This window comes from Salvelinus fontinalis, chromosome 4, assembly GCF_029448725.1.
Source record: "Salvelinus fontinalis isolate EN_2023a chromosome 4, ASM2944872v1, whole genome shotgun sequence".
NCBI lineage: Eukaryota > Metazoa > Chordata > Actinopteri > Salmoniformes > Salmonidae > Salvelinus > Salvelinus fontinalis.
The window spans coordinates 77,313,326-77,566,738 of NC_074668.1; the positions used below are offsets into that span (position 1 = coordinate 77,313,326).

At 45.2% G+C, this 253,413-nt stretch overlaps 4 protein-coding genes across 10 annotated transcripts in view; 3 read left to right on the top strand and 1 right to left on the bottom strand.

Moving 5' to 3' along the window:
• The first annotated feature begins 1,234 nt into the window (after positions 1–1,234).
• Positions 1,235–25,098, top strand: LOC129854457 (terminal nucleotidyltransferase 4B-like). The gene is made up of 12 exons (XM_055921517.1): positions 1,235–2,082; positions 11,603–11,726; positions 13,957–14,003; positions 17,375–17,495; positions 18,662–18,769; positions 19,062–19,190; positions 19,395–19,605; positions 19,872–19,998; positions 20,157–20,260; positions 20,499–20,653; positions 20,787–20,930; positions 21,134–25,098. The coding sequence occupies exons 1-12, from the start codon at positions 1,577–1,579 to the stop codon at positions 21,293–21,295; spliced, it is 1,938 nt and encodes a 645-aa protein (XP_055777492.1). The 5' UTR covers positions 1,235–1,576; the 3' UTR covers positions 21,296–25,098.
• A 652-nt stretch (positions 25,099–25,750) lies between these two features.
• On the top strand, positions 25,751–123,443 carry LOC129854461 (adenylate cyclase type 2-like). 7 transcript variants are annotated; one of them, XM_055921526.1, is made up of 27 exons: positions 25,751–26,118; positions 75,130–76,010; positions 85,117–85,314; positions 87,325–87,492; positions 87,798–87,947; positions 89,838–89,998; positions 94,562–94,673; positions 95,079–95,206; positions 96,029–96,187; positions 96,325–96,457; positions 96,560–96,748; positions 96,996–97,036; positions 97,813–97,872; positions 110,383–110,460; positions 110,777–110,846; positions 112,728–112,825; positions 112,996–113,080; positions 113,810–113,947; positions 114,181–114,285; positions 114,579–114,763; positions 115,032–115,146; positions 115,392–115,592; positions 119,462–119,608; positions 119,721–119,828; positions 121,612–121,726; positions 122,737–122,861; positions 122,977–123,214. In XM_055921526.1, exons 2-27 carry the CDS (start codon positions 75,783–75,785, stop codon positions 123,121–123,123), a joined length of 3,444 nt encoding a protein of 1,147 aa, XP_055777501.1. In that variant the 5' UTR covers positions 25,751–26,118; positions 75,130–75,782; the 3' UTR covers positions 123,124–123,214. The 7 variants fall into 7 exon arrangements, with proteins under 7 accessions (XP_055777501.1, XP_055777497.1, XP_055777500.1 ...); XM_055921527.1 differs by having other exon boundaries at positions 25,752–26,118; positions 115,392–115,550; XM_055921523.1 differs by lacking the exon at positions 25,751–26,118 and adding exons at positions 38,338–38,726; positions 38,843–39,367 and having other exon boundaries at positions 122,737–123,443.
• LOC129854463 (bromodomain-containing protein 7-like) lies at positions 122,249–134,499 on the bottom strand. Its single transcript, XM_055921529.1, has 17 exons — positions 134,371–134,499; positions 133,683–133,876; positions 131,667–131,775; positions 131,453–131,510; positions 130,732–130,876; positions 130,441–130,551; positions 129,924–130,096; positions 128,933–129,059; positions 128,702–128,777; positions 128,416–128,523; positions 127,920–128,055; positions 127,458–127,560; positions 127,315–127,374; positions 126,250–126,358; positions 125,814–125,957; positions 125,235–125,375; positions 122,249–124,987 (listed from the first exon to the last, which is right to left on the bottom strand). Exons 1-17 carry the CDS (start codon positions 134,411–134,413, stop codon positions 124,926–124,928), a joined length of 1,899 nt encoding a protein of 632 aa, XP_055777504.1. The 5' UTR covers positions 134,414–134,499; the 3' UTR covers positions 122,249–124,925.
• A 112,646-nt stretch (positions 134,500–247,145) lies between these two features.
• Positions 247,146–253,413, top strand: part of LOC129854464 (protein naked cuticle homolog 1-like) — a 46,511-nt gene continuing 40,243 nt past the window's right edge. The window contains exons 1-3 of the mRNA XM_055921530.1: positions 247,146–247,559; positions 247,687–247,719; positions 247,997–248,136. Of these exons, the coding sequence (XP_055777505.1) occupies positions 247,535–247,559; positions 247,687–247,719; positions 247,997–248,136 (198 nt within the window). The 5' untranslated portion in view covers positions 247,146–247,534. The remainder of the gene's footprint in view (positions 247,560–247,686; positions 247,720–247,996; positions 248,137–253,413) is intronic.

A 253,413-nucleotide genomic window follows, 5' to 3' on the forward strand; every position in this document is an offset into this window, starting at 1 on the left:
CACTGTTAATGTTGTAAATTACTTTTGTTGCTGGAAACGGCTGATTTTTAATGGGATATCTACATAGGCGTACAGAGGACCATTATCAGCAACCATCACTCCTGTGTTCCAATGGCACGTTGTGTTAGCTAATTTAAGTTTATAATTTTAAAAGGCTAATTGATCATTAGAAAACCCTTTTGCAATTATGTTAGCACAGCTGAAAACTGTTGTACTGATTATAGAAGCAATAAAACTGGCCTTTAGACCAGTTGAGTATCAGCATTTGTGAGTTTGATTACAGGCTCAAAATGGCCAGAAACAAAGAACTTTCTTCTGAAACTCGTCAGTCTGTTCATGTTCTGAGAAATGAAGGATATTCCATGTGAGAAATTGCCAAGAAATTTTAGATCTAGTACAACGCTGTGTACAACTCCCTTCACAGAACAGCACAAACTGGCCCTAACCAGAATAGAAAGAGGAGTGGGAGGCCCCAGTGCACAACTGAGCAAACACCAGTCTCAATGTAAACAGTGAAGAGGTGACTCTGGGATGCTGGCCTTCTAGGCAGAGTGGCAAAGAAAAAGCCATATCTCAGACTGGCCAATAAAAAGAAAAGATTAAGATGGGCAAAATAACACAGACAATGGACAGAGAAACTCTACCTAGAAGGCCAGCATCCCGGAGTCGCCTCTTCACTGTTGACGTTGAGACTGTTTTTTTGCGGGTACTATTTAATGAAGCTGCCAGTTGAGGACTTGTGAGGGGTCTGTTTCTCAAACTAGACACTCTAATGTGTGCATTTACAATCTTGACCACCAGGAGGCAGAGAACAGGGAGGCATGCCTTAACTAAGGCAGTGGTCAAGGGAGCAAGTTGTGGTTTTGGATTTAGAAAATAGTTCAGCAATGGTGGTTTCATTGAAGGGAGAAGACACTGCTGTTTGTATATAGCCTCCACTTTGATATGCTGCTTTCATACTTTGAAATAATGGAAATGTAATTTATCAGCCTGATGGATAGAATATCCTGTCATGACATGAAGTAACCATTTAAGTTAGGTCTATCTTGGCATTTATTTTATTTTATTACAAACCTCCCACAGACTTATTTCAGTGTGTGTACCTCATGTTCTCATGTGAAAATAATTCATCAATCGCCCATTGTTACGCAACAGGTAACATGTTCTGCTCTTGCGTAAGAACGACACTTTCTCCGCCCTTTTCGAATCACCATTTCACTCTGTGCGAATCTGCGGCTGCGCAGTGTCCGCCATTGAGGACCCACAATCAGAAGGAAAGGGTCAGAAATCGCTTCGATAGGCAATGGTTGCACGTTTCCTTCATTCTTGAATCCAAACTTTGCCAACATTCTTTCATTAAACACGACACCTACTGTCTAATAATAGTAGTATCTAATAGTCGTTTTAATTCATGGATAGCAGATTTAGATATTTTATAGCAATTTGAAGTAACCTTCATATCTAACGTTAGTCCGCTGTTAAGCTTACGAGTGAGGTTAGCTAGCTAGCTACCTGGCTAGCTTTAGCTACACGAACTGAGCCTTGCTCTGGGGCAGTGTGCTTGCACTGTCGTTTGATGGATCCAAGAATCGCTTGGTTTCAGCCAGAACAACGAGGGCCAGCCAACAGCCTGTGGATGCAGATTTGGGAAACAACACAAGGACTGGGGAATCTGTACTTCAATAACAACTGTAACACGGGTAGTTTGTCTAGCACGTCAAGCGTCAGTACGAAATCGAACATCAACGGGACATTGGGTAACGTGATCTCGAACAAGAACGGAGCTGTCACTAACAGCGAACCCAGGAACAAGGGAATGTCCAACTCAACGAAAGACATAGATGTGGTCGAACAACGAGACTTTATTCCGTTGGAAGCTAATAACAACCACAACAACCGTTCATCGTTGGGGAGGGGCAGCGGAGGGGGGCAAGTGGGCTCTGGGGTCTCAGGACACCCCAACAAAAGGAAAAGAGACAACAAGGCTAGCACTTATGGATTCAACAGTAGCCTCGAGACCGGAGGCTGTGGTTACACGGGAACACCATGGAAAGTCAAGAACTACTCTGAAGGAATCTTGGGGTAAGAAACAAAATGACACATCAAAACTAGCTACTAGTAACGTTAGCTAGCTCTTATAACGTTACAAGTTAATCATAAATCACGTGTTATCTAGCTAACGTTATATATCTCTGCCACACTAACGTTAGTTGTTTAGACAACTAGCCAGCCAGCTAACTTGGCTGGTGAAGTGAGCGCACATATTCCTATGGTTAGACATCATAGCCATATTTAGGCGTGCCGATTTGACCGTCAAGCGTCATAATCCATTATGTTGGGGGACGTTCCTAACCGGCTAAGGTCAGTCGAAAGCAATGGGACAGTCAATGTTAACTAGCTAGTTAGTTAGTTACATCCAGCAGCCTGTTTTATTACCTTGGTAGCTAGCTACCTCGTGGTTGCCAACATCTGCATGTGTTCACTACACTGACGAGCTAAACAAAAAAAATCTAATCCGAATGACATTTAGTTAAAAGCACGAGTACTGAGCAGTAACCATAGTCAAGTCAATGCAGAACTCTTTTCTTGATAGTTGACATGTGACTGACTGTCAGGCTAAGCCTACCTAACTAATGCTGGTATTTCTCGTCTGTTTCACTGTTGCCTATTTGCAGCAATTAAAACCGAAAAAACAACTTCTCTGGTGGATATAAGTCAGAAGCATCTATTCTAATTCCAAAATGTACTAAAAGGTGTAAATAGGATACTTTTGGTCATAGTCAGTATTTTCCCAAATTCAGATTTGCGAGATTGAAGAAACCCATTCTTTAGCATGCATCGCCTCTGACTTCTTTACGTGAGACAATGTTATGTTGAAGGAACAATACTTGTTCTTTATTAAACAGCGTGTTTTTTTCTCTCCAAATCACACCTCCTCAGAGCTCATTTAGGCATCACAAACACAATTTAATCCTTTAGCCAAAGTCATAATAGGGTGGATGTTTGGGGATACCTTAGCTACTGTGAGTGAATAGGAACAAACAACGATAACTGTCAGAGTACATATAGCAAACATAACAGGCCCACATCAAACCACAACCCCAAGTTGCAATTCGGAAATGGTGTCTATTTCTTAATGACTGTGGAAAAGCGAGGTGACATCAGTGAGTTCTAAATTGGGCAAATGCACAACATGTATCTTAAAGGGTCAGCAATCTTGGCCAGAAGCCGTAGTACACAACATGTGTAGGCTGAACTATTTCCCTTCTCTCGAAGTGTTCCGTAAGTAAAGGCCTGAGAGTTGACAGATTGTCCCACTTCTGACACAAATGTAGTTATTAGGGACAGTCAGGGGGGCTTGTGGCCGTGTAGCTACAGGGCAAGTATACCCTCCCAGGTGTAAAGGTCCAGACCTCTTAGTAGAGTCTCTTAGTATAGTATTTTTTATTTAATCCTTATTTAACTAGGTGAGTCAGTTAAGAACAAATTCTTATTTACAACGGCCTACCCCGGTCAAACCCTAACCTGGACGACACTGAGCGAATTGTGCGTCGCCCTATGGGACTCCGAATCATGGCCGGTTGTGATTCAGCCTGGAATCGAACCAGGGTCTGTAGTGACGCCTCTAGCACTGAGATGCAGTGCCTTAGACCGCTGCGCCACTCAGGAGCCCCGAGTACACTCTGTCTTTCATATAGGTTGGCTATACTAGCTTACTGATTATGATATGTCAGGTTGGTACAAGCAGATATAGAGGTTAGGTTACTGTAACCATTTTCTCTGTAATGACAGAGGATATTTCCCCAGACACTGCTGAAATGAAATGTGCTGCTTTACAACCATCCAAATGCCTTATCTTATCACTGTTGTTTTGCCTGAGTCCCCCCTCTGTTTATTCGTCCAAGTATAAAGGACCAGGTCTGTCTTAAAAAAACACATTGACCAATTAGTTTATATAATCTTAGTGTTACAGAAATTTTGTGTGACAGCTATTTCAGAAATGCAGTTCTTACTAGTTTAAACTAGAGAAAAGTCCTGAGGTGGGTGGGGTGTTGTTTTAAAGGCTGAGGTGTAGAGGCGTGTTGTTTTTCTCTTCTACGTGCCTGACAAGCGTAGGCTAGCAACATGCAAGAGCCCAGAGCAAAGTCTTAGCTAAGCTGATCCTCATTTATAGTAATATGAAGCACACTGTTTGCATAAGGACATTCCTTAGTGATTACTCTTAATACCCCAACCTTTACTATACAGCCTGGATCACAGTCACAACCAGGCTCTGTCTCCCACACTCCTGGTTCTTATTCTGCTCACAATGCTTAGTTACTGAGTTGCATCATGAACATATATTTCACAATATATACATGTAAAGCCTAAATATCTGCCAATTGATAGTATCGCTTTCAGAGAGTGTTTTTCAGGCTTCTAATCTCTGGTTGTGGAAATGTTTCATTAGCTTTCTTCCCCAATTCCCTGACTGGGAAGTGATTCACATTCAGGTGCATTTTCTTTTTTTCTTTTCTTTTTTTTTAATCCCATTTTCTCCCCAATTTTCGTGGTATCCAATCGCTAGTAATTACTATCTTGTCTCATCGCTACAACTCCCGTACGGGCTCGGGAGAGACGAAGGTCGAAAGCCATGCGTCCTCCGAAACACAACCCAACCAAGCCGCACTGCTTCTTAACACAGCGCGCCTCCAACCCGGAAGCCAGCCGCACCAATGTGTCGGAGGAAACACCGTGCACCTGGCCCCCTTGGTTAGCGCGCACTGCGCCCGGCCCGCCACAGGAGTCGCTGGAGCGCGATGAGACAAGGATATCCCTACCGGCCAAACCCTCCCTAACCCGGACGACGCTATGCCAATTGTGCGTCGCCCCACGGACCTCCCGGTCGCGGCCGGCTGCGACAGAGCCTGGGCGCGAACCCAGAGACTCTGGTGGCGCAGCTAGCACTGCGATGCAGTGCTCTAGACCACTGTGCCACCCGGGAGGCCTCAGGTGCATTTTCCTTTGCTTGTGATACCTGAGGGATCGCCTATTCAGGCTCGCATTAGTCAAGAGGTTGATTTTGCATTAGTTAAACAATTTGATGGGGAGGGGAAAGAAACGGGTGGGAGAAGAGTAACGATTTTCTTTGGACGAGTAAGGCACTGTTGTTGGTTGCGGGGGTGGGGATAGGGTGGATAGGGGTGTAGGTGTGTGTATGCGTGCAGAGTTGTTGGACTGCACGGTTGAGCCCAGAAGGTCCAGCCGCTCTGTATAAGGGGTGCTGTGTTTACATGCAGCACACGCTGAGCATGTCCTGGCTTCGCTCTCCCAAAACAAACCCGCCCCTCCAGGAGAGAAACCTGAGCTCTTTCTCTGATGTCACAGAGCCCTCTATCCAATGAGCTCTGGAACAGCAATGGCGTTGTGCCACCTCTAATTCACTGAAACAAAAGTTGTTGTGAAAGACCCAGAAATGTTATTGGTGTGTGAGTGGAGTGGACTGCCTAAAATAGTATTTGTATGGCTGCACTGTGCTGTCACACACAACTAGCTGTGGAAAAACCTAGGTTGTGTTCACTAGGCACAAAACAGAAGAAAACTTCCCAAAATGGAGTGAAACAGGGAGAGACTATTTGAACTTGACCAATAAGAAATGTTTGTTTCATTACCTTTTGCCCTACTTGTGTGCTATTGAACACAACCCTGGCCGTGGTCCTATATGTTGAGGTCAGGGGTCACACAGTGCCAGATTAGTTTTGTACAATGTTGACCCCATGGGCCATCTAAATGTGCTGCTAATCTCTCGGTGACTATCAGTATAGGCACATTATTGTTTTTAGAACCATCTCTGAGATTTATGATCCAAGTCCCACAGCTCCAGCTTTCAGATATCACCTCTTGTTACCCCAACACAGCACCACTCATAGAGCTATGGCTCGGTCTGTACTGTACTGGCTGTTAGAGATATCAATGGCGTTTTCTCGTTTGGGCAAATGTTCGTCCTCCATCTTTTTCCTCCGTGACCCGGTAAGCGGTCATTGAGTTTGTCATTGAGTTTGTCATTTCGTTAGTAGGCAAACGGAAGATGGTCCTCCTCGATAGCCTCCTTTAGGCGAGGAAACAAACACAAGTGTATCCTACCTGAGTCCTTCACGGAAGAGTTTTGAAATCTGCCACACCCCCTTTGAATCAGCTATTGTTTTCTTGAAGGAGAAAACATTTTAAAATGACATGCTACTTATAATTTTGTCTTTGACATGTCTTGCAAATCTAATTGAGAAAAGGCATTTGCACCCCCCCCCCCACCCCCCCCTTTTTCTGGCATACAGCCAGGTGGTGAGGCTAGGACTTGCAGAGAGCTATACATGCTGCTGGTCCTTTAGACTGTGGGTAATATACCCTTCTCTCTACCAGCACGTGTGGGAAACCCTCTGTATCTCAGCCATCCCATGTGCTTAAAGAGGAATGTTTTTTAATTGATATGTTCTCCCCTTCTGGCCAATTTGAAAGCCGTTGAGTTAATGTAATCTGAACAGCATATGCGGTAGCTAGTTAGGTAGATTGTTTCTTGTTTTAGTACAGCCCATACAAATTCAATACTGAAAGACAATCATATTTATTTTGTGAATGTTGTACTGTTTGACAATAAGTTTGGAGACTGCTGTGTTTTTTGAGGCCGTTTCTGTTGTTCAAATTATGGTAATTGCATGTTTGAAATCTCTTTTCACGGTCAGTATTTAAACATTTCTGGCAATTGCATTTTCATAAGCCTGTATAAATGCCTTTCAACCAGGCAGATTAAGAGAGACCTACCTAGGTACATGCGTCACTACATGCCATGTGACTAATGATGAAAAGCACACCGTGTGCTCTTTTCTCTACTCCAGTCTTGATGAACTCAATATGCAACCTGTATACCACAGATCTCTATGCTTGTCTGATAGGTTGCCACTCACATGTTGCATCCTGGCTCTTTTTTAAAAGGCCTCAGTGGGAGGAGCCATGAGGACTTGGTTGACAGGCAGACTAGGGTCATGCAGTGATTGGAGTCTAGCCTGTGAGCTCAGATGGAGTGGAAATTGTCACGGCGATCAGAGGACATGACATGCAGTACGTTTACACCAAACACACGAGTTTGAGTAGACTAGACTCTTGTTGCTAATGTTTAGCCTAGTGCTAATGGCTCAAATCTGTTAGCAGTGTGTCTGCAGATTGTATTTGGGGTAGCCCAAGATCTAGCAGCCCAACTAATAAAGATCATATTGTTCTTTTGATGTCTGTGTCTGTCCATGGGTCTCTGTACTGCTGAATATAGGCCTAGATGTTATGGTGGATCGAGCCTTAGGGCTTTAATTGAAGAGGATGGTGTATTGTAAGTGTAGTCTAGTGTTTATGGCTGGACTTCCAGCACGCCAGATGTTTTGGAGCCTGTGGTGCCGGGAGCTTTTTTTTCAGCACTAAACACATGGTTTCAACTGCAGCTAGTGTGTGCCAGATAACTCCACTGAGGTCAAGCAGGTCACTAACGATCATGGACAACTGGGGTCCTCGTAGCCATTGCTTGTCTTCAACTCAAATCCTCTGGTTATGGTAGCAAGTCTGAGCCACTGTAGTGCTGCTGGAGGATAAGTCAGGCATTGATGAAAGCTTAATGAACTGGCCACCTTATGTTCAGTGTATGGTTTGGGTTGACATCCTTTCCTCTGTGTGTGTGTGTGTGTGTGTGACTATGCGTATTGCTGGCCCTGTCACTCATAGGCTAGCCTATTCATGTTTTTGTGTGAGTGGCATATTTACACATGTAGCACTGCCAACAGAGGGACTGCCTAATAAGCAGTGAGTGAGGAAAGTTTTTGCAGGTTCACGTGAAGAGAATGCCTGCTGGATGACATGTCTCTCACTGTTTCTGGCAGCGCTATGAAACATGGGCATGGTACAGTACCCTGTTATTTCTGTCCCTGGTCCTTCTGCAGTATTTATAGCTGGTTGCTCTAATGCTGTTCGGTATAGGCCATTCTAAACCAGGGGGCTGGCCTTGCACATTCGAAAAGCCATCTGCCAGCGAACCCTCTCCTTTCTCAAAGGCACTTTGGCAGTTTGATTTCCCTCCTCTGTCTTTTACTGCCTGTGTCTGAACTCAAGACACATGCCCTGCCCTCTGACTCTCACACACCTTTATACTGTCAGTCCATCTGAGCAGCTGGTCAATAAGCAGTACCAGTCTGCCACTGCAACAGTGAACTTGCAGATGAGACCCTGATGTTATGGTCCTCCCCCTCTTTCATATGAAGACATATTTCCTCCACCACACCTACTCTGCTGCCTCAGAAACCTACTGGCACTTGCTGCTCAGTTGTACACTACAGTATCTATATCTTGGAAAAGATGTTGCCTGTTTCCGTTGCAAAGCCATTCCTCCAAACCCAGGGCTCCCAAATGGGTTTGCCTAGTTTTGCTCTTTGCTTGTCACATGCTCCAGAGGCACTGGGCTGCTCCCCCTGGTCTAAGCCGGTTCCCTGGGTGACGAGGCGATGTGGCTTAGCCCTGAAACGAAACCCATTCTCCTCTCACATGGACAGCCAGTCAGACACTGCTGCTGTGAAATGAAACTTAGCAGCACCACTGGTCTGAGCTGGAATAGAGAGCCTATACTTAGGCTGACTCTCTGAAATGAAACTGACTCTGGCACAGCTTTTTGTTTGTAATAAGCACAGTGTAGGAGCCCGGCAGTGTGAGACAACTACATTTGCTAGGAGACTGGCAGACACACAATACAATGTGCTCACATATTCTTTTAAAAGACCTTTGCTTGAAAAGCAAACGGCAATAGTACTGTTTGGTCATGTTGAGACACTGTAGCCAGTATATACTTCCTCAAAATAGTCAGAATTAAATCTGTCATTAATTTAGATGTTTTTGTATAGATTTTTTCCCCCATCACTAGTTCCCACTATAGTCATACCTTGCTATGTTGACTCTAGGTGTGTTCACGGTGCAGTCTTTGTTGCAGTGACTGGCTGGGCGTGATGAATGCTGTCAGCCAGGTTGTCTCTGCAGAGCGTATCTGTGGGCCTGTTGCTGCCTGTGTGTGTTATGTGTTGAAGGTACTAAACTCCTGTTCTCATGTCAGTCTGACCAACACCAGAAATGAAGAGACAAATAGAAAGAGAAGGAAGGAATCCCCTGCATAGTGCTCCGCTTCAGTCACCTCAGAATACACTGTAATGTGAGGCCCTGGCCCGTCCAGAAAAACAGCTCATGGTACCTCAGGATAGGGAACCTCATGGTGGGTATCTTCACACACAATTACCGGGCCTGCCCTGAGGAGTTAGCTTGGCCTACTTAAAATGGGAGAGGCTGGTGCTTGGGTGAGGAAAGGTGTAGAAGTTAGATTAGTTTAGCAGCCTATTGTTTATATTACAAGCTGTGTGATACACTCCTCTGTGTGAATATAAAGGGATCATTGTTTGAGGATGAACACCTGCAGTGATGTAGCTTGAAAGGCCTGGTATCATCACATCAGGGAGGAGTACTTCTACCCAGGGACTGATGGCATTGAACTGGCATGACTGTCTGGCTGGCTGGACTGCTGTGTAGATTGGGCCAACAGACAGGCTGGTGATTGGGGCGGCTGTCGGCTGGGGTTTAACCGGGTCAGGGCCCTTTAGTTGGACTCCTGGCTGCTACACCAGGAATGTCTGTCTGGGTGTCGATGAGGATTAGGCGAAAAACAGACTACTGTAAGCGCCAGGGAAGACTTATCTAAAACGCAGCGCTCCATAGAGCGCTACCCAAATGAGAAGCAGGCTGCATCCTCTACAGTAGCTACTAGTGTTTCTCACAGCTAAGCCCTCTCGGGTACACAGGCTCAGAAGTAGCTACCATTTCTTTCCCACTCTCTCTTTGATTTTCCTGCCAAAGGAAGCTGTGCTGCAGGCCTGTCATTGGCTGGGTACTGTGTTGTGTTTACATGGCCCTGTGGGTGACTGGGATTGTGTGTGTGTGAGCAGACCCAGTAAAGGGGCAGCCAGGGCAGAGTGACCTGCTCCAATGCCAGTCCACGACAGCCCCAGCCCAGCCCTCTGGTGTCCTGGCCTCTAGTACACCCCCCCCCCCCAGTATGTGGTGCTCACTCACATTACAGCTCCTCACACAACAGGACTGCTGCCTCTGCTCTACTCACAATCATAATGCTGTTTGTGCAGCTTGATATTCAACTCAAGCTAGTAGAGTTTCCATTGTAAGATAAGGAAAGAGAATAAGTTTTTTATCCTCCGATGACTGAGTTTCCCTACGGCCTTACTGTGTTGGTTGGTCACTGAGTGTTAGACCTAGTGTCCACGTGTTGTCTGCTCCAATCCCCCATGACTGGCTTGATTTCTCTCCATTCTGCTCCGTTTCCTGTCCCCACACTAAGCACTGGCCAGAACATACAAGAGCTAACCAGTAGAGTTTGGAACAACAAGGACGTGTGTTGGTTGGGTCAAAGGTTGAGGTGGAAGCTGGCTTAGGCCGCACTGTGTGTGTGTGGGTGGCAATCAGTACCACGTGTGAATGTTTGTGTGACCCAGTCTTTAGTGTTATTGATATAGCCTCTGGTCTAGGCCCTGTGGGTGGGTGTGTTGGTCAATCTGCAGCTTTAATAATAGTCAGACAGCAGGGTGAATTGCAGGCAGAAATAACCCCAGTCAGTCAATTACTGGCCCAGTCACGGTCTTGTCTCTGTGCCATTGTGTAATGTATCTGACAGTTGCCACAGTTTCTGGTCTCCCTAAACGAGCCCTGGCATTCATACCCACCCAGTCAAGGACCAAGTTTACCTGACAGACTTATCGGGGCCAAGGTGAGTGTTTATTGTTTAGTAAAGTCGATTTGTTGATTTAAGCACCCATTTTTAACTCAAGGACAGCAACACTTGTACTTATTAGCATTGTCCTCCCAAACTATTTAATCAGGCAAGGGACATTACATTTATGCCAACTGCTTTGGTACCAGTGAAGAACTGTGGGAATATGCCCTATGATTTGTACCAAAGGTGTAGATGTATTGCATTATGGTGGCTTTGTGATCTTTTCTCACACGTCAGCCTGTCTGTCATAATGCTGTAGTTAATGCATTTCTTCCCGTCTTCAGTAGATGCTACTTGATTACAGTTTGTTGGCACACAGGTGTTGGCAGTTACCCTTTAACATAACACGTCTCCAGTAAAGAAGCCAGTTTATGTAATGATGATGCTTTGCAATTAACTCCTCACGAACACCTAGTGTGTTTGAGGAAGTGTCATTTCTGTTTTCACTATTTCATTAGATTGTAGGGCAGGGTAATTGTCTCTGGTGGCTGTTCAGTGAGCTATCTGTGAAAGTTGTTAACAAATTGCGTTGACTGGCATAATAAAATATGTACTGTATTGTAGACCCCATCAATTGTATTGTAGACTTATTTAGATTATTATCTTACTATATATTCTGCCTTCAATCAATATATTCTGCTTTCAATCTTTGTCAGTGTATTTTGATCTGTTTCAGACTCTATCCTACTATCCCCATGACCATGCTACTTTCTCCCTTTCTCTCGCTCAGTCTCTGTCTCCCCCCCTAACACTGTTTTCTGTGTTCTGCAGGCTCCATGAGGAGATCAATGACTTCTACAAGCACATGTCTCCTCGGGCGGAGGAGGAGAGAATGAGGATGGAGGTGGTGGACAGGATCGAGAGGGTCATCAAAGACCTGTGGCCCACTGCTGACGTAAGAGATCACTCGCATCGCTACAATTCCAGTCCTAAGCCCATACAGGTCTATCCAGGTCCCAGATCTGTTTGACCATTATTGGTGTTCAGCAAACTCCTCTGGTTGTTGAAAATTTAACATAGTTGAAAAGATTTGGGCCCAGGCTAATACGGGTCATCGTTCAAATAAATATTGCAACCATGTAGAGTTCATGCTTTCATAAAAGCCAACACCAACTACCAGAAGTGACAGGCAGAGCAAAGGTTTGGAATTGAAGTGGTTTCTAGCTACACAGACAGGTCTCACCCACAGAGCAGGCTGCTTGAGATTCTCACAATCTCCTGTTCCCTCATTTTACAAATTCCCTTCATTGCTAGAGACGGCATGATAACTTGCTGCTCTATGTAGAAATGCTGTCTTTACATCTTTCTAGTCTTTCTCTGGCTGGCTCTATAGCTGTCTGAAAGGAGTCGTGACTCTGTAGGAGAGAGTGATTTTCTTTCCCTATAGGCTGAGCTGTAATGATGAAAGACAGGCCGTATATGGTGGAGCGTGTGACCAGCAGCCATTTGTGAAAGCGCCTGGTCGGTCCGCTCTTATCTCTCTGCTGTGTTATATTTTGGCCTGTAATCTACAGTGCTCCAGGTGTCCTTATTCCTGCTGACTTTGAGCCTGCTGATAGGGCTGTGTGTGTGTCTGCTCTCAGCTTTACAAGCTATACCAGGGATGGACAACTGCTGTTTTGTAGGCTTGCGGATCACTTTTTTAGTTTAGGAACTCAGTCTGGGTCTCAATTTACTGTTGAGTTGGAATAGTAGAAAACACAAAGTGCAATTTCTAAATGTGGTTGTACATCAGCAGTTCTCTTATGTCTCACTGACAGTAACTCAATTAGCCCATGTCAGCTAAAATGTCTAGTGGCCTGCCATCTTGTAGTAATCATGGTCGAATTACCAACCGGGGGGCCCCCATAGATTTTATTAGTCACTCTCACTCAGACATCATATAAAAACATTTAATTTCTTCACCCTATGGCAAAATATGTAGAATTACAGGGAATTTGCTGTGAAACTGCACATTTTTCTCTGTCCCATGGAGAATTGTGTAGTATCACAGGAATTGATCTAAAGAAATGTAAAACAGTTGCCCATCCCTGAGCTAGACAGAAAAGCCCACTGCTGTTCCTGGTACCTCTCCTACCTCTTACTCTATCCACTGAGGCAGGAGAGCAGTTAATATCCTGTCCACAACAAGATCAGGACTAAGACTCCCAGCAATCACCTGACCTCTTACACACACTCAATACGAGACCTGTCTGTGACTGGGTGAACTGAACAACTGTGAATCACCAGATAGCTGAATAATTAGTCTAGGAGGCGGCCACCATGTCTTTCTCTCCCTCTCTAATTTCACTCCGTCTCTCGATAATGTAAGTGACAACCACTAGCTCTTTATACAGTAGAGCCGAGCCATGAGTTAAGTTCACCTTGGGGACCTGTGTGGATGTGTGTTCCCCCTCACTGGAATTGGAACTCGTCCACACAGTGGCAATCCATCACCCCTCTCATTTCCACCCACCCACATCACAATCACATGCCCTGCCTCTAGTAAGCAGATTGGAGCCCAGGCTTTAAACTCCTTGGTCGGTTCAGGCAGGAGCTCAGCCCAGGAGGGAATAATGGCTGGTTTAAGGCTTAAGCAAAGGCTATTTTTGAGCCCTCAGAACCAATGTGAAATACTGTTATGTGATGTGACATTGGTTAATGCCCACAAAGCTCAGATAAAGCGGGATATTTGTCTGGAATCTGGACGCATTAAATTAAATGCTTATTTCATTTCTTTTTGTCCAAACCGTTGGGGTTTAAAGCATAATTTTATCCTTGTTCTCATAACTACAGTAGTAATGGTTTGTTCAATTCCCATTTTTTGCCCCCAAGAACATTGCATGGTTGTCAGATAATGACTGCACCGACTTGCATAAAAGGTGAAATAAGTTGATGCATGTTAGACTCCCTCCCCACTTAGCATAAATATAATATTTTTATTGCTTTAGTTGACACCTGTCTCCAAGTATCAGACTGTTGACACAGGCAAGCAGCATATCATGTGACATGACAGACATCAAATCATTTTTCTTTATTTTCTAACAAATTAACTGCCATTGTATCAGTTCAAAGCTAATGTATAGCTCGGCTTATCTGATTGAGAAGTGAAATCAATGAATAACATATTTGACTTTGTGTTACAGGTTCAAGTGTTTGGGAGTTTCAGCACGGGCCTCTATCTGCCAACCAGGTAAGCTATTTGATTCAGGTAATGGAGTACATAATCGGCTTCCTATCGTAATCTCTCTTATAGTGTGTTGGTGATATGCGGGTTGACTCATAACCCGCAGACCCTGCGGGGCGGTCGGGTTTAGGGTTATGAAATATTGTGCGGGGGGGTGGCGGGTTGAATAAAGAGGAAACAACACCTTAATAAATCCGGGTTAGGGCCGGTTGCGGGCCTCAGATTCACTTTTTCACATGTACTTGGGCGGTTGTGGATGGGTTATTAGCAATAGAGGGCGGGTGCGGGTGAACAAACAGCTGACCCGCGCAACATTAGTAAGTGTAAACTGACCCATAACCCAATGAGTCCCACCTTATCGCTGGTGTGTTTTGGACTTCTAACCACTTTTAAACAGTGTTTGTTTGAGATACGGACTTCTGGGTTGTACCATTTGATTTCGTCTGATCTACCGAAATGTCTTGAGTCCAAATGGTTTGAGCTACAAACTATTAAAAGCCATCTATGTTTTTCTCTGATGCTCATAAGCGCCGTTAGAAGGTAAGGGGTTCTTCTGCATAGAAGATCATAGGAAATCCCAGGACATAGTTTCTATAATACTGTAATAAACTCAGTTGCGGTCACAAACTCCACACAGTTATCACTGACTAGTTAGATATTCATTTCCAAGTGAAAAACAATTTCTATACTTACTGCATTCATATAATTTTTTTAATCAGGTTTTCCCTCAGGCAGATTTTTTATTTTTTTTAAACAGTTGTCGATTAAACTCAGATGCAACGGTTTTGTCAAATTAAAACACTTCATTGTGAGGCTAAATACAGTACCTTCGGGAAAATATTCAGACCACGACTTTTTCCACATTTTGTTAGGTCGCAGCCTTATTCTAAAACTGATTCAATTGTTTTTTTCCCCTGAATCGACACACACTACCCCATAATGACAAGGCAGAAACAGGTTTATGACATTTTTGCATATGTATGAAAAAAAAAAAACTGCTATGACATTTACATAAGTATTCAGACCCTTTACGCAGTACTTTGTTGAATCACCGTTGGCAACGATTACATTCTTGACTCTTCTTGGGTATGATGCTACAAGCTTGGCACACCTGTATTTGGGAGTTCTCCCATTCTTCTCAGCAGATCCTCTCAAGCTCTGTCAGGTTGGATGGGAAGCGTTGCTGCACAGCTATTTTCAGGTCTCTCCAGAGATGTTCAAGTCCGGGCTCTGGCTGGGCCACTCAAGGACGTTCAGAGACTTGTCCCGAAGCCACTCCTGCGTTGTCTTGGCTGTGTGCTTAGGGTCGTGGTCCTGTTGGAAGGTGAACCTTTGCACCTGTCTGAGGTTGTGAGCAATCTGGAGCAGGTTTTCATCAAGGATCTCTCTGTTCTTTGCTCCGATCATCTTTCCCTCGATCCTGACTAGTCTCCCAGTCCCTGCCACTGAAAAACATCCCCACAACATGATGCTGCCACCACCATGCTTCACCGTAGGGAGGGTACCAGGTTTCCTTCAGATGTGACGCTTGGCATTCAGGCCAAAGAGTTTAATCTTAGTTACATCAGACCAGAGAATCTTGTTTCTTATGGTCTGAGAGTCTTTTGGTGCCTTTTGGTAAACTCCAAGCGGGCTTTCATGTGCCTTTCATAAAGGCCTGACTGGTGGAGTGCTGAGATGGTTGATGGGATGGTTGTCCTTCTCGAAGTTTCTCCCATCTCCACAGAGGAACTTTGAAGCTCTGTCAGAGTGACTATCGGGTTCTTGGTCACCTCCCTGACCAAGGCCCTTCTCCCCCGATTGATCAGTTTGGCCGGGCGGCCAGCTCTAGGAAAGAGTCTTGGTGGTTCCAAACTACTTCCGTTTAAGAATGATGGAGGCCGCTGTGTTCTTGGGGACCTTCAATGCTGCAGAAATGTTGTGGTACCCTTCCCCAGATCTGTGTCTAGACACAATCCTGTCTCGGAGCTCTACGTACTATTCATTCAACCTCGTTTGGTTTTTGCTCTGACATGCACTGTTAACTGTGGGACCTTATATAGACAGGTGTGTGCCTTTCCAAATCATGTCCAATCAATTGAAATTACCACAGGTGGACTTCCAAGTTGTAGAAACATCTCAATATGATCAATGGAAACAGGATGCACCTGAATTCAATTCCAAGGGTCTGAATAGTTAAGTAAACAAGGTATTTTAGTTTTTAATTTAAGACATTTCTAAGCATGTCTAAATACCTGTTTTCCCATTGTCAATATGGGGTATTGTGTGTAGATTGCTGAGGATTTTTTTCAAATGTAATCCATTTTAGAAAAGGCTGTAACGTAACAAAAAGTGGGAAAAAGTTAAGGGTTCTCAATACTTTCGAAAGGCATTGTATAAGGGCTGGACATGCAGATAAATGAAAGTATGATAAATGAAAAGCAGATTTTTGCTGGGCTCTCGGGACTGATGGGGTTAAACTACAAAAATTACCCACTGGGCAAAAACGGGTTTAATCAACATTGTTTCCACGTAATTTCAACAAACATTTAATTTTATTTTGAAAAAGTAATCAACGTAAAGGAATTTCTTTATTAACCTAAATTCAATGACAGGTGATTGTTTTTGTTCATTTCACTTATTTAATTTATGCTAGGTGACAACTCAACCACATGTAAATCAAAGCCAGATGTTTAACTGACTTCTGTTCCAAGTGGATAAGCTCTTAGGCCTTTCCTACACACTAATCAGTATTTGGTATTCAGACTTGCCTTATTCAGTTGCGTAACGTCAATATGATGCATTTTGCATCATATGATGCTGTGTTTGCATCATATAAGGCAAAATGCATCATACCGGCTAAATGTTTGTATTTTTTAAGTTATACATCTTAAACTTGATTGCTGACATGCTAAACATTTTGGGACTATAACAACAATGAACTAATGAAACTAATACCAAAATATCGTTTTTGGGTGGAGTTTTCCTTTAAGTTCAAGGTCAGAATACATACGCATAGAGAGAAGTGCATAAAAAGGGAATAATGTTACATTTCCGCACGTTTAACTCTGTTCAGAATTCACCCCTTTGTGAGTGGTTATATGGAGAATGTGGCTGGCCATTGTGTAATTATTTGCCTTTGTTTTTTGGGATTATGGCTGTGGTAATTTTAGCACTGCTGATCCAAAGCCTTTTTTAACCTTGTTTCTTGACGAGCCAGACTGCTCTCTGCTCCGACGTCACACACACACACACACACACACACACACACACACACACTGTAACTGGGGACTCTGGATTAGTGACAATAAGCTGTGTGTGAAAGTGAACTGGAGAGTCCTCTCTTCAGATCCGAATGTGATGTTGCTCTGACCTCTACTACTTACTCCACTTCCTAGTGACATCGATCTGGTGGTGTTTGGGAACTGGGAAAACCTGCCCCTTTGGACCCTGGAAGAGGCCCTACGGAAGAAAAACGTAACTGACGGGAACTCCATCAAAGTGCTGGACAAGGCCACGGTATGTTTGTATTTGTATTTATGGCTGCAGCTACTCTTTCTGGGGTCCAGCAAAATTAAGGCAGTTATACATTTTTTATTTTTAACATTACAATACATTTACACCAGATTTCACAACATATTAAGTGTGTGCCCTCAGGCCCCTACTCTACCACATATCTACAACACAAAATCCTTGTGTAAGTGTGTGTATAGTGTGTACGTTATCGTGTGTTTGTATGCATGTGTCTGTGCCTTTTGTTTGTGTTGCTTCAGTCCCCGCTGTTCCATAAGGTGAATTTTTGGTTTTTTAAGTGTAATTTTACTGCTTGCATAAGTTACTTGATGTGGAATAGAGTACCGTGTAGTTGGTTCTATGTAGTACTGTGTGCCTCCCATAGTCTGTTCTGGACTTGGGGACTGTAAAGAGACCTCTTGTGGCATGTCTTGGGGGGTATGCATGGGAGTCCGAGCTGTGTGCCAGTAGTTTAGACAGACAGCTCGGTCCATTCAATATGTCAATACTTATCACAAATACAAGTAGTGATGAAGTCAATCTCTCCTCCACTTTCAGCCAGGAGACATGCATATTATTAATATAAGCTCTCTGTGTACATCCAAGGGCCAGCCATGCTGCCCTGTTCTGAGCCAATTGCAATTTTCCTAAGTCCCTTTTTGTGGTACCTGACCACATGACTGAACAGTAGTCCAGGTGTGACCAAACTAGGACCTGTATGACCTGCCTTGTTGATAGTGCTGTTAAGAAGGCAGAGCATCGCTTTATGGATAGACTTCTCCCCATCCTAGCTACTGCTTTGTCAATATGTTTTGACCATGACAGTTTACAATCCAGGGTTACTCCAAGCAGTTTAGTTTCCTCAACTTGCTCATTACCATATGATTCAATACAAGATTTAGTTGAGGTTTAGGGTTTAATTAATGATTTGTCCCAAATACAATGCTTTTAGTTTTGGAAATATTTAGGACTAACTTATTCATTGCCACCCATTATGAAACTAACTGCAGCTCTTTGTTAAGTGTTGCAGTCATTTCAGTCGCTGTAGTAGCTGACGTGTATAGTGTTGAGTCATCCGCATGTTGTGCATGCATACTAACCGTGCAGTGTGTCATTGCCTCGGGTGACAGTGTGTGTAAATCCATCCTCATCACTATGTTCTATTGTTCCAGGTACCCATCATCAAGCTGACAGACTTCCGCACAGAGGTGAAGGTGGACATCAGCTTCAATGTGAAGAACGGAGTTAACGCTGCCCTTCTCATCAAAGACTACAAAAAGGTAAGTGAAGCAGGCATCTCTTATTTAGGGTACATTGCTTTTACCTAATGCAGTCCGGTAAAAGAGCTAGCTGATGAAACAGGCTTGAAAGTTAGCACGCATAGATTGTTGTATATTTGTCAGGTTCTTTGGGTTCTGACGGAGGTGTTGGTAGCTAATACACTTAACTACGTCTCCTCAGTCCCTCAATCCAGCCATACCCAATGTCCTAGTTTGAAACTTTCCCCGCTAGAGGGCACTATAACCATAACCATGGGTTTAACCATAACCACATGTTTCTTTTATCCATAAGAAATACCCAGTGCTTCCGAAGTTGGTTCTGGTGCTGAAGCAGTTCCTTCTCCAGAGGGATCTGAATGAGGTTTTCACTGGAGGGATCGGCTCCTACAGCCTCTTCCTTATGGCTGTCAGCTTCCTGCAGGTGAGAGACTTCTGCTCTTATCTCTGCTATTCTCTCAAGTAGCCCACACACACAGTGCAGGATAGATTGCATCTAACATTAGACTAATTTACTGTCTATAATAGACTTTTGACACATTTTAAGTCTTTCTCATTCAGTAAACTAAGATGATTTGGCTTGTTCCTCTATGCAATTGACCTCTTATCCTCTGCCCTTGTATTTCAGCTTCACTACAGAGAAGATGCGTGCAGCCCCAATGCCAACGTGGGCGTTCTCCTTATAGAGTTCTTTGAGCTCTATGGGCGCCACTTCAACTACCTGAAGACGGGCATCCGGATCAAAGATGGCGGCAGCTACGTGGCCAAAGACGAGGTTCAGAAGAGCACTGACCTCTACAGGCCCTCCATGCTCTTCATTGAGGACCCCCTAGCCCCAGGTAACAAGGCCTTCCATTCAGCATGGGTGCACTTGCCCAGGTGATACCTCATTTTTGCACTGTGATGCTCAAGATCTGTAACATCAGTCAACTACTGATGACACTAAACCTAAGAATCACACACTTTAACGGGCATGAATAAGACGGCTAGGGGTCCCAGGTGCCCATAGCAAAGGCTAAAAAGTCAGCTCAATATCAGACAATGTCTGAAATCTGTCACTCTTCCCAAATAGAGATGATCTAAGCATGCCTCTTGCCTCCTGCAGATAACGACGTTGGCCGCAGCTCATACGGTGTGTTGCAGGTGAAGCAGGCCTTTGACTATGCCTACATAGTGCTCAACCACGCCGTATCGCCCATCGCCAAGTACTACCCCAACAACGAGTCTGAGAGGTGAGGAGATGGTGAGCTAGGGCTCGCTTTAACCAACGACCGCGCTCACATTCCTTGGCTGCTATCTTAAAAAATCTTAAGTTATTTACTAAATACTCTATTTGAACTACTGCAAACAAGTTCTTCTAATCAGATATGTCCTATTTTCTTTCCTCCAGTATACTCGGCAGAATAATTCGGGTGACCCAGGAAGTGGCTGAATACAGGGACTGGATCACCAAGCTCTGGGGACCACAGTCTCAAAATGAACCTGCCCTGAATGGTATGTTTTCACAGTACTACTGTGAGTCTAGACACGGTCACAGATCTACCGAGTTGATAGTCAGTGTGTTTGAAGGGATCAGTTTCAGTAAGACAAGGTGTAAAATTGGTCATCTTAATTACGTTTTAAGTAGTTTGGGATCCAAGGTGATTTGTAGATCAGTGAAGTCCGACTGCTGTTTAGTCGATCTAAAACACACACTGTCTTACCACTGTTTGTCCATGTGCTGTTGCTGTAGGAAATGATGTCACACTGTTAGTGAAGCCTCAGCGGCTGGACGAGTGCAACAACAACCTGGCGGAGGAGGTGACTGCATCTCGCAGCAAGACCTCCTCCAACTCTTCCTCATTAGCGTCATCCTCATCCTCCACGGTATCCAGTTCCAGCGACGTTGTGAGTTTTGTTACACTCAAACACACCACTAAAACCACAATACCTGAGGAAATCAACTCTTAACACTACATTTAATGTGAACCACCCATTTGTTGCTGACCTGATTTACTGAGTTGTGATTGGTTGTCCCCAGGATTCTGACGGGACGCCCTCTAAGACAGTGAAGCAACTGCCTGGGCGGGGCTCCAGCGCCCACAGAGAATCCTCAGGTGGCGTGACCAATCACAGAACACAGAGGCACACCACCAGCACTCCTACTGACAACAAGGGGGGCAAGGTAGGGTCAGCTTGACGAAACCTAAGTCAACCACTGAAAAACTGTTACTGTACCTACAAATGCCTTGAACTTTTATGACCTGAGCGTTACAACACTGTCGGTACATAGATAATCTTTTAGATTTTACATTTCAATGGCACATATAGGCCTACTAGTGATCTGTTTACTGATCTAACTAGGTGTGTGTCTGTCTTGTTTCCCAGGCCAGGTTGTTCCGCTCGTCCAGTAAAAACACCCACCACGTCCAGCAGAACTCGTCCTCATCCAACATCAAGAGCCACCCGAGCAGCAAGCCACACTACCAGGGCAACAGCAAGAAGAGGAAACCTCAGCAGCACTCCGAGGCCCAGGACCTCTGCAGATAGGGCCGTCTTGGTCTGCTCTGCAACAGACTGACAGCCTGACTGTCCCACTTCTGCTGCCAGACCACATACTGACTGAGGAGTAGTATTAAGGATCTTCCTTCTCTCAAGCGACACGCATCTTTTTATAGCTGAAAAATATCCCAAAAAAAGAAATGGGAAATGCTGGGGCTTAGTTCTTGAAAGAAATGCTCATTTTCTTCCTTGACATAAACATGTTCTACAGTGGAGCTACACACCACATCCAGTACCTACAAATCTTGCCTTTTACCATAGCACCATCTGGTGTTTTGGAGGAATAAGTGTCTGGAAAGTAATGTAGATTTTGACAAGCAATACCTGGAACTTGGCTGGTGAACGAACTTCAGCAAGAAAAGTAAAAAAAGAGAAGAAAAAAAAGAATAAAATACACAAATAACAAAAATGTACAAAATGTTATATTGAAGAAGAAAAAAAATACACAGATTGAAAGACTAAAACCCAAAATGCAATCTGTAAGTGGATACGATAATTTTGTTTTTTTTGATGGGCGGTTATTTTTTGGTTGTGTAATCAGATTATACAAAGATTTGTACAAAAAAAGACAAACATGCGGAAATCTTTTGAGAAAAAAATTTCATAAAAATTGTTTGACTTTTTTACCGGATAATAGTGATTCAAGGCAAATGTAGATGTGCACATTTGCCTGCTAATCTGAGTAGTGGCAGGTTTGGGTTCCATTGCCAACATAAATCATCAGCATTCTATTTCTACTTGGCTGCTCTCTCAATGTGTTGACAGGCTTCTTTCCAAATTGTACCCCCTTTCCTATATAGTGCACTACTTTCACTAAATAGGGAATAGGGTGCCATTTGGGATGCACTAACAGCGTTAGCAGTATGCCTTAGTCAGGTAACATGCACACACACAGCCCTATAGATTACTGGCTGGCTGGGGACAAATCACTCATTCATACACACAGCTCTATACTACAACAACAGCGACGGTTTTTAGAGGTTCTCCCAGACTCATAGAATTACGGTTAGAGGACATAATGATTTTAGAAAAATTCTCCCCTTGAAATATGTCAAAGATCCATAGGTGTGGGAGGTAATCTTTTCCCTTTGATAATTTACCCATTATGACAATTTGTATTTGTTCATGTATTTTTCTATTAATGATATGAATATATAGTACTATACATGTTATATGTATTAACACTAGAGACCATATTCTTGTATCTTATATTTGGATGGGACTAGTGGGATATTGGGGAAGTATAATTGGTCAGGTGCAGTACCAATGTTGCTGTTTTGTGGCATTTTGTTTTAATATGTGGCTGGTCTACTTTAAAAGGGAGCTGAGTTTTTGTTCAGAATATAATGCAAACAAACACCTCTTTGGGAAAGGGGTCAACAACCCCTAGCTGAAATGTCCGGTATGTCAACATCTGATTGCAGTTCCACAACTAACCTGTAGATGGTGGCATTACTCGACTCTTCACAGCTGGCACCTGCATTTAGACCTTTTCTTCAGCGTCATAGTCAATGTATTCAGACCCCTTGACTTTATCCACATTGTTACATTACAGCCTGATTCTAAAATTAATTAAATTGTCATCCCCCCTCAATCTACACACAATACCCCATAATGACAAAGCAAAAACTGAAATTACATTTACATACGTATTCGTATAAGTATTCAGACCCTTTACTCTGTACTTTGTTGAAGCACCTTTGGCAGCGATTTACAGCCTAGAGTCTGCTTGGGTATGATGCTACAAGCTTAGCACACCTGTATTTGGGTAGTTTCTCCCATATTCTCTGCAGATCCTCTCAAGCTCTGTCAAGTTGGATGGGGAAAGTCTCTGCACAGCTATTTTCAGGTCTGTGCAGAGCTTTTTGATCGGGTTCAAGTATGGGCTCTGGCTGGGCCACTCAAGGACTTTGAGACTTGTCCCGAAGCCACTTCTATGTTGTTTTGGCTGTGTGCTTAGGGACGTTGTCCTGTTGGAAGGTGAACCTTCGTCCCAGTCTGACGTCCTGAGCGTTCTGGAGCAGGTTTTCATCAAGGATCTCTGTTATTTGCTCTTCATCTTTCCCTCGATCCTGAGTAGTATCCCAGTCCCTGCCACTGAAAAACATCCCCACAACATGATGCTGCCACCACCATGCTTCCCCGTAGGGAGGGTAACAGGTTTCCTTCAGACGTGACGCTTAGCATTCAGGCCAAAGAGTTCAATCTTGGTTTCATCAGACCAGAGAATCTTGTTTCTCATGGTCAGAGTACTTTAGGTACCTTTTGGCAAACTCCAAGCGGGCTGTCATGTGCCTTTTACTGAGTGGCTTCCGTCTGGCCACTACCATAAAGGCCTGATTTGGTGGAGTGCTGCAGAGATGGTTGTCCTTGTGGAATGTTCTCATCTCCACAGAGGAACTCTGGAGCTCTGTCAGAGTGACCATTGGGTTCTTGGTCACCTCCCTGACCAAGGCCCTTCTCCCCCGATTGCTCCGTTTGGCTGGACGGACAGCTCTTGGAAGAGACTTCTTCCATATAATGATGGAGACCACTGTGTTCTTGGGGACATTCAATGCTGCAAAAATGTTTTTGTAACCTTCCCCAGATCTGTGCCTTGACACAATCGTGTCTTGGAGCTCTACAGACAATTCCTTCGACCTCATGGCTTGGTTTTTGCTCTGACTTGCTGTCAAACGTTATATAGACAGGTGTGTGCCTTTCCAATCAATTTAATTTCTCTCAGGTGGACTCCCAGTTGTAGAAACATCTCAAGGATGATCAATGGAAACAGGATGCACCTGAGCTCAATTTCGAGTCTCGTAGCAAAGGGTCTGAATACTTATGTAAATAAGGTATTTGTTTTATTTTTTTGTAAATTAGCAAAAATTTCTAAAAACAAAAATGTTGCTTTGATAATATGGGGTATTGTGTGTCAATTCTTTTTAAACATCCATTTTAGAATAAGGCTGACTTAAGAAAATGTGGAAAAAGTAATTTCCGAATGCACTGTCTGCGCACTAGATAATCACTGTTTCCCAACCTTGGTCCTCGAGGATCCCCAACAGTACACAGGTTTGTTGTTGCCCTTGACAACTCATTGAGGGCTTGATGGGAATGGGTGATACCTAGTCAGTTGTACAACAATGCATTCAACTGAAATGTGTCTTCTGCATTTAACCCAACCCTTCTGAATCAGAGAGGTGCGGGGGCTGCCATAATCGACATCCACGTCTTCGGCACCTGGGGAACAGTGAGTTAACTGCCTTGCTCAGGGGCAGAATGGCAGATGTTTACATTGTCAGCTCGGGGACTCAATCCACCAACCTTTCGGTTACTGGCCCAAAGCTCTAACCACTAGGCTACCTGCCTGATGATTAGTTGAATCAGGTGTGCTTGTCCAGGGTTACAATAAAAATGGTTACTGTTGGGGGTACTCGAGGACTAGGGTTGGGAAACAGAGATGATCCACTGGCTGTAATTACATTTATACACAGTAGGAATGTCTAATTTTAGCTACAATTACTATTTTAGCAAATATGTTAGACAACATTGGTCGTTTTTAGATGGTTAAAAAATATTGTCCTGGGAAAGTACAGTTTGGACCTAAATGCAGTATATATCTGCTAATCTGTGAATTTGATTTGACACTTAGGAAACAAGTCAGGGAACACTGAATGACTTATCTGTGCCGTCACAATCTGTAATCATATCTTCTCACTGCAAGTACTTCAACAAAACTGTATCCACTCATCCAAATTGTAGTTTCTACAGCTATTCAAATCCATGCAATAAAACCCACAGTACAATAATTGAAACTCCTGGTGAATGTCCTACGGTAAATTGCTGCACCCCTAACAGGAAGGAAGCGGTAGCAGAAGGTAAGTAGTACCTCCATTAGTAGGAACATTTGAAAAACCACTGGGGGAACAGATTTTTTTTAAACTTAAACCAATAAATGTGAAGACAATCATGCAAGCAACACCAATCTGGGGTGACACGTGGGCTGCGTTTATACAGGCAGCATAATTCTGATAGTTTGTGCACTAATCTAATCGTCATTGAAAAATATATTGATGTGATTTTTCAAAAGACCAATGAGTGGAAAAAATAAACTGGGCTGCATGTATGAACACAGCACATGTTGTTTGAATGTTAAATGACGAGAGAGGCATTGATGCGAGGAACCAGTCTTGTTCAGTACATTACAATACATCCGGAAATCTCAAACACACCGGTAAAACACTGGAGTTGCAGTAATTAACATTTACCAACCGATGACATCACTGTGCCATCTTACACGCATAACACATGTGTCTTCCCTGACAGGTGTTGCTTGCTTTATCTAGTCAGTGGTTTAAGTATATTTTTTATTTTATTGGAAAAGTGTTCACGCAGCACAGAAGACAAAAGTGCAATGCTGCTATGTAGACTGGCAGTAGATGTCCCTCACTGCCATGATGAGCTGTATTTCACACAGTGAGACGCATTTGATTGATATTCCCCCAGTTGTTACATAATTGTGCAACTCATAAGCGCCTAACAATCAGTTGATCCATGAGAGGGGAATGGCTGGGGCAAAACAAGTATAACTATCTTCTGTTCGCTCTTCATGTGGGTGTGAGTATACCGTAGCTACTTGATGAACATCTTTTCCGCATTCAAAAGCAAGCCCTCAAGAGCGCGCGCATTATGCGCACGGGGACCCAGAGAACATTTCGCTCGCAGTGGAATTACAATTTAAATTGCAGAGTGGACAAGAGAAGAATTCGTCTCTAGAATACGTTCATTCTATATTTAGAGACTACCGGTATACGTTTTCCTACAAACAGGTAAGACGCATTCTTAATTTGGGTTTGCCCAAGTGTTAATACGATGTAAACTACTGAGAGGAATGTTCTCTTTGTGGTAGGCTACCCCAGTGTAAAAAAGTTGTCACATTTTCTGAGCATACATTTAGGTGGCGCATTTCAAATTATATTTTTGTATGTTTATCTGCGTTACAATGTTGGTTTTAATGTGGCCTACAAATCCCACCACATATCGCAGGCTCACCTTCGCTTTACGTAAGTACTAAGTAGAGAGGTAGTACATTGTGGGAGGCAACCAGTCGTTCTAGTGCAAGGCTGCCCAATTCCGGCCCTAATGAGCCTAAACATTCTGGTTTTCATCCTCATAATCAGCGACTCATTCAGATCTGAGACACCAGGTGAGTGTAATTAACTACCAGGTAGAAACAAAAAACAGAAGTGTTTCGGCCCTCCATGACCGGAATTGGACAGACCTGGTCTGAAGAGCAGAGACTAGTGAAAGCGCATCCCTTTTGAAGACGGTTGAATCAACTTACCCTTGTCCTCTTTTTAATTGGGGACCTACCTTTTTGTATTGTAGAGCATTATAAAACATATTTGCTCAAGTACACATCTAATAATCGTTTCAACCCAAAATCAGTTTTTGATTTGCCAAATGGTAGCCTTTATTATTATAGGCATATTTATCAAAATATAGGGGACCAGATTTGTAGTGTCTGACTACATGTCCATCTAAAAACGATCCCATTAATATGGAAATAATAAAGGCTGTTTTTATAAATATGCAGCAGTATCTCTTTTAAGAATGGGGTTTCAAGGGTTTTCCCCCTAATATTTACCCTTTCAGCTCATCAGGTTTCTTTTGCTTCTCAGTGGCCTGTCCATGGGAGATAAGCAGGATGAATCTTCCCCTTATTCCCTACAAAAACAGGGAATCTGAAAGCCTGCAGTGTGTTTCGTCACCTAATAATACCATATTATGTTACAATTAGAAATAGTGAGTGGTGTGCATTTATTTGCCCATATGGCCCCCAAAATCTGAGAGTATTACTGTATTTGACTCATAAGATGTTTAAATTGTTGGAAGACTGAAAAAGAACATCTGAGGTTCTCCCTCTTAGTAGGCTACCAAGCAGTGTAATCATGAGATTGAGCAAGGTTTATTTTTATGGAAAAGAGCCTAGCTTAAAAAAAGATTCAAATTACTGGGGGTGTAAGTAGGGCATTCCCTAACCCAAGTTTCTAGACTGAGTATGTATCTCAGACTAGTAGTAGAACACTATCCTACCGTACAACGCAATTACCGACATGTGCCTGTTTGGCAATGCTTTGGTCGGATAGTTCTGATTCGGAATGCACCGTTTGCATCGGCGAACGGTGCCAGGAACTAATTAAATTCGGTAAACAATAAGCAGTGCTGACATGTTATCTTTTTTCCATGTAATTCAATTGGAAAAAAACAATCATGGCTAGACATGAAGGTGGATTTAAACAGGCTTTTGCAAGTTACAGTGAACTTGATGGCAATATCTTGTCTCATCCTTTGCCGCACAGCTGGGTGTAACAACTTGCACTGCAGACTGTAGTGCCTTCAACTTGGGTCAGAATGGGGCATTGGCACAACCCCAACAGAACCATCCTCAATCCGGATAATTTCCCTTGTGTGGTGAATTGCATATAATATAAAACTGCTTGTAGACTACTAAGCTAGGTATTGATGCCATTTCAATGTCTCTTATGTCAAACAGCTTCGTCTGCGCTAGCAAAGAAGAACCATCTGCATATAGATGTCACCAGTGCATACATTGGAGTTTGTATATGCTATGTGTATCATTTGGCTGATTACATCACTAACCCATTGTCATTTTGACTCAGTGGAGAAATGTATGCACCTGCCAGTGCCAGCACTAAATACATACAGACAGACACATTGAGGCAGGGGCCTGCTGCTCATGGATCAGTGAGTCAGTGTTTAGTGTCCTCGTAGTAGAGCAGTCAGATCAGTCTAAACAGTGAGAAGTGTTTTAACGTTTTCCATTGATGTAATTATCTATTGTGTTCTCTCCGTAATGTGTTGTCTACTGCTCTGCGGTAGTTATGGAACTGCTGGTACTTTGATAGATTTTACAGTTTGACGAGTTGGGAAGGAGCAGAGCAGGTCTCAGTACATACACTGAGGAACAAGTCTACACTGGCTGGACGGATGCCAGGTTCTCCATCCTCATTGAGAGTTTTGTGTTGAATCTCTAATCATTGTTTTGCCTGAGTTGTTTTTCCTACATCATGGGGTGTTTGTCCTGTATGGCTGTCTGTCTGACCCTGTTTGTCTGCGTGCCGGACCATATTGCAGGCAAGTATTCTGATTTGTCAGCCATTATTAACTTCCCTGAAATCGTTAACTTTTAGGGTCCTGATTTTAAAGGGTAATAAATATATTAAACAATTTAGCTGTTGAATCCACTGGATCGGAGGAAGAAATATATCCAACTGGGTCATGGAACCTACAGTATGGGTGAAGAAGACGATGAGGAACATGCTGTATGCAGCGCCATGTTGAATTCAACATCTTTCCATTGGTGGTAAAGACAGTACAAACAGTGAAGATATACAGGCAGTTACAACAGGAAGTGAAAGTGTCTGTTTGCAGGTTCTCTTGAGAACGGGGGTCACCACAATCTGTCAGAGCCACCCCCGCGTAGGGGAACATGTGTACACACTCTCTCACTCTCCCTTACTAGCTCTCCTGTGTGGAATAATAGTGCAGCTCCTCCAACTCCTGGAACCCCTGAGAGTTTCAAATGCTCCATTTGCTTTAGTGCTCCCTCTGCTTACGTACATCAGTGTTTCACAGAGAGTTTACTTTGTGTTTCAATTTAGAAAATAATGAAAGTTCAGCCTCCGAGCAGATACTGGCATGATGATGATTTGGCCGGCCCCAGCCTGATCCTCTCTCTTATCGCTTTTGGGTGGGGTCCAGACATATCTACCTCTCCCTAGTGATAAAGACTTCCTTCCTGTTTCTCCTGGGGAAGAATTTGTGCCCCCCTACCAACGCCCCCTAGCTGGAGCACTGTTTACGCAAACAGTCAGACTGAGACACACACACAATTGATTGTGAGGTCTCTTGTCCTCCATCTCAATATGTCCATCTCCTTCGATTGCCCCCCCCCCCCCCCCTCTCTTGGTTGACATGAGGAGGCTTCAGTGTGGCCAGTGTGCTAATCCCTGGGAACACACAATGAGGACTAATCTGACTCATTAACTGTGACTGCAGGGCCTCCAGCCAAGGCCTTCCACTAATCCTGCTGCACCACAGCCCTCACCCCAATCACCCACCCATCATGATCATACTGTGCGCATGCAACACAGACTGGCAGAATGTTATGCACTCTCAGTGAGATATGAAAATTGACTAAAAACAATGGGTTTATTCGTTCAAAACAAAGTTTCTAGGTGAGTAATGACATTTATGTAGCAGACGTATTGTTGTTTTGGTAGAGGATTTATTTCTCCATGTTATGTCTGGTTGTAAAACATGATTTAGGAGGGGGTTGGATGTAGGCTATAACTTGTGCATTTAGCTTTCCATTGCTGTTGAATGCTCTAACGCAGAACGTGTTTGATCTATTGGCAAGTCGTGTTCTCCATACCTGTTCCCTTCAACATAGCTGTGAGGTCAAAGGAGCATTGGGTGGACATGACCTTTTGGGTGAAGTCCCCCTGTTGTCACTCCCAGGATATCTGCCTCTTTTGTGTTCTGTAAGCGTAGGAAGTTTACCCACTGAAAAAGATGGGCATGAGGACGACATTATTGGGAGCAAGGTTCCTCCGAAGCAGCTAAAGGATAAAAGAGACCATTCTATATGATCATCTACATACTAACCTTAGGCTGTTCTTAACTCCTCTGTTATAAAAGGCCCAACTTGACAATTTACCTTTGTCACAGACATGCACTAATGTAATGTGTTCTGTGGGAGGGTTGACTTTGATATAATGGAAACAATCACATTACCTGTAGGTCACAACACGTCACTGTTGACCTATTGAAGTTCTAGTATCATTATGTACATCAAGTGTTATTTGTTTTATTTAGATTTGAAGGTATGCCCTTTATATACAAATTAGTCCAGCTAACATTAATACTGTATATTATGAAAACATTTTGGTAATTTTACCAGACACTCTTATCCAGAGAAACTTACAGTAAGTAGTTAGTACATACATTTTTTGTACTGGTCCCCTGTGGGAATCGAACCCACAACCCTGGCTTTGCAAGCGCAATGCTTTACCAACTGAGCCACATTGCAAACATTTGTATCATTACTGGCGTATTGTGAGCTGGCACACTGACTAGGATATAGCTCAATGCTCAGCCAGGAGTCAGGACACTACAGACAGTTGGCCGTCTGTCTAACTCAGCCTGCCATTATCACAGCTGTTGTTGCATCAGGACAGACTGAGCCTCTAGTCTGCTACTCTATAGTCTTACTACCTCTATTCCTCAGTCAGCTACTCTACAATCAATGACACTCTTATTACAGCCCAGAACACCTGCAGTCAGTTCAGACTGTGCTTTGTGTGCTGTACCACTACCTACCCAGCATGTGCATTAGTAGCCAGCCAGGCAGGCAGTCTTCACAACTCATTTAAATGATGATTACCAGACCACTGGATGTGATCATTTTTTAAATTCAACCTTTATTTAACTAGGCAAGTCAGTTATAAGCAAATTCTTATTTACAATGACGGTCTACAGGGGAACAGTGGGTTAACTGCCTTGTTCAGGGGCAGAACAACAGATTTTTACCTTGTCAGCTCGGGGATTCGATCTAGCAACCATTTCGGTTACTGGCCCAATGCTCTAACCACTAGGCTACCGGCCGCCGCAAACATAAAGATGGGAAACTAGATTGAAGGGTTGACCTCCTTCATCTATTCCCAGTATATGCTTAGATTGTGCAGTACGGGGGTATGGTAGCTAAGTTTGGTTGTCATTGGCTGTGACTCCAGTAGTCAACTTGGGTAATCGTTGAGTGCACTAATCACCACCACACCAAACTCAAATCAAACAGGCTAATTTCTCCCGTGTCAAATAAAAAGTTGTTGACAACATCTCTTGAGATGTGAACAAAAGAGACCTCAGTACTGACCCTAGGACTAACCTCTGACCAGGTGTTCTGGCTAATTGCCTGGATCCATACGAGAAGTCTGTATATAAGGAGTTGCTGAGTGTTATGTAATGAAGGAATGCCAGGCACCGGCCTTAAGATCTCTGGCTCACTGAATGTCATCGCTGTTCTCTCACACGCTGATGGACAAGTCTATGTGAGGGAGCTGTGACTCATTAGTTTACCTCAGGACAGACTTGTCATGTGGTCTTTTTAACTGTCAGAAATGGTTTAACTTTCATAGTCTGTCAATAATATCGAGTTAGATTTCGTCAAAATGCCATCGGCTGTACTGAACTAAAATATAAACGCAACATGTAAAGTGCTGGTCCCATGTTTCATGAGCTGAAATAAAACATCCCAGAAATGTTCCATATGCACAAAAGCTTATTTTTTATTTTGTGCAATTATTTGTTTTACATACCTGTTAGTGAGAATTTCTCCTTTGCTAGATAATACATACACCTGACCGGTGTGGCATATCAAGAAGCTGATTAAACTGCATGATCATTACACAGGTGCACATTGTGCTGGGGACAATTAAAGGCCACCCTATTTTTGTCATGCAACACAATGCCACAGATGTCTCAAGTTTTGAGAGAGCATGCAATTGGCATGCTGACTGCAGGAATGTCCACCAGAGGTTTCCAGAGAATTTAATGTTAATTTGTCTACGATGGTGTATTTCTGTCTGTAATAAAGCCCTTTTGTGTGAAAAAACTCATTCTGATTAGCTGGGCCTGGCTCCCAAGTGGGTGGGCCTATGTCCACCAATGGCTGTGACCCTGCCCAGTCATGTGAAATCCATAGATTTGGGCCTAATGAATTTATTTCAGTTGACTGATTTCCTTCTATGAACTGTAACTCAGCAAAATCTCTGAAATGGTGTGCGTGTTGCGTTTGTAGTTCGTATACAGTTCCTTCGGAAAGTATTTAAACCCCTTGACCTTTTCCATATTTTAAGTTACAGCCTTATTCTAAAATTGATTAAATAAATAAAAATCCTTAATCTACACAGAATACCCCATAATGACAGTGAAAACAGGTTTTTAGAAATTTTTGCAAATGTATAAAAAAAACCCACAGATACCTTACTTAAGTATTCAGACCCTCTGCTATGAGACTCGAAATTGAGTTCAGGTGCATCCTGTTTCCATTGATCATCCTTGAGATGTTTCTACAACTCTATTGGAGTCCACTTGTGGTAAATTCAATTGATTGGACATGATTTGGAAAGGTACACACCTGTCTATATAAGCTTCCACAGTTGACAGTGAGTGTCAGAGCAAAAACCAAGCCATGAGGTCGTAGGAATTGTCCGTAGAGCGCCGAGACAGGATTGTGTCGGGGCACAGATCTCGGAAAGGGTACCAAAACAATTCTGCAGCATTGAAGGTCCCCAAGAACACTGTGGCCTCCATCATTCTTAAATGGAAGTAGTTTGGAACCACCAAGACTCTCCCTAGAGCTGGCTGCCCGGCCAAACTGAGCAATCGGGGGAGAAGGGCCTTAGTCAGGGAGGTGACCAAGAACCCGATGGTCACTCTGACAGAGCTCTAGAGTCCCTTTGTGGTGATGGGAAAACCTTCCAGAAGGACAACCATCTCTGCAGCACTCCACCAATCAGGCCTTTATGGTAGTGGCAAGATGGAAGCCACTCCTCAGTAAAAGGCACATGACAGCCCGCTTAGAGTTTGCCAAAAGGCACCTAAATACTCTCTGACTATGAGAAACAATATTCTCTGATCTGATGAAACTAAGATTAAACTCTTTGGCCCGAATGCCAAGCGTCACGTCTGGAGGAAATCTGGCACCATCCCTACGGTGAAGAATGGTGGTGGCAGCATCATGCTGTGGGGATGTTCAGCAGCAGGGACTGGGAGAATAGTCAGGATCGAGGGAAAGATGATCGGAGCAAAGTACAGAGAAATCCTTGATGAATACCTGCTCCAGAGTGCTCAGGACCTCAGACTGGGGTGAAGGTTCACCTTCCAACAGGGCAATGACTCTAAGCACACAGCCAAGACAACACAGGAGTGGATTCGGGACAAGTCTCTGAATGTCCTTGAGTGGCCCAGCCAGAGCCCAGACTTTAACAAGATCAAACATCACTGGAGAGACTTGGAAATAGCTGTGCAGCATGCTTCCCAACCAACCTGACAGAAAAAAATCACAATTGCATTCCCCACCCCCAAGAACCGCCCCCCCAATGCATCAACAACCAAGAGAATGAACTAAAGAGAAAAAAGAAAAAGACAGCAAATAACAATACAAAAACAATTATTACAAAAATAAATACATTTAGAACAAAGGACATCTAGAACAACTAAAATGATAACAGCAATGCCAACTGTATATGTTTGGGTGCATGTCTGGCACTATTACATGTACAGTTAAAGTCGGAGGTTTACATACACCTTAGACAAATACATTTAAACTCAGTTTTTCACAATTCCTGACATTTAATCCCAGTAAAAATTCCCTGTCTTAGGTCAGTTAGGATCATCACTTTATTTTAAGAATGTGAAATGCCAGAATAATAGTAAAGAATGATTTAGTTATTTAAGCTTTTATTTCTTTCATAACATTCCCAGTGGGTCAGAAGTTTATATACACTCAATTAGTATTTGATAGCATTGCCTTGAAATTGTTAAACTTGGGTCAAACATTGTAGGTAGCCTTCCACAAGCTTCCCACAATAAGTTGGGTGCATTTTGACCCATTCCTCCTGACAGAGCTGGTGTAGCTGAGTCAGGTTTGTAGGCCTCCTTCCTCGCACACGCTTTTTCACAAATTTTCTATAGGATTGAGGTCAGGGCTTTGTGATGGCCACTCCAATAACTTGACTTTGTTGTCCTTAAATCATTTGCCACAACTTTGGAAGTATGCTTGGGGTTATTGTCCATTGGAAGACCCATTTGCGACCAAGCTTTAACTTCCTGACTGATGCCTTGAAATGTTGCTTCAATATATCCACATAATTTTCCTCCCTCATGATGCCATCTATTTTGTGACGTGCACCAGTCCCTCCTGCAGCAAAGCACCCCCACAACATGATGCTGCCACCCCCGTGCTTCACGTTTGGGATGGTGTTCTTCGGCTTGCAAGCCTCCCCTTTTTTCCTCCAAACATAACGATGGCCATTATGGCCAAACAGTTCTACTTTTGTTTCATCAGACCAGAGGACATTTCTCCAAAAAGTACAATCTTTGTCCCCATGTGCAGTTGCAAACCGTAGTCTGGCTTTTTTTATGGCGGTTTTGGAGCAGTGGCTTCTTCCTTGCTGAGCGGCCTTTCAGGTTATGTCGATATAGGACTCGTTTTACTGTGGATATACAGTGGGGAGAACCACTATTTGATACACTGCCGATTTTGCAGGTTTTCCTATTTACAAAGCATGTAGAGGTCTGTAATTTTTATCATAGGTACACTTCAACTGTGAGAGACGGAATCTAAAACAAAAATCCAGTATGGTGGCTGCGTGGTCCCATGGTGTTTATACTTGCGTACTATTGCTTGTACAGATGAACGTGGTACCTTCAGGCGTTTGGAAATTGCTTCCAAGCATGAACCAGACTTGTGGAGGTCTACAATTTTCTTTCTGAGGTCTTGGCTGATTTTCTTTTGATTTTCCCATGATGTCAAGCAAATATGCACTGAGGTTGAAGGTAGGCCTTGAAATACATCCACAGTTACACCTCCAATTGACTCAAATTATGTCACTTAGCCTATCAGAAGCTTCTAAAGCCATGACATAATTTTCTGGAATTTTCCAAGCTGTTTAAAGGCACAGTCAACTTAGTATATGTTAACTTCTGACTAACTGGAATTGTGATACAGTGAAATAATCTGTCCGTAAACAATTGTTAGGAAAATTACTTGTCATGCACAAAGTAGTTGTCCTAACCAACTTGCCAAAACTATAGTTTGTTAACAAGAAATTTGTGGAGTGGTTGAAAAACGAGTTTAATGACTCCAACCTAAGTGTATGTAAACTTCTGACTTTAACTGTAACTAGTAGTGTCCTGTGTGTGGACTTTATGATGAACTGTGTTTCAGGATCGAGATAGGCAGCAGGCACAGATAGGGAACATGGTAGAGTTTGCCATTGCCCTCATTGGCAAGCTGGATGGCATCAACAGACACTCCTTCAACAGTTTTAGGCTGCGTGTGGGTGAGTAAAGCTTGGGCACTGGCCTGGGCATATATGAACTATATTCATTAACTACCCGTAACGTCTGCAATGTGTCTGGTTCTATCCATCTTTATTAGGGTTTCATTGGTTGTTATTCTAGTGCTAAGAGTTTTTCCTGAACACCTGCACCTAACCTGGTCAGGAGAAATTGTGAGCTCTAGTTATAGAACAAAACACTCCTGGCCCTGCGATACTCTGTCTATCTAACCACGTAGGAGGACATTCTTTCTGTCCACAATAGCTAACATTGACTCTCCATGATTCCGCTGGTCTCCCTGTGTACTGTTGTGACATAGTTCTAAGACAGCTTATGGAATTGTGATACAGTGAATTATAAGTTAAAATAGTCTGTTGGGAAACAATTGTTGGAAAAATTACTTGTCATGCACAAAGTAGATGTCGAAACCGACTTGCCAAAACTATAGTTTTTTAACAAGAAATATGTGGAGTGGTTGAAAAACGAGTTTTAATGACTCCAACCTAAGTGTATGTAAATTTCCGACTTCAACTGTATATTATACTGAAAAAATTAAGTAATAAATAATTTTGTCTTAGTTAGAAATAAATTGTCCTCCAGTAAACTTTGATTAAATTTCCAATATCCCCCTCCACGTGGAAAATCTATAAGAGTTATGTGAATGCCAATTAGATGATGATCCGATCGCATTCTGTCTCAGAATAGCTGTCCATCTATAAATAGTTTGTCCACAATGAGAAAGGCACACTTACCCTTCTCCCTTTGTTGCCTTTGTTCCATACACAGTCTCTTACGACGTTCGTTTATCTCCCTTGGAAATTGGTCATTGAGACCAAATTTGGTCCCTTTAAGCTCCCTTCCCCTGCTTTTGATTAGCTCCTTTTGTTGGTAGTGTTCAAATTTTGCGATGATCGGTCGGGGACCCTTGGTCTTGTCGCTCCAAGTCTGTGTACTCAGTGGAAAGCCACCTTGTTTACAGTTTCTATAGGAAGTTTCAATGCGTATAGCACAAATTCTCTAATCGCGCCCTCTGGATTATTGGATGCGTCCTCATGAATCCCAGAAAAAAAAAAGATTTTCACACATGCCAAGACTTAGCGACTCCTTCATCATCCTGTTTTCCCTGAGTAGACAATCCATGTTGGAATCGTGGATATTTACCTTGGCTGTGAGTGCCTTGTTTTCTCCTTGGAGTGGGAGAATTTTACTCTGGCTGAACTCCAAACTCCGCCTCAGCCCTGCTACCTCTTCACATAACTTTTCCAGTGTTGCATGGATTCCAGCCAGAGCACTAGCCTCTACTTCAATGGTAAGTAAATCGTCCGTGTCTGTAGATTAATCCGTTTTTCTTTTTTTTGTCAGGTTAAAGTTATTTTTTGAGGTAGCCGGATCTTTCCATGATGGAGTATGTTGTTCCTCCATAGCGTAAAACTGTTGGTACCCGTCGATTTCCCTCAGGATCTCCTTAGTATCCTCTACTGCAACCAGTTGTTTTACGAAAAGATAATGAGTCTTTTCCACGACGATGATAGGTCTATGTAGTACAGCCAGCTAGCACTCGCGGAATCCACGTAAAAAAATGGAACACAATCTTGCAGTCCCAACTGTAAAGGCTAACCGCATCGTGGAATCCTTAGCAACAAAACTGTAGTTCTTATTAAAATCGATTTAATGAGAAAAAAAAGTAATATAAACAACACACCGAGTGTAGACAGTACAATGTTCTGTTGTGCACTCTGAATTCTTATGTAAATGTGACATTTCAGTTTTTTAGCAAAAATGTCTAAACCTGTTTTTGCTTTGTCATTATGGGGTTATTGTGTGTAGACTGAGGGGGGGAAAACTATTTAATATATTTTAGAATAAGGCTGTAGCGTAACAAAATGTGGAAAAAGTCAAGGAGTGTGAATATTTTCCGACGGCACTGTAGATTAGTTAAATTCCCCTAAAGCAGACCCACAGTCGGAGGATGTGCTTTCTTTTCAACACTTTCAAACAAGTCTGGACCAGATTAGTTTGCATGTGCCAGTTCTTTTCTTTTCCAATAGGCTTTAGATCTAAATGTTTTACAAAAAGATCAAATCAAAGTTTATTTGTCGCGTACACAGATTTGCAGATGCTATTGCAGGTGCAGCGAAATGCTTGTTTTTAGCTCCAAGATGTTTGGATGTCAAAGTGTGTAGCATTGAAATATGCAGTATAGCAGCTGTTACATACAGATTTCATCCAGCTAGCATTACCCTGAGCCCCTCTGTCTCAGGCTGCAATTCTGAGCACCGGCCGCCTCTTTTGAAAAGCAGAGGACACTCCCACTCAGTGAAACTGCCTTGGGGGCGTTTCGGCCTATTTGTATCCTATAGACCAAAAACCAAATGTGCTTTTCAGAAAAAAAATTGATAGACTTGATGAATAAGAAGTATGGCAAGGAGGTATGAAATTAAAAACTTGCATGCATAATTGAAAGAGAAGTATGACGACACAATCTTTCAATGATTAGACTTGATGTGGTATACACATTCCAAAAAGGATAAATATTTGACCGTATCATCATTTTTGTAAACTAACATAAAAGGGTCTTTGTTGCAAGGGCTCATTTTGTTTCTCCCGTTTGAAGTAGATGGGTGTTATAGTGATGTGGTGCTTAGAGTACTCCATTCCATCACTGGAGAAAGTGCTCTTCACGTTATTGTCCGGTTAATTGTTCCATTTCCAGGAAACCACTGGTAGCCCTTGTGAAACCACTCATCAGAATCCACTGTCATGCGGCTGGGCGAAAAAACATTCCAACACGAACTCACACTACTTAAATGTTGGGATGGATTAAAGTCCACAGTCCGTGTGCAATTGGCTACAAATAATTCTACATATGCTCTAGAGATGACAACTCAATGCATGTGTGTAAGTAGTCTGAGTCAATGTGTGCGTTTACACTGTGTGCGTGTTTCTGCCTAGCGTATGATTGTGGGTGTGTGTCTGTGTGTGGGTGTTATTCTCTTTTTCGATCCCGTTATTATTTTGCGTTCTTTATGCTTGCGGCTCAAGGACATTGTGTTATGCCTATGACAGTGCCCTAACTGGATAGGTGCCATTTGATGATGTCAAGCTTTTCACAGCTCCCCTAGCTACAGTATTTTAGCTGGGTGTCCTTTTTATCAAAGACAATGCCATTTGGGGACTAGTCAGAGTTTGTATTTTGAGTTGGAACAAATAAGTATGAATAAGTGGGGTGACTTCATCGCCATTACTGTCCTATTGGAACCGAGGGTTAGAGGGTGCGGTCCTTGGTTTGGTGAGTATTTATCTGAATACTTTGCTAATATGGAAGTACAATGCATTGCTAATGTAAAAGATGCAAGCTCTCATTATTACGAAGTGAGTCTAACGATGCAATATTATGTCTTACAGGTTGTGTCATGGACCTGGACTGTAATTTATGATTTGTTCTTATTGTTCGGATGTACTGTATGCTCTCTCTCGGATGGTTATTTCTTGCATGCCACAGCAAGGTTTTCAGTAGCTGGAGGGATGGTTGCAGACTGGAAACGTGTTCAACAGACCTTCATTGTGCTCGGTTAGTTAATGACTGATTTTTCATGATTGGGTCTCTGTTTGAAGAGAGCTTGTTGAGGACCTGTTTGGCTGAATAGTGAGGAACACACTGACCCTAAGCTGGAGGAGGCAGGAAGGGATGCTGGGATTGGATGGACTTTCGCTGGTCTATTGTTTTGAGAAGATTGCACCACAGTGAGCGAATGGATGCTTTTGTGTTTTGCCCTGCGTGCAACTGGATCTTCTAGATGTGGCCGCCACCCCACATATCATCTCTGTATCATGCCGGTCAGTCACACAAGGACCAGAACTGTCATCAATTGTATGTGATGCACTGGCCTCTACCTGACAGTGGAGAGACTAGAAGAGCCTTGATTTCAGGTGAGGTTAGAGGTGAATTGGAACATCTTCATGAAATACTTAGTTGGCTTGATGAGTAATGTATGTCCTGTCTTCCTGCTCAGGGTTTCCCAAACTCGGTCCTGGGGCCCACCCTGGGTGCACTTTTTGTTTTTTGCTCTAGCACTACATAGACGATTCAAGTAATCAAAGCTTGATGATGAGTTGGTTATTTGAATCAGCTGTGTAGTGCTAGGGCAAAAACCAAGGGAGGGCCCCAGGACTAAATTTGGGGAAACCCTGTTCCAGCTGACAAAGCACAACCTTTAGCTATAAAAATGCCCATGCTATTTTGAATCCCCTGGCCTATGGTCGATCACCTTTTCAAGGTATGAGTGATCTAGGTTCCTTGACCTTCTGGAGTCCCAAGCGTATTGTAACCCTCTGGAGTTCTAAGCCTATTGTAACATAGTTGACCTTGGTGGACTGAACTGAAAATGACATCAAATCAAACTTTATTTGTCACATGCGCCGAATACAAGTGTATAATACCGTGAAATGCTTACTTACAAGCCCTTAACCAACAGTGCAGTTCAAGAAAAATAAAATATTTACCAAGTAGACTAAAGTAAAAAGTCACACAATAACAAGGCGATATACAGGGGGCACCGGTACGGAGTCAGTGTGCGGGGGTACAGGATAGTTGAGGTAATCTGTACATGTAGGTGGGGGCGAAGTGACTATGCATAGGTAACAAACAAACAGCGATTAGCAGCGGTGTACGGGGGGTGGGTGTCAATGTAAATTATCCGGTGGCAATTTTATGAGTTGTTCAGCAGTCTTATGGCTTGGGGGTAGAAGCTGTTGAGGAGCCTTTTGGTCCTAGACTTGGCGCTCTGGTACCACTTGCTGTGCAGTAGCAGAGAAAACAGTCTATAACTTGGGTGACTGGAGTCTCTGACAATTTTATGGGCTTTCCTCTGACACCGCCTATTATATAGGTCCTGGATGGCAGGTAGCTTGGCCCCAGTGATGTACTAGGCCGTTCGCACTACACTCTGTAGCGCCTTACGGTCAGATGCCGAGCAGTTGCCATACCAGGCGGTGATGCAACCGGTCAGGATGCTCTCGATGGTGCAGCTGTAGAACCTTTTATGCCAAATCTTTTCAGTCTCCTAAGGGGGAAAAGGTTTTGCTGTGCCCTCTTCACGACTGTCTTGGTATGTTTGGACCATGATAGTTCGTTGGTGATGTGGACACCAAGGAACTTGAAACTCTCGACCCGCTCCACTACAGCCCCGTCGATTTAACGGGGGGCTGTTTGTCCCGCCTTTTCCTGTAGTCCACGATCGGCTCCTATGGTCCTTGTTGGATACAAAACCATAGCCTGCTTCTAACAGAGTTATCCAGAAAACAGATTAATATATATATTTTGTGCTCCAGTAATGACGTCAATCATTGCTTTCAATGACATAATTTGTCAAAGACTGAGGCTGACTGACTGTTGAAGCTTCCCTTTTTGAAGATGTCCTTGCTCTGTTGTCAGGGAAATTAATCACGGTTGCCAAGGAAATTAGACTGTGTGTGGTTGACTACGGTGTTGACTAAGGTTCGCCTTGGCAAGACTATTTTGATGCGAAAGTAGACCCACATGCTTGGATGCAGTGTGCAAAAGCCATCAGGATTCATTTGGAGATCCATTTGTCCCATTGTTAGCTGATTTATGCATGTGAATTAGTGGCTTTATTGATATTTCCCCTCTGTAATACACTTAACCATGTCTCTTTTTTTTGCTTCTGAATGCAAGAATAAGTGGGGTTAATCAGTTCCGTGTGTGTGTGTGTGTGTGTGTGTGTGTGTGTGTGTGTGTGTGAGGAAAAAGAGAGTGAGAATGAGAGACCGAGAAAGGGGAAATTAAGTTTGCTCAACCTTGGTTGCCTTGATGCTGTTGTCTGGGTTTCTATGTTCTTATATTAGAGGCATTTAAATGCTGTCAGAACCACTGCCGGGTAATCCACAGATGGTTGAGAGACAGGGGGGATGTTATTACAACTCATACAGTACCTGCATAGCTCAGAATCTTTCCATGACATCACTCCTACTGTAGGCATGGTTTTCATTCCAAACAAGCCATTCTTGTGAGAGGTGATACAATTAGGAAAGAGGACTATAACAACTGTATCGAGAGTAATGTATGCTACTGCTCTGATGTGTAAATTAATGCCATGAGAAGGATAATACCTTTTTTCTAAAAAGGAGAAACTGATAATGGCATAGAACCCTCAAATTAAAATCTGGACTTCGAAGCTTGTTCCCATTGCGCCCCAATGGCTCTTTGTGTGCCATTTTCAAGTCAGTGTCCTGTTTTTAATTAGACACATCTGTGTAGCGAAAGAGTAAGTGAGCATGTGAGCGTGTTTTTGTAGTTTTCTAACACCAGCCGGTAAGTGAACCAGTGAAGGTTCTGGACAATGGAGCTGTGGAATCCAGTGAAAGGAGGAAATTCCTGTGGCGTTCAGGCTGAACGATCTTCCATCCTCTGAGACTTAGCTGCTTTTAAAGTCAGCTCGGTTGCTCATTGATATACTGTTGCCTATTTCCTGGAAAGATGTTTCATTGGTGTCCTATCCTCTAGGGATTTAACAGCACCCAGTCAAGATCATACAACTGAAATGAGTCATTACCATGTTGATATAGTATACTACTAGAAGTAACACTTGGAGTGTACACTTCACACTTGTATGATTTTGGCTGAGAAACACTGAGTAAGGGCAATGACTCGTGTTGAGGCAGAGTAGGCTGCCCTCTCCATTCTCCAGCCCCACCACAGTCCCTAGTACACCAGACACACCCAGCTATAGAGAGTAGCCTCTCCTTTAGCTCAACTCTCTACCACAGTATGAAACTCTCCACCAGGAAGGGTGCTGGTTGCTTCAGACATTCCTGACTGTGTGGTTGTTAGACTGAGTCCTTTTCGGTCACATTCCTTGGTGAATACAGGAGGAGCTTTTAAAAAAAACTGTAACCCTAGCTCTGCACATATGGGTTGCGCGCTGGCACAGACAAGGGGTGCGTTGAGAGCTGTGCGAGTCTCTGTGGTGACAGGAGACATAAAGTAGTGTAAGGCTCAAGACCTGAGAGGAAATCTGGATATATTAGTGTAGATACGAAACTCCATCCTAGGATCAGGATGTTTAGTGATAATTCACTGGGCAGGCCCCAACGAAGGACACATATGCAGACAAAGAGGCGGTGCCCTAATCAACAATGATGACAGGACTCGTGCACATTGGGGATGGGGGGGAAAGGGGGATGCATTAGCCATTAGTCTTCTCCCGGCTCCATCCACATCCACTCCAGTGGCCCTCAGAGGAGGCATTGAGGGTAATGAGAGCTCCCTGTGGTCCCTGAGCTGCTCCTGCGTCACTCCTGCTGTCTGGTTGGTTGTTCTCCGCAGCACAGCTGTAATTGAGAGCTTAGCAGTGTGTACTCTCTGCTACACTCAAGGTGCATACAGAGTTGCCCTCTCCAACGTCATCTTTTGGAGCTATTGCCATCAGCAGGTGATCACAATAACAATAACTGGGTGAGGCTGATGCTTAACCGTTGCTCTGTGGCCCTGCTCTCTGTGGCCCTGCTCTCTTTGGCCCTGCTCTCTGTGGCACTGTCTGGAGGGTGTGTGTTGGAGTAGACTCTCTGGTCGGGTACTCAATGGCTGAGTCTGGAGGACTGGAGTTGAGCCAAGCAGCTGTTGCTAGCATTGAGTGTTCTGGCTCTCTGGCAGACGGGGGTGACCGACGATCACTCCCTGCTGTCAAATCCCCACCACACACCCACGTCACTAAGTTTTTAAAGTCTCCCATGCTGCATACACACATAAGCTGCCATTTACACACACTCCTTTCAAACACACACACACACATCAATGCACTGACATGTTTGGCATCAACTGGAAGTAAAGCTTCTAAGCACTGCCTCAGGCCTTCACGGTATGCTCAGAATTTTCCGATAGTGTTCTGATTTACAACACCGCATAGACTGTGCAAACAGGCAGTCTGCACCACCATTTTCAAGACTTGTTCACCTCTAAGTGGTTTCTACATCTTCAACATCTAAGTTGTTTCTACATCTTAAAGAGGACACATTTTACACCCTATGAGATCAACTTAAAGGCCACCGTGTGTGAATGACATTACTGTCTGTCTCCTTTCTGTAATCAAGTCACCAGTGTCACTGCCTCGACTGCTGCTGAGGTTACAAGTCAGAAATCACAATCTTTGCTCAATCCTACGTATTTTACGTGCTGCTGTGCTTTCCTGTAACCCCTAACCCCCTGTCCCTTTAACAGACCTGGGTTCAAATTAATGATATGTATTAACCCTAAATTACTTACAGGGGGGTGATGTTTTGAAGCAACCGTGCAGCTATTTTGGTACTCCTCCATTGTTAAAAAAATACACTGCTCAAAAAAATAAAGGGAACATTTAAACAACACAATGTAACTCCAAGTCAATCACACTTCTGTGAAATCAAACTGTCCACTTAGGAAGCAACACTGATTGATAATAAATTTCACATGCTGTTGTGCAAATGGAATAGACAACAGGTGGAAATTATAGGCAATTAGCAAGACACCCCCAATAAAGGAGTGGTTCTGCAGGTGGTGACCACAGACCACTTCTCAGTTCCTATGCTTCCTGGCTGATGTTTTGGTCACTTTTGAATGCTGGCGGTGCTTTCACTCTAGTGGTAGCATGAGACGGAGTCTACAACCCACACAAGTGGCTCAGGTAGTGCAGCTCATCCAGGATGGCACATCAATGCGAGCTGTGGCAAGAAGGTTTGCTGTGTCTGTCAGCGTAGTGTCCAGAGCATGGAGGCGTTACCAGGAGACAGGCCAGTACATCAGGAGACGTGGAGGAGGCCGTAGGAGGGCAACAACCCAGCAGCAGGACCGCTACCTCCGCCTTTGTGCAAGGAGGAACACTGCCAGAGCCCTGCAAAATGACCTCCAGCAGGCCACAAATGTGCATGTGTCTGCTCAAACGGTCAGAAACAGACTCCATGAGGGTGGTATGAGGGCCCGACGTCCACAGGTGGGGGTTGTGCTTACAGCCCAACACCGTGCAGGACGTTTGGCATTTGCCAGAGAACACCAAGATTGGCAAATTCGCCACTGGCGCCCTGTGCTCTTCACAGATGAAAGCAGGTTCACTGAGCACATGTGACAGACGTGGCAGTCTGGAGACGGCGTGGAGAACGTTCTGCTGCCTGCAACATCCTCCAGCATGACCGGTTTGGCGGTGGGTCAGTCATGGTGTGGGGTGGCATTTCTTTTGGGGGGCTGCATAGCCCTCCATGGGCTCGCCAGAGGTAGCCTGACTGCCATTAGGTACCGAGATGAGATCCTCAGACCCCTTGTGAGACCATATGCTGTTGCGGTTGGCCCTGGGTTCCTCCTAATGCAAGACAATGCTAGACCTCATGTGGCTGGAGTGTGTCAGCAGTTCCTGCAAGAGGAAGGCATTGATGCTATGGACTGGCCCGCCCGTTCCCCAGACCTGAATCCAATTGAGCACATCTGGGACATCATGTCTCGCTCCATCCACCAACGCCACGTTGCACCACAGACTGTCCAGGAGTTGGCGGATGCTTTAGTCCAGGTCTGGGAGGAGATCCCTCAGGAGACCATCCGCCACCTCATCAGGAGCATGCCCAGGCGTTGTAGGGAGGTCATACAGGCACGTGGAGGTCACACACACTACTGAGCCTCATTTTGACTTGTTTTAAGGACATTACATCAAAGTTGGATCAGCCTGTAGTGTGGTTTTCCACTTTAATTTTGAGTGTGACTCCAAATCCAGACCTCCATGGGTTGATACATTTGATTTCCATTGATAATTTTTGTGTGATTTTGTTGTCAGCACATTCAACTATGTAAAGAAAAAAGTATTTAATAAGAATAGTTCATTCAGATCTAGGATGTGTTATTTTAGTGTTCCCTTTATTTTTTTGAGCAGTGTATATATTTGGGAAGCTATATAACTGCATTTATTAATGTCTACAGACACCTTAATGCATACGTTTAAATTATATTAAGTGCCATGAACATGACAATTTTTTTTTTTTTAACGACATATTCCTTAATATATTTTTTAGGGGTACTAATGTTATTGAACCCACTACAACAAAGAAATGCTATAAAAATATGTAATTTATTGAATTGCTGTAGAATTCCATTATTTCCTATCGACGACTGCTCCTTCTGGGGAGTGCCAATATGGTGGCCGGAGGCCTCAAAGCCTCTCATTGGCCATTACATATTATCCACAGTCCTGGATTTCTACACATCATTGGTTCAAATACTAAACTCAGCAAAAAAAGTAACGTCCTCTCACTGTCAACTGCGTTTATTTTCAGCAAACTTAACATGTGTAAATATTTGTATGAACATAAGACTCAACAACTGAGACATAAACTGAACAAGTTCCACAGACATATGACTAACAGAAATGGAATAATGTGTCTCTGAACAAGGGGGGGGGGGTAAAAAGTAACAGTCAGTATCTGGTGTAGCCCACAGCTGCATTAAGTACTGCAGTGCATCTCCTCCTCATGGACTGCACCAGATTTGCCAGTTCTTGCTGTGAGATGTTACCCCACTCTTCCACCAAGGCACCTGCAAGTTCTCTGACATTTCTGGGGGGAATGGCCATAGCCCTCACCCTCCGATCCAACAGGTCCCAGACATGCTCAATGGGATTGCGAGCCGGGCTCTTCGCTGGCCATGGCAGAACACTGACATTCCTGTCTTGCAGGAAATCACGTACAGAACGAGCAGTATGGCTGGTGGTATTGTCATGCTGGAGGGTCATGTCAGGATGAGCCTGCAGGAAGGTTACCATATGAGGGAGGAGGATGTCTTCCCTGTAACGCACAGCGTTGAGATTGCCTGCAATGACAACAAGCTCAGTCCGATGATGCTGTGACAAACCGTCCCAGACCATGACGGACCCTCCACCTCCAAATCGATCCCACTCCAGAGTACAGGCATCGGTGTAATGCTCATTCCATTGACGATAAACGCGAATCCGACCATCACCCCTGGTGAGACAAAACTGTGACTCGTCAGTGAAGAGCAGTTTTTGCCAGTCCTGTCTGGTCCAGCGACAGTGGGTTTGTGCCCATAGGCGATGTTGCCGGTGATGTCTGGTGAGGACCTGCCTTACAACAGGCCTACAAGCCCTCAGTCCAGCCTCTCTCAGCCTATTGCGGACAGTCTGAGCTCTGATGGAGAGATTGTGCGTTCCTAGTGTAACTCGGGCAGTTGTTGTTGCCATCCTGTACCTGTCCCGCAGGTGTGATGTTCAGATGTACCGATCCTGTGCAGGTGTTGTTACACGTTGTCTGCCACTGCGAGGACGATCAGCTGTCCATCCTGTCTCCCTGTAGTGCTGTCTTAGGCGTCTCACAGTACGGACATTGCAATTTATTGCCCTAGCCACATCTGCAGTCCTCATGCCTCCTTGCAGAATGCCTAAGGCACGTTCACGCAGATGAGCAGGGAACCTGGGCATCTTCTTTTGGTATTTTTCAGTAAAAGAATACAGTAGAAAGGCCTCTTTTAGTGTCCTAAGTTTTCAAAACTGTGACCTTAATTGCTTACCATCTGTAAGCTGTTAGTGTCTAAACGACCGTTCCACAGGTGCATGTTCATTAATTCTTTATGGTTCATTGAACAAGCACGGGAAACGGTGTTTAAACCCTTTACAATGAAGATCTGTTAGTTGGATTTTTACAAATTAATTATCTTTGAAAGACAGGGTCCTGAAAAAGGGACGATTCTTTTTTTGCTGAGTTTATTTAGGGTATTTCAATTACTTCCAAAAACATTTCAAAGTAAGTATTTGAATATGTTTTCTTAGAAAATATAAGTAGTTGAATATTGGCATGTATTTGAAAATACTGAAATACACAGACGAGTGTATTTTCAAATACAAATATTTAAATTCATGCATTTAAACATGCACTATGCAGAAATCGCTCCGCCATTTCTTGGTTGCTGAAATTCTAATAGCCTAATTTCAGTTTGTGACAAAACAATCAGTCATTGTGTAGAGAATCATTGTACCATCTAAACTTCTGAAATATATTTTCCATAACCAATAATATTGTATTTTCAGCTGTTTGAAGCTGTTGAACAAAACCGAAAGTAAAAGATGCAAGAACGGAACTTAAGAACGGGAAGCATAGAAATAACGCACCTAGAACCGGATCTACCACTTCTTAGACTTGCTTTCAATGAGAATTAAAGATCTATAACTCTCATTTCTATGTGAATTTGGCTGGGTAGGCCAAAAAGTTACATATTGTAGCTTTAAACCCTGGTCTGTTTGGTCCTAGGGTAATTTTAAATAATGTATTTGAAAATAGTTTCAAATAGTAGGCTAAAAATACTAAAATACACAAAAAATAAGTATTTAAAATACAAATACTCAAATGCATATTTATTTGAACCCAGCTCTGCCTGGTGATAAAACATGTTTTATTCCTAGTGCTTTTCAAGCACCGAAAGACACTTGTACAATAAGCCCATCTCTCCTCACGACAAGGCACCATTTAACTGATGTGAACTGTCTGTATATGTAAAGCCCCAGAATGAGGACAGATGTGGCCATCAGACCCACCCGCAGGCAGCGTCTGCCTGACCCAGAGCCCTAAGACCCTCAGCTGCTGCTGCTCTGGAGGAATTACTGGAGGATTACATTTTTTGATTTGTGGTGAAGCTGTAATCCACTAGCCTGGCTAAACCAGACTGAAAACTATATTGGCTAAGTGTAGCGGCGTCACAGACCTTAGGAATTGGAACACTATAGTATTTTAATAGGATCTCTATGAGCGGCGTTCAGTCTGTTTTAACCAGGCTAGTAGGCCTAATCCACATGCCGTCTCTATTAGAGACTAAACCTCAGGACCGCCTGTGGAGAGACTGTGGGGTGGCGGGGCAATGAGAAGATGAACTGTGTGTGGAACCAGATTAAATGATGGGCCTTGTACACTAGTACTAGGAATTAAATAATATGGTGGGATGGATGAAGTCAGTCTGTGCACAGACTCAAAGGGGGAATTTTAATCCTCTGATCTAAAAGCTTTATTCTAGTGCTACAGTATTGAACTGTTGCATCTGAACATTAGATTGATGGCAGCATTCGCGCAAAACTGGAAGTGCGAACCGCTGCTTTTAATCATGACAAGGCGACTGGAAACATGACTGAATACAAACAGTGTAGCTATTCCCTCCGCAAGGCAATCAAATAAGCTAAGCGTCAGTATAGAGACAAAGTAGTAGCAATTCCACGGCTCAAACACGAGACGTATGTGGCAGGGTCTACAGTCAATCACGGATTACAAATAGAAAACCAGCCCCGTCGCGGACATCGACGTCTTGCTCCCAGACAAATTAGACAACTTCTTTGATCTCTTTGAGGATAATACAGTGCCACTGACACGGCCCGCTACCAAAGCCTGTGGGCTCTCCTTCACAAGGCTGCCGGCCCAGACGGCATCCCTAGTCGCGTCCTCAGAGCATGCGCAGTCCTACTGGCTGGTGTGTTTACAGACATATTTAATCAATCCCAGTTTACCGTGCACACATGCTTCACGATGTCCACCATTGTTCCTGTACCTAAGAAAGCAAAGGTAACTGAACTAAATGACTATCGCCACGTAGCACTCACTTCTGTCATCATGAAGTGCTTTGAGAGACTAATCAAGGATTATATCACCTCCACCCTACCTGATACCCTAGACCCTCTCCAATTTGCTTACCGCCCCAATAGGTCCAGAGACGGCGCAATGCCATCACACTGCCCTATCCCATCTGGACAAGAGGAATACCTATGGAGAATGCTGTTCATTGACTTCAGCTCAGCATATAACACCATATTACCCTCCAAACTCGTCATTAAGCTTGAGACCCTGGGTCTCGACCCCGTCCTGTGCAACTGAATCCTGGACTTTCTGGCGGGCCGCCCCCAGGTGGTGAGGGTAGGCAACAACATCTCCACCCCGCTGATCCTCAACAAGGGTGCTTTCTCAGCCCTCTCCTGTACTCCCTGTTCACCCATGACTGCGTGGCCATGCACGCCTCCAACTCAATCATCAAATTTGCAGACGACACTACAGTGGTAGGCTTGATTACCAACAATGATGAGATGGCCTACAGGGAGGAGGTGAGGGCCCTCGGAGTGTGGTGTCAGGAAAATAACCTCTCACTCAACGTCAACAAAACAAAGGAGATGATCGGGGACTTCAGGAAACAGCAGAGGAAGCATCCCCCTATCCACATCGACGGCACAGTAGTGGAGAAGGTGGAAAGTTTTTTAAGTTCCTCGGCGTACACATCACAGACAAACTGAATTGGTCCACCCACACAGACAGCGTTGTGAAGAAGGCGCAACAGCGCCTCTTCAACTTCAGCCTCCTGAAGTTGAAATTTGGCTTGTCGCCTAAAACACTCACAAACCTTTACAGATGCACAATCAAGAGCATCCCGTCGGGCTGTCTCACCGCCTGGTACGGCAACTGCTCCGCACACAACTGCAAGGCTCTCCAGAGGGTAGTGCGGTCTGCACAACTCATCACCAGGGGCAAACTACCTGCCCTCCAGGACACCTACATGACCCAATGTCACAGGAAGGCCAAAAAGATCATCAAGGACAACAACCACCTGAGCCACTGCCTGTTCACCCCGCTATCATCCAGAAGGTGATGTCAGTACAGGTGCATCCAAAGCTGGGACCGAGAGACTGAAAAACAGCTTCTGTCTCCAGGCCATCAGACCTGTTTAAACAGCCATCACTAACATAGAGTGGCTGCTGCAAACATACAGACTCAAATCTCTGGCCACTTTAATGAATGTAATAAATGGATTTAATAAAAGGTATCACTAGTCACTTTAAATAACGCCACTTTATTAAGGTCTACATATCCTACATTACTCATCTCATATGTACAGTTGAAGTCGGAAGTTTACATACACCTTAGCCAAATACATTTAAACTCAGTTTTTCACAATTCCTGACATTTAATCTTCGTAAAAATTCCCTGTCTTAGATCAGTTAGGATCACCACTTTTTATTTTAAGAATGTGTAATGTCAGAATAATAATAGAGAGAATTATTTATTTCAGCTTTTATTTCTTTCATCACATTCCCAGTGGGTCAGAAGTCTACATACACGCAATTAGTATTTGGTAGCATTGCCTTTAAATTGTTTAACCTCTCTAGGGTATGTGAGACGGTAGCGTCCCTCCTCTTCAACAGCCAGTGAAACTGCAGGGCGCCAAATTCAAAACAGAAATCCCATAATTGAAATTCCTCAAACATACAAAAGTATTTTACACCATTTTAAAGATACACTTGTTATAAATCCAGCCACAGTGTCCGATTTCAAAAAGGCTTTACGACGAAAGCAAACCAAACGATTATGTTAGGTGAGTGCCTATTCACAGAATAACACAGCCATTTTTCCAGCCAAAGAGAGGATTCACAAAAAGCAGAAATATAGATACAATTAATCACTAACCTTTGATCTTCATCAGATGACACTCATAGGACTTCATGTTACACAATACATGTATGTTTTGTTCGGTAAAGTTCATATTTATATAGAAAAATCTGAGTTTACATTGGCACCTTACGTTCAGAAGTTCCAAAACATACTTTGATTTTGCAGAGAGCCACATCAATTTACAGGAATACTCATAATAAACATTGCTAAAAGATACAACTGTTATGCATGGATTTTTAGATGCACTTCTCCTTAATGCAACCGCAGTGTCAGATTTTCGAAAAAGCAAACCATGCAATAATCTGAGTCGTCGCTCAGAGCCCAATCAAGACACAAATATATCCGCCATATTATGCAGTCAACAGAAGTCAGAAATAACATTATAAACATTCACTTAACTTTGATGATCTTCATCAGAATGCACTCCCAGGAATCCCAGTTCCACATGTTTTGTTTTGTTCGATAATGTCCATAATTTATGTCCAAATTCCTCCTTGTTGTTCTAGCGGTCAGTACACTTTCCAAACTCACGACGCGTGGGCAAGTCCAGCAAAAAGTACGGACGAAAAGTTAAAGTTATATTACAGTCCGTAAAAACATGACAAACGAAGTATTGAATCAATCTTTAGGATGTTTTTAACATAATTCTCCAATAATGTTCCAACCGGAGTATTCCTTTTTCTTCAGAAGTGCGATGGAACAGAGCTCGCTTTCACGTGAACGTGCAAGGTCAGCGCATGTTCAGGTCATGATAGACCTTACTTATTCCCCTCTCCTTCGGCCCCACTTCACAGTAGAAGCATCAGACAAGGTTCTAAAGACTGTTGACATCTAGTGGAAGCCTTAGGAAGTGCAACATTACCATTTTTTTTTGTACTGTATCTTCAATAGGAGCTGAGTTGAAAATTAAGCAGTGGGACACGTCTGGCACTGCAGGATTTGAGTCCCTGGCGGCGTAGTGTGTTACTGATGGTAGGCTTTGTTACTTTGTTCCCAGCTCTCTGCAGGTCATTCACTAGGTCCCCCCGGTGGTTCTGGGATTTTTGCTCACTGTTCTTGTGATCATTTTGACCCCACGGGGTGAGATCTTGCGTGGAGCCCCAGATCGAGGGAGATTATCAGTGGTCTTGTATGTCTTCCATTTCCTAATAATTGCTCCCACAGTTGATTTCTTCAAGCCAAGCTGCTTACCTATTGCAGATTCAGTCTTCCCAGCCTGGTGCAGGTCTACAATTTTGTTTCTGGTGTCCTTTGACAGCTCTTTGGTCTTGGCCATAGTGGAGTTTGGAGTGTGACTGTTTGAGGTTGTGGACAGGTGTCTTTTATACTGATAACAAGTTCAAACAGGTGCCATTAATACAGGTAACGAGTGGAGGACAGAGGAGCCTCTTAAAGAAGTTACAGGTCTGTGAGAGCCAGAAATCTTGCTTGCTTGTAGGTGACCAAATACTTATTTTCTACCATAATTTGCAAATAAATTCATTAAAATTCCTACAATGTGATTTTCTGGATTTTTTTTTCTCATTTTGTCTGTCATAGTTGAAGTGTACCTATGATGAAAATTACAGGCCTCTCTCATCTTTTTAAGTGTGAGAACTTGCACAATTGGTGGCTGACTAAATACTTTTTTGCCCCACTGTATGTACATATTCTTATTCATCCCTTTACATTTGTGTGTATAAAGTTGTCGTTGTGAATTTGTTAGATTACTTGTTAGATATTACTGCACTGTCGGAACTAGAAGCATAAGCATTTCGCTACACTCGCATTAACATCTGCTGACCAATAAAATTTGATTTGATTTGGTCAGTCTTTACTGATTTTGATATTGGTGAGGGTCAATGGATGCTTTGTGTTAACTATGTGTGGGTGTGTTACCAAGTATTGCAATAGTAATCAAGGGCTCATCAAATATTGCGTAACAAACCCTTTGTTAATGTGATAAAGAAATCACATCTGTGAAAGACTGCTGGCCTTAATTTGATATTGATTACAAACAGTCTCACCACCCTGCTCTACAAACACTATATCTAGGAGAGAGGTTTTATAAAGAAATATAAATGGCCGCGGGAAGATGTGAATTTTTCTCCCAGCGCTGCTGACTACTATTTTGGTTCACTCTTACAGAAATAATGTAGTCTCAGAGATTTTTATTTTAATTTTATTTGTTTTCTGATTTGTTGGGGTGCTGGGGTGCTGCCTCCATATCCAGATAATTCAGTAAATTTATCATAACGGTAAATTAAACGATACGTTTATAACATGTGCATCAGTTTTTTTAATATTAGTAGTTATTGCAACATTAGAAGTAGTAGTAGTTTCATCTATCAATTGTTCCATTAACAGGCACCCATGTTAGGAAACTTATTTCATTTTAAATTAAATCAAATGTTATTTGTCACATACACATGGTTAGCAGATGTTAATGCGAGTGTAGCGAAATGCTTGTGCTTCTAGTTCCGACCATGCAGTAATATCTAACAAGTAATCTAACAATTCCACAACAACTACCTTCTGCACACAAGTGTAAATGACTGAATAAGAATATGTACATAAAAATATATATGGATGAGCGATGGCCGAACGGCATAGGCAAGATGCAGTAGATGGTATAGAGTACAGTATATACATTTGAGATATGTAGGGTATGTAAACATTATATAAATTGGCATAGTTTAAAGTGACTAGTGATACATTTATTACATCCAATTTTTTTATTATTAAAGTGGCGAGAGATTGAGTCAGTATGTTGGCAGCAGCCACTCAATGTTAGTGATGGCTGTTTAACAGTCTGATGGCCTGGAGATAAAAGCTGTTTTTCAGTCTCTCGGTCCCAGCTTTGATGCATCTGTACTGACCTCGCCTTCTGGATGATAGCGGGGTGAACAGGCAGTGGCTCAGGTGGTTGTTGTCCTTGATGATCCTTTTGGCCTTCCTGTGACATTGGGCGGTGTAGGTGTCCTGGAGAGCAGGTAGTTTGCCCCCGGTGATGCGTTGTGCAGACCGTGGGCGGAGCAGTTGCCGTACCAGGCGGTGATACAGCCCGATAGGATGCTCTCGATTGTGCATCTGTAAAAGTTTGTGTGTTTTTGGTGACAAGCCGAATTTCTTCAGTCTCCTGAGGTTGAAGAGGCGCTGTTGCGCCTTCTTCACCACGCTGTCTGTGTGGGTGGACCATTTCAGTTTGTCCGTGATGTGTACACCGAGGAACTTAAAACGTTCACCTTCTCCACTACTGTCCCGTCGATGTGGATAGGGGGGTGCACCCTCTGCTGTTTCCTGAAGTCCCCGATCATCTCCTTTGTTTTGTTGACGTTGAGTCTGAGGTTATTTTCTTGATACCACACTCCGAGGGCCCTTAACTCCTCCCTGTAGGCCATCTCATCGTTGTTGGTAATCAAGCCTACCACTGTAGTGTCGTCTGCAAACTTGATGATTGAGTTGGAGGCGTGCATGGCCACGCAGTCATGGGTGAACAGGGAGTACAGGAGAGGGCTGAGAACGCACCCTTGTGGGGCCCCAGTGTTGAGGATCAGCGGGTGGAGATGTTGTTTCCTACCCTCACCACCTGGGGACAGCCAGTCAGGAAGTCCAGGACCCAGTTGTACAGGGCGGGGTCGAGACCCAGGGTCTCGAGCTTAATGACGAGTTTGGAGGGTAATATGGTGTTAAATGCCGCGCTGTAATCGATGAACAGCATTCTTACATAGGTATTTATTTTGTCCAGGTGGGTTAGGGAAGTGTGCAGTGTGATTGCGATTGCGTCGTCTGTGGACCTATTGGGGTGGTAAGCAAATTGGAGTGGTCTAGGGTGTCAGGTAGGGTGGAGGTGATATGATCCTTGACTAGTCTCTCAAAGCACTTCACGATGACAGAGGTGAGTGCTACGGGGCGATAGTCATTTATCTCAGGTAACTTAGCTTTCTTGGGAACTGGAACAATGGTGGTCCTCTTGAAACTTGTGTGAACAGCAGACTGGGATAAGGATTGAATATGTTTGTAAACACACCAGCCAGCTGGTCTGCGCATGCTCTGAGGACACGGCTAGGGATGCCGTCTGGGCCGGCAGTCTTGCGAGGGTAAACACGTTTAAATGATTAACTCACGTTGGCTGCGGTGAAGCAGAGCTCGCAGGTTTTGGTAGCGGGCCGCGTCGTTGGCACTGTATTGACCTCAAAGCGAGCAAAGAAGTTGTTTAGTTTGTCTGGGAGCAGGACATCGTGGTCCGCGACAGGGCTGGTTTTCTTTTTGTTGTCTGTGATTGACTGTAGACCCTGCCACTTTTTTTTAAATTTTTTTATTTTACCGTTATTTTACCAGGTAAGTTGACTGAGAACACTTTCTCATTTGCAGCAACGACCTGGGGAATAGTTACAGGGGAGAGGAGGGGGATGAATGAGCCAATTGTAAACATACCTCTCGTGTCTGAGCCGTTGAATTGCGACTCTACTTTGTCTCTATATTGACGCTTAGCTTGTTTGATTGCCTTGCGGAGGGAATAGCTACATTGTTTGTATTCGGTCATGTTACCGGTCGCCTTGCCCTGATTAAAAGCAGTGGATCGCGCTTTCAGTTTTGTACGAATGCTTCCATCAATCCACGGTTTCTGGTTGGGGAAGGTTTTAATAGTTGCTGTGGGTACAACATCACCGACACACTTGCTAATAAACTCGCTCACCGAATCAGCATTTTCATCAATGTTGTTGTCCGACGCTATGCGGAACATATCCCAGTCCACATGATCGACGCAATCCTGAAGCATGGAATCAGATTGGTTGGACCAGCGTTGAATAGACCTGAGCATGGGCGTTTCCTGTTTTAGTTTCTGTCTATAGGCTGGGAGCAACAAAATGGATTCGTGGTCAGATTTTCCGAAAGGAGGGCGGGGCAGGGCTTTGTATGCGTCGTGGAAGTTAGAGTAACAATGGTCCAGGACTTTTTCCGCCCGGGTAGCGCATTCGATATGCTGATAAAATTTAGGGAGGCTTGTTTTCAGATTAGCCTTGTTAAAATCCCCAGCTACAATGAATGCAGCCTCAGGATATGTGGTTTCCAGTTTACATAGAGTCCAATGAAGTTCATTCAGGGCCATGGATGTGTCTGCTTGGGGGGGATATATACGGCTGTGATTATAATCTAAGAGAATTCTCTTGGCAGATAATGCGGTCGACATTTGATTGTAAGGAATTCTAGGTCAGGTGAGCAAAAGGACTTGAGTTCCTGTATGTTGTTATGATCACACCTCGTCTCGTTAATCATAAGGCATACCCCCCCGCCCTTCTTCTTACCAGAGAGATGTTTGTTTCTGTCGGCGCGATGCCTGAAGAAACCAGGTGGCTGTACCGACTCCGATAGCGCGTCTCGAGTGAGCCACGTTTCCGTGAAACAAAGGACGTTACAATCACTGATGTCTCTCTGGAAGGCAACCCATGCTCGGATTTCATCTTCCTTGTTGTCAAGAGACTGGACGTTGGCGAGTAGTAAACTCGGGAGCGGTGCGCGATGTGCCCGTCTACATAGCCTGACCAGAAGACCGCTTCTTCTGCCTCTCCTGTGGCGCCGTTGTTTTAGGTCGCCGGCTGGGATCCGATCCATTGTCCTGGGTGGTGGTCCAAACAGAGGATCCGCTTCGGGAAAGTCGTATTCCTGGTCGTAATGTTGGTAAGTTGACGTTGCTCTTATATCCAATAGTTCCTCCCGGCTGTATGTGATGAAACTTAACATTTCCTGGGGTAACAATGTAAGAAATAATACATAAAAAAACAAAACGCGAAGCGAGGCGGCCATCTCTGTCGACGCCGGATGCCCTAAACCTCACATTTCTCTAGTAGGGCCCTATAGGTTATTTATTGTAATGAACAATATTGATAAGTGGACGGTTTGGTTGATATCAATAATGTTCTGTTTATTGTACCAGCTCTAGGTTTTAGGTCAGCCTAAATGTTGTATTAGTATGGTTTCAGTTTCCATGCACAGTAGGTTATGTTTAATGGTCCTAGAAGAGCATTTTTGTTCAATGCATCACTAAATATCATAGTTAGTCATAAACACAAACATTCTAGTATTATCGGACCTGAGTTTAGTCATATATTATGAGCATGGCTTCATGTTCAGGAGAGAGCAGAAATAGGCCTAGACGTTACACACACACACACACACACACACACACACACACACACACACACACACACACACACACACACACACACACACACACACACACACACACAATCAATCAAAGGGCTGCTGCTATAGTATGCAGTGGACTCCTATATGCTTATGGAAAGTCATGCCTGCCCAGTTTGCAGCTGTGTAAAAACAGTCTATACAGTAGAAAGCACATACTGTATGCATAATATTGATGTCGTATATTCTAGAGGTCGACCGATTAATCGGAATGGTATTTTTGAGCGCCTATTTATTTATTTTTTTATTTTTATTTTTTTACACCTTTATTTAACTAGGCAAGTCAGTTAAGAACACATTCTTATTTTCAATGACGGCCTAGGAACAAGGCAGAACGACAGATTTTTAACTTTGTCAGCGCGGGGGATCCAATCTTGCATTGATTACATTGCACTCCACGAGGAGCCTGCCTGTTAGCGAATGCAGTAAGCTAAGGTAAGTTGCTAGCTAGCATTAAACTTATCTTATAAAAAACAATCAACCAATGGCTGTCATTGCTCCATTGTGTACTTAACCATAAACATCAATGCCTTTCTTAAAATCAATACACAAGTATATATAGTATATGTATTAAACCTGCATATTTAGCTAAAAGAAATCCAGGTTAGCAGGCAGGCCATTTTGCAGGGCTCTGGCAGTGCACCTCCTTGCACAAAGGCGGAGGTAGCGGTCCCGCTGCTGGGTTGTTGCCCTCCTACGGCCTCCTCCACGTCTCCTGATGTACTGGCCTGTCTCCTGGTAGCGCCTCCATGCTCTGGACACTACGCTGACAGACACAGCAAACCTTCTTGCCACAGCTCGCATTGATGTGCCATCCTGGATGAGCTGCACTACCTGAGCCACTTGTGTGGGTTGTAGACTCCGTCTCATGCTACCACTAGAGTGAAAGCACCGCCAGCATTCAAAAGTGACCAAAACATCAGCCAGGAAGCATAGGAACTGAGAAGTGGTCTGTGGTCACCACCTGCAGAATCACTCTTGTTTTGGGGGGTGTCTTGCTAACTGCCTATAATTTCCACCTTTTGTCTATTCCATTTGCACAACAGCATGTGAAATGTATTGTCAATCAGTGTTGCTTCCTAAGTGGACAGTTTGATTTCACAGAAGTGTGATTGACTTGGAGTTACATTGTGTTGTTTAAGTGTTCCCTTTACTCTTTTGAGCAGTGTATATATATATATATATATTTATTTTTTTTAAGTTTTTTTTAAAAATTAATCGGTATCGGCTTTTTTTGTCCTCAAATAATCGGTACCGGCATTGAAAAATCATAATCAGTCGACCTCTAGTATATTCATTCATGTACTGATAGTTAGATCATTTTAATTCGGAGGAAATAAATACAGCTCGGCTCTCTGGAAGCTCAGTTGTGACTGGTTCACTGACTTACTGACGTATGTCATTCAACACTATTTAAAAAATGGTACAGTGCCTTGCGAAAGTATTCAACCCCCTTGGCGTTTTTCCTATTTTGTTGCATTACAACCTGTAACTTTATTTTATTTGGATTTCATGTAATGAACATACACAAAATAGTCCAAATGAAGAAAAAAAAACTTAAATTTTTTTTTTCTAATAAATAAAAAACAGACAAGTGGTGCGTGTATGTATATTCACCCCCTTTGCTATGAAGCCCCTAAATACGATTTGGTGCAACCAATTACCTTCAGAAGTCAACTCTTTAGTTAGATTGCACACAGGTGTACTTTATTTAAGTGTCACATGATCTCAGTATATATACACACCTGTTCTGAAGGCCCCAGAGTCTGCAACACCACAGAGCAAGGGGCACCACCAAGCAAGCAGCACCATGAAGACCAAGGATCTCTCCAAACAGGTCAGGGACAAAGTTGTGGAGAAGTACAGATCAGGGTTGGGTTATAAAAAATATCAGAAACTTTGAACATCCCACGGAGCCACATTAAATCCATTATGAAAGAATGTGGCACCACAACAAACCTGCCAAGAGAGTGCCACCCACCAAAACTCACAGACCAGGCAAGGAGGTCATTAAGCAGAGAAGCAACAAAGAGACCAAAGATAACCCTGAAGGAGCTGCAAAGCTCCACAGTGGAGATTGGAGTATCTGTCCATAGGACCACTTTAAGCCGTACACTCCACAGAGCTGGGTTTCACAGAAGAGTGGCCAGAAAAAGAAGCCATTGCTTAATTAAACAAAAAATAAGCAAACATGTTTGGTGTTCACCAAAAGGCATGTTGGAGACTCCCCAAACATATGGAAGGAGATACTCTGGTCAGTTGAGACACAAACTGTTATTTTTGGCCTTCAAGGAAAATGCTATGTTTGGTGCAAACCCAACACCTCTCATCACCCCGAGAACACTATCCCCAAAGTTTTTTTTATTTCACCTTTTATTTGACCAGGTAGGCAAGTTGAGAACAAGTTCTTATTTACAATTGCAACCTGGCCAAGATAAAGCAAAGCAGTTTGACACATACAACAACACAGAGTTACACATGGAGTAAAACAAACATACAGTCAATAATACAGTAGAAAAATAAGTCTATATACAATGTGAGCAAATGAGGTGAGATAAGGGAGGCAAAGGCAAAAAAAAGGCCATGGTGGCGAAGTAAATACAATATAGCAAGTAAAACACTGGAATGGTAGATTTGCAGTGGAAGAATGTGCAAAGTAGAGATAGAAATAATGGGGTGCAAAGGAGCTAAATAAATACAGTAGGGGGAGAGGTAGTTGTTTGGGCTAAATTATAGATAGGCTATTTACAGGTGCAGTAATCTGTGAGCTGCTCTGACAGCTGTTGCTTAAAGCTAGTGAGGGAGATAAGTGTTTCCAGTTTCAGAGATTTTTGTAGTTCGTTCCGGTCATTGGCAGCAGAGAACTGGAAGGAGAGGCGGCCAAAGGAAGAATTTGTTTTGGGGGTGACCAGAGAGATATACCTGCTGGAGCGAGTGCTACAGATGGGTGCTGCTATGGTGACCAGCGAGCTGAGATAAGGGGGGACTTTACCTAGCAGGGTTGAGAATCTGTGGTATGATTTAAAGATTGCTGTACACCAGCGGAACCCATCCAACTTGAAGGCGCTGGAGCTGTTTTGCCTTGAAGAATGGGCAGAAGTCCCAGTGGCTAGATGTGCCAAGCTTATAGAGACATACCCCAAGAGACTTACAGCTGTAATTGCTGTGAAAGGTGGCTCTACAAAGTATTGACTTTGGGGGGGGGGGTGAATAGTTCTGTTTTTTTTGTCTTGTTTGTTTCACAATAAAAAATATTTTGGATCTTCAAAATGGTAGGCATGTTGTGTAAGTTAAATGATACAAACCCCCCAAAAATCAATTTTAATTCCAGGTTGTAAGGCAACAAAATAGGAAAAATGCCAAGGGGGTGAATACTTTCGCAAGCCACTGTATATTGTCAGGTATGTTCATGTACTGTCAGTATTTGGAATCAATCATTTAGACTCTGAGGAAATAGGATATTAAATGTTCACTGGAAGAGAGAGTTGAGTTGTGACTGGTTCACTAACTGACTGACTCATATGAGTCATTGGAAAATGTACAACAACCAGGTTATGACAGCTTAGTGTTCAAAACATGGACCATATTGCCATGTCAACTCACTTAACTGTATGGCACTATGGAAAATTACCCTCATTAAGCCTAGCTGGTGCTGAAGCTGGTGTCTCCCTCCCTTTCTCCCTATAACATCTCAGAAGACTTCAAATCTACTTAAGTGAATGCCCTCGAAGCCGATGTTTGGAGGATATATTGGCACGGGTGTTGTTGCAAACCGTGCCAATATATCCTCCAAACACTGGCTTCGAGGGAATAATCACTTTTATACAAACGGGTTACCAACCTAATCAAATAATGATTGACATATTTTCATTAACGTTATTTTTATGAATTGTATTTATTCATACTATGCTTGTTCATTCTATCGGTTTGGTTGCCAGAGACACAACCCAGTTAAGTATTTTTGTTCTTGTCGTTTGTTCTAAATGTTCCATTACCATGATGGCTGGCAATGTTCTTATCCTTTGCTTGCTAGCTAGTCAACTTTGGCTAACACATTCACGTCAAACAGTACAGCATGTCACGCCTGCTCCCGCTTCCCCTCTCTGGCGCCCGAGGGTGCCAGGCTGCCCTTCATTACGCACACCTGTCACAACCATTACGCGCATCTGCGCTCATTGGAAGTGCCTCAGCTGGCTCGTGGGGCTTTCACGCCTTAGCTGGCTCGACAGGTTTCCTTGCCTCGTTTGGCTCGGTAGGCTCCCATCCCACGTCATGCCTCAGCCGGCTCGTCGGGCTGGCATAGAACATTTCCCCTCTCTCGCCAGGCCACTGTTCAGAAGAGATAGCTAACACAATCACTTCAGACTGAAGCTGGAATGACAGCAAACTAGCTGCATTTTATGTTTTTCTATTGACATTTCTTTGCAAATACCCATAAAAATTATGCTGATTCATGATTTCGAATGGCTGAGAAATTCAACCTATCTGTCTCATCCCGACTCCCGACATGTTCATTACCATAGGACAGCTGGAGATTGAATTTCAATGTTGAAACAATGTTGCAAATGTCGTCGAGACAGACCAAGGTTATTACTATTCTCCGCTGTTGAAACCCCAATGCTAGTCTAAAAGAAATGGAAGATAATGTCTAGATGCTTTTTTTACAGTGTATACGTAGTATATATAAATTGATTGGCTGTTTTTTTTAAATTTTTTATTTATTTCACCTTTATTTAACCAGGTAGGCTAGTTGAGAACAAGTTCTCATTTGCAACTGCGACCTGGCCAAGATAAAGCATAGCAGTGTGAACAGACAACAACACAGAGTTACACATGGAGTAAACAATAAACAAGTCAATAACATGGTAGAAAAAAGAGAATCTATATACAATGTGTGCAAAAGGCATGAGGTAGGCAATAAATCGAATAATTACAATTTAGCAGATTAACACTGGAGTGATAAATCATCAGATGATCATGTGCAAGAAGAGATACTGGTGTGCAAAAGAGCAGAAAAGTAAATAAATAAAAGCAGTATGGGGGGTGAGGTAGGTAAATTGGGTGGGTAGTTTACAGATGGACTATGTACAGCTGCAGCGATCGGTTAGCTGCTCGGATAGCAGATTTTTAAAGTTGTTGAGGGAGATAAAAGTCTCCAACTTCAGAGATTTTTGCAATTCGTTCCAGTCGCAGGCAGCAGAGAACTGGAAGGAAAGGCGTCCAAATGAGGTTTTGTCTCTAGGGATGATCAGTGAGATACACCTGCTGGAGCGCGTGCTACGGGTGGGTGTAGCCATCGTGACCAGTGAACTGAGATAAGGCGGCACTTTACCTAGCATAGCCTTGTAGATGACCTGGAGCCAGTGGGTCTGACGACGAACATGTAGCGAGGGCCAGCCGACTAGGGCATACAGGTCGCAGTGGTGGGTCGTATAAGGTGCTTTAGTAACAAAACGGATGGCACTGTGATAGACTGCATCCAGTTTGCTGAGTAGAGTATTGGAAGCTATTTTGTAGATGACATCGCCGAAGTCGAGGATCGGTAGGATAGTCAGTTTTACTAGGGTAAGTTTGGCGGCGTGAGTGAAGGAGGCTTTGTTGCGGAATAGAAAGCCGACTCTCGATTTGATTTTGGATTGGAGATGTTTGATATGAGTCTGGAAGGAGAGTTTGCAGTCTAGCCAGACACCTAGGTACTTATAGATGTCCACATATTCTAGGTCGGAACCGTCCAGGGTGGTGATGCTAGTCGGGCGTGCGGGTGCAGGCAGCGAACGGTTGAAAAGCATGCATTTGGTTTTACTAGCGTTTAAGAGCAGTTGGAGGCCACGGAAGGAGTGTTGTATGGCATTGAAGCTCGTTTGGAGGTTAGATAGCACAGTGTCCAAGGTAGGGCCGGAAGTGTACAGAATGGTGTCGTCTGCATAGAGGTGGATCAGGGAATCGCCCGCAGCAAGAGCAACATCATTGATGTATACAGAGAAAAGAGTCGGCCCGAGAATTGAACCCTGTGGTACCCCCATAGAGACTGCCAGAGGACCGGACAACATGCCCTCCGATTTGACACACTGAACTCTGTCTGCAAAGTAGTTGGTGAACCAGGCAAGGCAGTCATTAGAAAAACCGAGGCTATTGAGTCTGCCGATAAGAATATGGTGATTGACAGAGTCGAAAGCCTTGGCCAGGTCGATGAAGACGGCTGCACAGTAATGTCTTTTATCGATGGCGGTTATGACATCGTTTAGTACCTTGAGCGTGGCTGAGGTGCACCCGTGACCGGCTCGGAAACCGGATTGCACAGCGGAGAAGGTACGGTGGGATTCGAGATGGTCAGTGATCTGTTTGTTGACTTGGCTTTCGAAGACCTTAGATAGGCAGGGCAGGATGGATATAGGTCTGTAACAGTTTGGGTCCAGGGTGTCTCCCCCTTTGAAGAGGGGGATGACCGCGGCAGCTTTCCAATCCTTGGGGATCTCAGATGATACGAAGGAGAGGTTGAACAGGCTGGTAATAGGGGGTGCGACAATGGCGGCGGACAGTTTCAGAAATAGGGGGTCCAGATTGTCAAGCCCAGCTGATTTGTATGGGTCCAGGTTTTCCAGCTCTTTCAGAACATCTGCTATCTGGATATGGGTAAAGGAGAAGCTGGGGAGGCTTGGGCGAGTAGCAGCGGGGGGGGGGGGGGGGGGGGGGGGGGGGCTGTTGGCCAAGGTTGGAGTCGCCAGGAGGAAGGCATGGCCAGCCATTGAGAAATGTTTGTTGAAGTTTTCGATTATCACGGACTTATCAGTGGTGACCGTGTTACCTAGCCTCAGTGCAGTGGGCAGCTGGGAGGAGGTGCTCTTGTTTTCCATGGACTTTACAGTATCCCAGAACTTTTTGGAGTTAGAGCTACAGGATGCAAATTTCTGCTTGAAAAAGCTGGCCTTTGCTTTCCTGACTGACTGCGTGTATTGGTTCCTGACTTCCCTGAACAGTTGCATATCGCGGGACATGCTGGTCTCAATGGGTGAGGTCACCGCATGTGTGGGGGGTGGGACAATGGAGGTATCAGAGGTACGGAGAGTGGAACTACGGGGTCCATTGCAAACCAAAACAATGATAACTAGCCTGAACAACAGTATGCAAGGCATATTGATATTTGAGAGAGAGACATACAATAAGGCATAAAGTGATTGCAGGTCTTGATTGGGAGAGCTAGCTAAAACAACAGGTGAGATAACAGCAGCTAGTCAGCTAACACAGCAAGAGCAGGTAAAAATGGCGACGACTAGGCAGAGAGGGTCGGATTAACTACACACAGATCCTGAGTTAAAGCACAGAGCCGACAGATAAAACACAAATAAACAGAATGGAGTACCGTGAATTAATGGACAGTCAAGCAGGCATCAGCTATGTAGCCAAGTGATCATAGTGTCCAGGGGGCAGCCGTAGATGGAGCAGGGATGCCTCCACTAAGCTAGCATGCGGCGTTTAAAGTTAGTAGCCCGGAGGGTGGTCTGCTCAGACGGAGGCCGGTTGAGGGCACAGCGGATGGGGTATTCGTCTGCAGACCAGACGTGGTCGTGTCGACAGAGAATCCAAGCCGGATGGCGATGGCGAAAGAGAGGTTGTGAATTGTAGAATTGTGTTTGCTAACTGGTGCTAGCTTCGTGGCAGTGGCGCTAGCTGCGCTAGCTGCAAGCTAGCTGTGAGGATCAGAAGTAGTGGCTCAGGGATTACGGCAGGAATCCGGCGTTGTTGTCGAGAGACAGTCCGATGCTGGTAAATTGGTGAGTAATATCCAGTCTAATAACAGGGCTGGTGTCTGTGCAGAAGGTAAAAGCTGCTAGCAGCGGCAAAAAAAATGGCTAAATTAGCTTGTAGCTGATTAGCTGGTTAGCTACTGGGGGTTCTTGAAAGTGTTCCAAAGTTAAAAAAATAATAGCGATTCCGTATCACATTGGGTGAGGTAGGTTACCGGAAGGTATAATCGAATTAAAAATCGAAAAGAGATAGAAAAAAATGTTAAAATATATACAAGAAATACGAAAAAATACAAACGTACACGAGAGGACTAAAGAAACACGTCTACACTGTTACGCCATCTTGGATTGATTGATGAGACACTGGATTGCACAGTCAGATGGAACAGAGTAAATAGGCATTTCAGCGTCATAGATTTAGCCGGTGGTATTTTGTGGAATAAACACCGTCTGGAATGCGATTTTTAACCAATCAGCATCCAGGATTATACCTACCTGTTGTATAATCTACTGTATTGTACTGCACTGCACTCTTTGGATTATTTAAGGGTTTTGAGTGTGTAGATCATAATATTTATATTTCTATGATGTACTTGCTGAGATTTTTATGAGTCTGTGTAAGTAGTTCATTGGCTAGCCTACCGAGTGATCATTATGGCTCCACGATCAGTGCCGTGGTGGTGGAGGCAGGGCCAGGGAGGACCGTGAGAGGTCCTGGGCTGGGGCACTTAGCCAGCTCGCCTCGGCCTGGCCTGGCTCTGCTAACAGAGGGGTTATGAAACCAGAAATAGGGATGTGGTTGGCTGCACTGACTGGAAACAATGCTCTCTTCTTTCTTTCCTTTTCATTTTCTTTCCTCCTCCAGTGTTTTCTTTTTGTCTCCAATTTAGAAAAATGCTTTACTCGCATGCACAGGGAGATATTGATTATTCAGTATGGGAAGGAAGGAACACTTATGATATTGAATGTGCAAGCAGTGTTTCTCATCATGCCCATAATTAGCTACATCTTGAGAGAACAGGACATTACCCAGTCTGATTGATTCAACCTAGATATTGGCTTTTAATTATGAATTTTCTATGAATATTACTGTCCAGGACCATTCATTGTGTGTGTCATGTAACAAAATGGATGGCTCCACTTGTGTGTATGTGACACAGCATTTGTGGAAGTGAATGTGAAACACTTGTGTGTGACAAGGGCCTGGCTTCCGACCCACGCTTTCGATCTCGCCTACACTTCCTGTGTTTATCATAAACAAGCTATGATAAAGTAAAGAGTTGAAAACAGCCTGAGATAACATCCTGTTAATGTCATTATCTTTCGACAGCTCTCCCTGCTGCACAAAGCTAATCCAATACCACTGGATGATGCTACTGGGGGTGAGGGCGGAGACAGGAGGGGGAGATGGGAGCCAGATCTAATTTGACGACAGTGCATTACTGTACATATGTCAGCTGTGAGAGTGCAGACAGGGTCCTGTTGTGAGGGGAGTTGGTTGACTCTGGTAGCCTGGTTAAACGAGACTGAATGCAGCATCCTGAGTGAAATGCACTTATTTGCTTGATATACAGTGCCTTCAGAAAGTATTTACACCCCTTGACTTATTCCACATTTTGTTGTGTTAACCTCACTGTAATCCATTTTACATTCAGACTTTGTGTCACTAGGCTACACATAATACCCCATAATGTTAGTGGAATTATCTTTTTTAGACATTTTTACACATTAATAAAAAATGTAAAGCTGAAATGTTTTGACTCTAAGTATTCAACCATTTGTTATGGCAAGCCTAAATAAGTTAAGGAGTAAAAATGTGCTGAACAATTCACATAAGTTGCATGGACTCATTCAGTGTGCAATAATAGTGTTCAACATGATTTTTGAAAGACTACCTCAACTCTGTACCCCACACATACAATTATAGGTCCCTCATTCGAGCAATGAATTTCAAACACAGATTCAACCACAAAGACCAGAGAGGTTTTCCAATGCCTCGCAAAGAAGGGCACCTATTGGTAGATGGGTATTTGTATTTATTATGGATCCCCATTAGCTGCTCAAAATTAAGGCAGTTATACCATTTTTAAAACATTACAGTACTTTTATTACAGAATTCACAACACACTAAGTGTGTGCCCTCAGGCCCATACTCCGCTACCACATATCTACAACGCAACATCTATGGGTACGTGTGTGCATTGTGTGTGTGTGTGTCTGTGTTACTTCATAGTTCCCGCTGTTCCATAAGGTGTATTTTTATCTACTTGCATCAGTTACCTGATGTGGAATAGAGTTCCATGTAGTCATGGCTCTATGTAGTACTGTGCGCCTCCCATAGTCTGTTCTGGACTTGGGGACTGTGAAGAGACCTCTGGTGGCATTTCTTGTGGGGTATGCATGGGTGTCCGAGCTGTGTGCTAGTGTTTTAAACAGACAGCTCGGTACCTTCAGCTTGTCAAAACCTTTTACAAAAACAAGTAATGATGAAGTCAATCTCTCTTACACTTTGAGCTATGAGAGATTGACATGCCTGTAATTAATGTTAGCTCTCCGTGTACTTTTAAGGGCCAGCTGTGCTGCCCTGTTCTTAGCCAACTGCAATTTTCACAAGTCCCTCTTTGTGGCACCTGACCATACTGGCCACAGAGTATTCCAGTTGCGACAAAACCAGGGCCTGTAGGACCTGCCTTGTTGATAGTGTTGTTAAGAAGGCAGAGCAGTGCTTTATTATGGACAGACTTCTCCCCATCTTAGCTACTGTTGTATCAATATGTTTTGATCCACAGTTATTCCAAGCAGTTTAGTCACCTCAACTTGCTCAACTTCCACATTATTCATTACGAGATGTAGTTGCGGTTTAGAGTTTAGTGAATCATTCGTCCTAAATACAATTATTTTAGTTTTGGAAATATTTAGGATTAACATATTCCTTGCTACCCATTCTGAAACTAACTGCAGCTCTTTGTTAAGTGTTGCAGCCATTTCAGTCGCTGTAGTAGCTGACATGTATAGTGTTGAGTCATCCGCATACGTAGACACACTAGCCTTACTCAAAGCCAGTGGCATGTCGTTAGTAAAGATTGAAAAAAGCAAGGGGCCTAAACGGCTACACTGGGGAGTTCCTGCTTCTACCTGGATTATGTTCGAGAGGCTTCAATTAAAGAACACCCTCTGTGTTCTGTTAGACAAGTAACTCTTTATCCACATTATTGCAGGAAGTGTAAAGCCATAACACATACACTACCGTTCAAAAGTTGAGTCATTTAGAAATGTCCTTGTTTTTGAAAGAAAAGCAACAAAATGTTGCCATTAAATAACATAAAATTGATCAGAAATACAGTGTAGACATTGTTAATGTTGTAAATGACTATTGTAGCTGGAACTGCTCTTTTAAAAGTTTTTTTTTAAACATATTTTTTATGCAATATTTACATAGGCCTACAAGTCCTCAACTGGCAGCTTCAATAAATAGTACCCGCAAAACACCAGTCTCAACAGTGAAGAGGCGACTCCGGGATGCTGGCCTTCTAGGCAGAGTTCCTCTGTCCAGTGTCCGTGTTTTGCCCATCTTAAACTTTTATTTTTATTGGCCAGTCTGATATGTTTTTTTCTTAGCAACTCTGCCTAGAAGGCCAGCATCCAGGAGTCGCCTCTTCACTGTTGACGTTGAGACTGGTGTTTTGCGGGTACTATTTAATGAAGCTGACAGTTGAGGACTTGTGATGTGTCTGTTTCTCAAACTAGACACTCTAATGTACTTGTCCTCTTGCTCCTCCCGCTCCTCTTTCTATTCTAATTAGAGCCAGTTTGTGCTGTTCTGTGAAGGGAGTTGTACACAGCGTTGTATGAGATCTTCTGTTTCTTGGCAATTTCTCACATGGAATAGCCTTCATTTCTCAGAACAAGAATAGACTTTGTTTCTGGCCATTTTGAGCCTGTAATCAAATCCACAAATGCTGATGATTCAGATACTCAACTAGTCTAAAGAAGGCCAGTTTTATTGCTTCTTTAAAACTTCTTAGGGCTAGGCGTCCCGCCAGCGGGACACCTGTCGACAACTTCCGGTGAAATTGGAGGGCACGGAATTCAAATAAATAATCATAAAAATTATGGATATTAAACATTTAGGTACATACAAGTGTCTGATATCAGTTAAAAGCTTAAAGCCTTGTTCATCTAACTACATTGTCCGATTTACAATAGGCTTTACAGCGAAAGCATGCCAGGCGATTGTTTGAGGACGGCGCCCCACATCAAAAAAAAATTCAACTAGCACAAGCTTCATAAAATCACAAATGGCGATTAAATATTCACTTACTTTTTGAAAATGTTACTCTGATTTGTAACCCAAAGGGGCCCAGCTAAAACATGCATGGTCGTTTTGTTAGATAAAATGCTTCTTTATATCCCAAAAAGTCTGTCTAGTTGGCGCCATCGATTTGAGTAATCCACTCGTTCAACATGCAGAGAAAGGTATCCAAAAAGCTACCGCGAAACTTTGTTAACTTCTCTGGGATATGTGGGACGCTAACGTCCCACTTGGCCAAAAGCCAGAAGAAATGCAGCGCCCAAATTCAAATATATTACTATAAAAATCAATATTTCATGAAATCACACATGAAAGACACCAAATTAAAGCTACACATGTTGTGAATCCAGCCAACATGTCTGATTTCAAAAAGGATGTACGGTGAAAGCACACCAAACGATTATGTTATCTCAGTACATAGCCACAGAAAAACACAGACATTTTCCCAGCCAAAGATAGGTGTCACAAAAAGGAGAAATAGAGATAAAATGAATCACTAACCTTTGATGATCTTCACCAGATGACACTCATAGGACATCATGTTAGACAATACATGTATGTTTTGTTAGATAATGTGCATATTTATATCCAAAAATCTTAGTTTACATTGGCGCCATGTTCAGAAATGCCTCCAAAATATCTGGAGAAATTGCAGAGAGCCACATCTAATAACAGGAATACTCATCATACACTTTGATGAAAGATACATGTTTTACATAGAATTAAAGATACACTTGTTCTTAATGCAACCGCTGTGTCAGATTTCAAAAAAACTTTGTGGAAAAAGCACACCATGCAATAATCTGAGACTGCGCTCAGATATAACAACATTTCTCCGCCATGTTGGAGTCAACAGAAATAAGAAATTACATCATAAATATTCCCTTTCCTTTGATGATCTTCATCAGAATGCACTCCCAGGAATCATAGTTCCACAATAAATCATTGTTTTGTTCGATAATGTCCATTACTTATGTCTAAGTAGCTACTTTTGTTAGCACGTTTAGTGCACATGTCCAAACGCTCGCGCAGATGCAGGCAAACTCGGACGAAACTTCAAAAAGTTATATTACAGGTCGAATAAACTGATCAAACTAAGTAGAGAAACAATCTTCAGGATGTTGTTATCATAACTATCCAATAACGTTCCAATCTGAGAATTCCTTTGTGTCTCTAGAAGTAATGGAAAGCAAGACGATATCGTTTGGAATGCGCGTGACCAGGAACTGGCATTCTGCCAGACCAATGACTGAAACACCTCCCATCCGGCTCAACATCACAGTAGAGGCTTCATTCCACGTTCTACAGACTGTTGACATCTAGTGGAAGGCGCAGGAAGTGCAAACAGATCCATATCTTACAGGGAATTGAATAGGCGATGAGTTGAACATCGACCAGCCTCAGAATTCTCACTTCCTGTTTGAAATTTTTCTCAGGTTTTTGCCTGCCATATGAGTTCTGTTATACTCACAGACATCATTCAAAAAGTTTTAGAAACTTCAGAGTGTTTTATATCCAATAGTAATAATATGGATATATTAGCATCTGGGACAGAGTAGGAGGCAGTTCACTATGGGCATGCTATTCATCCAAAAGTGAAAATGCTGCCCCCTATCACAAAGAAGTTAAAACAAGTCAAAATACATTACTATTTAATCCTCAGGTATCCTAAAATGTAATAAAACTACATTTCATGCGGAAAGAAGTATGTTCAATAGAAAAGCAAAATTAGCAGGTGCGTCGGGCGCGCACATACTGATTTCCAACTCTGACTCCGGTACGAAAACTCACAATTCTTCCTCGTTTGGGAAGAAACAAGCCTGAAACCTTAAACAAAGACTGACATCTAGTGGAAGCCATGGGAATTGCAATCTGGGAGCTGGATTTGGATATGACCCTATACGTTTCATTGGAATAGCATGGGCTCTCAAAAACACAAAATATTCCGGTTGGTTTTTCTTTGGATTCTGTCCTACCATATCAATTGTGTTATAGTCTCATACATTACTTTACCATTTCTACAAACTGAGTAACAGGCAGTTTACTTTGGGCACGTCAGTCAGACAGGAAGTGGAGAAAAATAGACCCTAGCCTGAAGAAGTTTTTAATCAGAACAACAGTTTTCAGCTGTGCAAATATGATTGCAAAAGGGTTTTCTAATGATCAATTAGCCTTTTAAAATTATAAACTTGGATTAGTTAACACAACGTGCCATTGGAACACAGGAGTGATGGTTGCTGATAATGGGCCTCTGTATACCTATGTAGATATTCCATAGGAAATCTGCTGTTTCCAGCTACAATAGTCATTTACAACATTAACAATGTCTACACTGTATTTCTGATCAATTTGATGCTATTTTAATGAACAAAAATGTTGCTTTTCTTTAAAAAAACAGAGATTTCTAAGTGACCCCAAACCTTTGAACGGTAGTGTACATTTTAAAAGTGAAAAATCATGGAATTGCCCAGCTGTGGCTTACTCTGCCGCATAAAAATGTAGTATGAATGGTGGTCTTCTGCACAACAATCCCACCAGCTCAAATATAGTTTGCTCCCCTTCAAATGTAGCGGCAACTTTTTTCATTTCTTAGCCCTCACATGTCGCGAGGCCAAAGAGAAGACGACATCCAGTCCAGAACTTCACGTCCTCTATCTTGTGGTAATGCACGTTGCCAGTTTGCGACAGCAGCCACGTGCGTTCCCAATCTCGGTGGCTGGGCTCTGGGTTGGTGATGACGTCTGTAGTTTTGTGCTGCTCCAGGAGTCAAATGACACCAGTTTGCGAGACCTCTGTGAGAATGCCTCGATTTGCCTCAGCTCTTTCAGAGAGAAAGGCCTCCCCGACAATGCTGTGCAGTTACTGCTATTCATCCTGTTCTTGAGAGACTCCAGCCTATTCAAGCCAGGCCGCTATTCCAGCACTGCTCCGCACGACTCCACTCAGTGGCGGAGACAGAGAGATCCGCTGCATCGGTCCTTTGCCATGACAACTTTAGAATTGGAACACAAAGCGGTTGTTGGGCTGGGAGCTGTAATATCAAGCCGTTGTCTCACAAACAAGCGCTCTAGGGCGGTGTTAAATGGCTGCCTCTGGACAAAACATCCTGGAATGATCAGTACTAGTATCCTACTGTCCGACTGAGACAGACCTATTCACTGATCGTTAACATCATGGGGAACTGGGCCATCTGCCCCAGTACGAGGCTGCTCTCCTAATGTCTTCATTATTTCCTCACTGTTCTGACCTCCTAACATTGGAATGTACACAGACAGTATGTCAGACAATGAAAGTGATCCCAGTTTAACCAACACACAGAGTAAGACAAAGTAGGCTACAAAGTCACTGAAAAGCAAGAAAAACCCATCACGAAAGAGTGAACTGTTTTATCACCACCCCCTGAGCTGCCTGGCTTAAGTAAACAGGAAGATGCGCAGATTGAAAGGAGAACCATTACCCTGTGTTTCATTGATAAGCAGAAGTTCCCCGGAGCCTTCTAGATAATAAGTCTCCCCTGACTGCTCTCTGAGATATACTGTCTCAGTGCCGTTTCACCGTCCCTTTGTCCCAGAACCATTCTCTAACAGTACCATCCTTAATGGTCTGTTTGGACTTCCCTCACAGTTGTGGCTCATTGTCAATCTCTGCCTCTGGATCTCTCACTGTGGACTCATAACTTACTCTCTAAGTCTCCCTGTTTAAGGGTGATCACACCAACCTACTGTGCTGCATTATCCAGGAGATGAGTAGCCATGACAAAATGGGACCTTTGGTCCTTTATTGTCTGCCATTGGGGCCTGGTTATCTTCCCATTCATTCACCCTCCCTACTGTTTACTCTGGTTGCATGCATGAGCAGTCATCTAGCCTGTGGGTTGAATGTCTGAAGGAGCTAAATCAGAGAAATTATAGTGTTTTGTTTAGGTGTTCTTTTTGGAGTAATTTCCTTCATATGACAAGTGTGTATATCATATATCTGAGGGGCCCTGACCTCCTCAGGGCTCCAGCTGTTTTCTAATAGAGAAGACGGATCCCTTACCAGTATGTGCTTTACCTCGTCCTCTGTTTTAACTCCCTAACTCTGTCTGTTAGTCAGACTGCAGGATAGCCTGTGTAGTACAGGATAGGGGCTGGGTAAAGGGTTGTTAGTTGTTTGGCAGTAATAGTCTTATAGTAATAAAAGGAACAGTTAAACAGCAAGGCTGTAAATTGCTGACCGGACCTCCATCAACACACGGCCTGTTGTGACAGAGCAGGTTGTCACTATGACTGGAGCATCCTGAGTGGTTGGCTGGCTGGGATACCCATTCACACAGCCCAACAGGTGTCCCTCCCTCTTTGGTCTTTAGGTACATAACCTCATCAGCCTTTATGTTATTTTATGGCACAACAGTTGCCATGCTAAAAGACAAACAGGCAACAATGCTTCATGCTGTTAGGACAGGTCCAGGAGTCAGGACTATTAGCAACTACTGAGATGAGGTTTATATTAACTAACCTTATACAAGCTTAATTTCATATTGTTTCAACCCAGCAACATCTACCGCCTCCCAAACACACCAGCCTGTTTATGAAGCCAAGAATGTAAATCCCTTCTACGAAATGACAAAATGAGAAGTGATATCATAATCAGTCTCTGAGCCCAATGGTTTACGTTCACGCCCATATTGTAGCTGTGCTGTTGTGTTCTGTGATTTTATTATCAGGTGAGACAAAGATCAGCCGCTGGGCCCTCTTTAAACCAACCAGATAAGGATGCCTAGTACGTCCTACTGCGTGCTTGAGACGAGCCTCCCGAATTTATTTTTCATTCAGCCTTAGATTTGTAAATACAACGTAGCCTCTGATTCACTGAGCAAACTTCCTGTGTGCCAGGGAGTCAGCCAGCGAGGGCAGACGGACTAAGGGGAATCAGACTCCTCATATACTGACTGGCTTTAGTGGCCTCTGCTCTGTGCTCATTAAGACAGGAGCAAAGTACATACTCTGCCCAGCCAATAGATCCTAACAAAACATAGACCTGTTTTATTTTCCTACAGGTTAATACACCTTGATTTATTGATATTTAATGTAGCTTCTAAGGGGCTGTATTCATGTACTTAATAATTTGCAAGACTGCAGTTTCACGTAAAGAAGAACGGTTTGGACATACCCTACTGCCGGAGATTTAAAATATGCTTCTTTCAGAGTGGACCAGTTATTTTTGTCCATCTTTTAAATGTGTTATGTATTAAAGCGATGAATGACAATCCCCTTAAACTCTTGTGAGTAATGGATTGCTAAGGTAAAATTCTTGGCAAATATAGACTGAGACTCTTGGCTAGCGTTTAAACTCCACAATGCTGAATGTGTTTTGTCAGAGTAAAATTAATACGATATAAGTAAATGAAGTCGAGACCAGTGTGGTGTTTCATGATGCAAGAGTTCTTCCCTCGATGGCGTATTCTCGAGTAAAGCGCTCCATGGAGAGCTTATTCATTAGAAGGGCTAGGTGTCATCATGGCAGTTCTCCATGGAGCTGTGGCCAAACCAGGACAGAGACTGAGGACTGGGGCTGGGACTGAATACAGACAAACCAGGCTTTCTTGATCGTGGGAACAACTGCAGGGCTTTGGTTGAATGAGGATTGAAGATTCACTCACTTGTGATAAATATTTACACCCTTGGCTAAACAACAGTCTGTCTTTGTCATATGAAGGGACTCACTGTACTGTACTCTAACTGTGTACAGTTTGGCAGACAGTAATGTAGTTTAAAATCATATCGCTAAACTGTTTTTTTTAATTCTCAATGTCAGATAAAAATGTCATCTGTTTATTGAAACATAACAAGCTTAGTGAGTGCATCAACATTTTTTGACATGTCAACAAGAGAAAGTGCTTTGAAGAGCCATGCCCCTCAAGTGTTTTGGATTGCTATTTCATTCTACTTCTGTCTTGATAAGTGGTTCCAGTAAGCTCACCCAGTCTGTCTCTGTTGTCTCCTCCCCAGGCCTCTGACTGTGCCAGCTCCAGTGGGTGAAGCTACATTGGGCCCCTCTCTCTGCCCGCTCAGCACTGATGGGACAGAATCCTGAATCCTGGAGGAATACTTGACGACCCCTCTTTCTTTCTCCGCTCTCCCAGGCTCCACCCTCTTTCTCTTCCTCTCCTATTTCCTTACTCTCCTCCTCCCCCGGTCTCTTCTCTCAGCGCTGGGATCATTACTCAACCCCACTGAAGAATGGAACACAGTAGCTGGCAAGGATGAACTGGGTATGCCTGCCAATGTAGAAAGGGAGATAAGAGGGAGAAAGAGAGAGTGAAAGAAAAGCGAGCGAGAGAAAGTTCAAAAACTGTGAGTGAAAGAAGAGAGGAACATATTAAAAATGCCCATGAGGGATAACATCGACAACTGCACTTGAGTAGTATTAGCTAGAAGACCTCAGCAAACCTGCCTACCTGGATGTGTGGATCTGTAGACACACACACACACACGTCTGTCTCAGTCGCAGCAGAAGACGGCTCCTACCCTGCCCTACACTGTGGGGTGGTGTTTTCAGCGTTATTCCCTGCCTACCTTACCTGTGTGAGGAGTGGTGGACTAAAGTGGAGAGGAAATTCAGCTACTCTTAGAGAACAGTGGAAGCTGATAAAAATGCTTCTATGTTAAACCAGCGGCCCGTAACCTTTTATCAGGGTTTTAGTAGTGAACAGGTCACCACCACCATGCCGGCTAAAGGGAAGTACCTGTTAAATGACCAGGAGCTGAAACATGAGGCCCTGTACAGGAAGTTCTCCTGTATCAGCCAGTACCAGCCTCTGGTGCTGCTACTGGGCCTCTCCATGCTGTCCTGCGGAGTCCTCATCATCCTCTTCTTCGCCCTGCACCTGGTGAGTGTGTGTGTGTGTGTGTGTGTGTGTGTGTGTGTGTGTGTGTGGAATGGCTAGCTAGTGGCCATTGTGTAAGTGACGTCATCTACCAAGACCTAGAAGTGTGTGCACCTGCCCATGTATGAAGTGACAGTATGCTACACATCAGAGCCCAGCTAATTGCAGTTTTTTTGAATGACTTAGTAATATCCCCTCAGGGGATGTGATGTCCTCTCTGGATGAGTTGACCGATAATGGATGGAGATATGTAAATTAGCGCATTAAAGACACCATTGTGTGGCGGCAGGTAGCCTAGTGGTTAGAGCGTTGGGCCAGTAACCGAAAGGTTGCTGGATCGAATCCCCGAGCTGACAAGGTAAAAATCTGTCGTTCTGCCCCTGAACAAGGCAGTTAACCCTGGTAGGCCGTCATTGTAAATAAGTATGTTATTCTTCTGTAGTACATTGAATAATTGAGGTCTTTGTTTTATGTCTCCTCAAAACAACATTCAAGGCGTAGCAATACACGAGAGATTATGTTATTGGTGTAGACTTCAGAGTTTAAGAAGCTTTGGTGGTGGTAAAGTGGGAGATTTGCATAATTGGAGCCAATTGCCTCTTACAACAGGACAATGACCCAAAGCACAGCTCCTAACTATGCAAGAACTATTTAGGGAAGAAGCAGTCAGCTGGTATTCTATCTATAATGGAGTGGCCAGCACAGTCACCGGATCTCAAACCTATTAAGCTGTTGTGGGAGCAGCTTGACCGTATGGTACGTAAGAATTTACCATCAACCAATCCAATTTGTGGGAGATGCTTCAGGAGGCATGGGGTGAGATCTCTTCAGATTACCTCAACAAATTGACAACTAGAAAGCCAAAGGTCTGCAAGACTGTAATTGCTGCAAATGGAGGATTCTTTGACGAAAGCAAAGTTTGAAGGACACAATTATTTCAATAAAAAATAATTATTATAATCTTGTCAACGTCTTGACTATATTTCCTATTCATTTTGAAACTCTTTTCATGTATGTTTTCATGGAAAACAAGGACATTTCTAAGTGACCCCAAACTTTTGAACTGTAGTGTAGGTTCCCTTAGTGTAATAAAAGAGGAGTGTTATGAGAGTTATTGCAGGTCTGAGCTGAGGGGGAAGTACATAAAAAAATATAAATGCAACAATTTCAAAGATTTTGCTGAGTTGCAGTTCATATAAGGAAATCAATCAATTGAAATCTATATACACTAATCTATGGATTTCACATGACTGGGCCGGGGTGCAGCCATGGGTGGGCCTCGGAGGGCATAGGCCCACCCACTTGGGAGCCAGGCCCACCTACTTGGGAACCAGGGCCAGCCAACCAGAATTATTTTTTTCCCACAAAAGGGCTTTATTACTGACAGAAATACTCCTCAGCATCCCCTCTGATGATCCCGCAGGTGAAGAAGCTGGATGTGGTGGTCCTGAGTTAGCGTGGATACACGTGGTCTGTGGATGTGAGGCCAGTTGGATGCCTTTATTTGCCTGTTTGTGGCCCGCCTGTTAGCTTGCATGATTCTTGCCATTCTCCTTCGACCTCTCTCATCAACAAGCTGTTTTCGCCCACAGGACTGCTGACTGGCTGGATGTTTTTTGTTTGTCGCACCATTCTCGGTAAACACTAGACACTGTCGTGCGTGAAAAGCCCAGGAGGTCGCCTGGCACCGATCATACCACGCTCAGTCGCATAGGTCACTAGTTTTGTTCAATCAAACAGCAACTGAATGTCTCGATTTCTGCTTTATATAGTAGTAAGCCACAGCCACATAGGAGCGATCCAAGCAAGGCACTGTCTGTAGGAGCAATCCATTTTTATGAACAGTGTAACGGCTCTCTTTCGGTGAGTGAGTTGACCAAGGCGCAGCGGGTGATGAATACATAATGTTTTAATGACAAGACGGAAAAACACGAAACGAAATACACTTGAATGATTTACAAAATAACAAAACGAACTAGACAGACCTAAACTATGAACTTACATGAAACGAGGAACACAATAAACAGAAACGACCGAACAAACGAGACGAGACAGTACCGTGTGGTGCAAAATACACAGACACAGCGACAATCACCCACAAACAAACAGTGAGAACCTCCTACCTTAATATGACTCTCAATTAGAGGAAAACGCAAAACACCTGCCTCTAATTAAGAGCCATACCAGGCAACCCAAAACCAACATAGAAACGGAAAACATAGACTGCCCACCCAAAACTCACGCCCTGACCATCACACACATACAAAACAACAGAAAACAGGTCAGGAACGTGACAGAACCCCCCCCCTCAAGGTGCGAACGCCGGGCGCACCAGCACAAAGGCCAGGGGAGGGTCTGGGTGGGCATCTGACCACGGTGGTGGCTCAGGCTCCGGACGCTGTCCCCACACCACCATAGTCACTCCCCGCTTCTGTATTCCCCTCCCAATGACCACCCTCCAACTAAAACCACCTAAATGAAGGGGCAGCACCGGGATAAGGGGCAGCACCGGGATAAGGGGCAGCACCGGGATAAGGGGCAGCACCGGGATAAGGGGCGGCAGGTCCGGGCTGAGGGACTCTGGCAGGTCCGGGCTGAGGGACTCTGGCAGGTCCGGGCTGAGGGACTCTGGCAGGTCCGGGCTGAGGGACTCTGGCAGGTCCGGGCTGAGGGACTCTGGCAGGTCCGGGCTGAGGGACTCTGGCAGGTCCGGGCTGAGGGACTCTGGCAGGTCCGGGCTGAGGGACTCTGGCAGGTCCGGGCTGAGGGACTCTGGCAGGTCCGGGCTGAGGGACTCTGGCAGGTCCGGGCTGAGGCTGGCGACTCTGGCAGGTCCGGGCTGAGGCTGGCGACTCTGGCAGGTCCGGGCTGAGGCTGGCGACTCTGGCAGGTCCGGGCTGAGGCTGGCGACTCTGGCAGGTCCGGGCTGAGGCTGGCTACTCTGGCAGGTCCGGGCTGAGGCTGGCGACTCTGGCAGGTCCGGGCTGAGGCTGGCGGCTCTGGCAGGTCCGGGCTGAGGCTGGCGGCTCTGGCAGGTCCGGGCTGAGGCTGGCGGCTCTGGCAGGTCCGGGCTGAGGCTGGCGGCTCTGGCAGGTCCGGGCTGAGGCTGGCGGCTCTGGCAGGTCCGGGCTGAGGCTGGCGGCTCTGGCAGCTCCTGACTGGCTGGCGGCTCTGGCAGCTCCTGACTGGCTGGCGGCTCTGGCAGCTCCTGACTGACGGACGGCTCTAATGGCTCGGGACAGACGGGCGGCTCTAATGGCTCGTGGCAGACGGACGGCTCAGAAGGCGCTGTGCAGACGGACGGCTCAGAAGGCGCTGTGCAGACGGACGGCTCAGAAGGCGCTGGGCAGACGGACGGCTCAGACGGCGCTGGGCAGACGGACGGCTCAGACGGCGCTGGGCAGACGGACGGCTCAGACGGCGCTGGGCAGACGGACGGCTCAGACGGCGCTGGGCAGACGGACGGCTCAGACGGCGCTGGGCAGACGGACGGCTCAGACGGCGCTGGGCAGACGGACGGCTCAGACGGCGCTGGGCAGACGGACGGCTCAGACGGCGCTGGACAGACGGACGGCTCAGACGGCGCTGGACAGACAGGCAGTGCAGAAGGCGTTGGGCAGACGGCCGACTCTGCCCTGCTGAGGCGCACAGTAGGCCTGGTGCGTGGTGCCGGAACTGGAGGTACCGGGATGACGGCACGCACTTCAAGGCTAGTGCGGGGAGCAGGAACAGGGCACACTGACCTCTCGAAGCGCACTATAGGCCTGGTGCGTGGTACCGGAACTGGAGGTACCGGGCTGAGGGCACGCACCTCAGGGCGAGTGCGGGGAGAAGGAACAGTGCGTACAGGGCTCTGGAGACGCACAGATGGCTTAGTGCGTAGTGCCGGAACTGGAGGCACTGGGCTGGAGACACGCACCATAGAGAGAGTGCGTGGAAGAGGAACAGGGCTCTTAAAACGCACTGGAAGCCTGGTGCGTGGTGTAGGCACTGGTGGTACTGGGCTGGGGCGAGGAGGTAGCGCCGGAAATACCGGACCGTGCAGGCGTATTGGCTCCCTTGAGCACTGAGCCTGCCCAACCTTACCTGGTTGCATGCTCCCCGTAGCCCGTCCAGTGCGGGGAGGTGGAATAACCCGCACTGGGCTGTGTTGGCGAACCGGGGACACCATGCGTAAGGCTGGTGCCATGTAAGCCGGCCCAAGGAGACTTACTGGTGGCCAGATATGTAGGGCCGGCCTCATGACATTTGGCTCAATGCCCAATCTAGCCCTACCAGTGCGGGGAGGTGGAATAACCCGCACTGGGCTATGCACCCGTACAGGAGACACCGTGCGCTCTACTGCGTAACACGGCGTCTGCCCGTACTCCCGCTCTCCACGGTTAGCCTGGGAAGTGGGCGCAGGTCTCCTACCTGCCCTCGGCCCACTACCTCTTAGCCCCCCCCCAAGAAATTTTAGGGTAGTACTTGCGGGCTTCCAGCCGTGCTTCCGTGCTGCCTCCTCATAACGTCGCCTCTCCGCTTTCGATGCCTCCAGCTCCGCTTTGGGGCGGCGACACTCCACTGGCTCTGCCCAGGGTCCTTTACCGTCCAGGATCTCTTCCCATGTCCAATCCTCCTTTTCCCACTGCTGCTGTCGTTGCTGGCCGTTAACCCGCTGCTTGATCTGGGTTTGGTGGGTGATTCTGTAACGGCTCTCTTTCGGTGAGTGAGTTGACCAAGGCGCAGCGGGTGATGAATACATAATGTTTTAATGACAAGACGGAAAAACACGAAACGAAATACACTTGAATGATTTACAAAATAACAAAACGAACTAGACAGACCTAAACTATGAACTTACATGAAACGAGGAACACAATAAACAGGAACGACCGAACGAACGAACGAACGAGACGAGACAGTACCGTGTGGTGCAAAATACACAGACACAGCGACAATCACCCACAAACAAACAGTGAGAACCTCCTACCTTAATATGACTCTCAATTAGAGGAAAACGCAAAACACCTGCCTCTAATTAAGAGCCATACCAGGCAACCCAAAACCAACATAGAAACGGAAAACATAGACTGCCCACCCAAAACTCACGCCCTGACCATCACACACATACAAAACAACAGAAAACAGGTCAGGAACTTGACAAACAGGGTGGTGTACCTAATAAACTGACAGGTGAGTGCCTTATTGTCACAAACACGGGATAGGTGCAGTGAAATGTGTTGTTTTACAGGGCTTCAGTCAGTCAGGGCCAGTGAACAAAGATGTGGTTGCTTCTTAAAATGGCAGCCTATTCCCTATATTGTGCATTTCTTTTGACAAGGGCTCTGGTCAAAAGTACTGCACTGTATAAGTGAAAGGGTGCCATTTGAGACACACTCATGCTGTCGACATTGGCAGGGCCTGAGGCACTGTAGCACTTTTCTCATTCAGGTGTTGATGCCAAACTAGGTCCATCATCAGGTCTCATTACTGCTCCCTCCTAAAGGAAAACAAGGGGCTTTATTGGCATTTGAAACATGTTTACATGTGCAAAAGTAAGTGGAATAGATATTAAACAAAAGTGAAATAAAAAATCTGAAATTAACATTTCAAATATTCTTGCTGACTATGTACAGTATTGTAACTATGCAAATAGTTGAAGTATGAAAGGGAAAATAAATAGACAGATCAATATAAACTGAAATTGTTGCAGGTTGCGTTTTTTAAATATTTTTGTTGAAAGTTACAGTTATAGTTCATATAAGGAAATCAGTCAATTGAAATAAATTCATTAGGCCCTAATCTACATGACTGGGAATACAGATCTATACCAGGCAGATGGTCACTGATACCTTAAAGTAGGGACGTGGATCAGAAAACCAGTCACAAATTTTGCGCTACATGAGAGTTGATCAGGTTGTTGATTGTGGTCTGTGGAATGTTTTCCCACTCCTTCAATGGCTGTGCAAAGTTGATGGATATTGGCGGGAACAGGAACATGCTGTCGTACATGTCGATCCAGAGAAACCAAAACATGCTCAATGGATGACATGTCTGGTGAGTATGCAGTCCATGGAAGAACTGGGACATTTTCAGCTTTGTGTACAGATCCTTGCAACATGGGGCTGTGCGTTATCATGCTGAAACATGAGGTGATGGCAGCAGATGAATGGCACGATAATGGGCCTCAGGATCTCGTCACAGTATCTCGATAAAATGCAATTGGGTTTGTTGTCCGTAGCTTATACCTGCCTATACCATAACCCCACCGTACCGTCACCATGGGGTACTCTGTTCACAATGTTGACATCAGCAAACCGCTCCCCCACACAAAGCTGTCTGCCATCTGCCCGGTATAGTTGAAACTGAGATTCATCCATAAAGAGCACACTTCTCCAGCGTGTCAGCGGCCATCAAAGGTGAGCATTTGCACACTGAAATTGGTTGCGATGCAGAATTGCAGTCAGGTCAAGACCCTGTTGAGGACGACGAGCACGTCGATGAGCTTCCCTGAGACTGTTCCTGATTGTGCAGAAATTCTTCAGTTGTGCAAACCCACAGTTTTATCAGCTGTCCGGGTGGCTGGTCTCAGACAATCCCGCAGGTGAAGAAGCTGGATGTGGAGGTCCTGGGCTGGAGTGGTTACACGTGGTCTCCGGTTGTGAGGCCAGTTGGAAGTACTGCCAAATTCTCTAAAACGACAGAGGCGGCTTATGGTAGATGTGTGCATCTGGAACATTTCTGGGATCTTTTATTTCAGCTCATGAAACATGGGACCAAATCTTTACATGTTGCGTTCATAGTTTTGTTCAGTGTAGTTTGTATTGACAATGGTGTTTGCTTCACTGACTGTCCTTTTCTTGTGGAAACAGGTCACAAATATTGCTGCTGTGTTGGCACACTGTGGTATTCACGTGATATATATGGGAGTTTATCAAAATTGGATATGTTTTCAAATTCTTTGTGGGTCTGTGTAATCTGAGGGAAATATGTGTCTCTAATATGGTCATACATTTGCAAGAGGTAAGGATGTGCAGCTCAGTTTCCACATTTTGTGGGCACATAACTGACTCTCTCTCTATGGCTATGCCTACGGCGGCCTCTCTCAATAGCAAGGCTATGCTATCACAGTGTTCAGGTATTCTGCCACTGTAGTCTCTGTCTAGGGCCAAATAGCAGTCCAATATGCTTAGTTTTTTGGGTAGTTCTTTCCAATGTGTCAAGTAATTGTCCTTTTGTTTTCTCATGATTTGGTTGGGTCTAATTGTGTTGCTGTCCTGGGGCTCTGTGTGGTCTGTTTGTGTTTGTGAACAGAACGCCAGGACCAGCTTCCTGAGGAGACTGTTCTCTAGGTTAATCTCTCTGTAGGGGATTGCTTTCTTATGGAAGGTTTGGGAATCACTTTTTTTTTAAGTGGTTGTAGAATTTAATGTCTCTTTTCTGGATTTTGATAATGATCAGATATTGTCTGAATTCTGCTCTACATGCATTATTTGGTCTTTTATGTTGTGCACAGAGGATGTTTTTGCAAAATTATGCATGCAATCTTAATTCTTGGTTTGTGAGTGGACCCCAGACCTCACAACCATAGAGGGCAAAAACTGATTCAAGTATTCTTTGCCAGATCCCAATTGGGATGTCGAATGTTATGTTCCTTTTGATGGCGTAAAACCCACCACTAAGGTTTTCGTGGCAGGTTTGTTAGCATGTGTAGGCTAATGCCTATTATTAAGTGCACAGGCCTGTGAGTACAAGTGTGATATAGTCCCTGTGTTCAACTTGTAGAACTTCCCTCTCCATTGTGGATAGATAGACTACCTGTTAGAGACCATGAGCCCACCAGTAAGCGAGAGGGCATTCCAACATATATTTCTAAGTGGTACTTAAACAGGATAGTTGGGCTCAGATTGAACAAAGGGCCTATTGAGAGCCCTGTTGTTTTTAGGTGAATAAAGTCCTCTAGATTCTAATGTACAGAGAGTGTAAGAGAGTCAAAGAGAGCACGGAGAGGATGCTTTTAGAATGGTCCTCATTTTACATAAGTTAACTTAACCCACCAATGGACACTAGAGAGAGTGTATGTTCTTGTGGGTTTACTTTAGTCATTATTGCAGAATTACGTTTTGCACGGTTTGTTTCCTTCCCTAAAGAAGTGATCTAATTTATGATCTACACCACAGAGCACGCAATCTTCCCCATGTGATAACAAACAAAACCTGGTGTGAATTTCAATGCCCAACAGACGAAAACATTAACTTATGGCAGTCTGAGACTGAACAGATCCCACCTGGTTCATTGCTTTTCAGATGAGATTTCAAGAGGAGAGGATCAGAAGCAATCTGTTCTCTAATTGTATAGACTTTCACTACTTCCCTCCATCTGAAAATAAATGAGAAAAGGAAATGAACAAGTCTCCTATAGGTTGATTTAGTGGGTGTGGCCGTAGTTAAATGTGCTAGTAAAAGCCTTCACTTCTGCTACCATGGAAACCAGCATGCTCAATATACAATGCCGAGATGGCCTTCTGCTCAGGGACCTTTACGCAGTCATTCCCGCTCTCCTTGGCATCTAACTCTTTCCCATTCTCTCTTTCTCTCGCTCGCTTTCTCGCTAACTGGCATGCATGCAAGTTGACGCAAGTGTATACACACACACACACACCAGAAATCTATATCTGAGCCTCCCTCTTCCCTCTCAGTGTAATTCAATCAGGAAGATGCTGTGGCCTCTAGCAACAGGACATGACGCAGAGACAGATGTGCAATAAGCCTGAATAAGCCACGATGCTGAATTAGATATGGGCCGCTCTCATAACTAGACCGTACATAGGCATAAGAAAGGGACTTGAATGATGTTGAAGGGAAGTTGAGTGAATGTTGTTTAGACATATCATTGTACCTGACCTATATAACACTTCAAAACCTGTCTTCAGACAGAATGTATACTATAGCCTGTTTTTTAATCCTTGTCTTTTCATTAGAGGAGTAGAGCATTGTGTGTCTGTATGGTTGTGTGTAGATGAATATGACGTCCGTGTCTATGAATGTGTGTATATGTCAATGTAGAGTATAATGTAAATTCCATGATTGTGATTCAGTGTGCGTTATGTTCTCCCTCTCCGTTTCAGAGTGCGGAGGAGCACTGTGCATTTGTCAGCGTGGTGAGCTGCAGCCTGTGTGTGTTCCTGGCTGTGTTTGTGCTGGTGTGTACAGAGACCCTGACCCAGCGCTGGAGGAGACTGCTGGGTCTGGTGGTCTGGGCCACTCACCTCACCATGGGATTCACCTTCATCTTCAGCGGACCCCTCATCCTGCCCTGGGACCAGGTATACACTCTCGCTCTAAATAAAGGTTGCACGACAAAGCCTGTAGGCTTTCAAAATAAATGTTTGAAGCCCATGTCGTGGTAATTATTCTAATCAAAGGAGAGACTTTTAGATTTCTTCAAAACCATCAAACTTGATTAATAATTACTGCAGTAATAGAGTGTTAATGGTCACCCGTGGTGTGGAGTTAAAGCCCAAATAAACAGGATTCGTTTACAACTTTTCATAGTCTTCCTGAGTCCTTGTGATGAAGAACAGATACGTGAATTTATACAAAGGTACATTGTGCTCTCATTCAACAGATATCTGTCTCTAGTTCATTTACTGCTTGTTTATACAGAAATACTAATGCAACGTAGGATTCTAAGCCCTTCCCTCAGAATGATGGATTCCAGTATTCATCTGCCGTATGGGATAAATAAACTGGAGATTGGGTCCCCCTGGCACCGACAGACAGGCACACAGACACTTTCACTACTTCCCTCCATCTGAAAATAAATGAGAAAAGGAAATGAACAAGTCTCCTATAGGTTGATTTAGTGGGTGTGGCCGTAGTTAAATGCTACCATGGAAACCAGCATGCTCAATATACAATGCCGAGATGGCCTTCTGCTCAGGGACCTTTACGCAGTCATTCCCGCTCTCCTTGGCATCTAACTCTTTCCCATTCTCTCTGGAATGGAATCCAGTCTTTATGTTATCACAAAGCCATGGTAAATCTACTTTCAGCGTTAACACAGACACATGAGAGTTCAAAGAACCCTATTCTGTTGCCTCTAAGAAAAACAGTGTGAATGTACTAATATAGGAATACATTCTAATATAAAAGTAATGTGATTAACATAATGTTGTATTTCTATGACACCCACTTCCTTTGTCCTCTTACTCTTCTCCTCCATCTTCACACCAGCCAGGTTATTAGGTACACCCATCTAGTACTGGGTCAGACCACCCTTTACCTCCAGAACAGCCTGAATTCTTCAGGCATGGATTCTACAAGGTGTAGCGTTCAAGCGTTGTGCAATTGGTATCTAGGGACCTAACGTGTGCCAGGAAAACATTAGCCACACCATTACACCACCGCCACCAGCCTGTACTGTTGACACCAGGCAGGATGGAGCCATGGACTCATGCTGCTTATGCCAAATCCTTACTTTGGTCATTATTGCAGAATTACGTTTCACACAGTTTCTGTTTCCTTCCCCGAAGAAGTTATCTGATTTAAGATCTACCCCACAGAGCATGCAATCTTCTCCATGTGATAACAAACAAAACACTCAGTGGCCAATTTATTAGGTAGGCCACCCCGTTCATGAAAATGGTTCGCTCCTACAGATAGTGAGTCATGTAGCTGTGGCTTGCTATATAAAGAAGGCAGACAGACATCAAGGCATTCAGTTACTGTTCGATTGAACGTTAGAATGGGCAAAATACACCATTACAGCACTGCCAACTGATGTGAATTCTGATGTGAATTGAAATTTGGCAGTGGTGTAATGGTATAGGGAATGTTTTTCTGGCACACGTTAGATCCCTTGATACCAATTGAGCAACTTTTGAACGCCACACCTTGTAGAATCCATGCCCTGATGAATTCAGGCTGTTCTGGAGGCAAAGGGGCAACGACTATCATACCACGCTCTGTTGCTTAGGTCACTTATTTAGCCCATTCTAACGTTCAATCGAACAGTAACTGAATGCCTTGATGCCTGTCTGCCTGCTTTATATAGCATTCCACGGCTACATGACTCACTGTCTGTAGGAGCGAACCATTTTGGTGAACTGGGTGGCCTACCCAATAAACTGGCCACTGAGTGTACATATATTATATACACACACGAACAGAAGCATCAAAAAGTTATATTTGTACTTGCCAGTACACTGAGGTGACAGTTGTCCAGTAAAACCACTTGTTCTTTGGATAGTGCTGCCAATCCGAGACTCTTTCCCCACACAGTGTTTCATGTCATATCAGTCTGACCTATCTCTCTCTCTCCTTTTCTCCTGTAGGTTCCCTTCTTCCTGTTCATCATCTTCACAGTGTACACCATGCTGCCTTTCCAGATGTGCTATGCTGTGGTGCTCAGTGTGATCTCCTCACTCTCTCACATCATGGTCCTCACTCTACGCCTCACTATCTTCAACACCCAAGATCCCAGTCCCTTTCTGGCCAATCAGGTGTGTTATTAGTTATGCTGTTATTAAGATTATACATGTGTTACGTGATCTTCTGGTGATGCATAACGTTATGTATGTTCACAATGTTGTGCTTTAAGTAGTTTTCTATAAACAGGAAGTATCACTGCGTGTGTGTGTGTGTGTTTTAATAACTCATGTGTCATGTTTGTTTCAACGAGATTGTGTGCTATAGTGTTGTTTTTGATGTCCTGTAAGGAGTTTTTAAGGTCGTAAGGCACATTTCTCTGACAATAAAATGCTTATGCTGTGCAGCTAGGTTGTAATGTCTGTCCCTCTGTCCCCAGCTGCTGTCCAATGCGGTGGTGTTTCTGTGTGGCAGTGTGGTGGGGGCCTTCCATAAGGTCCTGATGGAGAGAACACTAAGACAGACCTTCCAGGATACACTCAGATGTCTGGGCATCCGCATGAAGCTGGAGATAGAAAAGAGACAACAGGTGAGAACATCTTATCAGACACTCTGCTATCTTCTTGATTTAGTTATTTAATCTTTAAGGAAAGACCCTTGAGATTAGAAACCTATTTGGCAAGGGCAATCTCCCAGTGGTGTCTCTTTCTGAACAGAGGCTGACCCGACTGAATACAGGAAGTATGAAAGACTAATAAAAGTTAATAAATAGTGTTAGGCTAAAATATCTTTGTCATAATAGCACTGGTTCATTTTTTACTTCATTTAAGACCAGTAGCCTTGTTGTTTTCTAGCTTGTATTTTTCATTACGATGATCAAATCCCCCTCAAATAAAATTTCATTAATGATTTTTTAAGTAGATGTCTGTGTGTGCTCCGTTAGTAAAAACGGATGTCTGTTTCAAATGGCTTTTTAAAAATTATTTAAAATGTATTTATTTTAATAAATTTTATCCCCTTTTCTCCCCAATTTTTGTCCCCAAGTAATTTCTATCTTGTCTCTTCGCTACAACTCCCGTACGGGCTCGGGAGAGACGAAGGTCGAAAGCCACGCGTTCTCCGAAGCACAACCCAACCAAGCCGCACTGCTTCTTAACACAGCGCGCCTCCAACCCGGAAGCCAGCCGCACCAATGTGTCGGAGGAAACACCGTGCACCTGGCCCCCTTGGTTAGCGCGCACTGCGCCCGGCCCGCCACAGGAGTCGCTGGAGTGCGATGAGACAAGGATATCCCTACCGGCCGGACGACGCTAGCCCAATTGTGCGTCGCCCCACGGACCTCCCGGTCGCGGCCGGCTGCGACAGAGCCTGGGCGCGAACCCAGAGACTCTGATGGCGCAGCTAGCACTGCGATGCAGTGCCCTAGACCACTGCGCCACCCGGGAGGCCAAATGGCTTTTTAACCGTAATTTTTTTTCATTTGGAATAATAGTTGCTTAGGAAGTGACACCACACACCATGAGAGAGAGGAGGCTGCTGGCTGCTCTGTTGCCTAGCAGGACAGAATGGAATGATATAATTGTTAACATTTGAACCGCCTCTGTTCTACTCTGTTGTATTGAGCTCGAAAAAAGGAGCAGTGCCACAGGGGTTAGCCAAAGAGCACAGCCACCATAAATAAAGAGAAGAGGGAAGGGAGGGTTTGAAATGGGTCCCAACGCTGAGGTGAACAGTATTCCCTCCCTCCCTCCCTCCCACAGAGCACTATGCCATTGTTCTCTAGACCCAGTCAGATAGAATCTGCCAGATCAATTACAGCACAGAGCTGAGCTGAATGACCCAAATCATGGCCACTTTGTGCAGAATGACTTTCCATGCTTTACGGTTTACTGGAAAACCTGCCCCAGTCATTTGAACCAGGAGGTGGTAATCTATCTGGGAGAGTATGTAGGCCTAACCAGTTGCCCCCTGACACTGGTCTTGGGTCAGTTTTACATTTCTTCCACTAATAGTTAAAGTTAGGATTTGATCCTAGATCTGTACCTAGGGGCAACTTCCCCCTTGTGGATGCAGCCAAACCAGTGGAGAGAGGAAAGAGAGTAGTCCGGTGCCTCAGTATTGCATCATAAGGGTGAACAGGAATTAGGATGGGATTGAAGAATTATTTCCTGAGACATCTCCTTATTAACTTCTTAGATTCCCATCTCACCTGACTCTATTCCATCCAGAGGCTCTCAATGCAATGTTATATATTTCTGTTGACTGGCTGTACAACCAGACTGGCAGCACAATGATTATAAAGCTTTTAACAGTAATCTGAATGAATGGGGCCCTTGTTAGTGGAGTTACAAGATCAGCAAGACACTCTGACAGCTGGTTGATACTCAGATTGGGTTGGGTTCATGACCTTTTGTCTATCGGACAGTGTGTGGTTGGGTGGGTGTGGTGTGTTGATGCTAACGTGTGTGTGCCTGCGTAGGAGAACCTGCTGCAGTCTGTGCTGCCGGTCTACATCTCCATGAAGATGAAGCTGGCCATCATGGAGCGTCTGCAAGACTGCAAGGACAAAGAAGAGCAGCAACGACTCGTCAAAGACAACAACTTCCACAGTCTCTACGTCAAGAGACACGAGAACGTCAGGTACAGTACAAGAATAGCCTGTCAAGGACTAAGAATATGACTGAGAAACATACAGCCTGTTCAAATAACCTGTTATGTTCGAAGAAAATTACTAAGAAACATACAGTGGAATCCTATCCTTTGCCTATCACTCATTGCCTGTCAAACTAAGCACGGTTTTCAGTCTACCAAATAATACACATGGACAATATTTACCCAACCCAAATGTTGTCTTGAACGAAACTCTGCTTTTGGCTTTAGCCTTTGATTTTCTCATTCCCTGCCTTTACATTTTGGATCTTTTTCTACTTCTGGAACGACCCAGTACATCACCGGGGCCAAGCATTCTTCCATCCAAGACCTCTATACCAGGTGGTGTCAGAGGAAGGCCCTAAAAATTGTCAAAGACTCCAGCCACCCTAGTCATAGACTGTTCTCTCTGCTTCCTGCCTTGCTAGTAGTACCGGAGCGCCAAGTCTAGGTCCAATAGGCTTCTAAACAGCTTCTACACCCAAGCCATAAGACTCCTGAACAGCTAATCAAATGGCTACCCAGACTTTTTGCATTGCCCCCCCCCCCCCCCCCTTCTACGCTGCTGCTACTCTCTGTTATTATCTATGCATAGTCACTTTAATAACTCTACCTACATGTATATATTACCTCGACACCGGGGCCCCCGTACCTTGACTCTGTATATAGTCCCGTTATTGTTATTTACTGCTGCTCTCTAATTATTTGTTTTTCTTATCTTTTACTTTTATTTATTTTTTAAATCTTAAATCTGCATTGTTGGTTAAGGGCTTGTAAGTATGCATTTCACAGTAAGGTCTACACCTGTTTATTCGGCGCATGTGACAAATACGATTTGATTTGGTTTTGAAATTGTGTTTCCATAGCTAGGGACTTTAGAAGAGCAGAATCAGTTGCTTTGTGAGACGGTGTTAATGTTCACAGTTAGCCATTGTTATGTAAATGCAGCTGAAAAGTACCAGTGGCCTGGCTTTGGCCCCACGTGAGAGCAGGTCCGCCGGATCCATGGGCCAGTGAGACCCGGGTGCCGGCCCGCAAAGTTGGAAACAATAGTCTGAACACTGGGTTAAATCATATGTTGCATGTGTGCTTTGAATAGTTAGTTTGTGTTCTTTAATTTAATTTCCCCTGATATCCTCTGACCCCGAGGACTGGAGTTGCCCATCACTGCTCTGGGAGGTCTATTTACACTCACAATGCCCAGTCAGTTCTCATGGAATTTAGCATTACAGTGTTAGCTGAGCATTGACCTAAATGAGGCCTTTTGTTTTATGGGCATTCATTTAGAAAGTGCTGACAGACATTGGCTTTGTAGCCTATCCAGTGAACCGTGGCAGATAGCTCAATATATTCCCTAAGTTTTAGACTCTGTAATTGCTTACAGACTGTACTGTACCTTCTACCTTCCTGGAGAGAGAGGGAGCCCATTTGTTGCCCAAATTAAGGTCAACACAATAACACTCTTCAATCTTCTCAGTAGCCTGACAAACTGACATTTGTAACTACCTGGTTGATTTGATAAGTTTAGACCCATAATTAATATGATTTCATAGAAAAGGAGGGACATTTAAACTGATCTGAGAAGGCCTTGTGAAGATCAGACTGTATCATGTGCTGCTGTGGCTCGGCTAGTGAGTGAATCCTCCTTTAAGCCCTTTGGTGCTATTGTGAATTATAGCCCAATCACCTCCCCATTTGATCCTTGTAATGACACAAGACATGCTTGTCATTAGACATGTTCTTTCCAAGGAAACACCTGGTTGTTGTCAGTCAGAGTTACTGGGCAGCCATGGTTCTCTGGTCTGGTCTGCTTGGTGAGCAACAGGCTAATGTTAGCTACTTTAATGAGGACTGACCTTGGCAGCAGTTAGCCCTCTGAGCCCTGGTAATGAGCCAGTGATTAGGCTGTGGCGGCTGGATGTGTGGTGGCCTGGGTGTTTGGTGGCCTGGGTCAGGTGCTCTGTGTGGAGGATAGGGTTCACAATAAGCTTATAGCGCTTCCAATCAGTGTACAGTGCAGTGCTTCCCCTATTATTTTTTATCAGCAGCTGTGGCAAAGTTAGCATTGTGGGGGTGGGTTAGTGGACGTGGCCAATGGCAAACATTTTAGTGGCCGTCCTGTTGGCTACAGACCATTTATTTAATGTTTTAAAGCTGATTTCATGCAATTCTACACATTTTGCTATGGACGGAGAGAACATTTTACAGTTTTAAAGCTAGTTCCCTGCAATTTAAGACTTTTGGTTACTACATGATTCCATATGTGTTATTACATAGTTTTGATGTCTTCACTATTATTTTACAATTTAGAAAATAGTACAAATAAAGAAACCCTGGACTGAGCAGGTGTATACAAACTTTTGACTGTGTGTGTGTGTGTGTGTGTGTGTGTGTGTATACATACATACACTGCTCAAAACAATAAAGGGAACACTTAAACAACACAATGTAACTCCAAGTCAATCACACTTCTGTGAAATCAAACTGTTCACTTAGGAAGCAACACTGATTGACAATAAATTTCACATGCTGTTGTGCAAATGGAATAGACAAAAGGTGGAAATTATAGGCAATTAGCAAGACACCCCCAATAAAGGAGTGATTCTGCAGGTGGTGACCACAGACCACTTCTCAGTTCCTATGCTTCCTGGCTGATGTTTTGGTCACTTTTGAATGCTGGCGGTGCTTTCACTCTAGTGGTAGTCTACAACCCACACAAGTGGCTCAGGTAGTGCAGCTCATCCAGGATGGAACATCAATGCGAGCTGTGGCAAGAAGGTTTGCTGTGTCTGTCAGCGTAGTGTCCAGAGCATGGAGGCGCTACCAGGAGACAGGCCAGTACATCAGGAAACGTGGAGGAGGCCGTAGGAGGGCAACAACCCAGCAGCAGGACCGCTACCTCCGCCTTTTTGCAAGGAGGGGCACTGCCAGAGCCCTGCAAAATGACCTCCAGCAGGCCACAAATGTGCATGTGTCTGCTCAAACGGTCAGAAACAGACTCCATGAGGGTGGTATGAGGGCCCGACGTCCACAGGTGGGGGTTGTGCTTACAGCCCAACACCGTGCAGGACGTTTGGCATTTGCCAGAGAACACCAAGATTGGCAAATTCGCCACTGGCGCCCTGTGCTCTTCACAGATGAAAGCAGGTTCACACTGAGCACATGAGCACATGTGACAGACGTGACAGAGTCTGGAGACGCCGTGGAGAACGTTCTACTGCCTGCAACATCCTCCAGCATGACCGGTTTGGCGGTGGGTCAGTCATGGTGTGGGGTGGCATTTCTTTGTGGGGCCGCACAACCCTCCATGTGCTCGCCAGAGGTAGCCTGGCTGCCATTAGGTACCAAGATGAGATCCTCAGACCCCTTGTGAGACCATATGCTGACACATGCACATTTGTGGCCTGCTGGAGGTCATTTTGCAGGGATCTGGCAGTGCACCTCCTTGCACAAAGGCGGAGGTAGCGGTCCTGCTGCTGGGTTGTTGCCCTCCTACGGCCTCCTCCACGTCTCCTGATGTACTGGCCTGTCTCCTGGTAGCGCCTCCATGCTCTGGACACTACGCTGACAGACACAGCAAACCTTCTTGCCACAGCTCGCATTGATGTGCCATCCTGGATGAGCTGCACTACCTGAGCCACTTATGTGGGTTGTAGACTCCGTCTCATGCTACCACTAGAGTGAAAGCACCGCCAGCATTCAAAGTGACCAAAACATCAGCCAGGAAGCATAGGAACTGAGATGTGGTGTGTGGTCACCACCTGCAGAACCATTCCTTTTTTGGGGGTGTCTTACTAATTGCCTATAATTTCCACCTTTTGTCTATTCCATTTGCACAACAGCATGTGAAATTTATTGTCAATCAGTGTTGCTTCCTAAGTGGACAGTTTGATTTCACAGAAGTGTGATTCACTTGGAGTTACATTGTGTTGTTTAAGTGTTCCCTTTATTTTTTTGAGCAGTGTGTGTGTGTATATATATATATATATATATATATATATATATATATATTTATTTATTTATTTATTTATTTATTTATTTGTAATCATATCTTTTGGAGTGGAGGCAATTGTGCTGCTAAATGAATATAGGGAAAACACTGCTGTAGTTTATGTCTTAGAGCCAAACCCCTTAGCACGATCTCCCTTCTACTCAGTCTTCACCTCCTCTCTAGCCCCTAGGATTACTGCTCACCCAGGATAGGACCTCCAGCTGTAATCATTTAGCCCCACTCCATTTCAACACCCCAGGAGTCAACCGTTATCTGACAATGACACCCTTGTTTAGTGATACAACAACATCAGAGGGATTAATCAGTGTAGCGGCCAGCCTGGCCGTATCCATGCAGACAACAGATTTCATTATGACACTGATGTCTTGACCCCATATGTCCTGAGTCGGTCGTGATCAGTAAGCATGAAACGCAAGAAAATGCTTGGAAACTATGTGCAACAGGTAGGGACTATCTAAACTTGTCCAATAATGAATGCTTCTTGTTTTCTTTGCAAACCGTGTGTCTTAATGAACACACCCTTGGCTTTTCTCTTTTTGCAGTATTCTGTATGCTGACATTGTGGGCTTCACCCGATTGGCCAGCGACTGCTCTCCGAAGGAGCTGGTCATCATGCTCAACGAGCTTTTTGGGAAGTTTGACCAGATTGCAAAGGTGAGTTAACAATTTGTAAGATTTGCACCTTTAATTAAATTAACACTGACTTTTCACCTTTTATTTCATTTTTAGCTACACTTTTACATTTATTATGATAACATAACAGTGTAGTAATGCATAATCCACTTGTTATGTGGCATTAATCAGTGCTTGCTTCATCATAATAATAATAATTCTAATAATATATTTATTTTATAGAGTGCATTTCATGATACAAATAATCTTAGATAGTTAAAAACAAGTACATGTAGTTCTTGGGCTGGACACGTATGGATGTGTTGTGTGTTTGGTTCTTCAGGAGAACTTCTGATACCTTGTTTGTGTTAATGCTAAATCCAGTTGACATGTCTGCTTCTTGGATGGTCTTCATGGTCTGTGGTATTTTTCTATTTTATTCTTCAGGAGAACGAGTGCATGAGAATCAAGATTTTGGGAGACTGCTACTACTGTGTGTCTGGCCTGCCTGTCTCCCTGCCCATGCATGCCAAGAACTGTGTGAAGATGGGTCTGGACATGTGTGAGGCCATAAAGTGAGTTCAGAGGAGCCCCAAGGCCTTCTGGGGGGAAAACAATTACTAAAACATGTGATCCTTCTGGTTAGTTCCAGGACTTTAGCAACATGTATTCTCATTAGATTGTGAGATAAATAGCGTATAGTAAATCAGATGTGTTAAAGTCAGGTAGGGAGGGTAGTGTTATTGTATAACGCAAGGGGGACTTTCTGGCTTAAGTAGTAGGTGTTGATATGAGTTGTCTGGGTCAATGATGGTTATGAGAGTGAGTTAGTTCTATAATCAGGTGTTGTGGAGGATTGGAGGGTCTGTCAAAGGAAGGCTTTATCATGGCTCCTCTCTGCCCTGTTGGACAATCAAATCACATTTCATTTGTTACACGCTTCGTAAACAACAGGTGTAGACTAACAGTGAAATGCTTACTTAAGGGTCCTTTTACAACAATGCAGAGTTAAAGATAAATGAAATACAAAATAGAAATAGTGACACAAGGAATAAATACACAGTCCATAACAATAGCGAATAAAAATAACATGGCTATATACAGGAAGTACCAGTACTGAGGCGATATGCAGGGGTACGATGTAATCGAGGTAGTTATGCGCTGTACATATAGGGAGGGGTAAAGTGACAAGGCAACAGTATAGATAATAGACCGTAGCAGCAGCGCATGTGGTGAGTATGTGTGGCGTCAGTATGCATGTGTGCGCATGTTATGACTACAAGGAAATAGTTGATTTGTTCAGCTGGCTCTGATGTCAAAGCAATAAGAAGGAATCCCTGGGAAACCAAAGCGCATACACACACACACATCTGACATATTCTGATCCCGCCCCTCAGACGAGTGCGCGAGGCCACAGGTGTGGACATCAACATGAGAGTGGGCGTGCACTCCGGCAACGTGCTCTGCGGTGTGATTGGCCTCCGCAAGTGGCAGTTTGACGTTTGGTCACATGACGTCACCCTGGCCAATTATATGGAGTCTGGAGGCTTACCTGGGTATGTTAGTAGTTGAGTTAACCATGTATGGTAAATCTTTAATCCTAATGGTGGCATTCATTATTAAGTTACTAGTGGTAACCTAGTCCTAGTAAGTCCATTTTACTAATAGTAACCCCCATCTTTGTCTTGATCAGGCGTGTCCACATCACTGAGGCCACCCTGAAGCACCTGAACAAGGCCTATGAGGTAGAGGAGGGGAACGGTGGGCTAAGAGATGCCTACCTGAAAGAGCTCAACATACAGACATACCTTGTCATCGATCCTCGGGTGAGCTACCTCATTTAATGTATTACCTCCAGAATCCCTGACAAGGGCCTTATCTGTATATGTGAGACTGCACTCCTCGTTAACATGTGTGTGTGTCATCAGTCTAAGGACCAGGCTCTGAACAGCCGCAGCATGCCCAAGCCGCGTGTGAATGACGGGCTGAAGATGCGGGCGTCAGTGAGAATGACCCGTTACCTGGAGTCCTGGGGCGCCGTCAAACCCTTCGCCCACCTACAGAGCAGAGAGGGATACACCACAGACACCATGGTCAATGGAAAATCACGCTGCAAGGTGAGTGACGGCTGGGGGGCCACTGCATTATAACTTATGAAAAGATTACCAGACATACTTCCTCTAACAGAAATAGTCCACTTTACACATCAAATCAAGCATAACAGGTTGAAATGTATTGCCACAAGCATCAGTATTTCCTGTGGAAGACTGTGGTGACTGTTGATGGCATATTTACATGCTGCTTTACTTCTTGCTGTTTTACGCACGATGTGTATAACAACAGTTGTTTTAAAAAAAATTCTAGGACATCCCTCTGCGTACAGCTCACTCGAAGATCACTGAGAGGTAAGGAAGGCCAAGTCTGAGAACACAGAGAGGATGAGTTCATTTGTTTATATGTTAACAAGAGCTCTGAACTGGCATCATGTCAGAGTGGTGACGTCAGACTCCCCTTACTGGAGTGGTACTCCTGCTATGCATCAGTCTGTTGATACAGTGGGTGTTTATGGTTGTGGAGGTGTATTTAGGAAGCCAGTTCTTTTTTTGAATTACCAAATGCAAACAACAGATCAGTGACTGTACAGTAAATGTTGAGCGATTTGTAAGTCCACTTAATGTTACACGTATTGTATATAAAAACACAAACACATTTACTTTTTATAAGGTCATCAAGTTTGGTCGCAAAGGGCTTAGAAGTTGTCTCTTTTCCCCCATTAATGACAAAAGCTGAACCACATGTGAGTGCAGTAGACAGGGCAGGGAAAAAAGAAAATTGCCCCGTAAGACCTTTTGCCTCAGCTGTGGTTCTAGTGGACACCGATACTGTGAATGGACACTTAACAGGAACCGGCTGTGTTGCTTCCGATGTGGTCGGTGGCCCTTCCTACGTTCTTTCATTTGGTCAGGAACAGTCCCTCTTCATGTCATGTTTAATAAAAACAAAATAGTTTCTTTATTCAGTTACAATACAAGATTTATTAATATTTGATCCATTCTACGGAGACAGACATTTGTTGTTTTAGCACACATGAATCCTCACATACAACACACAATAGTCCCATACAGCGACAACGATGTCACCATGTTGAATGTGTCTATCTCTCACTGTTGGTCCCTGACAGCTTTGATGAGTCTGTAGAGGAGCCCTTCTCCTCGCCCGCCCCTCCGCTCAGCACCTATAAGTGAGTGGTGCCAGCCTGGCTCACAACGCAAGTTCTCCCTTCTGAGTGGAGGAGGAGAATCTTGATGTTTCACCAGCACCATTAACCTCCAACCATTCTTTCTGGGTTAACACTCCTCCCTACCCCCCCCCCCCCCATACTGCCTAGAGCTGCCTCCCTCTTCTGTATAACAGGGCATCACAGGGATTCCCACGCCTTTACAAAGAAAGCAGGGCATAGTAACCACTCTCTACTAAGTGTTTAAAGTGCTTTTTGTTTTCCTACTGAAGTTATGTGCTGTTATAAATACCGTGTGTGTGTGTGTGCCTGTCTGTCTGTGTGTGTGTCTGTCTTTGTGTGTCTGTGTGTGTGTTTCCTTCCTGGTGGGGCAGGGGGCACAGAGCAGGGGTACTGCTGGGAGACTCCTGTTCAGTCACCAGAGTTCAACTAACACACAACATCCTGCACACACACACATTATAGAATGAATGACACACACCCACCCCCCTTCTCTCTGTTTCCACTAATGCTGAGAATGGCCTAAACCAGTTGCCTCCCTGCACAGCACACTGGGACTGAATAACCTGCATGATCTTGGCTGGTTTACCAGCATCCATCCATCTGTTTGTCTGCGTGTCTGTCTGTCTGTCTGTCTGTCTGTCTGTCTGTCTGTCTGTCTGCGTGTCAGCCGGTCTGTCGTGCCTGTCTGTATGGGTGTCAGCCGGTCTGTCGTGCCTGTCTGTATGGGTGTCAGCCGGTCTGTCTGTCTGCGTGGCGGTAGGTCTGTCTGTCAGCGTGGCGGTCTGTCTGTCTGTCTGCGTGTCAGCCGGTCTGTCGTGCCTGTCTGTATGGGTGTCTGTCTGCGTGGCGGTCGGTCTGTCTGTCTGTGTGGTGGTCAGTCTGTCTGCGTGTCTGTCGGTCGGTCGGTCTGCGTGTTGGTCTGAGTGTCAGTCTGTCTGTCTGTCTGTCTGTCTGTCTGTCTGCGTGTCAGCCGGTCTGTCGTGCCTGTCTATGGTGTCTGTCTGCGTGGCGGTCGGTCTGTCTGTGTGGTGGTCAGTCTGTCTGCGTGTCTGTCGGTCGGTCGGTCTGTGTGTCGGGTCGGTCTGTCTGCATGTCGGTCTGCGTGTTGGTCGGTCTGCGTGTCGGTCAGTCGGCGTGTCTGTCGGTTGGGTTGCGTGTCGGTCGGTCGGTCTGCGTGTTGGTCTGTGTGTCAGTCGGTCTGCGTGTTGGTCTGTGTGTCGGTCGGTCTGCTTGTCGGTCGGTGTGTCTGTCTGCGTGTCGGTCGGTCTGCGTGTTGGTCGGTCGCTCGGTCTGCTTGTCGGTCTGTCTGCGTGTCGGTCGGTCGCTCGGTCTGCTTGTCGGTCGGTCTGTCTGCGTGTCGGTCGGTCTGTCTGCGTGTCGGTCGGTCTGTCTGCGTGTCGGTCGGTCTGTCTGCGTGTCGGTCGGTCTGTCTGCGTGTCGGTCGGTCTGTCTGCGTGTCGGTCGGTCTGTCTGCGTGTCGGTCGGTCTGTCTGCGTGTCGGTCGGTCTGTCTGCGTGTCGGTCGGTCTGTCTGCGTGTCGGTCGGTCTGTCTGCGTGTCGGTCGGTCTGTCTGCGTGTCGGTCAGTCTGTCTGCGTGTCGGTCGGTCTGTCTGCGTGTCGGTCAGTCTGTCTGCGTGTCGGTCAGTCTGTCTGCGTGTCGGTCAGTCTGTCTGCGTGTCGGTCTGTCGGTCTGCGTGTCGGTCTGTCGGTCTGCGTGTCGGTCTGTCGGTCTGCGTGTCGGTCGGTCGGTCTGTCTGCTTGTCGGTCGGTGTGTCTGTCTGCGTGTCGGTCGGTCTGCGTGTCGGTCGGTCGCTCGGTCTGCTTGTCGGTCTGTCTGCGTGTCGGTCGGTCGCTCGGTCTGCTTGTCGGTCGGTCTGTCTGCGTGTCGGTCGGTCTGTCTGCGTGTCGGTCGGTCTGTCTGCGTGTCGGTCGGTCTGTCTGCGTGTCGGTCGGTCTGTCTGCGTGTCGGTCGGTCTGTCTGCGTGTCGGTCGGTCTGTCTGCGTGTCGGTCGGTCTGTCTGCGTGTCGGTCGGTCTGTCTGCGTGTCGGTCGGTCTGTCTGCGTGTCGGTCGGTCTGTCTGCGTGTCGGTCGGTCTGTCTGCGTGTCGGTCGGTCTGTCTGCGTGTCGGTCGGTCTGTCTGTCTGCGTGTCGGTATGTTGGTCTGCGTGTCGGTCGGTCTGTCTGTCTGTCGGTCTGAGTGTCGGTCGGTCTGCGTGTTGGCCGGTCGGTCGGTCTGCGTGTCGGCCGGTCTGAGTGTCGGCCGGTCTGAGTGTCGGCCGGTCTGAGTGTCGGCCGGTCTGAGTGTCGGCCGGTCTGAGTGTCGGCCGGTCTGAGTGTCGGCCGGTCTGAGTGTCGGCCGGTCTGCGTGTCGGCCGGTCTGAGTGTCGGTCGGTCTGAGTGTCGGTCGGTCTGAGTGTCGGTCGGTCTGAGTGTCGGTCGGTCTGAGTGTCGGTCGGTCTGAGTGTCGGTCGGTCTGAGTGTCGGTCGGTCTGAGTGTCGGTCGGTCTGAGTGTCGGTCGGTCTGAGTGTCGGTCGGTCTGAGTGTCGGTCGGTCTGAGTGTCGGTCGGTCTGAGTGTCGGTCGGTCTGAGTGTCGGTCGGTCTGAGTGTCGGTCGGTCTGAGTGTCGGTCGGTCTGAGTGTCGGTCGGTCTGAGTGTCGGTCGGTCTGCGTGTCGGTCGGTCGGTCTGCGTGTCGGCCGGTCGGTCTGCGTGTCGGCCGGTCGGTCTGTCTACGTGTCGGTCGGTCTGTCTACGTGTCGGTCTGTCTGCGTGTCGGTCGGTCTGTCTACGTGCGAGTCAGTCGGTCTGTCTGTGTGTCTAGCTGTCGGTCTGCTTTTCTGTCGGTCTGCCTGCGTGTCGGTTAGTCGGTCTGTCTGCGTGTTGGTCTGTCTGCGTGTCGGTCAGTCGGTCTGTCTGCGTGTTGGTCAGTCGGTCTGTCTGCGTCTCGGTCAGTCGGTCTGTCTGTGTGTCGGTCAGTTGGTCTGTCTGAGTGCCGGTCGGTCGATCTGCATGTTGGTCTGTGTGTCGGTCGGTCTGCGTGTTGGTCTGTGTGTCGGTCGGTATGTCTGTCTGCGTGTCGGTCGGTCTGCGTGTCGGTCGGTCGCTCGGTCTGCTTGTCGGCCGGTCTGCTTGTCGGCCGGTCTGCTTGTCGGCCGGTCTGCTTGTCGGCCGGTCTGCTTGTCGGCCGGTCTGCTTGTCGGCCGGTCTGCTTGTCGGCCGGTCTGCTTGTCAGCCGGTCTGCTTGTCGGTCTGTCGGTGGGTCTGCGTTTCGGTCAGTCTGTCTGCGTGTCGGTCAGTCTGTCTGCGTGTCGGTATGTTGGTCTGCGTGTCGGTCGGTCAGTCTGTCTGCGTGTCGGTCAGTCTGTCTGCGTGTCGGTCAGTCTGTCTGCGTGTCGGTCTGTCTGTCTGCGTGTCGGTATGTCGGTCTGCGTGTCTGTCGGTGTGTCTGTCTGTGTGTCGGTCTGAGTGTCGGTAGGTCTGAGTGTCGGTAGGTCTGAGTGTCGGTAGGTCTGAGTGTCGGTAGGTCTGAGTGTCGGTAGGTCTGAGTGTCGGTCGGTCTGAGTGTCGGTCGGTCTGCGTGTCGGTCGGTCTGCGTGTCGGTCGGTCTGCGTGTCGGTCGGTCTGCGTGTCGGTCGGTCTGCGTGTCAGGCGGTCTGCGTGTCGGTCGGTCTGCGTGTCGGTCGGTCTGCGTGTTGGCCGGTCGGTCTGCGTGTCGGTCGGTCGGTCTGCGTGTCGGTCGGTCTGCATGTTGGCCGGTCGGTCGGTCTGCGTGTCGGTCGGTCTGAGTGTCGGTCGGTCGGTCTGTCTGCGTGTCGGTCGGTCGGTGTCTGCGTGTCGGTCTGTCTGCGTGTCGGCCGGTCGGTCTGTCTGCGTGTCGGCCGGTCGGTCTGTCTGCGTGTCGGCCGGTCGGTCTGTCTGCGTGTCGGCCGGTCGGTCTGTCTGCGTGTCGGCCGGTCTGTCTGCGTGTCGGCCGGTCTGTCTGCGTGTCGGCCGGTCTGTCTGCGTGTCGGCCGGTCTGTCTGCGTGTCGGTCGGTCTGTCTACGTGTCGGTCGGTCTGTCTACGTGTCGGTCGGTCTGTCTACGTGTCGGTCGGTCTGTCTGTGTCAGTCTGTCGATCTGTCTGTTTGCGTGTCGGTCTGTGTGTCGGTCGGTCTGCTTGTCGGTCGGTGTGTCTGTCTGCGTGTCGGTCGGTCTGCGTGTTGGTCGGTCGCTCGGTCTGCTTGTCGGTCTGTCTGCGTGTCGGTCGGTCGCTCGGTCTGCTTGTCGGTCGGTCTGTCTGCGTGTCGGTCGGTCTGTCTGCGTGTCGGTCGGTCTGTCTGCGTGTCGGTCGGTCTGTCTGCGTGTCGGTCGGTCTGTCTGCGTGTCGGTCGGTCTGTCTGCGTGTCGGTCGGTCTGTCTGCGTGTCGGTCGGTCTGTCTGCGTGTCGGTCGGTCTGTCTGCGTGTCGGTCGGTCTGTCTGCGTGTCGGTCGGTCTGTCTGCGTGTCGGTCAGTCTGTCTGCGTGTCGGTCAGTCTGTCTGCGTGTCGGTCAGTCTGTCTGCGTGTCGGTCAGTCTGTCTGCGTGTCGGTCAGTCTGTCTGCGTGTCGGTCTGTCGGTCTGCGTGTCGGTCTGTCGGTCTGCGTGTCGGTCGGTCGGTCTGTCTGCTTGTCGGTCGGTGTGTCTGTCTGCGTGTCGGTCGGTCTGCGTGTCGGTCGGTCGCTCGGTCTGCTTGTCGGTCTGTCTGCGTGTCGGTCGGTCGCTCGGTCTGCTTGTCGGTCGGTCTGTCTGCGTGTCGGTCGGTCTGTCTGCGTGTCGGTCGGTCTGTCTGCGTGTCGGTCGGTCTGTCTGCATGTCGGTCGGTCTGTCTGCGTGTCGGTCGGTCTGTCTGCGTGTCGGTCGGTCTGTCTGCGTGTCGGTCGGTCTGTCTGCGTGTCGGTCGGTCTGTCTGCGTGTCGGTCGGTCTGTCTGCGTGTCGGTCGGTCTGTCTGCGTGTCGGTCGGTCTGTCTGCGTGTCGGTCGGTCTGTCTGCGTGTCGGTCGGTCTGTCTGTCTGCGTGTCGGTATGTTGGTCTGCGTGTCGGTCGGTCTGTCTGTCTGTCGGTCTGAGTGTCGGTCGGTCTGCGTGTTGGCCGGTCGGTCGGTCTGCGTGTCGGCCGGTCTGAGTGTCGGCCGGTCTGAGTGTCGGCCGGTCTGAGTGTCGGCCGGTCTGAGTGTCGGCCGGTCTGAGTGTCGGCCGGTCTGAGTGTCGGCCGGTCTGAGTGTCGGCCGGTCTGCGTGTCGGTCGGTCTGCGTGTCGGCCGGTCTGAGTGTCGGCCGGTCTGAGTGTCGGCCGGTCTGAGTGTCGGTCGGTCTGAGTGTCGGTCGGTCTGAGTGTCGGTCGGTCTGAGTGTCGGTCGGTCTGAGTGTCGGTCGGTCTGAGTGTCGGTCGGTCTGAGTGTCGGTCGGTCTGAGTGTCGGTCGGTCTGAGTGTCGGTCGGTCTGAGTGTCGGTCGGTCTGAGTGTCGGTCGGTCTGAGTGTCGGTCGGTCTGAGTGTCGGTCGGTCTGCGTGTCGGTCGGTCTGCGTGTCGGCCGGTCGGTCTGTCTACGTGTCGGTCGGTCTGTCTACGTGTCGGTCTGTCTGCGTGTCGGTCGGTCTGTCTACGTGCGAGTCAGTCGGTCTGTCTGTGTGTCTAGCTGTCGGTCTGCTTTTCTGTCGGTCTGCCTGCGTGTCGGTTAGTCGGTCTGTCTGCGTGTCGGTCTGTCTGCGTGTCGGTCAGTCGGTCTGTCTGCGTGTTGGTCAGTCGGTCTGTCTGCGTCTCGGTCAGTCGGTCTGTCTGTGTGTCGGTCAGTTGGTCTGTCTGAGTGCCGGTCGGTCGATCTGCATGTTGGTCTGTGTGTCGGTCGGTCTGCGTGTTGGTCTGTGTGTCGGTCGGTATGTCTGTCTGCGTGTCGGTCGGTCTGCGTGTCGGTCGGTCGCTCGGTCTGCTTGTCGGCCGGTCTGCTTGTCGGCCGGTCTGCTTGTCGGCCGGTCTGCTTGTCGGCCGGTCTGCTTGTCGGCCGGTCTGCTTGTCGGCCGGTCTGCTTGTCGGCCGGTCTGCTTGTCAGCCGGTCTGCTTGTCGGTCTGTCGGTGGGTCTGCGTTTCGGTCAGTCTGTCTGCGTGTCGGTCAGTCTGTCTGCGTGTCGGTATGTTGGTCTGCGTGTCGGTCGGTCAGTCTGTCTGCGTGTCGGTCAGTCTGTCTGCGTGTCGGTCAGTCTGTCTGCGTGTCGGTCTGTCTGTCTGCGTGTCGGTATGTCGGTCTGCGTGTCGGTCGGTGTGTCTGTCTGTGTGTCGGTCTGAGTGTCGGTAGGTCTGAGTGTCGGTAGGTCTGAGTGTCGGTAGGTCTGAGTGTCGGTCGGTCTGAGTGTCGGTCGGTCTGCGTGTCGGTCGGTCTGCGTGTCGGTCGGTCTGCGTGTCGGTCGGTCTGCGTGTCGGTCGGTCTGCGTGTCGGTCGGTCTGCGTGTCAGGCGGTCTGCGTGTCGGTCGGTCTGCGTGTCGGTCGGTCTGCGTGTTGGCCGGTCGGTCTGCGTGTCGGTCGGTCGGTCTGCGTGTCGGTCGGTCTGCATGTTGGCCGGTCGGTCGGTCTGCGTGTCGGTCGGTCTGAGTGTCGGTCGGTCGGTCTGTCTGCGTGTCGGTCGGTCGGTCTGTCTGCGTGTCGGTCTGTCTGCGTGTCGGCCGGTCGGTCTGTCTGCGTGTCGGCCGGTCGGTCTGTCTGCGTGTCGGCCGGTCGGTCTGTCTGCGTGTCGGCCGGTCGGTCTGTCTGCGTGTCGGCCGGTCGGTCTGTCTGCGTGTCGGCCGGTCGGTCTGTCTGCGTGTCGGCCGGTCTGTCTGCGTGTCGGCCGGTCTGTCTGCGTGTCGGCCGGTCTGTCTACGTGTCGGTCGGTCTGTCTACGTGTCGGTCGGTCTGTCTACGTGTCGGTCGGTCTGTCTGTGTCAGTCTGTCGATCTGTCTGTTTGCGTGTCGGTCTGCGTGTCGGTCAGTCGGTCTGTCTGCGTGTCGGTCGGTCTGTCTACGTGCGTGTCGGTCGGTCTGTCTGGCTGTCGGTCTGCTTTTCTGTCGGTCTGCCTGCGTGTCGGTTAGTCGGTCTGTCTGCGTGTCGGGCAGTCGGTCTGTCTGCGTGTCGGTCAGTTGGTCTGTCTGAGTGCCGGTCGGTCTGAGTGCCGGTCGGTCGGTCTGCATGTTGGTCTGTGTGTCGGTCGGTCTGCGTGTTGGTCTGTGTGTCGGTCGGTATGTCTGTCTGCGTGTCGGTCGGTCGCTCGGTCTGCTTGTCGGCCGGTCTGCTTGTCGGCCGGTCTGCTTGTCGGCCGGTCTGCTTGTCGGCCGGTCTGCTTGTCGGCCGGTCTGCTTGTCGGCCGGTCTGCTTGTCGGCCGGTCTGCTTGTCGGCCGGTCTGCTTGTCGGCCGGTCTGCTTGTCGGTCGGTCTGCTTGTCGGTCTGTCGGTGGGTCTGCGTGTCGGTCGGTCTGCGTGTCGATCGGTCGGTCTGCGTGTCGGTCAGTCTGTCTGCGTGTCGGTCAGTCTGTCTGCGTGTCGGTCAGTCTGTCTGCGTGTCGGTCAGTCTGTCTGCGTGTCGGTCAGTCTGTCTGCGTGTCGGTCTGTGTGTCAGTATGTCAGTCTGCGTGTCGGTCGGTATGTCGGTCTGCGTGTCGGTCGGTCTGTCTGAGTGTCGGTCGGTCGGTCTGTCTGAGTGTCGGTCGGTCGGTCTGTCTGAGTGTCGGTCGGTCGGTCGGTCTGAGTGTCGGTCGGTCGGTCTGTCTGAGTGTCGGTCGGTCGGTCTGTCTGAGTGTCGGTCGGTCTGTCTGAGTGTCGGTCGGTCGGTCTGTCTGAGTGTCGGTCGGTCGGTCTGTCTGAGTGTCGGTCGGTCGGTCTGTCTGAGTGTCGGTCGGTCGGTCTGTCTGAGTGTCGGTCGGTCTGCCTGCGTGTCGGTCGGTCTGCCTGCGTGTCGGTCGGTCTGCCTGCGTGTCGGTCGGTCTGCCTGCGTGTCGGTCGGTCTGCCTGCGTGTCGGTCGGTCTGCCTGCGTGTCGGTCGGTCGGTCTGCCTGCGTGTCGGTCGGTCTGCCTGCCTGCCTGCGTGTCGGTCGGTCTGCCTGCGTGTCGGTCGGTCTGCCTGCGTGTCGGTCGGTCTGTCTACGTGTCGGTCGGTCTGTCTGTGTCAGTCTGTCGATCTGTCTGTTTGCGTGTCGGTCTGCGTGTCGGTCAGTCGGTCTGTCTGCGTGTCGGTCGGTCTGTCTACGTGCGTGTCGGTCTGTCTGGCTGTCGGTCTGCTTTTCTGTCGGTCTGCCTGCGTGTCGGTTAGTCGGTCTGTCTGCGTGTCGGTTAGTCGGTCTGTCTGCGTGTCGGGCAGTCGGTCTGTCTGCGTGTCGGTCAGTTGGTCTGTCTGAGTGCCGGTCGGTCTGAGTGCCGGTCGGTCGGTCTGCATGTTGGTCTGTGTGTCGGTCGGTCTGCGTGTTGGTCTGTGTGTCGGTCGGTATGTCTGTCTGCGTGTCGGTCGGTCGCTCGGTCTGCTTGTCGGCCGGTCTGCTTGTCGGCCGGTCTGCTTGTCGGCCGGTCTGCTTGTCGGCCGGTCTGCTTGTCGGCCGGTCTGCTTGTCGGCCGGTCTGCTTGTCGGTCGGTCTGCTTGTCGGTCTGTCGGTGGGTCTGCGTGTCGGTCGGTCTGCGTGTCGATCGGTCGGTCTGCGTGTCGGTCAGTCTGTCTGCGTGTCGGTCGGTCTGTCTGCGTGTCGGTCAGTCTGTCTGCGTGTCGGTCAGTCTGTCTGCGTGTCGGTCAGTCTGTCTGCGTGTCGGTCAGTCTGTCTGCGTGTCGGTCAGTCTGTCTGCGTGTCGGTCAGTCTGTCTGCGTGTCGGTCAGTCTGTCTGCGTGTCGGTCTGTGTGTCTGCGTGTCGGTCTGTGTGTCAGTGTGTCAGTCTGCGTGTCGGTCGGTATGTTGGTCTGCGTGTCGGTCGGTCTGTCTGAGTGTCGGTCGGTCGGTCTGTCTGAGTGTCGGTCGGTCGGTCTGTCTGAGTGTCGGTCGGTCGGTCTGTCTGAGTGTCGGTCGGTCGGTCTGTCTGAGTGTCGGTCGGTCGGTCTGTCTGAGTGTCGGTCGGTCTGCGTGTCGGTCGGTCTGCGTGTCGGTCGGTCTGCCTGCGTGTCGGTCGGTCTGCCTGCGTGTCGGTCGGTCTGCCTGCGTGTCGGTCGGTCTGCCTGCGTGTCGGTCGGTCTGCCTGCGTGTCGGTCGGTCGGTCGGTCTGCCTGCCTGCCTGCCTGCGTGTCGGTCGGTCTGCCTGCGTGTCGGTCTGCCTGCGTGTCGGTCTGCCTGCGTGTCGGTCGGTCTGCCTGCGTGTCGGTATGTCGGTCTGCGTGTCGGTCGGTGTGTCTGTCTGTGTGTCGGTCTGAGTGTCGGTAGGTCTGAGTGTCGGTAGGTCTGAGTGTCGGTAGGTCTGAGTGTCGGTCGGTCTGAGTGTCGGTCGGTCTGCGTGTCGGTCGGTCTGCGTGTCGGTCGGTCTGCGTGTCGGTCGGTCTGCGTGTCGGTCGGTCTGCGTGTCGGTCGGTCTGCGTGTCAGGCGGTCTGCGTGTCGGTCGGTCTGCGTGTCGGTCGGTCTGCATGTTGGCCGGTCGGTCGGTCTGCGTGTCGGTCGGTCTGAGTGTCGGTCGGTCGGTCTGTCTGCGTGTCGGTCGGTCGGTCTGTCTGCGTGTCGGTCTGTCTGCGTGTCGGCCGGTCGGTCTGTCTGCGTGTCGGCCGGTCGGTCTGTCTGCGTGTCGGCCGGTCGGTCTGTCTGCGTGTCGGCCGGTCGGTCTGTCTGCGTGTCGGCCGGTCGGTCTGTCTGCGTGTCGGCCGGTCGGTCTGTCTGCGTGTCGGCCGGTCTGTCTGCGTGTCGGCCGGTCTGTCTGCGTGTCGGCCGGTCTGTCTACGTGTCGGTCGGTCTGTCTACGTGTCGGTCGGTCTGTCTACGTGTCGGTCGGTCTGTCTGTGTCAGTCTGTCGATCTGTCTGTTTGCGTGTCGGTCTGCGTGTCGGTCAGTCGGTCTGTCTGCGTGTCGGTCGGTCTGTCTACGTGCGTGTCGGTCGGTCTGTCTGGCTGTCGGTCTGCTTTTCTGTCGGTCTGCCTGCGTGTCGGTTAGTCGGTCTGTCTGCGTGTCGGGCAGTCGGTCTGTCTGCGTGTCGGTCAGTTGGTCTGTCTGAGTGCCGGTCGGTCTGAGTGCCGGTCGGTCGGTCTGCATGTTGGTCTGTGTGTCGGTCGGTCTGCGTGTTGGTCTGTGTGTCGGTCGGTATGTCTGTCTGCGTGTCGGTCGGTCGCTCGGTCTGCTTGTCGGCCGGTCTGCTTGTCGGCCGGTCTGCTTGTCGGCCGGTCTGCTTGTCGGCCGGTCTGCTTGTCGGCCGGTCTGCTTGTCGGCCGGTCTGCTTGTCGGCCGGTCTGCTTGTCGGCCGGTCTGCTTGTCGGCCGGTCTGCTTGTCGGTCGGTCTGCTTGTCGGTCTGTCGGTGGGTCTGCGTGTCGGTCGGTCTGCGTGTCGATCGGTCGGTCTGCGTGTCGGTCAGTCTGTCTGCGTGTCGGTCAGTCTGTCTGCGTGTCGGTCAGTCTGTCTGCGTGTCGGTCAGTCTGTCTGCGTGTCGGTCAGTCTGTCTGCGTGTCGGTCTGTGTGTCAGTATGTCAGTCTGCGTGTCGGTCGGTATGTCGGTCTGCGTGTCGGTCGGTCTGTCTGAGTGTCGGTCGGTCGGTCTGTCTGAGTGTCGGTCGGTCGGTCTGTCTGAGTGTCGGTCGGTCGGTCGGTCTGAGTGTCGGTCGGTCGGTCTGTCTGAGTGTCGGTCGGTCGGTCTGTCTGAGTGTCGGTCGGTCTGTCTGAGTGTCGGTCGGTCGGTCTGTCTGAGTGTCGGTCGGTCGGTCTGTCTGAGTGTCGGTCGGTCGGTCTGTCTGAGTGTCGGTCGGTCTGCCTGCGTGTCGGTCGGTCTGCCTGCGTGTCGGTCGGTCTGCCTGCGTGTCGGTCGGTCTGCCTGCGTGTCGGTCGGTCTGCCTGCGTGTCGGTCGGTCTGCCTGCGTGTCGGTCGGTCGGTCTGCCTGCGTGTCGGTCGGTCTGCCTGCCTGCCTGCGTGTCGGTCGGTCTGCCTGCGTGTCGGTCGGTCTGCCTGCGTGTCGGTCGGTCTGTCTACGTGTCGGTCGGTCTGTCTGTGTCAGTCTGTCGATCTGTCTGTTTGCGTGTCGGTCTGCGTGTCGGTCAGTCGGTCTGTCTGCGTGTCGGTCGGTCTGTCTACGTGCGTGTCGGTCTGTCTGGCTGTCGGTCTGCTTTTCTGTCGGTCTGCCTGCGTGTCGGTTAGTCGGTCTGTCTGCGTGTCGGTTAGTCGGTCTGTCTGCGTGTCGGGCAGTCGGTCTGTCTGCGTGTCGGTCAGTTGGTCTGTCTGAGTGCCGGTCGGTCTGAGTGCCGGTCGGTCGGTCTGCATGTTGGTCTGTGTGTCGGTCGGTCTGCGTGTTGGTCTGTGTGTCGGTCGGTATGTCTGTCTGCGTGTCGGTCGGTCGCTCGGTCTGCTTGTCGGCCGGTCTGCTTGTCGGCCGGTCTGCTTGTCGGCCGGTCTGCTTGTCGGCCGGTCTGCTTGTCGGCCGGTCTGCTTGTCGGCCGGTCTGCTTGTCGGTCGGTCTGCTTGTCGGTCTGTCGGTGGGTCTGCGTGTCGGTCGGTCTGCGTGTCGATCGGTCGGTCTGCGTGTCGGTCAGTCTGTCTGCGTGTCGGTCGGTCTGTCTGCGTGTCGGTCAGTCTGTCTGCGTGTCGGTCAGTCTGTCTGCGTGTCGGTCAGTCTGTCTGCGTGTCGGTCAGTCTGTCTGCGTGTCGGTCAGTCTGTCTGCGTGTCGGTCAGTCTGTCTGCGTGTCGGTCAGTCTGTCTGCGTGTCGGTCTGTGTGTCTGCGTGTCGGTCTGTGTGTCAGTGTGTCAGTCTGCGTGTCGGTCGGTATGTTGGTCTGCGTGTCGGTCGGTCTGTCTGAGTGTCGGTCGGTCGGTCTGTCTGAGTGTCGGTCGGTCGGTCTGTCTGAGTGTCGGTCGGTCGGTCTGTCTGAGTGTCGGTCGGTCGGTCTGTCTGAGTGTCGGTCGGTCGGTCTGTCTGAGTGTCGGTCGGTCTGAGTGTCGGTCGGTCTGCGTGTCGGTCGGTCTGCCTGCGTGTCGGTCGGTCTGCCTGCGTGTCGGTCGGTCTGCCTGCGTGTCGGTCGGTCTGCCTGCGTGTCGGTCGGTCTGCCTGCGTGTCGGTCGGTCGGTCTGCCTGCCTGCCTGCCTGCGTGTCGGTCGGTCTGCCTGCGTGTCGGTCTGCCTGCGTGTCGGTCTGCCTGCGTGTCGGTCGGTCTGCCTGCGTGTCGGTCGGTCTGCCTGCGTGTCGGTCGGTCGGTCGGTCTGCCTGCCTGCCTGCGTGTCGGTCGGTCTGCCTGCGTGTCGGTCTGCCTGCGTGTCGGTCTGCCTGCGTGTCGGTCGGTCTGCCTGCGTGTCGGTCGGTCTATGTAAAATGTCGGTCTCTGTGTGTCTGCTAGTCTACCTCTTCCTTATTGTCTGAGTGTTTTACAGGAACAAGTCCCAGAAGAGCAAGTTTGATGAGGAGCTGCACAATGAGATGACCACCACCATCGATGAGCTCAGCAGCAAGTGAGTCTCTATAGTCACTAAATAGTCAAGACATTCAGAGAATAGTCACTAGGTGGGACCACAAGTTTAAGCCTAAACTCAGAATTAAGGGTCTAATGTTATCTAATCTTCCTAGCCACCAACATATCCCTTGAGAAAAGTCTTATTTAGCCAATTGTGAATAATATTGACAAAGATGAGTCAAAGCTATCTGAAAATGTATTTTCATTTTCAACTCATATTGAGTTGTAAAAATAGAGAGCTTGCACTCACTCAAACACACCCATCCACTCTTTCACACACTCTTCCTCACACTCTCTCCCCATGTGACCTCCAGGCAGTGGGTGAAGTCTGAGGAGATTAGCAGTCTGGCTGTGTGGTTCCCTAAGAAAGAGCTGGAGAAACAGGTGAGTGTTTGTCTCAGAGCTGTCTAGACACCGTTGAGAGGAGCATTGCTGTCCTAGTATACACTGTAGTAGGTACATCTCCACAATGAAAATCTCTAGAACCTTATAGATACAATATAAAGACATATCAGTTGTCTCTGGAATGACTACATGTAACTATCAATTGACAGACTCTATGGTCTTCATACACTGGAAAGGAGCCTTACTGTCCTAATATACAACATGTACAATGGCAATGTCAAGAGCCTTTATGTAAGATACAGTATAAAGAAAAACATTCATACATGACATTTTAGTTCCTAACCCTTACAACATGCTAAATGTTATATCGGAATCTATTTCTTTGGCTCAATCTCTTGATATCTCTGATTAGCCTACACAGACCACACCTTCTCTTAGTGCTTTCGAAAAGTATTCAGACCCCTTTCCTTGTTTCCACATTTTGTTACGTTACAGCCTTATTTTAAAATTGATTAAAAAAAAATTCCCCCTCATCAATCTACAAACAATACTCCATAATGACAAAGCAAAAACAGGTTTTTAGAAATTTCTGCAAATGTATTAAAAATTAAAAGATACCTTTTTTACATAAGTATTCAGACCATTTTCTATGAGACTTAAAATTGAGCTCAGGTGCATTCTGTTTCATTTGATCATCCTTGAGATGTTTCTGCAAATGATTGGAATCCATCTGTGGTAAATTTAATTGATCCCACAGTTGACAGTGCATGTCAGAGCAAAAACCAAGCCATGAGGTTAAAGGAATTGTCCTAGGAGCTCCGAGACAGGATTGTGTAGAGGCACAGATCTGGGGAAGGGTATCAAAACATTCTGCAGCATTGAGGGTCCCCAAGAACACAGTGGCCTCTATCATTCTTAAATGGAAGAAGTTCGTAACTACCAAGACTCTTCCTAGAGCTGGCCACCCGGCCAAACTGAGCAATCGGGGGAGAAGGGCCTTGGTCCCTCTGACAGAGCTCCAGAGTTCCTCTGTGGAGATGGGAGAACCTTCCACAAGGACAACCATCTCTGCAGCACTCTACCAAATAGGCCTTTATGGTAGAGTGGCTAGACGGAAGCCACTCCTCTATAAAAGGCACATGACAGCTCGCTTGGAGTTTGCCTAAAGGACTCACAGACCATGAGAAACAAGATTCTCTGGTCTGATGAAACCAAGATTGAACTCTTTGACCTGAATGCCAAGCGTCACGCCTGGAGGAAACCTGGCACCATCCCTACTGTGAAGCATGGTGGTGGCAGCATCATGTTGTATGGATGTTTTTCAGCTGCAGGGACTGTGAGACTGAACAACCCTAATTACACAGCCAAAGCAATGTAGGAGTGGCTTCGGGACAAGTGTCTGAATGTCCTTGAGTGGCCCAGCCAGAGCATGGACTTGAACCCGATAAAACATCTCTGGAGAGACCTGAAAATAGCTGTGCAGAGACGCTCCCCATCCAACCTGACAGAGCTTGAGAGGATCTGCAGAGAAGAATGGGAGAAACTCCCACAATACAGGTGTGCCAAGCTTTTAGCGTCATACCCAAGAAGACTCAAGGCTGTAATCGCTGCCAAAGGTGCTTCAACAAAGTACTGAGTAAAGGGTCTGAATACTGATGTAAATGCCATATTTTGATTTTGTTTTTAAGAAACTTGCAAACATTCTAAAAAACTGTTTTTGCTTTGTCATTATGGGGTATTGTGTGCCGATTGATAAAGAAATATTTTTTTTAAATCAATTTTAGAATAAGGCTGTAATGTAACAAAAAGTGGGAAAAGTCAAGGGGTCTGAATACTTTCCGAATGCACTATACATACTGTAAAAACTGTGTTCTTAGTATTTGTGAGAGGTTCAAACATGACTTCTTCTTTCCTCCCCAGTACCGAGCCATTGATCTGCCCATGTTCAAGCACTACATCGGCTGTGCCACCTTCATCTTCTTCTGCATCTTTGTGGTTCAGATGTTTGTGACAAAAGAGTGAGTGATTTTCCCTTGTGGCTATAAGAAACATATTTCTCAACCGATATTGACTGGTACAGTAGTAATAATCGTTGTTCCTCTTAAACCATGGAAACAATAATGGCATGACAACCAGTATTTGAACTTTTGGGATTCAGTGTTGGATCTTTTCCCTTCCTGTCCCTCAGTTCCAAAATGTTGGGAATGTCATTTGGAGTCCTGGCCTGTGTCCTCCTGTTGACCCTGGGCATCTGTTTCGCAGGTCACCTGCAGGTCAGTGGGAGTTTTAGGCTTAGGTCACAACAAGCCCTATTTCTGGACAGGGCAAGGCTTAGTTGACTGTGTGTGGGGGTGGGGTACTGTGTGTGTGTATTTCTTACTGTGACAGTGGAAACACGCTTTCTGGCTAGGATGCATAAGTTCTTCCATCTATCCCTGGGTCTTTTCCTGTGAAGCTGTACGTTGATGTTATGTGGCCATTGACAGCTGGTGCATACCATCTCAATGCCATGGTGCAGAGAGACAGGCAGTGTAGTTTTTACATTCACTAGTCAGAGATACACCGAGTGTACAAAACATTAGGAACACCTTCCTACTATCATACCCCATTCAAAGGCACTTAAATATTTTGTCTTGACCATTCACCCTCGGAATGACACATACACAATCCATGTCTCAAGGCTTAAAAATTATTCTTTAACTGGTCTCCTCCCCTTCATCTACACTAATTTAAAGTGGATTTAACAGAAGACATCAATAAGGGATCATAGCTTTCACTTGTTCAGTCTATTTCATGGAAAGAGCAGTTGTTCCTAATGTCTTGTACACTCAGTGTATTATCCTGTCTTTCTGAAAATAGACTGAACATTCAGTGCTGCTGTGTTAGTAAGTCGCACATTGTCTCTTCCATGCATTTCACCCCCCATATACACACTCATCTCTTCCCCTCCTATCCACTCCTCCTCTCCCATGGCTGGATGCCTCGCTCCTCCCACAACTCAGCGGTTGTTTCCGGAGAAGTTGTCGTCCTGCCAGTGGCTGCCTGCTGTGTCTGAGGCAGTGGTCAAGAGGCCGTGTGTGCGCCTCCCTCTGGTCATTATCACCACTGCGGTCATCATCATCCTAGCAGTCTTCAACCTGGTAAGTTAACGCAACAACTCACTCTCTCACTGATTAAACAGACAACAGAATGCCATCACGTGTACATGCAATTACATAAACCTTTAATAGCAACAAGAGCATTAGCTTCTTATTGTAAGAAGAACATCAAGTCATCAACAGACATGCCAATAACACATGCTTCACAGTCTTTTTGTTTTCAGTCAGACCCACTTAGCGGTTGACTGTCAATCAAATCTTCTTGTTCCCTCTAGTGCTTCATCCAGACAAAGTCACCGTGTGATATCAATGGTAACCCTGATCTGATTCGATCTGACAACTCCAGTGAGCAGCATCCAGGCAGCCTGTTCTACCTGCCGGTGAGTGATGCCTACAATATACCTCACTAACAGGTCTTCTGTACTCAGCTGATAGAGCACGGCACGCTTGCAACACACAGTTATGAAATTATACTTTCCATTTCAGTGTTTTTATTGTTGTTTGCAAATATATACTCAGCCATTTCAAATAAATATAATCAATTACAAATAATAAACATTGAAATGAAGAACTGGCACTTTCCATGGTCTCCTCACTCCATTATCTCTCTCTCTCTCTCTCTCTCTCTCTCTCTCTCTCTCTCTCGGTCTCTCTCTCTCCATCTCTCTCTCAGTACTCTGTGTTCAGCTGTATCCTGGCTCTCATAGCTTGTGGAGTGTTCCTGAGGGTGAGCTTTGAGCTCAAAGTGGTCTTCCTCATCCTGGCCTCCACAGCCTACTACATCATCATCCTCAGCGCCAAGGCTGGTCTCTTCAGCTGCTATGGACAAATGCTTTACAACCAACTCAATGAAAACAGGTACTATAGCATGTGTTGTGTACCAGGCCTGGGGTAGATTCAGTTTTCAATTCAAGAAGTCATTCAGGAACATTTATATATTATTAAGTCATTTCTGATTTGTTTTCTATGAAGGTTGTCTCAATTCATTCATTGAATTTCAATCCACTTACTGAATTGACCCCAACACTGTTCTGTACTGTGCATCAAACACCTGGTACTATATCCTACCTGGTTTATACAGAGCTTTACTTTAGATTACCTCTAACCCCTGAGCTCTGTGTTCCAGAACTGAGGACTCTGGGACCATCCTGAGAGCGTTGGGGCTGGTCAAACACCCTGAGGTGATGAGCTGCATATACATCACCTTGTTCCTGGTCACCATGCTCATCATCTCACAACAGGTCAGGACATGTTCCTCTACTTTGTTGGCCTCTGTTCTCATCTCATTGTTTTGTCCCCTCTCTTCCCCTACCCCTCTCTTCCTCTACCCCTCTCTTCTCCTACCCCTCTCTTCTCCTACCCCTCTCTTCTCCTACCCCACTCTTCTCCTACCCCCCTCTTCCACTACCCCTCTCTTCCTCTACCCCCCTCTTCCACTACCTCTTTCCTTTTACTACTAAATTACCACATCACTTCTGTCCCGTAGAATGAGTCATGCTTCCGCCAGGACTTCCTTCTGAAGAACAAGAACCGTACGGAGCAGGATGAGATCGAGACCAGGGAGAACCTGAACCGCCTGCTCCTGGAGAACGTGCTGCCGGCCCATGTGGCTGCGCTGTTTGTTGGGGAGAATAAAAAGAACGAGGTGGGATTCCTCACAAACACTTTACTTACTGAGAAGTACAAGGTAGGAGTCCAGGATGGATGACTGGTAGTCGACTGAGTCCAACTCATCCTCCCCTCCTCCTCCTCCTCCTCCTATCTGCACTGGGGTCCCATCTCCACTGGCCTGCACTCACTGAAGCTTAGTGGGAAACACTTAGTAGTGGAATTGATTGGATTTACTTGTAAATGGTTTATTACGATTTCCAGTAGTGTGGTTAGTGGTTAAGGGATGGAACCCCCAGGGTAAGGACGGTCCCACTTCTATGGATCATTGTACCGTATATCAGTGCCTGTCTCACCCCACCTACCAACCCACAGCTCCATGAATCAGCCCCTTCATCGGAATTGTGATTTGTGATGTCATTTTTGTGTCAGCATGTTAGAGACAGAGCCACTGCATTCTTACAGCAACATCCTCAACTCCTACTACCCCTACTCAGTCACTCTCAAATAGTCCACATCCACGTCCTCAACTCCTACTACCCCTACTCACAGTCACTCTCAAATAGTCCACATCAATGTCCTCAACTCCTACTACCCCTACTCAGTCACTCTCAAATAGTCCACATTCACATCCTCAACTCCTACTACCCCTACTCACAGTCACTCTCAAATAGTCCACATCAATGTCCTCAACTCCTACTACCCCTACTCACAGTCACTCTCAAATAGTCCACATCAACGTCCTCAACTCCTACTACCCCTACTCAGTCACTCTCAAATAGTCCACATCAACGTCCTCAACTCCTGCTGCCCCTACTCACAGTCACTCTCAAATAGTCCACATTCAACGTCCTCAACTTCTGCTGCCCCTACTCTCAGCCACTCTCAAATAGTCCACATTCAACATCCTCAACTCCTACTACCCCTACAGTCACTCTCAAATAGTCCACATTCAACATCCTCAACTCCTGCTGCCCCTACTCACAGTCACTCTCAAATAGTCCACATCAACGTCCTCAACTCCTGCTGCCCCTACTCACAGTCACTCTCAAACAGTCCACATCAACGTCCTCAACTTCTGCTGCCCCTACTCTCAGCCACTCTCAAATAGTCCACATTCAACATCCTCAACTTCTGCTGCCCCTACTCTCAGCCACTCTCAAGTAGTCCACATTCAACATCCTCAACTCCTGCTGCCCCTACACAGTCACTCTCAAATAGTCCACATTCAACATCCTCAACTCCTACTACCCCTACTCACAGTCACTCTCAAATAGTCCACATTCAACATCCTCAACTCCTGCTGCCCCTACTCTCAGCCACTCTCAAATAGTCCACATTCAACATCCTCAACTCCTGCTGCCCCTACTCTCAGCCACTCTCAAATAGTCCACATTCAACATCCTCAACTCCTGCTGCCCCTACTCTCAGCCACTCTCAAATAGTCCACATTCAACATCCTCAACTCCTGCTGCCCCTACTCAGTCACTCTCAAATAGTCCACATTCAACATCCTCAACTCCTACTACCCCTACAGTCACTCTCAAATAGTCCACATTCAACATCCTCAACTCCTGCTGCCCCTACTCTCAGCCACTCTCAAATAGTCCACATTCAACATCCTCAACTCCTGCTGCCCCTACTCAGCCACTCTCAAGTAGTCCACATTCAACATCCTCAACTCCTGCTGCCCCTACACAGTCACTCTCAAATAGTCCACATTCAACATCCTCAACTCCTACTACCCCTACTCACAGTCACTCTCAAATAGTCCACATTCAACATCCTCAACTCCTGCTGCCCCTACTCTCAGCCACTCTCAAATAGTCCACATTCAACATCCTCAACTCCTGCTGCCCCTACTCTCAGCCACTCTCAAATAGTCCACATTCAACATCCTCAACTCCTGCTGCCCCTACTCTCAGCCACTCTCAAATAGTACACATTCAACATCCTCAACTCCTGCTGCCCCTACTCTCAGCCACTCTCAAATAGTCCACATTCAACATCCTCAACTCCTGCTGCCCCTACTCTCAGCCACTCTCAAATAGTCCACATTCAACATCCTCAACTCCTGCTGCCCCTACTCTCAGCCACTCTCAAATAGTCCACATTCAACATCCTCAACTCCTGCTGCCCCTACTCAGCCACTCTCAAATAGTCCACATTCAACATCCTCAACTCCTACTACCCCTACACACAGTCACTCTCAAATAGTCCACATTCAACATCCTCAACTCCTGCTGCCCCTACTCTCAGCCACTCTCAAATAGTCCACATTCAACATCCTCAACTCCTGCTGCCCCTACTCACAGTCACTCTCAAATAGTCCACATTCAACATCCTCAACTCCTGCTGCCCCTACTCTCAGCCACTCTCAAATAGTCCACATTCAACATCCTCAACTTTTGCTGCCCCTACTCTCAGCCACTCTCAAATAGTCCACATTCAACATCCTCAACTCCTACTACCCCTACTCAGTCACTCTCAAATAGTCCACATTCAACATCCTCAACTCCTGCTGCCCCTACTCTCAGCCACTCTCAAATAGTCCACATTCAACATCCTCAACTCCTACTACCCCTACTCAGTCACTCTCAAATAGTCCACATTCAACATCCTCAACTCCTGCTGCCCCTACTCAGTCACTCTCAAATAGTCCACATTCAACATCCTCAACTCCTACTACCCCTACACACAGTCACTCTCAAATAGTCCACATTCAACATCCTCAACTCCTACTACCCCTACACACAATCACTCTCAAATAGTCCACATCAACATCCTCAACTCCTACTGCCCGTACTCACAGTCACTCTCAAATAGTACACATTCAACATCCTCAACTCCTGCTGCCCCTACTCAGTCACTCTCAAATAGTACACATTCAACATCCTCAGCTCCTGCTGCCCCTACTCTCAGCCACTCTCAAATAGTCCACATGATACAGACATAAACACACTAGACAAACCACTGATAAGCAGAGTCACTTAATCAAAACAGTGTAACTAAAGTTAAAAGAAATTAACAATATTTATTCTGAACAATTTGACAATACTTTGTAATATATTTTTGTCTTACTTCATAAGATATGACAAACTTTCAGAAATTCAGAGCTTGGCCTACTTAACCGCTGAAGGCCATGGACATCCCCTCCACTATGATGTCTCCCTCACTCCGGCACTCCACAGCCCAGTCACAGTGTTATGACCAGCGTGTTACCTCTAAATCACCATGGACACTCTGACACACTTTGACTAAGGTCTTTAAGTCAGTGACAGAGAAAATAATTCAGCCTTTGTATAAATCTGGTTGAACTATTTACTCTTGACATGTTTTCTGGAAGCACATACACAACAGAACAGCTATGTGTGTTTGACATGTAGGTTACAGCCTGAGAAGTAGTCTACTGAAGCTGCTTCAGTTAAAGATGAGTGTTCATCAGCTTAGCTTGAACACTGCATATACCTGACAATAGTAATCCCAATTGATGACACATTGTCAAATCAAACAAACAACACAACAAAAAGCATGAGGGAAAAAAACGAGTATAAATATGCTTTGAAGTTTTCCTCAGAGATTTGACATCTAGGAGCAGAAGCATGGGACTTTGATGGCCTCCCTCTCTCCCAGAGAATGGGTTTTAGAGGCCCCGTTTAACATTGGCCCCTCTTGTACAGCCTAATCACTGGCCATTTCCTTGCCAGACGTCAACACAGTGAAAACAGTTTGGAACGTCTAGCACTGGAGGAACTGTTGTGAGTCTGTCCCTCTCATCATTCCGAATTGTCTTTCTCTTAAAGATGTGGCTCTGCTCTGTCTCTTAATATTTCTTGTGTGAACCTGAAACTTCCCTATATCTCTGTTGTGAAGTGTATGTCGATGTTCTTCTGCTTAGTGTTACTACATGGCATTGCCTCTTAAGTTGTACACCTCCTTCCTCCTCAGGATCTGTACTACAAGTCATATGACTGTGTGTGTGTGATGTTCGCCTCGGTACCGGACTTCAAAGAGTTCTACACGGAGTGTGACATCAACAAGGAAGGTCTGGAGTGTCTGAGGCTCCTCAACGAGATCATAGCAGACTTTGATGAGGTCAGAGAACCGCTGGCAGCCATCAACAAACAAAAATTGCACATGTCCCAGTAATAGAAATAAGTACACAGCTAACCCTGGCTCACACATCCACTTGTTTACCCACACACAGCTGCTGTCCAAGCCCAAATTCAGTGGAGTTGAGAAGATCAAGACCATCGGAAGCACTTATATGGCAGCCGCAGGGCTGAGTGGCACCCCAGGACAGGAGAATAACCAGGTAGCTACTAACTATTTGACCCAGGTCATGTGGAATGGGAGGGGGGTTACACAGCATGCAACTGTGCATACCTTTTGATTTTCTATACGATAGAACTTTACCATAAAACCTGGTTAACGACGCAGTATAGATAAAGTTGTGTATGTACAGTTGAAGTCGGAAGTTTACATACACCGTAGCCAAATACATTTAAACTCAGTTTTTCACAATTCCTGACATTTAATCTTAGTACAAATTCCCTGTCTTAGGTCAGTTAAGATCACCACTTTATTTTAAGAATGTGAAATGTCAGAATAATAGTGGAGAGAATGATTTATTTCAGATTTTATTTCTTTCATCACATTCCCAGTGGGTCAGAAGTTTACATACACTCAATTAGTATTTGGTAGCATTGTCTTTAAATTGTTTAACTTGGGTCAAATGTTGTGGGTAGCCTTCCACAAGCTTCCCACAATAAGTTGGGTGAAGTTTGGCCTATTCCTCCAGACAGAGCTGGTGTAACTGAGTCAGGTTGGTAGGCCTCTGCTCGCACACGCTTTTTCAGTTCTGCCCACAAATTTCTATAGGATTGAGGTCAGGGCTTTGTGATGGCCACTCCAATACCTTGACTTTGTTGTCCTTAAGCCATTTTGCCACAACTTTGGAAGTATGCTTGGGGTCATTGTCCATTTGGAAGACCCATTTGTGACCAAGCTTTAACTTCCTGACTGATGTCTTGAGATGTTGCTTCAATATATCCACATAATTTTCCCCCCTCATGATGTTATCTATTTTGTGAAGTGCACCAGTCCCTCCTGCAGCAAAGTACCCCCACAACATGATGCTGCCACCCCCGTGCTTCACGGTTGGGATGGTGTTCTTCTGCTTGCAAGCCTCCCCTTTTTTCCTCCAAGCATAAAGAGGGTCATTATGGCCAAACAGTTCTATTTTTGTTTCATCAGACCAGAGGACATTTTTCCAAAAAGTACGATCTTTGTCTCCATGTACAGTTGCAAACCGTAGTCTGGCTTTTTTATGGCGGTTTTGGAGCAGTGGCTTCTTCCTTGCTGAGCGGCCTTTCAGGTTATGTGGATATAGATACTTTTGTACCTGTTTCCTCCAGCATCTTCACTAGGTCCTTTGCTGTTCTGGGATTGATTTGCACTTTTCGCACCAAAGTACGTTCATCTCTAGGAGACAGAACGCATCTCCTTCCCGAGCGGTATGACGGCTGCGTGGTCCCATGGTGTTTATACCTGCGTACTATTGTTTGTACAGATGAACGTGGTACTTTCAGGCATTTGGAAATTGCTCCCAAGCATGAACCAGACTTCTGGAGGTTTACAATTTTTTTTCTGAGGTCTTGGCTGATTTATTTTGATTTTCCCATGATGTCAAGCAAAGAGGCACAGAGTTTGAAGGTAGGCCTTGAAATACATCCACAGGTACACCTCCAATTGACTCAAATTATGTCACTTAGCCTATCAGAAGCCATGACATAATTTTCTGGAATTTTCCAAGCTGTTTAAAGGCACAGTCAACTTAGTGTATGTTAACTTCTGACTAACTGGAATTGTGATACAGTGAAATAATCTGTCCGTAAACAATTGTTATGAAAATTACTTGTCATGCACAAAGTAGTTGTCCTAACCAACTTGCCAAAACTATAGTTTGTTAACAAGAAATTTGTGGAGTGGTTGAAAAACGAGTTTAATGACTCCAACCTAAGTGTATGTAAACTTCTGACTTTAACTGTAAGTAGTAGTGTCCTGTGTGTGGACTTTGATGAACTGTGTTGTTTCAGGATCGAGATAGGCAGCAGGCACAGATAGGGAACATGGTAGAGTTTGCCATTGCCCTCATTGGCAAGCTGGATGGCATCAACAGACACTCCTTCAACAGTTTTAGGCTGCGTGTGGGTGAGTAAAGCTTGGGCACTGGCCTGGGCATATATTAACTATATTCATTAACTACCCGTAACGTCTGCAATGTGTCTGGTTCTATCCATCTTTATTAGGGTTTCATTGGTTGTTATTCTAGTGCTAAGAGTTTTTCCTGAACACCTGCTCCTAACCTGGTCAGGAGAAATTGTGAGCTCTAGTTATACAACAAAACAATCCTGGCCCTGCGATACTCTATCTAACCACGTAGGAAGACATTATTTCTGTCCACAATAGCTAACATTGACTCTCCATGATTCCGCTGGTCTCCCTGTGTACTGTTGTGACATAGTTCTAAGACAGCTTATTCTGAGCAGATCCCCCAGGCTTTAGGAAAATATTTATAATACTTGAGGGATAAAAGCACACATTAGGGTTTTAATACATAATCACAGAAAGCTGGCATGAAATACAAGAAAAAAAAATTCAAAGGACTGGTGCATCAAAGGATTTATTCACGTGTCCCTAGTAAAATCTAAATAACAAATGAAGTCCACATAATTCTCCCTGGAAGACATTTTTTATTAAAATGCAGATTCGAACATGAACAACTGGCAGTGGTAGTAGCAGGTAGCCTAGTGGTTAAGAGTTGGGCCAGTAATGAAAAGGTTGCTGGTTCGACTTACCGAGCTAAGTGAGAAATCTGTTGATGTGCCCTTGCGATACCCCAATTGCTCATGTAAGTCACTCTGGATAAAAGCATCTGCTAAATGACTAAAACGGAAATGTAAAATGGCTTTGACTCCCTGTGGTTGACTCAGACAGACAAGCTGATGGTACTTGTTTGTTAGTGTATATCACAGAATTGAGCATGTCATTTGTATTTTATTTCCAGTTTTCTGTGTCATCATGCTCTTTTCAGGCATAAAAATCGGTCAGTGTCTTGGTCATCACATTCTGGTAGACTACTCTACAGTATGTGACTGGTTTATTCCCAGCAGGTATCTCGTTATGTGTGCACTGTGTCACTGTCTGCCTGCTTTTCACAGGCATTAACCATGGGCCTGTTATTGCTGGGGTGATTGGAGCCAGAAAACCTCAGTATGACATCTGGGGCAACACCGTCAACGTGGCCAGTAGGATGGAGAGCACTGGAGAGCTGGGCAAGATTCAGGTTCAGTACAACCTAGTATTGTCCTTGCTAGTCTGGCTGGAGAGTAACTATAACCACACAAAAACCATGGCTGCATGCATTCAGCATAGTAATGTTTGTCTTGTTTCTGCTCCAGGTCACAGAGGAGACGTCAGACGTGCTCCAGAAGCTGGGCTACTCCTGCGAGTGCCGAGGCCTCATCAACGTCAAGGGAAAAGGCGAGCTGACAACCTTCTTTGTGTGCACAGACATGAGCAAGCAGCAGGGAATGGGCCTGAGCTGAGGTCTACGGTGAGCACACTACTGTGTGTGGACTCTGGGCCTGGTAGCGCATACGTGTGCTGGGTCGGTCACAGGACACAGTCTAGCATTCAGCACAGACTAATTACATGACCGCACATAAGTTAACATTCTTAGAGTAAACCTACCGGAGCACACACAATCCATCCCAGTGCTTCAGTCAGCGATGATCCTGACCGGACAAGATCAAGACTTGACCTTGTGGTCCTAGAGGTTATATTTGGGATTATTCGTGTTTCCAGGAATCCCTTTGGGAGATTCTTCATTGGAAATAAATGCTTAGTGCTGCTGTTTTTTTTTTTAGATCCAGTTCTAATGTGTGCATTCAATTAGACTGACATGGAGGTTACGTCAAGCACTGGTCGTCGTCATACTGGATTCTATCACCTGATATTCCTAGAACCTTGCTGGAATCATGAGATGTACCAAAAACATCTTCAGTCTGTTCAAAACTGAGCTGTTTATCAAGCAAATGGTGACCAAAACAATGGAGTGACAGTACACACTCTGCCATGGTTTTCTAGACCTTAAAAAAGGTAGACTAAGCGAAATTACGTTGTCACGAGCGGCAAGACTTCGCTCTCACAAACAGTTTGTGCACGGGTTCCCTTCACGCTGTTACAGCGGAGAAGTTTAAACTTGCGCTGTTGTGGAAATTGACCCACTATGCTGTTTACTTTGGGCATCTACGTCATATCGGTGAGTCTACCTTTAATACAATTCGCATTTAATGAACAGTCACCCTCTAATAATTTCTGTTTGGTTTGTACGACCATGGGACTAAATGTAAATATTGAAGCCAAATATTGCCTCCTGAAACAGCTGAGACCGATGGACAGTCTGTTCAATTACTGTGTAATGGACAGTTTATATGGTATGTCTTTCAAAAATAATCTGACGAATAAGTGCTATATGCACAGTACAATCAATTTTGAAGAGTAAAATGACATTCTGGTGACTAATGAAAAGCTTAATTTGACAAACAAAATGATCTTGAGCCTAACTCAGTGCAGTATGCTTCAGCCATATTAGTTGTAAATGTATAGATTGCATTGACTAGCCAAAAAACTGCAGTGTCTTATATGTTGCATGGGAATCGCTGGTCAAACAAATATTCTATTTGGTGTCCTTTGTGTACCTAAACACACAGGTTAGAATAATACTATGACAATGCCCTTTTAGTATAAGCGCCATTTTGAAAAGACCACCTGAAATCTCAGCCTGTTTGGTGGGATGGAGTTTTGGCCAGGCAGTAAATTAGTTAAGACCGATAAGAGAGTTCCAAACCTCTCGGCCAATAACAGCTTGTTTTCAGCTCTCCACTCCCCAATCACACCACTGACAGTCCTAGCAAAGAGCAAATTTAGCTAAGAAACTGTTTGACCATTGTTTAATTGAAAACAATCACATTAACATACTTAATTGTTACCCATAAATGATTTGATAGATAAAAAAAGGTCCACGGCAGACGTTTAAGATACGCAACACTGACTTGTCCTGTGGCCTTAGTCAACGTCTGTCGTGTTGCTTTCATCTTATGCTGTCTGAGGACTAAATGTGAGTTTGCATTTTGTACAGTTGCGATAAATTGTTTCGCAAGTTGATTTTTTTAAAGGCTGAATCCCAACTTGATTTACGAAGACACGGAATATCAGATTGGATAAGGTAGATGACAAATGGCTTTATATATATAAAAAGGTTTAAAAGAAATGCAAACAAAGAACCTTTTTGTACACTACAACAGAGATTGGATGTTATCAGGAGGATGGTTGCTGTGAAATTCCATTATACTGCGATGACTGGAATCTGCTGAACTTCAGGCACGGTATCCATTGGCTCAGCATCAACTGGAATCAAGATGACGGGAATAGCTTTGACATTTCAATTCATATGTAGCCAGAACATTTTATATACCTTAACACCATTCAATACAACTTTACCACCTCAGGGGCAATTAAAAAGGTAAGTCAGTTTTGCAAGTAGGCCTACTACTTCACTGAACACGTTCACAAAATCAACCAGTATATGGTTAGAATGTTTACTATCCATGACCTAAATAACCAGGGAAACAGATGCTGGGTGGTTTAAGCCTACCTGTGGTGAGGTCTATGAGTGGTTCATCTGCCTCTAGGGGTATAGCGATGCCCATGGCCCTCCTGATCCCATACACACTGCTCACATCTCCCGGAGCCACCTGACTGGTCAGTTGGGCCAGGTTACCAGTCACCTTCTCAGCTACAGGGAGACAAATGGGAAATTATTACAGCCCAACTTCAAGCCAAAGGTGGAGTCCAAATAAAGATCACTGGTAGTGGTGTAGCTAAGAAATGGATGGTTGTAAGTCGCTCTGGATAAGAGCGTCTGCTAAATGACTTAAATGTAAATGGATGGCCCAGGCATTTCTTCCACTGGAATTAAGATAGTCAAAAGGAAATACCTTGACAGAAATCCATGTTTAGTCATAAGTGTTTCTGGTTGCAATTCTTTTTTTACAGGGTCCAAAACAAAGACTGTTGTGGGGGGGAAAGGTGATATCTAGTCAGCTGCACAACAATGACTTCAACTGAGATGTCTTCTGCATTTAACCCAACCCTTTGAATCAGAGCCCCCCCCCCCCAATAAACTACAGAGTGGAATTCCATTCTCCTTTAAAAGGAAAAAAGGACATGTTACCCAGTTGCAGCTCCTTGGTGGTTGGGGCTAGCAGGCAGATGATGTTGGGGGGCTGCTTGACACTCAAGCGTTCCCTCTGCGCTTCCTGCAGCTCGTGGAGGAGCTTTGTAGTCTCATCCAACTTCTGCTGGAAGTGTTGGGCCTCTGATGCACATAGACATATACACACACACTCTTAAATATCCTAAGGAAGCTTGCACTGACACGTGCAGGGTTCTATTTCTTGAATCCTCCCTCTTATCTTCATAGACTACATTCAACTGGGACTGCATATGGCCTACAACAGTCCAGGGTGGCTGCAGGAGTCAGAAACGCCTAAATTACCTTGAGGAAGGGTGTAAGCCTAGGGGATTTAAAATGTAACGCTTTGGCTCTCAGTAGCTTTAGAGAATTAACTGGCATGCTGTCGGTTTCCTCAGTTAGAGCTGATCTTTACCCTCAGAGAGGAGGTCCGGTGGAGTCTGGAGGTCCAAGCCCAGGCCGATCACAGAGCCCAGGGAGGCTAGTCTGCTTTCAGTCTGCTTGCTGGCCTCCGGATCAACCATCTGAGGGAAAAACAAAAGGATGAAAGAAAGGTTAATAAAAGCATTTTTGTTTGGATTCCAAGTCACCCAGTGCTGCAGTCAGTGAATCTTTGAAATTGCATTCCTGAAAAGGAGAGGCATCAGCCAGGCCAGCTCTTTTCTGGTAGCTACAGTCGATACCTCTGCCAAGCCCTTTCCAATAAAATAAAGAGCAGCAGCAACACCCAACCAGGGAATGAGGATAAACTGGACACTGGCCAAGCACAGCAAACAGCCAGGTACAGAGAGCTGCTGTGTGCTCGAGACACCTGATCTTTTCTTTCCTCCAGCCTCTACACTGCTGTGACTGAGGAGCCATTCAGCCGCCCAACGAAGGGGGCGCAGAAATAAAACAGACATTTCCACATCCCTGACAGAGAGTGTGTGAACAGACCTGTTCTCAGGGGCTGGTGGAGAGAGGCAGTGTTTTGAAGGGGAAATGTTCTTTCCGTGTGTTGGATCATGGCAGCTAGCGAACGAGCTTGCCATGTTGACACAGCTGGAACAGAACAGTTATGGCATGTGCAGAAGCTGTTAATATTATCCAACACTGAGCCTCCAGAGTGGCGCAAGGCACTGCATCGCCGTTGCTAACCGTGCCACTAGAGATCCTGGTTCGAATCCAGGCTCTGTCGCAGCCGGCCGCGACCGGGATACCCATGGGGTGGTGCACAATTGGCCCAGCGTCGTCCGGGTTAGGCCGGCAGGGATGTCCTTGTCCCATCACGCTCTAGCAACTCCTGTGGCGGCTGGGCGCAATGCACGCTGACACGGTCACCAGGTGCACAGTGTTTCCTCCGACACATTGGTGTGGCTGGCTTCCAGGTTAAGATAGCTGGGGCTCACTTCAGGTGGGTGTAGTTGAGACCTAGGGTGTGGTGTCTCCTTTATCTGCTGAGGTTGTCCAGGTTTAGTGTCCTAGTGTAGCTGAGACTTACCTCCATGTCCTTGTCTCCAGTCTCAGAGGCTTCTGTTGGCCCTTGCTCATCTGGACAGGTCTGACGGACAAGAACGCATCAAGTTAGTATTGTCCAAAGAAATTTTTAAATAGCCGTATAATTCCCATGCTTAATGGTTCTACCTCTCTCAGGGTTTTGGAGTGCTCCCCGTTAGTCAACGCGTCCAGGAGGTTGTCTGCCAGTTTGTACATGTGCTCCTCCGATTTGGACAGGAACTCCGAGAGGCTGCAGACACAAAAACAAACACATTACATTGGTGTGTGTGTGTGTGTGTGTGTGTATGGTAGTCACATTTGGTCTCCTCTCAGAAGCAGCACTAGGGTCGTATCAGGTTTACCATGTGGTTTTAGCCTCCACCACAGTGAATCTCATCCACACCAACAGAACCATAAAATGCATACTCTCATATACAAACCCAATGAAATACAGGGGCATCTGGACTGTTATGAGCATGCTGGAATGCTCAAAGCTTTGTTTGTTTGGAATTATTTACTGTAAAGTAGGCCCTTGTTATTGTAAATGTCAGATCCGTACCATAATATTACACCGTAATGTAGGGGGAGGATGAGGAGCAACATGCATACCTCTCAGATCCCTGGAGGCTGGCTTCCTCTCCATAGAAGGAGTAGATCAGGTCAGAGTCCTCTTTCCCGATGTTGGCGAAGCTCGAGTCGTAGGCGGGTGCGTAGGAGGTGTACGGACCATAGTTCATGTACGATACTGCGAGATCAGAGATTGGATTACATTACAGCTCGTAAACACTGATGGAGATACAGGACCACAGGCTGAGAGCTCAGCCTCTCACAGAGAGAGATACATTTATAAGACTATGAAAAACAGATTTTTATAGAATCACAATCTAACATGGCTACATGACCTTAGGGAAAAACAATGTTGCCCATGAATGGATACTGGCATGTTAGTTGAACATTAGATTTATACATGCGCTTCTATACAAGCTCTGTAGTCTCAGACACTCAGATGAAGAGGTTATTCAGCCACTCTTGGGAGACGATGGAAGTTGATATAAAAAATGCCTTTTGATTATTAAAACTCGTCACTAAGGCCCCTTCAGCTTACCTGGTGTGACCATGTTCCTCTTGTCCTCCTTGAAGCCCTGCAGGGTGTTGATGCCACTCTGCAGCCGGTTGGACATCATGCCCAGCTTCACAGGGCAGTAGCCCACATCTGTAGAGATAAGAGTTGATTGAGAAATAGAGGCTCATTTACAATTAAAAGCTGATGATTTTATTACACTTGATAGAGTTAAGTTGGAATCAATCATGGATTCCTGTTTTCCCATGTTGCACAAATAGAAATGGATATAGCGCAACTAGCTAATTGCGGCCGTGACGACTGGACCCACCTCCAGCTACAAGGTCGACTGGGTTCAGGATTGCCAGTGTGGTGGAACCATCAGACTTTCTCCTCTCAAAGTCCAGCTACATAACCAAATAAAACAGTCGTATTATTACATTAGTGAACATAATGAATACATTCACTAAATTAGACCATACATTTCCTACATAGTAGATGGGGTAAGAGAGCTTGATTGGCCTAAAAGGTTTAAGCCAATTCCATAGCCCATGGCTCTCACCTCACTCTCCAGCCCTCTGTTGGACAGTTTGCCTCCTGAATCGTCAATGAGCTTGCGGATCTCCTCAAGCTCCTTCTCTGCCTGACTGACGACCTTGGACACTTCGTCTTTGGAGTCGTTGTCTTTCCTGGAAGTATTGGAGAACAGAATATAGAGGAGTAGGAGACTTTGAACTTAACTGATTCATAGGGTTTCATTGTTCAATACCAAAAAAGGATCAGCTGAAAATAGGAATTTATTTTGCTGGCAGCCATTAGTGATTACAATACATTTTGAAACAGTCATAACATCTGAATCTAATAGAGAATACATTTCATGCTATAGCTACAGTACATGTTCCCAATGAATATGCTGTCAGTATACTTTCAATCAAACTTCACATCAAATCTTATAAGTCCTCATGCTGTAGTCTTATTTGCGAAAGCATTTCAAATAAAATTGTATTTGTTGCATGTGCCAAATACAACAGGTGTAGACCTTAGTGAAATGCTTACTTACAAGCCCTTAACCAACAATGCAGTTAAAAAAAATACCTAAAAGTAAGAGAAGACATTTTCTACTCATTACACCTCAGTGGGGTTTAAAAGGACAATAACTCGTAGGTTTCAGAGAGTGATTGGTATGAAACATGCTGACTGAACACAAGACCTGACACGCTCAGAGGCATTCCTTTCATTATCGCTCATTCTCCAACCAGAGTCTGTGGAAAGAACTGATCCACCAAACACTTGGGAGAACAAGCCCACTATCCATGACTTATTAGCATTAGTGTATAATACTGCTTGCTTGCTTCCTGGTTGGGATCTGTGTTTGGTAAAGAACAGCTTCTCACAGTCTAAGCTATGAACAATCACCTTAAACTAATATATAGACTACAGATAGGGGTTATGTAAATTGTGTACGAGATCGAAATCCATATGTTGACTCTAAGCAATTAATACCTAAAAGCATATTGTCAGTGTTCATGTGCAGGGTAAAGTTATCACGGTACCTGGGAGTGTGTGGGGCAGACTGGGCCGTCTCGCTAGGATCTGTGGGGCTGGGGCCATCTTTACACTGACCCATGCTTGAGTTTCCCACCTCTCCAGTCTTACTTGACCAGTTGGCTGGGTTCTCTAGGCCAGCCATGAACTCAATACTCTGCCTCAGGCTCTCAAGCCTCTCCTGTGGGACAGCGAGAGAGTAGACTTTGTTTCACCGCAAAGTACACCACAATCCCTTGTTGTTCCAACCAAGGGGTCTTGTGATTACAGGGCACCAATTATTTTAAAAAATATATAAAAACTGTGGTGAAGATTCATATCTAAACATTCAGGGGTATGAATATGGCACCCTCTGCTGTTCATATGTGGCAACTAGTGATTATTTCACTCAGGCACACATATAGGGCCAGTTTCCTAGACACAGATTAAGCCTAATCCAGGACTAAATCCCATTTAAGGGAAGATCCCATATGCATGTGTGAGATGTATGTGTCAAATTTCCGTCTGTAGACGCATTCTCCTTACCGGGCGGAGGATCTTCATGCCAGAGTGGAGCAGCTTCCTGGCAGCTTTGTGGTAAATAGTCTCTGGCTTGTTGTAGATCATGGCATTCTCACACATGATCCTGAAGTCCACCTGTATCAATGGAGACACACTGCAGTCAGTCACTGGACTCTGCATATGTTTAACGTTGGGTTTCTGTTTAAATCAACACCCCAGGCTTGATTGTCAATCAATCCACTGCTTTAGAATGAGACAAAATGAAGCTATTCTGAAAGTTATTCGTCAAGAAGGTAGTGCAGCTGACAGGTGTACCTTGAGCTCCTCTAGTGACTGGTAATACTCATTCTTGACTTTCTCCTTCATTGCGCCGAAGTCCATGGGCCGCTTGATGATCGTGGAGTATCCAGGAGCGATAAGGTCAGTCACAGGGAACGAGAAAAACGCACTTGGGTCTTTCCTACAAGAGAAAGTCAGTTGTTGCTTTGAAAGGCCTCAATGCAACATTTATTTTACCAGGTAAGTTGACTGAGAACACATTCTCATTCACAGCAACAACCTGGGGAATAGTTACAAGGGAGAGGAGGGGGGATGAATGAGCCAATTGGAAGCTAGGGTTTATTAGGTGGCCGTATGAGGGCCAGATTGGGAATTTAGCTAGGACACCAGATTTTTTAGAAATGTTTTATTTAACTAGGCAAGTCGGTTAAGAACAAGTTCTTATTTACAACGACGGCCAAACTCGGACGACACTGGGCCAATTGTGAGCCGCCCTATGGGACTCCTAATCACGGCCGGTTGTGATACAGCCTGGAATAAAACCAGGGTCTGTAGTGACACCTCTAGCACTGAGATGCAGTGCCTTAAGAGTCGGGTGCAGCGGTCTATGATAATTGCCATGGGATCTTTGACCACAGAGAGTCAGGACACCCGGTTAAAATCGCATCCGAAAGACAGCACCGGGATATTTTTTTATAGACCAGAGGAAACAGACTGCTAATCAATTCATTGTCAATTTCTTATTAACAAGCTTCACCTTTGGAGCTGTCTGATGAGCTGGCTCAATGCTTCCTGCAGTGGGGTCAGTTCTTTCTCTGAGAATGAGAGAGGGAGCGAGAGGAAGAGTAAGAGAGCGAGAGGAAGAGTAAGAAAGATAAATGGTTAAAATTACTTTATATCAATAGAAATGAAAGGCAAAGAAAGGATTATGGAAACGTTGCAGTCATTGTAGAAACTGGCAAGTAACTTACCTTCCACTTTATTCAAAGAGGACGCCAGATCTGAACGGATAGGGGTCCTGCTCGCCTCCCTATCATCCAAGTCTGTATCAGCGTCCTGTCCCTTCTTCTTCTTTGTCATCTAAATGCACCATATAAACATGTTTGTTGACACTTCATTTTCATTTTTGAAACATCACCCGTCCGTCAGTCAATGGGCCGAATAAACCCCTATTTGAATTCCCGAAAATCAAAAGCCACTTAAGTTTAAGTATTGGGCTCTTGGGCAAATCCATGTGGTCAGAGCTGAATTCCCCTAAAAGATGGTCTCTGCGCCACTCAGTTGGTGGAGTTCATCAAACATAGTGGCTTGCAAAAGTAAAAATGCCAAGGGGGTGAATAATATTTTGCTGCCTTACAACCTGGAATGAAAATACATTTTTTAGGGGTTTGTATCATTTGATTTTCACAACATGCCTACCACTTCGAAGATCCAAAATATTTTATTGTGACACAAACAAGACAAAAATACAGAACTATTCACCCCCCCAAAGTCAATACTTCGTACAGCCACCTTTTGCAGCAATTACAGCTGCAAGTCTTTTGGGGGTATGTCTCTATAAGCTTGGCACATCTAGCCACTGGGATTTTTGCCCATTCTTTAAGGCAAAACTGCTCCAGCTCCCTCAAGTTGGATGGGTTCTGCTGGTGTCCAGTAATCTTTAAGTCATACCACAGTCTCAATTGGATTGAGGTCTGGGCTTTGTCTAGGCCATTCCAAGGTTTCCCCTTAAACCACTCGAGTGTTACTTTAGCAGTATGTTAGGGTCATTGTCCTGCTGGAAGGTGAACCTCTGTCCCAGTCTCAAATCTCTGGAAGACAAACAGGTTTCCCTCGAATTTCCCTGTATTTAGCACCATCCATCATTCCTCCAATTCTGACCAGTTTCCCAGATCCTGCCGATGAAAAACCTCCCCACAGCATGATGCTGCCACCACCATGCTTCACTGGGGATGGTGTTCTCGGGGTGAGGAGAGGTGTTGGGTTTGCGCCAGACATAGCGTTTTCCTTGATGGCCAAAAAGCTACATTTTAATCTCATCTGACCAGAGTACCTGCTTCCATATGTTTGGGGAGTCTCCCACATCCCCTTTGGTGAACACCAATGTGTTTGCTTATTTTTTTTCTTTGAGTAATGGCTTCTTTCTGGCAACTCTTCTGTAAAGCCCAGCTCTGTGGAGAGTATGGCTTAAAGTGGTCCTATGGACAGATACTACAATCTCCACTGTGGAGCTTTGCAGCTCCTTCAGGGTTATCTTTGGTCTCTTTGTTGCCTCCCTGATTAATGCCCTCCTTGCCTGGTCCGCGAGTTTTGGTGGGCGGCCCTCTCTTGGCAGGTTTGTTGTGGTGACATTCTTTCAATTTCTTAATAATGGATTTAATGGTGCTCTGTGGGATGTTCAATATTTAGGATATTTTTTTATAACCCAACCCTGATCTGTCCTTCTCCACAACTTTGTCCCTGACCTGTTTGGAGAGCTCCTTGGTCTTTATGGTGCCCCTTGCTTAGTGGTGTTGCAGACTCTGGGGCCTTTCAGAACAGAGATATATATATATATATATAGATATATATATATATATATCCTGAGATCATGTGACACTTAAAGTTCACCTGTGTGCAATCTAACTAATTATGTGACTTCTGAAGGTAATTGGTTGCACCAGATCTTATTCAGGGGCTTCATAGCAAATGGTGTTAATACATATGCACGCACCACTTTTCAACAAAAAAAAATTGAATAAGTAATTTTTTTTTCATTTCACTTAACCAATATGGACTATTTTGTGTATGTCTATTACATGCAATCGAAATAAATCAATTTAAAATTACAGGTTGTATTGCAACAAAATAGGAAAAACACCAAGGCGGATGAATACTTTTGCAAGGCACTGTAGGTGGAGCTTAGCCATGGTCTCCCCTTGAGATTTCCCTCAAACAGTACAAAGGTAAACAGGGGCTGTAATGAAAACATGGATTCTCAAACTCACCTTTTTCTTTTTCTTGTCATCAACTGGTGACATGGTATCGTTCCTTTCCTTATCCTTTTTCTTCTTCTTTTTCTTGTCCTTGTGTTTCTCTAAATCTGGATGTTCGTCAAATGTGTTTTCAAAGCTCGAGCTTCCAGTCGTCACCTCATTTCCAGCAACCTTCAGAACCAATTTAAGTGGTCTCTCCCCGTACTCTGTAGATGGGACACATTGGGTTAGCTTTAAGTATATTCCAAAATATTTGATTGTAACCAACAGTTCGCTAGCCGGATAGCTCAACTGTGAGGTAGCCAACTAGTTAGCTAGCTTAACTAGTTATGTTGCAAACAGATCACCAACATGGCGAGTTGGCTAACGTTACCTCTCCATCGGCTAAAATATGTAAATGAGTATAGTAACTAGCTAGACATTTCAAAGTTCAATCTTTGGTTCAATGCATATAGGATACATGATAAGGCGACCAGCAATAATCGAATTAGATATATTAACTTTAACACCTGTTAATGAGCCCTGTACATGTGGCTAAGCTAGCTGGATAAATTAGCTAGCTAACTTGCACTGAATTCAAATGGGTGATTATGCGTTAGCTAGCCAAAGCTCGCGCGAAAACAGCTATGAAGCGCTAACCTTTTAATGGCCCGAAGAATTCAACCAATACCAGCGCATTGGCTATCTAAATGTGTCTTACCTTCATATTTTTCAGACTTGTGCTTTTTATGCTTCTTGCCCATTATTTATATGGTTTGGATCTTTACGCTAGCTGACAACCAAGTTGTTCTTTGTTTTCTCTCCTGGAAGGGATAGCAATCGATTGCAGAGTGCTTGTTGGGTGCAGCGCCGCGTGTCGGCTGGAGGTATAATCACATTATTTTATTACCATGTGCAATGTTTATTTGTAGATAAGCCAAACCTACATAACATGTCCATGTTGTATGTTCTTACTGTAGTTAATTCAAAAAAGCATTTTTTTATTGTGTCAGAAATGGTCCCAGGCTGTATCACATCTGGCCGTGATTGGATGTTCCAAAGGGCGGTGCACAATTGGCTCAGCGTCGCCCGGGGTCGGCCGGTAGGCCGACTAAGAATTTGTTGTGAACTGACTTGCCTAGTTAAATAAAGGTTAAATATATATTTTTTAAAGGACATAAGAATGTATCAACTTTAGTCGCCTGTAGGGGGCGTGATTTGACACAGTATTAGTCTCAAGGTTTTACTAGATTTTTAAAACTGGACAGCAGATTCAGAAGCAATGTAGGCCTATAGTACATACTGATCTCCTTCTGACGTCATCACATCCCCCTACTGAGTTATTTTGTATAATAATAAATGGGCACTTGCTTTAGAAAGGTGAAGCACCCCAAGGTTATCAGATGCCCCTGGCCCGAACAGTCAGGCAGACTGGTTAAAACAGACAGAGCCGAGAGGCATCCCAAACAGAGAGTAACGGAGGGTGAATGTAGCCTCTGATGTGTGAGTAACAGGCTTCCCCTCCGTGCCCTCTCTGGAGCCAACTAGGATAGACAGTTACATTTTACATTTACATTTAAGTCATTTAGCAGACACTCTTATCCAGAGCGACTTACAAATTGGTGCATTCACCTTATGACATCCAGTGGAACAGCCACTTTACAATAGTGCATCTAAATCTTTTAAGTTAGACCACTGTTTCTCACCTATTTGTTTTTGGAGCCTCACTTTGGAGACCCGATAGGGAGTGAATAAGTGAATTTACTCTGAGAAAATGTATAGAAATAAATTAGGTCCAGAGACAGTAACTTTGACCCACTAACTTCCTTATGGCGGTTGCTTGTCCCACTTTCCATTCCCCTTCTCTGTGACTTTTCACTTTGACCAGCATGAAAGGCCAACCGATCCAGGACAGATTTTTACTGTACGTTTAGCTTTCCCTGAGGCAGCCCCCCCAGGCCATTCACTACATTGTTTACTTTACATTTCCACCAGTCCAGTCTGCCTTTAGTCCACTGTCGGACTGTCTTAGTGTGGATGCCCACACTCTACAACAGATAGATAATAATACTCTAACATGAACCTGCTTTGAAACTCTGAATTGTTTCTCTATCATGTAATAACTCCTATTGTCATTATGGATCACAAATAGGAGTTTTACTTGCCATGGCCTGGGCCCAAGACCAGTAAACTGTGAACTGTCCAAAGGGAGAGATAGCCTAAGCTAACACTTGTACATGGCTTATTATTAGGACACTGCACAGGCTTCTGCTCTGCCTCCTCTATCCCCTTCAGAGCTGTTATGCTCTGTTAAATTGCCACATATTTTACAGGCCGATGAATGACAGATGTTTTATTCATGGAGGGAAGATAGTGTGCATTCTTTGAAGCACATTCCAGGTTTTATGAAGAGGCAGAGGATGGGGGCCGAGAATCCAGTTGCTCATATTCAGAATTGGTGGAAACGAAAAGAAACAGAATCGGCCATTCCGACCATACCTTCCTTTCAGATGGAAAGGAGATTCTGAGGCTCTGATGAATGTATAATTTTTCATCAATGGCTAGGCAAAATAATCCTCAACAAATTATAATTTATCTGGATATCAACTCCTCTACATTTTTTTGAAGTGATCATATTTTTATATTTTGAAGTTGATCATTGAGGATTTTAGTTGTATTCTATATGTACAGCAAAACAGTACAGTTTAGCGTTATCACTGCCTGGCCCATGCAAGCAAATACCATTTTTCTTTTGCCCTTAAGGATAACCGTTTTATGCAGTGAGGTAAATCATGTCAGTTGATTTTAAACCCATCACTCTGGTTCATCTCAGGCTTAATACTGTCACTGTCTGGTGAGTTCTGATACAGAACCCTAAAGGAGGAGCTTTTTAAAGAAGCAGTGTCCCAGCTTCTTTATCAATAGTCTCGACTATTATCTGCCTGTGTTGTCACTCTCTATCCCTCACGAGCCTTGGGGAGAGAGAATCACTGTCCAGTACTCTGTGTCCCTTGAAACTGAGATAAGGCTCAAACCATTCAACACTGACATGTCAAATCTTCACTTTTCTTGAGGCAAGAGCTTGAATAAGCTAACATTATGGCTGAAAATCACTACCGCTACACTGAATATCTATAAACATATGACAGAGGTCCTACACTTTCAGTGCATTTGAAGGGATGTACTGTAACTCAATAGAAAGTTATATAGCATGTGTCCCAAGCTGTACCCCTACTCCCCAGCCCCAGCCCTTATTCCCAGGCCCCTCCTCTGCCTGTTTGCCTGTCTGTACTCTGTACCACTACTCCCAGTCCCAGCCCTTATTCCCAGCCCCATCCTCTGCCTGCTTGCCTGTCTATACTCTGTACCCCTACTCCCAGCCCAGAGAGGCCATGGGATCCATCTGTTTCATTTCATCTGTGGCTCTGCGTACGCTTTGGAAGTCCATGGACGTCTCAGGATTAAAAGGAGATCTGTTACACCGAACAGGGCTAACAAATGGCAGATGTTGTGAAATTCATTATCCCCTGTCACAACAGAGGGGCTGAGGGGACCCAGAGATTATTTTCCACATGAAAGCATGCAGCATCCTAACGGAACCATGGGAAACCGCTTCCCACTCTGTGGCCTGTATGGAATAAAAACATTTGGTCTCCATACATTCACAACAAAAACACAAACAAGGGGACACAAAAGAGGGCTTGAAATGGTTTATCTGTCTTGCACATGATTTGGGTTTGACCAACCAATCAGCACTCGAGATATGCACGGTGTTTATATGCCACTGTAGGGCCAAAATACTATCATAATTTGAAATTTAAGCCAGTGGAACAATCCAGTTTCTACAGTTTTAGAATACCAGAGAACTATGTTGTAACATTTTGTACAGACATTGGTAGTGCTTTTTTATGACCTTGGACAACCCAGTTTTATGCTATTGTCCATTAAAAATGGTCATACTATGTTATTCTCTATAAGCTTTTGCAATGCACTATCATCCAGCATCTCCAGCACATAATAATTATTTCTAAAACCATGTAATCAAATCATGTAATCATGTAACCATGTAACATCAAAGAAAATGTTATTGGTCGTGTACACAGAATGAATGGCACATCAGTTGTTCCCTGACAGAGATAAACACTGCGAAGCAGATTCACGTTTTCTTTTTTTAAACTCAAAGGGAAGCAAGCTGAATCCTATTCAGATGTGACAGAGATGATGGTTTATGGTCACCACGCCTGTCAACAACGAACAGGGTTTGAAGATGTATAACCAGCAATCAGATAAAAGAGATATAAACATCAAAGAGTCAAAGCCAATAATTCTTTCTCTCATGCCTGTCTCTCCTGATTGCTGCCAATCTGTCATTGTGATGGCTGCTTTGAGACTCAATCACTCACTCAATCACAGAATGACGTTTAACTCTCCTATCTATGGTCTTCACGATGTCTGTGTGTAGCTTTGGTTTTCTGTTAGACTGTTATAAGACTGTATTACTCCCAATGTTCACCTTGGCAGATGTCCCAATATCTCTAATACAGTCATGAGCCACTGGAGTCACTGGAAATGACCTGGCTCTGTGTTGGAAGTTCCAACTTGGAGCAAAGCACTGTACATCACTATGGTGAGGAAATCATCATCTACTGTAGTCTGTACTGTATTGATTTCGTGATTATTCGCTCAAATTATTGCAAAACTAGTTTCAACAACCAGGGTACCATGTGCTGCTACAGATAGAGGAGAATCAATGCAGAGCCACGTTTGAAGTGCTGTCATTAGCATCTCCCGCTTCCCATCGTCAGACCTAGTCTTCTCTGTTCCAATTACTGTAATGTATATTTTATTGGGCTTTACTTCATGTTTTTATAGTTTAACGTCTTGTGCTTTAATGTATTATTCTGTTTTTGAAAGCTCCATTACAATGGATGTGGAAGTTATTTTTTGTGTGAGTGGAGAGTACTCTGATGTGTGACTGCGGGGGAGTCTTGTTGGGGGGTGACAGTGTCTGTGTGTTGTATGACAAAGAGAAGGAGGGGGAGGAGGTGTGTGTGTGTGAAGGGGGGGGGGGGCAACCAGTGATTTATGTCGCTCTTGGCCTTTTTTCTCTATACGCCTCTGAAGAAAGTGGTCCTGGGGTGGGGAGAATACACAGTGGACCAGTGTTCAAAGCCTGGTGATGGTCCTCTTTCAGATTCTAAGCTGTATGAAAAGTTCATAGAAACTGTGTAGCAGCCATTAGGAAATGGTCTCTGAGTCTGCAAACACAATGAGAGTTTACCATCCAGACACACTAATTTGTATTGTATGAGGAGGTAACACTGTCTGTGCACTCATTGATGTTCCACATTTTATGGGGAAAGAACTTCCAACTTTGGGTGTTAACCTGACATTCCAACCAAAGGTTGTGACTCCCAATTTGACACCCAATAATGAGAAGCGGTATTGACTCATCCCAAATTGTTAAAAAAAAACTGTAAGGCCTATTTTATCAGAGTGAACCATTAACTGCCCCAGGGCAGCAACTTTAACAGTATCTTTCCATCTGCTATACTAACTGCCCTAAGGGTTGTAACATCTATACCTTTCTGTAACATTGACCGGGACTGTTAGAAAATGAGCCATGCTGTCCTCTAATGCTCTTACGGTGTTATAAAATTCAATCTGCCGGTAAGGAATAAATAGCCCACATGAATGTGATTTCCAAGGCCTTGGCAGAGAGGGAGAGAGAATACCATGTGTGGAAGACCACAGTAATTGTCTCATTTCTAGACAGATGCCCACAGGTAAGAGTAATTACAGAGGCCCATTACTCCCCATCCCATCCGTACATCTGGTCTATGTGTTTGTGTGCTGGTCTCTCGGGCAGACGGGCCCCGCTGCAGATTCAGATTGCATAGGTGTGGCTTTGGTGCGACATCCGAATGTGACACATGAAAGACAAAAGAGGCCTAGATCAACAGAGGGCGTCTCTGCCCCATTCTGCTGCTTCAGCGTCAATCTGGCAGATGGCATGGGTCTGTCTGAGGCCCCGGCATCGAGGAGTGCAGCGGCTTCAAAGCGCCTCTGTAATCTGCAGGAACATCACAGGCTGGGAGAAAGTGACTGTCTCTCCCAGACACCCGCTCTGCTAAGAGGGTGAGTGAGACCGTAATGAAAGGCAGATAAAGGGACTGTTGGGATCACTAGGCGCAGGCAGCCAGGGCCGACTAAGCCTCACACACAAAAAGAACATCAGGTAGAGAGGTAAGATAGTCTTTCTTCTTCTTTCACACTATTCTTTTCTTTTAAGAATCTGCAGATAAATGATCAAGTCAGATATTTTACACCCCCAAAAAACATGAACACAGCGAACGACAAATAATTACTTGATTCAGTCGAGAAAATGGACACACTGTGATAGGTAAGGTATGGGGTAAACTCAGTGGTGGAAGGAAGCATGATGAATACCACAAGTTACTTACAAGTGTTGCAGTTTCTTTTGATGTGCCAGTCAGGCCTGATGCCTGCTGTCAACCACAGTACTAATCAGACAGGGACTCAGGTCTTTGTCACCTCCATGCTGTATTCATATGCCACCTGCTGACTACTGTGTGGATCCCTCACTTCATTTGGACTAATTACATCTGACTTTAAAGTGACTTCCCAGTTCACTGCATGTTTATGTCTTATTCCAGGGACACATTGGTGCCTGATGATACCAGCAATATCAAAGGCGTAGCGTGGTATAATTTAGTTTCCTTCTCCCCAGTTGTACCATGGTTTTATGATTGATAAGGGAACAATGTCAAATGTAGACCTACTTTATCTTCCCCTAGTCTCTCCCCACAGCCGCTGTGGAGCGCCATGAGTCTTACAAGCAAGACTACCTTCCTCCTAATTTGGAAGGGGATGAAATTCTTGGAGAATATTTAATAATTATAGCAATTGTATGGATGGTGTATTCATTTAGGCATTGCTATAGATACACATAGGTGCTAATATTTTTCTTGTGAGACTAGCTACACTGTATATCCCATTGATTTATACAGGAACAAGGATCCTCTCCACCTCTCTCTGAAACTCTTTTTGATCCCAAATGTTCCACATGTTTGACGTGGTGTGATGGGGGATGTAGTAGACAGCTCTGTCCCAGGAGACCAGCTCTAGACTGGGGGTAACAGCTAGCGTATGAAGCTGGAGCTGCTCAGTGGGCTAGATTCGCATGGATGGAGCCGTCATAGTCTGCAGCCTCCCACTCTGCTCCAGAGCCTGGGGACTTGTTAGCTTAGCTACCATTTGTCCGGGCAGCTATTCTCCACTCCTATGGTAGGCCTACAGTGCAGATTTCCCTATCGTCTTGACAAGCAACTGGACTGTGCCAGCCTGTCAAAGCTCTTAATGGTTCCAGCTTTCGAAACATATATTTGTCAGGTTTCTTAGGTTGCCCGTTCATTCCCCATCCTTCCAGGGGTTAAGAACCACACTTTTTTAGGGCGGTAGTGCAGATAGGCTTCAGTATAATGTACACCTTAAGATGAATAATGGAAGATGGAGCTGGTTCCAAACCATAAACCCTTGTAGCCCAATTTATTTAAAGGATTTTGGGGGCTATTTGGCTTAGCGAGTGTCAAAAGTCGAGCAGTACTTCATAGAGTACAACTTCCTGCATGATGCAGATTACTACTCTTGGCAGCACTGGATCCATCCTCTCACTTTCTCAGTTTAACATCAGTCACATTCAGTACATCATTCTTGCATTAAGAAATCCTGCTATGCCCTCAGACGAACCATCAAACAGGCAAAGCATCAAATCAAATCAAATGTTATTGGTCACATACACATGGTCAGCAGTGTGGCGAAATGCTTGTGCTTCTAGTTCCGACAGTGCAGCAATATCTAACATGTAATCTAACAATTCCACAACAAATACCTAATACACACAAATCTAAGTAAAGGAATGGAATAAGAATATATACAATACCGTTCAAAAGTTTGGGGTCACTTAGAAATGTCCTTGTTTTTGAAATAAAATAAAATTTGTAGTCCATTAAAATAACATCAAATTGATCAGACATACAGTGAAGATATTGTTAATGTTGTAAATTACTATTGTAGCTGGAAACGGCAGATTTGTTAAGGAATATCTACATAGGTTTACAGAGGCTCAATTTCACAATGTCAGGGTTGTGTGCGGAGAAAAGTTGGAGTCAAACGCAGGACACAGTGTTGAGCGAAAACCACAGTGTTTTTACTCAAATTCAATGCACAATTCCACAAATGTAAAATAAACAGATACATACACGTATCAACTACAACGCCTAACGCACAAACAATCACGGACAAAACAGAAATGAAAGCCAGAGGGTTAAATAGGGAACATGATGGGGGAATTGAAACCAGGTGTGTTTAATACAGACAAAACAAAACGAAACTGAAAAATAGATCGATGGTGACTAGAAAGCCGGCGAAGTCGACCGCCGAACACCACCCGAACAAGGAGAAGGGCCGACTTCGGCGGAAGTCGTGACAGTACCCCTCCCCTGACGCACGGCTCCAGCAGCGCGACGACACCGGCCTCGGGGACGACCCGGAGGGCGAGGTGCAGGGCGATCCGGGTGGAGACGGTGAAACTCTTGTAACATGGATGGATCTAGAATGTCCTCCACCGGTACCCAGCATCTCTCCTCCGGACCGTAACCCTCCCACTCCACGAGGTACTGAAGGCCCCTCGCCCGACGTCTAGAATCCATGATGGCCCTTACGGTATACTCGATGTCAAGAGGGGGCGGAGGGACCTCCCGCACCTCAGACTGCTGGAGCGGACCAGCCACCACCGGCCTGAGGAGAGACACATGGAACGAGGGATTAATACGGTAATCAGGGGGGAGTTGTAACCTATAACAAACCTCGTTCAGTCTCCTCAGGACTTTAAATGGCCCCACAAACCGCGGACCCAGCTTCCGGCAGGGCAGGTGAAGGGTAGGTTTCGGGTCGAGAGCCAGACCCGATCACCCGGTGCATACACCGGGGCCTCACTGCGGTGGCGGTCGGCACTCGCCTTTTGTCTCCTGATGGCCCGTTGTAACCGCACATGGGCAGCGTTCCAAGTCTCCTCTGAGTGCCGAAACCATTCATCCACCGCAGGAGCTTCAATCTGGCTCTGATGCCATGGTGCCAGGACCGGCTGGTAACCTAGCACACACTGAAACGGTGATAGGTTGGTAGAGGAGTGGCGGAGGGAGTTTTGGGCCATCTTCGCCCAGGGGATGTAAGCTGCCCACTCCCCCGGCCGGTCCTGGCAATAGGACCTCAGAAACCTACCCACATCCTGGTTTACTCTTTCCACCTGCCCGTTACTCTCGGGGTGGAAACCTGAGGTAAGGCTGACCGAGATCCCCAGGCGTTCCATAAACGCCCTCCAGACTCTAGACGTAAATTGGGGACCCCGATCAGAAACAATATCCTCAGGCACCCCGTAGTGCCGGAATACGTGGGTGAACAGAGCCTCCGAAGTTTGTAGAGCCGTAGGGAGACCGGGCAAAGGAAGGAGACGGCAGGACTTAGAAAACCGATCCACAACGACCAGGATCGTGGTGTTACCCTGCGACGGCGGAAGATCCGTCACAAAATCGACCGATAGGTGTGACCACGGTCGCTGTGGAACGGGAAGGGGTTGTAATTTCCCTCTGGGCAGATGTCTAGGTGCCTTGCACTGTGCACATACCGAACAGGAGGACACATAAACCCGCACGTCCTTAGCTAAAGTGGGCCACCAGTACTTCCCAGCAAGGCAGCGCACCGTCCGACCGATACCTGGATGACCAGAGGAGGGTGACGTATGAGCCCAACAGATCAAACGATCGCGGACATCAAACGGAACGTACATACGCCCAGCTGGACAGTCAGGTGGAATGGGCTCTGAACGTGACGCCCGTTCGATGTCCGCGTCCACCTCCCATACCACCGGTGCCACCAGGCGAGAGGCTGGAATGATGGGAGTGGGATCTGAGGACCTCTCCTCTGTATCATACAGCCGGGACAGTGCGTCTGCCTTAACGTTCTGGGAACCTGGTTTGTAGGAAAGGGTGAAATCAAAACGGGTGAAAAACATGGCCCACCTTGCCTGACGAGGGTTCATCCTCCTCGCTGCCCGTATGTACTCCAGATTGCGGTGGTCAGTCCAAATGAGAAAAGGGTGTCTAGCCCCCTCAAGCCAGTGTCTCCACGCTTTCAGAGCCATGACAACAGCCAGCAACTCCCGGTCCCCCACATCATAGTTTCGCTCCGCCGGGCTGAGCTTCTTCGAAAAGAATGCACAGGGGCGGAGCTTTAGTGGCGTACCCGAACGCTGAGACAGCACAGCCCCTATCCCCGCCTCGGACGCGTCCACCTCAACTATGAATGCTAAGGAAGGATCAGGATGAGCCAGCACGGGAGCTGAAGTAAACAGAGCCTTCAAGTGACCAAACGCCCTGTCCGCTCCAGCTGTCCACTGCAGTCTCACCGGTCCTCCCTTCAGCAGTGAGGTAATGGGAGCCGCTACCTGACCAAAACCCCGGATAAATCTCCGGTAGTAGTTGGCAAACCCTAAAAACCGCTGCACCTCCTTTACCGTGGTTGGAGTCGGCCAATTACGCACGGCTGAAATGCGGTCATTCTCCATCTCTACCCCTGACGCTGAAAAGCGGTACCCTAGGAAGGAGATGGACTGTTGGAAGAACAGACATTTCTCAGCCTTGACGTACAGGTCATGCTCCAACAGTCGACCAAGCACCCTGCGCACTAGGGACACATGCTCGGCGCGTGTAGCGGAATATATTAGAATGTCATCGATATACACCACTACACCCTGCCCGTGCAGGTCCCTAAAGATCTCATCCACAAAGGATTGGAAGACTGATGGAGCATTCATTAACCCGTACGGCATGACGAGGTACTCATAATGCCCAGAAGTGGTGCTAAATGCTGTCTTCCACTCATCTCCCCCCTTGATACGCACCAGGTTGTAAGCGCTCCTGAGGTCCAATTTTGTGAAGAAGCGCGCCCCGTGTAATGACTCGGTCATACTTGCTATAAGTGGTAGCGGGTAACTGTATTTTACCGTGATCTTATTTAATCCGCGATAATCAATACACGGGCGCAAACCTCCATCCTTCTTCTTCACAAAAAAGAAACTCGAGGAGACAGGTGAGATGGAAGGCCGAATGTATCCCTGTCCCAGAGATTCGGTGACATATGTCTCCATAGCCATCGTCTCTTCCTGTGACAGGGGATACACGTGACTCCTGGGAAGTTTAGCGTCTACCAAGAGATCTATCACACAATCCCCCGGTCGATGGGGTGGTAATTGAGTCGCCTTCTTCTTACAAAAGGCGAGTGCCAAATCGGCATATTCGGGAGGAATGTGCATGGTGGAAACCTGGTTTGGACTTTCCACCATAGTGGCACCTAAGGAAACACCTACACACCTCCCTGAACACTGACAGGACCATCCCTTGAGAGCCCTCTGTTGCCACAAAATAATCGGATCATGAGAGGCCAACCAGGGAAGACCCAACACAACAGGAAACGCAGGAGAGTCGATCAGGAAGAGACTAATTCTCTCCTCGTGATCCTCTCGCGTTCTCATAGCGATGGGCACTGTGACCTCCAAAACCAGCCCCGACCCCAAAGGACGACGATCTAGGGCATGTACAGGGAAGGGAACATCAACAGGAATAATAGGGATCCCTAAGCTATGAGCCAAAGAGCGGTCAATAAAGTTCCCAGCTGCGCCGGAATCTACTAGCGCCTTATGCTGGGAATGTGGGGAAAACCCAGGAAATTCTATAGATAACCACATGAGTGCAACAGAAGACTCTGGGTGAGTTATGTGCCTGCTCACCTGAGACGACCCACCAGTACTCCGTTGGATCCAAGGAGCTGGGTAAGGGAATGGGCGGACCCCGATCTAGACGCCCGCGGGAGGCCAACAGGTTATCCAGCCGGATAGATAAGTCCACCAGCTGGTCCAGGTTGAGAGTGGTGTCCCTGCAGGCTAGCTCCCTACGAACGTCCTCTCGTAGACTACACCTGTAGTGGTCGATCAGGGCCCGCTCATTCCATCCCGCACCAGCGGCCAGAGTACGGAAGTCCAAAGCGAAATCTTGAGCGCTCCTCATCCCCTGCCTGAGATGGAACAATCGCTCTCCCGCCACTCTCCCTTCAGGTGGATGGTCAAAGACTGCCCGGAAGCGGCGAGAGAAGTCATCATAATTATCCAGGGTAGATCCCTCTCTTCCCCAGATGGCGTTGGCCCACTCCAGGGCTTTACCAGTCAGACAGGAGATGAGAGCGCCCACCCTCTCATGTCCCGAAGGGGACGGATGAACAGATGCCAGGTATAGCTCCAGCTGTAGGAGGAAACCCTGACACCCGGCTGCTGTTCCGTCATACGCTCCCGGGAGCGAGAGCCGAATTCCACTGGTTCCGGCCGGTGGAGGGATGGATGGTGGTGTAGGTTGAGGTGCTGGTGCTGGGTTATGATTTATCGGGAGACCTCCTCTCTCCCATCTTTCCATAGTTTGCAGCACGCGATCCATGGCTGTCCCTAAACTATGCAACATAGTCGCGTGCTGTTGAACCTGCTCCTCTACGGGGAGAGAAGGACTGGCTGCGCCTGCTGACTCCATTTGAAGTTATGGTCCGTGATTCTGTCAGGGTTGTGTGCGGAGAAAAGTTGGAGTCAAACGCAGGACACAGTGTTGAGCGAAAACCACAGTGTTTTTACTCAAATTCAATGCACAATTCCACAAATGTAAAATAAACAGATACATACACGTATCAACTACAACGCCTAACGCACAAACAATCACGGACAAAACAGAAATGAAAGCCAGAGGGTTAAATAGGGAACATGATGGGGGAATTGAAACCAGGTGTGTATAATACAGACAAAACAAAACGAAACTGAAAAATAGATCGATGGTGACTAGAAAGCCGGCGAAGTCGACCGCCGAACACCACCCGAACAAGGAGAAGGGCCGACTTCGGCGGAAGTCGTGACACACAACCATCACTCCTGTGTTCCAATGGCACTTTGTGTAAGCTAATTCAAGTTTATAATTTTAAAAGGCTAATTGATCATTAGAAAACCCTTTTGCAATTATGTTAGCACAGCTGAAAACTGTTGTTCTAATTAAAGAAGCAATAAAACTGTCCTTCTTTAGAATAGATGAGTATCTGGAGCATTAGCATTTGTTGGTTTGACTACAGGCTCAAAATGGCCAGAAGCAAAGAACTTTCTTCTGAAACTCATCAGTCTATTCTTGTTCTGAGAAATGAAGGCTATTCTATGCGAGAAATTGCCAAGAAACTTTAGATCTGGTACAACGCTGTGTACAACTCCCTTCACAGAACAGCGCAAACAGGCTCTAATTAAATAGAAAGAGGAGTGGGAGGCCCCAGTGCACAACTGAGCAAGAGGACAAGTACATTAGAGTGTCTAGTTTGAGAAACAGACGCATCACAAGTCCTCAACTGGCAGCTTCATTAAATAGTACCCGCAAAACACCAGTCTCAACGTCAACAGTGAAGAGGCAACTCCGGGATGCTGGCCTTCTAGGCAGAGTTCCTCTGTCCAGTGTCTGTGTTATTTTGCCCATCTTAATCTTTTCTTTTTACTGGCCAGTCTGAAATTTGGCTTTTTCTTTGCAACTCTGCCTAGAAGGCCAGCCATTGGAACACAGGAGTGATGGTTGCTGATAATGGGCCTCTGTACGACTATGTAGGTATTCCATGAAAAGTCTGCCGTTTTTCCAGCTACAATAGTCATTTACAACATTAACAATGTCTACACTGTATTTCTGATCAATTTGATGTTATTTTAATGGACAAAAAATAGCTTTTCTTTCAAAAACAAGGACATTTGAAAGTGACGACAAACTTTTGAATGGTAGTATATGTGAGAAGGCTGTTCATTGACTACAGGTCAGCATTCAACACCATAGTGCCCACAAAGCTGATCACTAAGCTAAAGACCCTGGAACTTAACACCTCCCTCTGCAACTGGATTCTGGATATCCTGATGGGCCGCCTCCAGGTGGTAAGGGTAGGCAACTACACACCTGCCACACTGATCCTCAACACTAGGGCCCCTCAGGGGTGCGTGCTTACTCCCTGTTCACCCACGACTGCATGGCCAAGCACGACTCCAACAGAGTTAAGTTTGCTGACGACACAACAGTGATCACCGACAACGATGAAATAGCCTTTAGGGAGGAGGTCAGAGATCTGGCAGTGTGGTGCCAGGACAGCAACCTCTCCCTCAATGTGAGCAAGGCAAAGAAGCTGATCGTGGACTACAGGAAAAGGAGGGCCGAATAGGCCCCCATTAACATCGACGGGACTGTAGTGGAGCGGTTCGAGAGTTTCAAGTTCCTTGGTGTCCACATCACCAACAAACTATCATGGTCCAAACACACCAAGACAGTCGTGAAGAGGGCACGACAACACCTTTTCCTCAGGAGACTGAAAAGATTTGGCATGGGTCCCCAGATCCTCAAAAAGTTATCCAGCTGCACCATCGAGAGCATCCTGACTGGTATGGCAACGCTCAGCATCCAAACGTAAGGCGCTGCAGAGGGTAGTGCGTATGGTCCAGTACATCACTGAGGTCAAGCTTCCTGCCATCCAGGACCTATATACTAGGTGGTGTCAGGGGAAGGCCCAAAAAGTTGTCAAAGACTTCAGTCACCCAAGACATAGACTGTTCTCTTTGCTGCCGCACAGCAAGGGGTGCTGGAGCGCCAAGTCTAGGTCCAAAAGGCTCTTTAACAGCTTCTACCCCCAAGCCATAAGACTGCTGAACAATAAATCAAATAGCCACCCGGACTATCTACATTGACAGACCCACCTCCTTTGTTTTTACACTGCTGCTACTCGCTGTTTATTATCACTTTACCCCTACCTACATGTACAAATTACCTTGACTAACCCCGCACATTGGTTCGATACCAGTACCCCCTGTATATACGCTCGTTATTGTTATTTTTTTGTGCTTCTCTAAATCTTTATTTAGTTTATTTACACCTGTTGTATTCGACGCATGTGAGAAATAAAATTTGATTTGATCCTCTTGAACTTCCTCTTTTGAATATTCATGGGTTCTGCAAGGTTGCTTTTTCCATTTTGTACACAGACATCTCTTTAATGTGCTTATGATGACGATACGATTCCTCTTATTTAGGTCACGCTAGATATGCGAGGATGACATATGTTATCCATCTCTTTCGTGTAACACTGTTACTCCTGTCAGTTGATGATGGTTGATATACCACTGGGCAAAAACTGGTTGAATCAACATTGTTCCACATCATTTCAACCCAAAAAATCAATGTGATGACGCTGAATCAACATGGAAAACTGATTAAATTTGCAAAATCTCATCAACGGAAGGGCATTTCATATTTTTTTCACCCAACGTTTAACCTAAATCCAATCACATGGTAACAGTTTTTGTTGATTGGATGTCGAATACACGTTAGTTGACAACTCAACCAAATGTAAAACAAAACTATATGTTGAGCTGACGTCTGTGCCCATTGGGATGCTTTAATGTTTAAAGCAGTCATCCGGCATCTGTGGTTGGTCCTCAGCCACATTCCCCTCTTTATATTCTGGCCCTTCTTTGGACACTGTTAACAAATCTCCAGACGAGCTTCAATGCCATACAACACTCCTTCCATGGCCTCCAACTGCTCTTAAATGCAAGTAAAACTAAATGCATGCTTTTCAACCGATTGCTGCCTGCACCCACACGCCCGTCTAGCATCACTACTCTGGACGGTTCTGACTTAAAATATGTGGACAACTACAAATACCTAGGTGTCTGGTTAGAATGTAAACTCTCCTTCCAGACTCACATTAAGCATCTCCAATCCAAAATTAAATCTAGAATCAGCTTCCTATTTCGCAACAAAGCATCCTTCACTCATGCTGCCAAACATACCCTCGTAAAACTGACCATCCTACCGATCCTTGACTTCGGCGATGTCATTTACAAAATAGCCTCCAACACTCTACTCGGCAAATTGGATGCAGTCTATCACAGTGCCATCCGTTTTGTCACCAAAGCCCCATATACTACCCACCACTGCAACCTGTAGGCTCTCGTTGGCTGGCCCTCGCTTCATATTCGTCGCCAAACCCACTGTCTCCAGGTCATCTATAAGTCTTTGCTAGGTAATGCCCCGCCTTATCTCAGCTCACTGGTCACCATAGCAGCACCCACCCGTAGCATGCACTCTAGCAGGTATATTTCACGGGTCATCCCCAAAGCCAACTCCTCATTTGGCCGCCTTTCCTTCCAGTTCTCTGCTGCCAATGACCGGAACGAATTGCAAAAATCACTGAGGATGGAGTCTTATTTCGCCCTCACTAACTTTAAGCATCAGCTGTCAGAGCAGCTTACCGATCATTGCACCTGTACACAGCCCACAACCCAACTACCTCATCTCCATATTGTTATTCATTTTTTGCTCCTTTGCACCCCAGTATCTCTACTTGCACATTCATCTTCTGCACATCTATCACTCCAGTGTCTAACTGCTAAATTGTAATTATTTTGCCACTATGGCCTATTTATAGCCTTACCTACCTAATCTTACTACATTTGCACACACTGTATATAGTCTTGTCTATTGTGTTATTGACTGTACGTTTGTTTATCCCATGTGTAACTCTGTGTTGTTGTTTGTGTCGCACTGCTTTGCTTTATCTTGGCCAGGTCGCAGTTGTAAATGAGAACTTGTTCTCAACTGGCCTACCTAAGGGGAAGAAATGTGACAATATATATATACAGTATATATCTCCCCTATATATACACTGCTCAAAAAAATAAAGGGAACACTTAAACAACACAATGTAACTCCAAGTCAATCACACTTCTGTGAAATCAAACTGTCCACTTAGGAAGCAACACTGATTGACAATAAATTTCACATGCTGTTGTGCAAATGGAATAGACAAAAGGTGGAAATTATAGGCAATTAGCAAGACACACCCAATAAAGGAGTGGTTCTGCAGGTGGTGACCACAGACCACTTCTCAGTTCCTATGCTTCCTGGCTGATGTTTTGGTCACTTTTGAATGCTGTTGGTGCTTTCACTCTAGTGGTAGCATGAGACGGAGTCTACAACCCACACAAGTGGCTCAGGTAGTGCAGCTCATCCAGGATGGCACATCAATGCGAGCTGTGGCAAGAAGGTTTGCTGTGTCTGTCAGCGTAGTGTCCAGAGCATGGAGGCGCTACCAGGAGACAGGCCAGTACATCAGGAGACGTGGTGGAGGCCGTAGGAGGGCAACAACCCAGCAGCAGGACCGCTACCTCTGCCTTTGTGCAAGGAGGAGCACTGCCAGAGCCCTGCAAAATGACCTCCAGCAGGCCACAACGACCAGGATCGCGGTGTTACCCTGTGAGAGTGGAAGATCAGTCAGAAAATCCACCGACAGGTGCGACCAAGGCCGCTGTGGAACGGGTAAGGGGTGTAGCTTACCTCTGGGCAGGTGTCTAGGAGCCTTACACTGGGCGCACATCGAGCAGGAGGAAACATAAACCCTCATGTCCTTAGCCAAGGTAGGCCACCAGTCTCTACCGCTCAAACAGCGCACTGTCCGACCGATCCCAGGATGACCAGAGGGTGACGTGTGGGCCCAATAGATCAACCGGTCACGAACAGCAAACGGGACATACAGACGCCCAGCGGGACACTGGACGGGAGCGGGCACCATTCTCACCCAGAGCCCTCTGTTGCACATATGTTTGTGTTTGTCACTTTCCCTGAGTTTTCCCCGCATTCCCAGCATAAGGCGCTCATCGATTCAGGCGCGGCTGGGAATTTTATTGATAGAGCGTTAGCCCATAGTTTAGGGATCCCCATTGTTCCCGTGGATGTGCCCTTACCCGTTCACGCCTTAGATAGTCGACCAGTAGGGTCAGGGTTGATTAGGGAGGTCACCGCTCCTTTGTGCATGGTGACGCAGGGGGGTCACACGGAGAGAATTAGTCTCTTCCTTATTGACTCTCCTGTGATTCCCGTGGTGCTGGACCTACCCTGGTTAGCTTGTCATAACCCCACTGTTTCTTGGCCACAGAGGGCTCTCACGGGGTGGTTACGAGAGTGCTCAGGTAGGTGTTTAGGGGTTTCCGTTGGTGCTACTATGGTGGATAGTCCAGACCAGGTCTCCACTGTGCGCATTCCCCCTGAATATGCCAATTTGGCTCTCGCCTTCTCTAAAAATAAGGCGACTCAATTACCACCTCATCGAAGGGGCGATTGTGCGATAGATCTCCTGGTAGACGCTGCACTTCCCAGGAGTCACGTGTATCCCCTCTCACAGGCGAAGACGGAGGCTATGGAAACATATGTCTCCGAATCCCTGCGTAAGGGGTACATTCAGTCCTCCACTTCATCCGCCTCCTTGAGTTTCTTTTTTGTGAAGAAGGAGGGAGGTCTGCGCCTGTGTATTGACTATCGGGGTCTGAATCAGATCACTGTGAGGTATAGTTACCCGCTACCGCTCATAGCCACAGCGATAGAGTCAATGCACGGGGCACGTTTCTTCACCAAACTAGCTCTCAGGATCGCTTACAACCTGGTGCGTATTCGAGAGGGAGACGAGTGGAAGACGGCTTTCAGTACCACCTCTGGGCACTTCGAGTACCTCGTCATGCCGTACGGGTTGATGAATGCGCCATCAGCCTTCCAAGCCTTTGTAGACAAGATTTTCATGGACCTGTACGGGCAGGGTGTAGTGGTGTATGTTGATGACATTTTGATATACTCCGCTACACGCGCCGAGCATGTGTCCCTGGTGCGCAGAGTGCTTGGTCACCTGTTGGTCACCGCTATCCTGGTCGTTGTGGATCGTTTCTCTAAGTCCTGTCGTCTCCTCCCTCTGCCCGGTCTCCCTGCGGCCCTACAGATTGCGGAGGCCTTGTTTACACATGTCTTCCGGCACTACGGGGTACCTGAGGATATAGTGTCTGATCGGGGTCCCCAGTTCACGTCTAGGGTCTGGAAGACGTTCATGGAACATCTGGAGGTCTTTGATCAGCCTTACTTCAGGGTTTCACCCCGAGAGTAATGGGCAGGTGGAGCGAGTTAACCAGGATGTGGGCAGTTTTCTGCGGTCCTATTGCCAGGACCGGCCGGGGGAGTTCGTGCCCTGGGCCGAGATGGCACAGAACTCGCTCCGCCACTCCGCCACTCCTCCACTAACCTCTCTCCCTTCCAGTGCGTACTGGGGTACCAGCCGGTTCTGGCGCCTTGGCATCAGGGTCAGACCGAGGTTCCTGCGGTGGACGACTGGTTCAGGGGCGCGGAGGAGACATGGGAAGCTGTCCGTGTCCACCTTCAGCAGGCCGTGACGCGCCAAAAGAGGACTGCAGATCGCCACCGCAGTGAGACCCTGGTGTTCGCACCGGGGAACCGGGTCTGGCTCTCGACCCGAAACCTGCCCCTCCGCCTGCCCTGCCGGAAGCTGGGTCTGCAGTTTGTGGGGACATTTAAAGTCCTGAGGAGCGTGAACGAGATTTGTTATAGGTTACAGCTTCCACCCGATTACCTTATTAACCCCTCGTTCCATGTGTCTCTTCTCAGGCCGGTGGTCGCTGGCCCGCTCCAGGAGTCTGAGGTGCGGGAGTTTCCTCCGCCCCCTCTGGACATCAGGGGGGCCCCGACGTTCGCTCCATACTGGATTCGAGGCGCCGGGCCAGGGGCCTTCAGTATCTTGTGGTATCTCCGGTATCTCCGGTACGGCCCGGAGGAGAGGTGCTGGGTTCCGGTCGAGGACGTGTTGGACCCATCTATGCTGCAGGAGTTCCATCGTCTTCGTCCGGATCGCCCTGTGCCTCGCCCTCTGGGTCGTCCCCGAGGCCGGCGTCGGGGGGGTACTGTCACGACTTCCGCCGAAGTTGGTCCCTCTCCTTGTTCGGGCGGCGTTCGGCTGTCGAAGTCACCGACCTTCTAGCCATCGCTGATCCTCTTTTCATTTTCCTTTGGTTTTGTCTTCCCACACACCTGGTTCCAATCCCATCAATGTTGACATGTTGTGTATTTAACCCTCTGTTCTCCCTCATGTCCTTGTCGGTGATTGTTTGTTGTAAGTGCTTGTGCACGTCTGTCCTGGTGTGCGTTGGGTTATGTACCCATTTATTTTATTCTGTTTTCCGGTGGGTTTTGTTAATAAACTGCGCCGTTGGAAACACAGTTATTTCTCTCCTGCGTCTGACTTTACAGAGGCCTGTAATTTTCATCATAGGTACACTTCAACCATGACAGACAAAATGAGAAAAAAAATCCAGAAAATCACATTGTAGGATTTTTAATGAATTTATTTGCAAATTATGGTGGAAAATAAGTATTTGGTCAATAACAAAAGTTTATCTCAATACTTTGTTATATACCCTTTGTTGGCAATGACAGAGGTCAAACGTTTTCTGTAAGTCTTCACAAGGTTTTCACACACTGTTGCTGGTATTTTGGCACATTCCTCCATGCAGATCTCCTCTAGAGCAGTGATGTTTTGGGGCTGTTGCTGGGCAACACGGACTTTCAACTCCCTCCAAAGATTTTCTATGGGGTTGAGATCTGGAGACTGGCTAGGCCACTCCAGGACCTTGAAAGATTGTACTTTTTAGAGAAAGAATAAAATAGAACTGTTTGGCCATAATGACCATTGTTATGTTTGGAGGAAAAGGGGGACGCTTGCAAGCCGAAGAACACCATTGCAACCGTGAAGCACGGGGGTGGCAGCATCATGTTGTGGGGGTGCTTTGCTGCAGGAGGGACTGGTGCACTTCACAAAATAGATGGCATCATGAGGATGGAAAATTAGTTGTGGCAAAATGGCTTAAGGACAACAAAGTCAAGGTATTGGAGTGGCCATCACAAAGCCCTGACCTCAATCCTATAGAAAAGTTGTGAAAAAGTGTGTGCGAGGAAGGAGGCATACAAACCTGACTCAGTTACAGCAGCTCTGTCAGGAGGAATGGGCCAAAATTCACCCAACTTATTGTGGGAAGCTTGTGGAAGACTATCCGAAACGTTTGACCCAAGTTAAACAATTTAAAGGCAATGCTACCAAATACTAATGTATGTAAACTTCTGACCCACTGGGAATGTGATGAAAGAAATAAAAGCTGAAATAAATCATTCTCTCTACTATTATTCTGACATTTCACATTCTTAAAATAAATTGGTGATCCTAACTGACCTAAGACAGGGAATTTTTACTAGGATTGAGTTTACTAAACTGAGTTTAAATGTATTTGGCTACGGTGTATGTAACCTTCTGACCTCAACTGTATATACAATATATACACTGAGTGGACAAAACTTTATGACATAGATTGACCAGATGAATCCAGGTGAAAGCTATGATCCCTTGTGTCACTTGTTAAATCAACTTCAATCAGAGTAAATGATGGGGAGGAGACAGGTAAAAAAATATTTTTTAAGCCTTGAGATAATTGAGGCATGGACTATGTATGTGTGCCATTCAGAGCGTGACTGGGCAAGATAAAATATTTAAATGCATTTGAATGGGTTATGGTAGTAGGTGCCAGGCCAGGTGCGCTGGTGAATCAAGAACTGCAACGCTGCTGGGTTTTTCACACTAAACAGTTTCCCGTGTGTATCAAGAATGGTTCACCACCCAAAGGACATCCAGCCAACTTGACGCAACTGGAGTCAACATGGGCCAGCGTCCCTGTGGAACGCTTTCGACATCGTGTGGTGTCCATGCCCCGGGTGCAACTCAAAATTAGGAAGGTGTTCTTAATGTTTTGTACACTCAGTGTGTATCTACTTGGAGTCAAATATCAATATAATATCGTCCGAAAATAATATTGTGATATGTAACTGTATACATTTTTTCCCACATCACTATTTGTCATACTATGTAACAACTATGTAATAAAAAGGTCAATTGTTTGCAATTCCTTTTACTCCTGTCTTTTGTTTGTTTATTAATGTCATCACTATCAGGTGGCATTACTGTCGGTTTGGTTGAAGCTTTGAGCCATAACTGGTTCCCTCTATTCCTGCACACGTTTACACAATTACACCCCCAGGCATGCACATCCATAGAAGCATATCAACCCCCCCCAGAAAAAACACACGCACCCCAGCAGCATCTGTCTGACTGTCTCTAGTCTTTCTCTGCAGGATGTGTGCAGACGACAGCCTGAATAAAGCAGTCCATCAGACTGCTTCATACCCCATTACAAGGAAGAGCAGTGCACAGAAACATGTTTTCTCTAATTGAACTGGATCGAACAAGAAAGTTGCTCTTTCCATGAAGAGATGTGTGGGTGGATGATAATTCCTGACTTTCTACCTCTTTAAAAAGTAGCAGAAGCCTCCTCCTTTCTCTAGAGAATATTTCTGTGTGACCTTGTTTCCTTGGAGTTAAGAAACAGGAGAGAGAGCAGAGAGGAGGAGGGTAAAGAGAGGGAGGAGGGGAGCAGGCTCGGTAGGGGTAGGGAGGAGGGGAGATGGGGTAACTTCAAAAACCCACATCAAAAGGAATAAATAATTGTTTCTGCTGGTTTTGTTGTTGTGATACGGATCGGCAAAGCAGCGAGTGGCGAGCAGGAAGCTTTGATTTGAGGCAGCCTTCCTGGAGAGGGGTTCCTTCTGTTGGCGGCTGAGTGGAGGAGAGAGCGGGGGCCCTACTGATTAAACTCCTGTTTGTTTTAATCTTCCCTCTGCCCCAGGGGAGGCCCACAGAGAGGCAGAGAGCCTGCTGGGGGGAGACGCAGCGCAATGCTGGGCTCCAGAGGCCCACGCCCTCTCCTCTCCACCAGCGTCCTGGAAGAGCGTCCCATGCAACGTGTGCTGCATCACAGTGTAAAGAGGGAAAAGGGGGTTGGTGGATGACTAGGAATAGGGTGTTCACAATGGGGGGGGGGGGGGGGGGGGGGGGGGTTGAGTGGGTTTGGGGTTAGAGAGAGAGTGCAACAGTGAAAGCTTCTGAGCTTGTTTTCAACTGTAATTTCATTGCTTGATTGTCAGATGGTGGGTCTACAGTATAATGTTGCCCAAACATCTGTTTGGTTGTCTATTGACTGATGTTCTCCAGGTCTCTGGTCTATCATGTTTGTAGACTATGTCTTTGTTTCCCCACTTCCATATGTACAGCAAGGTACATTCCTCTTTAAACTGGCCTAGGCTTTGAGGTCTCCAAATAGCATTGTGCAGTAGGTCTATAAACGTTTTGCTAAACATTGATGACAAGATGGCTCTGACAGACATGGTTGCCCGGTTCCTAGCCAACTTTGCAGTCTTGTTAATTTTAATGTTATTTTTACTTTATTTGCTTTGACTCTTATTATTGATATTGATCAGTGACGGCCGCTGATTGGCTGAACACACAGGGCGTGAGGTGGTTGGAGTTGTCAACAAAGCAGCATGACAGAAATATGATGCCAAGTTTTCGAACTACCAGAAGTTTCTTTGAGAATATACGCTACCGTTCAAAAGTTTGGGGTTGCTTAGAAATGTCCTTGTTGACTGACGAGTTTCAGAAGAAAGTTCTTTGTTTCTGGCCATTTTGAGCCTGTAATCAAATCCACATATGCTGATGCTCCAGATACTCAACTAGTCTAAAGTAGGACAGTTTTATTGCTTCTTTAATCAGAACAACAGTTTCAGCTGTGCTAACATAATTGCAAAAGGGTTTTCTAATGATCAATTAACCTTTTAAATTCTAAACTTGGATTATCTAACACAACGTGCCATTGGAACACAGGAGTGAGGGTTGCTGATAATGGGCCTCTGTACGCCTATGTAGATATCCATAAAAAATCAGCCGTTTCCAGATTTAATAGTCATTTACAACATTAACAATGACTACACTGTATTTCTGATCATTTTGATGCTATTTTAATGGATGAAAAATGTGCTTTTCTTTCAAAAACAAGGACATTTCTAAGTGACCCCAAACTTTTGAACGTTAGTGTGTATATATATGCGATCTGTGCATGTGAAAAAAAGCATAAATACACCTATTTCACTAATGACCACTGCTGCACATGCTGCCACTGTTTTGAACAGATTAGATTATACTATTTAGAACGAGCAGCCAGGTCAAGAACGAATGGGTGCACCAGTGAGACCGTGACAAGCATGCAGATGCAATAAGTGAAAACACATTATGTAACTGTGGATAGCTAGCTAACATAATGTCAAAAAGCATGATGCGCTAGCCAGTTAACTTTTCATTTTGAGTCAGACAGATATTAGTCTTGAAAGACTTGAAATTGGCATGGGATATAAATAGCTAGCAAGCTACCAGCTAGCTATAGCTAGAGTAGTTAGCTACTTATCAAAGGTAGATAACTTTAACAAAAAATCGACCAAACAATTTCTCACTGTTTCTCAAAATTACTGTAGCTGGCTAATTCATTTGATCATGCTCTGTGATACACTAGGTTTTATGCTGTTTTAGTCCTCACAACATGTCGCCCTGTCACCTAGCTACAGTAGAACCTGATAAACAACATGGGGGAAAACAATAAGCCACCGTCATGCTTTTTGTCCTACCAGATCTGTCACGTTCCTGACCTATTGTTCCTTTTTCTTTTATTTATTTAGTTGGTCAGGGCGTGAGTTGGGGTGGGTTGTCTTTGTGTGTTTTGTCTAGTTTAGGGTGTGTGTATTGTTTAAGGGGTTTTTAGTATGTATGGGGTTGTGTTCAGTGTAGGTGTTTAGGAAAGTCTATGGTTGCCTGATTTGGTTCTCAATCAGAGACAGCTGTTTATTGTTGTCTCTGATTGGGAGCCATATTTAAGGCAGCCATAGGCTTTAGGTGTTTGTGGGTAATTGTCTATGTTGCATGTGTGCACTTAGTTCGGTTTAGCTTCACGTTTGTTTTGTTCATTTTGTAAGTGTTTGTTTTTTCCTTCATTAAAAGAAGATGTATTTTTCACGCGCTGCGCCTTGGTCCTCTCTCTTATCAAGACGATCGTGACAAGATCCTCCATGAGAGCTAGTGTGCTAGCAGTTCCCCCTCATATCAGATAGCTGGCAAAACAATCCAAACAATGTTTGCATGCCTATATGCCCGTGGAGGTGGAGCTTCTGCTGCTGGCAGTCACTGAGGGGCAGAGTAGTAAGTAACTCTACTTGTTTTGAACAGTATATTTTTGATAGAGGAAAATGTAGATGTATAACACACCTGGTCCTAGGCCACTGGTCCTAGGCCGTCATTGAAATTAAGAATTTGGTCTAACTGACTTGCCTAGTTAACTAAAGGTAAAATTTTAAATAAATAAACAAGTGGGGCGTCGCTCCTAACGCCCCAATGGGTGGGCTGCCACTGATATTGATTATTGTACAGCAATGTCGAGGGAGCTACCGCACAAGCATTTCGCTGCACCTTTTATACCTCCTCTAAACTGTATGTGACAAATACAATTTTATTTTATACAACACTCTGTTTTTATCACCCTCTCTGTTTCTACTCCCTTTCTCAATTTTGCAGCCACCCACATGGTAGCTGTAAGTTCCAATAACCTTGTCCAGGTTGTCCACGCCTCTTTCTTGTGATTGTCCAGGATGATGGCTTCCTGTCCTCACGATCACTGATCTCAGCCGTGTTGTGCTGTGTGCTCAGGAGGACCATATTCTTGTTCCTCTTTGGGAGGTAAGAAACTTGAATGGTGGTGGGGGTGAAGGCAAACTTTGATGAGAAGGCCTCTCTCTCCATTGTTGCGAGGAATGCTGGGGGGAACTCAGGCTTGTTCTTTCTAACTGTGCCAACCATGGTGATCTTCCTCTTCAGGAGCTGCTGGCTGAGTTCATAAGAGGTGAAGAAATTGTCACATGTGACATTGTGCCCCCTCAGTCCATCTGTCACATCAAGCACAACCCGCATCCCCTGGTTCTTCTCTGGGCCTCCTCTGGTCGGCTTCCCTGTGTAGACTTACATCTTCCAAGCGTAGCTGGATTGTGCGTCACAGGCCACACATATCTTGATGCCATACTTTGCTGGCTTGCCGAGCATATACTGCCGGAAAGGACAGCGACCTTTTGACAAAAGGGATTACTATCAGTAATTAGTATCAGTGTCACAGAAAACAATCACATAAATCAATGATATTACAGCAATACATAAGAAAATTAACATTATAATAAAATGTACACTATTTACCTCTGAATGAAACCAGTTGCTCATCCACTGTTACTTCAGGCCCAGGGTTGTAGAGGTATGGCAGATGCTCCACCCACTTCTCCCAGACCTCTCTTATGGCCGCCAGTTTGTCTCTCACACGTCTTGCAGGTCTTTACTCGCGGTTATCAAATCGTAGCATTCTTGAGAAAGTGTGAAAGACTTTCAGTGGCATCGTGGCACGGAAAACTGCCCTTCCCCTCTCTACATCCCAGAGACTACACGTAGCCTCGCCTCAGGACCTATACACACCCGCTAAGATTAGCAGCCCTATGTAGGCACGCAGGTCAATCTCATCCATCCTTTTCCAGTTGTCTCCATATTCACGGAAACTCTACAAATTTGCCATCTGCAGGATGATTTGTTCGATGGCTGGTGTGATTAACATGTAGAATGTTAAGGCGATGTCCTGGGCATGGGCAAATGCATGTCTTGTGGGCCCTGGGGTAATCCTTATGACATTTTGTGCTGCCATCCTGCCCTGGTTGTCATATGTTGACAAGGACCATGTTATTTTGCTGTTGTTTAACAAAAATGTCAGAAAGAGACTGCACAAACTTGGCCTAGATGGGAGGTCAGGATGGAAGAAGCCTCTGCTCTCAAAAAATAATATCAATACACGACTGACGTTTGCCAGACAACACCTGGGTAAAGACCAACACGTCTCCTCAGTCCGGTGAGATCTGTGCCGGCTCCACGTACGAAGCCTCCAGTGATGATCCATGGCACGAAGCCTCCAGGGATGATCCATGGCACGAAGCCTGTAGTGATGATCCATGGCACGAAGCCTCCAGTGATAATCCATGGCCCGGAGCCTATAGTGATAATCCATGGCACGAAGCCTCCAGGGATGATCCATGGCCCGGAGCCTGTAGTGATGATCCATGGCACGAAGCCTCCAGTGATAATCCATGGCACGAAGCCTCCAGGGATGATCCATGGCCCGGAGCCTGTAGTGATGATCCATGGCACGAAGCCTCCAGTGATAATCCATGGCACGAAGCCTCCAGTGATGATCCTTGCCCCGGAGCCTATAGTGATAATCCATCGCACGAAGCCTCCAATGATGATCCATGGCCCGGAGCCTGTAGCGATGATCCATGGCACGAAGCCTCCAGTGATAATCCATGGCACGAAGCCTCCAGTGATGATCCATGGCCCGGAGCCTATAGTGATAATCCATGGCACGAAGCCTCCAATGATGATCCATGGCCCGGAGCCTGTAGCGATGATCCATGGCACGGAGCCTGCAGCGACAGTCTCCAGTCAGGAGCCTGCAGCGACGGTCCCCAGTCAGGAGCCTGCAGCGACGGTCCCCAGTCCGGAGCCTCCAGCGACGGTCCCCAGTCCGGAGCCTCCAGCGACGGTCCCCAGTCCGGAGCCTCCAGCGACGGTCCCCAGTCCGGAGCCTCCAGCGACGGTTCCCAGTCCGGAGCCTCCAGCGACGGTTCCCAGTCCAGAGTTATTTTGCTTTTGGTGTCATCAATAAAAGGAACGATGTACGCCTACCACGCTGCACCTTGGTCCGGTCATTCCACAAACGAGAGCCGTTACATGAGTACAATCAGTAGCACACATAATCTAAATTTCTCATTGTGTTGTGTGTGTGTGTCTTTGTGATTTTTGTGGTGTGTAAATGATTTTATAACTGCTGGGTCAAAAATGAACCTAAGACAGTCTTTGTACCCTGGTTGTGTACAGCTTTTATGGAAATATGAACAAAGGCGATGTTTCACTTTTTCAAATTTTGGGGTCACTCTAGGAAAAGTAATCAAATTTCAAGTTGAAAAAATATAATTTAGGGGGTTTTCTCTGCTGTTAAACATAGTTTGACCCTTAAGACAACACAAAGGTTAAGAAACATTTTTCAACAGAATTGGCAGAATGAATACTTTCATAGCAGCCATATAAAAACAGCATGATCACTTTGCTCCTTGTATATATAATTCCTTTTCACAACTACTGTATCTACGTGCTCTGCTCCTCTTATCTTTTCCCTTCACTTGTGGACAAATTAGCTGTCTGTGACCAGGCGAAAAATTTTCCAAGCCAAACCTTCATATCATGACTGCTAGGCCGTCATTGTGAATAAGAATCTGTTCTGAAGCCAAGTGAAAGTTAAAAAAATACAACCAAATATATACAGACATGTGAAAAAGTACACCCTCTGGATTCTTTTTATTTATTTTTTACATATTTGAACACATGGATATTTGAGCTAAATTCCCACCACATTCATTGATAAAGGTAACCCAATTAACAAATCACACGCAAAAAATATTTACTTTGAAAACGTTATGCAATTAAAATAAACAAAAATCTATTTTTCTTATGAGGAAAAAGTTAGTACCTTAACCATCACATAAAATGGCTACAATTAGAATCAGGTGCACCAAAACAGGTGCAAATGATTAGAAAATCATAAGCGAGAAACTTAGGAGGGTCAAGCCTTCCATAAAGATTAGAAACTTGGTATGGTTTGGTCTTAAAACACATTGTTTTGCAATAAAGGTCTACAGTAGCCTCAGCAGCACTCTGTAGGTTAGCACCATGGTGTAGCCAGAGGACAGCTAGCATCTGTCCTCCTCTGGGTACATTGACTTCAATACAAAACCTGGGAGGCTCTTGGTTCTTACCCCGTTCCAGAGACTTACACAGTAATTATGACAATTTCCAGAGGACGTCCTCCAACCTATCAGATCTCTTGCAACATGAACTGGCATGTTGTCCACCCAATCAAAGGATCAGATAATTAATATATTCCTGAAAGCATAAGCTACAGCTTGCTAGCACTGCAGTGCATAAAATGTGGTGAGTAGTTGACTCAAAGAGAAAGACAATAGTTGAACAGTTTTGAACAAATTAATTTCTTCCAAAATTAAGGAGAAGCAAGAGAGAAAGCGAGAGAGACACAGTCATGTGAAAAGGTAAGTACACCCCCCTGGAAAGTTTATTTTTACATATTTGTACAGATGGACATGTAATCTTCACTTCAACACGTTGACAGATAAAGGTAACCTAATTCAACAAAGGACACTGAACGATTATACTTTGCAATCATTTATTCATCAAAAATCAACAGAAATGCAATTCCATAATGCGGAAAAAATAAATACACCCCTAGGTTCAATAGCTTGTGTTGCCCCCTTTGTCTGAAATTGAAACTGTCTATCAGTCTCTTACATTGACTGGGAGGAATTTTTGCCCACTCTTCTTTACAGTACTGCTTCAACTGTGTCATGTTTGAGGGCTTTCTTGCGTGCACGGCCCGCTTCAAGTCCCCCCACAGCATTTCGAAAGGATTGAGATCTGGGCTTTGACTCGGTCATTCCATAACCCTCCATTTCTTCTTTTTGAGACAGTCTGTTGTAGCTTTGCTTTTATGTTTTGGATCATTGTCCTGTTGCAAGATCCATGTTCGGTTCAGCTTCAGCTTTTTGACAAATGGCCTCACATTCTCCTCAAGAATTCTCTGGTACAATATAGAATTCATGGTTGACTCAATAATGGCAAGTTGGCCAGGCCGTGAAGCATCAAAAGCAGACCCAAACCATATTACCACCGCCTCCATGCTTTACGGTTGGTATGAGGTTTTTCTGTTCAAAGGCAGTGTTAAGTTTTCGCCAAACATGGCTTCTAGCATTGCAGCCAAACAACTCCACCTTTGACTCATCTGTCTAGGGCACATTGTTCCAGTAGTGTTGGTCTTTACCCAGGTGTTGTCTGGCAAACATCAGTCGTGTATTGATATTATTTTTTGAGAGCAGAGGCTTCTTCCATCCTGACCTCCCATGTAGGCCAAGTTTATGCAGTCTCTTTCTGACAGTTGACACATGCACTTCAACATTTATTGTGGCAAGAGAGTTGAATTTGGTGGGACGATCTGTCCTAGCCGTCGGACAGTGGAATGATGTACTTTGAATTGCTTGGAAATGGATTTGTAACCCCTCCCAGACTCATGGGCATCAATAATCTTTCTTCTGGGGGCCTCGAAGGTCTTTTGATCTTGGCATGATGTGTTACCACACACCCATAGGGTTAATCAATTATTTGGTGACATGAATATATTTTGTATAGTTTTATCTAAAAATGATAGCTTTTTAACTGTTTCACTATTTACATTTTTATGAAATTCATTGAAGAGGTGGTCCTCCATTTCCTCCACTTCCTCCACTTCCTCCACTTCCTCCTCTGAGGAGCATCCACTAGTACACGGGGGGCTAGATGTGTACCCTACCGACCGTCTCTCTGTGTAAAATGGCAGTTTTAAGGGCTAAGTTGCCAGAGGTCAGGGGTCGTGCTGTGTAAAACAGCATAGCGGCAGGGGGCTGCTTGTTGAATGTGTGCATTTGGGGGAATGGGGCTCTCACATGCTAATCCCATCAGTTGGCCCCATTGTGCACACGCTACCATGCACATGACACTGCTAGCTAGAGTCACTCTGCCCCATGTAGCCCCCTACTATTCAATGAGGGTTCATGACTCCAAATCAGGAGGCAGAAGAGTGCACACTGTTAAAGATTTAAGGATAAGAACATGGTTCAAAGGGCTATAAACTATGTGCATTTTTAGATGCTTCTGCTTAGCTTAACAATACCTGCAGTTGCCTCCCCAGCGGTCTAAGGCACTGCATCGCGGTGCTAGAGGCGTCACTACAGATCTGGGTTCAGTCCCGGGCTGTGTTGCAGCCGGCTGCGACCGGGAGACCCTTGAGGTGGCGCATAATTGGCCAAGCGTCATCCGGGTTAAGGGAGGGTTTGGCCGGCTGGGTTGCACTTGTCCCATTGCGCTCTAGCGACTCCTTGTGGCGGCCGGGCGCATGCACGCTGACTTCGGTTGCCAGCTGTACAGTGTTCCCTCCGATACACTGGCTTCCGGGTTAAGCAAGCAGTGTGTCATGAAGCAGTGCTGCTTGGCAGGGTCATGTTACAAAGGGCGCATGGCTCTCGACCTTTGCCTCTCCCGAGTCCACACAGGACTTGCAGCGATGGGACAAGACTGTAACTACCAATTGAATATGACGAAATTGGGGAGAAAAAGGGGTAAAAAGTTTTTTTTTTAACTTTACATAACATTGCAGTTACCTGCAGTTACCTGTGGAGTTTTTCCAAGTTTTTAACTCATGTAAGGTTCTAGACTGATGGCCAACTTATCTTTTGAACGCGACCATGCCAACAGTAGATACTGTATGCATGCATGCGTGTCATATTTCTTCTCTGATTCCAGTGGAAATTCTTTATAGTATGAGGAAAAAAGTAGTGTGCTGAAGTTGCTGAACGGCACATTTTGTTGAAGTCCTTTTGTGGTAGTTGTTCAAACATAATCGTCTCATCAGACAATTTTCATCTGTTTTCATTCTCTGAGAGTAAACAATCCCTCTGTCCATCCACCTCTCTACCAGGCAGCATGAACTACAGAGCTCGTTATAGAGCTCACATCAAACGCCTCATCACCACCAACTGATGTTTTACATTTTGAATTGATCGTTCAAAACCTGCGGGCGTATGCACGCATTGGATTTGGGGAGAGCTTGGTATGTGCTGACATAAAGACAGATGTATATTTTAGCAGCCATTTCCCTGCTAAACTGCCGAGTGGCTGTGGGGATGACATAGATGAAATGAGAGTTGAGCTGCAAATCTGTTGGATATGTCTCTGGGGCTGCTGCTGTAAGTGGCGTGGAACCCTTCCCTTCCCCCCGTCATCCCCCATCCCTCCCCTCATCCTTCCTCTCCGCACTCCCTCCATCTCAGCAGAGGTTCTCTGAGCAGAACAGAGGCCCCACGCCAGGCCTCTGGGTAGGCAGCAGGGACACTAACGAGCTGTAATGATACACAGCCCTGACTATCTCCTGTTCTGTGCTCCTCCAACTCACTCACACCAATGCTCACTTACACCAAGACCTACTCAATACTTACACCAAGGCAAACAGAGCAGGCCTCAACACAGGGAGCCCACAGAATTCACAGGTTGTAAGAATTCACAGCTTGTAGGTCTGTCCATCTCACAGGATTTTTTGGTCTAAGGATCGCTGCCAGATCAAACATGAGTCTTATCTCACACATGAAGGAAAAAGGGATTAATGGAAAAGGAGTTACTGTAAATTGGGTATTGAGGAAGATGGTAAGAATGTATTGATTGATCTTTTTATACTGCTTCTGGAAATACATTGGAGAATGTCTGCTTTGATATAATCAAGGTGTACTGCCACCATGCTTCTCTCCCCCTCTCTCTCTGCCAACTCCCCCTATCCCATTACTTTGCGCCCCCATGCTTTTATTGGCCTGTCCATCCTCAGAGAGCTGAAGCCAGATGTGAGAGGGAGGGAGGCTGGAGAGAGGGATTGAAAGCCTGGGTAATTAAGAGCATGTGCCTCTTATCTCGATGGGCCAGAGTTGACATTATCTAAGGAGAAAGAGAGACGAGCCTGACCCCCTACACACCACAACACGCCACAAGGACCTGGAGGCCTGGGATGTCTGTGTGTGAAGAGCCTGAGACTGTACTGTCTGCACATAACCCCCTCTCTCTGTGAAGTGCAAATCACTAGCCTTTCAACCATTAATGATGTGCAGTGGCCCAGCGTCAAAACCGTCCAAAGGAAAATCCTGCATAACCAGTCAGGTCATCCATTCTTCAGGGTATTGCACTGTGTGTTGTTGCCGTTGACAACGTCATAGCTGAGGACGTCCCTGAGAGCTTTTCATTCAAGCCCCGTCTTCAACATACAGATGTAGGATCTTAATTTGAGCCAGTTTGCTACAGCAGGAAAATTACCCTGCAGCAACAGGAAATATGAATTATTATGTGGATTATAGTTCATGGACATTTTTGTAGGGGTTGATACATTTTTCATTAGGGCACATTAAGTCTGAAATGTCAAAGTGGAAATGACAAACTCTAGAAGCCTTTTTAAAACTCAAATACACGACAAGTATGCATTTCCTGCTGTGCAGGAAAATTCTCAGCAACAAAATAGTGATAAAATGAAGATCCTACATCTGCTAACACACAGCTTTTCTCAGGCCCTTCCAATCAGTTGCTTATAGTATCGTACATACTGTAGCCTACAGCTCAAATGTGCCATTTTGTGGGGAAATGGCAAAGGGAATCAGAATGACATCCAGCCCTGCATGCCTCAGCATGGCTCATTTTAAGAACAGCACAGCTGTCACATCAGCACTAAATGATTCTGAGGGTCATATGTGAGTGCCACTAGTGAGTGGCACCAGCATCCCCTACAGCTGACAACAGGGCTTCTGCTGATGCTTGTAGCTGATGGTGCTGATTGTCACGTTCCTGACCTATTTCTGTTAGTTTGTTGTATGTGTTAGTTGGTCAGGACGTGAGTTTGGGTGGGCATTCTATGTTTTCTGTTTCTATGTTGGTTTATGGGTTGCCTGGTATGGCTCTTAATTAGAGGCAGGTGTTTTGCGTTCCTCTAATTAAGAGTCATATTTAGGTAGGTTGTTTCACAGTGTTCGTTGTGGGTGGTTGTCTCCTGTGTCTGTGTTTGTCGCACCATACGGGACTGTTTCGGTTTGTTTGTTCATCGTTAATTTATGTGTAGGCTATTTTCCCTGTTCGTGCGTTATTCGTGTTATGTGAGTCCGTCGTCCAGGTCTGTCTACACCGTTTGTTGTTTTGTTAGTTTATTAGTCTAGTTCGTGTTTTCGTGTTTTCTTGAATAAATTATGTCTTCAAACTCCGCTGCATTTTGGTTCCCTCACTACTCCTCCTTTTCGGTTGAAGAGGAGGAGGACCGCCGTTACACTGATGCTAGTCTACGAACAGTTTATCTCAATTCAAGAGACTCAGACTAACACCAGGTTTCATAGAAAAATAATACGAACAAAACTCAAGTATTATCTCTGAAGTAGGTTTCATTATAGACGTAGTAGCCTGTTATAGTAGTTGTCTTGGTTGTTCAAACTGAACAGCTCCTCTGGGCATTGATTTCAATAGCCTGCCTACTCGAATACTGGCCATCACCAGGGTGCTTTTCACAATTGCTATTGTGAGTATGGCAGAAAGTGCCTGTTATGTTAACAAGCAGGATATCCTTTTAACTTTCAAAGTTAGTTACATAAACCTAGGATTGACCAGCATCCAACAACCTCCCAGTGTTGGTTTATTTATTTCACTGGGCCCTGTGTCTCATAGTGTCTGTGCTGCTGGCTTTTGAAGGACGAGGGCTTGTTGATGTCACCAGCAAGGCTCTACAGAAGTCATCAAACAGGCCATTTTCAGAGGATGTTGAAGACTTGGCAAGCGGCCGTTGTAACAGATTAAAAGATGTCTACATCAAAGTTGTAGCAACACATTGTTTAGATGGCAATGCTGTTTGCCGTCGGTTCCAGCTAGGTCTTCTTCCTGGAAATTAAGTTTGAGGCTGAGGGGCAGACTACACTGTAGTGTCGTTGGTTTGAAAACTCTCTGTAGTCAACCCTAGTTGGCCTCAGTGAGAGACAGAGACACACTGTCTGCCACAAAAGTCAGTGTCCCCTTTTTGTTGTTGTGGAGCTGGAGCATATTCCCCTGGTGAAATAATGAGCATGAGGCCGTCAGACAGACTGCAAAGCTGGATTTGCTCTGTGAAGTGAGTGCCAGGAACGCACATCCATCCTAGTTAGCGTGGCCCGCAGCCCCTGAGAACAAAAAGTTCCCGTCTCCCAGCACTTTGAAAGTCATTGTGTTTGTATTAGTCCCCCTTCAAGTGTGTAATTGAGTGCTTACTGGATCTTTTCATTAACTCACAATTTGGATAGACTACCGCAAGTGACTAGTCCAACTATGGCATAGCATGGTTCAGCTTCACTTTCAACCCAGTTTCCCTTTAAACTCATGTTTCTATGTTCAATGTTTCCTAAAATGTGCCTCGAAGTGCGTGAAATTAACAGTGAACCGACTTAAAGGTCTTTAAGGTTCCTTCCTGAAATACATCAGTAGTCACTTGCTGCCTTGCCTCGCTCCTCGCTTTGGATATATGAGAGAGGTATGGGCATAAACTTCATATTGGACATTCGATGGAAATTAAAAGGAAGTTTTGGTTATTTTGATCCAAGTATTGAAAGTAGATAAAAAAACATTGGCCTAAAGAGCGTATATAAAGGGCTTACGTTTTCTATAATATTAAACCAAGTCTGGCCTTTGATCTTTTAATCCTGTGCTCATAAGGTTGTGAGATAAGCAGGCATTACTAACTTCTCTTTCTTAGCCAATCTAATAGTCAAGGAAGGGCAGAGCCCACATAATGAGCTCCTTTACCATCTTTTGAAGACAAATTGGAATGAAAGTCCATGTTTAAAACCTGTTGGGGATGGGGGCGCTGTTTAGACTATTTATGCTAATTTGGCTAATTTTTTAAACGGCTTCCCACAAAATCCTTGATCGTACAATATGCATATTATTATTATTATTGGATAGAAAACAGTCTATAGTTTCTATAGGAGTTGAAATTTTGTCTCTAAGTGGAACAGAGCCCATTCTACAGCAATTTCCCTGACATGGAGTCAGATTTGAGAAATGTTGGCCACTTTTCTGAAGTCAGTTAAAAGGGCACTGTCGTTGCTATGACTATACGGACACTTCTTACGTCTTCCCCTGGATGCCTTTACGTGATGACGATTCCAATGGGGTCGATTGCGCGTTCACAGGCACTACAAATGAAAAAAACCTTTAGCTAGCAAGTCTTTTCTTGCTGCGTAACGCGCGTGGAAGACACCGACCCTCTCCTGTTCCAAGCGTTAGTTTAGCCTGTTATATTTCTCCGGTCATCTTTTCACTCGTTATAGGAGTTACAAACATCATAAAGTAGTTAATTTAAAGCGTTTTATAGCAATTTATATCCGTTTAGTGCGATTTTGGGACATTTATTTTTGCAACGATGTGAAAAGTTGGGCACGCTTTTCAGTTCATCCCGAACGCAGTTGACATTTCCACATGGCAAGAGGACAGCTTTCCACCAAAAGACGATTTCTCCCAAGAAAGGATCCTTTGCCCAAGATACTGATGGAAGAACAGCTCAAGGTAGGACATTTTTATTATGATAAATCGTGTTTCTGTCGAAACATTTTAGTGGCTTAGGACGCCATGTTTTTTGACGTAGCTTCGCTTGGCGCAAACTGTATTGAAAAGTAAGGATAAATTAAAAAATGTAATAACGCAATTGTATTAAGAATTAAATTGTCTATCAATCCCTGTCCACCCTATATTTTTTAGTCACGTTTATGAGTATTTATGTATAAGAGTAGATCACTGTCTAAGTGGCGCAAGGACTTTTTCTTTACCAGCTTGTCTACATTTCACATTGTCTAACCATGATTTTGGTGGCTAAATATAAACATTTTCGATCAAACTGTATATGCATGTTGTAATGTGATGTTACAGGAGTGTCATCGGAAGAATTCTGAGAAGGTTAGTGAAAAAATTAATATCTTTTGGCGATGTTGACTTTTATCGCTCACTTTGGCTAGAATCAATGCTGGGCTGCTAATTGCTATGTGCTAAGCTAATATAACGATTTATTGTGTTTTCGCTGTAAGACACTTAGAAAATCTGAAATATTGTCTGTATTCACAGGATCTGTGTCTTTCGATTCGTGTATGCTGTGTATTTTTACGAAATGTTTGATGATTAGTAGCTAGGTAAACACGTTGCTCATTGTAATTATTCTAGTCCATTTGTGATGGTGGGTGCAATTGTAAACTATGCCATCTACCTGAAATATGCACTTTTTTCTAACAAAACCTATCCCATACCATAAATATGTTATCAGACTGTCATCTAATGAGTTTTTTTGTTGGTTAGGGGCTATAAATATCTTAGTTTAGCCGAATTGGTGATGGCTACTGGTGTTGGTGGACAAATAAAAGATGGTGGATTATGCTAATGTGTTTTTAGGTAATAGATGTACATCTTTACATATTGTGTCTTCCCTGTAAAACATTTTAAAAATCGGAAATGTTGACTGGATTCACAAGATCTGTGTCTTTCATTAGCTGTATTGGACTTTAATGTGTGAAAGTTAAATATTTTAAAAAAAATATTTTTTTTGAATTTCGCGGCACTGGTTTTTCAGTGGGGGGGGGGGGGGGGGGGGTGTGCCGCTAGCGCCACGCTGATCCTAGACAGGTTTTAATGGATCTTCCTTTCAACAGAACTCTGTTTAAAGTGGACACCGAGATAGGAAGTCACATTAAGAGTTCCCCAAACAGAGTGGAGAGTACTGGAGTCTTTCCTCTCAGCTCCACATCTTTATCTCATCCTGGCTGTCTGCCCTTCTGTCTCATGTCTTCATGGTATCATCTTGATATTATATCTTTATTTAGCCCAACACTGTCACCCAAAATGACTTGCAGAGCTTAGGTAAATATAAGAGAGGACACAAGTCGTCCTACCCATCATATAGAGTCCCGGACCAACCCAGGGGTCTCTGTCTCTCTGTGTCTGTCGGCCTTGTCATCCAATCTTCAGATCTGCCAATGCCAGCTGTGTACACCTCTCCCTTCTGAGTCATACAGCTCTATTTGGGATGTACTGTCCGAATGCCCGCCTGTTCGTCTGTGTGCGTGTGTGTGCCTGTCCTGCCATCCCGTCCTGCCAAGTATATCCATTTACTTACAGACAGATTAGAGCTGTCTGTCCCTCACCTGATGGTTATTATTTGGCAATGGGCTCTGTCTGGCTGTCTCTCACAGGCTGTGTTGGACCTTTAATTGGACAACTCTCTCGCTCTCTCACTCTCACCAGCAGAATAGTTATTTACATCGCTAATGCTTTCATCTGATATTCCCTTTGTGCTATTGTTGTGCAACTGCAAGGGGTTCTCGGTTCAGATCTAAAAGACATCACTTGCAGTACAAAGAAAAAAAATGTTTTTGATTTTATTAATATGTTATTTTTCTCATATCTTGCATTCTCTGTAGACAAATTATGCCACTGAAATGATTAGGGGTCTGTTTGGTGGGGTAAGACAAGGCCAGCTTGTACTGTATAGACTAGAGAATAGCGTCCAGGGCTGGAGCACACCACAGGGACATAATTCAGATATTACATTTTTATTTTATACTTCTGAGGGCCCCTCGATCGTGTGGCTGCATTCATCTGTTCTTTTGATGCCGGCTAAAGGAGAAGGCAGCCATTGTCCCCAATAGCCTGCAGGAATGTTGTAGGCTATGCAGAATGAGTCAATGGGGAGCGAGAGAATCGGGGGCTGGTTAAATGTCACCCTCACATGGCCGCCGACTCGGCGCGCTCCGCTCACATATGTGTCTGGGCCTGAGCTCTGGCCCTCTCTTTCCCCCACTACTCTCTCTGTCTCCTTGTCCCCTCATCCATCTCTGTGTCTCTTTATTCCTCTGTCTCCAGTGTCTCCGCGGTCTGCTCTGTCTCAGATGTACATGCCATCTGGTCTGGCTCCACATCTGTGGATATCCTGTCTACAAAGCCCAGACAGAGACAGCAGCGCTCTTTGTGCAGTGACTCTGCTGTGCTCTCTATGCTCTGGGGCACCTGCTATGGCTTAACCTGTCTAGGATCAGCGTGGCGCTAGCGGCACCCCCCCCCCCCCCCACTGAAAAACCAGTGCCGCGAAATTCAAAAAAAATATTTTTTTAAAATATTTAACTTTCACACATTAAAGTCCAATACAGCTAATGAAAGACACAGATCTTATGAATCCAGTCAACATTTCCGATTTTTAAAATGTTTTACAGGAAAGACACAATATGTAAAGATGTACATCTATTACCTAAAAACACATTAGCATAATCCACCATCTTTTATTTGTCCACCAACACCAGTAGCCATCACCAATTCGGCTAAACTAAGATATTTATAGCCCCTAACCAACAAAAAAACTCATTAGATGACAGTCTGATAACATATTTATGGTATGGGATAGGTTTTGTTAGAAAAAAGTGCATATTTCAGGTATATGGCATAGTTTACAATTGCACCCACCATCACAAATGGACTAGAATAATTACAATGAGCAACGTGTTTACCTAACTACTAATCATCAAACATTTCGTAAAAATACACAGCATACACGAATCGAAAGACACAGATCCTGTGAATACAGACAATATTTCAGATTTTCTAAGTGTCTTACAGCGAAAACACAATAAATCGTTATATTAGCTTAGCACATAGCAATTAGCAGCCCAGCATTGATTCTAGCCAAAGTGAGCGATAAAAGTCAACATCGCCAAAAGATATTAATTTTTTCACTAACCTTCTCAGAATTCTTCCGATGACACTCCTGTAACATCACATTACAACATGCATATACAGTTTGATCGAAAATGTTTATATTTAGCCACCAAAATCATGGTTAGACAATGTGAAATGTAGACAAGCTGGTAAAGAAAACGTCCTTGCGCCACTTAGACAGTGATCTACTCTTATACATAAATACTCATAAACGTGACTAAAAAATATAGGGTGGACAGGGATTGATAGACAATTTAATTCTTAATACAATTGCGTTATTACATTTTTTAATTTATCCTTACTTTTCAATACAGTTTGCGCCAAGCGAAGCTACGTCAAAAAACATGGCGTCCTAAGCCACTAAAATGTTTCGACAGAAACACGATTTATCATAATAAAAATGTCCTACCTTGAGCTGTTCTTCCATCAGTATCTTGGGCAAAGGATCCTTTCTTGGGAGAAATCGTCTTTTGGTGGAAAGCTGTCCTCTTGCCATGTGGAAATGTCAACTGAGTTCGGGATGAACTGAAAAGCGTGCCCAACTTTTCACATCGTTGCAAAAATAAATGTCCCAAAATCGCACTAAACGGATATAAATTGCTATAAAACGCTTTAAATTAACTACTTTATGATGTTTGTAACTCCTATAACGAGTGAAAAGATGACCGGAGAAATATAACAGGCTAAACTAACGCTTGGAACAGGAGAGGGTCGGTGTCTTCCACGCGCGTTACGCAGCTCCCAAAGAATGACTAGCTTCAGAGTTTTTTCATTTGTAGGGCCTGTGAACGCGCAATCGAGCCCGTTGGAATCGTCATCACGTAAAGGCATCCAGGGGAAGACGTAAGAAGTGTCCGTATAGTCATAGCAACGACAGTGCCCTTTTAACTGACTTCAGAAAAGTGGCCAACATTTCTCAAATCTGACTCCATGTCAGGGAAATTGCTGTAGAATGGGCTCTGTTCCACTTAGAGACAAAATTTCAACTCCTATAGAAACTATAGACTGTTTTCTATCCAATAATAATAATAATATGCATATTGTACGATCAAGGATTTTGTGGGAAGCCGTTTAAAAAATTAGCCACATTAGCATAAATAGTCTAAACAGCGCCCCCATCCCCAACAGGTTAAATCAGTTTACTGATGCAAAAGAGGGCCAGACCCTTAATAGTGTCCCCCAACGCTAAGCATCACACATCGTAAAGCATTTGTTGGGAATATCATTTATAGCCACAGGTTTAGTCCTTGGGAAGCTCTGGGAATACATGCATGCGGGCGGTAGTACAAAGGGGGAATGTTTTGCCGTGCAGACCTGTCTGTCTGTGGATGAGGCTACAGTGCACATTTGCACAATCATCAATGTCAACCCTTTGCTATCGAGAGAATCATAGTAAGAACATTGGACACGACAAAATTGCTTGAAAGAAGGAAACATTCCTGAGCACCTATCTACATGAGAAATTATTGTATCAATAAAGCAAAGGACCTAAATCTGCTTTATTTTCTCTTTTGTCCTTTTTTAAACTTTTTTGGTTGAGGGGGTTTTGTTTTTTGTCTCTGGCTTCAAACAATGGCATCAATGAGTAGAAGACTAATTGTTGTTCATTCCGTTTGGCCTTGGCAGCGCTCTGCTCTCCAGATGTGTTCAATATGTGAGAAGACAGAGAGAGCAGCAATGTGCATACGAGGAATGAGGGGCCATGTGTCATTAACAGTTCCCATAGGGATGAGTGCTTGTAGACATTTGATTCATTATACAAAGTTACAATACCTAGAATGGACTTTGTTGTATAACTCCTTAAAAAGGGAAGTCTAGCCTCCTTGTGTAAATATAGAATTATAAAGCACATGCGTATATGTATTGGCACAACTTTTTCTTAAAAATGCTATTATGCCTGTGTAACTGCATTGTAATTATCCTAGAAGCGTTATATTAACAGTCATTTACTGCTTTTATATTACAATGCAGTTACACCGCTGCGCTCCCGAGTGGTTCAGCGGTCTAAGGCACTGCATCGCAGTGCTTGAGGCGTCTTTACAGACCCTGGTCGATTCCAGGCTGTATAACCACCCGGCCATGATTGGGAGTCCCATAGGGTGGCACACAATTGGCCCAGCGTCGTCCGGGTTAGGGTTTGGCTGGGGTAGGCCGTCACTGTAAATAAAAATGTGTTCTTAACTGACATGCCTAGTTAAATAAAGGCTAAATCCATTTACAGATATACTTTAGGGCAGTGGTATTCAAAGTCAGGGTCGTGACCCTAGCGCAAGGGAACTGCAGTGGGAGGGAGGGATTATTGTATGGAACAATATACAAACGTTTTTGAGAAAGATAATTTGAAAGATAGAATTTTATTGAGTAAATGTATTTATTGGTTTCTTTTTTTATTTTGATGAGACGAATGTAATTAGATTTAGGCTGGGGTCGGGTCACAAGAAATCCATGGGAAAACAATGGGGTCCCCAGAAATTCTGGCTGCAAAAATGGGGTCCCGGCTGAAAAAGTTTGAATACCACTGCTGAAACAAAATCACATTGAGTGAAAAGAAAATTAGGCTAATCCACTTGTTAAGCTATTTATTTTTACTTTTTTATTGAACCCTAATTTAACCAACTACATAACATGCTGGCAAAATGTTCTGGTCAGTGCTTTTAAATGAGCCAACTAGACAAGATGATCATGAGAGCACTCACCTTAATTTAGCTAACATTTCCACAGTGTAATTGCAGCCTAACCAGTGACGTGTATTCATGGCTGCCAACCGAAGCCAGGCTTCCCCTAAACATTTACCAATAAAAAATTAAACAAACATAAATGCATTGGTCTTTTGTCTCGCAGTGTTCATAATTTTCCTTCATTTCACAAGAGGGTGAATGTATCTCACCAGAGAAAGCATCTGAGCGAGAGACATTTTTACATTACATTTAAGTCATTTAGCAGACGCTCTTATCCAGAGCGACTTACAAATTGGAAAGTTCATACATATTCATCCTGGTCCCCCCGTGGGAATTGAACCCTGGTCCCCCCGTGGGGAATGAACCCACAACCCTGGCGATGCAAGCGCCATGCTCTACCAACTGAGCCACACGGGACCAGAAACAGCGCCCCTCTGTCTCTGTATGTGTAGTCCATCTATCTGATGCTGCCTGGTCAAAAAGAGAATGATATTGTTGCTGCACATAGCGTTGAATGCAAGGGAAGCCAGTGAGCATTTGGCCTCCCTTGATAAAAAATTATACAATAATAGCCAATCAGCGTTGAGCTAAACTGAGTGAGCTCAACTGTGAATGGTCCTGGTCCACCAAAATAAAAAGTGTAAAGGGAAGCCAGTTTGGATTTGGCTTCAGACCAATCACATCAAATCAAGCCAAATGTCATTGACAGAAGAAAATTTGAATTGTTGCATCTCGTTGTGTTGTTTTCCTCCGGTGGCTAGCTAGCTAACTAAAATTGTTCCTTTCCTAAATTAGCCATGGACGGATTATGGATATGGATTCAGACATGTGGTTTTACTTAATTATCCGTTCTGGCCAATGATTCTGATCCAACCATGAATTCATACATTGTGCCTCAGGCCTGAGAGGATGGATGTTCAATATGTAGCTAGACGAAGTAGGCTAATGTTAACTAGCTGGCTAATCGTTGCCCATGAAAGGAATTTAGGCTAGCGAGCAAGCATTTTAAGCAGGTTGCGTAGGACAAAATAAACAAAAAGTGTATACTGTATATGACAGTCAGACTGTTTCGGCAACATAAAGGAGAGGATGGCATTGGCATTTCTCTTCAAGTAGGATGAGTCCAACATGTTTTTCTACTTATACACGCGCAAACACACACACACACCACACACACACACACACACACACACACACACACACACACACACACACACACACACACACACACACACACACACACACACACACACACACACACACACACACACACACACACACACACACACACACACACACAGACAGACATATACAAACAGAAACACAAACAGAAATCAGTACCATGGACAGCCACATGATATTTAGCTTACGTTGATTGGACTAAATTGTTTTGGAATCTTTTAGTTGTTACTGTGTTAGACTATGCATAGGGGATTTGTTGAAATTGAAATGGTGCTGGAATATTGGATCCAGCTCCTGCTTTGTTTGTGATTTGCGTTAACTCTTCTGTATTCTAAATCAATAGTAGTTTAGTAGTAAAAAAAAATGTTGGAAACATTAACTTGACTGACCATGCTGTATGTTATTAACTGTTTGTTGCATGCAATATGCTTTGTGGACTCCACTGGGCAGATGTGGTGCTCTGGTTTTGTGATGAAACAAAGTTGTGCTTGAATTTATTCTGCCACTGTGCTTCTTATTGGCTCAACCCTAGGCCTATATATCACAGTGTCAAGTCATATGAGGCAAACTACACAATTATCACATAGGTTGTAATATGGCTTTTTTTCTGACTTGGCTTCCCCAGTGATTTTACCTAGGCTCCGCGACTAAGCACAACCAATATCCAAACGAAGATTCACAGAAGAAAAAAAAATCTGATATTGATTGATTTATCCAGAGCCCACTGTTGTCTCAAAGCAGCACGAAACAGTTGACCACACACGGGTAGGTTATTGCTTTAAATGGGGAAGGGAATGGAAGGGAAATACTTAGTCAGTTGCATTGAATGAATCAGAGAGGTGCGGGTGGCTGCCTTAATCGACATCCATGTCATCAGTGCCGGGGAGCAGTTGTTGGGGGTTAACTGCTTGCTCAAGAACAGAACAGCAGATTTTTCCACCTTGCTGGCTTGGGGATTCAAACCATTGATTTTCGGTTACTAGCCCAATGCTCTTAATCCCTAGGTTACCTGCCACACATGTAGGCCAATTGTAACAATTGGATGACTTTGGGAGTTTCAGTAAGCAACAATTTGATGCCTTCAATTGCATTAGCCTACTTTGTTCCAATATTTTCATCATTCAGTGATATTTATTCCCACAGTAATTCTTTATGGCTCCATCCAGTTGTGGTTAAGAAAACAGTGCCTGTGGTGGGCTATGCGAAGAGATGGGTGAAGTGACATGTCTCCAAAGTTTAGAACTGCCAGGTGGATAGTAGTAACGGGCGCTGCCTGGCAACTCTCAAGAGTTTAAGAGCGTAGTGCGTGCCAATGCCACATCAGCATTACGGCAACATTACATACTAAGCCGTAGGCAGAACTTTAGCGCAATCTTGACTAGGTTGTTTGGTGGAAATAAAGGTAGAGGCTTTGTCGCCGAAAATATATTTTCATATATAAATAAAAGTCGGCAAAAGTTTGGTGGGATGCTAAATTTGGCGAAAAAACATCTTGGTTTGAAAGATGTAGCCTAATAGTTTGAGGTTTTTCGTTATTAGACAAATCAAATCAAATCAAATTGTTAGTCACATGCGCCGACTACAAACAGGTGTAGACCTTACAGAGAAATGCTTACTTACGAGCCCCTAACCAACAGTGCAGTTTCAAAAAATACAGACAAGAATAAGTGATACAAGTAACAAGTAATTAAAGAGCAGCAGTAAAAAAATGCAATATATACAGCGGGGTGCAGGTACAGTCAATGTGCGGGGGCACTGGTTAGTTTGAGGTAGTATGTACATGTAGGTAGAGTTATTAAAGTGACTATAAATAGATGACAACAGAGAGTGGCAGTGGTGTGGAGAGGGGGGGGGGGGGCAATGCAAATAGTCTGGGTAGCCATTTGACTAGATGTTCAGGAGTCTTATAGCTTGGGGGTAGAAACTGACAATTTTTAGGGCCTTCCTCTGACACCGCCGGGTATAGAGGTGCTGGATGGCAGGAAGCTTGGCCCCAGTGATGTACTAAGCCGTTCGCACTACCCTCTGTAGTGCCTTGTACTCTCGATGGTGCAGCTGTAGAACCTTTTGAGGATCTGAGGACCCATGACAAATATTTTCAGTCTCCTGAGGGGGAATAGGTTTTGTCGTGCCCGCTTCACGACTGTCTTGGTGTGCTTGGACCATGTTAGTTTGTTGGTGATGTGTACACCAAGGAACTTGAAGCTCTCAACCTGCTCCACTGTAGCCCCGTCGATGAGAATGGGGACGTGCTCGGTCCTCTTTTTCCTGTAGTCCACAATCATCTCCTTTGTCTTGATCACGTTGAGGGAGAGGTTGTTGTCCTGGCACCACACGGCCAGGTCTTTGACCTCCTCCTTATAGGCTGTCTCGTTGTTGTCGGTGATCAGGCCTACCACTGTTGTGTCATCTGAAAATGTAATGATGGTGTTGGAGTCGTGCCTGGCTGTGCAGTCATGACAGTTCCAGTTCTGACATGGCATGGAGCAGGACAGGCAGCAGGAGACCATGGAGGGGGTGAGTAATTCTTGTAACTCATTTCACATCTCCTAAAAGCATGTAGTGAGCAGAAAAACAGCTAGGCCAAGCACAGAGGGAGAGACAGCGGTTGAACCACCCATCAACCAGCCAAGCAAGCACTTTAAAACTGCAGGGTAGTCACCCTGAACAGACAACAATGAGTCATAGCAGCCCTGTCTCTCCTGTCAAAACAACAGACAAGAGCAGGGCTGCTGGAGCGTGTTGGTGGGTGGGTAGGTTGAGGAGAACTCATCTCATCTACCCTCATTCAACTCCCAGTAGGATGGTCCCTGGAGGTCTCTGGTTTGATTGATTTGATTGACTTTATTTGGGAGGGGGGGACATGGACCAAACAAATGGTTAAATCATTTGCTTAATATATTTCTGCTCTTTCTACTGTACCTTTTCATGTTGTGGCAGTGCGCCTTAGCACTCCATGTATGCACCATGTGACGGAGCTGGCCAATGTCCTGTGCACATAGGCAGATAAAAACACAAGTTCTCACAAATACTGTAGATCTTAACACACTACCACCACCGTCATTGTATACGATAAATCCATTGTTCTTAATTTCATAACCTTGGCCCATCCTTCTCTCTACCATACACTCTTAGCAAAGAAGGTGCTATCTAGAACCTTAAAGGGTTCTTTGGCTGTCCCCATAGGAGAACCCTTTGATGAACCCTTTTGGTTCCAGGTAGAACCCTTTTGGGTTCCATGTAAAACCCCTACATGGAACCCAAAATGGTTCTACCTGGGACCAAAAAGGGTTCACCTATGGGGACAGCTGAAGAACCCTTTTGGAACCCTTTTTTTATAAGAGTGTAAAACAGAACAATGTGGTGCTTGCGTAATGGACTGGGAAAACTTCCTCCCCATGCAGTTCCTCAGTAAAGTGATTCAGTAATCCATAATCAACTCCCCCATGCATTTTCTCAGCAATCACTTTGAGTCCCAGCTCTGATATATTCTGCACCCAGAGTTCCAGACAAAAGACCACATCTATCCTCTGGGATCAAATATACAGTGGGGTCCGGAATTATTAGAACCCTTGATAAAGATTAGCAAAAAACATTGTATAAAATAAATAATTAACATACTGAGCTATATTATCTGCAATTTTTTATTTTATACATATACAATTGCTCAGAGAAAGAGATTTTGTTTAACAAGTAATAAATATTGGATCCCCTGTTTTCAATACTCCAGAACCCTCCCTTTGCCAGGATAACCATACTGATCCTTTTTCTAAAATGTTTCATGAGATTGGAGAACAAATAAAAGAAAATTTTATTTGACACATGCTTCGTAAACAACAGGTGTAGACTAACAGTGAAATGCTTACTTACGGGCCATTCCAACAATGTAGAGATAAAAAAAGAGAAATAATTGAAAAATAATAACACAAGGAATAAATACACAATGACTAACAATAACTTGGCTATATACATGGGGTACCAGTACCGAGTCAGGATGTGCAGGGTTACGAGGTAATTGAGGTAGATATGTACATACAATGCTTTCAGAAAGTACTGAGACCCCTTGACTTTTTCCACATTTTGTTAGGTTACAGCCTTATTCTAAAATGTATTAAATTTGTGTTTTTCCTCATCAATTTACACACAATACCCCATAATTACAAAGTGACATACCTTATTTACATAAGTATTCAGACCCTTTGCTATGAGACTCGAAATCTAGCTCAGGTGCATCCTGTTTCCATTGATCATCCTTGAGATCTTTCTACAACTCGATTGGAGTCCACCTGCGGTAAATTCAATTGATTGAACATTAATCCAAGATGGCGTAGCAGTCAGATGTCCATTGTCCTCGTCTTGTCCCGTGTATATATATTTTATATATTTTTCTTCGCATATCTTTTAATATATATATTCTTTTCTTCTTAAACACTCAACTTCAAAACACTCTCCTGCAACCCACCTCACCAAATGTGGTGCGGATCTGTTTTTTTTTCTTCCTCAAAAGTATTATTCACCTCGTATCCGAAATCTACAACAGAAGCTAACAAGCTAACCAGAAGTTAGCCAGCTCACAAGCTAACGTTAGTAGTTCAGCTAACCACAGCTAGCGCTCATCAGCTATCCTTTAGCTCGGAAAACTATTGCCAGTTTTGTACAACGCGACTCAGACCAGAGCATACCAGACCTATTTTCTCTCCATATCCCCGGATTTTTACCTCAAGCTCTGGACATTTACACCTGGATCTTGCAGCTAACTAGCTGCTATCCGAGTGACTATCGGCTAACATCAATTCCGGAGCAAACACCAATTATCCCTGAGCTAGCCAGCTGAAGAGTTCCATCAGCCACTCCTGGGCTACAATCACCTATCTGGACCCGTTTTACTGCCGATGCGGAGCCCCACCGGGCCTTCACGACTGGGATACCGACGTTATCTGCCCGAGGGAGTATTTCAACCGGCCCCTCCATCGCGACGTAACCTGAACGTCCATATACTAACTGCGGCCCGCTAATCGTTAGCTGTCTTGAGCATATCGGCTGCTATCTGAACAGGTCTATCGAACAATCTTCTTAGGCCACTATAACTATTTTGACAATTGGATTGGTCCCCTCTACCACACGGAACCCCACTAATCTACCGACGGAATTGCACGGCGTGGCTAAAAACAGACCTCCATCTTCTGCTAGCTTGCTACCCATGACTAGCTATCTGAATCACGAAGCTAGCACCAGTTAGCAAACACAATTCTACAACTCACAACCTCTCTTTCGCCACCGCCATCCGGCTTGGATTCTCTGTCGACACGACCACGTCTGGTCTGCGGACAAATACCCCATCCGCTGTGCCCTCAACCGGCCTCCGTCTGAGCAGACCCCCTCCGTCTGAGCAGACCACCCCCCCGGTCTACTAACTTTAAACGCCGCGGGCTAGCTTAGTGGAGGCCTCACTACTCCATCTACGGCTGCCCCCTGGACACTATGATCACTTGGCTACATAGCTTATGCCTGCTTGACTGTCCATTAATTCACGGTACTCCATTCTGTTTATTTGTGTTTTATCTGTCGGCTCTGTGCCTTAACTCAGGATCTGTGTGTAGTTAATCCGACCCTCTCTGCCCAGTCATCGCCATTTTTACCTTCTGTTGCTGTGTTAGCTGACTAGCTGCTGCTGTTATCTGACCTGCTGTTTTAGCTAGCTCTCCCAATCATGACCTGCAATCACTTTATGCCTTATTGTATGTCCCTCTGCATACTGTTGTTCAGGCTAGTTATCATTGTTTTGGTTTGCAATGGACCCCGTAGTTCCACTCTCCGTACCTCTGATACCTCCTTTGTCCCACCCCCCACACATGCGGTGACCTCACCCATTGAGACCAGCATGTCCAGAGATACATTACATTACATTTACATTTAAGTCATTTAGCAGACGCTCTTATCCAGAGCGACTTACAAATTGGTGCATTCACCTTATGACATGATACAACCTCTCTTATCATCACCCAGTGCCTGGGCTTGCCTCCGCTGTACCCGTGCCCCACCATACCCTGGTCTGCACATTATGCCCAGAATCTATTCTACCACGCTCATAAATCTGCTCCTTTTATTCCTTGTCCCCAACGCTCTAGGCGACCAGTTTTGATAGCCTTTAGCCGCACCCTCATCCTACTGCTCCTCTGTTCCTCGGGTGATGTGGAGGTAAACCCAGGCCCTGCATGTCCCCAGTCACCCTCATTTGTTGACTTCTGTGATCGAAAAAGCCTTGGCCTCATGCATGTCAACATCAGAAGCCTCCTCCCTAAGTTTGGATTACTCACCGATTTAGCACACTCTGCCAACCCTGATGTCCTTGCCGTGTCTGAATCCTGGCTTAGGAAGGCCACCAAAAACTCTGAGATTTCCATACCCAACTATAACACTTTCCGTAAAGATAGAACTGCCAAAGGGGGAGGAGTTGCAATCTACTGCAGAGATAGCCTGCAAAGTTCTGTCATACTTTCCAAGTCTATGCCCAAACAGTTCGAACTTCTAATTTTAAAAATTAATCTCTCCAGAAATAAGTCTCTCACTGTTGCCGCCTGCTACCGACCCCCCTCAGCTCCCAGCTGTGCCCTGGACACCATCTGTGAATTGATCGCTCCCCATCTAGCTTCAGAGTTTGTTCTGTTAGGTGACCTAAACTGGGATATGCTTAACACCCCGGCAGTCCTACAATCTAAGCTTGATGCCCTCAATCTCACACAAATCATCAAGGAACCCACCAGGTACAACCCTAAATCCGTAAACATGGGCACCCTAATAGACATTATCCTGACCAACTTGCCCTCCAAATACACCTCTGCTGTCTTCAATCAAGATCTCAGCGATCACTGCCTCATTGCCTGTATCCGCCACGGGTCCACGGTCAAACGACCACCCCTCATCACTGTCAAACGCTCCCTGAAACACTTCTGCAAGCAGGCCTTTCTAATCGACCTGGCCCGGGTACCCTGGAAGGATATTGACCTCATCCTGTCAGTTGAGGATGCCTGGTCATTCTTTAAAAGTTACTTCCTCACCATATTAGACAAGCATGCTCCGTTCAAAAAATGCAGAACCAAGAACAGATATAGCCCTTGGTTCACTCCAGACCTGACTGCCCTCGACCAGCACAAAAACATCCTGTGGCGAACTGCAATAGCATCGAAGAGCCCCCGTGATATGCAACTGTTCAGGGAAGTCAGGAACCAATACACGCAGTCAGTCAGGAAAGCAAAGGCCAGCTTTTTCAAGCAGAAATTTGCATCCTGTAGCTCTAACTCCAAAAAGTTCTGGGATACTGTAAAGTCCATGGAAAACAAGAGCACCTCCTCCCAGCTGCCCACTGCACTGAGGCTAGATAACACGGTCACCACTGATAAGTCCGTGATACTCGAAAACTTCAACAAACATTTCTCAATGGCTGGCCATGCCTTCCACCAGGCGACTCCAACCTTGGCCAGCAGCCCCGCCCCCCCCCCGCTGCTACTCGCCCAAGCCTCCCCAGCTTCTCCTTTACCCATATCCAGATAGCAGATGTTCTGAAAGAGCTGGAAAACCTGGACCCATACAAATCAGCTGGGCTTGACAATCTGGACCCCCTATTTCTGAATCTGTCCTCCGCCATTGTCGCACCCCCTATTACCAGCCTGTTCAACCTCTCCTTCGTATCATCTGAGATCCCCAAGGATTGGAAAGCTGCCGCTGTCATTCCCCTCTTCAAAGGGGGAGACACCCTGGACCCAAACTGTTACAGACCTATATCCATCTTGCCCTGCCTAGCTAAGGTCTTCGAAAGCCAAGTCAACAAACAGATCACTGACCATCTCGAATCCCACCGTACCTTCTCCGCTGTGCAATCCGGTTTCCGAGCCGGTCATGGGTGCACCTCAGCCACGCTCAAGGTACTAAACGATATCATAACCGCCATCGATAAAAGACATTACTGTGCAGCCGTCTTCATCGACCTGGCCAAGGCTTTCGACTCTGTCAATCACCATATTCTTATCGGCAGACTCAATAGCCTCGGTTTTTCTAATGACTGCCTTGCCTGGTTCACCAACTACTTTGCAGACAGAGTTCAGTGTGTCAAATCGGAGGGCATGTTGTCCGGTCCTCTGGCAGTCTCTATGGGGGTACCACAGGGTTCAATTCTCGGGCCTACTCTTTTCTCTGTATACATCAATGATGTTGCTCTTGCTGCGGGCGATTCCCTGATCCACCTCTACGCAGACGACACCATTCTGTATACTTCCGGCCCTTCCCTGGACACTGTGCTATCTAACCTCCAAATGAGCTTCAATGCCATACAACACTCCTTCCGTGGCCTCCAACTGCTCTTAAATGCTAGTAAAACCAAATGCATGCTTTTCAACCGTTCGCTGCCTGCACCCGCACGCCCGACTAGCATCACCACCCTGGACGGTTCCGACCTAGAATATGTGGACATCTATAAGTACCTAGGTGTCTGGCTAGACTGCAAACTCTCCTTCCAGACTCATATCAAACATCTCCAATCCAAAATCAAATCTAGAGTCGGCATTCTATTCCGGAACAAAGCCTCCTTCACTCACGACGCCAAACTTACCCTAGTAAAACTGACTATCCTACCGATCCTCGACTTCGGCGATGTCAACTACAAAATAGCTTCCAATACTCTACTCAGCAAACTGGATGCAGTTTATCACAGTGCCATCCGTTTTGTTACTAAAGCACCTTACACGACCCACCACTGCGACCTGTATGCCCTAGTCGGCTGGCCCTCGCTACATGTTCGTCGTCAGACCCACTGGCTCCAGGTCATCTACAAGGCTATGCTAGGTAAAGTGCCGCCTTATCTCAGTTCACTGGTCACGATGGCTACACCCACCCGTAGCACGCGCTCCAGCAAGTGTATCTCACTGATCATCCCTAAAGCCAAAACCTCATTTGGACGCCTTTCCTTCCAGTTCTCTGCTGCCTGCGACTGGAACGAATTGCAAAAATCTCTGAAGTTGGAGACTTTTATCTCCCTCAACAACTTTAAAAATCTGCTATCCGAGCAGCTAACCGATCGCTGCAGCTGTACATAGTCCATCTGTAAACTACCCACCCAATTTACCTACCTCACCCCCATACTGCTTTTATTTATTTACTTTTCTGCTCTTTTGCACACCAGTATCTCTTCTTGCACATGATCATCTGATGATTTATCACTCCAGTGTTAATCTGCTAAATTGTAATTATTCAATTTATTGCCTACCTCATGCCTTTTGCACACATTGTATATAGATTCTCTTTTTCCTACCATGTTATTGACTTGTTTGTTGTTTACTCCATGTGTAACTCTGTGTTGTTGTCTGTTCACACTGCTATGCTTTATCTTGGCCAGGTCGCAGTTGCTGGCCAAGATAAAGTTTGCAGTTGCAAACTAGCCTACCTGGTTAAATAAAGGTGAAATAAAAAAATAAAATAAAAATTTGGAAAGGCACACACCTGTCTATATAAGGTCCCACAGTTGACAGAGCAAAAACCAAGCCATGAGGTCGAAGGAATTGTCCGTAGAGCTCCGAGACAGGATTGTGTAGAGGCACAGATCTGGGGAAGGGTACCAAACATGTTCTGTAGCATTGAAGTTCCCTAAGAACACAGTAGCCTCCATCATTCTTAAATGGAAGAAGATTGGAACCACCAAGACTCTTCCTAGAGCTGTCCACCTGGCCAAACTGAGCAATCGGGAGAAGGGCCTTGGTCAGGGAGGTGACAAAGAACCCGATGGTCCCTCTGACAGAGCTCTAGAGTTTCTCTGTGGAGATGGGAGAACCTTCCAGAAGGACAACCATCTCTGCAGCACTCTACCAATCAGGCCTTCATGATAGAGTGGCCAGACGGAAGCCACTCTTCAGTAAAAGGCACATGACAGCCTGCTTGGAGTTTGTCAAAAGGCACCTAAAGGACTCTCAAACCATGAGAAACAAGATTCCCTGGTCTGATGAAACCAAGATTAAACTCTTTGGCCCGAATGACAAGAGTCACGTCTGGAGGAAACCTGGCACCATCCCTACGGTGAAGATTGGCGGTAGCAGCATCATGCGGTGGGGATGTTTTTCAGCGGCAGGGATTGGGAGATTAGTCAGGATCGAGGCAAAGATGAACGGCGCAAAGTACAGAGAGATCCTTAAAGAAAACCTGCTCCAGAGCACTTAGGACCTCAGACTGGGGTGACGGTTCACCTTCCAACAGGGCAACGACCCTAAGCACACAGCCAAGACAACGCAGGAGTGGCTTCAGGACATGTCTCTGAATGTCCTTGAGTGGCCCAGCCAGAGTCTGGACTTGAATCCAATCAAACATCTCTGGAGAAACCTGAAAATAGCTGTGCAGCAACGCTCCCAATCCAACCAGACAGAGCTTGAGAGGATCTGCAGAGAAGAATGGGAGAAACTCCCTAAATACAGGTGTGCCAAGCTTGTAGCGTCATACTCAAGAAGACTCAAGGCTGTAATTGCTGCCAAAGGTGCGTCAACAAAGTACTGAGTAAAGGGTCTGAATACTTATGCAAAATTTCTAAAAACCTGTTTTTGCTTTGTCATTATGGGCTATTGTTTGTAGGTTGAAGAGAAGAAAAAAACTATTTAATACATTTTAGAATAAGGCTGTAACGTAACAAAATGTGGAAAAAGCCAAGGGGTCTGAATACTTTCCGAATGCACTGTATAGGAGGGATCTTAGACCAATCCTCCATACAGAATCTTTTCAGATCCTTGATGTCCTTCGTCTGCGCTTATGGACTGCCCTCTTAAACAACAGATTTTCAATAGGGTTAAAGTCCGGAGACTGTGATGGCCATTGCAAACATTTTATTTTGTTTTGCACATAGGAAGATAAAAACACAAATACTGTAGATCTTAACACACTACCACCACCATCATGAGATAGAATAAATACATTATTCCTAACTTCCTGACTTTGGCCCATCCTTCTCTCTGCCATAGAAAACAAAACCATGTGGTGCACACGGTTAGTCAGGTTACTTTCTAAATGTAGTCTGTTACAGTTACTAGTTACCTGTCGAAATTGTAATCAGTAACATAACTTTTGGATTACCCAAACTCAGTAACGTAATCTGATTTAATTCAGTTCCTTTTAGATTACTTTCCTCTGAAGAGGCATTAGAAGAAGTCAAAAATGTATGTTACCAATTGAACGACATCTATTGTAGGATAAATCAATGTTAAAGTTTACATAGCTGGACATACATGGATGTTAAATTCTACTTTATGTGTTGGTTATGTAGGCTTCTTCTAACCCATCACTTTCTACTACATATAATAATATTATGATTAAATTATATCTATATATTAATATATTCAATTTATAAATCCAAAATGGATGTAGCAACTACAGATTGCCCCTTTAAGTCTATCAAAACTGCGCAAGTTTGAGCATGTGTACATTAGCCCTATGGATTTTTTACAATTTTTTGTATTTTTATTTTACCCCCTTTTCTCCCCAATTTTCGTGGTATCCAATTGCTAGTAATTACTATCTTGTCTCATCTCTATAACTCCCGTACGGGCTCGGGAGAGACGAAGGTCGAAATCCATGCGTCCTCCGAAACACAACCCAACCAAGCCGCACTGCTTCTTAACACAGCACGTTTCCAACCCGGAAGCCAGCCGCACCAATGTGTCAGAGGAAACACCGTGCACCTGGCGACCTTGGTTAGCGAGCACTGCGCCCGGCCCGCCACAGGAGTTGCTGGTGCGCGACGAGACAAGGAAATCCCTACCGGCCAAACCCTCCCTAACCCGGACAACGCTAGGCCAATTGTGCGGCTCCCCATGGACCTCCCGGTCGCGGCCGGCTGCGACAGAGCCTGGGCACGAACCCAGAGTCTCTGGTGGCGCAGCTAGCGCTGCGATGCAGTGCCCTAGACCACTGCGCCACCCGGGAGACCCGCCTATGGATTTTTTATCAGCATTAATTAGATTGAGCAATAAAAGCCCCACTTTTATTGCATAGGCTGGGATCCGCTCTATGCAACTGTTGCAAGAGCACATTTTTCACTGGCTATACACTGGTTTCAAAAACAATGATTGATATGCAGCTTAAACTTCTTGAATTCAACCGTTATTGGGTTCAAATACACATTTAGATTTGTGAACAGCCATCCACAACAACCACAATCCATAAGGCACAAATAGCTAAATGAGAGAGCAGCAGTGTGATTCACATCAATGCGCTATGTAGATATCAATAATAACTAATGTCCGTATCTCCGTAGACTTCACCACTGTTGTCATCTTACCTGTAAGCGTTTATTCAAGTTGGATAATCTTTGGACGCCAACAGCAGTCGCACCATTGGAAGACATAGCCTGGACTGTAGCCTACAAAAGCCTATTCCTGCTCTTTTCCCGTGATCTGTCCATCATAGTGGTCTCTGACCTGTGGTCAGACTCGCTCAGCTGGAACAAACTTAAACTTCCGCCTTTTTTCAATGCTGATTTGAATGTCATGGAGAAAACAGAGAAGTGTCAAAGATGTTTTACGCAAACATCCTTTCTGAATTCAAAAGTAATCCTAATTTCACCTTGGTTTAACCAGATAGGCCAGTTGAGAACAAGTTCTCATTTACAACTGTGACCTGGCCAAGATAAAGCAAAGCAGTGCGACACAAACAGCAACACAGAGTTACACATAAACAAACTTACTAGTAATCATCTAGTTTTTCAAAAGTATCTGTAATCTGATTACAATATTTTTTCTAGTAATGTAACAGATTACAGTTTAAAAAAAGAATCCCTTACATGTAATGGGTTATTCCTCAACCCTGGTTGTGCATGCATGACTGTGAAAACTTCCGCCCCATAGTGTTCAGCCACTGTTCCTGAGTAAAGTGCTTCAGTAATCAGCTCCCCCGATGCATTCTGCCACATTGGTAGCCTGTCTGTCAGAATGCTTCCAGATGTCCCTTTTCTCAGCCATCATCTTGATTAAGTCCCAGCTCTGTTTCAGCTCTCTTAGCACTAGCGTGTGGCTCTAAATTGCCGGGTGCTGCCGGGTGCTGGGTGCGCTGTAATAGAACATGCAACGCTGCAGTCTCTACTGACTGAGTTGAGCCCAGGGGTGGTAGAGGGTGGAGGTGGATAGGAAGGCCATCAACACTGTACCTCTTTTGTCAACATGTTCCAGGAAGGAACTCCAAGCTCGCACAGTGATAGAGCCAACTTCAAATGGGATTGTGGAAAACCATATTTCACAGATTAAAGAGGGGAGAGAGATGTCAGATGCAGCAATCTGCAGCATCATTTTATATTATAGAAAAAGGATGGCACAGTGTCTGCTTGAAGAGGTACTGTATGTCCTTGGATTGGGTGACACCCAGTGCAGAGAGTGAGTCCAGGAGAGGAGGCAGTTCCCAACTGCCATTAACTGCTGTTCCCATGCAGTGTTTGATCCTGAGTAAGGATGGACAGCAGTTGAGCGCTGTCGAGGAGTAACTTCCTCATGTTAAAACACCACAGGACACTCCCAACCCCTTATGTGAATCTCAAGAGTCACGCCAACATTTCAACACAACCTTTCCGGTGAGGAAAAGGGGTGACAGATGACTATGCAGAACAACACTCTGTAGCCTAACTTCCCCATTCCTTCAACACTGACTCTGTCTCCTATAATTCTTGGTTCCTCCCAGATTTGGTGCCTGTTTTGTTTTGGGATTGATCCAGTTTATAGTTAACAACATCGGGACTTTGAACTCTAAACAGATCTATTGTGAAACCGGTCTCGGTCTCCTTAAGGACGGGAGTTTGTAATTCCACACAACTACAAAGCCAACCTGGCGAAAGACGTCTCTAAGTGATTGCCTGGTTAATTAGCTCTGTAAAAAATGTTATGTTGTGTTGGAGAGTGCCGGCCCGGAAGCTCAAAGGCCACGTTGCTGTAATCTTACCTCCTGCCTTCCCAGCAGACGGCCTGAGTCTGGGGTGCTCTGATCACAGGGAAGCTGTGTACTCTCTGATAATGGAGTTTGAGACATTCTACAGAATCACAGCAAAGGCCTTTCAAATGTGTTGTTTATGTCATTATTATACTCTTGAATCGGCTGATTGTCAAGGGTAGTTTGAAGATGAAACACTGTGTCAATTAAAGTGATCTGCATTTGAAGTACGGCTGAAATAAACCGCAACAATCACAATTACAGGCTTTTCTGATGTGTAGACATGAACACAAGCATGTGATTAAAATATTGTTTCCTATTATTGTTTATTTGGAAATGTCTAAGAAGTTATTTCACACAAGTATAAAAGAGCCCCTCTCATCACCATGGAAACACTTTGAGATTTACATCAGAAAGACTGTACAATAGAAGCTCATGGTTTCAGTTTTGTGTGGAAAAGTTATCTGACAGACTAATTTCAAACAGATACTCTGTCAGACTGATCTAAGGCTTCGGAATTTTAGAAATGTGAGATTTCTCCCAGAGCCAGGCAGCATCAAAAGTGATTGAACTCAGTCTTCGCAAAATGTTCTCTCAAACACAGGCTACAGTCCCTCTTTACAAAATGTCCCTCTTTACAAAATGTCCCTCTGTACACATGCACCACCTTTTCTTGCAGATCATTAATATGGCTCTCACATTTCACATAACATCAGTTTGTACAGCTGGCTAGCCTAATCATTAAAGGTCTCTGGGGAACCGTTAGCAATATCCATCATCTGCAGACAGAGTTCTATAATCCAACTGCTACATATTCTATAATACTGTCTGTAGGCTACTTTACATGTGACCTCACTTTCCCACAAGAATAGAGGAACACTTTCTCTTCTATGCGGCTCCTGAGTTGCTATGACGGTAACCAAAATGAGAATTTGATGAGGGACGCACAAGGGATGCCAGGAGAGGCTCAGTCGGTCCTCTATTGTCTCTCACCAGTTGGTAGAGTGGGATACACAACATAACAATTGTTTAGTGTGGGCTCTTCTATTCTCCCTCCAAAAATATATTATCACATTTAGATACACATGGAGGAGTTGATTGTGGTGTTTACAGTTTTTAGGGCGCTTGTTGATCAAGTGTTCCAACAAAGCGAGGCTTCTCTGTCATCATCCCCCTTTCGTCCCCCTGGTCTCAAATAGCTCAGCTAACACAATGGCGGTCCCAGCTCTGAGCTCTGAATCACAGCAAGCTAAAGTAATTAACATTGTACAAATTCTCTCGGCTCGCTTCGCTTCTAATGGTGGGGGACTTCAAAAAGCATCTCTGAGGTTTTTCAGAAAACAAACTTTGCCAGGCATTCTTTAGACGTCGCTGCGCCTTAGCCTGGAATCACAGCCTCAGCCAGCGAACAAAATCCCCTTTCATCTCCCTGAAGCTGTGAAGGAATGGACTGTGTCCTGCTATGGCTGTGAACTTGCACAGCTTAAAACTGGTGAGGGCCACGTTTTTTCAGAGGGTTTCAATGTTTTTTTCTCCAACCTTTTGATCTAAATCTTCTTAACTTTAAATGAAGTCCTTCAGCCTCTTGAAGATTCTGGAGCTTTCAAGTCACTATTCGTCTCGAGATGGACAGAAAATAGATAATTTGATCAAGCACAGTGGAGAACATAAATGTGGACGTTCAATCTCTCTGTCATCAGCATATTCAACTATTAGCCAAGAAGTAACTTATACGTTTATCTCCCTGCAACAACTTTGACATTGGGAAGTGATAGGGGAAGATAATGTTTGACTAACTCACTCTACTTAATTATACACAACACTTCTGTAACTAATGGACTATTAAGTTAACCAATCACCTACTGAGGAAAATATTAGTCAACACAATTCAGCTAACAACCCAATCACTTAGGGAATGCTTTCTTTCTCCCCTCTCATTAACAGTTGAAGTCGGAAGTTTACATACACTTAGGTTGGAGTCATTAAAACTCGTTTTTCAACAACTCCACAAATTACTTGTTAACAAACTATAGTTTTGGCAAGTTGGTTAGGACATCTACTTTGTGCATGACACAAGTCATTTTTCCAACAATTGTTTACAGACAGATTATTTAACTTGTTATTCACTGTATCACAATTCCAGTGGGTCAGAAGTTTACATACACTAAGTTGACTGTGCCTTTAAACAGCTTGGGAAATTCCAGAAAAAGTGGTCATGGCTTTAGAAGCTTCTGATAGGCTAATTGACATAATTTGAGTCAATTGGAGGTGTGCCTGTGGATGTATTTCAAGGCCTACCTTCAAACTCAGTGTCTCTTTGCTTGACATCATGTGAAAATCAAAAGAAATCAGCCAAGACCTCAGAAAAATAATTGTAGACCTCCACATGTCTGGTTCATCCTTGGTTCAGCAATTTCCAAACGCCTGAAGGTACCACATTCATCTGTACAAACAGTAGTACGCAAGTATAAACACCATGGGACCCCACAGCCGTCATACCACTCAGGAAGGAGACGCTGTCTCTGTCTCCTAGAGATGAACGTACTTTGGTGCGAAAAGTGCAAATCAATCCCAGAACAACAGCAAAGGACCTTGTGAAGATGCTGGAGGAAACAGGTCCAAAAGTGTCTAAATACACAGTAAAACGAGTCCTATATCGACATAACCTGAAAAGCCAGACTACGGTTTGCAACTGCACATGGGGACAAAGATCATACTTTTCTGAGAAATGTCCTCTGGTCTGATGAAACAAAAATATAACTGTTTGGCCGTAATGACCATCTTTTTCCTCCAATCGTTATGATTGGAGGAAAAAGGGGGAGGCTTGCAAGCTGAAGAACACCATCCCAACCGTGAAGCACGGGGGTGGCAGCATCATGTTGTTGGGGTGCTTTGCTGCAGGAGGGACTGGTGCACAAAATAGATGGCATCATGAGAATTAAAATTATGTGTATATATTGAAGCAACATCTCAAGACATCAGTCAGGAAGGTAAAGCTTGGTCACAAATGTGTCTTCCAAATGGACAATGACCCCAAACATACTTCCAAAGTTGTGGCAAAATGGCTTAAAACCTTTCAGTGATACCCATCCCGGATCCGGGATCCTCCCCATCAAAAAAGCTGACTAGCATAGCCGAGCCTAACGGGACAGGGATATCATATAATATAATTTTCATGAAATCACAAGTCCAATACAGCAAATGAAAGATAAACATCTCGTGAATCCAGCCATTATTTTCGATTTTTAAAATGTTTTACAGCGAAAACACAATATGTATTTATATTAGCTAACCACAATAGCCAAACACACAACCGCATATTTTCACCATGTTTCCACCGCATAGGTAGCTTTCACTGAACCGACAAAATAGAGATATAATTAGTCACTAACCAAGAAACAACTTCATCAGATGACAGTCTTATAACATGTTATACAATACATTTATGTTTTGTTCGAAAATGTGCATATTTGAGGTATAAATCATAGTTTTACATTGCAGCCACCATCAAAAATAGCATCAAAGCAGTCAGAATAATTACAGAGAGCAACGTGAAATACATAAATACTCATCATAAAACATTTATGAAAAATACATGGTGTACAGCAAATGAAAGATAAACATCTTGTGAGTCCAGCCAATATTTCCGATTTTTTTAAGTGTTTTACAGCGAAAACACAATATAGAATTATATTAGCTTACCACAATAGCCAAACACACAAACGCATTTATTCACCGCAAAGGTAGCTTTCGCAAAAACCAGCAATAAATATAAAATGAATCACTAACCTTTGGACAACTTCATCAGATGACAGTCTTATAACATCAAGTTATACAATACATTTATGTTTTGTTCGAAAATGTGCATATTTAGAGCTGCAAATCGTGGTTATACATTGAGAATACGTAGCAACATTTTCCCAGAATGTCCGGAGATATTTTGGACACTCACCTAATCTGACCAAAGAACTCATCATAAACTTTACATAAAAATACTTGTTGTATGGCAAATGAAAGATACACTGGTTCTTAATGCAACCGCTGTGTTAGATTTTTAAAAATAACTTTACCTCAACATACAAAATACATTATTGTGAGACAGCGCTCACATATTCTCCGCCCTGTTGGATTCTACATATTCCACAGAAATACGAAATAACATCATAAATGTTTTCTTACTTTTGATGAGCTTCCATCAGAATGTTGTACAAGGAGTCCTTGGTCCAGAATAAATCGTTGTTTGGTTTTAGAATATTAATTTCTTCTGTCGAATTTGCACCACAATGCTAGCCAAGGCTGCTAACATTCCCATCCTCTCTTGGCGCAAAGAACGGAAAACTCCAAAAGTCCCAATAAACGTTGAATAAACTGATAAAACTCGGTTGAAAAACCCTACTTTATGATCTTTTTCTAATATGTATCAAATAAAATCAGAGCCGGAGATATTCGCCGTGTAAACCGAACGCTTTTCAGAAGACAATGTGGAGCTCCTTCGCGCGCCTTGGAAAACTGACAAAATGGCAGACCTGTCACTCCAAAAGCTCTTGTTCGACCTCAGATCAAGCTAGACACCCCATTCCACCTTCCACTGCCTGTTGACATCTAGTGGAAGGCGTATGAAGTGCATGTATATCGATAAATATAAGCTAGTTGAATAGGCAGGCCCTGACACAGAGCCCCATTTTCAGAATTTTCACTTCCTGTCTGGAAGTTTGCTGCCAAATGAGTTCTGTTTTACTCACAGATATAATTCAAACCGTTTTAGAAACTTGAGAGTGTTTTCTATCCAACAGTAATAATAATATGCATATTGTATGATCTAGAATAGAGTACAAGGCCGTTTAAATTGGGCACGATTTTTTCCAAAGTGAAAACAGCGCCCCCCTATTGACAAGAAGTTTTTAAGGACAACAAAGTCAAGGTATTGGAGTGGCCATCACAAAGCCCCTGACCTCAATCCTATAGAAATTTGTGTGCGAGCAAGGAGGCATACAAACCTGACTCAGTTACACCAGCTCTGTCTGGAGGAATAGGCCAAAATTCACCCAACTTATTGTGGGAAGCTTGTGGAGGGCTACACACAACATTTGACCCAAGTTAAACAATTTAAAGGCAATGCTACCAAATACTAATTGAGTGTATGTAAACTTCTGACTCACTGGGAATGTGATGAAAGTAATAAAAGCTGAAATAAATAATTCTCTCTACTGTTGTTCTGACATTTCACATTCTTAAAATAAGGTGGTGATCCTAACTGACCTAAGACAGGGAATTTTTACTAGAATTAAATGTAAGGAATTGTGAAAAACCGAGTTTAAATGTATTTGGCTAAGGTGTATGTAAACTTACGACTTCAACTGTACTTGCCTGTTTGCTATTATCTTGCCGAAATTAGCATGGAGGTGGTATTGTGGTGGCCTAAGTGTTAAAGCCACCAAAGTTCTGAGTACCCTGAACACCACAGGGATTTCTGGCTCTTGAGTACACACCCTGATAGGGTAACACAATATCACGCCCCATGACATCAGCACTCACAGCTCAATCTGAAGAATCTGAAGTTCATTGAAATGCATGCTAGCACACCAGACCTGGGTTCAAATACTATTTGAAATCTTTCAAAAACTTGTAGGGTTTGACCTATTCTGCCTGGAGTGAAAGATGTTCAGGGTTTTCTTTCTTGTGACTGCTCTATTGGTTCCATTGAGCCAGGGAAGCTCATTGAAGCCCAGATAACAACACATTTGAAATAATTTTGAATAGTATCTGAACCCAGGTCTGTTCGACACTGATGGATGTCTTTCCCCCACATGTTCACACCGGGATCCAGGAGCACCACAAAGCCTCAGATAAGGTTTTGAATTGCCCTGTGTGTGAATGTGGAGATATGGGTCTCAGTGGATTATACCCAACAGCTGGTGTGTGTGTGTATGCAGTGTGTTGTGTGTATGTATCTCTGTTGATCACACTCAACTGGACCAAAGCCATGCAGGTGATAGAATTCAGGGGTATTCACGCATTCCTCTCTAGTATGTGCAGTTTTAATGATAGGCCTACTGTAAATGTGGTGCATTTAGTAGATGTACCCTATCTTCCAATGGTCGAATGCCCAGAAATTCATAATTGAAGTAACTGTGGTGGGAATAAGCGTAACATGTTGTCTACTACATAAGCTACTACTAACTCAGCAATAAAAGAAACGTCCTCTCACTGTCAACTGCGTTTCTTTTCAGCATGTAAATATTTGTATGAACATAACAAGATTCAACAACTGAGATATAAACTGAACAAGTTCCACAGACATGTGACTGACTAACAGAAATTGAATAATGTGTCCCTGAACAAGGGGGGGGGGGGGGGGGGGGGGGGGTCCAAATCAAAAGTAACAGTCAGTATCTGGTGCATTAAGTACTGCTGTGCATCTCCTCCTCATGGACTGCACCAGATTTGCCAGTTCTTGCTGTGAGATGTTACCCCACTCTTCCACCAAGACACCTGCAAGTTCCCGGACATATCTGGGGGGAATGGCCCTAGCCCTCACCCTCCGAACCAACAGGTCCCAGACGTGCTCAATGGGATTGAGATCCGAGCTCTTCTCTGGCCATGGCAGAACACTGACATTCCTGTCTTGCAGGAAATCACGCACAGAACAAGCAGTATGGCTGGTGGCATTGTCATGCTGGTGGGTCATGAGCCTGCAGGGAGGGTACCATATGAGGGAGGAGCATGTCTTCCCTGTAACATTCAGCGTTGAGATTGCCTGCAATGACAACAAGCTCAGTCCGATGATGCTGTGACAAACCGTCCCAGACCATGACGGACCCTCCACCTCCAAATCGATCCCGCTCCATAGTACAGGCCTCGGTGTAACGCTCATTCCTTCGCCGATAAACGCGAATCCGACCATCACCCCTGGTGAGACAAAACCGTGACACGTCAGTGAAGAGCACTTTTTGCCAGTCCTGTCTGGTCCAGCGACGGTGGGTTTGTGCCCATAGGCAACGTTATTGCCGGTGATGTCTGGTGAGGACCTGCCTTACAACAGGCCTACAAGCCCTCAGTCCAGCCTCTCTCAGCCTATTGCGGACAGTCTGAGCACTGATGGAGGGATTGTGCGTTCCTGGTGTAACTTGTGCAGTTGTTGTTGCCATCCTGTAACTGTCCCACAGGTGTGATGTTCGGATGTACTAATCCTGTTTAGGTGTTGTTACACGTGGTCTGCCACTGCGAGGACGGACAGCTGATCGTCCTGTCTCCCTGTAGCGCTGTCTTAGGCGTCTCACTGTATGGATATTGCAATTTATTGCCCTGGCCTTATTTGCAGTCCTCATGCCTCCTTGCAGCATGCCTAAGGCATGTTCACGCAGATGAGCAGGGACCCTGGGCATCTTCTTTTGGTGTTTTTCAGAGTCAGTAGACAGGCCTCTTTAGTGTCCTAAGTTTTCAAAACTGTGACCTTAATTGCCTACCGTCTGTAAGCTGTTAGTGTCTTAGCGACCGTTTCACAAGTGCATATTCATTAATTGTTTATGGTTCATTGAACAAGCATGGAAAATAGTGTTTAAACCCTTTACAATGAAGATCTGTGAAGTTATTTGGATTTTTATGAATTATCTTTGAAAGACAGGGTTCAGAAAAAGGGATGTTTCTTTTTTTGCTGAGTTTACATTGACTATATGCCACTGGCATAACCAGGTCTGTACCTCCGTGCACTGACCTCAGCAATCAGGGGTATCCCTCACAGGTCCCTCAGTGGTGCTAAACTGGGCTTTGTGTGGTGCTACGCTCCATCATTGGTCTTGGACAGACCGAGCAAGACGATGGGCCGGCTCTCTTTGCTGCTCAGGGAGCTCCAGACCAAACTGTTCTTCTTTTCATCTGCTAAGCCACTTGGCCCATGGATGAAGGGATGGAGTGGGAGAGGGAGAGAGGTAGAGAGAGGGATAGAGCAGACAGGCGGAAGAAAGGGACAGAAAGAGAGGATTCCTGCCCGCTCTCCTCCTGCATTTGTCCTCGGCACCCTTGGTCCTGATTCACCATGAATTCTTTGGCACGCTTTAGTACTGCTTAATTTACATGTATGCCAACAGGCTTTTAATGTATTTAAAACTTGGAAGATGTTCAAAGGAAACCATAATTCCTCAGAAATGGGCCTTTTGAAGGCTTTATCTTGTTCTTTCTCTTCTGGCTAATCTTAGAGCCCCTCAGCATGCCAGAGCAATTTTTCTAATGCCAATTAAGCTAGACATTAGCATTAAAGTAATAAAAATAAAAAATATAAATTCCGAAACTAAAGAAAGAGAACAATGTTGAATGGACACTTATTTACACTCCAAACAAATGTCTCAGGAGTTTTACCATTAACAACTTAAGTGAAATAAAGTGGCCTGTCTTTTGTCTTCATTGTTGTTATTCAGGCGAATGAGGGAAATTAGGGCCGGAAATTTTCCATAATTAATAACAACTCGACACATTTTCTGCTAATGAGAAGTCTCTATGGTGAGACATCACAAATTCAGCTTTCTGTTCAAGTGAAGGTTATGATATAAATGCAGAACATGTTGGCAGCCTCATTCATTCAATTCTTCCCAAGAAATGTTTTAATTGCCATACAGTTGTGTTAGGAATCAATTAATTACAATTAGGGCTGCACTCCAAAGACCAAGCGAAAAGCACGGCTGAAAATTGTTTCATTAGCCATAAATGTTCAAATGTGACCCAGAGGACAATAATGAATTCTTTGCAGATTTCTTGCATATTTGTGTGGAAGTTGAAAGCAGTTGAAAGCATGGCACTTCCTTCACTAAGGAGCTGGGAACATTCCTCTCTCAGGGAGAGACAGACGTGGTCCAGGGTAGAGGCAAGGCAACACTGTGGGAACTGACCCTGCTGTCTTACTGGGCTCTTTCTTGTCAAAGAAGCTGCCAAACTGAGGGCCCAAAGAATTTGAAGTCTACAGAATTGTCCGTGCAACAGCTGTTGAATGAATCAATTAACTAACAGAACTTAGGCTATGGTGTGTGGGTTATTTAGATGATGACAAATGGCTTCATTAAAGCAACACTTCCCCAGTACGATAGATCCCTTTTGGATAAATTACTTTGCTATTGTTTATTTAGTCAGGAGTTGAATGTAGAGAGAATAAACTGGACAACCTTACCAGATTAAGTTGTCACAGGTACCAAGGTGAAATGGACTGAGTGAGAACAGAACAGGTTTCTCCAGTTAGGTTTTCAATCAGTTGAGAGGGCTTTAAGTTAACTGAGGCAGGGTGGGAACAATTTCCTGAATTAAGTTGACAGTGTTGGTAGCACATTTTTAAGTGAAGCACAATGACAGGGAGCAGGTTTCTGAAAAGAGAAGTGGTGGGGTTGAGATTATTTTTGAGATGCATAGACAGCCTAGTCTTTACTCTCTATATTGTGGTTTAGTCTTGTTATCCAGTTTTGTAATCACCATCCCTCCCTATGCCATCGCTCCACTAGAGTGACTACTGTGCGTTGCTTTGTTGCTGTCCCATAGTTGCGTTAGTCATTGGCTAGCTCTGTAGCCTCAGCCCAATCCTCCTGCAGAGAGAGAGAGAGAGAGAGAGAGAGAGAGAGAGAGAGAGAGAGAGAGAGAGAGAGAGAGAGAGAGAGAGAGAGAGAGAGAGAGAGAGAGAGAGAGAGAGAGAGAGAGAGAGAGAGAGAGAGAGAGAGAGAGAGAGAGAGAGAGAGAGAGAGAGAGAGAGAGAGAGAGAGAGAGAGAGAGAGAGAGAGAGGGAGAGAGAGAGAGAGAGAGAGAGAGACATTAGCGGCTAGTCATCCACACTGATCGTCAGCATTAGAAAGTGCTTTTAACTCTGCTGGCAGCTTGGAAGAGTTTAGCTTCTAGTCTGAATCTTAGTGAGAGGGAGGGCTGTGGTCGGCAATGACAAAATCAGTTTGAACTCTTGTGTGGAGGATCTGTGAAAAGGGGTTTTGGATCAAAGCTGCCTAAGTGGGCCAGAATTACCTTGACCATCTGAGAACAGTCACATTTTGAAGAGAGGGGAAGCTAATCTGCAATATGGAGGGTAGATTAACATTTTGCAGAGAAGATCCCTCCCAAAGAACGCCAGCTTCAAAGCAGAAAGTCTGAAGTATTTCCCCCCCTTCTTCTTCCACTTTCTACTGACAGTGTTAATTTGATAATTTAGTTGGTGATCTCCCTTGTGTCTAGCGAGGCAAGAAATGTGTTTACCTTCCAGTGTTTGGAGAAAGACTCCAGGGCCCAGTCTGCTTTACTTTTCCAAATGAAATACAGCGACAAAACCAATGTTTATTTTGGTCTTTTGAATATGAATGTACTCTACACCACTCATGGTGTGTGTGTGTTAATGTGTGAAAGGAAGGACCAGACTGAGAGAGGTATGCTGCCTGCTCTCAGAGCTGATATGGTGGTCAGTTCAGGGCCCTGATGTTTTATCTCTCTTATGTTGATGCATCACATCCTGAGCACCCTTGAACAGTTGATACTTTGAGCTCAGTTGACATATGCAATAAGCCATAGACAGTGTTATTTTGTGCGAACATATTTACAGCTCATCTTCATAATTGATCCTTTGTAATTGATTGGACTGAACCATAGGCGGACATTTTTGATATATCAGATACCGAATAACGTTGTCAAATGAAATCTGACTAGATCCTGCTAATTATGTACATTGACCAACACTCTCATTTCTTGACACTTTCTCCTTCCCTCCCTCTTTCTGCCTGCTCTCTCACATGACGTCCATGTAAAAACACAACTTTCCTGTACTTATTCCATTCCCTCCTCTGTCACCTTCTTTATGCATAATGTGAAATATTAACAGTGTATAAGCCCAATTATTAACTGGCTGCAGCAGTAACGAGACATGGCAGATGGGAGCACTGTTTGGGCATTGCGTGAGCAAATTAACAGGAGAAAAGAAGCCATTATGGATTACTATCAGACCCCAAAAACACTCTTGACCAGTGGTTCAACTTCAGACTCTGTTCTCTAGGAGGATAAAACTTGAGAGAGAAAATACATATTTCCTTTAATTTTCTCTGAGGGAAGTTTCTGCTCCTAGTTGCCTTGGCGTGTGAAATCTAGACCAGTTAGCACATCAGTTATTTACACTAAAACACCATTAGCTAGCCATAGGTTCTTCTTCATTAATTATGTTTCTTAAGAAATGTACAAGTTGTCGTATCACAAACAAGGTGACCTGTCGCTATAAGGAAGGATTTGCAGTTGGAGTTTGTTGAATTTTCCATGGTGTCTGAGTTCATTTGCAGGGGTGATTTTCGCTCTAACCTATGTTGGTCTAATTTCAGCCAGGCCTTTGGTATATGTGAAATAGTTCTTTACAGGCGGCCTGCGTTTGAAGCCCGCTGCTCTGGGGTGTTCAAAGCTGCAGCTGTTTTGATGGTGGATGACAGCTATAATTGATGTTTATTTTGGCATCGAGTTCCACAGTCCTTTCATGCAAATGTCCTGCATGCAGTGAAATGGGTCATGGCAGCGCTGGGTGGTACAGAGCAGTTTGTGTTTTACCAGGATGGAGCAAAGGGCTTAATGAGGAGCATTTACATTTTAAATCGTAGAGACCTCAAAAACAAAACACAACACAAAAGGCAGCCTTGTTATTACTTAGTGCTCAAAGGGCTTCCACAAAGGCTAAACACAACTGACTTGGCTTTGACGAGATAAATAGAACGATGGATAATTAGCTGTCACATTGACATATAACATAAATTAATAGAGGGCCTGTTATAATCATCCTCTATTTAACTGAATCAGCAGGAAGAGAGGATATTTCATAATGAGAATGAGGCAGGCCTGACCCAATGACCTTGTGAGCAGCAGTATAATCATAATATTGACTTGCACTGTAATTACCTTTGATACACATCTGCAGTTCCCCTTTACGAGTTCTGAACGAGGGACATTTTCTCGCTGTAGGTATCTGACGTGATAGTGTTTGTGTGTGTCAGTGTGTGTGTGTGTGATTCCCCCCTTTGCTCTCGTTTCCATAGCTCTCTGAGGGGAGGTTGTGCTGCTACGTCTGCTGTGGCTGTGGCCTACTAGAGACCTGCTGCAGTCTTTCAGACATTCCGGTTCACCGCACGTTTCCCCCACCACGCCCCTCTATCCTCCCCTTCATCCCTCCATCCTCTTTCCACGGCAGAGCCAACACTGACATCACAGGGGAGGCACCTTGGCTGGGGCTGGGGCCCATTGGGTCTGCTTCCAATTATGACCCTGCACTAGGACTACCTCCTCGACTTCTCGACGGGAAAAACTTCAAACTGTTATGAAACCAGGAGGAAAAACCTGAGACCAAGAGAAAACAAACCGCCGACGAGTCCCACCAGCAGGTTCAGGTCTGAGTCCAACAGGCAGACAGGCAGGCTGAGAGAAATTAATGTGGTCCTCTAACAACACTCAATGCCTCTCAAATATAGGACATCTACAATATACCGAGCCAGGCATTACAGAATATTGTCAGTAGCGTGCATTGGTATTAGAGAGTTATGATTAGACATGGGGAATGTAGGATGAGCTGAAATAGGACAGGTCAGGATTGAGCAGCAGTACAGTAAAACCATGGGATTAATGCTCTCTTTGGATCAAAAGTAGCGCACTATCCTGGGAATAGGATGCGTGAGAATCATAGGGCAGGCCTGTCTGTCTGTTTGTTCTGTACTTGAAACCTGGGCAGTTCTGGTTGTCCTGTGTAATAAAATACACCATGAGAAGCCATCAAAATACAATGGTCAAAACATAACCAATAAAAAAGACCTTTGCATTCTTGCATTTTTGCTCCCACCATTTTGTTTTTCGAGTCCGTTATACTGTATACATTACATTCTTCGTCTTGGCTGAATTCTTTCGTCTCGTTTTATTTTTGGAGCTCTGAAATGTTTTAAAAAGCATTCCTCAGATTACAGATAGGGGGAAATTTGTACTGAGGGCAGAGAACATTCTTAATCATGGATTAAGCTCCACTAACATTGGGAAGTCATGGTTCTTTCAGTTTATACAGGACATCAAGCATAAATGTTGATACGGTAGATAAAACATGCTACAGATGAAATGAGACGCCCTGTAAATACCTGGCTGTCAAGAACATCAGATATCAAACCAACAGTTTCCTACAGCTAGTGATGATGTGGTGGATATTAACACATTTTGGCATTGTCATTAAGATGAACACTTCTTGCACAGGCAGAGCCAATTGGTTTACAGTACAAAGAGAAAGGAATACCAGAGTTGAGATTGAAAACCATTGTTGAATCTATTTAGACCAGAGCTTCCCGTAAATCACTGTAGGTGGTGTAAAGCTACATTTCTTTAGTATTGTTGTGGCAGAATTGGGGTGAGCTGTTGTAACTGCTCATGTGTATGCTCTGCTCTGTGTTGAACTGTGATGTTATGCATGTCATAGTATGGTATGTCTGCATGTCTGCACTCTAACACAAGGCCATTGTGTTCTGGAACTGATGCTTGTATAAAATAACTGTTGTGAAACAATATGATTGTATTGTTACCTCCCACTATATAAGGAACATGTAACCGTTTATTCTTCGTGCTCCTTCCCTGACTGCGATCAGAGAGGGATCTACCTTGCAGCAGATTGTATGTATTAAAGATTCACTATTCTAATTAGAAATTAGTCTCTGCCTAATCTTTGGATAGAGTTTTCCACAACAGTACGCAGCGTTACAATACGTCAATGTAACAGCAAGTTAGAAACAGGGATTTAGTAAAGAGGTTAATTGAAACCATCCAACAGCTTGCATGTATAATCCTGGTCCACAGAAATGGCGATGCGTTAACTCTGAAAAGACTAAGTGGGTGAAGTAACTGTAGTGTGAAGTAAGTAGCTGGTACACACTGTGTTTTCACAGGTGATTGTAAAGGCTGTTGAGTTAAAGCATGGAGGGTGGTGTTGAGACCCATACACTGTCCAGATGTCTCCCAACATGCAGGGGAGACTGGCAGGGTTAGAGGCCCCTGGTACGGCCCTGACCCGGCCCACCTCTCCTCAGCTGGGAGGAGCTGGACAGCATCACTGCTTCAGAGAGAACCAGGCGGACTCCATTAAGATCTACTTTAGAATACCCTTGTCGATGTCCAGTATTTTGAGATGGGCGACCTCCATGTCTGGAATGAGTCCAATAAGCATGAGGTTTTAGAAATGTCCTTGACATTGTGAATCCATTAATGTCATATTACCATGTCAGGTAAAAAGCTAACTGAGGATTGTGCAGAGTCCAGCGAGAACAATATCTGCCACTTTCATTTCCCCACCCCTTTTCCTTTCCCTGTCTTGGCCCCATTCTCTTCCCTCTTAGTCTCCTCCCACCTCTCCCCTAATCTCCCGCCACATTTCAAACATCATTATGTCTATATACAGTGTTATAACGATGTGTAGTTTAGGGAAAATAAAGAAACATAAATATGGGTTGTATTTACAATGGTATTTCTTCTTCACTGGATTCCCTTTTCTTGTGGCAGGTCACAAACAGGTCACAAATCTTGCTGCTTTGATGGCACACTGTAGTATTTCACCCAGTAGATATAGGAGTTTATCAAAATTGGATTTGTTTTCGAATTCTTTGTGGGACTGTGCAATCTCAGGGAAATATATGTCTCTAATATGGTCATAAATTGGGCAGGAGGTTAGGAAGTGCAGCTCAGTTTCCACCTCATTTTGTGGGCAGTGTGCACATAGCCTGTCTTCTCTTGAGAGCCAGGTCTGCCTATGGCCACCTTTCTCAATAGCAAGGCTATGCTCACTGAGTCTGTACATAGTTAAAGCTTTCCTTCATTTTGGGTCAGTGACAGTGCTCAGGTATTCTGCAACTGTGTACTCTCTGTTTTGGGACAAATAGCATTCTAGTTTGCTCTGATTTTTTGTTAATTCTTTCCAATGTGTCAAGTAATTTGTTTTAGTTTCTCTCTCCCTCTCTCTTTCCTCCATGTCTAGTCTCACTTCCCATCTCTCTCCCTTCATTGTCTTGGAGCAGAGAACAGAAGCCACCTCCCCTTCGGCAGCAGCATTTCATATGGGATTGTTTCATTCCAATCAACTGATATCCACCAGTCTGCTCTGCTCTCCGCAGTGTGCAACATTTTCCCAGAGCACAACAAAAAGCCTAGCTGGCGGTAAGTAAGATGACATCATTGGCCTCACAGACTGGACCCCCATCCCCCATTCATTGTCCATACCCAAACCCCCAACCTCAGCCCCTTCTTCATTTAAGGCCTGGACAAAGGGGACCCAGCACAGCTTTACTCAGCCAGGCCTGCCTGCAAGACCCCCCCCCCCCCCCCCCCCCCTACAGCTTTACCCATAACTTCATTAGGGAGATGAATTGTCTTATTGTGTGGATCCAACTGCCCGTCTCACAGGAGAAGAGAGGGTGGAGCAGTGTGGAGCCATGCTTGCTGGACATCAGGGCATCATGCAGTGACCCTGCTTCAGGGGTCAGTTCACTCAGTGTTTAAAAAACATCTCATGTAACGGATCACTGGATCACCCGCTTCTTTCATTAAGACTCAAAGGGATCCTCTCTCTACAATATCCTGAGAAGCCTGAGTCCCATCATAATGGTTGATATTTGGTAAGTGTAGCTAAATAGATGTTTTTTACAATAATGATAATTGTCAAATCACATTCACGTCCAAATAATGGAAAGTGCAGTGAAACTTGTCTTGGTAAGGGAATTGCTCCATCCATGACCGCAAGGCCCACCAGCGGCTGGTGAAGACAGTCCAGTACATCACTGGGACCGTGCTCCCACCCGTCCAGGACATCTACTTGAAACGGTGCCTGAGGAAGGAACACAGTATCATCAAGGACCCCACACACCCCAGCCTTCCTTACCATCAGGGGGAGGCTAACATGAGGTCTGATACCAACAGGCTCAAAGACAGTTTCTATCTACCAGCCACCAGACTGCTGAACACTTGAACTGGACTGACCACCTGCTCTGATTCTCCACACCTAGCGCACATGCACACTTCTCATGCACACACTCACAGACATACACACACACACAGATACATTCATGCTACACACATCACAACTGCTTCTACCAGACTCTTATTATACTGCTCAGTATACACTGCCCCCCATCCCCCTTCCCCAATACACGTAAATAGTGGACTATAATTGTGCCTTCCTGTATTATACTTGTATACCATGCATATCCCGTACATATGACTAATACAATTTGGTGACCAAAAGTAACCGTGTTAACAGTTCAGAGTTAGTGGTGCCATTTTACCTGCTAATCAACTGGGATGGAGGTAGGGAATAGGTTAACATTTGAACCCTCAAGGATTGTAGCCAGCCCTGCTCACAACTACACTACTATCTTCGATGCTTGACTTCAGAGCCAGGAACAGTTGAGGGCCTGAAGTGCTAAGCTGGTGGTATTTGGATTCCCTGGAGGAAACACTAAATAATATAAACAATATCAAAGGTGAAGAGTGAAAGTCATAAATAGTCTGAATGTTTGTTTAATGACTTAGATCTGTGTTTTTCCTTCCCTATGCAGCGGCAGTGTGTGTGTGTGTGTGTGTGTGTGTGTGTGTGTGTGTGTGTGTGTGTGTGTGTGTGTGTGTGTGTGTGTGTGTGTGTGTGTGTGTGTACTTGTGTGTGTACTTGCGTGTGTGTGTACTTGTGTGTGTATGTGCTCTATTCAGGCTGGCGCCTGCAGTGAAAGACTAGAGACAGTCAAACAGATGCTGCTGGGGTGTGTGTGTGTGTGTGTGCGCGCGCATGCCATTGTGTGTGTGCATGTGTTACAGGATGTTTTCTGCTCATTGTTCAGGTCCAGCCAGCAACATGTCCTTGTATGTAGTTGTAAACTCAGCACCGCTGCATTGTGGAAAGAAAAGTAGGCAGTGGGCACGCCAACTCAGGGAGGTGGAGTGGCAGACATCTGTGGAACATTTCAGGAGTACAGGGCTGGGACGGACAGGAACAGAGACAGAGGGGAACTGAGAAGGAAATGGACAGGGAGGAACTGGGGGAGAGTGTTTGATCGGCTCCTGGAGGAAGCAGAGATTTCCTCCTGGCTGCACAGGACAAAGTCCCAGTCCTTCCCTGTTTTAGACGCAGCATAGACCCTTACACCTGCCCCTGGTCAGTGCTCACACATATATACAAAGGTATCTAGATCCACAGTAAAACGAGTCCTATATCCACATAACCTGAAAGGCCGCTCAGCAAGGAAGAAGCCACTGCTCCAAAACCGCCATAAAAAAAGCCAGACACAGTTTGCAATTGCACATGGAGACAAAGATCGTACTTTTTGGAGAAATGTCCTCTGGTCTGATGAAACAAAAGTAGAACTGACCATATCCCCAGTGCATCCCGCAAAGGCGGAGGTGTTGCTAACATTTACGATAGCAAATTTCAATTTACAAAAAAATAAAATGACGTTTTCGTCTTTTGAGCTTCTAGTCATGAAATCTATGCAGCCTACTCAATCACTTTTCATAGCTACTGTTTACAGGCCTCCTGAGCCATATACAGCGTTCCTCACTGAGTTCCTATCAGACCTTGTAGTCATAGCAGATAATATTCAAATTTTTGGTGATTTTAATATTCACGTGGAAAAGTCCACAGACCCACTCCAAAAGGCTTTCATCGACTCAGTGGGTTTTGTCCAACATGTCTCTGGACCTACTCACTGTCACAGTCATACTCTGGACCTAGTTTTGTCCCATGGAATAAATGTTGTGGATCTTAATGTTTTTCCTCATAATCCTGGACTATCGGACCACCATTTTATTACGTTCGCAATCGCAACAAATAATCTGCTCAGACCCCAACCAAGGAGCATCAAAAGTCATGCTATAAATTCTCAGACAACACAAAGATTCCTTGATGCCCTTCCAGACTCCTTCTGCCTACCCAAGGACGTCAGAGGACAAAAATCAGTTAACCACCTAACTGAGGAACTCAATTTAACCTTGCGCAATACCCTAGATGCAGTTGCACCCCATAAAACTAAAAACATTTGTCATAAGAAACTAGCTCCCTGGTATACAGAAAATACCCGAGCTCTGAAGCAAGCTTCCAGAAAACTGGAACGGAAATGGCGTCACACCAAACTGGAAGTCTTCCGACTAGCTTGGAAAGACAGTACCGTGCAGTTTCGAAGAGCCCTCACTGCTGCTCGATCATCCTATTTTTCCAACTTAATTGAGGAAAATAATAACAATCCGAAATTTCATTTTGATACTGTCGCAAAGCTAACTAAAAAGCAGCATTCCCCAAGTGAGGATGGCTTTCACTTCAGCAGTAATAAATTCATGAACTTCTTTGAGGAAAAGATCATGATCATTAGAAAGCAAATTACGGACTCCTCTTTAAATCTGTGTATTCCTCCAAAGCTCAGTTGTCCTGAGTCTGCACAACTCTGCCAGGACCTAGGATCAAGAGAGACACTTAAGTGTTGTAGTACTATATCTCTTGACACAATGATGAAAATAATCATGGCCTCTAAACCTTCAAGCTGCATACTGGACCCTATTCCAACTAAACTACTGAAAGAGCTGCTTCCTGTGCTTGGCCCTCCTATGTTGAACATAATAAACGGCTCTCTATCCACCAGATGTGTACCAAACTCACTAAAAGTGACAGTAATAAAGCCTCTCTTGAAAAATGTCACTGGCTTACTGGTGCTCTTTCATGCCGTCCCTAGGAGGGGTGCGTCACTTGAGTGGGTTGAGTTACTGACGTGATCTTCCTGTCTGGGTTGGCGCCCCCCCTTGGGTTGTGCCGTGGCAGAGATCTTTGTGGGCTATACTCGGCCTTGTCTCAGGATGGTAAGTTGGTGGTTGAAGATATCCCTCTAGTGGTGTGGGGGCTGTGCTTTGGCAAAGTGGGTGGGGTTATATCCTTCCTGTTTGGCCCTGTCCGGAGGTATCATCGGATGGGGCCACAGTGTCTCCTGACCCCTCCTGTCTCAGCCTCCAGTATTTATGCTGCAGTATTTTATGTGTCGGGGGGCTAGGGTCAGTTTGTTATATCTGGAGTACTTCTCCTGTCTTATCCGGTGTCCTGTGTGAATTTAAGTATGCTCTCTCTAATTCTCTCTTTCTCTCTTTCTTTCTCTCTCTCGGAGGACCTGAGCCCTAGGACCATGCCTCAGGACTACCTGGCATGATGACTCCTTGCTGTCCCCAGTCCACCTGGCTGTGCTGCTGCTCCAGTTTCAACTGTTCTACCTGCAGCTATGGAACCCTGACCTGTTCACCGGACGTGCTACCTGTCCCAGACCTGCTGTTTTCAACTCTCTAGAGACAGCAGGAGCGGTAGAGATACTCTTAATGATCGGCTATGAAAAGCCAACTGACATTTACACCTGAGGTGCTGACTTGCTGCACCCTCGACAACTACTGTGATTATTATTATTTGATCATGCTGGTCATTTATGAACATTTGAACATCTTGGCCATGTTCTGTTATAATCTCCACTCGGCACAGCCAGAAGAGGACTGGCCACCCCTCATAGCCTGGTTCCTCTCTAGGTTTCTTCCTAGGTTTTGGCCTTTCTAGGGAATTTCTCCTAGCCACCGTGCTTCTACACCTGCATTGCTTGCTGTTTGGGGTTTTAGGCTGAGTTTCTGTACAGCACTTTGAGATATCAGCTGATGTAAGAAGGGCTATATAAATTTATTTGATTTGAACTGTTTGGCCATAATGACCATCGTCATGTTTGGAGGAAAAAGGGGGAGACTTGTAAGCCGAAGAACACCATCCCAACCTTGAAGCACGGGGGTGGCAGCATCATGTTGTGGGGGTGCTTTGCTGCAGGAGGGACTGGTGCACTTTAGAAAATAGATGGCATCATGAGGATGGAAAATTATGTGGATATATTGAAGCAATATCTCAAGACATCAGTCAGGAAGTTAAAGCTTGGTCGCAAATGGGTCTTCCAAATGGACAATGACCCCAAGCATACTTACAAAGTTGTGGCAAAATGGATTAAGGACAACAAAGTCAAGGTATTGGAGTGGCCATCACAAAGCCCTGACCTCAATCCTATAGGAAATGTGTGGGCAGAACTGAAAAAGCGTGTGTGAGCAAGGAGGCCAACAAACCTGACTCAGTTACACCAGCTCTGTCAGGAGGAATGGGCCAAAATTCACCCAACTTATTGTGGGAAGCTTGTGGAAGGCCAACTTATTGTGGAAAGCTTGTGGAAAACGTTTGACCCAAATTAAACAATGTAAAGGCAATACTACCAAATTCTAATTGAATGTATGTAAACTTCTGACCCACTGGGAATGTGATGAAAGAAATAAAAGCTGAAATAAATCATTCTCTCTACTATTATTCTGACATTTCACATTCTTAAAATAAAGTGGTGATCCGAACTGACCTTAGACAGGGAATTTTTACTATGATTAAATGTCAGGAATTGTGAAAAACTGAGTTTAAATGTATTTGGCTACGGTGTACGTAAACTTTCGACTTCAACTGTATGTTCCATTCATATTATTGAACACACTGTATACGCAGTTTGTAAGTTACATTGTGTAGTGAAAGGAGATTGCTTGGAGATAAAGATTATAATGGATGGATTGAGTCTTGACCACAGTCATCTGCCTTTGTCTTCATTACTTCATTACTGTAGAGAGTCATTCAAGCATTTCAACTGTCTCGTTTACTCTACACTTTGAGTCAGAAAGAGTGCTATAAAAGGAATTAAATCTGTTTTAATATTTGTTCATTGTAACATGCTGTCATTTAAACATTTTATGGGCGTTGAAATCAGCCTATAAATATGTCTTTTATTGTATTTCTTCTACAATGTCCTTGTTGCTGCTTCTCTAGCTCAGTAACCACAGGCATAATTCTGGTGGGATGGCTACGAGCCAACTCAGAAATGTTTTATTGTTGTGGGGAAATTATTTTAAGTACTTGTTTTACAATGCTGCTTGGGGCATGCCTATTTCTGCTGACAGTACTGCGTGAGCAGCAGCTTTTGTCTGGCGTAACTATACGTTTTTAATGAACTGTTTAAGTAAACAACTAATATAGAACAATGTCAAACCGCTCTGCTGCATAGAATATTTCTGCAGTAGGCCTTTAGCCAGACCCATTTTAAAAAGTATAGGTCTGCTATGTTAGTGAGGTGTGTTGGCATTCGGGCTCTTTGGCCTGAATGCCAAGCATCACGTCTGGAGGAAACCTGGCACCATCTCTATTGTGAAGCATGGTGGTGGCAGCATCATGCTGTGGGGATGTTTTTCAGTGGCAGGGACTGGGAGACTAGTCAGGATCGAGGCAAAGATGAACAGAGCAAAGTACAGAGAGATCCTTGATGAAAACCTGCTCCAGAGCACTTAGGACCTCAGACTGGGACGAAGGTTCACCTTCCAACAGGACAAAAACCTTAAGCACTCAGCCAAGACAACGCAGGAGTGGCTTTGGGACAAGTCTCTGAATGTCTTTGATTTTAACCTGATCGAACATCTCTGGAGAGACCTGAAAATAGCTGTGCAGTGACGCTCCCCATCCAACCTGACAGAGCTTGAGAGGATCTGCAGAGACGAATGAGAGAAACTTCCCAAATAAGCTTTTAGCATCATACTCAAGAAGACTGTAATCTGTAATCAAGAAGACTGAGGCTGTAATCTCTGCCAAAGGTGCTTCAACAAAGTATTGAGTTCTGAATACTGAATACTGAATAATATAATATATGTAAAAGTGATATTTCCATTTTTTTATTTTAATACATTTGCAAAAATGTCTAGAAAACAGTTTTTGCTTTGTTATTATTGGATATTGTGTGTAGATTGATGAGGGAAAAAAACTATAGAACACATTTTAGAAGATGGCTTTAACGTAACAAAATGTGTAAAAATCAAGGGGTCTGAATACTTTCCGAAGGTACTGTTAGATACAAACAAAAAAGTACCTAGTCACTTACATTTGAGTAATTTAGCAGACACTCATATCCAGAGTGACTTACAATTAGTGGATTCATTAGTGCATTAAGATAGCTGGGTGAGACAACCACATATCATAGTTGTAACACACCCACACACACACCATCACAGTATGCTGGAAGGGTGTGTTTTTTCAATTGGTGACACTAGTTAAGCCGAATGAAATGCTCATTTCAAGTACATTCACAATTCTGTTATTCTGTATCCAAGCTCTACTCTACTTGTCTTCTTTTTGGGTTGTGGCAAATATTGAAATCTAGCATTTACGATGCCACGTTTAGATATCTGTATTGTATAGTTGTTAATTATGGTTTCTGTGGTTTTATCATCTACTATAACAGCTCCTCGGCCTGTGACTCAAACATGGCAGATGTCCACCAATCCAGACAAATGTATAGGTTTCCTCAGGCCAAGGCAAGCATGTGCTGGGCTGACTGTGATATAATGAATTCAGGGCAGGCTTAAATGAAGTAGTGGGGTATGTTCAGGAAGGCAGAACGTTGTGTAACATTCAGACAGAAATATGTAGAACAAACATGCCTCTCTGACATGTAGAATAAGGAATTGTGTTAGCTCTATTCATGGCATTTATATCCGCTGCAACGTTCCACAACGTTTGCCTACAGAACATTGTCCTGAGGGGTATTAAACAAATCTAGCTAGATGTACTCAGGCTTTTTTTATTTCAATAGCTGCTTCAGTTAGCTTCACATTCCAGCTCGGGCTTTATCCATGTTATGAATGTAGATATTAATTGTGCACACACTGCTAACTGCTCGAGCTGGGCTTGTAACAGCCCATTTATGTCGCACGTGGTTAGTCAAACTCTAAACTCTTCATTGAGATAATTTTGAAACATCAATCCATGGGAGAGTTAGTGCCACATAAAAAAATTGCCGAAATAAAAATGAAAGAAAAGTTATTCCAGTACCTGAAAAGTTGCTTGTTCGAATGCTGTGTCGAATGCTGAGCCGACACGGTGAAAAATATGTCGATGTGCCCTTGAGGAAGGCACTTAAGCCTAATTCCTCCAGGGCAGGTATTACCAAACGGCAATGTCATTGGGGGTACGCCAAATAAAAATATGATTCACATTTTTAAAAAAAATATATATATAAAATTCTTCACATTTTCAAACAGTCCATTTATATTTTCCAACGCGGCTATACATTTGGGTGAGTTTTTCTCTCTTGCCGTATAGCCTCGTTTCACTGCCACAATTAAAATTAAACCATCTAGTGTTCAGCGAAATAACAACACAATGTAAAATAATTAACATACAATCACATTAACCATTACTCTCTTTACCGAATTCTACTAACAGTCTTTATGTAGCCAAATGTAGCTGCTGCTCATGGTAGTATCTGTACTGATGGCACAAAAGCCATGACAGGGAGACATAGTGGAGTGGTAACGCGCGTGCAAGCAGTTGCTCCCGAAGCCACTTGGGTACACTGCAGCATCCACCTATAGGCTCTTGCTGCCAATGACGTTTGAAAGACGTCTTGGACACTACAGTGAAAATTGTTAACTTTGTTAAATAAAGGTTACACACATATAAAACCTTATTTGTTCATTGAAAATTGTGAATAACTCACCACAGGTTAATGAGAAGTGCTTGAAATGATGCACATAACTCATAACACATAACTGGGTTGTATTGGAGATAGTCTCAGATAGTCTCAGTCTTAAATCATTTTCTACACACAGTTTGTGCCTGTATTGAGTTTTCATGCTAGTGAGGGCCGAGAATCCACTCTCACAAAGGGCATCAGTGTATTAACAGCGCAATTTGCGAAGGCAGGATACTCTGAGCGCAGCCCAATCCAGAAATCTGGCAGTGGCTTCTGATTAAATTACATTTTCACAGAACTGCTTGTTGCGATTTCGATGAGGCTCTCTTGTTCAGATATCGGCAGGTGGACTGGAGGCAGGGAATGAAAGGGATAAAGAATCCAGTTGTTTGTGTCATCCGTTTCGGGAAAGTACCTGCGTAATTGCACACCCAACTCACTCAGGTGCTTCGCTATATCACATTTGACATTGTCTGTAAGCTTGAGTTCATTTTCACACAAAAAATCATACAATGATGGAAAGACCTGTGTGTTGTCCTTGTTAATGCAGAGAGAGAAGAGCTTCAATTTCTTAATCATAGCCTCAATTTTGTCTCAGACATTGAATATAGTTGTGGAGAGTCCCTGTAATCCTAGATTCAGATCATTCAGGCCAGAAAAACATCACCAGTTGTGTGAGAAACTCATCATCATGCAAGCGGTCAGACAAGTGAAAATGAATCTTGTCTCTCAATTTAAAAAAAACTTTGCCCCTTGAAAACCAGTGAGCTTCTGTATGTTGTAAAAGCATTACATATCATTGCATTGTGCAGAAAATACATGAGAGTTCAGGGGCCTTGCTTTAACTAGGCAAGTCAGTTAAGAACAAAATCCTATTTACAATGACGCCCTATCCCGGACGACGCTGGGCCAATTGTGCGCCACCCTATGGGACTCCCAATCACAGCCGGATGTGATGCAGCCTGGATTCAAACCAGGTACTGCAGTGATGCCTCTTGCATTGAGATGTATTGGCTTAGACCGCTGCGCCACTCGGGAGCCCTGTAAGATGGTGAAATAAAGAGCAAAATTATTGATTATTATTGTATTATTATTTGTGCCCTGGTCCTATAAGAGCTCTTTGTCACTTCCCACGAGCATGGTTGTGACAAAGACTCACACTCATTCTTATGTTTAATAAATGTATCATATAGGGTGTTTGTGGCAGGCTTACAATGATGGCAAAAAAAGATTTGAGAGTGCACTGACCCTGGTGCTAGAGGGGGTACGCAGCTGGAGGTTGAATGTTTGAAGGGGTACGAGACTATAAAAAGTTTGGGAACCACTGCTCCAGGGTCACCGTTTAATGGTGGCAGACCTTGGCCATGACCCCACTCTCCAAGGGTGTCTCATGGGGAGTTGTGAGTGCAATGAAACATTTCCAATTCACACATACATCGGAATACACACTTGTATTTGTGTGAAATAGGACAAATATAAGCACCCACCAAATTATAATAATAATTACAATGTAACGGTCCTGACCAGTTTTATGTTGTTTTTGTATGTGTAATTGGTCAGGGCGTTAGTTTTGGGTGGGCAGTCTATGTTATCTGTTTCTATGTTGGTTTTGGTTGCCTGGTATGGCTCTTAATTAGAGGCAGGTGTTTTGCGTTCTCCTCTAATTAAGAGTCATATTTAGGTAGGGTGTTCTCACTGTTTGTTTGTGGGTGATTGTCTCCTGTGTCTGTGTCGATGTTACACCATACGGGAATGTTTCGGTTTGTTCGTGCGTTTATGTAGTCTGTTCCTGTGTCAGCGTGCTTCGTGTATATGTAAGTTCGTTTGTTCAGGTCTGTCTACATCGTTTTGTTATTTTGTTAGTTATATCCAGTATAGTTTGTTTTCGTCTTTGTCTATTTTGTTTATTTAATAAATCATCATGTATTCACAACCCGCTGCGCCTTGGCTCGATCACTACTCCATCTCTTCTTATGAAGAGAGAGAGGAACGCCGTTACATACAACCTGAAAATTCAGCAGGCTATGGTGTGAAATGGGATATTAAATGTGCCGTCTTGTGGTATGTTTTTGAATATGACTATTTTTAACACACAAGAACATATGATTAATTAAATATTTAATCAGTTATCTTCCTCAAATATGATCCGGAGAATGAAGGCATGATGATGCACTCTTTGCGAGAGGGAGGGCATCTAATTTAATTTCTCCTCAAATCATGGCTCAAACACTTCATTCAGGAAAAGTGGAGTTAGCCATGAGTTAGCCTGCCCCAAAGCAGGTGAGTTCTGAAGGATTTGTTGCAATAGAAATGTACTTAGCTAAAAGGTGAGGCCCTTTTGTTTCACCATTACCCCGAGATGAACTTAGAGTTGACCAAAGCTGGCTTGCTAACTCCTCTATCTAGATTTGTAGTATACCACTCTGGAGTCAACATTGAATCCAGCACCACAACCCATCTCCCTTGGCTCTTCTCCCCCCAATTGAAGCCCAGTCAAGACAGGCTCCCCCCTTCACCTCTGCTGCAGGCTCAGGCCCTAGGGGTGTCTGAGAGATTTAGTGCTGTATCTTCCTGAGAGACAAATTACTCTCTCTCTCTCTCTCTCTCAATTCAATGCAATTCAATTCAATTCAAGGGGCTTTATTGGCATGGGAAACATGTGTTAACATTGCCAAAGCAAATGAGGTAGACAATACACAAAAGTGAAACAAACAAAATGAATTAACAGTAAACATTACACATACAGAAGTTTCAAAACAATAAAGACATGAGTGTCATATTAAATATATACAGTGTTGTAACAATGTACAAATGGTTAAAGCACACAAGTTAAAATAAGTAAGCATAAATATGGGTTGTATTTACAATGGTGTTTGTTCTTCACTGGTTGCCCTTTTCTTGTGGCAACAGGTCACAAATCTTGCTGCTGTGATGGCACACTGTGGAATTTCACCCAGTAGATATGGGAGTTTATCAAAATTGGATTTGTTTTCGAATTCTTTGTGGATCTGTGTGATCTGAGGGAAATATGTGTCTCTAATATGGTCATACATTGGGCAGGAGGTTAGGAAGTGCAGCTCGGTTTCCACCTCATTTTGTGGGCAATGTGCACATAGCCTGTCTTCTCTTGAGAGCCATGTCTGCCTACGGCGGCCTTTCTCAATAGCAAGGCTATAGTCACTGAGTCTGTACATAGTCAAAGCTTTCCTTAAGTTTGGGTCAGTCACAGTGGTCTCTCTCTCTCTCTCTCTCTCTCTCGCTCTCTCTCTCGCTCTCTCTCTCGCTCTCTCTCTCTCTCGCTCTCTCTCTCGCTCTCTCTCTCGCTCTCTCTCTCTCTCTCTCTCTCAGTTCAATTCAATTCGAGTTTAAGGCTTTATTGGCATGGGAAACATATGTTTACATTGCATAAGCAAGTGAAATAGATAATAAACAAAAGTAAAATAAACAATAAAAAATGAACAATAAGCATTGCACTCACAAAAGTTTCAAAAGAATAAAGACATTTCAAATGTCATATGTCTATATACAGTGTTGCAAAGATGTGCACATAGTTAAAGTACAAAAGGGAAAATAAATACACATAAATATGGGTTGTATTTACAATGGTGTTTGTTCTTCACTGGTTGCCCTTTTCTTGTGGCAACAGGTCACATATGTTGCTGCTGTGATTGAACACTGTGTTATTTCACCCAATAGACATGTGAGTTTATCAATATTGGATTTGTTTTCTAATTCTTTGTGGGTCTGTGTAATCTCAGTGAAATATGTGTCTCTGTCTCTAATATGGTCATACATTTGGCAGGAGGTTGGGAAGTGCAGCTCAGTTTCCACCTCCTTTTGTGGGCAATGTGCACATAGCCTGTCTTCTCTTGAGAGACAGGTTTGCCTCTCTCTCTCTCTCTCTCTCTCTCTCTCTCTCTCTCTTTCTCTCTCTTTCTCTCTCTTTCTCTCTCTCTCTCTCTCTCTCTTTCTCTCACACACTCTCTTCCACCCTTCTACCCCCTTTACATAGTTCTATCAGCCTTACATCTCCCTCCAATTGTCCCTTTTTCCTCGTTCTCCGTACCATCGTTGTGTAAGAAAAAAAACACATTCTCCTGGCTTCCCGTGTGTCTGTGTGTGAAAGGTTGTAAGCTCAGGGGCCCGTGGAGAGGACGTCTCTCTGCAACCAGAGCCTGCGGGCCCACCCCACCAAACCCTGTCAAACCCTGGGCCATGTTATTCCAAACAGCCCTCTTTGCTGTGGATAAGCCCTAGTAAATATTTGGGTATTAGCCGCCCATTGTTTTTCTGTGTGGGCTACAGCCATGGCTGCATAGCAGTTCACGGCGAATACCTTGAAGATGATATAACACTGCGGCCACAGTCCGATCGTGGTCCTCTAGCGATTGAACCTGAGCAGAGAAAGAGAGATAGAGAGAAAGACAGAGAGAAAAAGAGAGAGTGCACTTTCAAAGCGTGGTGAAACTATTCAAAACACAGGCGGCTCGTTTCCAGGGCCTGGGATAATGAATTCCATGGCCATCCGGGCCTCTATGTGTAGGAGACTCAGAGTTTTGCTAAATAAACCAACCAGTCTGGTGGATGGTGGAGTGAGTAGCCCTGCTGATGTCCAGCCCTGCTGGGAGGAGAGAGAAGCCTGGTCACTCACAGGTCACTGCATGGCCTAGGCCCAGTCACTGCTACTGACAGGCTCACAATGTCAACAAGATCTCATAGTATCCCTTCGAAATGTAACATATTATGAATTATGGGTTAACATGGGTAACCTTGATCCCAGGACTGTCCCAGGAACACTCTTCACATTTCCCCCCAAAATAAAATGACAAGACCAGGGAAATGACAAAATGATTCCTTAATGCAATTCCACAAAATAGGTTTATTCTGTGGAAAATAGCACATTGTCCGGGTTGTAGCATGGACGCCTTTAGCCTAGCATATTTACTTCACACAAAATCAACATAAATTCAAAGCACAATGCATAATTAACACTGTCGGACTGCACACGCAACCCGAGTATAGTTAATAAACCCTACAGGAAACACCTACAGTATAGCCTATAAAAGAATGTGTGCCTCTTTGAGCTGCAGTTGTGACTCTTCAGACAGTCACAAATGTGATATGCCTATGTAGTGAATTGTGCACAGGCCTATCTGTCACAGACATGAAGTCTGTTGACAATCCAAAGAGACATAAGGGGAAATTATATCTTCTCCTGTCCTCGAGCCTCCTAGGCTATTTTCCTTTCCAGTCCCAATCCCACTGAACCCAAAATCCTAACTTCTGTCTCGCATGAATATTCATAATTATTCTGTAATCCATAGGTTGTATTATCAAAACATGTCACCTATGCATGTCAAAATACCCCTAGTATAACATCTCGTACTTGCCGTCCATATGAGAGCATTTGTGTGATCAACAAACGATATGAAAGTAGATATTGATATTTTTTAAATGGAGTTGGTCCCCATTAAGATACCTTGATATTTAAACTATTTCCACTCTTCACCCCATTATTCATGAGCTGATCCGCTTTCTGTATAATCATCAACCCGATTTTGCCAAATATAAAAGATATTACGTCATTTGTGGAAGGAGGTTATCTAGCAACTTTAGCAACTTTGGTCATTTGACTTTTGTTTGACTGCTGTTACAAAGTTTGTATGATTCTACAATGATATACTCGGGGTCCTTTTTGTGTCGAGATAGCCTACTGCTGAAATGCGCTGAATTAATTGAAGAAAATAACGCTCAGACCTTATGAACAGCCTGTTTTGCAATTCACAACAATGTAATTGGCTATCAAAGATAGCCTACTCTATCATTACTAAATATCAGTGAAATCTTTACATAGTGGCGCAACCAAGCCGAGAAGTGCCCCTTTCATTTGGGGAGAACCCAGGCATAGTGACCATATCTTGGTTGTAAACCCTTTAAATGTGCACTTCCTATTTTTGCGGTATTTCCCAGGACTCCCGGGATAATTATGAATTACTCACTGTATTGAAACTTGGTAGATTTCCGGGAAAATATGAATCCTTATTACGGATGAACTTCTATATTTTATGCATTAATTTTGCGTGGTTACAGGGTTAATTCCGCATGGTTGCAGGGTTAAAACAAAAACAAGTCAAAAGGTTAACAGTTTAGGTATTAATTCCGAGTGGTTAAGGTTAGGGCTATGGTTTGGGGAAGGCATAAAATAAAAGAATAATAAATGACACGCTATTACCATGAAGTATCATCAAGTATTCTCACGGCTTGCTAGAGCATTCTGAACTGCGGTGGTGCAGTGGTCATAGCAGTGCGCTTCATCTCCAAGGTGGTGCAGTGGTCATAGCATTGTGCTTCATCTCCAAGGTGGCGCGGTGGTCATAGCAGTGCGCTTCATCTCCAAGGTGGCGCGGTGGTCATAGCAGTGTGCTTCATCTCCAAGGTGGCGCAGTGGTCATAGCAGTGCGCTTCATCTCCAAAGTGGCGCGGTGGTCATAGCAGTGCGCTTCATCTCCAAGGTGGCGCGGTGGTCATAGCAGTGCGCTTCATCTCCAAGGTGGCGCGGTGGTCATAGCAGTGTGCTTCATCTCCAAGGTGGCGCGGTGGTCATAGCAGTGTGCTTCATTTCCAAGGTGGCGCGGGGGTCATAGCAGTGCGCTTCATCTCCAAGGTGGCGCGGGGGTCATAGCAGTGCGCTTCATCTCCAAGGTGGCGCGGTGGTCATAGTAGTGCGCTTCATCTCCAAGGTGGCGCGGGGGTCATAGTAGTGCGCTTCATCTCCAAGGTGGCGCGGGGGTCATAGTAGTGCGCTTCATCTCCAAGGTGGTGCAGTGGTCATAGTAGTGCGCTTCATCTCCAAGGTGGCGCGGGGGTCATAGTAGTGCGCTTCATCTCCAAGGTGGCGCGGGGGTCATAGAAGTGCGCTTCATCTCCAAGGTGGTGCAGTGGTCATAGCAGTGCGCTTCGTCTCCAAGGTGGCGCGGGGGTCATAGCAGTGCGCTTCATCTCCAAGGTGGCGCGGGGGTCATAGCAGTGCGCTTCATCTCCAAGGTGGCACGGGGGTCATAGCAGTGCGCTTCATCTCCAAGGTGGCGCGGGGGTCATAGCAGTGCGCTTCATCTCCAAGGTGGCGCGGGGGTCATAGTAGTGCGCTTCATCTCCAAGGTGGCACGGGGGTCATAGCAGTGCGCTTCATCTCCAAGGTGGTGCAGTGGTCATAGTAGTGCGCTTCATCTCCAAGGTGGCGCGGGGGTCATAGTAGTGCGCTTCATCTCCAAGGTGGTGCAGTGGTCATAGTAGTGCGCTTCATCTCCAAGGTGGTGCAGTGGTCATAGTAGTGCGCTTCATCTCCAAGGTGGCGCAGTGGTCATAGCAGTGTGCTTCATCTCCAAGGTGGCGCGGGGGTCATAACAGTGCGCTTCATCTCCAAGGTGGCGCAGTGGTCATAGTAGTGCACTTCATCTCCAAGGTGGCGCAGTGGTCATAGCAGTGCGCTTCATCTCCAAGCATCACAAGTTTGTTCCCAATACTGAGCAATCTTTTTTTTTTTTGCTGAAGAAGGCATATATCGACATTCTCAGGACCATTTCGAACGTCTGAAATCAAAGTCTATTTGTAGTGATCAGGCTGCATAATGCACTGTAAAATTGGGCTACTTTTTTGTGGATTCAATTGGCGGGATTTTGGCTCTGATTGTGCAGTAAAGTGTCAATAGAATCTGGCAACACTGTGCTCATTTACCCATGGTGGAATCAACTGTGATACTCACTAGTGACTACATCACAACTCACACCTCACAGACATGTAGGGTCACGCCCTGGCCTTAGTTATCTTTGTTTTCTTTATTATTTTAGTTAGGTCAGGGTGTGACATGGGGGATGTTTGTGTGTTTTTTGTCTAGTCGAGGGTGTTTGTAGTGTCTATGGGGTTTTGGTAGAGTTTATGGGGGTGTGTTCAGTGTAGGTGTCTAGGTATGTCTATGGTTGCCTGAGTGGTTCTCAATCAGAGACAGCTGTCTATCATTGTCTCTGATTGGGAGCCATATTTAAGGCGGCCAAAGGCATTAGACGGGTTGTGGGTAATTGTCTATGTGATGTTGCATGTTTGCACTCAGTGTTATAGCAGTCACGTTCGTTTTGTTATTTTGTATTGTTTGTTAAGTGTTCTTCATTATTAAAAGGAAGAATGTATTCTAATCCCGCTGCGCCTTTGTCCTCTCTTTCACCTATAGACGATCGTGACATGTAGGATAGAATAGGTTTCTGTTAGTAGGACAAGGGGTATTGTTAATGCCACAGTTTGAGATGACAAATCAACGTCTATAGAGACAGGGTTTGTGTGAGATGAACTGGTGCTGGTTCGAGGTGATATGAGAGATATTTTTGTATTTTTCTCCCCCTGACTAGTAGGAGTGGCAGAGCGCTGCTCTGATGTTTTTTGCTGCTTCTCATTAACCATTCACATTTGCACCTTATGTGCAGATCACCATCGCTGCTCGACGTGGGGCCAGGCAGTTCAAAAGGAAGCGTTTCTTTGGAAGTGTGCGAGCCACCCCAGGAGGTGCCGAGTCTCGGACGCCTGCAGAGTCGTGGGTGCTGAGAGCCAGGGCGTGTTTGGATCAGGGACTGAATTTCCCTCTGAAGATGTGGAAAGGTTTACGGCGTGCTCCCACGAGAGTGGCTCTCTGCTCTTTGAAGCTCCTGTCTTGGTGGCTTCTCCTATCTCAGGAAAGGATTATTTTATCTCCTCCCTTTTTACTTCTCTCCCTTTATTTCTCCATTCAGCTTTCTTCTTCTACTCTCTCTCTGTTCCTCTATCTTACTTTCTGATTCTCTCTCTCCCTCAGGTTTTGCCCCAGCACTCTTTCACCCCAAGACCATTACAGACCATCCCGCCTGTTCTGTCTGTTTCTCTCCCTCTGTCCCCAATTTTCCCCTCACTCTTTCTACACTCATCTCCCATTCCCAAATGTCTCTTTCACAAATTAGTACACCCAGCCTCTTTCCTCACCTCCTCCCCACTCTCTCTGTGTCTTCATCCCCTTCCCCTTCCTCCGTTGCGCCCCACTCCCTTTCTTTTCCGATCCACTTTTCTCCCCTTCCAGCACATGACCAGCCATGTAATTAATGAGCATCATAAACCTCTCTTTCTATTAGCTACCCATTAGTAAACCTGGCAAGCCTGTCATTTTGGACAAAAACACACAGCTCCTTCATTTGATCCCCACATCAAAGGGGGATCCCCACTGTTTTCGGCTGAATACACTAATTGTGTCCTCGTTCTGGATGGGGCAACACCCCCACTGCTTCAAAAAGGAACCAGAGTAAGTGCCGGGTGCAGAAAATTGTGAAAAAGAAGAGATATTGGTTATAGTAGAGCTAAATTTTGGACAAGGTTTTGTGTCAGAGAGGAAAAATGAATACAACCATCTGGAACTGTGACTGAAAGTCTGTGGCAGACAGCATACGTTAACTTTGTTATTACACACTACACATCATTTACTCCATTACTGTCTTCTATACTGAAGACACATTTAGCAGAAAAAAAGCTTAGTGGGCTTAAGGCCCTATTAAGAGTGTTTTTACATACCGCCTTTATTAGATAAAAATGAATTTTTAAGTGAGACACCAGAGTTTCCCCTTTTACACTACAAGCCAATAACATAAAGTACTAGATCAGCCACTAATTAAGATAAGTCTCTTAAAATAAATAAGCAGGATGATTCTTTATTTGTAAGGTATGCATATATTCCAGTTCAGCAGCACCTTCAGTTTTAATTTTGCCTTCTACTTTCATTAAGTTTTTATTGATATCGCAAAAACTGCATTTAAGCATAAAAGTGTCAGAGTTGGATATATGGTCTGCAGCTGGTCACTTCACACACCCTAAAAACTCTCCTTGAAGAGTTCAATCAAGCATATACTGTATACAGTACAAGTCTAAAAACACAAATTACTTGAAAAGATGATAGCTTTATCAGTTTAGATCAACTTAAACATTTGGAATACACATTTAATTAGGTATGCATATTACTATGTTTGGTCAGCCATAGTGGGAATTTGTATATAATATTTGAAGATGCATTATATGATCCTCAGTCAATTTAATCTAACACAATGTGGTATCTTGTTATAAGTGTTGATATCTAGCCTAGCCAGAAACATAAAGCAGATGATATGAGATAATGGAAGTGGTAATATGCAGGAGGAGATATGGTCTGTAGTGATCTAACACATGTGAAAATGTCAAGGTAGCTTTGTGTGACAATGGGGTATTTCCATACACAATGGGATTTTTTTGGTGGTTGAATTGTTTGGAAAAAATTCTCACCTAGAATTATGAAAAATATCATTGTCTTGATTTGGTACATGTCTACTGCTATTTTCCATAATAATGATAGGCCTAAATGCTACATAGCAGTGTTACACTCCGACATTAAAACCACTAGATAGTAGTGCTGATGTCATCCACGTATCCCTATGGAAAACTCCCGATGGCACCAGTGGCGTGTATTCATAGATGCCAAAGGAAGCCAGGCTTCCCCCCACAAATTGACCAAATAAAAAAAAAATACATAAAATAATTTATTTCGTCTCTGTGTTTTCATAATTTTCCTTGTATCTCATCGGAAAAAGCATCCGAGTGAGCGAAACAGTGGCCCTCTGTCTCTGTAGGTAATCTGAAGCAGTCTGGTCATAAAGAGTATGATATTTTTGTCACCCGTAGCATTGAATGTAAGGTAAGCCAGTGAGCATTTGGCCTCCCTTAATAAAAAAATAAAAAGTATAAAATAATAACTGAATTAGGGACAAAAAAACGGATAGCCGGGCACCCTCCAGGGATAGGCTGGGATCATTGTGTCTTGCGGACCAGGGTCTCAATTCCCCAGCCTACAGAACAGACAACAGTTGGCGCTCAGTCTGCGGGAACGTTCCCTAGGTGATAGTCCAGCTCTGCCCAGTTGCATAGGCTCAGGGGTAACAGACTCACTCGTCGCCGATGATTCTCGAGAGAACTCAGGTGGCTTCGGCTCTCCTTGGAAGTGCACACGTCAGGGACTTCCAGATACCTTCAAAGGTGAGCAGGCAGCAGTGGATGAACGAATGTTCCCGAGACCCAACCTCCTCTCACTCCAGGCGTTCTCGTAGACGCCCATCAATCCTAATTGTGAGGGTGATGAGGAAATCGAGGTCCAATGGTAACTCCCGCACTACGAGCTCGTCTTTTATTTCCTCTGACAGCCCGTGAAGTAAGGTATCGAATAGAGCCTCTGGATTCCAGGCACTCTTGGCGACCAATGTGCGAAACTCTACCGCGTAGTCTGCCACACTACTGGAGTTCTGATGTCCCTTCAGTAGTTTTCGGGCTGCCTCTCTCCCGGACAATCGAATACCTTCCTCACCTCCCCCATGAAATCTTCCAGGTTATGGCTAACGGCGGATTGTTACTCCCAAACGGCCATCGCCTAGGGGAGCGCCCTGCCGGACATTAGCATAATTATATACGCTATCTTCGATCGAACGAAGATGGCTGTAGCTCAAAAATGAGGGAGCACTGGGAAAGAAACACCCGGAATGTTCCAGGATTGCCAGCATATCACTCCGGAGGAGGTAAGCGGGGTTCTTGGGGAGCCGGGGTAGGCTGAACAAACCCACCACTAGTAGGAAAGTTACTGAGTGACTGGGAGGTCTCAGATGTGGCGTGCTGCTTGCGAGCTAATTCACGGAATTGCTCCGTCAACGCCGTGAACCCCAGGTTGTGGCGTTCCACCAGAGATCGGAACCCCTCCATCAGGTTCTGAAGTAGCTCCTCCTGTCTCTTAATGGTAGCTCCCTGCTGGGAGACAGTGTGACGGAGCTGGTCCAAGTCTGCTGGGTCAGTGATGGCCACTTCGTACTATCATGACGCAAGGCGAGACCCAGATGCAGACAGAGGAGGCAGATGGTTTGAGCTCTGGTATTTATTATAATCCAAGGGATAGACAAAAGGCAGGTCGGGACAGGCAAGCATTCATAGCCAGGGCAGAGTCCAAAATGGTACAGGGCGGCAGGCAGGCTCGAGGTCAGGGGCAGGCAGAGTGGTCAGGCAGGCGGGCTCAGAGTCAGGACAGGCAAGGGTCAAAACCAGGAGGACAAGAAAAAGAGAGACTGGGAAAAACAGGCGCTGAGAGAAAAACGCTGGTTGACTTGGCAAACAAGACGAATGGCACAGACAGACTGAAAACACAGGTATAAATACCCAGGGAATAAGTGGGGAAGATGGGTGACACCTGGAGGGGGGTGGAGACAAGCACAAAGACAGGTGAAACAGATCAGGGTATGACAGCTAGATGTAGAAGTCTAATGTTAACTAGCTAATGTTGCTCACAGCTATGAAATGAAGTTAGTCTAGCCTCTTGGCGCACGGATCCCTTTAACGGGATCATTTTCGTAAACAACCGCTGAATTGCAGAGCGCCAAATAAAAAAAAAACATTTTCATGAAATCACAAGTGAATATACCAAAACACAGTTTAGCTTGTTGTTAATCCACCTATCGTGTCAGATTTTGAAAATATGCTTTACAGCGAAAGCAATCCAAGCGTTTGTGAGTTTATCGATCACTAGACAAAACATTACGAACAGCTAGCAGCAATGTAGATTGGTCACGAAAGCCAGTAAAGCAATAAAATTAATCGCTTACCTTTGATGATCTTCAGATGTTTGCACTCACGAGACTCCCAGTTATACAATAAATGTTCCTTTTGTTTGATAAATATTATTTTTATAGCCAAAAACCTCCATTTGGTTGGTGCGTTATGTTCAGAAATCAACAGGCTCGAGCAGTCATGAACGACAGACGTAAATTCCAAATAGTATCCGTAAAGTTCGTAGAAACATGTCAAACGTTTTTAATAATCAATCCTCATGTTGTTTTTAACATAAATAATCGATAATATTTCAACCGGACTGTAAACTATTCAATACAGGAGAGAAAGAAAATGTCGAGCGACCAGTGAACTAATGGAAGGACATCCATCTATCCACTGATGCGATTTGATAAATCTCACTCATTTTTCAGAATAAAAGCTTGAAACTATGTCTAAAGACTGTTCACACCCCAAAGAAGCCATAGGAAAAGGAATCTGGTTGATATCCCTTTAAATGGACGAACGGCAGTGTAACGGCGGTCCTCCTTCTCTTCAGTCGAAAAGGAGGAGTATTGATCGAACCAAGGCGCAGTGGAGTTTGAACACATATTTATTTTAAACGAAAACACGAACTTAACTAAACTAACAAAACAACAAACGGTGTAGACAGACCTAGACGACGAACTTACATGAAACAAGAAGAACGCACGAATAGAGAAAACAGGCTACACAAAAACAACGATGAACAAAACAAACCGAAAACAGTCCCGTGTGGTGCAACGACATACACAAACACGGAAGACAATCACCCACAACGAACACTGTGACAACGCCTACCTAAATATGACTCTTAATTAGAGGAACGCCAAACACCTGCCTCTAATTAAGAGCCATACCAGGCAACCCAAAACCAACACAGAAACAGAAAACATAGAATGCCCACCCAACCTCACGTCCTGACCAACTAACACACATAACAAACTAACATAAATAGGTCAGGAACGTGACATTACCCCCCCCCATAAGGTGCGAACTCCGGGCGCACCAGCACAAAGTCTAGGGGAGGGTCTGGGTGGGCATCTAACGGTGGTGGCTCAGGCTTCGGGCGAGGTCCCCACCCCACCATAATCCATCCTAGCCTCCATCTCCCCCTAAGAATGTCCACACTCCTTTTACCCCCACAAAATCTTCTTAGTAACATCACTGATAGGGACAGCACCGGGACAGAGAGATAGATCAAGACAGAGGGATAGATAAGAATATAGAGGTAGATCAAGATAGAGAGGGAGATAATGATAGAGGGGCAACTCCGGACTGAAAGGCAGCTCCGGACAGAGAGACAGCTCTGGACTGATGGGCAGTTCTGGGTATATAGCCGTTTCAGGCTGAAGGGCAGCTCATGGCTGACTGACGGCTCTCGACGCTCATGGCTGGCTGACGGCTCTCGACGCTCATGGCTGGCTGACGGCTCTCGACGCTCATGGCTGGCTGACGGCTCTCGACGCTCATGGCAGGCTGACGGCTCTCGACGCTCATGGCTGGCTGACGGCTCTCGACGCTCATGGCTGGCTGACGGCTCTCGACGCTCATGGCTGGCTGACGGCTCTCGACGCTCATGGCAGGCTGACGGCTCTCGACGCTCATGGCTCTCTGACGGCTCTGGCTGCTCATGGCTCGCTGGCGGCTCTGGCAGATCCTGTCTGGTTGGCGGCTCTGGCAGATCCTGTCTGGTTGGCGGCTCTGGCAGATCCTGTCTGGTTGGCGGCTCTGGCAGATCCTGTCTGGTTGGCGGCTCTGGCAGATCCTGTCTGGTTGGCGGCTCTGGCAGATCCTGTCTGGTTGGCGGCTCTAGCGGCTCCTGTCTGGCGGGCGGCTCTAGCGGCTCCTGTCTGGCGGGCGGCTCTAGCGGCTCCTGTCTGGCGGACGGCTCTGTAGGCTCATGGCAGACGGGCGGCTTTGCAGGCTCATGGCAGACGGGCGGCTTTGCAGGCTTATTGCAGACGGATGGCTCAGACGGCGCTGGGGAGACAGATGGCTCAGATGGCGCTGGGGAGACGGATGGCTCAGATGGCGCTGGGGAGACGGATGGCTCAGATGGCGCTGGTGAGACGGATGGCTCAGATGGCGCTGGTGAGACGGATGGCTCTGGCCGGATAAGGCGCACTGTAGACCTGGTGCGTGGTGCCGGAACTGGAGGCACCGGGCTAAGGATACGCACCTTCCTACTAGTGCGGGGAGCAGGGACAGGGCACACTGTACTCTCAAAGCCCACTCTATACCTGGTGCGAGGTACCGGCACTGGTGACACCGGGCTGAGGACAAGCACATCAGGATTAGTAGGGGGAGAAGATACAGTGTGTACAGGGCTCTGGAGACGCACAGGAGGCTTAGTGCGTGGTGCCGGAACTGGAGGCACCGAACTGGATACACGCACTACAGGGAGAGTGCGTGGAGGAGGAACAGGGCTCAGGAGACGCACTGGTAGCCTAGTGCGTAGTGTAGGCACTGTAGGTACTAGGCTGGGGCGGGGAGGTGGCGCCGGAAATACCGGACCGTGGAGGCGTACTGGCACTCTTGAGCATTGAGCCTGCCCAACCTTACCTGGTTGAATGCTCCCGGTTGCCCGACCAGTGCGGGGAGGTGGAATAACCCGCACCGGCCTATGTAGGCGAACCGGGGAAACCATGCGTAAGGCAGGTGCCATGTATGCCGGCCCGAGGAGACGCACTGGAGACCAGACGCTTTGAGCCGGCCTCATGACACCTGGCTCAATACCCAATCTAGCCCTACCAGTGCGGGGAGGTGGAATAACCCGCACTGGGCTATGCACTCGTACAGGAGACACCGTGCGCTCTACTGCGTAACACGGCGCCTGCCCGTACTCCCGCTCTCCACGGTAAGCCTGGGAAGTGGGCGCAGGTCTCCTACCTGCCCTTGGCCCACTACCTCTTAGCCTCCCCCCCAAGAAATGTTTGGGTGTTACTCACGGGCTTTTTGGGCTTCCGTGCCAGACGCGTTCCCTCATAACTCCGGTTCCTCTCTCCGGTAGCCTCTGCTCTCCTCAGTGCCTCCAGCTGTTCCCATGGGAGGCGATCCCTACCAGCCAGGATCTCCTCCCATGTGTAGCAACCTTTTCCGTCCAATATATCGTCCCAAGTCCATTCCTCCTTCTTTTCCTGTCCCTTACTCTGTTTACTCCGCTGCTTGGCTCTGGAATGGTGGGTGATTCTGTAACGGCGGTCCTCCTTCTCTTCAGTCGAAAAGGAGGAGTATTGATCGAACCAAGGCGCAGTGGAGTTTGAACACATATTTATTTTAAACGAAAACACGAACTTAACTAAACTAACAAAACAACAAACGGTGTAGACAGACCTAGACGACGAACTTACATGAAACAAGAAGAACGCACGAATAGAGAAAACAGGCTACACAAAAACAACGATGACCAAAACAAACCGAAAACAGTCCCGTGTGGTGCAACGACATACACAAACACGGAAGACAATCACCCACAACGAACACTGTGACAACGCCTACCTAAATATGACTCTTAATTAGAGGAACGCCAAACACCTGCCTCTAATTAAGAGCCATACCAGGCAACCCAAAACCAACACAGAAACAGAAAACATAGAATGCCCACCCAACCTCACGTCCTGACCAACTAACACACATAACAAACTAACATAAATAGGTCAGGAACGTGACAGGCAGGCAATGGAACAGTGATTTTTCAAAATAAGAGTCAATTCCGGGTTGGATTTCCTCAGGTTTTCGCCTGCAAAATCAGTTCTGTTATACTCACAGACCATATTTTGACAGTTTTGGAAACTTTAGAGTGTTTTCTATCTTACTCTGTCAATTATATGCATATTCTAGCATCTGGACCTGAGAAATAGGCAGCTTACATTGGGAACGTTATTTTTCCAAACATAACATTTCTGCCCCCGAGCTTCAAGAGGCTAGCAAGCAAGCATTTTAGCCAGGTAGCCTAGGACAACAAAAAATAAAAGAGTGTACTGTATGACAGAGTCATAGACCATTTCATCAACATGAAAGAGAGGAGGATTCTCTACAAGTAGGGTGAGTCAACATGTTTTTTTCTACTTGCAGGAACGCACACATACATACAAATCAGAACCATGGACTGCCACATCATCAGTTGATTGGACTAAATAGTTTTTGGTATCTTTTAGTTGTCACTGTAATAGACTAAGCATAGGTAATTTGATGATGTTGAAATTTTGAAGTTGGAATAGTGCTGGAATAGTGGAGGCAGCTCCTGTTTGCAGTAACTCTCAGTGGCTCTAAATCAATAGTTGTTTATTAGTACGAAAATTTAGGAAACATTAACTTGCATGACCATGCTGTAGGTCATGTAACTGTTTGTTACATGCAATATGCTTTGTGGACTTCACCGGACAGAGGTCGCTCTCTGGTTTTGTGATAAAACAAAGGTGTGGTTGATATTATTCTGCCACTGTGTCTTCTTAATGTCTCGGCCTTAGGCATATATCACGGTCGCAAGGCATATGAACTAGCAGGTTATAAAGCAAACAGCGCAATTATCACAAAACATTTGTTGTAATGTGGCTTTTTTTCTGGTTTGGCTTCCCCAGGGATTTTACCCACGCACTGCTACTAGATGGCACATGAAGCGAAAGTATTTTAATTTTAAGTGCGCCATATTGCTGAATGGGGCTGAATGGCACACAAAAAATTGTTAAGGATCATGGTGAAAGTGGACGTAACTAGCAAAGGATCATGGTCGATGTAGTCGTTTAAATCCTGCCTGAGAGTGTCAACCACGGACATTAAAGCCATCACCTTATTACTGCTTGTCATGAAATGAAGACGACCAAATTAAGATAGCTAAATAAATCAGGTATGCCCATAACATGCATGATCATGCAATAACCTAATGCTAGCCTACTGTTAATTTGAAAGCTCAGCATTACCTAGAACCTAGCCAGGTCAACATTGGAAAATAAAATGTGCAGCAAATATTAACTACTATATTCAGAATGACGACTGACTTACCGGAAAAAAATGAAGATGAGACTCTTTTGAGTGGCGATTAGTACAATTAAATACAGAACATGTTGGCATGGTGACTGTCTTTGTAAAATCTAACTCAAATTGCAGTAAAGTTAAGTGCGTGTGAGTACCCTTTCTAGTCTATCATATGACCATGATCCTTCCACCTGAATATAAAAACTTGGTTAGGCTATATTGGATTACCCAATGAGACTATATATAAATTATAAATGTATTTTATCTCAATTCTGTATTTTTATATGATTGGAGACTATCTTTATCATTTGTGCAACTGCATCATTTTGTCATCATAAAAAATATGATGTAGTTTGGAATTCAAAATGTATTAAATTATAATTGCATATTAAATTGATATTTCAAACATAGTGTGTGCCAATCCTCCATGTCCATCCTCTGTCAGCCCCATAGCCATTGTTCAGCCCCTCCATCTCCACTTGACAGGCTCGTTAACTCCACATCTCAGGTTGTGAGCCTCCTCATTGCCTGCCGATCTGTGATTGGTCTCTGTCAGAATGGATAACTACTTAATTAAATATCTTGATTTGTAGCAAACTTAAAAATAATTCACAGTGGGGACCGAACTTGATCATAATAAACACATGTTAGAGCCCAAAACTGCCATCTAAAAATAGTTTTTTTTGCTGTTCTGGCAATCGTAATTTACATACAGTAGGCTTTCTAGGGCAGACGAGTGTAACGATCTTCGTCTTCATCGGATGAGAAGTAGGAAGGATCAGACCAAAATGCAGCGTTGTAAGTGTCCATGATAATGTATTATATCAGAATAACAAAGTGAACAAAGTAGGTAACAAAATAACAAAGTGAATGAAAGAAATGAAAATCGAAACAGTTCTGTATGGTGAAAACACAGACACAGAAAACAACCACCCACAAATAAAAGTGGGAAAACAGGCTACCTAAGTATGGTTCTCAATCAGAGACAACGATTGACAGCTGCCTCTGATTGGGAACCATACCAGGCCTAAACATAGAAAACAACACCCAGGCATACAACATAGAATACTGGGGGCCTGGTTACAGTACACTATCCATACATTTTTTGTAGATTAATTCAGCACTGGATGACTATAGGCGGCGTTCTCCATATGGAATGGCATACACACGACAGGCCAGAGCTCCCTTCCCGAAGACCCCTCGCCTGACACATCACACGCTGAGCTCACCACAATCAGCTGAGTCACCACCGCTCCAGGAACCAACACTGTACTTCAATCACGATTGTCATCTGCCCTTTACAACATCCCCCTCCTTTTGTCCCGCTACAAAATGGCAACAGTCACATGTTTGTCCTCTAAGCGCCCAGCAGCTGCTCAGCTAGACGCTAGGCCCCCTCTCTATATGCTCCCTCCACTCACACCCCTCCTCACTGTAGCGGCATCCAGTGTGCAGCCCAGGCAGCCTCCCTAACATTGTTACAAGGACATAAACACAGACAAAGCATTAGACCCCCCCCCCCCGAATCCAGGGAGTGTCCCCTATTATGTCCCTTATTATTACTGTTGCCAGGGAGAAGACAGGGTGGAATCAACTGGGCTTGGCCACCAAGATGGTTGGTAAATAGGTTTACAGCCAGGCAGGTGTCCATCTTAAGACCTCAGTCTACACTCTTCTTCCGCTGTGTACTTATACCTCAAAGAGCACCTTCCTTTCACCTCTATGTGACTGTTGTTATCTTGTTTACTCTCTGAAGTCCAAGCCAGACAGATAATACTGCACTGCTCTGTACATGACGTATCAAGTATGTTATTAGAGACACATGAATAAGAAGATGACCCCTTTTGAAATATATTTTTGGTCCATTCCATAGCTGGATGATGGGTAATGGAGCTGAAAGTAGCCCAGTGCACAATAGCAGAATCAATGGGTGTGAGTGGTTGGAGTTTGATTCAGATCCATCCGTGCGATGGAATTCTGGCTTGAAACCCACTCCACCTCCTCTCCCAGGCATCAAAGCGCCAGACTCGGAAATAGGGACGCAAAGCCATCTCTCCGTTGGCCTCTTCAAAGAACAGGAAGTGTGTCATAGGGACAGGCCTTGGTTCCCAGCGAACACAAGCGAGCCTAGCGGCTATAATAACAAGCTCATCTGCGTGTCTTTGGCAGAGGAGTTCAAAGAGATAGGCCTGATTCCTCTGGTACAACGTGATGATAGACTCAGGATGCGGAAAACCTCTGTTCAGTGGAAATGCACTTGGATGGGGTCTGTTGTGGCTGGTGTCAGGGACAAGCTTGCTGCTTCCACTGTATGTACATTTGAATCCTACAAGAAGCGAAAATCCCCCAGAAAAGTGGGAGGAGATTAGATTATTGAGCATGACCTCCCCTTCAAAAAACATCCCACTTGCTTTAATTTAAATGAAACCACAGTCAATTTTCTCTTAGTGCACTACTTTAGCAGACTTCCTGTACAGGTAGCTGGTATAGTGCTCAGAGTACCATACCGCCACCACACCACACACTCTGAGACCAGACCTCCCACATAGACCTGCTCCCACGAGTGTCTTCAGGCTCGACTGCAGCTGAATACAGTTAGAGGGGGAGGGGGAGAGACAAAAAGAGAGACACAGAGAGAGAGAGAGATAGACAGAGAGAGAATGAGAGATAGAGACCACAAAGCGAGAGAGACCACAGGTTTCCAGTAAAGGAGAGACAGAAGGCCCCCGTCCTCTAACATGTACTCCACAGTGTCATAACTCACTCTACCAACTCTTATCCAGCCAGATCTATAGACTCCGGTCTGGCTGATTCAGAAACTACACTCTTCGGTCTTGCTGAACCATGTTTGAGAGGAAGGCAGGCAGGCAGTCGACTGGAGTGGTTTTGCAGCTACTGCCAGCAGTTAAGATTTCGGTGGAGGCCCAAGTGCCAGTGATTTTATCCGCTGCAGCAGGGCCCAGAGCCTGTCAGAGGCAGACACTGCTAATGGAGCATGGCCTGGAGCCTTTGGGGCGGGAGGTAGGCTAGTGGTTAGATCGTTGGGCCAGTAACCGAATGGATGCTGGATCAAATCCCTGAGTTTAATTTTTTTGTTGTAATTCTGCCTCTGAACAAGGCAGTTAACCCACTGTTCCCCGCTAGGCTATCATTGTAAATAAGAATTTGTTCTTAACTGAATTGCCTAGTTAAATAAAAGGTAAATAAATGTAAAAAATTCAGGGTAGGACCAGCAGAGTGCAAGCCAGGCCTGGAGTCTTGAGCCCCAGGGAAGGACTAGCAGAGAGCAGGCCGTGGAGCTGCACACCCAGGCACAGAGTGCGAATTATACTGTGACATTCGGGGGTTTCTTTTTTTTTCAAGGGACATCCTATTTGTGCGGTGCACTAAAAATGTAATGGGCCTAATAGAAAATACATGTATTTTAACTGTAAACATGTATTTTCGTTTAATGTGGCATGAACAAAAACCAGTCGTGAGGTTTTCATCTGATTGTTAAACAAATCAATTCAAAAAGTAGACTACCTGTGCATATTCGTCTACTTCAAAATAATTCCAGCTTCCAAACAGTGTACTGTACACCAGCCATTGGGTTAATGGATTAAAAAATATATATATTTCACCTTTATTTAACCAAGTAGGCCAGTTGAGAATAAGTTTTCATTTACAACTGCCACCTGGCCAAGATAGAGCAAAGCAGTGCGACAAAAACAACAACACAGAGTTACACATAAACAAATGTACAGTCAATAACACAATAGAAAAATCTATGTACAGCGTGTGCAATGTAGAAGAGTAGGGAGGTAAGGCAATAAATAGGCCATAGAGGTGAAATAATTGCAATTTAGCATTAACACTGGAGTGATAGATATGTAGATGATGATGTGCAAGTAGAGATACTGGGGTGCAAAAGAGCAAGAGGATAGAAAACAATATGGGAATGAGGTAGTTGGGTGTGCTATTTACAGACTGGCTGTGTACAGGTACAGTGATCGGTAAGCTGCTCTGACAGCTGATGCTTAAATTTAGAGAGGGAGATATACAGTGGGGCAAAAAAGTATTTAGTCAGCCACCCATTGTGCAAGTTCTCCCACTTAAAAAATGAGAGAGGCCTGTAATTGTCATCATAGGTACACTTCAACTATGACAGACAAAATAAGAAAAAGAAATCCAGAAAATCACATTGTAGGATTTTTAATGAATTTATTTGCAAATTATGGTGGAAAATAAGTATTTGGTCACGTACAAACAAGCAAGATTTCTGGCTCTCACAGACCTGTAACTTCTTCTTTAAGAGGCTCCTCTGTCCTCCACTCATTACCTGTATTAATGGCACCTGTTTGAACTTGTTATCAGTATAAAAGACACCTGTCCACAACCTCAAACAGTCACACTCCAAACTCCACTATGGCCAAGACCAAAGAGCTGTCAAAGGACACCAGAAACAAAATTGTAGACCTGCACCAGGCTGGGAAGACTGAATCTGCAATAGGTAAGCAGCTTGGTTTGAAGAAATCAACTGTGGGAGCAATTATTAGGAAATGGAAGACATACAAGACCACTGATAATCTCCCTCGATCAGGTTTCCACGCAAGATCTCACCCCGTGGGGTCAAAATGATCACAAGAACGGTGAGCAAAAATCCCAGAACCACACGGGGGGACCTAGTGAATGACCTGCAGAGAGCTGGGACCAAAGTAACAAAGCCTACCATCAGCAAGGGCATTGAAGATGAAACGTGGCTGGGTCTTTCAGCATGACAATGATCCCAAACACACCGCCCGGGCAACAAAGGAGTGGCTTCGTAAGAAGCATTTCAAGGTCCTGGAGTGGCCTAGCCAGTCTCCAGATCTCAACCCCATAGAAAATCTTTGGAGGGAGTTGAAAGTCCGTGTTGCCTAGCAACATCCCCAAAACATCCCTGCTCTAGAGGAGATCTGCATGGAGGAATGGGCGAAAATACCAGCAACAGTGTGTGAAAACCTTGTGAAGACTTATAGAAAACGTTTGACCTCTGTCATTGCCAACAAAGGGTATATAACAAAGTGTTGAGATAAACTTTTGTTATTGACCTGTCACGCCCTGGCCTTAGTATTATTTGTTTTATTTATTATTTTAGTTAGGTCAGGGTGTGACATGGGGTATGTGTGTATTTTGGGGTATTATATGGTAGAGGGGGTGTTTGGTGTAGTTTATGGTTTGATGTTGAGTGTATGTGTCTAGCTGTGTCTATGTTGGGTGTAGTTCTAGGAAAGTCTATGGTGGCCGGAATGGGTTCTCAATTAGAGACAGCTGATTTCGGTTGTCTCTAATTGGGAGCCATATTTAAGGCTGCCATAGGCTTTAGCTGTTTGTGGGTCATTGTTTGTGTATATGTATAGTTCAACGTAAGTAGTTTGTGTGTGCACTTACGTTTGAAGTTTTCACGATCGTTTGTTGTTTTTCGTTATTGTTGTAATAGTGTGTCGTGTTCATCTTCGTCGTTATTAAAAAGAAGATGTATCCAAATCATGTTGCGCCTTGGTCCTCTCGTTCATGTCAACACGATCGTGACAGAATGACCCACCTATATACGACCAAGCAACATGACCAGCGGCAACAGGAGCAATGCAAGGATTCATGGACATGGGAGGAAATTTTAGACCGGGAGGTACCAGGAGGATATAACCGCCCCAAAGCTGAGCTGGAGGCAGCGAAAGCAGAGAGGCGGCGATATGAGGAGCTAGCTAGGAGGCAGGAAAAGGAACCTACAAAGGATCTGGGCTACACTACGTGGGAGGAGATCGACAGGTGGGCGATCAACCCAGGGAGAGTGCCGGAGCCCGCCTGGGATTCTCTGGCGCAGTGCGAGGAGGGATACCGGCGAATGGAGGCAGCACGACGAAGCGGTAGGAAGCCTGTGGGAAAACCCCAAAAATTTCTTGGGAAGGGGCTTAAAGGGAGAGTGGCGAAGTCAGGTAGGAAACCTGCGCCTACTCCCTGTAATTACCGTGGAGAGCGAGAGTACGGGCAGACACCGTGTTACGCAGTAGAGCGCACGGTGTCTCCTGTACGTGTGCATAGCCCGGTGCGGGTTATTCCACCTCCCCGCACTGGCAGGGCTAGATTGAGTATTGAGCCGGATGTCATGAAGCCGGCCCTACATATCTGGCCACCAGTGCGTCTCCTCGGGCCGGTTTACATGGCACCAGCCTTACGCATGGTGTCCCCGGTTCGCCTACATAGCCCGGTGCGGGTTATTCCACCTCCCCGCACTGGTCGGGCAACGGGGAGCATTCAACCAGGTAAGGTTGGTCAGGCTCAATGCTCAAGGGAGCCAATACGCCTGCACGGTCCGGTATTTCCGGCGCCACCTCCCCGCCCCAGTTCAGTTCCACCAGTGCCTACACCACGTAACAGGCTTCCAGTGTGTCTCCAGAGCCCTGTTCCTCCTCCACGCACTCGTCCTATGGTGCGTGTCTCCAGCCCGGTATCACCAATTCCGGCACCACGCACTAAGCCTCTTGTGCGTCTCCAGAGTCCTGTGCATCCTGTTGCTGCTCCCCGCATTAGCCCTGAGATGCGTGTCCCCAGTCCGGTACCACCAGTTCCGGCCCCACGCACTAGGCCTAATGTGCGTCCCCAGGGTCCAGTATGCCCTGTTCCTTCTCCCCGCACTAGCCTGAAAGTGCGTGCCTTTAGCCCGGTGCCACCAGTCCCGGCACCACGCACCAGGCCTACAGTGCGCCTCAGCCGGCAGGAGTCTGCCGTCTGCACAGCGATGCCTGAACTGCCCGTCTGCCAAGCGCCATCTGAGCCATTCGTCTCCCCAGCGCCATCTGAGCCATCCGTCTCCCCAGCGCCATCTGAGCCATCCGTCTCCCCAGCGCCATCTGAGCCATCCGTCTCCCCAGCGCCATCTGAGCCATCCGTCTCCCCAGCGCCACCTGAGCCATCCGTCTGCAATGAGCCTGCAAAGCCGCCCGTCTGCCATGAGCCTGCAAAGCCGCCCGTCTGCCATGAGCCTACTGAGCCGTCCGCCAGACAGGAGCCGCTAGAGCCGCCAGCCAGACAGGAGCCGCTAGAGCCGTACGTCAGACAGGATCTGCCAGAGCCGCCAACCAGACAGGATCTGCCAGAGCCGCCAACCAGACAGGATCTGCCAGAGCCGCCAATCAGACAGGATCTGCCAGATCAGTCAGCCAGCCATGAGCAGCCAGATCAGTCAGCCAGCCATGAGCAGCCAGATCAGTCAGCCAGCCATGAGCAGCCAGATCAGTCAGCCAGCCATGAGCAGCCAGATCCGTCAGCCAGCCATGAGCAGCCAGATCCGTCAGCCAGCCATGAGCAGCCAGATCCGTCAGCTAGCCATGAGCAGCCAGATCCGTCAGCCAGCCATGAGCAGCCAGATCCGTCAGCCAGCCATGAGCAGCCAGATCCGTCAGCCAGCCATGAGCAGCCAGGTCCGTCAGCCAGCCATGAGCAGCCAGGTCCGTCAGCCAGCCATGAGCAGCCAGATCCGTCAGCCAGCCATGAGCAGCCAGATCCGTCAGCCAGCCATGAGCAGCCAGATCCGTCAGCCAGCCATGAGCAGCCAGATCTGTCAGCCAGCCATGAGCCGTCCAGCCAGGATCTGCCCATTATCCTGGTGTTGCCCCTTATCCTGGTGCTGCCCCTTATCCTGGTGCTGCCCCTTATCCTGGTGCTGCCCCTTATCCTGGTGCTGCCCCTTATCCCGGTGCTGGCCCTTATCCCGGTGCTGGCCCTTATCCCGGTGCTGCCCTTTATCCCGGTGCTGCCCCTTATGACTATGGTAGGGTGGGGACCACGACCAGTGCCGGAGCCGCCGCCGTGGAAGGAAGCCCACCCAGACCCTCCCCTAGACTATGTGTTGGTGCGTCCGGAGTTCGCGCCTTAAGGGGGGGGTTATGTCACGCCCTGGCCTTAGTATTATTTGTTTTATTTATTATTTTAGTTAGGTCAGGGTGTGACATGGGGTATGTGTGTATTTTGGGGTATTATATGGTAGAGGGGGTGTTTGGTGTAGTTTATGGTTTGATGTTGAGTGTATGTGTCTAGCTGTGTCTATGTTGGGTGTAGTTCTAGGAAAGTCTATGGTGGCCGGAATGGGTTCTCAATTAGAGACAGCTGATTTCGGTTGTCTCTAATTGGGAGCCATATTTAAGGCTGCCATAGGCTTTAGCTGTTTGTGGGTCATTGTTTGTGTATATGTATAGTTCAACGTAAGTAGTTTGTGTGTGCACTTACGTTTGAAGTTTTCACGATCGTTTGTTGTTTTTCGTTATTGTTGTAATAGTGTGTCGTGTTCATCTTCGTCGTTATTAAAAAGAAGATGTATCCAAATCATGTTGCGCCTTGGTCCTCTCGTTCATGTCAACACGATCGTGACATGACCAAATACTTATTTTCCACCATAATTTGCAAATAAATTCATTAAAAATCCTACAATGTGATTTTCTGGATTTTTTTTTCTCATTTAGTTGAAGTGTACCTATGATGAAAATTATAGTCATAGTTGAAGTGTACCTATGATGAAAATTACAGGCCTCTCTCATCTTTTTAAGTGGGAGAACTTGCACAATTGGTGGCTGACTAAATACTTTTTTGCCCCACTGTAAGACTCCAGCTTCAGTGATTTTTGCAATTTGTTCCAGTCATTGGCAGCAGAGAACTGGAAGGAAAGGTGGCCAAAGGAAGTGTTGGCTTTGGGGATGACCAGTGAAATATACCTGCTGGAGCGCGTGCTACGGGTGCGTGTTGCTATGGTGACCAGTGAGCTGAGGTAAGGCAGGGCTTTACCTAGCATAGACTTACAGATGACCTGGAGACAGTGGGTTTGGCGACGAATATGTAGTGTGGGCCAGCCAACGAGAGCATACAGGTCGCAGTGGTGGGTAGTATATGGAGCTTTGGTGACCAAACGGATGGCACTGTGATAGACTACATCCAGTTTGTTGAGTAGAGTGTTGGAGGCTAATTTGTAAATGACATCACCGAAGTCAAGGATCGGTTTAAGGATCGGTAGGATAGTCAGTTTTACAAGGGTATGTTTGACAGCATGAGTGATGGAGGCTTTGTTGCAAAATAGGAAGTTGATTCAAGATTTAATTTTGGATTGGAGATGCTTAATGTGAGTCTGGAAGGAGAGTTTACAGTCTAACCAGACACCTAGGTGTTTTTAGTTGTCCACATATTCTAAGTCAGAACCGTCCAGAGTAGTGATGCTAGTCGGGCGGGAGGGTGCGGGCAGCAATCGGTTGAAGAGCATGCACTTAGTTTACTTGCATTTAAAAGCAGTTGGAGGCCTCGGAAGGAGTGTTGTATGGCATTGAAGCTTGTTTGGAGGTTTGTTAGCACAGTGTCCAAAGAAGGGCCAGATGTATACAGAGTGGTGTCGTCTGCGTAGAGGTGGATCCCAGCAGCAAGAGCGACATCATTGATATATACAGAGAAAAGAGTCGGCCCGAGAATTGAACCTTGTGGCACCCCCATAGAGACTAGACTGTCAGAGGTCCAGACAACAGGCCCTCCGATTTGACACACTGAGCTCTATCTGAGAAGTAGTTGGTGAACCAGGTGAGGCAGTCATTTGAGAAGCCAAGGCTAATGAGTCTGCCGATAAGAATGCGGTGATTGACAGAGTCGAAAGCCTTGGCCAGGTCGATGAAGACGGCTGCACAGTACTGTCTTTTATCGATGGCGGTTATGATATCGTTTAGGACCTTAAACGTGGCTGAGGTGCACCCATGACCAGCTCAGAAACCAGATTGCATAGTGGAGAAGGTACGGTGGGATTTGAAATGGTTGGTAATCTATTTGTTAACTTGGCTTTCGAAGATTTTAGAAAGGCAGGGCAGGATGGATATAGGTCTATAACAGTTTGGGTCTAGTGTCTCCCCCTTTGAAGAGTTCCTTAAATGACTGCCTCGCCTGGTTCACCAACTCCTTCTCTGATAGAGTTCAGTGTGTCAAATCACAGTGCCTGTTGTCCGGACAGATTACACCTTTATTTAATCTTTATTTAACTAGGCAAGTCAGTTAAGAACACATTCTTATTTTCAATGACGGCCTAGGAACGGTGGGTTAACTGCCTCGTTCAGGGGCAGAATGACAGATTTTCACCTTGTCAGCTCGGGGGATTCAATCTTGCAACCTTACAGTTAACTAGTCCTTGTGCACTCCACAAGGAGACTGCCTGTTACGCGAATGCAGTAAGCCAAGGTAAGTTGCTCGCTAGCATTAAACTTATCTTATAAAAAACAATCAATCAATCATAATCATTAGTTAACTACACATGGTTGATGATATTACTAGATATTATCTAGCGTGTCCTGCGTTGCATATAATCTGACTGAGCATACAAGCATACCAGTATCTAAGTATCTGACAGCGGTGGTAGGCAGAAGCAGGGGCGTAAACATTCATTCAAACAGCACTTTCGTGAGTTTTGCCAGCAGCTCTTCGTTGTGCGTCAAGCATTGTGCTGTTTCTGACTTCAAGCCTATCAACTCCCGAGATGAGGCTGGTGTAACCGAAGTGAAATGGCTAGCTAGTTAGCGCGCGCTAATAGCGTTTCAAACGTCACTCGCTCTGAGCCTTGGAGTGGTTGTTTCCCTTGCTCTGCATGGGTAACGCTGCTTCGAGGGTGGCTGTTGTCGTTGTGTTCCTGGTTGGAGCCCAGGGAGGAGCGAGGAGAGGGACGGAAGCTATACTGTTACACTGGCAATACTAAAGTGCCTATAAGAACATCCAATAGTCAAAGGTTAATGAAATACAAATGGTATAGAGAGAAATAGTCCTATAATTGCTATAATAACTACAACCTAAAACTTCCTACCTGGGAATATTGAAGACTCATGTTAAAAGGAACCACCAGCTTTCATATGTTCTTATGTTCTGAGCAAGGAACTTAAACGTTAGCTTTCTTACATGGCACATATTGCACTTTTTCTTTCTTCTCCAACACTTTTGTTTTTGCATTATTTAAACCAAATTGAACATGTTTCACTATTTATTTGAGGCTAAATTGATGTTATTGATGTATTATATTAAGTTAAAATTAGTGTTCATTCAGTATTGTTGTAATTGTCATTATTACAAATAAATAAATAAAAATTGTCCGTTTAATCGGTATCGGCTTTTTTGGTCCTCCAATAATCGGTATCGGTATCGGCATTGAAAAATCATAATCGGTCGACCTCTACTCTGGACGGTTCTGACTTAGAATATGTGGACAACTACAAATACCTAGGTGTCTGGTTAGACTGTAAACTCTCCTTCCAGACTCACATTAAGCATCTTCAATCTAAAATTAAATCTAGAATCGGCTTCCTATTTCGCAACAAAGCATCCTTTACTCATGCTGCCAAACATACCCTTGTAAAACTGACTATCCTACCGATCCTCGATTTCGGCGATGTCATTTACAAAATAGCCTCCAACACTCTACTCAACAAATTGGATGCAGTCTATCATAGTGCCATTCGTTTTGTCACCAAAGCCCCATATACTACCCACCACTCCGACTTGTACGCATTTGTTGGCTGGCCATCGCTTCATGCTCGCCGCCAAACCCACTGGCTCCAGGTCATCTACAAGTCTTTGCTAGGTAAAGCTCCGCCTTATCTCAGCTCACTGGTCACCATAGCAGGACCCACCCATAGCACGCGCTCCAGTAGGTATATTTCACTGGTCACCCCCAAAGCCAAATCCTCCTTTGGCCGCCTTTCCTTACAGTTCTCTGCTGCCTATGACTGGAATGAACTGCAAAAATCACCGAAGCTGGAGACTCATATCTCCCTCACTAACTTTAAGCACCAGCTGTCAGAGCAGCTCACAGATTACTGCACCTGTCCATAGCCCATCTGTAAATAGCCCATCCAACTACCTCATCCCCATACTGTATTTATTCATTTATCTTGCTCCTAAGTACCCCAGTATCTCTACTTGCACATTCAGCTTCTGCACATCTATCACCCCTGTGTTTAATTGCTATATTGTAATTACTTTGCCACCATGGCCTATGTATTGCCTTACCTCCCTTATCTTACCTCATTTGCACACACTGTATATATAGGTTTTCTACTGTATTATTGATTGTATGTTTGTTTATTCCACGTGTAACTCTGTGTTGTTGTATGTGTCGAACTGCTTTGCTTTATCTTGGCCAGGTTGCAGTTGTAAATGAGAACTTGTTCTCAACTAGCCTACCTGGTTAAATAAAGGTGAAATAAAACATTTAAAAAACATAAGTCAACAAATGAGAGAGCCTGGGGAATGGGAGTGGAGCTAAGGGCTGCAGGGCCTGGGTTAACCTCTACATCACCAGAGGAATAGAGGAGGAGTAAGATAAGGGTACAGCTAAAGGCTATAAGAACTGGCTGTCTAGTGTGTTCGGAAAGCAACATATGTTCCAAAACACCATAAAGTGTAGCATGATGACCTTCAATGATTGTCATCAGGCCTACACTCTTGTAGCCTGAATTAATTGATGTGTCTTGCTGACAAATGTATATTTTTTGTAAAAAGAAAAGTCGGGAGTCCTGAAAAGGGGCTGAAATATGGGACTCAAATACAGCTGTGTCTGTCCCGAGCTCATCTGCTGAAATACGGGACTCAAATACAGCTGTCTGTCCAGAGCTCATATGTGTGGGAAACTGTGAGGGCCCAGTTGAAACAATGTTGCAAGTTTGCTTGTGAAATCTCAAGACAGACAGATAGAGGGAGTAGAAAGATGTGATTGAAAGAACCTGAACCAACTGCCAGTTGTTTAAACCATGACAGAGGTGTGGGGTGTTGATTTCATTTGGAATAAGCTTTTAATTTCATATTTACCACTGTATCAGTACAACATTGGTTGCATTTTCAACAGATAGGAGAATGGTTAAATTAGAGACCCCCCAAAGTTTGACTTTTGTTGAATTAAGGGGAGCTCATGTCTCATTCGAGGGTCTGAGCCCCACCTGCCCCTCGTAATTCGCACACTGTCCAGGCATGTGGGTTGGTGGTGCAGGTGGCTGCCTGGCTTGGTAGATCTAAACTGCTGCAGGAGGCTGACCAGGCCTGTAAACTTAAACATAGCCTTGACCGTTATAGAGGCCCGGGATAATTTAGGGGCCATTACACTTGGGCCACGTGGGAGCCATCCTGTGAAATTGTGCACTTTTTTTGTTAAAGCAATAATTGCCTTTTTTGTAAGACCTTGAACAAATCTCAAAGTTGTATGGGACTTCATGAGATTTTAAATGTAGCTAGTATTATATACAGTGGGGAGAACAAGTATTTGATACACTGCCGATTTTGCAGGTTTTCCTACTTACAAAGCATGTAGAGGTCTGTAATTCTTATCATAGGTACACTTCAACTGTGAGAGACAGAATCTAAAACAAAAATCCAGAAAATCACATTGTATAATTTTTAAGTAATTAATTTGCATTTTATTGCATGACATAAGTATTTGATACATCAGAAAAGCAGAACTTAATATTTGGTACAGAAACCTTTGTTTGCAATTACAGAGATCATACGTTTCCTGTAGTTCTTGACCAGGTTTGCACACACTGCAGCAGGGATTTTGGCCCCCTCCTCCATACAGACCTTCTCCAGATCCTTCAGGTTTCGGGGCTGTCGCTGGGCAATACGGACTTTCAGCTCCCTCCAAAGATTTTATATTGGGTTCAGGTCTGGAGACTGGCTAGGACACTCCAGGACCTTGAGATGCTTCTTACGGAGCCACTCCTTAGTTGCCCTGGCTGTGTGTTTCGGGTCATTGTCATGCTGGAAGACCCAGCAACGACCCATCTTCAATGCTCTTACTGAGGGAAGGAGGTTGTTGGCCAAGATCTCGCGATACATGGCCCCATCCATCCTCCCCTCAATACGGTGCAGTCGTCCTGTCCCCTTTGCAGAAAAGCATCCCCAAAGAATGATGTTTCCACCTCCATGCTTCACAGTTGGGATGGTGTTCTTGGGGTTGTACTCATCCTTCTTCCTCCAAACACGGCGAGTGGAGTTTAGACCAAAAAGCTCTATTTTTGTCTCATCAGACCACATGACCTTCTCCCATTCCTCCTCTGGATCATCCAGATGGTCATTGGCAAACTTCAGACGGGCCTGGACATGCGCTGGCTTGAGCAGGGGGACCTTGCGTGCGCTGCAGGATTTTAATCCATGACAGCGTGGTGTGTTACTAATGGTTTTCTTTGAGACTGTGGTCCCAGCTCTCTTCAGGTCATTGACCAGGTCCTGCCGTGTAGTTCTGGGCTGATCCCAAACCTTCCTCATGATCATTGATGCCCCACAAGGTGAGATCCTGCATGGAGCCCCAGACCGAGGGTGATTGACCGTCATCTTGAACTTCTTCCATTTTCTAATAATTGTGCCAACAGTTGTTGCCTTCTCACCAAGCTGCTTGCCTATTGTTCTGTAGACCATGCCAGCCTTGTGCAGGTCTACAATTTTATCCCTGATGTCCTTACACAGCTCTCTGGTCTTGGCCATTGTGGAGAGAAATCATACAAAATCATACAATGTGATTTTCTGGATTTTTGTTTTAGATTCCGTCTCTCACAGTTGAAGTGTACCTATGATAAAAATGACAGACCTCTACATGCTTTGTAAGTAGGGAAACCTGCAAAATCGGCAGTGTATCAAATACTTGTTCTACTGTACATACAAAAATGTGATGTGTCTCTAAACTGTGCTGTCAACAGGCTCATATAGTATGTTGTAAAATGTCTGAAGGGCATTTATGGTTTATCAAATGTATGCCCCAAATTAGATTGTCTTGTGTTTATTTTAGTTTTAAAACTGGGATCACAAAGTGTTCTGTAAGTGCCATAAATATTATAAGTTGTATTTTATATATATTAGTTTTGGTTTATTCAGGACTCTCTCCCACAGTGTGAACTATGAAATAATGTGTAAACAAGTTATTATAGGTAGCAATTAATCCAACCGTATGTATGATTCATAAAATATTATGTTTGCATGTCTATCAATCAAATAACTGTTTTTATTCATTCTTTTTTATCGTCCTGCGAAATGTCCTTTAAAAAAGCGCTACTGCGCTGCTCTTCGACCACTGCGCCTAGCTGGCTGGCTGGGAATGGTGGTAGTGGTGACCGGGGCTGCTGCATTGCTGCTCTTTTTATATTTGGAAACTCCGAAAGAATCTCGGCTGGCTTTCATGTGCCGCCTTCGTCCAATAAAACAGAAGAGGGCCTGACTGCAAGTCGTCTAATCTTGAGCGAGGTGTCAATCATGTTCATTCAGCGGTTGAAGTGCGGGTTTTGGTAACCGCCTCCTTTACGCTTGGAAGGGAGACGAAGGGGGGAGCTTTCTTCGGATCAAAGACTAGTGTGGCGCTGTTGCCGTAGGATGTACTGAGTGCAGCCTGCTGCTTTCTTTACGGACGCTTCTTGTATCGTCTGGATATCGCTGATTTCTGGATTATAAATTCATTTGATGTTTTTCAATCCCAACTCAATGCAGAGAAATGGGTAAACTTCACTCGAAACATGGTAAGATATGATGTTTTATAGAAAAATGCCACCCCTAGTCGTTGAATTGAATGCTCACTTGCGGTAATACTTTCGAGTAATGCCTATCTTTATGTTCTCTGTTTCTCTCGACAATTGTCCCGAAAAGCTGCGATTTGTAAACCGAGGGAAAGTCCGGAGGGTGAGTAGCCCATAGGCCTACACTTAGGACAGGCTATAGATTTGTTGCCTATATTTTATTATATTTGTTGAAAATATACATTGTTTAAAGTATGTCCAGTCTATCATCCCATTTATCCATGCACCAATAACGACCGACTCGTTGACAACATCAGACGAAGTCTACTATCATTCAAGAAAATGATGAAAAAAGCACAATGCTGAAGAAATGTTACATTGTAACCTAACCGCAACATGTTGTTTATATTGTAATAACGCACCTTTTATGTTGATTTCAGGTGACAGTTTTGTAGTTAATGCCTGTTTGGCAAGGAAAGGAATTGACGATTGGCTCGTGAAACAGAAATACTATTGCACGGGCTCGCGGCTTGAGCAACAGGACTGTCACCACACGAATAAGTGCGGCTTGTCTACTCGGGTAAGTAATTTTTATTTTTTATTATGATTTCAAAAACAAGATTGTTAATCTCAGTTTGATGTTGATACAATGAAGCCTGGATGGTTCTAACTTTCTTAGCTTCCCTTTCGAGGGTTAGCCAAGGCGGCATTTATTTTTACTGGGATAAATTGTAGTCTAAAGTTTTCAACTGAATTTATCGGTTGTTTCGAATTAAGTACATTTTTTAAAAAAAATACAAAAGTAGATTCTCAGCCACCTTATTGCAATACACCAATGGAACTATAATACCTGATAAATAGCCAACCAAATCTTCAGATGTTGCCTGCTTAATTTTTCTTCAAAGTCTGCTTTTGACGTTGACCTATTCAATGACATTCTCAATAAATGTTGCTTATTTCTATTTATTCTCTGCATTATGCAGAAGTTGAAAAGAAAACCAGAAATGTTGTAAAAAGAAAGTAGCAGTGTGTTTAGTTATAGGCTAGTTGAGGGAAAGTTATAGGCCAGACTAATAATCTCAATTAAAAAATGGTAAATGATTGATAATATAAAGCTGACATCACACGGATAGGTTGCATATGTATTGTTTGTTTAGATAATCATTATTTGCTTTGTTGGCTAGACAACATAGATAGACATTCTTGACTCTCATCCAGACACATGGAAATGATTGAATGCAGTGGCACATTAGAAGAAGTCTCATGCAGGTGTGGCAAGATGAAAGCTGCTATTCAAAATTCAGTGTGTACGAATTTCTTCCTCTTCTTGATCTGTGAAATTCTTATCAGAGTGTTAATTTCATTCCCATTGCAAACAGTTTGTAAGGATGTTGTGTTTTGTGATTCTGGAGAATAAAAGTGTGACATGTTAACACCATGACATGGCTGTTGGCAGTACACACTTGGCCCCATATACATGATAGACCAAATATTTAAGAGGGAAAACATTGTAGGCTTGTGTTGAAACCTCTCTATTAACAAATATCTTTCCCACAACACTTTTCAGTCTTTCAGCCATCTTTGTTTCAACATACAGTACAAAACAGCATATGCTGGTACAACTTTTTACAAAAGGAGCCCTGACTTGCAACACAATGCTTGCTTTGGTAACTGTCTAATCATCAGACACTTTTGGTGCATGGGAACAAATGTGTCACACCACCAAGAACAGATGCTGCTAAAGTTTATACTCTTGGTAATAGATCACGGCTGAGTTGAAAGCATTGCAGTCTGACAGACTGGTGACAGGACTGCATTGTAAGGCTGGGGTAGAGGTGGTGGAGGTCATGTCTGTTTCAGATTTGTCATCCCGGTAAACACACAGTGGTTGCATCCCAAATGGCACCCGATTTCCTATATAGTGCACTACTTTTAACCAGAGCCCTCTGGTCAAAAGTAGTGCACTATATAGGGACTAGGGCTCCAATCAAAAGTAGTGCACTATATAGGGAATAGGGTGCCATTTGGGACGTAACCCGTGTTGTTGTCGAGAGGAGAAATCCTTTTTTGGAAAAGCTTCAGAGGAGCCAGGTGTAAGCCTCTTTGGTTAGGGATGCTCACTTCTCAAAGGCAGCATTTTTGAGGATTGAGAGCTCATCAAAAAATCCACCAGGACTTTTCCACTTCTCAGCTACTGAGCTCACTCAGCCCACTGGAACAGAGGGAGGCTAATACACTCTGTCCAGCAATGTGGCCATCATGTTGTGACCAGACATACCACCATTAGGTTGTTTACATACTACATTTCATGCTGCAGTTGTGTTCAATGAGAATCATGTCACACTATTTCATGGACATTGCCTTTCTAGTGAGCTGCTCATGCTTGTGTGTATGAAAAGCCTTGTGTTAACTGAACGAGAGGTGTTCTAACCGTTTGCCGTTGTTTCTCTGGTTTGATTATCCCAAGCATTTATTACCCCAACACTTTGACACTTTGGCAATGCACACAAAGCAATGTATCTAAACTGAATATTTTATGTGATTGCATATGCCTCGTTTTGCTTTGCTTCTTCTGATTTATCATGTCATTATCATAAGGAAGTGACCAATGGCAGCGCGTACTTGACCAGTCTGGTTCATTTCATTTAAATGTCTCTGGTATGAGGAAGACACAGGGATATGCTGGTGAGGAGCCAAGTCAAGGACTCCTTCAGGGAGTGACAATCAGCCTCGTGCACGCTGGCAAAATATCTTGATCAAAGTCCAACCTGTCTAAAGTACACAGTTGTTTTCTCTATCCCTGCCGTGAGGTGTTTTTAATAGCAGCACATTGGTCAGCGGGCTGTGAAGGTGTGAGGCAGCAGGCTGAGATTTTTGACTTATGCCCAGTTTGTATTGACGTGCGAGTGATCAAGTGTAGCACTGAGTGCCGTGGTGGGGTCAGCCTCAGGTCTGCTTGTTGCATGCACATGGTGTCAACACCACTAAGCCTGACATGCTGTCAGGCCTCTAATAAACATCTTCATATTGTAATCGGACCCTCCTTATGACATCATCATCGGGGTAGGAAGGGGTTCTGTGTTCTGTTCCGTGTAGTGTAGCAGCCCTCTGGGCACGGTTAGGGTATCCATGGGCCCTCTTCAGTTCAGCAGACTCACCAGAGGGCATTGTGGGATACATGTGAAAGGGTGGGATTTTTTTTGTGGAGCATTTTTTTCATTCCCCAGATGGTGTGAAGTGATATTTGGCCAGGATGGAAAAGGAACCCTGCTGAAAAAGTTGGATGGTTTTGAACAATTTGGGCTCGTGGAGTTTTCTGTTTTATAAATTATTTAATTATATGTGCCTAATGGCTTTCACAGCGCTGCGGGAAAATTAATAGAATAAGACACAAGGTGTTCCTGACATCAATATTTATTTGGATGCTTTTCCCTTTGTTTTTTCCCTTCAACAAAGTAGTCTTTAGAACTTGAATATTTCATTGTGAAGTTTTGAATATTTTGTTTGCTTGCTTTGACATGGCAGTTCATGTGTTGTTTATTTTAGGGACCATTTGGCATTTTATTTCGGATTTATTCCGTTTTTACTTTATATTTTAAAACAGTTAAGTATGACAATGCTTGAAATTAAAAATAAATAAATTGTGAGCTATTTACTAGCATATGTCTTTATAAATGATCTATAACTTAACCTTATCATGAAGCATTAGCATTACAAAACTTGAGAGAGTTTGTGGAAGTTACTACTTTCCATGAGTCGTAGTAAATACCCTAACCCCATAGTATTGTCAAATGAAAAACGGCTAAAACCTTAGCTAGGTGAGAATGCAATGCAAACATTCCTCTTAGCCTTTAAAAGCGGCCCATGTTGTATTGGATACATATACTTTATAGGCCGTGTTCTTTTTGCCTCCCGGCTGAACTGGGGTCCAGGAGAATGTGGGTCAGATGGTGGCAGCAGCGGGGAGTCTAAGACTGGAATCCTTTTGATCTGAAACCTCCCAAACCAAACTATCATATTCTTGAAAGGAGAGAGGGGATTACTGCCATAGCCTACCTCCTCCATTAAAATGAAATGCCCTTTTATGGAACATGTTTGTTTTGCAGAGCTGATTACATTAGCAAGACTGTTATCATTGGTTGAGGTATATATGCGTTGAGTTGTGGTAGGGGGAGCCATAGGAAGAGGAGAGACTTCAGAGTCAAGAACTTTTCTTGCATATAGATGATTTTAACTCACTTGTTCGCATGTATTATTTGAAATCAAAATGTAAGTTAACTGAGCTATTTTATGTGGAACTGAGCAGTAAGGGCAGGTGAGCTGGGTACATTTTCTCTCCAGACTATGGCCCTTTAAAGATAGAATCCACATTAGGGGAAACTGCACCACTGTTCGCCCCAGCACATTCATTATTGTTTTTGTTTTGTTGACAAATGGAGGTGAGCAGCATCCGAATGCAAATAAGCAGTTTGCGGGGGAAAATTGCAGTACTTAATCTGCAGTGCTATCGCGCGTGCAATAATATCTGATGGGGGGGGGGGGGGAAACAGTTTGTTCTTTGCAGTAACTTCTTTGTTGTTGTGTTATCCCAAACAGATGTGTCAGTTTCACTACTAAGGATTCCAGCTTTAATTCTGATTCTAAGCACAGTTTGTTTTTTACTATGCTGTTTTTATATCTCCCATAACGTTTTGTAATTTAGATGATTAAGAAGAAGTAGAGAAGTCAACAGTTTATGATTTGGCAGTTCCAATGCCTGTCTGATCTGGTTTCTTGGGTCTTAACAAGTCTGAGCCCAGGTGTTGAAGGTCTCCCGCCCTCCCCTGTCTTCTCCGGTCCTCTTCAGGCAGTGTTATGAGTTGTACCCTAAGCCAGTGGTCTGTCTAGGGAATTTGCAATGTGCTGAAAGCAAATTGCAAAGATTTAATTTGATGATTTGTTAAGGCATTTTCCCCCACACCCTTGCCAAGTAACTTTCCTCCTCCCTAAAGCCCCCCCCCCCCATATCAGCTCTCTCCTCTCCACCTCTCCCATTTTCCCTCTCAGGCTCCATCTGTTTCTTGTGTTTACCCTGTGGCCTTGCCTGGTTGTTGCTGATGAAATTAGACTGCATTTGAAGTGGGACAGGGAGGTGGATATATAGAGGCCCCCTCTGTGAGGCCTAACCCTCTGTGTAGTAAAAGGAGGCCCCCAGTGATGCTACTGCTGGAGTCGCCAAACCCCTGCTCTGGGCTGACAATTCCAAAGCACATTTTTCAAAACCTTCCATCTAAGGTTTAGGTTCTAAACCCATACAAAACTGGGACAAAATATCTTAAGGTACATCTGAGAATTAACAGCACTCCGAAATGAATCTCAGAGTAGAACTTCTGCCCACATCCCCGTGTTTCTCACTGGGTGCCAGCGCTCTGATTTTTGAAGTAAAGCTTTTAAATGTGCTACCCTCAGCCTCTGAGTCTGATAAAAGACATGGCAGTTCTGTGGCCTAGCTTCTTTTCTTACTTCTTCTCCTGTAGTGTTTTTTTTATTGTCTTCACAAAAGCACAGAGTCCTTGTGTGTGTGTGTGTGTGTGTGTGTGTGTGTGTGCGCTGAATTCACCTTTCAAATGCAGACTCCTCTCTTCCTTTCTTGCTTTCTGTCCTCTCCCCATGCCTGTGCTGTTCCCACCAGCTGTCTCCCTGCGTGCTGTGAGTGACATTGTGTCATATGCCCCTCTCCCATCAGGCCGTACCCCTCCACACCCCCTGGGAGGACAGGCCTGGTGTTGTCCTTTGAAGAGGCTGGGAGAAGTTTGTAGTTGTGGTCTAAGAAAAGAAAGCGTTTGCCTTTTGGGAGAGGGCTGGGGAGTAGGGGGAC

Excerpts from the sequence above, each read along its gene's own strand:
- LOC129854457 (XM_055921517.1), top strand. The coding sequence starts at position 1,577 with ATGGATCCAAGAATCGCTTGGTTTCAGCCAGAACAACGAGGGCCAGCC. Across the intron at positions 2,083-11,602 it reads TACTCTGAAGGAATCTTGGG|GCTCCATGAGGAGATCAATG; the intron begins GTAAGAAACAAA and ends TGTGTTCTGCAG. Across the intron at positions 19,606-19,871 it reads TGAGGACCCCCTAGCCCCAG|ATAACGACGTTGGCCGCAGC; the intron begins GTAACAAGGCCT and ends TGCCTCCTGCAG.
- LOC129854461 (XM_055921522.1), top strand. The coding sequence starts at position 75,783 with ATGTTAAACCAGCGGCCCGTAACCTTTTATCAGGGTTTTAGTAGTGAA. Across the intron at positions 119,609-119,720 it reads TCATAGCAGACTTTGATGAG|CTGCTGTCCAAGCCCAAATT; the intron begins GTCAGAGAACCG and ends ACCCACACACAG. Across the intron at positions 119,829-121,611 it reads CAGGACAGGAGAATAACCAG|GATCGAGATAGGCAGCAGGC; the intron begins GTAGCTACTAAC and ends GTGTTGTTTCAG.
- LOC129854463 (XM_055921529.1), bottom strand. The coding sequence starts at position 134,413 with ATGGGCAAGAAGCATAAAAAGCACAAGTCTGAAAAATATGAAG. Across the intron at positions 131,776-133,682 it reads ATGACAAGAAAAAGAAAAAG|ATGACAAAGAAGAAGAAGGG; the intron begins GTGAGTTTGAGA and ends TGGTGCATTTAG. Across the intron at positions 131,511-131,666 it reads CTCTTTGAATAAAGTGGAAG|AGAAAGAACTGACCCCACTG; the intron begins GTAAGTTACTTG and ends TCTCATTCTCAG.